The 288358-nt window shown below is 49.6% G+C and overlaps 1 protein-coding gene across 1 annotated transcript; it reads left to right on the top strand.

Moving 5' to 3' along the window:
- Nucleotides 1–49468: 49468 nt before the first annotated feature.
- M1AP (meiosis 1 associated protein) lies at nucleotides 49469–282418 on the top strand. The gene is made up of 9 exons (XM_069202732.1): nucleotides 49469–49770; nucleotides 63352–63537; nucleotides 87201–87381; nucleotides 175728–175895; nucleotides 178590–178722; nucleotides 192510–192651; nucleotides 198656–198862; nucleotides 229036–229197; nucleotides 276956–282418. The coding sequence occupies exons 1-9, from the start codon at nucleotides 49507–49509 to the stop codon at nucleotides 277127–277129; spliced, it is 1617 nt and encodes a 538-aa protein (XP_069058833.1). The 5' UTR covers nucleotides 49469–49506; the 3' UTR covers nucleotides 277130–282418.
- Nucleotides 282419–288358: the final 5940 nt, after the last annotated feature.

Genomic DNA, 288358 nt, shown 5'->3' with positions numbered 1-288358 from the left:
TGGTGGAAAGGCTACCGGTGACAGGAATTTGCATTCCTGTCACCGGTAGACAACTCCCCCACACCCCTTCCCTTACAACCTTCCCACCCCCCAGTAGTGACCTTGCATAAAAGTACTCACTTCCCACCCCGATCCCCGTTCTGACCTCCACTCCCTACATACATGCACGCACCCACAGACACGCACACCCTGACACTCACTGACACTCACAACACCCTTACGATCATGCACGCACACTCACAACACCCTTATACTCACGCGCACACACACAAAAATCCATACACACGCACAACACCCCCACTTACACAGGCACTCATTACATTCATCCCCACTGACAAGCAAACACACTTCATCATCCCACCCCATCCTTTCCTCAACATACAACACAACTCCCACCCCTGTATACATGCATGCACACAGGCACCCCGACCCAGCATACACATTCACACGCATCGCTGTCACCACATTTACAGACAGACACACACGCATGCACACACAAAGGCTTCCATTCTCTCCCCCCATTCATTATACACAAACACACACATCCACTCACACACCCCACTCCCCTACCCTTGCGGAGGACTCTTTCCTCATCCAACGAGGTGCTCCTCCCTGAGGGGATGTGACCCGGCGCTCCTACCGCCTGCAGCACCCCGCCAACAGGACACTGCCAGGCCAAATTACTGCTTGTGATATGGCTGGCAGAGTCCTTTTGGCGGGGCTGGCGTTGGAACCGCCTCTGCCCCTCTGACCGCCAGCACTACTGGATGATTTCCACCCAAACTGTGGTGGAAATCCTTCAATACTTGTAATATGGTGGTCTGAAGACCGCCAGCACTGGAGGTCTTCTGGTGCTCATGGCTTCGGCAGTCCTAGGAAAAGAGCGCCTAAGTCATAATGAGGGCCTAAGTGTGTTGTACAGTCAGAACAATGCAAAAATACATAGGGACAAAAATGGAAGCCACAATATTATATAACAAAAGGGTAGGAAATCTACCTTTTCTGTGTGTCCACCCTGTTTTTTGCCTTTTTCGGGGTCCTGTATTTTTGCTGGATTTAGAACTCTGAGCTATAGCCCTGCTAACCAGTAGTAAGTGTGTGTGCTCCTCTCTAAAGCATGGTTAAATTGACGTATTCGTAATTGATATGTGCACCTTGCTCATAGGTCCCTAGGCCTTGGTTTCAGAAAGTACCTTTTGTCTGCCTGAAACTTCTGGAGGCGAATTTGCATTTCTCTCCAACTTCTCAAAGCCAGGGTTTAGAATTTGCAAAGGTATGAAAACTGTGTGGAATGCCTCCGAGGAGCTATGCAATAGGTCACTGCGATTGATCGGTCGGCCTGACTGGGCATGGATGACTTCTATGAGCTCAGCAGAAGAGTGGAGGCTGCGAGCATCATTTTTGACATTAGAGTTTCTGATGCTAGTGGATTGCCAAATTCTGTTTTACAGGTTTGATAAAGTTGACATATAACCCCTGTGGTGCACTTCAAGGGAAGGAAACAGGAAGCCCAACAGTTCTTGTGTATCCACTGTCTGGGTGTTGGAAACCCTGCTTTTGTCGTACCAGACTTCTGTCTAAGGGTTTGTTGGAGGTTCAGTAACTGCGTCAAACTCCAGCTCGTGTTTCCTGGCCCTACACAGATCTTCGGAGATTATTCTTCCATTTTCCTATCCTTCTCCTCCTACTTCTGAAGAGAAAACGTTGAGCACCACGGATGTTAAAAGAGTTCTTTCAATTTATATTGACAGGTTCCAACTTTAGAGGAAAACTGATCACCGACTTGTGACGTATGGTCAGTCTGGAAGAGGTAAATAGGCAATGATGGTTTTCAAGTGGGTAAATGTAACCGTTCTGTTAGCAGGACAAGGACATTGTGGGAATCTCCTGATCCGTGGAAGGTTTACTGCAAGGATGGTGTATCCTGGGTTCATCCAGCCGTGAGATGTGAAGATCCACTGCATGGTCATCAGACCACACTTTTGTGAGACATTATAGACTGAATACTGGGTTGGAGTTGCAAATGAATTTGGGTTCAGATGTTCTCAAATCCACACTCTCACGATTCCCTGGGATGTTATTGTTGTGCTTTTTCCTCACGTGCATTACGTTTTTGGGTGTTGCAGAGTTAGGATGCCTCGGTATTTATGTTCTTTAGATAAATCAAATGATTTCAGCTTCTGGACACCTCATTAGTAAAGGCTGGGACGAGGACGAGTGACGAAGGGGAATGACCCATTTACTGATAATCGTCATTTCCGTAGTCCACCTTGTCCTTCTCACACTCATTACATGTCCTGCAGTCCTTTGGCAAGGAGCCTAGATATCTACAGAAGGAGCCAAGGGTGGCAGCCCCCTCTCTGCGCCTGGTATGGGTGGGTGGGGTTTGCATTTTATATTCCTCCTGCTTTGTTCCCGTCTTGCGGTTGCAGGCAGTTCATCAGTAACGACTGTGACGAGGACCTGATAGGCCAAGGGTAAACGAGATTGCTGATAAGTAACTGTGGAATGCCAGGGATGGGGCTCGACTTCCCAGAGACTTCTCACAATCTCAAGGGTCAGGGCTGTGACCCAGTAGTTGTGGTTTCCAGATCTAGGGTCACCAGGAAACCTTGCATGCAGTGAGGCCTTCTCACACTGACCTCCTGTGGACTCCTGGAAAGAGCTTTCTTGGTCTCCTTTCCCAGGACGTCTGGAATCAGCCCTTTGAAGAGCAGGTTTTTCCTGCTGCCCTTCTCTTGGCCTGATTTGCAGTCCTATATGTGTTTGCAGGTGCCTGAGCAATGATCCAGACCACCAGGCCAGGATCACCTATAATAGGGATCTAATTGAGAGCAGTATTTAAGGTCAGGGGTTCTAAATGAGTTTTGATTTCATTTTCTGCAGAAAGCTCAGTAAGTGAACCAAGCACTCTTACCACCTACACTTTGTATTCAATCAATCAAGTACTTGTAAAGCGCAGCTATTCACCCATTCTCAAGGCTCTGGGGGGAGCACTAAGTGAAGGTCAGAGGGGATCAGGTGAAGAGCCAAGTTTTGAGGTCCTTTCTGAATTGAGAAAGCGTATTGAGGCACTTTATGTTGCTGGTACTACTTTACATGGCCAGGGCAGCCTTCCGCTCTATCTGAAGAGCACTGAAGGATTACGCAAGGATCCCTGAGGACAGCTTTGCGCCCTCCACCAAGGTGCAAATGGCAAAGCACTCCATTCCAAAGTTCCATGCGCAAGTAGCTCATCCAGTCCAGGTTTTTTCTTTGCATTCTAGGGCATGTAGTCCTGGTTTTATAATCAGCTCAAGAGGACTGGCAATCATAGTAGGCATAAAAAGAAACCCGACTAGATGAGGACCCCACGTTTGAAACTGAGAAAGTTGAGAACTCTAAAGAGGTCCTCTTAATGTATTAGGGTGGTCCGAGTGTGGGGTGCACAGGATCAGCCCACATGAGGGTCCTGTTTGTGTTTTCTGATTGCTTCACGTGTTCCCGGTGAGTACGGTGCAGTTTAGTTGCAGCCCGGCTAACAGAGGCAACCTTTATTTACTCTGGCTTGAACATGCACCAAGAGGATTACAAGTCTCTGTGTTTTTTTAACACATCCACATCCTGCCCCTGAGCACTGTGGGAGATTTTTCCTTGCAACACAGACTGTTATTTAAACAGCAGCTGAAGCATTGTACTGTATAAATATTTAAATCCTGAACACCAGAGCTAGAACACTCCTCTCATCAGCTCCAGGCAGAGTGAAACAAGCATCAGGAACAGCAAAGAAGCAAACTGTGGAAAAATGTTTGTCCAATGAGTAACTGCAGTATGCTGCATTTATTGGGATGGGAGAATTCTGAACTGTAGAGTACAGCACCACAATACCATAATGCAAAGTGAAACCAGAAAGAGGAGATGAACATTTCCTAGATAACCAGAAGGAAAGTTTTAATTCTATTAAGGACACTTAAGCATCATCTTTCTTCACTTTATTTCTCAGCAGTTGTTGCCAAGTTCACTTATGTAGCATTAACATAACATCAGTGGAATCTTGTCTAAATAAATACTCAGTCTCACTCTTATATGTTGTACCCCTGGCCACAGCAGCTTGGTGAAGCACCATGGGGGCGATGATAGTCCGAACGGCAGAGCTCAAACACCTGTTCCCTGCAGAAAAGCTGAAGAAATCCCCTGTGGGCCAGAAACATAGAGGCCATCAGGCAGACATCCTTTAGGTCCAACCTAACCAAACATCTCTCGACAGATGAATTCCCTCCATCTTGAAGTGGCAGTCGGCCAATCACTCACTGAACTCTCTAATTTTTGACAATCTAAACCTGTTGCTCTTCTCTACCAGGAAGATGTTGTTTACAAAGCCTATAGAGTGTATATGGTGACATTCAGATTGCTTATTCCTGTTCCACCTCGTCTGTGTCTATTAGAGTTGACCCAAGTTGCGAGAGCCTCAATGGATTTGGATCTTACCATTTGTACTGGGAAACCATAAAACTCTTTGTGAAACTGCTGAATGATCTCCAGTACCCATGGATCCCTTGTAATTTGGAAAGTGGATCAACTTTACAAGAATAATCTCCTCAGCGTGTGCTCCTCCTCAGATATCGCTTCTGCCCCCTCAGCTTCTGCTGTATCCTCTTTATGGGAAGAAAGACCCAAACTGGCTTCCGTATTGTAATCTGTTGCTTCATCTGCCCTCCCTCTCTTGGGACCTTGTTGAAAAGAACAGCCAGAAGAGACTCCCTTGCTGCTTCCAGACCCTACGTAAATGTTCCATTCAAATATCTTTCAAATCAAAGTTTGGGCCTTATCTAAAGCTGTGAAAGGCAGCACAAACTTCGAGTTCCTTCGCAAAAGGATCTCTAAATAGGAACCCCTATACAATAGGACCACCTTCAGACAAAGCCAGTTTTCCCAGTTTTGGTTACAGATTAGTCAGCAGTGCCCTGTGACACTCGGTCGACAAGGCACCATTAGAATTTCCCAGCAAGCAGATAGCTCTTTGCGCCCATCCGGAAATCCTTTCATGAGACGTAGAAACACTTGCGGCGCTAGCCTACCTCACCCTATCTAGAATTTTCATGAAGAATGCTACCATTTCCAGGAGTTCATCCTGGCTGGTCCTGTAAGAGCAGTCTAGCCGCTTCTTGGGACCTTTCATGTTCTTTGCTAGCGAAGCGCATGTTTCTGCATCAGCGTCTGGTGCCTGTAACTTTGCAATCCTTGGTGGTGAGAGACCACTTAGCCTCCAATCGAGCCCTAACTTCTTACTCTGGAAGCTTTCAGTCTCCTGGAAGGAAACTATTAGTTTGATTTGCAGGCACTTTTATGGAAGGTTTCCCTCAGCTTATCGAACTCTTCCAGGTGCCCTGCGTCATGCTTGTTTCACGTCCTTCTTAGGCTGTGCGGCTCCCTAGGAGCCGACAGTACCTGGGGTGCAGGGGCTTGGCTTGGTTAGTATTATTTGGGGGGGATGTTAGATTCAGATTTCCTGACAATCACGCTGGCACATGATGTTAAAACATAGACAAGCCAGGCACAAGAGAGGGGCTTAAGAGACAGTGGAAAGAGAGAGGAATGCAGATTGGGAAGTGTACTAAGTGAGAGAAAGGGCATTATTTTGTGAAATAACCAACATTTTTTAGGTCTTTCCAAACAGAGAGAGGGAGTTTGTGTGCGTTTTTGTCCATGTGTGTAAAAATTCCAGGTGAAATCCGACAGACACCTCACCATACCCGACTGAAAGCACCTGCACCCAACTATTTATCACAAAATACATTTATTAGGGGCTGTAACACCCCCCACAAACACCCTGAAGCTACACCCTTGTTGGGGTGTCCTGGTCCTGGATGGCCCTCCCACCCCCAGAGGTTCAGGGAGACTGGCAGGTAACTTGCGGAGTTATTCGTTTAAGGGTTTAAGAGCTCCATTGATTGCTCTACAAAGAGAAATCTAAACTCCACCAACAGAGTGTGGGCAGCAGAGGGCAGATCCCTTTCATCCTCTTGGTAATGTGAGTATACCTTATGTGGAAAGAGCCTCTAATGGCACATATCGGAAAGCAGGAATGACACAAGCAAGGGGTGACCCCAAAAACAGGACAATAAGAGTTTTGATTCTATTAAGGACACGGAAGCGAACATTTTGCATCATCAAAGTGCCAGTGTCTGAGGAAGGTGCTCGAGTTCCGCACTCACGTTGAAAACACCTTGGTGTCTGCACGTGCCGGGACTATCACTTAGGTTGGGTGAGTGTCTTTGGGTTACTTAAGGCAGAGCTCAGTGTTCAGTATGGGAACACTATTGCTGAGACTGCTAGGGGATACCAGCAGTGGATGGGAACACTACTGCTGAGACTGCTAGGGGACACCAGCAGCGGATGGGAACACTACTGCTGAGCACTGCTAGGGTATACCAGCAGCGGATGGGAACACTACTGCTGAGCACTGCTAGGGTATACCAGCAGCGGATGGGAACACTGCTGCTGAGACTGCTAGGGGCTACCAGCAGTGGATGGGAACACTACTGCTGATCACTGCTAGGGGACACCAGCAGCAGATGGGAACACTATTGCTGAGCACTGCTAGGGGATACCAGCAGCGGATGGGAACACTACTGCTGAGCACTGCTAGGGGATACCAGCAGTGGATGGGAACACTACTGCTGAGCACTGCTAGGGGTACAAGCAGCAGATGGGAACACTACTGCTGAGCACTGCTAGGGGATACCAGCAGCGGATGGGAACACTACTGCTGAGCACTGCTAGGGGATACTAACAGCGGATGGGAACACTACCGCTGAGCACTGCTAGGGGATACCAGCAGCGGATGGGAACACTACCGCTGAGCACTGCTAGGGGTTACCAGCAGCGGATGGCAGCACTACTGCTGAGACTGCTAGGGGATACCAGCAGCGGATGAGAACACTACCGCTGAGCAGTGCTAGGGGATACCAGCAGCGGATGGGATCACTACCGCTGAGCACTGCTAGGGGATACCAGCAGCAGATGGGAACACTACCGCTAAGCACTGCTAGGGGATACCAGCAGCGGGTGGGAACACTACTGCTGAGACTGCTAGGGGATACAAGCAGTGGATGGGAGCACTACTGCTGAGACTGCTAGGGGATACCAGCAGCGGATGGGAACACTACTGCTGAGCACTGCTAGGGGATACCAGCAGCGGATGGGAACACTACTGCTGAGACTGCTAGGAAATACAAGCAGCAGATGGGAACACTACTGCTGAGACTGCTAGGGGATACCAGCAGCGGATGGGAACACTACTGCTGAGCACTGCTAGGGGATACCAGCAGTGGATGGGAACACTACTGCTGACACTGCTAGGGGATACAAGCAGCAGATGGGAACACTACTGCTGAGACTGCTAGGGGATACCAGCAGCGGATGGGAACACTACTGCTGAGCACTGCTAGGGGATAACAGCAGCGGATGGGATAACTACTGCTGAGCACTGCTAGGGGATACCAGCAGAGGATGGGGACACTACGGCTGAGCACGCTAGGGGACACCAACAGCGGATGGGAACACTACTGCTGAGCACTGCTAGGGGATACAAGCAGCGGATGGGAACACTACTGCTGAGACTGTTAGGGGATACCAGCAGTGGATAGGAACCCTACTGCTGAGCACTGCTAGGGGATACCAGCAGAGGATGGGGACACTACGGCTGAGCACGCTAGGGGACACCAGCAGCGGATGGGAACACTACTGCTGAGCACTGCTAGGGGATACAAGCAGCGGATGGGAACACTACTGCTGAGACTGTTAGGGGATACCAGCAGTGGATAGGAACCCTACTGCTGAGCACTGCTAGGGGATACCAGCAGCGGATGGGGACACTGTAGGAGGCTGGACTGGCTTGTAGTGAGTACCAAGGGGTACTTGCACCTTGCACCAGGCCCAGTTATCCCTTATTAGTGTATAGGGTGTCTAGCAGCTTAGGCTGATAGATAATGGTAGCTTAGCAGAGCAGCTTAGGCTGAACTAGGAGACGTGTGAAGCTACTACAGTACCACTTAGTGTCATATGCACAATATCATAAGAAAACACAATACACAGTTATACTAAAAATAAAGGTACTTTATTTTTATGACAATATGCCAAAGTATCTTAGAGTGTACCCTCAGTGAGAGGATAGGAAATATACACAAGATATATATACACAATAGCAAAAAATATGCAGTATAGTCTTAGAAAACAGTGCAAACAATGTATAGTTAATATAGGATGCAAAGGGGAAACATAGGGATAGGGGCAACACAAACCATATACTCCAAAAGTGGAATGCGAACCACGAATGGACCCCAAACCTATGTGACCTTGTAGAGGGTCGCTGGGACTATTAGAAAATAGTGAGAGTTAGAAAAATAACCCTCCCCAAGACCCTGAAAAGTGAGTGCAAAGTGCACTAAAGTTCCCCTAAGGACAAAAGAGTCGTGTTAGAGGAATAATGCAGGAAAGACACAAACCAGCAATGCAACAACTGTGGATTTCCAATCTAGGGTACCTGTGGAACAAGGGGACCAAGTCCAAAAGTCACAAGCAAGTCGGAGATGGGCAGATGCCCAGGAAATGCCAGCTGCGGGTGCAAAGAAGCTTCGACTGGACAGAAGAAGCTGAGGTTTCTGCAGGAACGAAAAGGGCTAGAGACTTCCCCTTTGGTGGACGGATCCCTCTCGCCTTGGAGAGTCGTGCAGAAGTGTTTTCCCGCCGGAAGGACGCCAACAAGCCTTGCTACACGCAAAACGTGCGTTTGGCGTTTTTGGACGCTGCTGGGGCCCAGGAGGGACCAGGAGGTCGCAAATTGGACCTGCAGAGAGAGGGGACGTCGAGCAAGACAAAGAGCCCTCACTGAAGCAGGTAGCACCCGGAGAAGTGCCAGAAACAGGCACTACGAGGATGCGTGAAACGGTGCTCGCCGAAGTTGTACAAAGGAGTCCCACGTCGCCGGAGACCAACTTAGAAAGTCGTGCAATGCAGGTTAGAGTGCCGTGGACCCAGGCTTGGCTGTGCACGAAGGATTTCCGCCGGAAGTGCACAGGGGCCGGAGTAGCTGCAAAGTCGCGGTTCCCAGCAATGCAGCCCAGCGAGGTGAGGCAAGGACTTACCTCCACCAAACTTGGGCTGAAGAGTCACTGGACTGTGGGGGTCACTTGGACAGCGTCGCTGGATTCGAGGGACCTCGCTCGTCGTGCTGAGAGGAGACCCAAGGGACTGGGATGCAGCTTTTTGGTGCCTGCGGTTGCAGGGGGAAGATTCCGTCGACCCACGGGAGATTTCTTCGGAGCTTCTGGTGCAGAGAGGAGGCAGGCTACCCCCACAGCATGCACAAGCAGGAAAACAGTCGAGAAGGCGGCAGGATCAGCGTTACAGAGTTGCAGTAGTCGTCTTTGCTACTATGTTGCAGGTTTGCAGGCTTCCAGCGCGGTCAGCGGTCGATTCCTTATCAGAAGGTGAAGAGAGAGATGCAGAGGAACTCGGCTGAGCTCATGCATTCGTTATCTAAAGTTTCCCCAGAGACAGAGACCCTAAATAGCCAGAAAAGAGGGTTTGGCTACCTAGGAGAGAGGATAGGCTACTAACACCTGAAGGAGCCTATCAGCAGGAGTCTCTGACGTCACCTGGTGGCACTGGCCACTCAGAGCAGTCCAGTGTGCCAGCAGCACCTCTGTTTCCAAGATGGCAGAGGTCTGGAGCACACTGGAGGAGCTCTGGACACCTCCCAGGGGAGGTGCAGGTCAGGGGAGTGGTCACTCCCCTTTCCTTTGTCCAGTTTCGCGCCAGAGCAGGGGCTAAGGGGTCCCTGAACCGGTGTAGACTGGCTTATGCAGAATTGGGCACATCTGTGCCCAGCAAAGCATTTCCAGAGGCTGGGGGAGGCTACTCCTCCCCTGCCTTCACACCATTTTCCAAAGGGAGAGGGTGTCACACCCTCTCTCAGAGGAAGTTCTTTGTTCTGCCATCCTGGGCCAGGCCTGGCTGGACCCCAGGAGTGCAGCTGCCTGTCTGAGGGGTTGGCAGCAGCAGCAGCTGCAGAGAAACCCCAGGAAGGGCAGTCTGGCAGTACCAGGGTCTGTGCTACAGACCACTGGGATCATGGAATTGTACCAACAATGCCAGGATGGCATAGAGGGGGCAATTCCATGATCATAGACATGTTACATGGCCATATTCGGAGTTACCATGGTGAAGCTACATATAGGTAGTGACCTATATGTAGTGCACGCGTGTAATGGTGTCCCCGCACTCACAAAGTTCAGTGAATTGGCTCTGAACAATGTGGGGGCACCTTGGCTAGTGCCAGGGTGCCCTCACACTAAGTAACTTTGCACCTAACCTTTACCAGGTAAAGGTTAGACATATAGGTGACTTATAAGTTACTTAAGTGCAGTGTAAAATGGCTGTGAAATAACGTGGACGTTATTTCACTCAGGCTGCAGTGGCAGGCCTGTGTAAGAATTGTCAGAGCTCCCTATGGGTGGCAAAAGAAATGCTGCAGCCCATAGGGATCTCCTGGAACCCCAATACCCTGGGTACCTCAGTACCATATACTAGGGAATTATAAGGGTGTTCCAGTAAGCCAATGTAAATTGGTAAAAATGGTCACTAGCCTGTCAGTGACAATTTGGAAAGAAATGAGAGAGCATAACCACTGAGGTTCTGATTAGCAGAGCCTCAGTGAGACAGTTAGTCACTACACAGGTAACACATTCAGGCACACTTATGAGCACTGGGGCCCTGGGTTACCAGGGTCCCAGTGACACATACAACTAAAACAACATATATACAGTGAAAAATGGGGGTAACATGCCAGGCAAGATGGTACTTTCCTACACAACCCCCCCCCTAAACGAAGGACAATAAGACTAGCCATTACCTGATGAGTCTTCATTGTCTAAGTGGAAATATCTGGAGAGTCCATCTGCATTGGAGTGGCTACTCCCAGGTCTATGTTCCACTGTATAGTCCATTCCCTGTAGGGATATGGACCACCTCAACAATTTAGGATTTTCACCTTTCATTTGTTTTAGCCAAAGTAGAGGTTTGTGGTCTGTCTGAACAATGAAGTGAGTGCCAAACAGGTATGGCATCAACTTCTTCAGAGCCCAGACCACAGCAAAGGCCTCCCTCTCAATGGCAGACCAACGCTTTTCTCTAGGGGTCAACCTTCTACTAATAAAAGCAACAGGTTGATCCTGGCCCTCAGAATTAAGTTGTGATAGGACTGCCCCTACTCCTAATTCAGATGCATCAGTTTGGACATAGAATTTTTTAGAGTAACAAGGGCTTTTCAGGACAGGTGCAGAGCACATGGCCTGCTTTAGCTCCTCAAAAGCTTTCTGACAGCTTGCTGTCCATAATACCTTTTTAGGCATTTTCTTGGATGTGAGGTCATTAAGAGGGGCTGCAATGGAGCCATAGTTCTTAATGAACCTCCTGTAATACCCAGTGAGGCCTAGGAAGGCTCTCACCTGAGTCTGAGTGGTAGGGGGAACCCAATCAATAATAGTTTGGATTTTCCCCTGAAGTGGTGCAATCTGTTCCCCACCAACAAGGTGTCCCAGATAAACCACCTTACCCTGCCCTATCTGGCACTTTGAAGCCTTGATAGTGAGGCCTGCCTTTTGCAGGGCCTCCAAAACTTTCCAAAGGTGGACCAGGTGATCATCCCAGCTGGAGCTAAAGACAGCTATATCATCCAAATATGCTGCACTGAAAGCTTCCAGCCCTTGCAGGACTGTGTTCACCAACCTCTGAAAAGTGGCAGGTGCATTTTTCAAACCAAAAGGCATTACAGTAAACTGGTAATGTCCTCCAATGGTAGAAAATGCAGTCTTAGGTTTAGCATCTTCTGACAATTTGATCTGCCAATACCCCGCAGTCAAATCAAAAGTGCTTAGATACTTGGCAGATGCCAGTGTATCTATAAGCTCATCTGCCCTGGGTATAGGGTGAGCATCAGTTTTGGTTACCAAGTTGAGACCTCTATAGTCTACACAAAACCTCATTTCCTTCTTTCCATCTTTAGAATTGGGTTTTGGTACCAGTACCACAGGAGAAGCCCATGGACTGTCAGAGTGCTCAACTACTCCTAGTTCCAACATTTTCTGAACTTCTTGCTTTATGCAGTCCCTGACATGGTCAGGCTGCCTATAGATCTTACTTTTGACAGGTAAACTGTCTCCAGTATCTATAGTGTGCTCACACCAAGAAGTGGTGCCTGACACAATGGAGAAGAGTTCTGAAAATTGTCCTAGGAGATTTATGCAATTATCTTTCTGCTCAGCAGTAAGACAATCAGCCAAAACTACACCTTCCACAAGAGCATCTTGTTCTGTGGAAGAGAAGAGATCAGGTAGAGGATCACTGTCTTCTTCCTGTCCCTCATCTGTTGCCATGAGCAGGGTGAGATCAGCCCTGTCATAGTAGGGTTTCAGGCGGTTGACATGGAGCACCCTAAGGGGACTCCTGGCAGTGCCTAAGTCAACCAAGTAGGTGACTTCACCCTTCTTTTCAACAATTGTGTGGGGTCCACTCCATTTATCTTGGAGTGCTCTTGGGGCCACAGGCTCCAAAACCCACACTTTCTGCCCTGGTTGGTACTGAACCAAAACAGCCTTCTGATCATGCCATTGCTTCTGGAGCTCTTGGCTGGCCTGAAGGTTTTTACTGGCCTTTTTCATGTACTCAGCCATCCTTGATCTGAGGCCAAGTACATAATCCACAATATCCTGCTTAGGAGCTTTTAAAGGTTGTTCCCAACCCTCCTTTACAAGTGTGAGTGGACCCCTAACAGGGTGTCCAAAAAGAAGTTCAAAGGGGCTGAAGCCCACTGCTTTCTGGGGTACCTCCCTGTAGGCAAAAAGGAGGCATGGTAGAAGGATATCCCATCTCCTGCGGAGTTTTTCAGGGAGTCCCATAATCATGCCTTTGAGAGTTTTATTAAATCTCTCCACCAGTCCATTTGTTTGTGGATGATAGGGTGTTGTGAACTTGTAAGTTACACCACACTCCTTCCACATGGCCTTTAAGTATGCAGACATGAAATTGCTTCCTCTGTCTGATACTACTTCCTTTGGGAAGCCCACCCTGGAAAATATTCCCAGGAGGGCCTTTGCCACTGCAGGAGCTGTAGTGGTCCTTAAAGGAATAGCTTCAGGATATCTTGTGGCATGGTCCACTACCACTAAGATAAACCTATTGCCTGAAGCAGTAGGAGGGTCAAGGGGGCCAACTATGTCAACCCCTACCCTTTCAAAGGGAACCCCAACCACAGGCAGTGGGATAAGGGGTGCCTTTGGAGTGCCACCTGTCTTGCCACTGGCTTGACAGGTTTCACAGGACTTACAAAATTCCTTTGTGTCCTCAGACATCCTAGGCCAATGAAACAATGGTACCAATCTGTCCCAAGTTTTCATTTGACCCAGGTGCCCAGCTAAGGGAATGTCATGTGCCAGTGTTAGGAGGAACTTTCTGTACTCCTGAGGAATCACTAGTCTCCTGGCAGCTCCAGGTTTAGGATCCCTATGCTCAGTGTACAAGAGGTTGTCCTCCCAGTAAACTCTGTGAGAGTCACTGACATCCCCATTAGCCTGTTTGACAGCTTGCTGTCTGAGACCCTCTAATGTGGGACAGGTTTGCTGTGCCACACTCAGCTCCTCTCTGGCAGGCCCCCCTTCATCCAAAAGCTCAGCAGTGTCTGCTTCCAGCTCCTCTGGTGTAGGTTCTGCACAGGGAGGGAATTCTTCTTCCTCAGAATTAGAATCCACTGTAGAGGGAGGGATAGTAGGAAGTGGTTTGCTTCTACTAGCCCTAGCTTTAGGGAGCACTTGGTCCATTGTTCCAGGATCCAAGCTTCCCTGTCCTTTTTGCTTTTTGGCCTGAGCCCTTGTCAAAGCAAAAATATGCCCTGGGATGCCCAGCATTGCTGCATGGGCCTCCAACTCCACATCTGACCAAGCTGATGTCTCCAAATCATTCCCTAATAGACAGTCTACAGGTAAATCTGAAGCTACCACAACTTTCTTTGGACCAGTTACCCCCCCCCCAGTTGAGATTTACAACAGCCATGGGGTGGCTTTGTGTTATGTTGTGAGCATCGGTTACTTGGTACTGGTGTCCAAGTATGTGTTGTTCAGGGTGCACCAGTTTCTCAATCACCATTGTGACACTGGCACCTGTGTCCCTGTAGGCCTGGACCTCAACACTATTTATTAGGGTTAGTTGCTTGTACTTCTCCAAGTTATGGGGGCAAGCAACCAAAGTGGCTAACTCAATAGCCCCTTCAGAGACTAAAGTAGCCTCTGTGGTCTCCCTAATCAGACCAACCCCAACTAAATTACCAAAAGTGAGCCCAGCTACTCCCTTGGATTGGCTATTAGTAGGTTTGCTCCCACCACCACTGCTATTAGTAGGGACACTAGGTGTAGCAGTAGGGGTTGTAGTGGTAGGAGCTGTGGTGCCTTTCTTTGGACAACTGGGATCTGTTGTCCAATGGCCTTTTATCTTACATAAATAGCACCATGGTTTCTTTTCCTTGTTCTGATTAAAGGAGGATTTGGGCCCACCACCCCCACCAGAGTGTTTTTGTGGGCCTGATGAAGACTCATTTTTAGATTTGTCCCCACCCTTGTCTGAAGGCTTACCATCCTTCTTTTTGTTGCCATCTTTGTCACCCCCTGTATGAACTTTTCTGTTCACTCTTGTTCTGACCCATTTGTCTGCCTTCTTTCCCAATTCTTGGGGAGAGGTCAGATCAGAGTCCACCAAGTACTGGTGCAACAAATCAGACACACAATTATTCAGAATATGCTCTCTCAGGATTAAGTTACACAGGCTGTCATAATCAGTAACTTTACTGCCATGTAACCACCCCTCCAAGGCCTTCACTGCCTGGTCAATGAAATCAACCCAGTCTTGTGAAGACTCCTTTTTGGTCTCTCTGAACTTTATCCTGTACTGTTCAGTGGTTAAGCCATAACCATCCAGGAGTGCATTCTTAAGAACTTGGAAATTATTGGCATCATTTTCTTTCACTGTAAGGAGCCTATCCCTACCTTTTCCACTAAATGATAGCCATAGGATAGCAGCCCACTGCTTTTGAGGGACATCCTGTACAGCACAGGCCCTCTCAAGTGCAGCAAACCACTTGTTAATGTCATCCCCCTCCTTATAAGGGGGAACTATCTTGTGCAGATTCCTGGAATCATGCTCTTTTGCAGGATGACTATGGGGAATACTGCTGCTGCCACCATGGGTATCTAAACCCAACTTCTGTCTTTCCCTCTCTATTTCTAAAGACTGTCTATCCAAATCCAGCTGTTGCTTCTTGAGCTTCAGTCTGGTTTGTTCCACTCTCAATCTATTGAGCTCCCTTTCTAATAATCTGTCATCAGGGTGGGTGGGAGGGACATTTCTAGATACAGAGGTATGATGGGAATGAACAGAAGGAGACCTGTCCCTTACAGAGGGCATCCTAACAGCTTGGCTACCAGCATAATGTGAGATCACATCATCAGTATGGTGTGATTCAACCTCTGTACCAACTATGCTAGACTGTCTAGTAATGGGCAGGCTGAGAAGTTTCTTTCCTGAACCTTTTCCTGGGGGAGTCCCTGGATCAGATTGAGAACCATTAGCTACTTTTTCTACAGATTGGGCACTTATGGCCTTATCCTGTACTCTAAGCATATTAATTAACAGTTCTAAGGAAGGATTCTTCCCTACACTCAAACCTCTCTCTATGCAGAGACTCCTTGCTCCTTTCCAGCTAAGGTGATCATATGCAAGTTTGGACAGTTCAACATTTTTTCCTGTGCCAGACATTTTTTTGAGAGAGTTGAAGTGATAGAAAAAGAGAAAAAAGTTTTCAGAACTTTTTGGAAAGACAGAAAAAAAACTTTTTAAACTTTTAAGAACTTTTTGAAAGTTTAGAAGTACTTTATAGCACTTAGAAAAGAGTGAAAAGAGGAAATGCAAAACTTTTTGGCTATGTGTATATACACTTTTGTATATTTTTCTCTTATGAAAAGTACAATGACAAGAGTGGTAAGTAGTCTCAAGCACTTATCCCACCACTGCACAACCAATGTAGGAGGCTGGACTGGCTTGTAGTGAGTACCAAGGGGTACTTGCACCTTGCACCAGGCCCAGTTATCCCTTATTAGTGTATAGGGTGTCTAGCAGCTTAGGCTGATAGATAATGGTAGCTTAGCAGAGCAGCTTAGGCTGAACTAGGAGACGTGTGAAGCTACTACAGTACCACTTAGTGTCATATGCACAATATCATAAGAAAACACAATACACAGTTATACTAAAAATAAAGGTACTTTATTTTTATGACAATATGCCAAAGTATCTTAGAGTGTACCCTCAGTGAGAGGATAGGAAATATACACAAGATATATATACACAATAGCAAAAAATATGCAGTATAGTCTTAGAAAACAGTGCAAACAATGTATAGTTACAATAGGATGCAATGGGGAAACATAGGGATAGGGGCAACACAAACCATATACTCCAAAAGTGGAATGCGAACCACGAATGGACCCCAAACCTATGTGACCTTGTAGAGGGTCGCTGGGACTATTAGAAAATAGTGAGAGTTAGAAAAATAACCCTCCCCAAGACCCTGAAAAGTGAGTGCAAAGTGCACTAAAGTTCCCCTAAGGACAAAAGAGTTGTGTTAGAGGAATAATGCAGGAAAGACACAAACCAGCAATGCAACAACTGTGGATTTCCAATCTAGGGTACCTGTGGAACAAGGGGACCAAGTCCAAAAGTCACAAGCAAGTCGGAGATGGGCAGATGCCCAGGAAATGCCAGCTGCGGGTGCAAAGAAGCTTCGACTGGACAGAAGAAGCTGAGGTTTCTGCAGGAACGAAAAGGGCTAGAGACTTCCCCTTTGGTGGACGGATCCCTCTCGCCTTGGAGAGTCGTGCAGAAGTGTTTTCCCGCCGGAAGGACGCCAACAAGCCTTGCTACACGCAAAACGTGCGTTTGGCGTTTTTGGACGCTGCTGGGGCCCAGGAGGGACCAGGAGGTCGCAAATTGGACCTGCAGAGAGAGGGGACGTCGAGCAAGACAAAGAGCCCTCACTGAAGCAGGTAGCACCCGGAGAAGTGCCAGAAACAGGCACTACGAGGATGCGTGAAACGGTGCTCGCCGAAGTTGCACAAAGGAGTCCCACGTCGCCGGAGACCAACTTAGAAAGTCGTGCAATGCAGGTTAGAGTGCCGTGGACCCAGGCTTGGCTGTGCACGAAGGATTTCTGCCGGAAGTGCACAGGGGCCGGAGTAGCTGCAAAGTCGCGGTTCCCAGCAATGCAGCCCAGGGAGGTGAGGCAAGGACTTACCTCCACCAAACTTGGGCTGAAGAGTCACTGGACTGTGGGGGTCACTTGGACAGCGTCGCTGGATTCGAGGGACCGCCCTCGTCGTGCTGAGAGGAGACCCAAGGGACCGGTAATGCAGCTTTTTGGTGCCTGCGGTTGCAGGGGGAAGATTCCGTCGACCCACGGGAGATTTCTTCGGAGCTTCTGGTGCAGAGAGGAGGCAGGCTACCCCCACAGCATGCACAAGCAGGAAAACAGTCGAGAAGGCGGCAGGATCAGCGTTACAGAGTTGCAGTAGTCGTCTTTGCTACTATGTTGCAGGTTTGCAGGCTTCCAGCGCAGTCAGCGGTCGATTCCTTATCAGAAGGTGAAGAGAGAGATGCAGAGGAACTCGGCTGAGCTCATGCATTTGTTATCTAAAGTTTCCCCAGAGACAGAGACCCTAAATAGCCAGAAAAGAGGGTTTGGCTACCTAGGAGAGAGGATAGGCTACTAACACCTGAAGGAGCCTATCAGCAGGAGTCTCTGACGTCACCTGGTGGCACTGGCCACTCAGAGCAGTCCAGTGTGCCAGCAGCACCTCTGTTTCCAAGATGGCAGAGGTCTGGAGCACACTGGAGGAGCTCTGGACACCTCCCAGGGGAGGTGCAGGTCAGGGGAGTGGTCACTCCCCTTTCCTTTGTCCAGTTTCGCGCCAGAGCAGGGGCTATGGGGTCCCTGAACCGGTGTAGACTGGCTTATGCAGAATTGGGCACATCTGTGCCCAACAAAGCATTTCCAGAGGCTGGGGGAGGCTACTCCTCCCCTGCCTTCACACCATTTTCCAAAGGGAGAGGGTGTCACACCCTCTCTCAGAGGAAGTTCTTTGTTCTGCCATCCTGGGCCAGGCCTGGCTGGACCCCAGGAGGGCAGCTGCCTGTCTGAGGGGTTGGCAGCAGCAGCAGCTGCAGAGAAACCCCAGGAAGGGCAGTCTGGCAGTACCAGGGTCTGTGCTACAGACCACTGGGATCATGGAATTGTACCAACAATGCCAGGATGGCATAGAGGGGGCAATTCCATGATCATAGACATGTTACATGGCCATATTCGGAGTTACCATGGTGAAGCTACATATAGGTAGTGACCTATATGTAGTGCACGTGTGTAATGGTGTCCCCGCACTCACAAAGTTCAGGGAATTGGCTCTGAACAATGTGGGGGCACCTTGGCTAGTGCCAGGGTGCCCTCACACTAAGTAACTTTGCACCTAACCTTTACCAGGTAAAGGTTAGACATATAGGTGACTTATAAGTTACTTAAGTGCAGTGTAAAATGGCTGTGAAATAACGTGGGCGTTATTTCACTCAGGCTGCAGTGGCAGGCCTGTGTAAGAATTGTCAGAGCTCCCTATGGGTGGCAAAAGAAATGCTGCAGCCCATAGGGATCTCCTGGAACCCCAATACCCTGGGTACCTCAGTACCATATACTAGGGAATTATAAGGGTGTTCCAGTAAGCCAATGTAAATTGGTAAAAATGGTCACTAGCCTGTCAGTGACAATTTGGAAAGAAATGAGAGAGCATAACCACTGAGGTTCTGATTAGCAGAGCCTCAGTGAGACAGTTAGTCACTACACAGGTAACACATTCAGGCACACTTATGAGCACTGGGGCCCTGGGTTACCAGGGTCCCAGTGACACATACAACTAAAACAACATATATACAGTGAAAAATGGGGGTAACATGCCAGGCAAGATGGTACTTTCCTACAGACACTTCTGCTGAGACTGCTAGGGGATACCAGCAACGGCTTCAGCTGCATCACAGGCAAACACAGCAAAAATGGGAGGATTTCTGGATCCTTTCTCCCAGCCCTTTTCCTCCTCATCCTCACAGGAGGGTTGTTTATGAGACTTGGTCATTTGTTTGAAGAGGATATAAGACTTATAAGTGAATACTATAGACCCCGTACTAGGCAGCAGGTGGGATGAGAGCTGCCCTGACTGGGGATATGGAGAACCAGCCATCATAGACCTCTGGAGGCCGACATAGAACATCATAGACAAATACACCTTTAACTCAGTGGTGCGTGGTCATCCTCTGGAGGTCTACATAGAACATCAGAGACAAATACACCTTTAACTCAGCGGTGCGTGGTCATCCTCTGGAGGTCTACATAGTACATCAGAGACAACTACACCTCTAACTCAGCGGTGCGTGGTCATCCTGTAGCTTGGTTTACTGGATGGGTTCGAGACCTGGTAGGTTGCATCGACTCGATAGAGCACCTTCCATCCACATACTCTGACCATTCCCGGGTGGTGTTAATATTCCCCTTCCTGGACATACCACGGAAATACAGGGGTGGAGGGCCAACCCCTTGTGTTGTTAGAGAGCAGTTTAATGGCTGAGCGTAGACAACTTAGAACTAACTGCTACGAGACTACCAGAAACTCAGTGCACGACCAAGGGGAGTCTGGGAGGCCTTTCAGCCGGCAGTAAGGGGGGATGTATTACCAAGGGACATGGGATCTTGCAAGCAAAATGAAGCAGATTAGACAAGCTAGAGTGCGAGCTCCAGACACTAAAAAAACTCATGGAGCCAACCCAGCCCCTGCTGCAGAAAGGCAGATGAAGACCATACTTATGGAGTTCAGAGAAGAAGCCAAGAACGAAGTTCACTTCCTGGGGAAGTACGCGGTACCCAGAGTTTAAGTTGATGGCGGCCTACTAGGAACACACAAGCAAGCCCGATCAGACCTAACTGGGCGGCATTACATATTGTCACACGTGATACGGAGGAAGGGGACAGTGTGCACCTCTCAGCATTCACTGAATATTACACCAGACTACATGGGTCACACTACACGAAAGAATCAGAGGACATGCATCTCTACCTGGAGGGGCTGAAGCAGCAGAGAGGGGGGACTGTGCTCCCCCATCAGGGAAGACGCCCTGGGCAGTGATGGTCTGACTAGCAAGTTCTATGAGGAATATTGTGACATACTGTAGGAGGCTGGACTGGCTTGTAGTGAGTACCAAGGGGTACTTGCACCTTGCACCAGGCCCAGTTATCCCTTATTAGTGTATAGGGTGTCTAGCAGCTTAGGCTGATAGATAATGGTAGCTTAGCAAAGCAGCTCAGGCTGAACTAGGAGACGTGTGAAGCTACTACAGTACCACTTAGTGTCATATGCACAATATCATAAGAAAACACAATACACAGTTATACTAAAAATAAAGGTACTTTATTTTTATGACAATATGCCAAAGTATCTTAGAGTGTACCCTCAGTAAGAGGATAGGAAATATACACAAGATATATATACACAATAGCAAAAATATGCAGTATAGTCTTAGAAAACAGTGCAAACAATGTATAATTACAATAGGATGCAATGGGGAAACATAGGGATAGGGGCAACACAAACCATATACTCCAAAAGTGGAATGTGAACCACGAATGGACCCCAAACCTATGTGACCTTGTAGAGGGTCGCTGGGGCTATTAGAAAATAGTGAGAGTTAGAAACATAACCCTCCCCCAGACCCTGAAAAGTGAGTGCAAAGTGCACCAAAGTTCCCCTAAGGACAAAATAGTCGTGTTAGAGGGAGAATGCAAGGAAAACACAAATCAGCAATGCAACAACGATGGATTCCTGTCTGAGGGTACCTGTGGAACAAGGGGACCAAGTCCAAAAGTCACAAGCAGCTCGGAGATGGGCAGATGCCCAAGAAATGCCAGCGGTTGGTGCAAAGAAGCTCTTACTAGGCTGAAGAACTGTGAATACTGCAGGAACGACAAGGGCTAGAGACTTCCCCTTTGGAGGATGGATCCCCCACGCCTTGGAGAGTCGTGCAGAAGTGCTTTCCCGCCGGATGGACGCCAACAAGCCTTGCTACACGCAAATCGTGCGTTTGGCGTTTTTGGACGCTGCTGGGGCCCAGGAGGGACCAGGAGGTCGCAACTTGGACCTGCAGAGAGAGGGGACGTCGAGCAAGACAAAGAGCCCTCACTGAAGCAGGTAGCACCCGGAGAAGTGCCAGAAACAGGCACTACGAGGATGCGTGAAACGGTGCTCGCCGAAGTTGCACAAAGGAGTCCCACGTCGCCGGAGACCAACTTAGAAAGTCGTGCAATGCAGGTTAGAGTGCCGTGGACCCAGGCTTGGCTGTGCACACAGGATTTCCGCCGGAAGTGCACAGGGGCCGGAGAAGCTTGCAAAGTCGCGGTTCCCAGCAATGCAGCCCAGCGAGGTGAGGCAAGGACTTACCTCCACCAAACTCGGGCTGAAGAGTCACTGGACTGTGGGAGTCACTTGGACGGTGTCGCTGGATTCGAGGGACCTCGCTCGTCGTGCTGAGAGGAGACCCAAGGGACCGGAGATGCAGCTTTTTGGTGCCTGCGGTTGCAGGGGGAAGATTCCGTCGACCCACGGGAGATTTCTTCGGAGCTTCTGGTGCAGAGAGGAGGCAGACTACCCCCACAGCATGCACAAGCAGGAAAACAGTCGAGAAGGCGGCAGGATCAGCGTTACAGAGTTGCAGTAGTCGTCTTTGCTACTATGTTGCAGGTTTGCAGGCTTCCAGCGCGGTCAGCGGTCGATTCCTTATCAGAAGGTGAAGAGGGAGATGCAGAGGAACTCGGCTGAGCTCATGCATTCGTTATCTACAGTTTCCCCAGAGACAGAGACCCTAAATAGCCAGAAAAGAGGGTTTGGCTACCTAGGAGAGAGGATAGGCTACTAACACCTGAAGGAGCCTATCAGCAGGAGTCTCTGACGTCACCTGGTGGCACTGGCCACTCAGAGCAGTCCAGTGTGTCAGCAGCACCTCTGTTTCCAAGATGGCAGAGGTCTGGAGCACACTGGAGGAGCTCTGGACACCTCCCAGGGGAGGTGCAGGTCAGGGGAGTGGTCACTCCCCTTTCCTTTGTCCAGTTTCGCGCCAGAGCAGGGGCTAAGGGGTCCCTGAACCGGTGTAGACTGGCTTATGCAGAATTGGGCACCTCTGTGCCCAACAAAGCATTTCCAGAGGCTGGGGGAGGCTACTCCTCCCCTGCCTTCACACCATTTTCCAAAGGGAGAGGGTGTCACACCCTCTCTCAGAGGAAGTTCTTTGTTCTGCCATCCTGGGCCAGGCCTGGCTGGACCCCAGGAGGGCAGATGCCTGTCTGAGGGGTTGGCAGCAGCAGCAGCTGCAGTGAAACCCCAGGAAGGGCAGTTTGGCAGTACCAGGGTCTGTGCTACAGACCACTGGGATCATGGAATTGTACCAACAATGCCAGGATGGCATAGAGGGGGCAATTCCATGATCATAGACATGTTACATGGCCATATTCGGAGTTACCATGGTGAAGCTACATATAGGTAGTGACCTATATGTAGTGCACGCGTGTAATGGTGTCCCCGCACTCACAAAGTTCAGGGAATTGGCTCTGAACAATGTGGGGGCACCTTGGCTAGTGCCAGGGTGCCCTCACACTAAGTAACTTTGCACCTAACCTTTACCAGGTAAAGGTTAGACATATAGGTGACTTATAAGTTACTTAAGTGCAGTGTAAAATGGCTGTGAAATAACGTGGACGTTATTTCACTCAGGCTGCAGTGGCAGGCCTGTGTAAGAATTGTCAGAGCTCCCTATGGGTGGCAAAAGAAATGCTGCAGCCCACAGGGATCTCCTGGAACCCCAATACCCTGGGTACCTCAGTACCATATACTAGGGAATTATAAGGGTGTTCCAGTAAGCCAATGTAAATTGGTAAAAGTGGTCACTAGCCTGTTAGTGACAATTTGAAAGTAATGAGAGAGCATAACCACTGAGGTTCTGGTTAGCAGAGCCTCAGTGAGACAGTTAGGCACCACACAGGGAACATATACATGCACACCTATGAGCACTGGGGCCCTGTGTGACAGGGTCCCAGTGACACATACATATAGGCCACAAACCTATGAGCACTGGGGTCCTGACCAGCAGGATCCCAGTGACACATAACAACCATACTGAAAACATAGTGTTTTCACTATGAGCACTGAGGCCTGGTTATCAGGATCCCAGTGAGACAGTGAAAACAGTGACAAACACCCTGACATACACTCACAAACAGGCCAAAAGTGGGGATAACAAGGCTAGAAAGAGGCTACCTTCTCACACAACCCCCCCCCAAACGAAGGACAATAAGGCTAACCTTGGCCAGTTGAGACTTTATTGTCTAAGTGGTGATAAGTAGAGAGTAGCTCTGCAATAGACTGGTTACTCCCTTTATCATCCACTATATGGTTACTTCCCTTTGGGGATGTAAACCACCCTGTTTGAAGTTTTTTAGCTAAGCAACAATGTGAAGATGTATTTTCAGAGTTTCTATCAGTAAGTTTTAGTTTAGAGCAGTGGGAATTGTCCACTGAACCTATTTGTAGTGATGGAAATGCCAGACAGGGATGCTGTCTCAGAAAAGCCATAGCTGGGCAAAAACTTTGTCCATCTGGCTGGAAGAGAGAACAGGGATGCTGTTTCTCTTGAGTTGGAGCAGGGCAGGGATGCTGTCCTATGAGCTCCACACTAGGGCAGGGATGCTGTCCTAAGTGTTGTGAGGTAGTGCAGGGTTTCTGCACTAAAGTTTCTCTGGGAGGGTTGGAGGGATGCTCCATGTTAACTAAAATGGTGCTGTTTTTCTCACCAATGTTAGTTATCCCACAGAGAGGTACTTCCACCTCAGGGAGTCCAGCTTTGCCAGCTGATGATTCCCTTGGAACAGGTGCCACCCCAGGAGAGGTTTCTCCCACCACAGGAATAGTATCCTGAATGGTAGGGTGGTTAGGGGATACTGTGATACCCTTTTTACCTGTTGATGGAGAGGGATCCTGAGTTTTCAGGCCTTCTCTCCTTTGCTTTTTCATTTCACTTGAAATGAGAGGGAACAATTCCTCAGGGATGCCCAGCATGGCTGCATGGGCATAAAACTCTACATCAGCCCAACCTGAGGCCTCTAGGTCATTACCTAAGAGACAGTCTACAGGTAAGCTAGGTGATACCACCACCTGCTTAGGGCCAGTAACTCCACCCCAACTAAACTGAATTATAGCTAAGGGAAGAAACTTAGTGGAGTTATGGACATCAATAATCTTATACTGTTGTCCAATGATGTGTTGTTCAGGAGGCACTAGGTTTTCAGTCACCAAAGTGAAACTGGCACCTGTGTCCCTGTAGGCCAAGGCCTCAACACCATTTATTGAAACTGTCTGCCTGTACTTATCCATTGTAAGGGGACAAGCAGCCAGTGTGGCAAGGCCAATGCCACTAGGTGTGACAGAAACTGTCTTGGGACTGATTACATCAGTTTCCACTATGGACCCATAAGTGAACCCAACTACACCCTTTGCTTGACTGTTGCCAGCAGTCCCACCACTAGTACCACTACTGCTAGGGGCACTAGAGCTTGATGTATTAGTGGTGGTAGGCTCAGGGGGTTTACCTGGACAGGACTTATCCCCTGGCCTATGGCCTCTGTTTTTACACACAAAGCACCAAGGCTTTTTAATGTGTGCAGGTTGGGAAGAAGAGGAAGAATTTGTTTTATCCCCACCCTCTGAAGAGTGTTTAAGATTTGAAGTGGGATCTTTGGTTTTACCCTTATCCCCATGCTTATCTTGAGATTTTTCCACATCTTTCTTCTTATTGCCATCTTTGTCACCCCCTGTATGAACTTTTCTGTTCACCCTTGTTCTGACCCATTTGTCTGCCTTCTTTCCCAATTCTTGGGGAGAGGTCAGATCAGAGTCTACCAGGTACTGGTGCAACAAATCAGACACACAATTATTAAGTATATGCTCTCTCAGGATTGTGTTATACAGGCTTTCATAATCAGTAACTTTACTGCCATGTAACCACCCCTCCAAGGCCTTCACTGAATGGTCAATGAAATCAACCCAGTCTTGTGAAGACTCCTTTTTGGTATCTCTGAACTTGATCCTGTACTGTTCAGTGGTTAAGCCATAACCATCCAGGAGTGCATTCTTAAGAACTTGGAAATTGTTAGCATCATTTTCTTTTACAGTAAGGAGCCTATCCCTACCTTTTCCAGTAAATGATAGCCATAGGATAGCAGCCCACTGCCTTTGAGGGACATCCTGTACAGCACAGGCCCTCTCAAGTGCAGCAAACCACTTGTTAATGTCATCCCCCTCCTTGTAAGGGGGAACTATCTTATGCAGATTCCTGGAATCATGCTCTTTTGCAGGATGACTATGGGGAATACTGCTGCTGCCACCATGGGTATCTAAACCCATTTTCTGTCTTTCCCTCTCTATTTCTAAAGACTGTCTATCCAAATCCAGCTGTTGCTTCTTGAGCTTCAGTCTGGTTTGCTCCACTCTCAATCTATTGAGCTCCCTTTCCAACAATCTGTCATCAGGGTGGGTGGGAGGGACATTTCTAGATACAGAGGTATGATGGGAATGAACAGAAGGAGACCTGTCCCTTACAGAGGGCACCCTAACAGCTTGGCTACCAGTATAATGTGAGAGCACATCATCAGTATGATGTGATTCAACCTCTGTACCAACTATGCTAGACTGTCTAGTAATGGGCAGGCTGAGAAGTTTCTTTCCTGAACCTTTTCCTGGGGGAGTCCCTGGATCAGATTGAGAACCATTAGCTACTTTTTCTACAGATTGGGCACTTATGGCCTTATCCTGTACTCTAAGCATATTAATTAACAGTTCTAAGGAAGGATTCTTCCCTACACTCAAACCTCTCTCTATGCAGAGACTCCTTGCTCCTTTCCAGCTAAGGTGATCATATGCAAGTTTGGACAGTTCAACTTTTTGGCCTGTGCCAGACATTTTTAGAGAGAGTTAAAGTGATAGACAAAGAGAAAAAAGTTTTCAGAACTTTTTGGAAAGACAGAAAAAAAACTTTTTAAACTTTTAAGAACTTTTTGAAAGTTTAGAAGTACTTTTCAGCACTTAGAAAAGAGTGAAAAGAGGAAATGCAAAACTTTTTGGCTATGTGTATATACACTGACCTTGTTTTGTATATTTTTCTCTTATGAAAAGTACAATGACAAGAGTGGTAAGTAGTCTCAAGCACTTATCCCACCACTGCACAACCAATGTAGGAGGCTGGACTGGCTTGTAGTGAGTACCAAGGGGTACTTGCACCTTGCACCAGGCCCAGTTATCCCTTATTAGTGTATAGGGTGTCTAGCAGCTTAGGCTGATAGATAATGGTAGCTTAGCAAAGCAGCTCAGGCTGAACTAGGAGACGTGTGAAGCTACTACAGTACCACTTAGTGTCATATGCACAATATCATAAGAAAACACAATACACAGTTATACTAAAAATAAAGGTACTTTATTTTTATGACAATATGCCAAAGTATCTTAGAGTGTACCCTCAGTAAGAGGATAGGAAATATACACAAGATATATATACACAATAGCAAAAATATGCAGTATAGTCTTAGAAAACAGTGCAAACAATGTATAATTACAATAGGATGCAATGGGGAAACATAGGGATAGGGGCAACACAAACCATATACTCCAAAAGTGGAATGTGAACCACGAATGGACCCCAAACCTATGTGACCTTGTAGAGGGTCGCTGGGACTATTAGAAAATAGTGAGAGTTAGAAACATAACCCTCCCCCAGACCCTGAAAAGTGAGTGCAAAGTGCACCAAAGTTCCCCTAAGGACAAAATAGTCGTGTTAGAGGGAGAATGCAAGGAAAACACAAATCAGCAATGCAACAACGATGGATTCCTGTCTGAGGGTACCTGTGGAACAAGGGGACCAAGTCCAAAAGTCACAAGCAGCTCGGAGATGGGCAGATGCCCAAGAAATGCCAGCGGTTGGTGCAAAGAAGCTCTTACTAGGCTGAAGAACTGTGAATACTGCAGGAACGACAAGGGCTAGAGACTTCCCCTTTGGAGGATGGATCCCCCACGCCTTGGAGAGTCGTGCAGAAGTGCTTTCCCGCCGGATGGACGCCAACAAGCCTTGCTACACGCAAATCGTGCGTTTGGCGTTTTTGGACGCTGCTGGGGCCCAGGAGGGACCAGGAGGTCGCAACTTGGACCTGCAGAGAGAGGGGACGTCGAGCAAGACAAAGAGCCCTCACTGAAGCAGGTAGCACCCGGAGAAGTGCCAGAAACAGGCACTACGAGGATGCGTGAAACGGTGCTCGCCGAAGTTGCACAAAGGAGTCCCACGTCGCCGGAGACCAACTTAGAAAGTCGTGCAATGCAGGTTAGAGTGCCGTGGACCCAGGCTTGGCTGTGCACACAGGATTTCCGCCGGAAGTGCACAGGGGCCGGAGAAGCTTGCAAAGTCGCGGTTCCCAGCAATGCAGCCCAGCGAGGTGAGGCAAGGACTTACCTCCACCAAACTCGGGCTGAAGAGTCACTGGACTGTGGGAGTCACTTGGACGGTGTCGCTGGATTCGAGGGACCTCGCTCGTCGTGCTGAGAGGAGACCCAAGGGACCGGAGATGCAGCTTTTTGGTGCCTGCGGTTGCAGGGGGAAGATTCCGTCGACCCACGGGAGATTTCTTCGGAGCTTCTGGTGCAGAGAGGAGGCAGACTACCCCCACAGCATGCACAAGCAGGAAAACAGTCGAGAAGGCGGCAGGATCAGCGTTACAGAGTTGCAGTAGTCGTCTTTGCTACTATGTTGCAGGTTTGCAGGCTTCCAGCGCGGTCAGCGGTCGATTCCTTATCAGAAGGTGAAGAGGGAGATGCAGAGGAACTCGGCTGAGCTCATGCATTCGTTATCTACAGTTTCCCCAGAGACAGAGACCCTAAATAGCCAGAAAAGAGGGTTTGGCTACCTAGGAGAGAGGATAGGCTACTAACACCTGAAGGAGCCTATCAGCAGGAGTCTCTGACGTCACCTGGTGGCACTGGCCACTCAGAGCAGTCCAGTGTGTCAGCAGCACCTCTGTTTCCAAGATGGCAGAGGTCTGGAGCACACTGGAGGAGCTCTGGACACCTCCCAGGGGAGGTGCAGGTCAGGGGAGTGGTCACTCCCCTTTCCTTTGTCCAGTTTCGCGCCAGAGCAGGGGCTAAGGGGTCCCTGAACCGGTGTAGACTGGCTTATGCAGAATTGGGCACCTCTGTGCCCAACAAAGCATTTCCAGAGGCTGGGGGAGGCTACTCCTCCCCTGCCTTCACACCATTTTCCAAAGGGAGAGGGTGTCACACCCTCTCTCAGAGGAAGTTCTTTGTTCTGCCATCCTGGGCCAGGCCTGGCTGGACCCCAGGAGGGCAGATGCCTGTCTGAGGGGTTGGCAGCAGCAGCAGCTGCAGTGAAACCCCAGGAAGGGCAGTTTGGCAGTACCAGGGTCTGTGCTACAGACCACTGGGATCATGGAATTGTACCAACAATGCCAGGATGGCATAGAGGGGGCAATTCCATGATCATAGACATGTTACATGGCCATATTCGGAGTTACCATGGTGAAGCTACATATAGGTAGTGACCTATATGTAGTGCACGCGTGTAATGGTGTCCCCGCACTCACAAAGTTCAGGGAATTGGCTCTGAACAATGTGGGGGCACCTTGGCTAGTGCCAGGGTGCCCTCACACTAAGTAACTTTGCACCTAACCTTTACCAGGTAAAGGTTAGACATATAGGTGACTTATAAGTTACTTAAGTGCAGTGTAAAATGGCTGTGAAATAACGTGGACGTTATTTCACTCAGGCTGCAGTGGCAGGCCTGTGTAAGAATTGTCAGAGCTCCCTATGGGTGGCAAAAGAAATGCTGCAGCCCACAGGGATCTCCTGGAACCCCAATACCCTGGGTACCTCAGTACCATATACTAGGGAATTATAAGGGTGTTCCAGTAAGCCAATGTAAATTGGTAAAAGTGGTCACTAGCCTGTTAGTGACAATTTGAAAGTAATGAGAGAGCATAACCACTGAGGTTCTGGTTAGCAGAGCCTCAGTGAGACAGTTAGGCACCACACAGGGAACATATACATGCACACCTATGAGCACTGGGGCCCTGTGTGACAGGGTCCCAGTGACACATACATATAGGCCACAAACCTATGAGCACTGGGGTCCTGACCAGCAGGATCCCAGTGACACATAACAACCATACTGAAAACATAGTGTTTTCACTATGAGCACTGAGGCCTGGTTATCAGGATCCCAGTGAGACAGTGAAAACAGTGACAAACACCCTGACATACACTCACAAACAGGCCAAAAGTGGGGATAACAAGGCTAGAAAGAGGCTACCTTCTCACACATACTAATCCCATCTTGCTGGAAATGCACATGGAGGCAATACAAAGAGGCCAGCTACCAGCAGAGCTTAGGGAGGTGATAGTGACCACGCGGCTGAAGCCTGCTAAGCCTCCTCAGAAAAGTAATTCATACAGGCTGCTGTCGCTTACAAACATCGACAACAAACTACTAGCGAAGACCCTTGCAGCTGGATTGCTCCCTTCAATGCAAGGATTGGTGCTGCCGGACCACTCTGGTTTTATTCTTAGCTGCTCTACAGCGGACAAGCTGAGGACCCCGTTTACGGTAGCATTCCAACTCGAACCCAAGAACAGAGTGGTGGTCGTTTTCTTAGAGGGCACCAAAGCGTTTGATTCCATTCAGTGGCCTTCATACTGGCCACACTCAGTGGACTGGGCCGTGGGAGGGATGCTACTCCGGCCAGGACTAGCATGTGAACGCCCTGTGGCACGGGTATGAGTTAACAGAAACCTCCAGCCCCCAGAGAGATCCAGCGAGGCACTTGACGGGGCGTCCCCTTGTCACCTCTGTACTTCGCACTGGCAATCGAGCTCCTGGCTTGCAAACTGCGAGAGGCTCATGGGCACAGAGGCTTACAATGTGCCACACCCCTGCTCTTGAACTCACTGTATGCAGATGACATTCTCCTCATAGTACAAAATCCAGATGTAAATCTCCACCCAATTATAGCAGAAATAGTGACGTCCGCAGAATGGTCTGCTCTGACCATCGGCTGGTCGACATCAGTCAAGATGCCGCTCAGAGACACCACCACGGATCAATGCTAGCGTACCCACTGAGCTAGCAGCAGACTCCAGTGAGACACCTGGGAGTGCAGTTCCACCAAGAAGGCTCAGCTGTTATAGGCGAGACTATGGCAGCGCTATTGATAAAGTTGTCACTAACATAGAAAAATGCATAAAACAGACACTCACTATGTTGGATAGAATTGTGCTCACGAAAATGGAGATATTGCCTCAAGAGATATATTTGTTTCAGAATATTCGAGTGCCCCTTAGTAGGGTGTTCTTCGATAACCTTCAATCGCTAATGATAAAACTGGCCTGGACTAGTAAACAGCTGCGCGTCAGCTGGAACACCATCCAGAGACCTTACAAACACAACACATTTGCTGCACTAAATTTTTAAACATTTTATTTGGTAGCACAATTTGCATCTCCCTGGTTACACAATGCCCAACAGGTGACCCATAGGGGGCTGGAGCGCTCCCTCTCCAGCCCAAGTGAGCTAAACACTGACCTTTCAAGCACACAATAGACCCAAAAGTAAAATACACAAGGTGCATTGCACGGTGTGGGCATGGCACAGACTAGGGAAACTATGCACAATAGCGCCAATATACTCCCCGCATGCACCACTGGCCAGAAATCCAAAGGCTGAGATAACACCTGCATCACTTGCCACCAATTAAAAGAGAAGGGACCACTCGCATGGGAGCTCTATCCACAGACACTGGATGCATCACTGGCGGAGTATGTGGAACAGGGTGGAGCACTAGATAGGTTTCTGCATTACAGACCACGAGACAGTGAAGCATGGGTTCCCCACCTGCCCCAGGGAGACAAGGAACGGGGAGCTGTTCCCACTTGTTGCCTCTGGACCCACACTCAGGAAGCAAGTCATACTAATGTCTAATGCGGTGATGAGTGCGAAGACATCTGAACCCAGCTGGATGCACAGGACCTGGGGTACTCCTGTCAGATGAACACTGGGTGCTCCGCTGTGAACACACCAAGGAGCTATACATGAACGGAAGCACAGATTGCCTCATTTCACATTCCCGTACTCAGGGCCACTGGAATACTGTGACTGTGCGGCCGCAGCAATTTTTAGATAATTATTTGATTTCCTGCATTTGCCGCATAAACTCCAGATTTAAAAAAAAAAAAAAGTTTCTAGCTTAAGTGGTTGAAAACTTACTAAAACTTTAGTGGCACATGTTGCCACTTGATGAAAGGTCCTTTGCGAAGCTGGCCTGGTCACCTTTCTGTTGCTATTGCCATGTTAAGATGTTAATCTGGTACTAATGAGGTGCAGCAATGCCCAGACTGTGTAACCAAGTTTAAGAAAGATGAAATAATGAAGTAATACTGTTACAAAATGAACTGCATTATGCCATATAATTTGCGTTTTCTGCTATATAATTTAGTCAATGCTGCTGTAGAATTTGGCCTTCTCCTGCTGCATAATTACAGTGGCCATTCCTATAATGAATTTATTATACACCAGTTGACCTGGGGAAATTTGGGATGATAGCACACATTGTATACGTGCAATGCTCCTGGCGCAAATTTGTTCCACCTCGAATGGGCCTGTCCACAGATTAATGAATACTGGAAATGTCTAATTGAAGTGCTGAATGACATCCCCAGGCTGGTCCTGATGGTGGATGCACTAAAAAGACTGTTGAGTTATGTAAAGAAGATCTTTAGGAGCGCTAGGAAGTTTGTGGGTGTTGCACTACTATTAGGTAAACATGGATCGGCCTTACACTGGGGCAGAGACAAAGCCCCTACCATAGCGGAATGGAGGAAAGGCTTAGGGCCTGGTTTACTCTTCACTGTGGTGATGGATCTCCTGTCCGCTGAAACAGAATTGCTATTATATCCTATGGGATTTATATTTTGGCGGAAGGGATATCCCTCACTGTTGAGATGTAGTAACTTGTCTGCCAAGACCTAAATCAGGCCCTTAGACAGGTATCATGCGCATAAGGACACGTATGGTGAGGTTCTGCCAGGCCGTCCTTGGGGGACCTTGGAGAGAGCACCTAGTGAGCAAGGGGCCATCTCAAGAAGGGCGCCTCTGGAGGCGCATGGGTCACAAGATATCCCAGGGCGGTGGAGGTCCCAGCATGCCCCCCCATGGCCTGAACAGCAGGAGCTGCTCTCCTGCGTCCCCCTGTGCGGCGGCTGGAATACCCATGGACCTAGACATGTGACGTGTGCATAGTGAGGGGGGGGGGGTGACACTCCTGTCATGTACTGTGCCGGCTACTATTGTTGTGTTGGTGACTGATACAAAGTGCAAAGTACGAAAAAAGAGTCGTCTCCTGACGTGTCACCCCTATGAGGAAGAAGAATTGGATCTGGGTGAAAGGACAATAAACACATTCGAAAGAGTTGAATTTTGGAAATGGACCTTGGACAAGATTTCTGCTTTCACGAGCTGTGAGGAGAAAGTTGCTAATCCGCCACTGGGATCCACTGACGCATTATCAGATGTGCCGCCGGTGGGGTGTGACATTCTCTGCTCAATGGAGCAAACCCCAGCACGTCTCTGCCCCAGGAAGTGTCTCATCCCTGAGAGCCACGTGGTGGCTGTGGTGGGCATGGTGAATGCTAAGGTTTAGTAAACACCATGCTAAAAAGATATAAAATGAAGGGAATGTGGGGTCGAGCATGGATGTATCACACATAACCAGAAATCACACGTAGAAATGCCACACATAAAGCCTGACACACGTAAAGCATGACACACGCACCCCTCACGTATGGAGGTGTCACACACAAGCAGAACTCAGAGATGTCACACATAAAGCGTGAGATACGCACCCCTCACGCATGATGTCACACACAAGCAGAACTCAGAGATGTGACGCATAAAGGGTGACGTAAGCAGCACCTCTTAGCCCCGAAAAAGCTTGTGATCCCTGAGAGCCACGTGCTGCTGCCAGGGGAGTGAAAGCGAGGACGGACTGCGTGCGCCCGGCGGGGGAGTAGAAAGAGAGGAGGGACTGCGTGCGCCCCCGGGGATGGTCGGGGTGGGGTGAGTAATTAGAAAGCGAGGACGGACTGCGATGCGCCCGTGGCGTCTGTAGAGAGCGAGGACGGACTAGCCCGGACCCGGAAGTGCTGCTCGTCGGAGGCCTCGAGCCGGCGCGTGCGCCCCAAAAGTAATATAAATACCGGCGGGGGCCGAGGACGGGGACCCCGAGAGAAGGGACCCCAGGTACATAGCGATACCCCCGGGAGCCCGTGTGTAGGCCTCCCCGAGGTGGGGGTCAGGGGCCCCCTCTCCGGGCCCCTGAGGAGAAGCTCCGGCCCCGCGGGCGCTCTTTGGGGCTCTGTCTGTGAGAGACGAGTCACCCCTCCCTCCGGGACCCCCGCCACGGGCGGTTCTGCTCGGGCGCGGCTGCGGTTCACCGGCGGCCGGGCGTGCGCGCCCCTTCTCTTCAGTGAGCAAGGGGCCTCGGTGAGTTCTGGGCGCGCCCTCGACATTAGGCTTGAGCACCCTCTCCCCCTTCACTTACTTGTGCAGCCTGTTCCTTTCTCCTTTTCTTCTTTCCTTGTTTTTACGCTTAGCAGCCATGTTCCTCTTCATCCCGGCACGCCTCACGACCCGTTTCCAAAATGGCGCCTTTCTCTATATTCTCCAGTGGCTCTTTCCCAACACAATATGGTGTCTTTTTTCTTCCTGTTGATCATTTCCTGTTCTTGGGTATATGAGGAGTGTGATTCTTGTTCTCCTTGCGCTGCAACACTTCCTTTGGCGGCGCTCTTCGCTCCGGTTGTTCTTCAGAACTACTCCTGCCCTATGTCTACACTTTGGAAAGCATCAGGAACATGTCTCCTTTGATTTGATCTCCTCCCCTAATTATACGATAATCCTAGGAATACCCTGCTTTACACGGCACAATCCTTATATCAATTGGGAAACCAGAACTATTTCTCTGTCTTCCAAATTCTCCTAAGACCATTGTTATACCTCCAAAACATATTGGTCCCCAAAGAAAATGTTATTCACAGAACCCGAATTAGGGTGTTCCATAACCTGTATTCAAGGGATACCTAGCCACTATCTGGATTATATAGACATGTTCCAAAAACCCACAAAACCAGTACTACCTCCACATAGAGACTACGATTGTACCATTCTCCTGGAACCTGCAACGGTTCTTCCCTTTGGTAGAATGTACTTTCTTACGGAACCTGAAAAGAAGATACTCAAGGAATACCTGCAAGAAAATATACAGAGTGGTCTCATTGCACCATCTTCTTCTCCCGCTGGGGCTCCTCTCTTCTTCATGCCCAAAAACACGATGGATCTACGTCCCTGTATAGACTTTCGTGGATTAAATAAAATTACTATAAAAGACCGATATCCACTAACTCTCATCAAAAACATGTTGCACGCAGTTAGAGGGGCACATATATTTTCAAAGTTAAACCTTCGGGGAGCATACCATCTTTTAAGAATTAAGGAAGGTGATGAGTTGAAGACCGCTTTTCGTACACCTTTTGGTCATTACGAATATAGGGTATTGTCCTTTGGTCAAACCAACGCCCCCTCTATTTTTCAAAGATTCATGGATTCACTATTTTCTGACCTTTTAAATCACACCGTCGTAATCCATTTAGATGATATCCTAATATGTTCCAGACACCCCAAACTTAACACCAAACACGTAATGCAAATAGTAGACAGACTTAGGCAACATCAGCTCTACTGTAAACCCAGGAAATGTGAATTTGACAAAAGAGAGGTAAAATTTTTATTATATCACATTGCTCAGGTCGGTATCTCCATGGATCCAGAGAAAGTTCAAGCCATCCTAGATTGGCCATCCCCCTCGTCCATCAAAGAAACCCAGTGTTTTTTAGGACTGGCTAACTTTTATCACCAATTTATTTCAGACTCTACAAACTAGCCAAATCACATAGACTCTTAAAAAAGAGAGTTGAAGAAATAGTTTTATCTGGACGGATGTGGCTGAAAACGCCTTCCAAAACCTAAAACAAGCTTTCACCCAAGCGCCTACACTACAGCATCCGAACACCATCAAACAATTTATCGTAGTCACTGATGCTTCAGAAAGAGCTATTGGGGCAGCATTATTACAGAGACAGGACGAAGACGGTTTAGAACATCCAATATTTTATCTGTCCCATGTGCTCTCTGATTCTGAGCAAAATTACTTGGTGTTGGAAAGAGAACTTCTAACTCTAAAAACAGCTTGTAAAGAGTGGAGACAATTCCTTGTGGGTTCTAAGGAACCATTTGAAGTGAGAACAGACCATTGAAATTTACAGTGCCTATGAAACTGTCAATGCCGGAACAGTCGCCAAGCCCGTTGGGCTTTCTTCTTTAGCCAATTAGATTTTTATGTTACCTATATTCCAGGTTCCCAAAATATCTTGGCAGACGCCCTGTCTCAACACTACCCTGAAAGTACTAACACCCCTTCACAACACCTCATTGAACCAGACAGAATTATTGGTCTAGTCCAGTCTTTTGTCGATAAAGTACAGTCTGAGTACTCAACCCTCTCAGAACTAGAGATGAAAGAGCTATGTCCAAAATTACGCAAGATTAAAGGGTACTACTACCATAAAGACATGTTATTTCTACCTTCCAGTATAGTAAAAACAAAAGCACTACAAATGTGTCAGGACTCCCCTGTGGCCGGTCATCGTGGTATCAAAGCCATACAGGAATTACTCCTTTGTTCTTTTTGGTGGCCTACACTTAAGCATGAGAGTTAAGTGGTATCTTGTCCCATCTGTGTCCAAGCAAAAATACCCCATACGAGGCCTGCAGGACTACTTCAACCTTTACCTGTTCCAACGGTCCATTGGCATACTGTATCAACCGATTTTATGTGTTCATTGCCACCCTCAGCAGGAAACCGAGTTATAATGGTGACTGTAGACTCATTTACAAAGATGGCTCATTTTACTGCCTTGAAGAAGCTACCGACATCCAAAGAATTAAGCCAAATCTTCATGCAAGAGATCTTTTGTCTCCATGGCTTCCCTCAAGTTATTGTTTCTGATCGTGGCACTCAATACAAATCACGTTTTTGGAAGCATTTCTGTAAAACACTAAATATTGAGGTAGCCTTATCTTCTGGATTTTATACTCACACTAATAGGCAAACGCCTGTATCAAGGACTCGAACAATATCTCCTCTGTTTTTCTAATACAACTCAGAGTAACTGGTCCACGTGTTTACCCATTGCTGAATATTCATATAGTAATAATACCGTACATAGTGCCTCAAAAGCCACTCCTTTTTTTTGCTTATATGGATTTCATCCCAAATATTTTCCTGCTAATCCTAAAACCTCTTCTACACTTCATGCAATCACCTCTTTTTCCCAAAAATGACGCAGAATTCAACGCCTTATACAGTCTAATCTTTTGTTTACTAAAAGACACATGAAAAGGATGGCTGATAAGAAATGATGTGAGACTCCATCTTATCAAATCCAAGACAAAGTCTGGCTTTCTTCCAGATTTTTACCCCTCCGTCTATCACAAAATAAGTTAAACCCCGCTATTATGGACCCTTTTCAATTCTTCAGAAGATGAATCCAGTGTCCTTCCGTTTTCATTTGCCTCGAATATGGAAAACCCATCCAGTATTTCACGTCTCTCAACTGAAGCCCTATAAGCCTGACCCTTTTCATAGGCAATTCACCTGTCCCCCCCCCCTTTGATAGTGAATGACGAGCCTGAATGTGAAGACCAAGAAATATGTGATTATCGTATATCCCGAAACTATCTCCAATTTCTTTTCCATTGGAAGGGCTATCCTCCTACTGAGTGTTTTTGGGAAGATGCTTCTTCTGTTCATGCCCCACTTTTTATCTGTAGTTTTTTTCGTTTGTATCTGCACAAACCCGGGCCTCTGGGGTGGGGGGGGGCTGCCTACTGTTGCAGCGCGAGCTGAGCGGTCGGCTCGGGGTGCAGCCGCAATTCACATTTCTAGAGGCCGGGCGTGCCACGCCCCTTCTGTTTTGTATTTCCTCGCACAAGGCCCCAAAGTGGGCAAGGGGCCTCAGTGAGTTCTGGGCGTGGCGCGCCCTCGACATTAGGCATGGGCACCCTCTCCCCCTGACCCTTCACTTACCTGGTGCAGCCTGTTCCTTTCTTCTTTTTCTCTTCACATCTTTCTCCTTTTCTTCTTTCTTTCCTTATTTTTACACTTAGCAGCCATGTTCTTCTTTATCCCAGCATGCCTTTCTTTTCCCTGCATGCTTCACGACCCTTTTCCAAAATGGCGCCTTTCTCTATATTCTCCAATGGTTCTTTCCCAACACAATATGGTGTCTTTTTTCTTCCTGTTGGTAATTTCCTGTTTTAGTGTATATAAGTAGTATGATTCTTGTTCTCCTTGCGCTGCAACACTTCCTTTGGTGGAGATCTTTGCTCCGGTTGTTTTTTCTCCAGTTTTTTTCCCTTGCTTGTTCCAGTTTCTTCCAGTATTGTTGTCTTTTTTTTATAAACAAATTTTTATTGCTTTTCATAAAAGACATACAAAACACGAAAGGAACACACTCATTACCGACTACAGAAGTGCAGATGGGGTTTCAAGATTTGTTCTGTTTCTTCTTGACATAGAACACACGAGAATCTGATGAAGCTACATATCGAAATAACACGGAGAAGGAAAACACACAGCTACAGATACACACGACTACAGGTTCAGCTTTAGTCAAGTAGGTCCATCCATTTCCCCCAGACCATTCCATGTTTACGGGGGCACCCCCTTGATTCATACATTACTTTTTCTTGGGCTGCACACCAGTCCACTCCCCGCCTCCACTTCTGGAGGGAGGGACCTCTATCGGTATTCCATGCAGCTGCAATGTCTCTCTTCGTCACCAGCAAAGCCGTTCCAACAAACACCCGGTCCGCTCTAGAACCCTCCAGCTCTTCTAATGTACCCAGTAGGACCATTTTTGGGGATAGCAGTTGTGTCTTCCCCATTACTTTGTTCAACTCTTGGCTTAACTTCTCCCAGTATCTTTGGATCACGGGACAGGACCATACCATGTGGAAGAAATCGGCCGGGCCCCTGTCGCACGGGGCAATGGGTAGAGATCCGGATGCCCATCTTTTGCAATCTTTCGTGGGATAAGTATGCTTTATGCAGGAAATAGAATTGTATCGCCCTCAGTCTTGCCAATACCGCTAATGATCTGGGAGCCATCAAAACCTCCGCCCATTTGGCGTCGTCAAGCGGTCCCACCCACCTCCCCCACCCACTCCTAAGGTGGTTCAAGTCCCCGGGTGCGTTGTTTACTAACATTTTGTAGAGTTGTGAAACACCTTTCCTCCCCAAACTACCCATGAACAGCTTAGCTTTAAGTGGATTAAATTCTGGTATTGGGTTCGTGCCAATCACGTGCATATTTATAGCATGCCGGAGTTGAAGATATCTAAAGAATTGGTTTGGGGACAGTTGAAACTTGCACTGTAACTCCTGGAAGGACTTCAGTGTGTTCCCTTTCCATATGTCTCCCACCAGGGAAATGCCCAGTGTGTCCCACTTCGTGAAGCCCCTCAGTGTGGCTGTTTCTTTCAGCCATTTGCCATGCCACAATGGAGTTTGCTGGGTGATGACATTGTTCCACCCAGTGTACCATAGTGCACCACGCCATGCAAGAAAGACCGTCTTGGTGATTGGCTCTAGTTCTCTAGGGATCGGAGTACCATAAAGGAGTTCTAGAATACGGGAAAAACCCATGACATCTAATTTTACCTGATAGGCTGGGTCCGTCCATCCCCCGTTAAACCAGTCTTGAGCGACCAGGAGTTGAGTCGCCAGATGGTACAGGTGTGGACCGGCCATGCCTAGTCCTCCATCGTACATCCCTCTACGACAGCTTTGCGAAGCTACCCGGTGCCGTGCACCACCCCACAGAAAGGAGGCAGTGATTCCCTCTAACTTTCGGAACAAGAGCTGGGAACCGTAAACGGCATATTTTGAAGCACATATAGGAGACGCGGCAAGACCATCATCTTATATAGGACTACCCGGCCCAGGACGTTTAAAGGCAATGATTGCCACCGCTGAAGATCCTCCCGCGTGCGAGATATAAGCGGTGTCAGGTTCAGAGCCCAGGATAGCTCCGGAAGTAGTGCGACCCATATTCCGAGGTATTTAAAACCACTTCCTGCCAGTCAAAGCATTCCCGTGCCCTTGCTAAGGGGACCAATATCGATTTGGCGGGGTTCATTTTGAGCCCAGAAGCCTCTTCAAAACACCGAAGGAGATAAAAACTGCGGGGTCCTGTCACTCCAGGATTCTACATCATCTGCGTACAAGGCCACTCGGTCTTCACGCTAAGAGCCCCATTTCCATCCTCGATATATTGGGTCTTCCCTTATCAGTCGTGCCAGGGGCTCAATGGCCAGAGCGAGAGGAGAGGGGAGAGGGGGCATCCCTGTCGTGTTCCCCGATGAATAGGGAAGGCTGAAGACAAGATTCCATTAATTTGTACACTCGCCGTAGGGTTTGCATACAAGGCCTGGACCATGCGGCGGAACCTTGGTCCGAAGCCAGCCCGCTGGAGCACTGAGAAGAGGAACCCCCAGTCAACGGAGTCATAAGCCTTCTCGAAGTCCATAAAGAGAAGGGCCAGATTTTGGGGCAGTCGGTGTCGCCTCGCAAGGGCCACCTGGAACCGTCATATACAATGGCGTGTACTGCGGCCGGCCATGAAGCCACGTTGATCCGGGTGTATCAGCAGGGGCATCACCCTCTTAAGGCAGGAAGCGAGAATTGCGGCGTACATTTGAACTTCACTGTTAATCAGGGATATAGGTCTGTAGTCTGCACAGTGGAGGGATGGGGGTTGAGTCTTAGGCAAAACGACAACGGTGGCCACATCCATCCCCTCTCGGAAGGAGCCCAGCTGGTCCACCTCAGCGTATAGATTCGCAAGATGTGGTACCAGGCCATCTCTAAACACTTGATAATATTCTGATGGGAACCCATATGGCCCGGGAGTCTTTCCCACCCCTATCGCCGTGATAGCCTAGTTAATTTCTGTTTCAGTGAATGGCTCTTCCAGCGCCCGGACCTCCACTTCGGGCAGCTCCGAAAGCGGGATGTCCACCAAGAACTGATCTGAGATGTCCAGCCTCTGTGGACCGGTCTTCCGATACAGGACCCTGTAATATGCAGCGAACGACTCAGCCACTTCTTGGAGTCTGACTACATGTTCCCCGTGCTCGTTACAAATTTCAGCAACGATTCAAGAGGCTTGCTGTTGGGACACCAGCCAGTACAACAATTTCCCGGTCTTGTTTCTCCATCCATAGACCCGGGCCGTATAGGCGCGCCACATGTGTTTAGCCGCCTCTAGAGACTGGTTCAGAATCTCTTCTTGTATTAACAAGAGTTGTCTGGATATTCTTTCGCTGGGATGCGCCTCTTGTTCCACCTCCAGATGGATGGCACGAGCTTCCAGCTGGGTAACGTGGGAAGCCAGGGAATGCTCCCGCGCACGGACAAGGCTTCTGGCCGCCCCCCTCAGCAACACATTACTTGTCGCTCACAGGGTCCCGGCCGAGGCTACCAAGCCTTCGTTAATACTGAAGCACTCGCACATTGGCTCCTTTAGGCGGTTAACATAGTCCTCATCTTGCAAGTACCACGTGTTCAGCCGCCACATGGTGCGAACCCTCGAGTTCGTACGGCCCACACTAAACCTGACTGGTGCGTGGTCAGAGATCCCCGTGGTAGCATCTCAATGTGTGAAAGGTGACAGCAGTCAGTAGCCGGCATGAGGTCGATTCTGGATTGTGTATTATGGGCCGTAGAGATGTGTGTAAATTGTCTGCTTCGCGGGTGCCATGTTCTCCAAGCATTGCAGAGCCCCATCTTTGACATCCACCCGGACAGACTAGCGACCATTGCCTGCCTATGGGCCGATGACCCCCCGCTCGTATCTGACACGGGGTTTGGGACTGCATTAAAATCGCCTCCCATTACCGTGACCCTTTGGGGTAGTTCCAGCAGCAGTCGAGTCAGGTCTCCTAGGGTCCCATGCACCATGGACGGAGGTGCATATACACTAACAACGTTCAGTGTTCGACCCTCTGTTGTCCCTGAGATCGCCACATACCGGCCCTTTGGATCTCTCCATACCTGTACCACTACCATGGGCAGCGAGTGATGAAGCAACATCGCCACACCCGTGAGACCCTTACGAACCCAGCGTGAAATACCCTGTCAAATCCTTTACGGGCCAAAAAGGGACATTGGTTTCCTATGAGGTGTGTCTCCTGCATCAGTAGCACACTGGGTTTGTATCTGTGTGAGCACTGCTGACCGTTTAATCTTATCTAGGAGGCCGCTAACATTCCAAGATATGATTTGAGTTGACTCAATTTACCTCGCTTGTTTATGGATCCTCGTCCTGTCCCGCTCCCTCGGTTCCCTAAGTGTATTGCGGGACTTGTATCTGTTCTCCTATGTGTGTTCCCTGCCATGGCTTTGTTCTGTTGCCCCCTGCCGGTGCGTGAGACAACAAATCAATATTAATTTCAAATAACATTAACAACACCCCTGCGGCTGAGCAAAAACTCCCATACCCCCAACTCCCGTCCCTCCCCATACTTCCCCCAAGAAGCAGCTGTCGCCCTTTTTAAACAGCTCACTCCCGAACATAGTTGAAAACACCAATTGTCTGAGCTGTGGTGGACCACTCCATTTCTGCGGATTAAGGAGTGTTAAGTTATGAACAGACATTTCACTGCCACATTGCGCTTGTGATCCATACTGGCCTCGTCTTCTTCCCCCCAACCCCGGGGGGAGAATCACAGCACAGGACTCTGGGACAGATCGGTATCTTCCATCTTTGCAGGTCGAGTCTCCCCTAAATCCTCCTCCCGTGAGCCTCATCTGCGCCCCCCAGACTGGCCGCCACTTTGAGCCCCGGGGGCATCCCTTTTATAGATCCCGCAGGGGAGTCTGAGTGTGAGTCTCGTCTTTCTCTACGCTTCCTGGAGCGCGTTCTTCGGTGAGGCCTCCGCTGCGTTGTATTATCCGTTTGTTGCCTAGCGTGGGCATGCCACTGCTCTCCTCCAGCAGAACCCAGCGGGACCTCTTCTATTAGCCATGTCCAGGCCGCACCAGGAGTCTCAAAAAAGTATGTCTTGTTGTTATGGACCACCCTTAACTTGGCAGGAAAGAGAAGGCGGTAGGGCACATCCATCGCTCTCAGCTTTTGTTTTACTTCTATAAAAGAGTAGCATTGTACCTGTACGTCCCTTGTATAGTCTGGGAACACCATGACCTTTGTTCCTTCACAGTATAGGTCTCCTTTCGAGCGCGCAGCCTGCAATATTGCGTCCCTATCTTTGAAATTGAAGAGGTGGAGAATCACTTGTCTTGGCGGGAGCCCGGTGGAGGACCTGTCTGCTCCCTTGGGACCCCCCAGGTCGGACCACCGCATCCATGTCCCCCCCCCCAGTTGTGGAGGCTTCAGTAGTGATCTACCCCACATTGTCCCCCACAAGCCCCCTGTGTCTCTGTCCCTTGTGACCCCCCGCTCAGATCCCCCATACATGAACCTCATTGTGGAGGCTTCAGCAATGATCTACCTCACACCGTCCCCCACAGGCCCCCTGACTCTGCTCCTTTGTGACCCCCCCCAGCTCAGACAACCCATCCCCCGTGATGAGGCTTTAGCAATGATCTAACCCACACTGTCCCTCACAAGCCCCCTGCGCCTCTGCTCCCTCGTGACCCCCAGCTCAGACAATCATCCACCCTCCTGTGACGAGGCATTAGCAATGATCTACCCCACACTGTCCCCTGCAAGCCCCCTGCGCCTCTGCTCCCTTGTAACTCCCCAACTCAGCTCCCCCATACATGCCCCCCTTGATGAGGCTTCAGCAATGATCTACCCCACACGGTCTCCCACAAGTCCCCTGTGTCTCTGCTCCCTTGTTACCCCCGCTCAGCCCCTCCATCCATGACCCCCCATTGTGGAGGCTTCAGCAGTGATCTACCTCACACTGTCCCCCACAAGCCCCCCTGTGTCTCTCCTCCTTTGTGACCCCCCCCAGCTCAGACCCCCCATCCATGCCCCTCCCCATTGTGGAGACTTCAGCAATGATCTACCCCACACTGTACCCCACAAGCCCCCTGTGTCTCTCCTCCTTTGTGACCCCCCCCAGCTCAGACCCCTATCCATGCCCCTCCCCATTGTGGAGACTTAAGCAATGATCTACCCCACACTGTCCCCCACAAGCCCTCTGTGTCTCTGCTCCCTTGTGAGCCCCCCACTGGCCAGGCCCCCCCCATTGCGGAGACTTCAGCAGTGATCTACCCCACGCTATCCCCCCACAAGCCCACTGTGTCTCTGCTCCCTTGTGACCCCCCCAGCCCAGCCCCATAAATCCCATTGTGGAGGCTTCAGCAATGATCTACCGCACACTGTCCCCCACAAGCCCTCTGTCTCTGCTCCTTTTGCCCCCCCCAGCTCATACAACCCATCCACGCCCCAGTGACGAGGCTTTAGCACTGATCTACCCCACACTGTCCCCCACAAGCCCCCTGTGCCTCTGCTCCCTTCTGACCCCCCCAGCTCAGACAACCCATCCCCCCTCCCAGTGACGAGAATTTAGCAATGATCTACCCCACACTGTCCCCCACTAGCCTCCTGTGCCTCTGCTTCCTTTTGACCCCCCAACTCAGCTCCCCCATACATTCCCCCCCATTGAGGAGGCTTCAGCAATGATGCACCCCACAGGGTCCCCCACAAGCCCCTTGTGTCCCTTGTGACCCCCCAGCTCAGACCACCTATCAATGAACCCCATTGTGGAGGCTTCAGCAATGACCTACCCCACACTGTCCCCCACAAGCCCCCTGACTGCTCCTTCGTGACCCCCTCCAGCTCAGAGAACCCCCCCCCAGTGATGAGGGTTTCGCAATGATCTACCCTACACTGTTCTCCACAAGCCCCCTGCGCCTCTGCTTCCTTGTGACCCCCCAGCTCAGACAATCCTCCTCCCAGTGACGAGGCTTTAGCAGTGAGCTACCCCACACTGTCCCCCACAAGCCCCCTGCGCCTCTGCTCCTGTGTGACTCCCTAGCTCAGCTCCCCCATACATGCCCCCCCTTGACGAGGCTTCAGCAATGATCTACCCCACACGGTCTCCCACAAGCTCCGTGTGTGTCTGCTCCCTTGTTACCCCTCCGCTCAGCCCCCCATCCATGACCGTCCATTGTGGAGGCTTCAGCAGTGGTCTACCCCAAACTGTCCCCCACAAGCCCCCTATGTCTCTGCTCCCTTTTGACCCCCCCCACTCAGCCTCCCCCCAACCATGACCCCCCCACTGTGGAGGCTTCAGCAGTGATCTGTCACACATTGTCCCCCACAAGCCCCCTGTGTCTCTGCTTCCTTGTGACCCCCCACTCAGCCTCCCCCCAACCATGACCCCCCATTGTGGAGGCTTAAGCAGTGATCTGTCACACATTGTCCCCCACAAGCCCCCTGACTCTGCTCCTTTGTGACACCCCCCAGCTCAGACAGCCCCCGTGACGAGGCTTTAGCATTGATCTACCCCACACTGTCCCCCACAAGCCCCCTGCGCCTCTCCTCCCTTGTGACCCCCCAGCTCAATCATCCACCCCCGTGACAAGGCTTCAGCAGTGGGCTACCCCACACTGTCCCCCACAAGCCCTTTGCGCCTCTGCTCCTGTGTGCCTCCCCAAGTCAGCTCCCCCATACATGCCCCCCCACCTTGACGAGGCTTCAGCAATGATCTACCCCACAAGGTCTCCCACAAGTCCCCTGTGTGTCTGCTCCCTTGTTACCCCTCCGCTCAGCCCCCCCATCCATGACTGTCCATTGTGGAGGCTTCAGCAGTGGTCTACCCCAAACTGTCCCCCACAAGCCCCCTGTGTCTCTGCTCCCTTGTGACCCCCCCACTCAGCCTCCCCCCAACCATGACCCCCCATTGTGGAGGCTTCAGCAGTGATCTGTTGCACATTGTCCCCCACAAGTCCCCTGACTCTGCTCCTTTGTGACCCCTCCAGCTCAGACAGCCCCCCCAGTGACGAGGCTTTAGTATTGATCTACCACACACTGTCCCCCACAAGCCCCCTGTGCCTCTCCTCCCGTGTGACCCCCCAGCTCAATCATCCACCCCCACCGTGACGAGGCTTCAGCAATGAGCTACCCCACACTGTCCCCCACAAGCCCTTTGCGCCTCTGCTCCCGTGTAACTCCCTAACTCAGCTCCCCTATACAACCCCCCTTGATGAGGCTTCAGCATTGATCTACCCCACACGGTCTCCCACAAGCCCCCTGTGTGTCTGCTCCCTTGTTACCCCCCGCTCAATCATCCACCCCTCCCCAGTGACGAGGCTTTAGCAGTGATCTACACCACACTGTCCCCAACAAGCCCCTTGCGCCTCTGCTCCCGTGTAACTCCCCAACTCAGCTCCCCCATACATGCCCCCCCTTGACGAGGCTTCAGCAATGATCTACCCTACACGTTCCCCCACAAGCCCCCTGTGTGTCTGCTCCCTTGTCCCCCCCCCCCGCTCAGCCCCCCCATCCATGACTGCCCTTTGTGGAGGCTTCAGCGTGATCTACCCCAAACAGTCCCCCACAAGCCCCCTGTGTCTCTGCTCCCTTGTGACCGACCGGCCCAGACCCCCCATTGTGGAGACTTTAGCAGTGATCTACCCCACACTATCCCCCACAAGCCCCCTGTGTCTCTGCTCCCCTGTGACCCCCCCCCCCCAGTTACGACCCCCCCATCCATGAACCCAATTGTGGAGGCTTCAGCAATGATCTACCCCACACGGTCCCCAACAAGCCCCCTGTATCTCCTCCTTTGTGACCCCCCAGCTCAGACAACCCATCCACCCCCTGTGACGAGGCTTTAGCAGTGATCTACCCCGCACACTCCCCCACTAGCCCCCTGACTCTGCTCTTTTGAGACCCCCCCCCAGCTCAGAGAACCCATCCACCCCCTCCCCCAGTGACGAGGCTTTAGCAATGATCTACCCCTCACTGTTCCACACAAGCCCTCTGTGCCTCTGCTCCCTTTTGGCACCCCCAGCTCAGACAATCCATCCACCCCCCCAGTGACGAGGCTTTAGCAATGATCTACCCCACACTGTCCCCCACAAGCCCCCTGCGCCTCTGCGCCCTTGTGACCCCCAGCTCAGCTCCCCCATACATGCCCCCCATTTGAGGAGGCTTCAGCAATGATCTACCCTACATGGTGACCCATAAGCCCCCTGTGTCCCTGCTCCCTTGTGACCACCCCCAGCTCAGACCGCTCCCATCCATGACCCCCCATTGTGGAGGCTTCAGCAGTGATATACCCCACACTGCCCCCCCCCCAAACTTTTGGCTCTCCTCCCTTGTGACCCCCCAGATCAGACTCCCCCATCCATGCCCTCCCCTCATTGAGGAAGCTTTAGCAATGATCTACCCCACACTGTCCCCCACAAGTCCTGTGTCTCTGCTCCCTTGTGACCCCCCCCCAGCGCAGACCCCCGATCCATGAACCCCATTGTGGAGACTTCAGCAGTGACCTACCCCACACTGTCCCCCACAAGCCCCCTGTGTCTCTCCTCCCTTGTGCCCCGCATCTCAGACCTTCCCATCCATGCCCCTCCATTGTGGAGGCGTCCACAATGATCTACTCCACAAGCTCCCTATGTCTATGCTCCCTTTTGACACCCCTGCAGCTCAGCCCCCCAAACATGCCCCCCAATTGTTGAGGCTTCAGCAGTGATCTACTACACACTGTCCCCCACAAGCCCCCTCTATCTATGCTCCCTTATGACCCCCTCACAACTCAGCCCCCCAATTGTGACCCCCCCATTGTGGAGGCTTCAACAGTGATATGCCCCACACTGTCCCCCACAAGCTCCCTGTGTCTCTGCTCCCTTGTGGCTCCACCAGCTCAGATCCCCCCCCCCCCCCGAATCTATGGGCCTTATTGAGGAGGCTTCAGCAATGGTCTGCCCCACACTGACCCACACGAACACCTACAGCTCTTGTGTTACAAAGCGCATACAACCTTTCCTGGCTCTGCTTTTATCATGTACACTGTCAGCAGCTCAGTTCACAGACTGGAATAGTCCTTTCTCGACTCTTCAGTGAAAGGTGTTTTAATGTAGTGTGACACCACAGGCCAAAGTGTCTCTTTCTCTTCCGATAACCCCTCACCACGTGCTCTGTCCCTGGCTGTCAGTGTCTGCACTGATACATTCACTGATCAAAACCCACACACAATCACACACAATCACACACACATCCACATCACGCACAATCACACACTCACCCACATCACACAAACACACACACACACACACACACACACACACACACAATCACACACAATCACACACATCCACATCACACACATTCATGCACACATACACCCACATCACACAATCATACACCCACACCACACACACATCACGCACAATCACATACTCACCCACATAACACAAACACACACACACACATCTCATCCTACCAACCTCATACACGTCACTCAATGCCAGCTCAACATGTGGAGCTGGATGAACCTTACAAGTCATCCTCATCAATGCATCTCACAGTATGCAGCGCGATGAACATCACACACAGCCTCAAAATACTCTAACAGAACTATGCCTGAGCCTTCAATAGATCCTAGACGTAATCAACATAAAACACATGACAGTCTGGCAACCTCCCAAGAACGTCGGTGCAATAGAACACATCCCCTGCCGATTTCACTTACCCCCTTCCATGCCACCACCATGTACTTAACCTACAGAATGCTGGTACCCAACACACAATCTGTGCACGAGAGAGTGAACAATTTCTCCGCATTCTCTTTTAGGAACCAATTTGTAAATATATCTTGACATAAACAGAATTTGTCCGCAAAAATGAAACTGGAATTGACTGATGAATAGTGGTTTTCAAACCTGAAAGAAATGTGCTTATGAAGTTTGAAACTGTTGATCTCATTAAGTGACGTTCCACTGTAAACCACCCTATTCTTATGAAAAAAAGACCTGCTACGAAGAACAAAAGATTATCAATAGAGCTTTCTGATTAAAAGAATCTGCAAGGTACAATTTGATACAGGAACATCAGTAAAGCTGCTTGAGTTTCCTGTGAAAGGATGCTAGGTTAAGACCTTTAGAATGATGTAGGTGGATGACTAAAGCTGCCTGTGTACTCAGTGACAGAGATAAAGAGCTTGGACACCGGTGTACATCTAGGGCCAGATGTAGGTACAAAACAATTTGCGACTTGCAGATTGCGAGTCCTTCCGACTCGCAAATTGCAACTCGCAAACTGGTATGCAGAAAGGTGTCTCAGACACCTTCTGCGACTCGCTATGGGGTCGCAAAGACCCACCTCATGAATATTTACCCCAGAACGAGTCTAGGCACTCGCGGGGATGGTGGCCTGCTGGAGACAGCAGACCACCATGTCCGTGACTGCTTTTCAGTAAAGAAGTTTTTTTTTTTCTCTTTGCAGCCCGTTTTCCTTAAAGTAAAACGAGCTGCAAAAAGAAAAAATACCGAAACCTTTTTGTTTCGGTTTTTTCAGAGCAGGCAGTGGTCCATAGGACCACTGCCTGCTCTGAAAAAATATTTCTGTGAGCATTCACAAAGGGGAAGGGGTCCCATGGGGACCCCTTCCCTTTTGCGAATGAGTTACCATCAACTTTAAGAACACCCCTTCCTATTTGCGAGTCGGAATCACATTTTGCAAGTCGGTACCGACTCGCAAAATGTGATTCTGCATCGCGTTCAGCCTTTTGTGCCTCGCAAACTGCGTTTTTAGCAGTTTGCGAGGCGCAAAAGGCTTCCTACATCTGGCCCCTAGTTCTGTGTGTGCCTCAAGTGATGGAATAGCATGGGTGTTGTAGAAGAAGAGACGTGTGGTAATAGTTCTGTAATAGGCCAGCAAGACTTTAAGGGCCAGATGTACGAAAGGATTTTACCCATTCTGTGTCTATGGGAAAAAGCTTTCGTACATCTGGCCCTAAGTGTGGACGATACTGGTGCGCCACTAGAGGTGTGATCGCTTGAAATCTGGCACAAGTGATTCTTTAAGTTAATGTTTCCATTTTACTCTCTCAGGTTCCTGCAGTTGACACCATCTCAGTGCTTCACTGACAATGAATTCCACCGCTATGCGCTTGGAAACCAGGACTGAGGCCTATGCTGCCAGACCATTCCCTGTCACAACACACGGACGCCAGCCCCCGCGAATCCTGATCGTAGACGTGCTGCCTCCGTTTTGGGCTGGCACCTGCAAGAGCCTTTGTGAAGCTCTGGAGAACTTCTTCTCGTTGGCCTGCAGCCTTGGGGGTCCCTGCCGTATACCCCTCTTCAGCTTGTATGCTGCACAGACCCAGCATGAATGCCTGCTTCCTTTCGTGGTGAGTATTAAATTCAAACTGTCGAATCATAGCCAGAATGCGACATAAACCATTCCTCCTCCTAAATGCATCATCTGATATTACCCACCTCAAAACCTGCTTTGCGCTCATTCATTCCTGGATATAGTGCAAGTACTTAAAACACAATCCTACAGAAAATGCACTCAGGCACTTCCCAAGTATCACTGATCACCGTCACAGGTAAACCTCACTTTCAGCCAGGGTTTCAAACGCTTCACTCGTCTTCAGATCTCACAATTACGAGGAAATGTAGCGTCTCCATTTCCTAGATGAGTATCTCTGTTGGTCAAACTAACCTTTTTCCCAGAACCATAAATGAGTTAATCAGTCTAATTGTAGAGTGGGACATGTCATCCTTGAGGGTAGCCAGACACTGGCAGGGTCCACAGACTCAGTCAAAGAGACAGGTTTTGAGCATCCTAGAGAACTCCTGTAGAATTGGTGAAGGCCTGAGGTGCAGGTGGAGGCTGTTTCAGACTTTGGCTGCGAGGTAGGAGGAGCGTCCTCCTGCTATGCTACATTGCATGCAGCAGGTAGGCGCAGCGCAAGGGTGGTGGAGTAGAGGTGTCTGGAGGGTTCATGGAATCTCAGGCGGTGGTTGATGTACGCAGGTCTGGAGTCATGCAGGACCTTGATTGCAGGAGCTTGACATGGCATCTCTTCTGAACCGGGAGCCAGTGGAATTTTTGAGGTGGGGTTGCGACAGGGGAGATCCAGGATGAGTCTCGCTGTGGTTGTCTGGATGGTCTGTAGTCTTTGGAATAGGTGGGCTTCGAGTCCCATGTAGAGGGTTTTTTCGTAAGCCAGTCGACTGATGAGGAGGGCCTAGGTGATGGCGCTTTTCGCATTTTGGGGAAGCCACTTGAAAATGTTACATAACATGCACAGGATTAAGAGGCAGGAGGATGACACTGCGTTGGCTTGGGACCTCATGGTGAGTTTGCTGTCCAGGATGATATTGAGATTCCTGGAGTGGTCAGCCAGGGTTCGAGTGGGCCCCAGTACTGTGGGCCACCAGGTTGCATCGGGGGGGTTTGGGGGAGTTTCGCTGTCGAAGATCAACACTTTAGTCTTGTCTGTATTGAACTTGATGTACTTAATCCTTATCCAATTGGCGACGTTGATCATGCACTGGTGGAAGTTGGTTCTGGTGGTGGTGGAGTTTCCAGTCGTAGTAGGATATAATGTTGAGTCCCTGGGATCTGACTGTTGGTAAGAGGGGACATGTAGATTTTGAAGAGGGTGGGGCTGAATTATGAGCCTTGAGGGACTCTGCAGATGATTGTTTTGGAGGAGAAGGGCTTAAGGTGGGCTTCTTGTGTTCTGTCAGTGAAGAAGGAGGCGATCCATCTGTGGGCGGCTCCTTGAATGCCTATGTCGTGAAGTCTGGCGATGAGTCTGTGGTGGGAGATGGTGCCGAAGGCTGCTGAGAGATCTAGGAGGCTAAGGGCGGCTGCCTCTCCTTTGTCAAGGACTGTCCAGATGTCGTCTGTGCCATGATCAGGGCTGTCACGGTGCTGGGGTTGCTGCGGAATCCGTATTCGGAGTCGTCAAGGAGGTGATTGTGTTCAGGTAGATGGTGAGTTGTTGGTTGATGGCTTCTTCGATGACTTTGGCCAGGAAAGGGAGCAGGGAGATGGGTCTGTAGTTGCTGAATTTGTTGGGGTCCGCTAAAGGTTTCTTCAGCAGGGGTTTGATTTTTGCATGCTTCCAGTCTTCTGGGAAGGTGTCAGAATCTAGTGAGATGTTGAGTGGGATAGAAAATTCGAGGTTGATCCTGGGTGCTCCTAGGTTGAGGATGTGTTGGTAGCATGGGTCGGATGGGGCCCTTGAGTGGATGGTTTTCATAATGATGATGGTTTCCCGAGTGGTGTGGTGGTTCCAGGTGAAAAGCCTTGATATGGCCGTCTGTGTGGTGGTCGTTGAAAACATCATCAGGCTTGAGCTAAGGGTTGAAGTTTGTGTAGATTTTGGTGATTTTGTTGTGGAAGAAATCTGCAAGACTGTTGCATAGGTACTGAGAGGGAGATCTGTTGCTTGTTGCCGTTGCGGGGTTGGTGAATTCCTTGACTATGCAGAGGAGCACCTTACTGTCTAGGGGGTTAACTTTGATGTGCAATGCCAGCACTCTTTTTTCGTCTCACATAGTTGGCAGTTGTAGGAGGCTGGACTGGCTTGTAGTGGGTACCAAGGGGTACTTACACCTTGCACCAGGCCCAGTTATCCCTTATTAGTGTATAGGGTGTCTAGCAGCTTAGGCTGATAGATAATGGTAGCTTAGCAGAGCAGCTTAGGCTGAACTAGGAGACGAGTGAAGCTCCTACAGTACCACTAGTGTCATATGCACAATATCATAAGAAAACACAATACACAGATATACTAAAAATAAAGGTACTTTATTTTTATGACAATATGCCAAAAGTATCTCAGTGAGTACCCTCAGTATGAGGATAGCAAATATACACAAGATATTTGTACACAATACCAAAATATGCAGTATAGTATTAGAAAACAGTGCAAACAATGTATAGTTACAATAGGATGCAATGGGGACACATAGGGATAGGGGCAACACAAACCATATACTCCAAAAGTGGAATGCGAACCACGAATGGACCCCAAACCTATGTGACCTTGTAGAGGGTCGCTGGGACTGTAAGAAAACAGTTAGGGTTAGAAAAATAGCCCACCCCAAGACCCTGAAAAGTGAGTGCAAAGTGCACTAAAGTTCCCCAAAGGACATAGAAGTCGTGATAGGGGAATTCTGCAGGAAAGACACAAATCAGCAATGCAACAACGATGGATTTCCAAACGAGGGTACCTGTGGAACAAGGGGACCAAGTCCAAAAGTCACAAGCAAGTCGGAGATGGGCAGATGCCCAGGAAATGCCAGCTGTGGGTGCAAAGAAGCTGCTACTGGACAGTAGAAGCTTAAGATTCTGCAGGAACGACAAGGGCTAGAACTTCCCCTTTGGAGGACGGATCCCTCACGCCGTGGAGAGTCGTGCAGAAGTGCTTTCCTGAAGAAAGACCGCCAACAAGCCTTGCTAGCTGCAAATCGTGCGGTTAGGGTTTTTGGATGCTGCTGTGGCCCAGGAGGGACCAGGATGTCGCCAATTGCGTCTGGGGACAGAGGGGGTGTCGAGCAAGACAAGGAGCCCTCTCAGAAGCAGGCAGCACCCGCAGAAGTGCCGGAACAGGCACTACGTAGTGGAGTGAAATGGTGCTCACCTGAAGTCGCACAAAGGAGTCCCACGTCACCGGAGGACAACTTAGGAAGTCGTGCAATGCAGGTTAGAGTGCCGGGGACCCAGGCTTGGCTGTGCACAAAGGATTTCCGCCGGAAGTGCACGGAGGCCGGAGTAGCTGCAAAAGACGCGGTTCCCAGCAATGCAGTCTGGTGAGGGGAGGCAAGGACTTACCTCCACCAAACTTGGACTGAAGAGTCACTGGACTGTGGGAGTCACTTGGACAGAGTTGCTGGATTCAAGGGGCCTCGCTCGTCGTGCTGAGAGGAGACCCAGAGGACCGGTGATGCAGTTCTTTGGTGCCTGCGGTTGCAGGGGGACGATTCCGTCGACCCACGGGAGATTTCTTCGGAGCTTCTAGTGCAAAGAGGAGGCAGACTACCCCCACAGCATGCACCACCAGGAAAGCAGTCGAGAAGGCGGCAGGATCAGCGTTACAGAGTTGCAGTAGTCGTCTTCGCTACTTTGTTGCAGTTTTGCAGGCTTCCAGCGCGGTCAGCAGTCGATTCCTTGGCAGAAGGTGAAGAGAGAGATGCAGAGGAAGTCGGATGAGCTCTTGCATTCGTTATCTAAGGAAATCCCCAAAGCAGAGACCCTAAATAGCCAGAAAAGAGGGTTTGGCTACTTAGGAGAGAAGATAGGCTAGCAACACCTGAAGGAGCCTATCAGAAGGAGTCTCTGACGTCACCTGGTGGCCCTGGCCACTCAGAGCAGTCCAGTGTGCCAGCAGCACGTTTCCAAGATGGCAGAGGTCTGGAGCACACTGGAGGAGCTCTGGGCACCTCCCAGGGGAGGTGCAGGTCAGGGGAGTGGTCACTCCCCTTTCCTTTGTCCAGTTTCGCGCCAGAGCAGGGCTGAGGGGTCCCTGAACCGGTGTAGACTGGCTTATGCAGAAATGGGCACCATGTGTGCCCATGAAAGCATTTCCAGAGGCTGGGGGAGGCTACTCCTCCCCTGCCTTCACACCATTTTCCAAAGGGAGAGGGTGTAACACCCTCTCTCTGAGGAAGTCCTTTGTTGTGCCATCCTGGGCCAAGCCTGGCTGGACCCCAGGAGGGCAGAAACCTGTCTGAGGGGTTGGCAGCAGCAGCAGCTGCAGTGAAACCCCGGGAAAGGCAGTTTGGCAGTACCAGGGTCTGTGCTACAGACCACTGGGATCATGGGATTGCGCCAACTATGCCAGGATGGCCTAGAGGGGGCAATTCCATGATCATAGACATGTTACATGGCCATATTCGGAGTTACCATTGTGAAGCTACACATAGGTAGTGACCTATATGTAGTGCACGCGTGTAATGGTGTCCCCGCACTCACAAAGTCCGGGGAATTGGCCCTGAACAATGTGGGGGCACCTTGGCTAGTGCCAGGGTGCCCACACACTAAGTAACTTAGCACGCAACCTTTACCAGGTAAAGGTTAGACATATAGGTGACTTATAAGTTACTTAAGTGCAGTGTAAAATGGCTGTGAAATAACGTGGACGTTATTTCATTCAGGCTGCAAGGGCAGGCCTGTGTAAGAATTGTCAGAGCTCTCTATGGGTGGCAAAAGAAATTCTGCAGCCCATAGGGATCTCCTGGAACCCCAATACCCTGGGTACCTCAGTACCATATACTAGGGAATTATAAGGATGTTCCAATATGCCAATGTGAATTGGTGAAATTGGTCACTAGCCTGTTAGTGACAATTTAGAAAGCAGAGAGAGCATAACCACTGAGGTTCTGGATAGCAGAGCCTCAGTGAGACAGTTAGTCATAACACAGGTAACACATTCAGGCACACTTATGAGCACTGGGGCCCTGGCTGGCAGGGTCCCAGCGACACATACAACTAAAAGAACATATATACAGTGAAAAATGAGGGTAACATGCCAGGAAGATGGTACTTTCCTACAGCGGTGGTATCGGTTGAGTGCTGATTTGTAGAAGGTACTGTCTGCTGGGTCTTTGTTGGTGTGCCATCTTTTTTCGAGGTATTTCCAATGGTGCTTGGCTGTCCTGAGGTCCTCGGTGTACCAGTTGCCTTGCTTGGTGGATCTTCTCTGTTTCTTGTTCTTGATGGGGCGATGATGTCAGCACTGACAGTGATCCAGGTTTGGAGCTCCTGACGTCCTCATTCATGTTGTTGCGGTGTTTCGGCGGGTTATGGGCGAGGGTGTTGGTCCATTCTGTCTCTGAGGCATTGTTCCAGCTGCGACGGGCAGCGTTGAGTTGCATCAGGTGGGTGGGCATGGGGTTTTTGATGATAAAGTGGACGATTGAGTGGTCGTTCATACATTTGTGCAACTGCCCAGGCTCAGGTCCTGTCACACAAAGAGTACAATATTGTTTCTTAGCACCACCCACAGCCTTTCACTGCCCTCCATGTGAAAGCTGTTCATCTCTTCAAAGGGCAACAGAAATTCAGCTACTTCACCTCAATACGCTTGTCACTGCTTACTTAGCAAGCTGTATCATGTGGGCATAAGGTAGTAATGATACATTTACTGGCCTGTCTGACAGAGAAACTGTATCTGGTGAACTTTACGCAGCACAAGTAGATAGCTTTCCAGACTTCAACTGATAAATTACAAGATGGAGAAAATCAAGAAGTAAACATACTCATTCTTCAGCCGTGTACAGCAGATCTCATGTCCTGGCCCAAAACAAACGCCCCCCTCTTATTGCCACCTTAAGGTTGCGTCAAAGCACTGACGTAAGCGTTAAGAGATGGACAGAGCCAAAGTTAGGAAGAATGAAAAGAGAAGAACAAGGGGTCAAGTAGGCGGAGCATTGTGGTTAAAGTGATTTTTGCTAAATTGCAGTAACGCACAGGAGAGCGCAATAGTGTGTTTTGGGTGTCTGTCTGGTGGTTAGGAAGCCAGCAATGACGTGGTCTTAGAGTTCTGTTTACAGAATATTGTTGAACATAACTATTGTGTCCTAAATATTGTCCACAAAAATATTACCCTATTGTAGTTAACAATAGAAAAGCTGCATTCAGTGGGGCAGATTTTTGTAAATGATATTCAGGACACAGTATCTAACAGGTATTTCAGTGTGTGATTGTGAGAAGGTAGCCTCTTTCTAGCCTTGTTACCCCCACTTTTGGCCTGTTTGTGAGTGTATGTCAGGGTGTTTGTCACTGTTTTCACTGTCTCACTGGGATCCTGATAGCCAGGCCTCAGTGCTCATAGTGAAAACACTATGTTTTCAGTATGGTTGTTATGTGTCACTGGGATCCTGCTGGTCAGGACCCCAGTGCTCATAGGTTTGTGGCCTATATGTATGTGTCACTGGGACCCTGTCACACAGGGCCCCAGTGCTCATAGGTGTGCATGTATATGTTCCCTGTGTGGTGCCTAACTGTCTCACTGAGGCTCTGCTAACCAGAACCTCAGTGGTTATGCTCTCTCATTACTTTCAAATTGTCACTAACAGGCTAGTGACCAATTTTACCAATTTACATTGGCTTACTGGAACACCCTTATAATTCCCTAGTATATGGTACTGAGGTACCCAGGGTATTGGGGTTCCAGGAGATCCCTATGGGCTGCAGCATTTCTTTTGCCACCCATAGGGAGCTCTGACAATTCTTACACAGGCCTGCCACTGCAGCCTGAGTGAAATAACGTCCACGTTATTTCACAGCCATTTTACACTGCACTTAAGTAACTTATAAGTCACCTATATGTCTAACCTTTACCTGGTAAAGGTTAGGTGCAAAGTTACTTAGTGTGAGGGCACCCTGGCACTAGCCAAGGTGCCCCCACATTGTTCAGAGCCAATTCCCTGAACTTTGTGAGTGCGGGGACACCATTACACGCGTGCACTACCTATAGGTCACTACCTATATGTAGCTTCACAATGGTAACTCCAAATATGGCCATGTAACATGTCTATGATCATGGAATTGCCCCCTCTATGCCATCCTGGCATAGTTGGCACAATCCCATGATCCCAGTGGTCTGTAGCACAGACCCTGGTACTGCCAAACTGCCCTTCCTGGGGTTTCTCTGCAGCTGCTGCTGCTGCCAACCCCTCAGACAGGCATCTGCCCTCCTGGGGTCCAGCCAGGCCTGGCCCAGGATGGCAGAACAAATAACTTCCTCTGAGAGAGGGTGTGACACCCTCTCCCTTTGGAAAATGGTGTGAAGGCAGGGGAGGAGTAGCCTCCCCCAGCCTCTGGAAATGCTTTCTTGGGCACAGATGTGCCCAATTCTGCATAAGCCAGTCTACACCGGTTCAGGGACCCCTTAGCCCCTGCTCTGGCGCGAAACTGGACAAAGGAAAGGGGAGTGACCACTCCCCTGACCTGCACCTCCCCTGGGAGGTGTCCAGTGCTCCTCCAGTGTGCTCCAGACCTCTGCCATCTTGGAAACAGAGGTGCTGCTGGCACACTGGACTGCTCTGAGTGGCCAGTGCCACCAGGTGACGTCAGAGACTCCTGCTGATAGGCTCCTTCAGGTGTTAGTAGCCTTTCCTCTCTCCTAGGTAGCCAAACCCTCTTTTCTGGCTATTTAGGGTCTCTGTCTCTGGGGAAACTTTAGATAACGAATGCATGAGCTCAGCCGAGTTCCTCTGCATCTTTCTCTTCACCTTCTGATAAGGAAACGACCGCTGACCGCGCTGGAAGCCTGCAAACCTGCAACATAGTAGCAAAGACGACTACTGCAACTCTGTAACGCTGATCCTGCCGCCTTCTCGACTGTTTTCCTGCTTGTGCATGCTGTGGGGGTAGTCTGCCTCCTCTCTGCACCAGAAGCTCCGAAGAAATCTCCCGTGGGTCGACGGAATCTTCCCCCTGCAACCGCAGGCACCAAAAAGCTGCATTCCCGGTCCCTTGGGTCTCCTCTCAGCACGACGAGCGAGGTCCCTCGAATCCAGCGACGCTGTCCAAGTGACCCCCACAGTCCAGTGACTCTTCAGCCCAAGTTTGGTGGAGGTAAGTCCTTGCCTCACCTCGCTGGGCTGCATTGCTGGGAACCGCGACTTTGCAGCTACTCCGGCCCCTGTGCACTTCCGGCGGAAATCCTTCGTGCACAGCCAAGCCTGGGTCCACGGCACTCTAACCTGCATTGCACGACTTTCTAAGTTGGTCTCCGGCGACGTGGGACTCCTTTGTGCAACTTCGGCGAGCACCGTTTCACGCATCCTCGTAGTGCCTGTTTCTGGCACTTCTCCGGGTGCTACCTGCTTCAGTGAGGGCTCTTTGTCTTGCTCGACGTCCCCTCTCTCTGCAGGTCCAATTTGCGACCTCCTGGTCCCTCCTGGGCCCCAGCAGCGTCCACAAACGCCAAACGCACGATTTGCGTGTAGCAAGGCTTGTTGGCGTCCTTCCGGCGGGAAAACACTTCTGCACGACTCTCCAAGGCGAGAGGGATCCGTCCACCAAAGGGGAAGTCTCTAGCCCTTTTCGTTCCTGCAGAAACCTCAGCTTCTTCTGTCCAGTCGAAGCTTCTTTGCACCCGCAGCTGGCATTTCCTGGGCATTTGCCCATCTCCGACTTGCTTGTGACTTTTGTACTTGGTCCCCTTGTTCCACAGGTACCCTAGATTGGAAATCCACAGTTGTTGCATTGCTGGTTTGTGTCTTTCCTGCATTATTCCTCTAACACGACTCTTTTGTCCTTAGGGGAACTTTGGTGCACTTTGCACTCACTTTTCAGGGTCTTGGGGAGGGTTATTTTTCTAACTCTCACTATTTTCTAATAGTCCCAGCGACCCTCTACAAGGTCACATAGGTTTGGGGTCCATTCGTGGTTCGCATTCCACTTTTGGAGTATATGGTTTGTGTTGCCCCTATCCCTATGTTTCCCCATTGCATCCTATTGTAACTATACATTGTTTGCACTGTTTTCTAAGACTATACTGCATATTTTTGCTATTGTGTATATATATCTTGTGTATATTTCCTATCCTCTCACTGAGGGTACACTCTAAGATACTTTGGCATATTGTCATAAAAATAAAGTACCTTTATTTTTAGTATAACTGTGTATTGTGTTTTCTTATGATATTGTGCATATGACACTAAGTGGTACTGTAGTAGCTTCACACGTCTCCTAGTTCAGCCTAAGCTGCTCTGTTAAGCTACCATTATCTATCAGCCTAAGCTGCTAGACACCCTATACACTAATAAGGGATAACTGGGCCTGGTGCAAGGTGCAAGTACCCCTTGGTACTCACTACAAGCCAGTCCAGCCTCCTACAGTGATATTTTGACATATTGTGCAGGCAGGTCTAACCTCTGCGTCCAGCGAGAACGATGCACTCTTCTGCCACTCGTAGCATCCACCACTGTCCACACACAATAATAATAAGTGGGTCAGTTGTAGAAAAGGGGAAAGAAGAATGAGATAAGGGAAAACACAGAGACACTGGTTATTACTACTCGGACTCGTCACTCTGCTGGGCACTGATGTCTGCAGGTCAAAGTGGATATCTAAAGACGATGAGATATCAATGTTCCATCAGTAAGGTGCTGCATCTAACCTTAAAAGTAGAAAGGAAATACCTTAAAAGTATCTCTGTATGACCACGTATTTCTGTGGTCTGATGTGAAGCTTATATTCCTGGAACTGAAGCATAAAATGACGTTACCTTTAGTTTCGTGAATAGAGTCTCTGAGAATAACAGACTTGGGACCTGGTTTAGAGTTCGGTGCAATAATACTCCACCAGAAATGTAACGGATATCTCGTCTGTCTTATTAAAAATGGCCCTGATTATATTCTAATGGACTTAGAATTAGGTGGACGGGATATCGGTCACTTTTGTAACGGAGTATTCATGTACTAAAATGTACATCTGGCCCTAAGTTTCTAACTGTTTTTTTGTGCAACGGAACACTAATGAACAATCGTTAATATTGTGGTGCCTGTGATCATCAATTTTGACTAGTGGTTTCCTGAGGCACCAGGGCAGTCAGGGGTTACTTGGTTCCAATTGCATCAGTTGGAGTCGTTCATCACCGGGTAGGGAGGCAGAAGCACAGTGCTTACTGAAGGTGGCGAGGTGGGTTAGACATTCAGATTACAGGAATCCGTTTATTTAATCTGGGACTTTGATTTCTTCAGTACTACAAATCTGCACATTACTGGGTTCTTTCTGTCATTCTCTTGATTTTATTGTGATTAACCTAATGAAGTATGATCTCTAATGATATCTGGTGGGACACTATTGCAGTGAGTCTTCAAAGATTCAGGCCTCACTTGTTTGGGGCAAAGTTTGTGATACAAACAGATCACAAACCCTTCAAGTGCCTAATGACAATGAAACGTGAGAACCCAAAGCTACTCTAGTGATTCATGTCGTAAAGTGACATGGTTGTCCTATTCAGATCTCTGCAGGGCCTTCTGCTGCTTGTTCACTCTGTTAGCAAGCCACCTCTCAGCCGAGGCAGGTTTTTCTGGATCCTTCAGACAAGTAGTGTCTGAGCGGGTTAGATCACTCTTCCTTGAACGGCTCTCCTATCATTCAGTGATTTGAGGACTAGTAGTTATTCAGTTCTGTCCCTCTTATCTTCTCATTCCAGTCACACACCGTGTCAGGGATCCACTTCTCAAACGGGACTTCATTTGTGTTCTTGTTCTCATAGAGCCTCTTTAAGGGCTGTGTTGGCTTCAACCCAAACCATCTAATCAGATCACCGTTCATGCACTCATGTCATGTTGCCAATCTCAGACCTCCTGTTACTGTCCATGGTCCCTTCTCAAGGGAGGCAGCTCAGTAGAGTTGCTGCCCTGATCTTATTGTTCAGACTTTGCAGCTTACGTGCAATCTGAAAACCGTGGATCCACCCGAGTATGTCAGTGCCTGGGATGGACTTGTGTAACTATTCCCTAGGGGCCATATGTACCAAAGCATTTTCCCATTGACACAGAATGGGTAAAACCCTTTCATACATCTGGCCCTAGGTGCCTTTGTGGTGGATTTATTGGAGGGGGCTTTCGCTACTATCCCAAGGGTTGAGTCTTTTCTCTGCGGCTAACATAAGCTTTATTTTCTCTGGGGCTGTCCACTCCTTCCCTAGCTCGCTCTTTCTCCTACCGCTATGCCTCCTGTTCCTTCTTTGTTTTTTTATGCCCACTCTTCTTGCCTGTCTCTTCGCTGCTCCTCATCTGCCTGGAGAGCCACATTTATCTTCCCCGGCTTAAATTCCCCTGCCTTCTCCTTTGCTAAATCCTTGGCTTTCTGGGGTTTCACCTGGAGCTTCATGCTCTTTGCTCATTCGGTGCCTCCAAAGCATGCAAATTCTGTGGCAGGGGATAGGGAAATCCTGTATATAGAGGTAGGAGAAAGTCTGGGGGCAGGGCTAGGGGACAGTAAAGTGACAAGTCTAGGGGAGGCCTCCATTAGAGGCTTTTATGGTCAGTGATATCAGTGCTTCCTTCTAAGGTTCCTACCACCTCTTCACCCTGCACTGCCAGGGACTCTCCCTCAGAACATTTCCTCATGTGGCTAACCAAGTCTTCCCTGTCCTTAGACCTCAGGGCCGTCCACCCACTCTCATCAGACATTTGCTTGAACTCATCCACGGCCGGGTTCTGCAGTTCAGATTCCGTCCCAGTGTTATCTGCCATTGTATGCAGAGCTTGTGGGTTTCTCCTGGGCGTGCGTCTGGCACCAGTGCCCGCTGTAGCAGCCACTCTCCTCGGGCACCAGTTGCATCAGTTGCAGTTGTTCACCTCTGGCGTCGTGAGACCTCAGTACTTTGGCCTCAACCCTTTATAACCACGTGCTCCTCTGCAGACACAGAGAGCTTCAAGGCGTACCCAAGGAGGTGAGGTGGGTTAGACACTGATGGGTAAATGTACTAAACAGCGCCTCAACGCAGAGCGGCAACAACAGTTGCTGAACTACGTGTAACAGAAGGAGATAGCAGAACAGCTCAATACCTAAGATATGGCTTTGCTTTTCTCTCCGGCTGAGCTGGTGCCTTTCGCCACACGCCCTCGCACTGTAGTGCAGGGGGTGTGTATGATGTCCAGCAGAGGGTTAGGACCCGAAAATAACCTCTCAGTTCCATATACTGTGCCCAGACATCGATTAAGGGTTTTCTAACTTTGTGTCTGTACAGTACAGCACACATGGAAAGCTGCAAAGGTTTGAAGAAAATAAAGCTTTTCTCCAAAGCAGACGTAATTTTTACTCAAATTCCCGTCTCGCAATGTTAATTGATAAGTATTTGCATCGAAACTCTTATTAAAGCCCTTGAATCACACATGGAAGGCCTCCTTGATGCAAAGTTCTGCAAAGTAGCGCCTAGAGCCAGTTTGTGAAAAACAGATGTCTATGACTTTCTGGGACAGAGCCCCTGTGCCGCTGAGGGTGTAAGTTTGGTGCTGCCTTGTGGCACCCCTGTACTTACCTCCGCTCCAGGAGATTGACCCCTGACCCCGCTTTACTCATCTGTGAGCAGCGCTGCAGCGCATACCCACGTCTCCATTGGATAGCATTGGACGCCTTACGCTGTATTGGCCGTCTCTAATACCCAGCTGCCCCTGTGCCGCGGAGGGTGTAGATGTATTGCTGACTTGTGCCCTCCCCCCAACCCCCCACCCCAGTGCTCATCTCAGCCCCCGGAGACCAACCTCCTCCACCACTGGTACTTACCTGGGAACAGCATGTCAACTGCGCCCCCCAGTCTCCATTGACTAACATTGGGCACTGGCTCTAACTTTGACCTCTTCACCCAGCCGCCGCTGCGCCGTTGTGGGTGCACCCTTAGTACCAACCTGAACCTTGCCTGGTGCAAGCCTAAATCCCTGAAGACTGAGACTGTAAGTTGTGTACGTACCTGGGAAGCTGCATCATTGTTTTCTCCCTATAGGTTAACATTGAAGAGTCTGAAAATTGCACTGTCTATTTTTGAAACAGCAAAGTATTTTTAATTTGAAAAGTTCTTACATTCTAAAAGAGTTAATTGTCTCAAAGCATGTATAAAAGCAACTATTATTTTTCTAAACTGGTCTCTGATTTATTCTTTGAGTGTGTGTCTCATTTATTGCCTCTATAAGCACAACAAATGTGTAACACAACTCCTGGGTAAGCCTACTGCTCGACCACACTACCACAAATAGAGCTCTAGACCTATCTATTTCTGCCTCAGCACATCTTTGGGGATCCACTGGACTAGAGAGCCAGCTTCCTACATCTTCCTTCTCCCATGTGTCCCTATGTTCTGCGATCAGGCATCTGCTCTGTCTTCCTAATTCATATGTGTCCGTCGTATTTATTATTTTAGCTTTGATCTGTCGTCCTTCAACTGGGTGAACCTCTAACTTTCATTCAAGTGTCCTGGTTTACATCTTTGATTTTTCTTGCATTATAGCAACTGAAGGGGAACTTCCCGCGCCTCCTGTCCTGTGTCGCGGAGCTGAGGGCTGTGCCCAGAGAGGGGTCTTTCCACCCTAAAACAGAGTGTCTGAAGCGGGCTGTACAGGACGGACTGCAACAGTTCAAGCAGCACTCCCGACTGCTGGGGACTGGAGGAGGGGTCAGCAGCTGCTCTGTGGAGGTGAGAGGTCCTGAGAGGCCAAGAAGTGGAAGAGAGCATGGATCAGATGGGCAGTAAGTGAGACTGAGAGGAATAGACATGACTGGAGAGAGAGTGAGCAGAAATGCTGGGATAATGAATCGGAAGTTTTAGAAAGTGAGCAAACACCAAAAGGGTCTCCTGGAGCCAACCAGTGGTCAAAGGAAAGGGTCAGAGCAGTCACGTCCTGATCGCAGAGGGAATAGATGAGTTCTTAGAGGTTTACCAAACAGCAAAAAGTTAGATTGCAAGCGGATGGAGAAGGGAAGAGAACTTCAGTATTTAGGTTCAAAATGTGAAAACGAGTGGCCCCTCGGCCAGGCACGACAGACCTTAGGAACAGTTAGAGGATGAAGAGAGGAGGATCGCAACAGGTGAGTGAGAAGGTTGGAGTTTGCCCAAGACTGTGAATACCATGAAGGGCACAGGTGGCGGATGCACATGGATGGTTCGGCCATGAGGAGCCAGTGTAAGGCAGTCAGGGGATGTGAAATGGGCGAGCGCTGGGAACGACCGAGGAGGTGGCGAGCAGCAGCATCGTGGAAGAGTTGACGTTGGGCAATGAGGTAGTGGGAGAGGCCAAGGAAGACCACCTCCCATGCCTAGTCAAGAGAGAACAACCGCCCACGTTACAATTCTTTTTACGTGGTTGGGAAGAAATGGAAGGGATTTCCTGAGAAGGCAAATGTCATAGATGCTTTTTGCAAAGACCCGAGATATAAGAGCTTCAACTCAGAGTTGAGTCAAACATAAGACCAAGATTGCGAATGGCAGAGGGAGGCCCAGGAATTGGACCAAGGCCCTTGGGCCACTAGTAAGATGACCAGAAAAGGGGGAGTAATCAAGCATTAGGACTTCAGATTAGTTGAATTTTAATTTTAACCCGTTGGCTGCTTGAGGTAGCCAACTCCTGAAGTCTTTGCTGTTGGAGTCAGTGTTGTTGTGGAGTCAGAGAAGAATTTGAGTATGATTGTCATAAGAAGTAAGCTGCAGACCAGAGGACTTGACGAACTGGCCTACGGCGGAGGGGGTACAACTTTTAAATTGAAAAAAGCTCATTAAAGAACCCCGAGGAGCGCCACATAGAAGAGGTCCAGGTTGAGGATGGTAGCGTAAGAGTTATAACTCCTGTGTCCAAGCCGAGATAAATGAAGAAGACCAAACCATGGCCTGTCCTGAATGTCAGTCTGGTGGATGTCCACAGAAGAGATCTTGGGTTTCTTAATAAAAGTACTCCCTCTCTCTCCGGCTGTAGGAGGCTGGACTGGCTTGTAGTGAGTACCAAGGGGTACTTACACCTTGCACCAGGCCCAGGTATCCCTTATTAGTGTATAGGGGTGTCTAGCAGCATAGGCTGATAGATAATGGTAGCTTAGCAGAGCAGCTTAGGCTGAACTAGGAGACAAGTGAAGCTCCTACAGTACCACTAGTGTCACTTGCACAATATCATAAGAAAACACAATACACAGATATACTAAAAATAAAGGTACTTTATTTTTATGACAATATGCCAAAGTATCTCAGTGAGTACCCTCAGTGAGAGGATAGCAAATATACACAAGATATATGTACACAATACCAAAAATATGCAGTATAGTCAGTGCAAACAATGTATAGTTACAATAGGATGCAATGGGGACACATAGGGATAGGGGCAACACAAACCATATACTCCAAAAGTGGAATGCAAACCACGAATGGACCCCAAACCTATGTGACCTTGTAGAGGGTCGCTGGGACTATTAGAAAATAGTAAGGGTTAGAAAAATAGCCCACCCCAAGACCCTGAAAAGTGAGTGCAAAGTGCACTAAAGTTCCCCAAAGGACATAGAAGTCGTGATAGGGGAATTCTGCAGGAAAGACACAAACCAGCAATGCAACAACGATGGATTTCCAGTCGAGGGTACCTGTGGAACAAGGGGACCAAGTCCAAAAGTCACAAGCAAGTCGGAGATGGGCAAATGCCCAGGAAATGCCAGCTGTGGGTGCAAAGAAGCTGCTACTGGACAGTAGAAGCTGAGGATTCTGCAGGAGCGACAAGAGCTAGAGACTTTTCCTTTGGAGGATGGATCCCCCACGCCGTGGAGAGTCGTGCAGAAGTGTTTTCTCGCCAAAAGACCGCCAACAAGCCTTGCTAGCTGCAAATCGTGCGGTTAGGGTTTTTGGATGCTGCTGTGGCCCAGGAGGGACCAGGATGTCGCCAATTGCGTCTGGGGACAGAGGGGGCGTCGAGCAAGACAAGGAGCCCTCTCAGAAGCAGGCAGCACCCGCAGAAGTGCCGGAACAGGCACTACGAAGAGGAGTGAAACGGTGCTCACCCGAAGTTGCACAAAGGAGTCCCACGTCGCCGGAGGGCCACTTAGAAAGTCGTGCAATGCAGGTTAGAGTGCCGTGGACCCAGGCTTGGCTGTGCACAAAGGATTTCCGCCGGAAGTGCACAGGGGCCGGAGTAGCTGCAAAAGTCGCGGTTCCCAGCAATGCAGTCTGGCGTGGGGAGGCAAGGACTCACCTCCACCAAACTTGGACTGAAGAGTCACTGGACTGTGGGAGTCACTTGGACAGAGTTGCTGGATTCAAGGGACCTCGCTCGTCGTGCTGAGAGGAGACCCAGGGTACCGGTAATGCAGTTCTTTGGTGCCTGCGGTTGCAGGGGGACGATTCCGTTGGCCCACGGGAGATTTCTTCGGAGCTTCTAGTGCAGAGAGGAGGCAGACTACCCCCACAGCATGCACCACCAGGAAAACAGTCGAGAAGGCGGCAGGGTCAGCGTTACAGAGTTGCAGTAGTCGTCTTCGCTACTTTGTTGCAGTTTTGCAGGCTTCCAGCGCGGTCAGCAGTCGATTCCTTGGCAGAAGCTGAAGAGAGAGATGCAGAGGAACTCTGATGAGCTCTTGCATTCGTTATCTAAGGAATTCCCCAAAGCAGAGACCCTAAATAGCCAGAAAAGAGGGTTTGGCTACTTAGGAGAGAGGATAGGCTAACAACACCTGAAGGAGCCTATCAGAAGGAGTCTCTGACGTCACCTGCTGGCCCTGGCCACTCAGAGCAGTCCAGTGTGCCAGCAGCACCTCTGTTTCCAAGAGGGCAGAGGTCTGGAGCACACTGGAGGAGCTCTGGGCACCTCCCAGGGGAGGTGCAGGTCAGGGGAGTGGTCACTCCCCTTTCCTTTGTTCAGTTTCGCGCCAGAGCAGGGCTGAGGGGTCCCTGAACCGGTGTAGACTGGCTTATGCAGAAATGGGCACCATCTGTGCCCATGAAAGCATTTCCAGAGGCTGGGGGAGGCTACTCCTCCCCTGCCTTCACACCATTTTCCAAAGGGAGAGGGTGTAACACCCTCTCGCTGAGGAAGTCCTTTGTTCTTCCTTCCTGGGCCAGGCCTGGCTGGACCCCAGGAGGGCAGAAACCTGTCTGGGGTTGGCAGCAGCTGCAGTGAAACCCCTGAAAAGGAAGTTTGGCAGTACCAGGGTCTGTGCTACAGACCACTGGGATCATGGGATTGTGCCAACTATGCCAGGATGGCATAGAGGGGGCAATTCCATGATCATAGACATGTTACATGGCCTTATTCGGAGTTACCATTGTGAAGCTACACATAGGTAGTGACCTATGTGTAGTGCACGCGTGTAATGGTGTCCCCGCACTCACAAAGTCCGGGGAATTTGCCCTGAACAATGTGGGGGCACCTTGGCTAGTGCCAGGGTGCCCTCACACTAAGTAACTTTGCACCTAACCTTTACCAGGTAAAGGTTAGACATATAGGTGACTTATAAGTTACTTAAGTGTAGTGGTAAATGGCTGTGAAATAACGTGGACGTTATTTCACTCAGGCTGCAGTGGCAGGCCTGTGTAAGAATTGTCAGAGCTCCCTATGGGTGGCAAAAGAAATGCTGCAGCCCATAGGGATCTCCTGGAACCCCAATACCCTGGGTACCTCAGTACCATATACTAGGGAATTATAAGGGTGTTCCAGTATGCCAATGTGAATTGGTGAAATTGGTCACTAGCCTGTTAGTGACAATTTGGAAAGAAATGAGAGAGCATAACCACTGAGGTTCTGGATAGCAGAGCCTCAGTGAGACAGTTAGTCACTACACAGGTAACACTTTCAGGCACACTTATGAGCACTGGGGCCCTGGCTGGCAGGGTCCCAGTGACACATACAACTAAAACAACATATATACAGTGAAAAATGGGGGTAACATGCCAGGCAAGATGGTACTTTCCTACACAACCCCCCCCCCCCAAACGAAGGACAATAAGACTAGTCATTACCTGATGGGTCTTCATTGTCTAAGTGGAAATATCTGGAGAGTCCATCTGCATTGGAGTGGGTACTCCCAGGTCTATGTTCCACTGTATAGTCCATTCCCTGTAGGGATATGGACCACCTCAACAATTTAGGGTTTTCACCTTTCATTTGTTTTAGCCAAAGTAGAGGTTTGTGGTCTGTCTGAACAATGAAGTGAGTGCCAAACAGGTATGGCCTCAACTTCTTCAGTGCCCAGACCACAGCAAAGGCCTCCCTCTCAATGGCAGACCAACGCTTTTCTCTAGGGGTCAACCTCCTACTAATAAAAGCAACAGGTTGATCCTGGCCCTCAGAATTAAGTTGTGATAGGACTGCCCCTACTCCTAATTCAGATGCATCAGTTTGGACATAGAATTTTTTAGAGTAACAAGGGCTTTTCAGGACAGGTGCAGAGCACATGGCCTGCTTCAGCTCCTCAAAAGCTTTCTGACAGTTTGCTGTCCATAATACCTTCTTAGGCATTTTCTTGGAAGTGAGGTCATTAAGAGGGGCTGCAATGGAGCCATAGTTCTTTATTAACCTCCTATAGTACCCAGTGAGGCCTAAAAAGGCTCTCACCTGAGTTTGAGTAGTAGGGGGAACCCAATCAATAATAGTTTGGATTTTCCCCTGAAGTGGTGCAATCTGTTCCCCACCAACAAGGTGTCCCAGATAAACCACCTTTCCCTGCCCTATCTGGCACTTTGAAGCCTTGATAGTGAGGCCTGCCTTCTGCAGGGCCTCCAAAACTTTCCATAGGTGGACCAGGTGATCATCCCAGCTGGAGCTAAAGACAGCTATATCGTCCAGGTATGCTGCACTAAAAGCTTCCAGCCCTTGCAGGACTGTGTTCACCAACCTCTGAAAAGTGGCAGGTGCATGTTTCAATCCAAAAGGCATTACTGTGAATTGGTAATGTCCTCCAATGGTTGAAAATGCAGTTTTAGCTTTAGCATCTTCTGATAATTGGATCTGCCAATACCCTGCAGTCAAATCAAAAGTGCTTAGATTCTTGGCAGATGCCAGTGTATCTATGAGCTCATCTGCCCTGGGTATAGGGTGAGCATCAGTTTTGGTTACCTGGTTGAGACCTCTGTAGTCTACACAAAACCGCATTTCCTTCTTTCCATCTTTGGAATGAGGTTTTGGTAAAAGTACCACAGGAGAAGCCCATGGACTTTCAGAGTGCTCAACCACTCCCAGTTCTAACATTTTCTGCACCTCTTGCTTTATGCAGTCCCTGACATGGTCAGGCTGCCTATAGATCTTACTTTTGACAGCCAAGCTGTCTCCAGTATCTATAGTGTGCTCACACCAGGAAGTGGTACCTGGCACAGTAGAGAAGAGTTCAGAAAACTGACCCAGGAGATTTATGCAGTGGTCTTTCTGCTCAGCAGTAAGACAATCTGCTAATACAACACCTTCCACCAGAGCATCTTGCTCTGTGGAAGAGAAGAGATCAGGAAGAGAATCACTGTCTTCTTCCTGTCCCTCATCAGTTGCCATGAGCAGGGTGAGATCAGCCCTGTCATAGTAGGGTTTCAGGCGATTGACATGGAGCACCGTAAGGGGACTCCTGGCAGTGCCTAAGTCAACTAAGTAGGTGACTTCACCCTTTTTCTCAACAATTGTGTGGGGTCCACTCCATTTATCTTGGAGTGCTCTTGGGGCCACAGGCTCCAAGACCCACACTTTCTGCCCTGGTTGGTACTGAACCAAAACAGCCTTCTGATCATGCCATTGCTTCTGGAGCTCTTGGCTGGCCTGAAGGTTTTTACTTGCCACCCACATCGCCGGACACACGCTCGACCCTATCTTCTCCGCCAGCAAACACGTCTTCTTCAGCCACACCTCTGCCCTGCACTGGACCGACCACAGCTGCGTCCACTTCACATTCCGACGCGAGACCTCCCACCTCCGCACTCAACCCATCCCTCGTCGACAGTGGAACAAGATCCCTGAAGAGCAACTCTTCTCCGCTCTCGCCGCCAACCAACCCACCCTCACCACCGACCCCAACGACGCAGCTCTCAACCTCACAAACTGGATCTCCAACTGCGCTGACAACCTTGCTCCCCTCAAACGCACGCATCGACAGACCAACACCAAAAAACCTCTCTGGTTCTCTGACACCCTCAAAGAATCAAAGAAAACTTGTCGTGCCCTTGAGAAGGCCTGGCGCAAGGACCACACCGCTGACAACATGACCGCCCTCAAGAACGCTACACGCGAACACCACCACCTGATCCGCACTGCCAAAAGGAACTTTTTCACCGACAGACTAGACAAAAACAGCCACAACAGCAGAGAACTCTTCAGCATCGTCAAAGAGTTCTCCAACCCCAGCGCCAGCGCCAACGCCGTCACGCCCTCACAGGATTTGTGCGAATCCCTCGCCACTTTCTTCCATCGCAAGATCAGCGACCTCCACGACAGCTTCGGACACCAGACCCAACCATACACCACTGAACCCGCTTCCCCGGACATCACCCTCAACAACTGGACCCACATCAACACGGAAGAAACCAAATCCATCATGAACTCTATCCACTCCGGCGCCCCTTCGGACCCCTGCCCGCACTTCATCTTTAACAAAGCCGACGACATCATCGCCCCGCACCTCCAGACCGTCATCAACTCTTCTTTTTCTTCTGCTACCTTCCCCGAATGCTGGAAGCACGCTGAAGTCAACGCCCTACTAAAGAAACCTACGGCTGACCCAAGCGACCTGAAAAACTTCCGCCCCATCTCTCTTCTACCTTTCCCAGCCAAGGTAATAGAAAAGACCGTCAACAAACAGCTGACCACCTTCCTGGAAGACAACAACCTGCTCGACCCTTCACAAACCGGATTCCGAACCAACCACAGCACGGAAACCGCCCTCATCTCAGTCACAGACGACATCAGAACCCTGATGGACAACGGTGAAACAGTCGCCCTCATTCTCCTCGACCTCTCGGCTGCCTTTGACACCGTCTGTCACCGCACCCTAATCACCCGCCTACGCTCCACCGGGATCCAAGGCCAGGCCCTGGACTGGATCGCCTCCTTCCTCGCTAACCGCTCCCAAAGAGTTTACCTCCCTCCGTTTCGCTCAGAACCCACCAAGATCATCTGCGGCGTACCTCAAGGCTCATCGCTCAGCCCGACACTCTTCAATGTCTACATGAGCCCCCTCGCCGACATCGTACGCAAGCACGACATCATCATCACCTCCTACGCCGACGACACCCAACTTGTACTCTCCCTCACCAAGGACCCCGCCAGCGCCAAGACCAACCTACAAGAGGGTATGAAGGACGTCGCAGATTGGATGAGGCTCAGCCGCCTAAAGCTGAACTCTGAAAAAACGGAAGTCCTCATCCTCGGCAACACCCCGTCCGCCTGGGACGACTCCTGGTGGCCCACGGCCCTCGGCACCGCACCGACCCCCGCAGACCACGCCCGCAACCTCGGCTTCATCTTGGACCCTCTTCTCACCATGACCAAGCAAGTCAACGCCGTGTCCTCCGCCTGCTTCCTCACTCTCCGCATGCTCCGCAAGATCTTCCGCTGGATCCCCGCCGACACCAGAAAAACCGTGACCCACGCCCTTGTCACGAGTCGCCTGGACTACGGCAACACCCTCTACGCCGGGACCACCGCCAAACTCCAAAACCGCCTGCAACGCATCCAAAACGCCTCGGCCCGCCTCATCCTCGACGTACCCCGCAACAGCCACATCTCCGCACACCTGAGACACCTGCATTGGCTCCCAGTCAGCAAAAGGATCACCTTCCGTCTTCTCACCCACGCACACAAAGCCCTCCACAACAAGGGACCGGAATACCTCAACAGACGCCTCAGCTTCTACGTCCCCACCCGCCCCCTCCGCTCCGCTGGCCTCGCACTTGCTGCCGTCCCTCGCACCCGCCGCTCCACGGCGGGTGGGAGATCTTTCTCCTTCCTGGCGGCCAAGACCTGGAACTCCCTCCCCACCAGCCTCAGGACCACCCAGGACCACTCCGCTTTCCGGAGACTCCTAAAGACTTGGCTGTTCGAGCAGCGATAACCCCCCCTTTCCCCCCTAGCGCCTTGAGACCCGCACGGGTGAGTAGCGCGCTTTACAAATGCTAATGATTTGATTTGATTTGATTTGATTTGCCTTTTTCATGTACTCAGCCATTCTTGATCTTAGGCCAAGTACATAGTCCACTATGTCTTGCTTTGGAGTTTTTAAAGGTTGTTCCCAACCCTCCTTAACAAGTGTTAGGGGACCTCTCACAGGGTGTCCAAAAAGAAGTTAAAAGGGGCTGAAGCCCACTCCTTTCTGGGGTACCTCCCTGTAAGCAAAAAGGAGGCATGGTAGGAGGATATCCCATCTCCTGCTGAGTTTTTCAGGGAGTCCCATAATCATGCCTTTGAGAGTTTTGTTAAATCTCTCCACCAGTCCATTTGATTGTGGATGATAGGGTGTGGTGAACTTGTATGTCACCCCACAATCCTTCCACATGGCCTTTAAGTAAGCAGACATGAAATTGCTTCCCCTGTCTGATACCACCTCTCTTGGGAAGCCCACCCTGGAAAAGATTCCCAGGAGGGCCTTTGCCACTGCAGGAGCTGTAGTGGTCCTTAGAGGAATTGCTTCAGGGTATCTTGTGGCATGGTCCACTACCACCAAGATAAACCTATTGCCTGAAGCAGTAGGAGGGTCAAGGGGGCCAACTATGTCAACCCCTACCCTTTCAAAGGGAACCCCAACCACAGGTAGTGGAATAAGGGGTACCTTTGGGGTGCCTCCTGTCTTGCCACTAGCTTGACAGGTTTCACAGGACTTACAAAAATCTTTTGTGTCCTCAGACATTCTAGGCCAATGAAACAAGGGAACAAGCCTGTCCCAAGTTTTCATTTGGCCCGAATGTCGTGAGCAAGAGTTAGGAGGAACTTTCTGTACTCCTGAGGAATCACCAATCTCCTGGCAGCTCCAGGTTTTGGATCCTTTGTTTCAGTGTACAGAAGATTGTCCTCCCAGTAAACTCTGTGAGAGTCACTGACATCCCCATTTGCTTGTTTGACAGCTTGCTGCCTTAGACCCTCTAGTGTGGGACAGGTCTGCTGTGCCACACTCAGCTCCTCCCTGGCAGGCCCCCCTTCACCCAAAAGCTCAGCAGTGTCTGCTTCCAGCTCCTCTGGTGTAGGTTCTGCACAGGGTGGAAATTCTTCTTCTTCTGAATAAGAATCCACTGTAGAGGGAGGGATAGTAGGTAGTGATTTACTTCTACTAGCCCTAGCTTTAGGGAGCACTTGGTCCATTGTTCCAGGATCCAAGTCACCCTGTCCATTTTGCTTTTTGGCCTGAGCCCTGATCAAAGCAAAAATATGCCCTGGAATGCCCAGCATTGCTGCATGAGCCTCCAACTCCACTTCTGCCCAAGCTGATGTCTCTAAATCATTCCCTAATAGACAGTCTACAGGTAAGTCTGAGGCAGCCACAACTTTCTTTGGGCCAGTAACCCCCCCCCCCCCAGTTGAGATTTACAACAGCCATGGGGTGGCTAAGGGTGTTGTTGTGAGCATCGGTTACTTGGTACTGGTGACCAAGTAGGTGTTGTTCAGGGTCAACCAGTTTTGCTATCACCACTGTGACACTGGCACCTGTGTCCCTGTAGGCCTGAACCTCAACACCATTTATTAGGGGTAGTTGCTTGTACTTATCCATGTTAAGGGGACAAGCAACCAAGGTGGCTAAATCAATAGCCCCCTCAGAGACTAACACAGCCTCTGTGGTCTCCCTAATCAGACCAACCCCAACTAAGTTACCAAAGGTGAGCCCAGCTACTCCCTTAGATTGGCTATTAGTAGGTTTGCTCCCACCACCACTGCTATTAGTAGGGACACTAGGTGTAGCAGTAGGGGTTGTAGTGGTAGGAGGCTTGGTGCTTTTCTTTGGACAACTGGGATCTGTTGTCCAATGGCCTTTTATTTTACATAAATAGCACCATGGTTTCTTTTCTTTGTTTTGATTAGAAGAGGATTTGGGCCCACCACCCCCACCAGAGTGTTTTTGTGGGCCTGATGAAGACTCATTTTTAGATTTGTCCCCACCCTTGTCAGAAGACTTACCATTCTTCTTCTTATTGCCATCTTTCTCACCCCCTGTATGAACTTTTCTGTTCACCCTTGTTCTGACCCATTTGTCTGCCTTCTTTCCCAATTCTTGGGGAGAGGTCAGATCAGAGTCCCCCAAGTACTGGTGCAACAAATCAGACACACAATTATTAAGAATATGCTCTCTCAGGATCAAGTTATACAGACTTTCATAATCAGTAACTTTACTGCCATGTAACCACCCCTTCAAGGCCTTCACTGAATGGTCAACAAAATCAACCCAGTCTTGTGAAGACTCCTTTTTGGTCTCTTTGAACTTCATCCTGTACTGTTCAGTGGTTAAGCCATAACCGTCCAGAAGTGCATTCTTAAGAACTGTAAAATTATTGGCATCACTTTCTTTCACAGTAAGGAGCCTATCCCTACCCTTTCCACTAAATGATAGTCATAGGATAGCAGCCCACTGCCTTTGAGGGACATCCTGTACAACACAGGCCCTCTCAAGTGCAGCAAACCACTTGTTAATGTCATCCCCCTCCTTATAAGGGGGAACTATCTTGTGCAGATTCCTGGAATCATGCTCTTTTGCAGGATGACTATGGGGAATACTGCTGCTGCCACCATGGGTATCTAAACCCAACTTCTGTCTTTCCTTCTCTAATTCAAAAGACTGTCTATCCAAATCCAGCTGTTGCTTCTTAAGCTTCAGTCTGGTTTGTTCCCCTCTCAATCTATTGAGCTCCCTTTCTAACAATCTGTCATCAGGGTGGGTGGTAGGGACATGCCTTGAAACAGAAGTGTGTTGAGAATGTACAGAAGGAGACCCATCCCTTACAGAAGGCATCCTAACAGCTTGGTTAACAGAAACATCACTTCTACTGTGGTCAGAAGAAATACTCTTGCTATGATGTGAAACAACACTATCAGTATGGTGTGAATCTACATCAGTACCAACTATGCTAGGCTGTCTAGTAATGGGCAGGCTAGGAAGTTTCTTTCCTGACACTTTTTCTAGGGGAGTCCCTGGATCAGATTGTAAACCATTAGCTACTTTTTCAACAGAGTGGGCCCCTTTGGCCTTATCCTGTTCTATAAGCATGTTAACCAATAATTCTCTGGGGGGATTCTTCCCTACACTCAAACCTCTCTCTATGCAGAGACTCCTTGCTCCTTTCCAGCTAAGGTGATCATATGCAAGTTTGGACAGATCAACAGTTTGGCCTGTGCCAGACATTTTAGACAGTGTTTAAGTGACAGAAAAAGAGAGAAAATGTTTTTCAGAACTTTTAGAAAGACAGAAAAAAAAACTTTTTAAACTTTTAAAGAACTTTTAGAAAGTTTAGAGGTACTTTTCAGCACTTAGAAAAAGAGTGAAAAGAGGAAATGCAAAACTTTTTGGTTAGGTGTACATACACTGAACTTGTTTTGTATATTTTTCTCTTATGAAAAGTACAATGACAAAAGTGGTAAGTAGTTACAAAGCACTTATCCCACCACTGCACAACCAATGTAGGAGGCTGGACTGGCTTGTAGTGAGTACCAAGGGGTACTTACACCTTGCACCAGGCCCAGTTATCCCTTATTACTGTATAGGGTGTCTAGCAGCTTAGGCTGATAGATAATGGTAGCTTAGCAGAGCAGCTTAGGCTGAACTAGAAGACGAGTGAAGCTCCTACAGTACCACTAGTGTCACTATTTTTATGACAATATGCCAAAGTATCTCAGTGAGTACCCTCAGTATGAGGATAGCAAATATACACAAGATACGTGTACACAATATCAAAAATATGCAGTATAGTCTTAGAAAACAGTGCAAACAATGTATAGTTACAATAGGATGCAATGGGGACACATAGGGATAAGGGCAACACAAACCATATACTCCAAAAGTGGAATGCGAACCACGAATGGACCCCAAACCTATGTGACCTTGTAGAGGGTCGCTGGGACTATTAGAAAATAGTAAGGATTAGAAAAATAGCCCACCCCAAGAACCTGAAAAGTGAGTGCAAAGTGCACTAAAGTTCCCCAAAGGACATAGAAGTCGTGATAGGGCAATTCTGCAGGAAAGACACAAACTAGCAATGCAACAACGATGGATTTCCAGTCGAGGGTACCTGTGGAACAAGGGGACCAAGTCCAAAAGTCACAAGCAAGTCGGAGATGGGCAAATGCCCAGGAAATGCCAGCTGTGGGTGCAAAGAAGCTGCTACTGGACAGTAGAAGCTGAGGATTCTGCAGGAACGACAAGGGCTAGAGACTTCCCCTTTGGAGGATGGATCCCCCACGCCGTGGAGAGTCGTGCAGAAGTGTTTTCCCGCCGAAAGACCGCCAACAAGCCTTGCTGGCTGCAAATCGTGCGGTTAGAGTTTTTGGGTGCTGCTGTGGCCCAGGAGGGACCAGGATGTCGCCAATTGCGTCAGGGGACAGAGGGGGCGTCGAGCAAGACAAGGAGCCCTCTCAGAAGCAGGCAGCACCCGCAGAAATGCCGGAACAGGCACTACGAAGAGGAGTGAAACGGTGCTCACCCGAAGTTGCACAAAGGAGTCCCATGTCGCTGGAGGGCCACTTAGAAAGTCGTGCAATGCAGGTTAGAGTGCCGTGGACCCAGGCTTGGCTGTGCACAAAGGATTTCCGCCGGAAGTGCACAGGGGCCGGAGTAGCTGCAAAAGTCGCAGTTCCCAGCAGTGCAGTCTGGCGTGGGGAGGCAAGGACTTACCTCCACCAAACTTGGACTGAAGAGTCACTGGACTGTGGGAGTCAGTTGGACAGAGTTGCTGGATTCAAGGGACCTCACTCGTCGTGCTGAGAGGAGACCCAGGGTACCGGTAATGCAGTTCTTTGGTGCCTGCGGTTGCAGGGGGACGATTCCGTTGGCCCACGGGAGATTTCTTCGGAGCTTCTAGTGCAGAGAGGAGGCAGACTACCCCCACAGCATGCACCATCAGGAAAACAGTTGAGAAGGCGGCAGGGTCAGCGTTACAGAGTTGCAGAACTCGTCTTCGCTACTTTGTTGCAGTTTTGCAGGCTTCCAGCGCGGTCAGCAGTCGATTCCTTGGCAGAAGGTGAAGAGAGAGATGCAGAGGAACTCTGATGAGCTCTTGCATTCGTTATCTAATGAATTCCTCAAAGCAGAGACCCCAAATAGCCAGAAAAGAGGGTTTGGCTACTTAGGAGAGAGGATAGGCTAGCAACACCTGAAGGAGCCTATCAGAAGGAGTCTCTGATGTCACCTGCTGGCCCTGGCCACTCAGAGCAGTCCAGTGTGCCAGCAGCACCTCTGTTTCCAAGATGGCAGAGGTCTGGAGCACACTGGAGGAGCTCTGGGCACCTCCCAGGGGAGGTGCAGATCAGGGGAGTGGTCACTCCCCTTTCCTTTGTCCAGTTTCGCGCCAGAGCAGGGCTGAGGGGTCCCTGAACCGGTGTAGACTGGCTTATGCAGAAATGGGCACCATCTGTGCCCATGAAAGCATTTCCAGAGGCTGGGGGAGGCTACTCCTCCCCTGCCTTCACACCATTTTCCAAAGGGAGAGGGTGTAACACCCTCTCTCTGAGGAAGTCCTTTGTTCTGCCTTCCTGGGCCAGGCCTGGCTGGACCCCAGGAGGGCAGAAACCTGTCTGAGGGGTTGGCAGCAGCAGCAGCTGCAGTGAAACCCCTGAAAAGGCAGTTTGGCAGTACCAGGGTCTGTGCTACAGACCACTGGGATCATGGGATTGTGCCAACTATGCCAGGATGGTATAGAGGGGGCAATTCTATGATCATAGACATGTTACATGGCCATATTCGGAGTTACCATTGTGAAGCTACACATAGGTTGTGACCTATGTGTAGTGCACGAGTGTAATGGTGTCCCCGCACTCACAAAGTCCGGGGAATTTGCCCTGAACAATGTGGGGGCACCTTGGCTAGTGCCAGGGTGCCCTCACACTAAGTAACTTTGCACCTAACCTTTACCAGGTAAAGGTTAGACATATAGGTGACTTATAAGTTACTTAAGTGTAGTGGTAAATGGCTGTGAAATAACGTGGATGTTATTTCACTCAGGCTGCAGTGGCAGGCCTGTGTAAGAATTGTCAGAGCTCCCTATGGGTGGCAAAAGAAATGCTGCAGCCCATAGGGATCTCCTGGAACCCCAATACCCTGGGTACCTCAGTACCATATACTAGGGAATTATAAGGGTGTTCCAGTATGCCAATGTGAATTGGTGAAATTGGTCACTAGCCAGTTAGTGACAATTTGGAAAGAAATGAGAGAGCATAACCACTGAGGTTCTGGATAGCAGAGCCTCAGTGAGACAGTTAGTCATAACACAGGTAACACTTTCAGGCACACTTATGAGCACTGGGGCCCTGGCTGGCAGGGTCCCAGTGACACATACAACTAAAACAACATATATACAGTGAAAAATGGGGGTAACATGCCAGGCAAGATGGTACTTTCCTACAGCGGCTGCATGGTTTCAGATGCCTTGGCAGGTAACGCGCGGCAGATATCACCGCGCCATTGAAGGCAGGGACTGGTCTCCTAAGACGAGCCACTACTCCGTGGTTCACTAAAGAGCTTAAGGCAACACGTCAATATTGCAAAAACTAGAAAGGCTGTGGAGGAAGTGTAACTCACCAGTCGACAAAGAAGTTTATAAAAGGAGCTAAAGGTTTATCTTCAAGAAATAAGGCCCAAGCCAATCTCTTCGAGAGCCAAATAGCTGCAGCTCGTAATAAATCCAGAGAGATTTTCAAGGGAGTCAGGAAATCTTTCAATCCCAGCGCAGCCACCCAGTACCTAGTAGCCTCCCCTCAAACTCTGTGCGCAGGTCGCTAACCTTTTTGATAATACAATCTGTGGCAGAGTCGAGGCCGTGAAGTTTCCCATCCCTGTAACTATCCCTCATCTACAGGGGTCAGACTGCAGCTCAGGGAGTGAGACCACTACATGTGCCTGCTCATTGACTAACCTCTCTAGCATCACCCTGGGGGACTTGGCTAAGGCCTTGACGTCCTGTAGGTCTGGCTCTCTAGATGACCCACATCATGGTGTCAGACTGGGAAGCCATCAGTCCTTCTCCTAATTCCCTCCTCAGTGCGTCTGTACTCCAAGCGACTGTGCCAAACTGGTGGAAAAAAGATAGCCCTATTCCTCCTTTGAAAAAGCCTACGGCTGATAAATCCATCCTGGCCAATTATACATCCATTTCCCTACTGCAAGCGTTCTCCAGAACTTTGGAAAAATTGATTAGCAGCTAGCTGTCCAATTGTTTGAACACCAACCAGTAGTTGCATGGGTCTCAGTCAGGCTTTCTCCCAGGGCACAGCACAGAAACAACGCTGGTTGAAGTAGCCGACACCACCAGGCTAGCAGTGGGCCGGGGGAAAGAGGCAGCCCTCTTACTTTTACATCTGTCGGCTGCATTTGAAACAATGTCTCAATCTATCCTGCTTCAGCGACTGAGTAACATTGGGATAGGTGGGACTGCTCTGACATGCTTTGAATCATTTCTACCAAATAGAAGCCAGTCAGGTGGGTGCTGCCCTGTGCCGCTGACCCAAAAACTCTTGATTTGGAGTCCTGCAGGGCTTGGCTCTGAGCCCTACATTATTCAACATTTATATGACCCACCTGGCAGTACTAGTGGAGACATTCGGGGTAGAGGTGGTGTCCTATGCTGACTACACAAATCGTCCTCACTTGATGCTAGTTAAAGTGAATATATAAAAAGCAAGAGTTTGGTTTTTTGTCTCCATTCTGGTGTTGTCCTGGCTTTCCATTTGTAGCTGTCTCTCTGGTATGTTTATTTTCTCTACCAGGTTTCCAGGGTGGCAGTCTTGGCCTTGTAAGAGATACAGGTGGCCGTGAACATGAGGTGGAATCAGAAAGGTTGCCAGTATGGTCCCTTCAGAATTGCTGTCATGTGGTTGAACTTCTGAGGTTCTTTCATAAAACATACTGCTGCATGTTTGATGTATGGGCCATTGTGTTCCTGGCTACTGTGGAGCACAGCATTGCCTATGTACAAGTCCAAGTGGACCAAGGAATCTGAAGTTGGTTTTGAGTGGACCAAGGCATCTGACATTGGTTTTGAGTAAACCATTGTATCCAATGTTGGTTTTGAGTGGACCAAGGCGTCTGAAGTTGGATTCAGATAGGTATGTTTCACTTTCTTCAGGAGGGTGAGCCAGTCCTGTGCTGTTTTCTTGGTGACGTGTTCTTTGAATTGAAGTTCAGTGTCAAGTGGTGATTCCAAGTGACTTTGTTGCCTGTCAGCTGAGGGATGAAGCTGTCCAGGTTAGTTTTAGGGATCCAGTCTTGAATTTGTGATTGTTTGTTGCCACTGGAGAATGGGTTGGATGAAGTTTTAAGTTGACGCTGACTTTTCAGTTCTGAATGAAGATCACGGCATAAGTTGAGTCGCTGAATGTCATGAGCAGTGAATATTTTCAGACAGAACTGTGAGCATATTATTGGATCTTGGTGCTGTTGGTGGCAAGCAGAGGATACAAAGGGTTTCCTGTAAAGGTCATATCTGTAGGGGAACAAGATGAGCCCTGGTGCTCTGCAGGAGACGGGGACCTCTTTGATTTATCATATCACCCTCTGAGTCAGGCAGCCAAGGGTGAGACTTCAGATGCTCTGCCCTTGATTTATAACAGCTACTCTGGGATTCGACGCAGAGGAAAAGTCGCCCATTACTGCCAATATGGAGCTCACAAGGACGCCACTCTGATACTCTAGTATCTGGTGTCTGTCACTAGCCTCAGACTGTGTTAACAGCCCTAACTAGAATCCATAAGGCAGAGCGGTCAGGAAAGCCAGTGCTGCACAACATGATGTTTATTCTAGTATTTGACGTGGCGACCTGCAGCCCCAGGGTGGACGGTGTGCAGTCTGCAAGTCGATTCACAGCATCGCAGTGGAAACTAGTATTGGCAAAATCAATAGGTCTTATTTCTATAATGCAAGTGTTAAGTTATTGGCTTTGCCAATACTTGTTCATAAAGTATTGTTAGTGAATGAATAGAAAATTACTTTAAAATACTGGAGAAAAAGCAAACATCTGTTTTAGGGTATCTTGAACATTGAATTAAATATTTTTGATCTTTAATGATGGTTTATTGTTCAGGTTTCACTTAGGAAACTGTGAACAGAATTTTAAAAAGCCTATATCACATGATGCAACTTAAAAATAACACAGAGAACTATTTGCAGGTACTTAAAGAACATAACAGGCGTCTGAGAAAACATCAGAAAGCAAAGGAGAATTTGTCATTCACTTTCTAAAAGACTATGAACTAGAAGATCTGCTCCAGTCCTTTGGTGCCCACAGTAGCCCACAGAGCAGATTCCTGGGCCTCCAGGAGAAGAGACAGTCCTCCCCCTGACCCTTCTTCCTTGATACGGGGTGAGTGAGTACAGCAGCCTGCCCCCGCACCATTAATGCTGCCTTTGTGTGTCGTGGCCTCGACTTTCATGCAGCTCTTGGAAAGCAGCAGATAAGAGACAGCTAACCTTCTAAGGCTGCTGGTCACACCCGGCAGACATATACCTGTTGTCGTGCTTCTGACAGCTCTCGGAGGGGAGCAACATGGAGAGAGCAGGGTGAGGCATGTGAGGGGGAAGCGGTGCGTGGGGAGAGAGCAAGAAAGCATGTGCACTCCTAATACATGCCACCAGACGCCACCGAAGCGGGAGAATCCATTGTTGAGCCAAAATGGCTTTATTTGAGCTGTTTCCCATCTGACATTGCTTCTTCAATGTAAGTCAATGGGGAAAGTTTTTTCTTTAAAAGTCTCTCACTTTCCACTTTTAAAATGTTTGCATGTGTGACTCCCATGGAATGCTCAAAGAAAGAGGAAAAATAGTTCCCTTATGTGAGCTGCGGATATACAAGTCATACATAGAAAGGGATGGTAAAGAAGCTATGCTCCAGGGGAGGGACAAAGTCGAGAGCCTATCAAATAAGAAGCAAGCAAATGAGATTGACAAGAAAGTTATCCATTGGTAAGCAATGGGCTGACCCAAAGCCCACTCTAAGTATTGGAATTGTTTACTATAGGTCTTTCAACAAACAACTTCAGCTGATACCTATAAATTAGCTATAAAAGTGTGAAAATGGGGAATACACCTAAGGAAGTTGGATCGGTTGCACACATCCACAGCTTCGTTTAATCAGATTCCAGTCCTTGATGGACTGGCACGCTGCTCTTTCTTTTCTTAGTTTGGCATTGCTGTTCCCGCACACGTGTGAGACCGTTGTTACAAGTCACCAGTCAGAGGGGAGCGGCGGTTGATAGTACCTTCAATCAAGTCTAGCTTGGAGCATCACTTGGGCCATCGTCATGCTGTCCATGGCTGGAGTGATGTGTAGGTCTTGCTTTACTGCGTTGTTGGGGACCCTCGTGTCCACATACAGATGTCTGTGTTTTTTTTTTAACCTTTTCGTGAGGCCTGTTGGGGAGAACCTGTGTCTCGATGCCTTCACTTTTTCTTTTTCAGTTCTGAGAAGCATGTGAATGGTTAGCGTTGATGCCTTAAAGTCACTAATTGTCCTTTGTTACCTATGAGGTTTTACTTGAATCTTGCAAATCTACTGATCTCCTGAGAGCATGGTATGCACCCCAGCTCCCATGAACACACAGAGAGCTGCAGCTGCATCAGGTAAAGAGATTCTGATGTCTTACAGGCCGGTAGAGGACCTGTTCTGGTCTCCGTCACTGTGACTTTATTTCCTCCATGCTGTATCTTGGTTTCTAAGGTTTAGTTCCTCCATGCTGTATCTTGGTTTCTAAGGTTTAGTTCCTCCGTACAGTATCTTTGTTTCAAGGTTTATTTCCTCTGTGCTGTATCTTGGTTTCCAAGGTTTATTTCCTTCATGTTGAGTCTTGGTTTCTAAGGGTTATTTCTTCCTTGCTGTATCTTGGTTTCTAAGGTTTATTTCCTCCGTGCTGTATCTTGGTTTAGAAGATTTATTTCCTCCATGTGTCTTGGTTTAGAAGGTTAATTTCCTCAGTGCTGTATCTTAGTTTCTAAGGGTTATTTACTCCGTGCTGTATCTTGGTTTCTAAGGGTTCTTTCCTCCATGTTGTGTCTTGGTTTAGAAGGTTTATTTCCTCCTTGCTTTATCTTAGTTTCGAAAGGTTTATTTCCTCCATGCTATGTCTTGGTTTCTAAGGTTTATTTCCTCCACGCTGTATCTTGGTTTAGAAGGTTTATTTCCTCCTTGCTGCATCTTGGTTTCCAAGGTTTATTTCCTCCGTGGTGTATCTTGGTTTCTAAGGTTTATTTCCTCTGTGGTGTATCTTGGTTTCACAGGTTTATTTCCTCTGTGCTGTATCTTGGTTTCTAAGGTTTATTTCCTATATGGTGTATGTTGATTTCAAAGGCTTATTTCCTCCGAGCTGTATCTTGGTTTTGAAGGTTTATTTCCTCCGTGCTGTGTCTTAGTTTCGAAGGTTTATTCTCTCCGTGCATTATCTTTGTTTCGAGGTTTATTTCCTCTGTGGTGTATCTTGGTTTCAAGGTTTATTTCCTCCGTGCTGTTTGTTGGCTTCAAAGGTTTATTTCTTCCATGTTGTGTCTTGGTTTTGAAGGTTTATTTCCTCTGTGCTGTTTGTTGAATTCGAAGGTTTATTTACTCCGTGCTCTATCTTGGTTTCTAATGTTTATTTCCTCCTTTCTGTATCTTTGTTTCAAAGATTTATTTCCTCTGAGTATCTTTGTTTCAAAGATTTATTTCCTCCATTCAGTATCTTTGTTTCAAAGGTTTATTTCCTCCTTGCTGGCCAGCATCCCAGACCACTGCTTCCTGCTGAGCAGCATACCAGACAACCATTTTCTGCTGACTGACATACCAGACCACTGCTTCCTGCTGACCAGCATACCAGACCACCACTTCCTGCTTATCAACATACCAGACCACAGCTTCCTGCTGACCAGCATATCAGACCACAGCTTCCTGCTGACCAGCATACCAGACCACTGCTTCCTGCTTACCAATATACCAGACCACCCCTTCCTGCTGACCAGCGTACCAGACCACTGCTTCCTGCTGACCAGCATACCAGACCACCGCTTCCTGCTGACCAGCATACCAGACCACCGCTTCCTGCTGACCAGCGTACCAGACCACCGCTTCCTACTGACCAACATACCAGACCACTGCTTCCTGCTGACCAGCATAGCAGACCACCACTTCCTGCTGACCAGCATACCAGACCACCGCTTCCTGCTGACCTGCGTAGCAAACTACTGCTTCCTACTGACCAGCGTATTAGATCACCGCTTCCTGCTGACCAGAATACTAGACCACCACTTCCTGCTGACCAACATTCCAGACCACCGCTTCCTGCTGACCTGCATAGTAGACCACCGCTTCCTGCTGACCAGCATACCAGATCACCGCTTCCTGCTGACCAGCGTACCAGATCACCGCTTCCTGCTGACCAGAATACCAGACCACCACATCCTGCTGACCAGCATACCAGACAACCGCTTCCTGCTGACCAGCAGAGCAGACCACCGTTTCCTGCTGGCCAGGGTACCAGACCACTGCTTCCTGCTGACCAGCATACCAGACCACTGCTTCCTGCTGACCAGCATACCAGACCACTGCTTCCTGCTGACCAGCGTACCAGACCACTGCTTCCTGCTGACCAGCGTACCAGACCACTGCTTCCTGCTGACCAGCGTACCAGACTACCGATTCCTGCTGACCAGCATACCAGACCACCGCTTCCTGCTGACCTGCGTAGCAAACTACTGCTTCCTACTGACCAGCGTATTAGATCACCACTTCCTGCTGACCAGAATACTAGACCACCACTTCCTGCTGACCAACATTCCAGACCACCGCTTCCTGCTGACCTGCATAGTAGACCACCGCTTCCTGCTGACCAGCATACTAGATCACCGCTTCCTGCTGACCAGCGTACCAGATCACCGCTTCCTGCTGACCAGAATACCAGACCACCACATCCTGCTGACCAGCATACTAGACAACCGCTTCCTGCTGACCAGCAGAGCAGACCACCGTTTCCTGCTGGCCAGGGTACCAGACCACTGCTTCCTGCTGACCAGCATACCAGACCACTGCTTCCTGCTGACCAGCATACCAGACCACTGCTTCCTGCTGACCAGCGTACCAGACCACTGCTTCCTGCTGACCAGAGTACCAGACCACTGCTTCCTGCTGACCAGCGTACCAGACCACTGCTTCCTGCTGACCAGCGTACCAGACCACTGCTTCCTGCTGACCAGCGTACCAGACCACTGCTTCCTGCTGACCAGCGTACCAGACCACTGCTTCCTGCTGACCAGCATAGCAGACCACCGCTTCCTGCTTACCAACATACCATACCACAGCTTCCTGCTGACCAGCATACCAGACCACTGCTTCCTGCTGACCAGCATACCAGACCACAGCTTTCTGCTGACCAACCTACCAGACCACCGCTTCCTGCTGACCAGCATACCAGACCACCGCTTCCTGCTGACCAGCATACCAGACCACCGCTTCCTGCTGACCAGCATACCAGACCACCGCTTCCTGCTGACCAGCATACCAGACCACCGCTTCCTGCTGACCAGCCTACCAGACCACCGCTTCCTGCTGACCAGCCTACCAGACCCCCGTTTCCTGCTGACCAACATCCCAGACCACCGCTTCCTGCTGACCAGCATACCAGACCACCGCTTCCTGCTGACCAGCATACCAGATCACCGCTTCCTGCTGACCAGGTTCAGGCTGAATCAATTGCTCTTGCTGTTAGCCTGACCAAAGGGCTCAAATTTTAGTCCTTGTGGTTTTGATATTATTTCTCTCCAAGACACATTACACTTTGTTATGTTTTGTGAATTTTATGTGAATCCACAGAGAGCTTTTATCCTAACACTATTTAAAATATGAGGCTCTCTTGAACAAGTTTGTTGGCCCTAATATTTTTAGTTACTGCAAGACGACTCTATTTGTTTCTCCTTCACAAGTTTTCTTGCAGAAAATAAGACATTTGTGTCCTGATTGATCACCCATTAGTTTCTAGGCGCTTGCCTTGAATTTCTCACTCTCTGCAGAGAATTTCCAATATAGACAGGGAGTCCTGCACCACTCGGGAGTGGCTTATTTAGTAGCAACTGGCATTAATTTACCAATTATTTGTATTTTAAAATATGAATGTAATGATGATATTTTTTAATCTGTATTCGACCTGATTGTGTTATCTGTATATGACTTTTTATGGAGTTTGCTAAATTCCGAAATAAAGAATATATTGAGGTAGGCTTCTTCTGCATCCTCTAGCACATGTCAAATCTGGTATATGAAATGTCTGCCTGCGCCCACGAACCCTCCAGGTGTTAGTCCGTGCACCCTGGGCTGGGCTGCAGGAGTCTGGCCATGCTTGAAGGGCCCAACACACTCCAGTTCTAGGACAAGACATAGGGCCTGATTCCGACTTTGGCGGGCGGCGGAGGCCGCCCGCCAAAGTCCCGCCGACAAATGACCGCACCGCGGTCAAAAGAACGCGGCGGCCATTCTTACATTTCCGCTGGGCCGGCGGGCGCTCTCCAAAAGAGCGCCCGCCGGCCCAGCGGAAATGCCCCTGCAACGAGGATGCCGGCTCCGAATGGAGCCGGCGGAGTTGCAGGGGTGCGACGGGTGCAGTGGCACCCATCGCGTATTTCAGTGTCTGCATTGCAGACACTGAAATACTTTGTGGGGCCCTCTTACGGGGGCCCCGCGGCACCCCCTACCGCTCCGCCGCCATGGAGGATTCTGTAGGGCAGTGGTAAACCGGCGGGAGACCGCCGGTTTACCCTTTCTGGCCGCGGCTGAACCGCCGCGGTCAGAATGCCCTTGGGAGCACCGCCAGCCTGTTGGCGGTTCTCCCGTGGTCGGTGACCCTGGCGGTCACCGGCCGCCAGGGTCAGAATGACCCCCATATTGCCTTCGTAAATACCTATAGATTCCTGATGTCCTTGTGGCCCTTCTGCCATTGGAGTGTAAGAGCCAAGGCAAGTCTGATTTCCTGGGAATGTTTATTGCGTGAAAGCTTGCGGAAGTCCCCATCCACCCAGCTAGACAGCCTCATGCCTGGAAGCATAAGATCCCATATAGCCTGTGGGAGCCCTGTACCTGGTGTTTAGGACCCCTGATGTATGTAAAAACCCTGTCATAGGGTTTGTCCCCGTCAGTGTCACTTGTCTCGGTGTGTAAGAGCCCTGACAGAATATGTAGTCTTATGTCTGTGTGTGTAAGGGCCTTTGCTTGTTGTCTTTCAGATCACAGTTGTGACCAGCCAGCCAGGGCGGCAGGTGGTGAAGGACCTGGAGGCTGGGTTAAAGGACACTGACCTGGTGAGCCTGAGGCGACTGCAGGTGGTCCACCTCTCGAAGGGAGACGTACTGGATTCTGTGGACATGGACTGGGTGTCACATTCATCAGATGATGCGAGCCCTGAGGGTGAGTGAAGAGTAGGTCTTTGAGTGTGAGTGACATGGGGATGCGATTCACCTCTCGAAGGGAGACGTACTGGAGTCCGTGGACATAGAGTGGATGTCACATTCATCAGAGGATACAAGCCCTGAGGTTAAGTGAGTGAGAGTGAGTGCATGGAGATGTGATCTACCTTTCGAAGGGAGACGTATTGGAATCCAGGGACAAGGAGTGGATGTCACATTCATCAGAGGATACGAGCCCTGAGGGTAAGTGAAGAGGAGCTCTGAGAGTGAGTGAGAGTGAGTGACATGGGGATGTGATCCACCTCTCGAATGGAGACGTACTGGAGTCCGTGGACATGGAGTGGATGTCACATTCATCAGAGGATACGAGCCCGAGGGTGAGTGAAGAGGAGCTCTGAGAGTAAGTGAGAGTGTCTGACATGGGGATGTGATCCACCTCTCGAAGGGAGACGTACTGGAGTCCACGGACATGGAGTTGATGTCACATTCATCAGAGGATACGAGCCCTGAGGGTAAGTGAAGAGGTCTGAGACTGAGTGCGAGTGAGTGGCATGGAGATGTGATCCACCTCTCGAAGGGAGACATACTGGAGTCCACGGACATGGAGTGGATGTCACATTCATCAGAGGATACGAGCCCAGAGGGTAAGTGAAGAGGTCTGAGAGTGAGTGAGAGTGAGTGGCATGGAGATGTGATCCACCTCTCGAAGGGAGACTTACTGGAGTCCACGGACATGGAGTGGATGTCACATTCATCAGAGGATACGAGCCCTGAGGGTAAGTGAAGAGGTCTGAGAGTGAGTGAGAGTGAGTGGCATGGAGATGTGATCCACCTCTCGAAATGAGACGTACTGGAGTCCACGGACAAGAAGTGGATGCCACATTCATCAGAGGATACGAGCCCTGAGGGTAAGCGAAGAGGAGCTCTGAGAGTGAGTGAGAGTTACTGACATGGGGATGTGATCCACCTCTCAAAGGGAGACGTACTGGAGTCCACGGACATGGAGTGGATGTCACATTCATGAGAGGATACGAGTTCTGTGGGTAAGTGAAGAGCAGCTCTGAGAGTGAGTGAGAGTGAGTGGCATGGAGATGAGAGCGCTGACGCTCCAAGCTGTGATCCACCTCTCGAAGGGAGCATACTGGAGTCCATGGAGTGGATGTGACATTTATCAGAGGATACGAACACTGAGGGTAATTGAAAGACGAGCTCTGAGAGTGAATGTAGGAGGCTGGCCTGGTGTGGGGTGGGTACCTATGGTACTTACACCTTCTACCAGGTCCAGGTATACCTTATTAGTGCTGTGTAGTCAGTGTCTAGAAGCCAGGCTCTCTAGAGGTAGCTGTGGATGAGCAGCCAAGGCTTATGTATGAGACATGCAAAGCTTATGCAATACCACTGTAGTCACACTTAGTACTTACACACATGAAAGAAAACACTTGGGCCAGATGTGCAAAATTCCGGGTTTGCGACTCGCAATCCCGGATGCAGGATGGTGTCCCTGACACCATCTGCGAGTCGCAAGGGGTTGCAAAGACCCACCTCATTAATATTAATGAGGTGGGTTGCAATTTGCGACCCCCTTGCGAGTCGCATCACTCACAGGGAGGGTGGCCTGTGGATACAGCAGACCACCATGCCTGTGACTGCTTTTAAATAAAGCAGTTTATTTTTTTTGTAATGCAGCCCGTTATCCTTAAAGGAAAACGAGTTGCAATACAAACGAAAAAAAGAAAAGTTTTTGTTTTATTTTTCAGAGCAGGCAGTGGTCCATAGGACCATAGGACCACTACCTGCTCTGAAAAAATGTTTTCAGGGCCATTCCCTTTTGAGAATGGGTTACCACCAGTAAGACACTGGTGGTAACTGCGAATTGCTTTGCGAACACCCCTTCCTATTAGCGACTCGCATTCCCATTTTGCGAGTCGGTAACCAGGTTACCGACTCGTTAAATGGTAATGAGCATCGCAATGTGCTTTTTGCATGTCGCAAACAGCTAAATTCGCTGTTTGTGCCATGCAAAAAGTTTACTACATCTGGCCCTCAGTGTTACAAAAATAAAGGTACTTTCTTTGGTGACTGTAGGAAAGTACCATCTTGCCTGGCATGTTACTCCCATTTTTCTACTTATATGTATGTTTGTTTTTGCCTGTGTCACTGGGATCCTGCTAGCCAGGACCCCAGTGCTCATAAAGTGTGCCCTGTATGTGTTCCCTCTGTGGTGCCTAACTGTATCACTGAGGCTCTGCTAACCAGAACCTCAGCGTTTATGCTCTCGCTGCTTTTAAAATTGCCAGTGTAGGCTAGTGACTCATTTTACCAATTCTGATTGGCATACTGGAACACCCGTATAATTCCCTAGTATATGGTACCTAGGTACCCAGGGTATTGGGGTTCCAGGAGATCCCTATGGGCTGCAGCATTTCTTTTGCCGCCCATAGGGAGCTCTGACAATTCTTACACAGGCCTGCCACTGCAGCCTGAGTGAAATAACGTCCACGTTATTTCACAGCCATTTTACACTGCACTTAAGTAACTTATAAGTCACCTATATGTCTAACCCTCACTTAGTGAAGGTTAGGTTCAAAGTTACTTAGTGTGAGGGCACCCTGGCACTAGCCAAGGTGCCCCCACATAGTTCAGGGCAAATTCCCCGGACTTTGTGAGTGCGGGGACACCATTACACACGTGCACTACATATAGGTCACTACCTATATGTAGCGTCACCATGGTAACTCCAAATGTGACCATGTAAAATGTCTAGGATCATGGAATTGTCACCCCCAATACCATTCTGGTATTGGGGGTGACAATTCCATGCATCCCCGGGGCTCCAGCATAGAACCCGGGTACTGCCAAACTAACTCTCTGGGGTTTTCTCTGCAGCTGCTGCTGCTGCCAACCCTCGGACAGGTTTCTGCCCCCCTAGGGCCTGGGCAGCCCAGTCCCAGGAAGGCAGAACAAAGGATTTCCTGTGAGAGAGGGTGTTACACCCTCTACCTTTGGAAATAGGTGTTAAGGGCTGTGGAGGAGTAGCCTCCCCCAGCCTCTGGAAATGCTTTGAAGGGCACAAATGGTGCCCTCCTTGCATAAGCCAGTCTACACCGGTTCAGGGATCCCTCAGCCCTGCTCTGGCGCGAAACTGGACAAAGGAAAGGGGAGTGACCACTCCCCTGTCCATCACCACCCCAAAGGTGGTGCCCACAGCTCCTCCAGTGTGTCCCATACCTCTGCCATCTTGAATGCAGAGGTGTGAGGGCACAATGGAGACCTCTGAGTGGCCAGTGCCAGCAGGTGACGTCAGAGACCCCTCCTGATAGGCTCTTACCTGGTTAGGTAGCCAATCCTCCTCTGAGGGCTATTTAGGGTCTCTTCAGATAACTAATGCAAGAGCTCACCAGAGTTCCTCTGCACTTCTCTCTTCAACTTCTACCAAGGATCGACTGCTGACTGCTCCAGGATGCCTGCAGAACTGCAACAAAGTAGCAAGAAGACTGCCAGCAACATTGTAGCGCCTCATCCTGCCGGCTTTCTCGACTGTTTCCTGGTGGTGCATGCTCTGAGGGCTGTCTGCCTTCACCCTGCACTGGAAGCCAAGAAGAAATCTCCAGTGGGTTGACGGAATCTTCCCCCTGCCAACTCAGGCACCAAACTTCTGCATTACCGGTCCTCTGGGTCCCTTCTCATCTTGAGGAGCGTGGTCCCTGGAACACATGAGCTGGATCCAAGTGACCTCGACAGTCCAGTGGTCCTTCTGTTCAAATTTGGTGGAGGTAAGTCCTTGCCTCCCCACGCCAGACAGTAATCCTGTGTACTGTGTGATCTGCAGCTGCTAGGGCTTCTGTGCACTTTTGCAAGACTTCCTTCGTGCTCAGCACAGCCCAGGTCTCCAGCACTCCGTCCTGCATTGCTCAACTCGCTGAGTTGACCTCTGGCTTCGTGGGATCCTCTTTTGTTGTGTTGAGACGACCCCGTGCTCAGATTTCCTGAACGCCTGTTCAGGTGCTTCTGAGGGTGCTGCCTGCTTCTGCGAGGGCTCTCTGTGTTGCTGAGCGCCCCTTCTGTCTCCTCCTACAAGGGGCGACCTCATTGTCCTTACTGGGCCCTGGCAGCACCCAAAATCTTAAACCGCGACTCTTGCAGCTAGCAAGGCTTGTTTGCGGTCTTTCTGCGTGGAAACAACTCTGCATCCTCCAGCACGCCGTGGGACATCTTCTGACCAAAGGAGAAGTTCCTGGCACCTTCCGTTGTTGCAGAATCTTCGGCTTCTTCCACCCAGAGGCAGACCATTTGCACCTTCATCCGGGGTTTAGTGGGATCCTGCCCCCTCCCCCCCCCCCCCCCGGACACTTGCGTGACTCTTGGACTTGGTCCCCTTCCTTTGGAGGTCCTCAGGTCTAGGAATCCGTCTTCAGTGCTTTGCAGTCAGTTGTTGCCTTTGCAGAATCCCCTATCTCGACTTTACTGTCTTTCTGGGGTAGTAGAGTAACTTTACTCCTACCTTTCAGGGTCTTGGGGTGGGGTATCTTGGACACCCTTAGTGTTTTCTTACACTCCCAGCAACCCTCTACACACTACACTAGGCCTGGGGTCCATTCATGGTTTGCATTCCACTTTTGGAGTATATGGTTTGTATTGCCCTTAGGCCTATTATCTCCTATTACATTCTATTGTGTTCTACAGTGTTTGCACTACTTTACTAAGGCCCTCATTACAACATTGGCGGTAAAAGCCACTTACCGCCGTGCAGAAGACCGCCAACACACCGCCGCGGCTGCGGAATTCCGCCACAGCTATTACGACCCACTGCTCGGAATCCGCCAAAATTCAGACACCCACACAAGTCCGCCACACCAAAGGTCAGTGATAAAATGGCGAAAACAAAACCTCCACCGTCACGCCAACAGATATACGCCCACACTATCACGACCCACGAATCCACGCGGCGGTCTTTCAACCGCGTTATTCCATTGGCGGTAAACACCGCCGCGCTCAAAATACACACACATTGACAAAACACTGCCACATTGGACAATTCGAAATACACACACCTGATACACATACACACACCACTCCCACACACCTATTACAATATAACACTCACACCCACAAACCCCTAAGACCAAAATACCGAAAGAAGGCCAGAGAGAGACACTACAAACTACTACCAAGCATCCACAGGCACACAATACCATCACCCACATAACTTCCACGCACCTCACACAACACACTAAATACCACCCCACTCATCACTACACCACCCCACACATCACCCACACCACCCTATGGCACGGCAAAGACACCCCAGGTTCTCTGAGGAGGAGCTCAGGGTCATGGTGGAGGAAATCGTCCGGGTAGAGCCACAGCTATTCGGATCACAGGTGCAGCACACCTCAATTGCCAGGAAGATGGAGCTATGGCGAAGAATAGTGGACAGGGTTAACGCAGTGGGAAAGCACCCAAGAAATAGGGATGACATCAGGAAGAGGTGGAACAACATACGGGGGAAGGTGCGTTCCATGGTCTCAAGACACCACCTTGCGGTTCAGCGGAATGGCGGCGGACCCCCACCTCCTCCCACACAACTAACAACATGGGAGGAACAAGTCTTGGCGATTCTGCATCCTGAGGGCCTCGCAGGAGCAGATGGAGGAATGGACTCTGGTAAGTCAAATCTTAACTATTACATCCCCCACCCTACCTGCATGCCATCACATACTCCCACCCTCGCCCTCACCCCCATCACTCCAACTCCTCACAAATGTCCCAATATCACAAACCACACATTTCAACACCAAGCCCTGCATGCAACAACAAAGCATGGACACCCATCACCAAAACATGGCCACTGCACATACCCATACACCCCCGAAACCACCATCACACAAGGTCCCACACAGGAATGCAAGCACTGGGGTACACGGTCACCCTCCCATTGCACACCATAGCAATAAACATCTTTTTATACCCTTGCAGGACCCCTACCCAACGTCACCGGACAGGAGGGTCCACGGATGTCCACACCACCAACAGAAGAGGCCCACAGTGATGACAGCTGCTCTGTCCAACTGGATCTTGATGACCAGCCCGGCCCATCTGGGACCTCGGGACAGTCGGTTCCCCTCACACTGGCACAGGCCACCACAGAGCTTCCCCCCTCTGGAAACACCAGCACAGCACCCACCCAGTGAGCCCATACCTCTGTCCCCAGGATACGTCAATCAGCAGTGTGTCCACCACTACAGGGAACCCAGGCTAACCCACCACCCCAACAACAACAGGGACCTGGGGGCAGTGGCAGTGGGCACACCGTCCAGGGGACAGAGGCCCAGGAACACAGGGGAACTGGGAGGGCTGCTGTGCGACAGGGGGCGGACAGGCCAAGGGAACCCACTCTCCACAAGGCCCTCTCCTCCATCATGGGAGCCTACCACCACTCCCAGGAGACAATGGCAACGGTACTGGCCAAGTTTCAGGAGACCCACGGCTGCAGGAGGAACAGTATTTGGGCTTCAGGGAGGAACTCAGATCCATCAATTCCACCCTGAGCACCATCGTAGGGGTGCTGAAGGAAGTCCTCAACATCAGGAGGGACACTGTGGCACAACAAGGGGACCCTGACACTAGCCTGGACGATGAACTGCCCACCACCTCCGCCGGCGCTAGTGGACAGGAGGCACCACCACAGGACCACCACACCAGCACCCCACTGTGAGAAAGTAGCTTCTTTCTAGCCTTGTTACCCCCACTTTTGGCCTGTTTGTGAGTGTATGTCTGTAGGAAAGTACCATCTTGCCTGGCATGTTACCCCCATTTTTCACTGTATATATGTTGTTTTAGTTGTATGTGTCACTGGGACCCTGGTAACCCAGGGCCCCAGTGCTCATAAGTGTGCCTGAATGTGTTACCTGTGTAGTGACTAACTGTCTCACTGAGGCTCTGCTAATCAGAACCTCAGTGGTTATGCTCTCTCATTTCTTTCCAAATTGTCACTGACAGGCTAGTGACCATTTTTACCAATTTACATTGGCTTACTGGAACACCCTTATAATTCCCTAGTATATGGTACTGAGGTACCCAGGGTATTGGGGTTCCAGGAGATCCCTATGGGCTGCAGCATTTCTTTTGCCACCCATAGGGAGCTCTGACAATTCTTACACAGGCCTGCCACTGCAGCCTGAGTGAAATAACGTCCACGTTATTTCACAGCCATTTTACACTGCACTTAAGTAACTTATAAGTCACCTATATGTCTAACCTTTACCTGGTAAAGGTTAGGTGCAAAGTTACTTAGTGTGAGGGCACCCTGGCACTAGCCAAGGTGCCCCCACATTGTTCAGAGCCAATTCCCTGAACTTTGTGAGTGCGGGGACACCATTACACGCGTGCACTACATATAGGTCACTACCTATATGTAGCTTCACAATGGTAACTCCGAATATGGCCATGTAACATGTCTATGATCATGGAATTGCCCCCTCTATGCCATCCTGGCATAGTTGGCACAATCCCATGATCCCAGTGGTCTGTAGCACAGACCCTGGTACTGCCAAACTGCCCTTCCTGGGGTTTCACTGCAGCTGCTGCTGCTGCCAACCCCTCAGACAGGCATCTGCCCTCCTGGGGTCCAGCCAGGCCTGGCCCAGGATGGCAGAACAAAGAACTTCCTCTGAGAGAGGGTGTGACACCCTCTCCCTTTGGAAAATGGTGTGAAGGCAGGGGAGGAGTAGCCTCCCCCAGCCTCTGGAAATGCTTTGTTGGGCACAGATGTGCCCAATTCTGCATAAGGCAGTCTACACCGGTTCAGGGGACCCCTTAGCCCTGTTCTGGCGCGAAACTGGACAAAGGAAAGGGGAGTGACCACTCCCCTGACCTGCACCTCCCCTGGGAGGTGTCCAGAGCTCCTCCAGTGTGCTCCAGACCTCTGCCATCTTGGAAACAGAGGTGCTGCTGGCACACTGGACTGCTCTGAGTGGCCAGTGCCACCAGGTGACGTCAGAGACTCCTTGTGATAGGCTCCTTCAGGTGTTGCTAGCCTATCCTCTCTCCTAGGTAGCCAAACCCTCTTTTCTGGCTATTTAGGGTCTCTGTCTCTGGGGAAACTTTAGATAACGAATGCATGAGCTCAGCCGAGTTCCTCTGCATCTCTCTCTTCACCTTCTGATAAGGAATTGACTGCTGACCGCGCTGGAAGCCTGCAAACCTGCAACATAGTAGCAAAGACGACTACTGCAACTCTGTAACGCTGATCCTGCCGCCTTCTCGACTGTTTTCCTGCTTGTGCATGCTGTGGGGGTAGTCTGCCTCCTCTCTGCACCAGAAGCTCCGAAGAAATCTCCCGTGGGTCGATGGAATCTTCCCCCTGCAACCGCAGGCACCAAAAAGCTGCATTACCGGTCCCTTGGGTCTCCTCTCAGCACGACGAGCGAGGTCCCTCGAATCCAGCGACTCTGTCCAAGTGACCCCCACAGTCCAGTGACTCTTCAGTCCAAGTTTGGTGGAGGTAAGTCCTTGCCTCACCTCGCTGGGCTGCATTGCTGGGAACCGCGACTTTTGCAGCTACTCCGGCCCCTGTGCACTTCCGGCGGAAATCCTTTGTGCACAGCCAAGCCTGGGTCCACAGCACTCTAACCTGCATTGCACGACTTTCTAAGTTGGTCTCCGGCGACGTGGGACTCCTTTGTGCAACTTCGGCGAGCACCGTTTCACGCATCCTCGTAGTGCCTGTTTCTGGCACTTCTCCTGGTGCTACCTGCTTCAGAGAGGGCTCCTTGTCTTGCTCGACGTCCCCTCTCTCTGCTGGTCCAATTTGCGACCTCCTGGTCCCTCCTGGGCCTCAGCAGCGTCCAAAAACGCTAACCGCACGATTTGCAGCTAGCAAGGCTTGTTGGCGTTCTTTCGGCGGGAAAACACTTCTGCACGACTCTCCACGGCGAGAGGGATCCGTCCACCAAAGGGGAAGTCTCTAGCCCTTTTCGTTCCTGCAGAAACCTCAGCTTCTTCTGACCAGTAGAAGCTTCTTTGCACCCGCAGCTGGCATTTCCTGGGCATTTGCCCATCTCCGACTTGCTTGTGACTTTTGGACTTGGTCCCCTTGTTCCACAGGTACCCTAGATTGGAAATCCACAGTTGTTGCATTGCTGGTTTGTGTCTTTCCTGCATTATTCCTCTAACACGACTTCTTTGTCCTTAGGGTAACTTTAGTGCACTTTGCACTCACATTTCAGGGTCTTGGGGAGGGTTATTTTTCTAACTCTCACTATTTTCTAATAGTCCCAGCGACCCTCTACAAGGTCACATAGGTTTGGGGTCCATTCGTGGTTCGCATTCCACTTTTGGAGTATATGGTTTGTGTTGCCCCTATCCCTATGTTTCCCCATTGCATCCTATTGTAACTATACATTGTTTGCACTGTTTTCTAAGACTATACTGCATATTTTTGCTATTGTGTATATATATCTTGTGTATATTTCCTATCCTCTCACTGAGGGTACACTCTAAGATACTTTGGCATATTGTCATAAAAATAAAGTACCTTTATTTTTAGTATAACTGTGTATTGTGTTTTCTTATGATATTGTGCATATGACACTAAGTGGTACTGTAGTAGCTTCACACGTCTCCTAGTTCAGCCTAAGCTGCTCTGCTAAGCTACCATTATCTATCAGCCTAAGCTGCTAGACACCCTATACACTAATAAGGGATAACTGGGCCTGGTGCAAGGTGCAAGTACCCCTTGGTACTCACTACAAGCCAGTCCAGCCTCCTACATTGGTTGTGCAGCGGTGGGATAAGTGCTTTGAGACTACTTACCACTCTTGTCATTGTACTTTTCATAAGAGAAAAATATACAAAACAAGGTCAGTGTATATACACATAGCCAAAAAGTTTTGCATTTCCTCTTTTCACTCTTTTCTAAGTGCTGAAAAGTACTTCTAACTTTCTCAAAAGTTTTAAAAGTTTTTTTCTCTGTCTTTCTAAAAGCTCTGACAAACTTTTTATCTTTTACTATCACTTTAACTCTCTCTAAAAAATGTCTGGCACAGGCCAAAATGTTGATCTGTCCAAACTTGCATATGATCACCTTAGCTGGAAAGGAGCAAGGAATCTCTGCATAGAGAGAGGTTTGAGTGTAGGGAAGAATCCTTCCTTAGAACTGTTAATTAACATGCTTAGAGTACAGGATAAGGCCATAAGTGCCCAATCTGTTGAAAAAGTAGCTAATGGTTCTCAATCAGATCCAGGGACTCCCCCAGGAAAAGATTCAGGAAAGAAACTTCCTAGCCTGCCCATTACTAGACAGTCTAGCATAGTTGGTAATGTTGATGAGCCACACCATATAAATAGTGTTGTCTCACATCATAGCAAAAGCATTTATTCTCACCATACTGGTAGTGATGTTTCTGTTAGCCAAGCTGTTAGGGTGGCTTCTGTAAGGGACAGGTCTCCTTCTGTCCATTCTCACCATACTTCTGTTTCAAAGCATGTCCCTCCCACCCACCCTGATGACAGATTGTTAGAAAGGGAGCTCAATAGATTGAGAGTGGAACAAACCAGACTGAAGCTCAAGAAGCAACAGCTGGGTTTGGATAGACAGACTTTAGAAGTAGAGAAGGAGAGACAGAAACTGGGTTTAGAAACCCATGGTGGCAGCAGCAGTATTCCCCATAGTCATCCTGCAAAAGAGCATGATTCCAGGAATCTGCACAAGATAGTTCCCCCTTACAAGGAGGGGGATGACATTAACAAGTGGTTTGCTGCACTTGAGAGGGCCTGTGTTGTACAGGATGTCCCTCAAAGGCAGTGGGCTGCTATCCTATGGCTATCATTTAGTGGAAAAGGTAGGGGTAGGCTCCTTACTGTGAAAGAAAATGATGCTAATAATTTCCAAGTTCTTAAGAATGCACTCCTGGATGGTTATGGCTTAACCACTGAACAATACAGGATAAAGTTCAGAGAGACCAAAAAGGAGTCTTCACAAGACTGGGTTGATTTCATTGACCATTCAGTGAAGGCCTTAGAGGGGTGGTTACATGGCAGTAAAGTTACTGATTATGACAGCCTGTATAACTTGATCCTGAGAGAGCATATTCTTAATAATTGTGTGTCTGATTTGTTGCACCAGTACTTGGTGGACTCTGATCTGACCTCTCCCCAAGAATTGGGAAAGAAGGCAGACAAATGGGTCAGAACAAGGGTGAACAGAAAAGTTCATACAGGGGGTGACAAAGATGGCAACAAAAAGAAGGATGGTAAGTCTTCTGACAAGGGTGGGGACAAATCTAAAAATGAGTCTTCATCAGGCCCACAAAAACACTCTGGTGGGGGTGGTGGGCCCAAATCCTCTTTTAATCAGAACAAGGAAAAGAAACCATGGTGCTATTTATGTAAAATAAAAGGCCATTGGACAACAGATCCCAGTTGTCCAAAGAAAAGCACCAATGCTCCTACCACTACAACCCCTACTGCTACCCCTAGTGTCCCTACTAATAGCAGTGGTGGTGGGAGCAAACCTACTAATAGCCAATCCAAGGGAGTAGCTGGGCTCACTATTGGTAACTTAGTTGGGGTTGGCCTTATTAGGGAGGCCACAGAGGCTGTGTTAGTCTCTGAGGGGGCTATTGATTTAGCCACCTTAGTTGCTTGTCCCCTTAATATGGATAAGTACAAGAAGCTACCCCTAATAAATGGTGTTGAGGTTCAGGCCTACAGGGACACTGGTGCCAGTGTGACTATGGTCATAGAGAAACTGGTCCACCCTGAACAACACCTACTTGGTCACCAGTACCAAGTAACCGATGCTCACAACAACACACTTAGCCACCCCATGGCTGTTGTTAATCTCAACTGGGTGGGGGTTACTGGTCCAAAGAAAGTTGTGGTAGCTTCAGATTTACCTGTAGACTGTCTATTAGGGAATGATTTGGAGACATCAGCTTGGTCAGATGTGGAGTTGGAGGCCCATGCAGCAATGCTGGGCATCCCAGGGCATATTTTTGCTTTGACATGGGCTCAGGCCAAAAAGCAAAAAGGACAGGGAAGCTTGGATCCTGGAACAATGGACCAAGTGCTCCCTAAAGCTAGGGCTAGTAGAAGCAAACCACTTCCTACTATCCCTCCCTCTACAGTGGATTCAGCTTCTGTGGAAGAAGAATTCCCTCCCTGTGCAGAACCTACACCAGAGGAGCTGGAAGCAGACACTGCTGAGCTTTTGGGTGAAGGGGGGCCTGCCAGAGAGGAGCTGAGTGTGGCACAGCAAACCTGTCCCACATTAGAGGGTCTCAGACAGCAAGCTGTCAAACAGGCTAATGGGGATGTCAGTGACTCTCACAGAGTTTACTGGGAGGACAACCTCTTGTACACTGAGCATAGGGATCCTAACCCTGGAGCTGCCAGGAGATTAGTGATTCCTCAGGAGTACAGAAAGTTCCTCCTAACCCTGGCACATGACATTCCCCTAGCTGGGCACCTGGGTCAAATGAAAACTTGGGACAGACTGGTTCCATTGTTTCATTGGCCTAGGATGTCTGAGGACACAAAGGAATTTTGTAAGTCCTGTGAAACCTGTCAAGCCAGTGGCAAGACAGGTGGCACCCCAAAGGCACCCCTTATCCCACTGCCTGTGGTTGGGGTTCCCTTTGAAAGGGTAGGGGTTGACATAGTTGGCCCCCTTGACCCTCCTACTGCTTCAGGCAATAGGTTTATCTTGGTGGTAGTGGACCATGCCACAAGATATCCTGAAGCTATTCCTTTAAGGACCACTACAGCACCTGCAGTGGCAAAGACCCTCCTGGGAATATTTTCCAGGGTGGGCTTCCCAAAGGAAGTGGTATCAGACAGGGGAAGCAATTTCATGTCTGCAGACTTAAAGGCCATGTGGAAGGAGTGTGGTGTAACGTACAAGTTCACAACACCCTATCATCCACAAACAAATGGACTGGTGGAGAGATTTAATAAAACTCTCAAAGGCATGGTTATGGGTCTCCCTGAAAAACTCCGCAGGAGATGGGATATCCTTCTACCATGCCTCCTTTTTGCCTACAGGGAGGTACCCCAGAAAGGAGTGGGCTTCAGCCCCTTTGAACTTCTTTTTGGACACCCTGTTAGGGGTCCACTCACACTTGTAAAGGAGGGTTGGGAACAACCTTTAAAAGCTCCTAAGCAGGATATTGTGGATTATGTACTTGGCCTCAGATCAAGAATGGCTGAGTACATGAAAAAGGCCAGTAAAAACCTTCAGGCCAGCCAAGAGCTCCAGAAGCAATGGCATGATCAGAAGGCTGTTTTGGTTCAGTACCAACCAGGGCAGAAAGTGTGGGTCTTGGAGCCTGTGGCCCCAAGAGCACTCCAAGATAAATGGAGTGGTCCCCACACAATTGTTGAAAAGAAGGGAGAAGTCACCTATTTAGTTGACTTAGGCACTGCCAGGAGTCCCCTTAGGGTGCTCCATGTCAACCGCCTGAAACCCTACTATGACAGGGCTGATCTCACCCTGCTCATGGCAACTGATGAGGGACAGGAAGAAGACAGTGATCCTCTACCTGATCTCTTCTCTTCCACAGAACAAGATGCTCTTGTTGAAGGTGTAGTTTTGGCTGATTGTCTTACTGCTGAGCAGAAAGATAATTGCATAAATCTCCTAGATCAATTCTATGAACTCTTCTCTACTGTGCCAGGTACCACTTCTTGGTGTGAGCACACTATAGATACTGGAGACAGCTTGCCTGTCAAAAGTAAGATCTATAGGCAGCCTGACCATGTCAGGGACTGCATAAAGCAAGAGGTCCAGAAAATGTTAGAACTAGGAGTGGTTGAGCACTCTGACAGTCCATGGGCTTCTCCTGTGGTACTGGTACCAAAACCCCATTCCAAAGATGGAAAGAAGGAAATGCGGTTTTGTGTAGACTATAGAGGTCTCAACTTGGTAACCAAAACTGATGCTCACCCTATACCCAGGGCAGATGAGCTCATAGATACACTGGCATCTGCCAAGTATCCAAGCACTTTTGATTTGACTGCAGGGTATTGGCAGATCAAATTGTCAGAAGATGCTAAACCTAAGACTGCATTTTCTACCATTGGAGGACATTACCAGTTTACTGTAATGCCTTTTGGTTTGAAAAATGCACCTGCCACTTTTCAGAGGTTGGTGAACACAGTCCTGCAAGGGCTGGAAGCTTTCAGTGCAGCATATTAGGACAATATAGCTGTCTTTAGCTCCAGCTGGGATGATCACCTGGTCCACCTATGGAAAGTTTTGGAGGCCCTGCAAAAGGCAGGCCTCACTATCAAGGCTTCAAAGTGCCAGATAGGGCAGGGTAAGGTGGTTTATCTGGGACACCTTGTTGGTGGGGAACAGATTGCACCACTTCAGGGGAAAATCCAAACAATTATTGATTGGGTTCCCCCTACCACTCAGACCCAGGTGAGAGCCTTCCTAGGCCTCACTGGGTATTACAGGAGGTTCATTAAGAACTATGGCTCCATTGCAGCCCCTCTTAATGACCTCACATCCAAGAAAATGCCTAAAAAGGTATTATGGACAGCAAACTGTCAGAAAGCTTTTGAGGAGCTGAAGCAGGCCATGTGCTCTGCACCTGTCCTGAAAAGCCCTTGTTACTCTAAAAAATTCTATGTCCAGACTGATGCATCTGAATTAGGAGTAGGGGCAGTCCTATCACAACTTAATTCTGAGGGCCAGGATCAACCTGTTGCTTTTATTAGTAGGAGGTTGACCCCTAGAGAAAAACGTTGGTCTGCCATTGAGAGGGAGGCCTTTGCTGTGGTCTGGGCTCTGAAGAAGTTGAGGCCATACCTGTTTGGCACTCACTTCATTGTTCAGACAGACCACAAACCTCTACTTTGGCTAAAACAAATGAAAGGTGAAAATCCTAAATTGTTGAGGTGGTCCATATCCCTACAGGGAATGGACTATACAGTGGAACATAGACCTGGGAGTAGCCACTCCAATGCAGATGGACTCTCCAGATATTTCCACTTAGACAATGAAGACTCATCAGGTCATGGCTAGTCTTATTGTCCTTCGTTTGGGGGGGGGTTGTGTAGGAAAGTACCATCTTGCCTGGCATGTTACCCCCATTTTTCACTGTATATATGTTGTTTTAGTTGTATGTGTCACTGGGACCCTGGTAACCCAGGGCCCCAGTGCTCATACGTGTGCCTGAATGTGTTACCTGTGTAGTGACTAACTGTCTCACTGAGGCTCTGCTAATCAGAACCTCAGTGGTTATGCTCTCTCATTTCTTTCCAAATTGTCACTGACAGGCTAGTGACCATTTTTACCAATTTACATTGGCTTACTGGAACACCCTTATAATTCCCTAGTATATGGTACTGAGGTACCCAGGGTATTGGGGTTCCAGGAGATCCCTATGGGCTGCAGCATTTCTTTTGCCACCCATAGGGAGCTCTGACAATTCTTACACAGGCCTGCCACTGCAGCCTGAGTGAAATAACGTCCACGTTATTTCACAGCCATTTTACACTGCACTTAAGTAACTTATAAGTCACCTATATGTCTAACCTTTACCTGGTAAAGGTTAGGTGCAAAGTTACTTAGTGTGAGGGCACCCTGGCACTAGCCAAGGTGCCCCCACATTGTTCAGAGCCAATTCCCTGAACTTTGTGAGTGCGGGGACACCATTACACGCGTGCACTACATATAGGTCACTACCTATATGTAGCTTCACAATGGTAACTCCGAATATGGCCATGTAACATGTCTATGATCATGGAATTGCCCCCTCTATGCCATCCTGGCATAGTTGGCACAATCCCATGATCCCAGTGGTCTGTAGCACAGACCCTGGTACTGCCAAACTGCCCTTCCTGGGGTTTCACTGCAGCTGCTGCTGCTGCCAACCCCTCAGACAGGCATCTGCCCTCCTGGGGTCCAGCCAGGCCTGGCCCAGGATGGCAGAACAAAGAACTTCCTCTGAGAGAGGGTGTGACACCCTCTCCCTTTGGAAAATGGTGTGAAGGCAGGGGAGGAGTAGCCTCCCCCAGCCTCTGGAAATGCTTTGTTGGGCACAGATGTGCCCAATTCTGCATAAGCCAGTCTATACCGGTTCAGGGGACCCCTTAGCCCTGCTCTGGCGCGAAACTGGACAAAGGAAAGGGGAGTGACCACTCCCCTGACCTGCACCTCCCCTGGGAGGTGTCCAGAGCTCCTCCAGTGTGCTCCAGACCTCTGCCATCTTGGAAACAGAGGTGCTGCTGGCACACTGGACTGCTCTGAGTGGCCAATGCCACCAGGTGACGTCAGAGACTCCTGCTGATATTCTCCTTCAGGTGTTAGTAGCCTATCCTCTCTCCTAAGTAGCCAAACCCTCTTTTCTGGCTATTTAGGGTCTCTGTCTCTGGGGAAACTTTAGATAACGAATGCAAGAGCTCATCCGAGTTCCTCTGCATCTCTCTCTTCACCTTCTGCCAAGGAATCGACTGCTGACCGCGCTGGAAACCTGCAAACCTGCAACATAGTAGCAAAGACGACTACTGCAACTCTGTAACGCTGATCCTGCCGCCTTCTCAACTGTTTTCCTGCTTGTGCATGCTGTGGGGGTAGTCTGCCTCCTCTCTGCACCAGAAGCTCCGAAGAAATCTCCTGTGGGTCGACGGAATCTTCCCCCTGCAACCGCAGGCACCAAAAAGCTGCATTACCGGTCCCTTGGGTCTCCTCTCAGCACGACGAGCGAGGTCCCTCGAATCCAGCGACTCTGTCCAAGTGACCCCCACAGTCCAGTGACTCTTCAGTCCAAGTTTGGTGGAGGTAAGTCCTTGCCTCACCTCGCTGGGCTGCATTGCTGGGAACCGCGACTTTTGCAGCTACTCCGGCCCCTGTGCACTTCCGGCGGAAATCCTTTGTGCACAGCCAAGCCTGGGTCCACGGCACTCTAACCTGCATTGCACGACTTTCTAAGTTGGTCTCCGGCGACGTGGGACTCCTTTGTGCAACTTCGGCGAGCACCGTTTCATGCATCCTCGTAGTGCCTGTTTCTGGCACTTCTCCGGGTGCTACCTGCTTCAGAGAGGGCTCCTTGTCTTGCTCGACGTCCCCTCTCTCTGCTGGTCCAATTTGCGACCTCCTGGTCCCTCCTGGGCCTCAGCAGCGTCCAAAAACGCTAACCGCACGATTTGCAGCTAGCAAGGCTTGTTGGCGTTCTTTCGGCGGGAAAACACTTCTGCACGACTCTCCACGGCGAGAGGGATCCGTCCACCAAAGGGGAAGTCTCTAGCCCTTTTCGTTCCTGCAGAAACCTCAGCTTCTTCTGACCAGTAGAAGCTTCTTTGCACCCGCAGCTGGCATTTCCTGGGCATTTGCCCATCTCCGACTTGCTTGTGACTTTTGGACTTGGTCCCCTTGTTCCACAGGTACCCTAGATTGGAAATCCACAGTTGTTGCATTGCTGGTTTGTGTCTTTCCTGCATTATTCCTTTAACACAACTTCTTTGTCCTTAGGGGAACTTTAGTGCACTTTGCACTCACTTTTCAGGGTCTTGGGGAGGGTTATTTTTCTAACTCTCACTATTTTCTAATAGTCCCAGCGACCCTCTACAAGGTCACATAGGTTTGGGGTCCATTCGTGGTTCGCATTCCACTTTTGGAGTATATGGTTTGTGTTGCCCCTATCCCTATGTTTCCCCATTGCATCCTATTGTAACTATACATTGTTTGCACTGTTTTCTAAGACTATACTGCATATTTTTGCTATTGTGTATATATATCTTGTGTATATTTCCTATCCTCTCACTGAGGGTACTCACTGAGATACTGTGGCATATTGTCATAAAAATAAAGTACCTTTATTTTTAGTATAACTGTGTATTGTGTTTTCTTATGATATTGTGCATATGACACTAAGTGGTACTGTAGTAGCTTCACACGTCTCCTAGTTCAGCCTAAGCTGCTCTGCTAAGCTACCATTATCTATCAGCCTAAGCTGCTAGACACCCTATACACTAATAAGGGATAACTGGGCCTGGTGCAAGGTGCAAGTACCCCTTGGTACTCACTACAAGCCAGTCCAGCCTCCTACAATGTCAGGGTGTTTTCACTGTCTCACTGGGATCCTGCCAGCCAGGGCCCAGTGCTCATAGTGAAAACCCTATGTTTTCAGTATGTTTGTTATGTGTCACTGGGACCCTGCTAGTCAGGACCCCAGTGCTCATAAGTTTGTGGCCTATATGTATGTGTTCCCTGTGTGGTGCCTAACTGTCTCACTGAGGCTCTGCTAACCAGAACCTCAGTGGTTATGCTCTCTCCTTACAAATTGTCACTAACAGGCTAGTGACCAATTTTACCAATTTACATTGGCTTACTGGAACACCCTTATAATTCCCTAGTATATGGTACTGAGGTACCCAGGGTATTGGGGTTCCAGGAGATCCCTATGGGCTGCAGCATTTCTTTTGCCACCCATAGGGAGCTCTGACAATTCTTACACAGGCCTGCCACTGCAGCCTGAGTGAAATAACGTCCACGTTATTTCACAGCCATTTTACACTGCACTTAAGTAACTTATAAGTCACCTATATGTCTAACCTTTACCTGGTAAAGGTTGGGTGCAAAGTTACTTAGTGTGAGGGCACCCTGGCACTAGCCAAGGTGCCCCCACATTGTTCAGAGCCAATTCCCTGAACTTTGTGAGTGCGGGGACACCATTACACGCGTGCACTACATATAGGTCACTACCTATATGTAGCTTCACAATGGTAACTCCGAATATGGCCATGTAACATGTCTATGATCATGGAATTGCCCCCTCTATGCCATCCTGGCATAGTTGGCACAATCCCATGATCCCAGTGGTCTGTAGCACAGACCCTGGTACTGCCAAACTGCCCTTCCTGGGGTTTCACTGCAGCTGCTGCTGCTGCCAACCCCTCAGACAGGCATCTGCCCTCCTGGGGTCCAGCCAGGCCTGGCCCAGGATGGCAGAACAAAGAACTTCCTCTGAGAGAGGGTGTGACACCCTCTCCCTTTGGAAAATGGTGTGAAGGCAGGGGAGGAGTAGCCTCCCCCAGCCTCTGGAAATGCTTTGTTGGGCACAGATGTGCCCAATTCTGCATAAGCCAGTCTACACCGGTTCAGGGGACCCCTTAGCCCTGCTCTGGCGCGAAACTGGACAAAGGAAAGGGGAGTGACCACTCCCCTGACCTGCACCTCCCCTGGGAGGTGTCCAGAGCTCCTCCAGTGTGCTCCAGACCTCTGCCATCTTGGAAACAGAGGTGCTGCTGGCACACTGGACTGCTCTGAGTGGCCAGTGCCACCAGGTGACGTCAGAGACTCCTTCTGATAGGCTCCTTCAGGTGTTAGTAGCCTATCCTCTCTCCTAAGTAGCCAAACCCTCTTTTCTGGCTATTTAGGGTCTCTGTCTCTGGGGAAACTTTAGATAACGAATGCAAGAGCTCATCCGAGTTCCTCTGCATCTCTCTCTTCACCTTCTGCCAAGGAATCGACTGCTGACCGCGCTGGAAGCCTGCAAACCTGCAACATATTAGCAAAGACGACTACTGCAACTCTGTAACGCTGATCCTGCCGCCTTCTCGACTGTTTTCCTGCTTGTGCATGCTGTGGGGGTAGTCTGCCTCCTCTCTGCACCAGAAGCTCCGAAGAAATCTCCCGTGGGTCGACGGAATCTTCCCCCTGCAACCGCAGGCACCAAAAAGCTGCATTACCGGTCCCTTGGGTCTCCTCTCAGCACGACGAGCGAGGTCCCTCGAATCCAGCGACTCTGTCCAAGTGACCCCCACAGTCCAGTGACTCTTCAGTCCAAGTTTGGTGGAGGTAAGTCCTTGCCTCACCTCGCTGGGCTGCATTACTGGGAACCGCGACTTTTGCAGCTACTCCGGCCCCTGTGCACTTCCGGCGGAAATCCTTTGTGCACAGCCAAGCCTGGGTCCACGGCACTCTAACCTGCATTGCACAACTTTCTAAGTTGGTCTCCGGCGACGTGGGACTCCTTTGTGCAACTTCGGCGAGCACCGTTTCACGCATCCTCGTAGTGCCTGTTTCTGGCACTTCTCCGGGTGCTACCGGCTTCAGAGAGGGCTCCTTGTCTTGCTCGACGTCCCCTCTCTCTGCTGGTCCAATTTGCGACCTCCTGGTCCCTCCTGGGCCTCAGCAGCGTCCAAAAACGCTAACCGCACGATTTGCAGCTAGCAAGGCTTGTTGGCGTTCTTTCGGCGGGAAAACACTTCTGCACGACTCTCCACGGCGAGAGGGATCCGTCCACCAAAGGGGAAGTCTCTAGCCCTTTTCGTTCCTGCAGAAACCTCAGCTTCTTCTGTCCAGTAGAAGCTTCTTTGCACCCGCAGCTGGCATTTCCTGGGCATTTGCCCATCTCCGACTTGCTTGTGACTTTTGGACTTGGTCCCCTTGTTCCACAGGTACCCTAGATTGGAAATCCACAGTTGTTGCATTGCTGGTTTGTGTCTTTCCTGCATTATTCCTCTAACACGACTTCTTTGTCCTTAGGGGAACTTTAGTGCACTTTGCACTCACTTTTCAGGGTCTTGGGGAGGGTTATTTTTCTAATTCTCACTATTTTCTAATAGTCCCAGCGACCCTCTACAAGGTCACATAGGTTTGGGGTCCATTCGTGGTTCGCATTCCACTTTTGGAGTATATGGTTTGTGTTGCCCCTATCCCTATGTTTCCCCATTGCATCCTATTGTAACTATACATTGTTTGCACTGTTTTCTAAGACTATACTGCATATTTTTGCTATTGTGTATATATATCTTGTGTATATTTCCTATCCTCTCACTGAGAGTACACTCTAAGATACTTTGGCATATTGTCATAAAAATAAAGTACCTTTATTTTTAGTATAACTGTGTATTGTGTTTTCTTATGATATTGTGCATATGACACTAAGTGGTACTGTAGTAGCTTCACTCGTCTCCTAGTTCAGCCTAAGCTGCTCTGCTAAGCTACCATTATCTATCAGCCTAAGCTGCTAAACACCCTATACACTAATAAGGGATAATTGGGCCTGGTGCAAGGTGCAAGTACCCCTTGGTACTCACTACAAGCCAGTCCAGCCTCCTACATTGGTTGTGCAGCGGTGGGATAAGTGCTTTGAGACTACTTACCACTCTTGTCATTGTACTTTTCATAAGAGAAAAATATACAAAACAAGGTCAGTGTATATACACATAGCCAAAAAGTTTTGCATTTCCTCTTTTCACTCTTTTCTAAGTGCTGAAAAGTACTTCTAACTTTCTAAAAAGTTCTAAAAAGTTTAAAAAGTTTTTTTCTCTGTCTTTCTAAAAGCTCTGACAAACTTTTTATCTTTTACTATCACTTTAACTCTCTCTAAAAATGTCTGGCACAGGCCAAAATGTTGATCTGTCCAAACTTGCATATGATCACCTTAGCTGGAAAGGAGCAAGGAGTCTCTGCATAGAGAGAGGTTTGAGTGTAGGGAAGAATCCTTCCTTAGAAGTGTTAATTAACATGCTTAGAGTACAGGATAAGGCCATAAGTGCCCAATCTGTTGAAAAAGTAGATAATGGTTCTCAATCTGATCCAGGGACTCCCCCAGGAAAAGATTCAGGAAAGAAACTTCCTAGCCTGCCCATTACTAGACAGTCTAGCATAGTTGGTAATGATGATGAGCCACACCATATAAATAGTGTTGTCTCACATCATAGCAAAAGCATTTATTCTCACCATACTGGTAGTGATGTTTCTGTTAGCCAAGCTGTTAGGGTGGCTTCTGTAAGGGACAGGTCTCCTTCTGTCCATTCTCACCATACTTCTGTTTCAAGGCATGTCCCTCCCACCCACCCTGATGACAGATTGTTAGAAAGGGAGCTCAATAGATTGAGAGTGGAACAAACCAGACTGAAGCTCAAGAAGCAACAGCTGGATTTGGATAGACAGACTTTAGAAGTAGAGAAGGAGAGACAGAAACTGGGTTTAGAAACCCATGGTGGCAGCAGCAGTATTCCCCATAGTCATCCTGTAAAAGAGCATGATTCCAGGAATCTGCACAAGATAGTTCCCCCTTACAAGGAGGGGGATGACATTAACAAGTGGTTTGCTGCACTTGAGAGGACCTGTGTTGTACAAGATGTCCCTCAAAGGCAGTGGGCTGCTATCCTATGGCTATCATTTAGTGGAAAAGGTAGGGATAGGCTCCTTACTGTGAAAGAAAATGATGCTAATAATTTCCAAGTTCTTAAGAATGCACTCCTGGATGGTTATGGCTTAACCACTGAACAATACAGGATAAAGTTCAGAGAGACCAAAAAGGAGTCTTCACAAGACTGGGTTGATTTCATTGACCATTCAGTGAAGGCCTTGGAGGGGTGGTTACATGGCAGTAAAGTTACTGATTATGAAAGCCTGTATAACACAATCCTGAGAGAGCATATACTTAATAATTGTGTGTCTGATTTGTTGCACCAGTACCTGGCAGACTCTGATCTGACCTCTCCCCAAGAACTGGGAAAGAAGGCAGACAAATGGGTCAGAACAAGGGTGAACAGAAAAGTTCATACAGGGGGTGACAAAGATGGCAATAAGAAGAAAGATGGTGAAAAATCTCAAGATAAGCATGGGGACAAGGGTAAAACCAAAGATCCCACTTCAAATCTTAAACACTCTTCAGAGGGTGGGGATAAAACAAATTCTTCCTCTTCTTCCCAACCTGCACACATTAAAAAACCTTGGTGCTTTGTGTGTAAAAACAGAGGCCATAGGCCAGGGGATAAGTCCTGTCCAGGTAAACCCCCTGAGCCTACCACCACTAATACATCAAGCTCTAGTGCCCCTAGCAGTAGTGGTACTAGTGGTGGGACTGCTGGCAACAGTCAAGCAAAGGGTGTAGTTGGGTTCACTTATGGGTCCATCATAGAAACTGGGGTAGTCAGTCCCAAGACAGTTTCTGTCACACCTAGTGGCATTGGCCTTGCCACACTGGCTGCTTGTCCCCTTACAATGGATAAGTACAGGCAGACAGTTTCAATAAATGGTGTTGAGGCCTTGGCCTACAGGGACACAGGTGCCAGTATCACTTTGGTGACTGAAAACCTAGTGCACCCTGATCAACACATCATTGGACAACAGTATAAAATTATTGATGTCCATAACTCCACTAAGTTTCTTCCCTTAGCTATAATTCAGTTTAGTTGGGATGGAGTTACTGGCCCTAAGCAGGTGGTGGTATCACCTAGCTTACCTGTAGACTGTCTCTTAGGTAATGACCTAGAGGCCTCAGGTTGGGCTGATGTAGAGTTTTATGCCCATGCAGCCATGCTGGGCATCCCAGAGGAATTGTTCCCTCTCATTTCTACTGAATTGAAAAAGCAAAGGAGAGAAGGCCTGAAAACTCAGGATCCCTCTCCATCAACAGGTAATAAGGGTATCACAGTATCCCCTAACCACCCTACCATTCAGGATACCATTCCTGTGGTGGGAGAAACCTCTCCTGGGGTGGCACCTGTTCCAAGAGAAACATCAGCTGGCAAAGCTGTACTCCCTGAGGTAGAAGTACCTCTCTGTGGGATAACTAACTTTGGTGACAAGAAGAGCACCATTTTAGTTAACATGGAGCATCCCTCCAACCCTCCCAGAGAAACTTTAGTGCAGAAACTCTGCACTGCCTCACAACACTTAGGACAGCATCCCTGCCCTAGTGTGGAGCTGATAGGACAGCATCCCTGCCCTGCTCCAACTCAAGAGAAACAGCACCCCTGTTCTCTCTTCCAGCCATATGGACAAAGTTTTTTCCCAGCTATGGCTTTACTGAGACAGCATCCCTGTCTGGCATTTCCATCACTACAAATAGGTTCAGTGGACAATTCCCACTGCTCTAAACTAAAACTTACTGATAGAAACTCTGAAAATACATCTTCACATTGTTGCTTAGCTAAAAAACTTCAAACAGGGTGGTTTACATCCCCACAGGGAAGTAACCATAGAGTGGATGATAAAGGGAGTAACCAGTCTATTGCAGAGCTACTCTCTACTTATCACCACTTAGACAATAAAGTCTCAACTGGCCAAGGTTAGCCTTATTGTCCTTCGTTTGGGGGGGGGGTTGTGTGAGAAAGTAGCCTCTTTCTAGCCTTGTTACCCCCACTTTTGGCCTGTTTGTGAGTGTATGTCAGGGTGTTTTCACTGTCTCACTGGGATCCTGCCAGCCAGGGCCCAGTGCTCATAGTGAAACCCCTATGTTTTCAGTATGTTTGTTATGTGTCACTGGGACCCTGCTAGTCAGGACCCCAGTGCTCATAAGTTTGTGGCCTATATGTATGTGTTCCCTGTCTGGTGCCTAACTGTCTCACTGAGGCTCTGCTAACCAGAACCTCAGTGGTTATGCTCTCTCCTTACAAATTGTCACTAACAGGCTAGTGACCAATTTTACCAATTTACATTGGCTTACTGGAACACCCTTATAATTCCCTAGTATATGGTACTGAGGTACCCAGGGTATTGGGGTTCCAGGAGGTCCCTATGGGCTGCAGCATTTCTTTTGCCACCCATAGGGAGCTCTGACAATTCTTACACAGGCCTGCCACTGCAGCCTGAGTGAAATAACGTCCACGTTATTTCACAGCCATTTTACACTGCACTTAAGTAACTTATAAGTCACCTATATGTCTAACCTTTACCTGGTAAAGGTTGGGTGCAAAGTTACTTAGTGTGAGGGCACCCTGGCACTAGCCAAGGTGCCCCCACATTGTTCAGAGCCAATTCCCTGAACTTTGTGAGTGCGGGGACACCATTACACGCGTGCACTACATATAGGTCACTACCTATATGTAGCTTCACAATGGTAACTCCGAATATGGCCATGTAACATGTCTATGATCATGGAATTGCCCCCTCTATGCCATCCTGGCATAGTTGGCACAATCCCATGATCCCAGTGGTCTGTAGCACAGACCCTGGTACTGCCAAACTGCCCTTCCTGGGGTTTCACTGCAGCTGCTGCTGCTGCCAACCCCTCAGACAGGCATCTGCCCTCCTGGGGTCCAGCCAGGCCTGGCCCAGGATGGCAGAACAAAGAACTTCCTCTGAGAGAGGGTGTGACACCCTCTCCCTTTGGAAAATGGTGTGAAGGCAGGGGAGGAGTAGCCTCCCCCAGCCTCTGGAAATGCTTTGTTGGGCACAGATGTGCCCAATTCTGCATAAGCCAGTCTACACCGGTTCAGGGGACCCCTTAGCCCTGCTCTGGCGCGAAACTGGACAAAGGAAAGGGGAGTGACCACTCCCCTGACCTGCACCTCCCCTGGGAGGTGTCCAGAGCTCCTCCAGTGTGCTCCAGACCTCTGCCATCTTGGAAACAGAGGTGCTGCTGGCACACTGGACTGCTCTGAGTGGCCAGTGCCACCAGGTGACGTCAGAGACTCCTTCTGATAGGCTCCTTCAGGTGTTAGTAGCCTATCCTCTCTCCTAAGTAGCCAAACCCTCTTTTCTGGCTATTTAGGGTCTCTGTCTCTGGGGAAACTTTAGATAACGAATGCAAGAGCTCATCCGAGTTCCTCTGCATCTCTCTCTTCACCTTCTGCCAAGGAATCGACTGCTGACCGCGCTGGAAGCCTGCAAACCTGCAACATAGTAGCAAAGACGACTACTGCAACTCTGTAACGCTGATCCTGCCACCTTCTCGACTGTTTTCCTGCTTGTGCATGCTGTGGGGGTAGTCTGCCTCCTCTCTGCACCAGAAGCTCCGAAGAAATCTCCCGTGGGTCGACGGAATCTTCCCCCTGCAACCGCAGGCACCAAAAAGCTGCATTACCGGTCCCTTGGGTCTCCTCTCAGCACGACGAGCGAGGTCCCTCGAATCCAGCGACTCTGTCCAAGTGACCCCCACAGTCCAGTGACTCTTCAGTCCAAGTTTGGTGGAGGTAAGTCCTTGCCTCCCCTCGCTGGGCTGCATTGCTGGGAACCGCGACTTTTGCAGCTACTCCGGCCCCTGTGCACTTCCGGCAGAAATCCTTTGTGCACAGCCAAGCCTGGGTCCACGGCACTCTAACCTGCGTTGCACGGCTTTCTAAGTTGGTCTCCGGCGACGTGGGACTCCTTTGTGCAACTTCGGCGAGCACCGTTTCACGCATCCTCGTAGTGCCTGTTTCTGGCACTTCTCCGGGTGCTACCGGCTTCAGAGAGGGCTCCTTGTCTTGCTCGACGTCCCCTCTCTCTGCTGGTCCAATTTGCGACCTCCTGGTCCCTCCTGGGCCTCAGCAGCGTCCAAAAACGCTAACCGCACGATTTGCAGCTAGCAAGGCTTGTTGGCGTTCTTTCGGCGGGAAAACACTTCTGCACGACTCTCCACGGCGAGAGGGATCCGTCCACCAAAGGGGAAGTCTCTAGCCCTTTTCGTTCCTGCAGAAACCTCAGCTTCTTCTGTCCAGTAGAAGCTTCTTTGCACCCGCAGCTGGCATTTCCTGGGCATTTGCCCATCTCCGACTTGCTTGTGACTTTTGGACTTGGTCCCCTTGTTCCACAGGTACCCTAGATTGGAAATCCACAGTTGTTGCATTGCTGGTTTGTGTCTTTCCTGCATTATTCCTCTAACACGACTTCTTTGTCCTTAGGGGAACTTTAGTGCACTTTGCACTCACTTTTCAGGGTCTTGGGGAGGGTTATTTTTCTAACTCTCACTATTTTCTAAAAGTCCCAGCGACCCTCTACAAGGTCACATAGGTTTGGGGTCCATTCGTGGTTCGCATTCCACTTTTGGAGTATATGGTTTGTGTTGCCCCTATCCCTATGTTTCCCCATTGCATCCTAGTGTAACTATACATTGTTTGCACTGTTTTCTAAGACTATACTGCATATTTTTGCTATTGTGTATATATATCTTGTGTATATTTCCTATCCTCTCACTGAGGGTACACTCTAAGATGCTTTGGCATATTGTCATAAAAATAAAGTACCTTTATTTTTAGTATAACTGTGTATTGTGTTTTCTTATGATATTGTGCATATGACACTAGGTGGTACTGTAGTAGCTTCACACGTCTCCTAGTTCAGCCTAAGCTGCTCTGCTAAGCTACCATTATCTATCAGCCTAAGCTGCTAGACACCCTATACACTAATAAGGGATAACTGGGCCTGGTGCAAGGTGCAAGTACCCCTTGGTACTCACTACAAGCCAGTCCAGCCTCCTACACCCACCCCCTACCGAGGGAGAACTACCCTGCAAACTGTCCCTGAGATCCAGGACAAAGACAGAAAACGATGCCAAGACCCCCGCCAAGAAATTAGACCGCCCTGATTGTCATCCTTCTGTCCCACCTTGTCACCCTGTCCATCCTCAAACTGCCCCAGCTCCACTTCCTATGCCCATTTGGGCAATGCACCTGTGAGACTAATAGACTGGACTCTGCCATGGACATTCCTCCACCATCACCCCTCACCATTTTACAACCCCCTCCAATATTGAGCAATTAAATAAACACCCTTAAAGCACAAAACAATCTGGAGTCTGTCTGTGATTTCAAAATAGTGTATTAGCAATTACAGTGTCAAAATGCTCTTTCAATTGTAATGTCAACATACCTATGTCACACAGCTATAGTCCATGAGGAAACAAAGCAGATGTCACACAGTGGGACCCACATCTTTGAAATCGTAAGGGAAAGTGACAACTCAGTGACCATACACTGGGTAAAGACGACAGACAGTAGAGAGGTAGTAGTTTTAAAGTACATGTAGTAGGCAGGTTTGTCTTCTTACCTGTGTCTCACTGGAAGTATTGCAGAATCATAGAATTCCTGTTGTCGCTGTCCTCTTCTTCTGCTTCCTTGTCTTCACTGTCCACAGGCTCCACAGCTGCCACAACACCGCCATCTGGACCATCCTCCTGCAGAAAAGGCACCTGGCGTCGCAAAGCCAGGTTGTGAAGCATACAGCAGGCCACAATTATCTGGCACACCTTCTTTGGTGAGTAGAATAGGGATCCACCTGTCATATGGAGGCACCTGAACCTGGCCTTCAGGAGGCCGAAGTTCCGCTCTATAATCCTCCGAGTTCGCCCATGGGCCTCATTGTAGCGTTCCTCTGCCCTTGTCCTGGGATTCCTCACTGGGGTCAGTAGCCATGACAGGTTGGGGTAACCAGAGTCACCTGCAAATATCGAGGGACAACTGTTAGACACACACTAACCCCTAGGGACAACCCCACACCCAGACAACTATTCACAGGATATAGGGTCCTTGTCCTCACCTACTAGCCACACACGGTGCCTCTGGAGTTGCCCCATCACATAAGGGATGCTGCTATTCCTCAAAATGTAAGCATCATGCACTGAGCCAGGGAATTTGGCATTAACATGGGAGATGTACTGGTCGGCCAAACACACCATCTGCACATTCATCGAATGATAACTCTTCCGGTTTCTATACACCTGTTCACTCCTGCGGGGGGGGGGGGTACCAAAGCCACATGTGTCCCATCAATGGCACCTATGATGTTCGGGATATGTCCCAGGGCATAGAAATCACCTTGCACTGTAGGCAAATCCTCCACCTGAGGGAAAACGATGTAGCTCCGCATGTGTTTCAGCAGGGCAGACAACACTCTGGACAACACGTTGGAAAACATAGGCTGGGACATCCCTGATGCTATGGCCATTGTTGTTTGAAATGACCCACTTGCAAGGAAATGGAACACTGATAGCACCTGCACTTGAGGGGGGATTCCTGTGGGATGGCGGATAGCTGACATCAGGTCTGGCTCCAACTGGGTACACAGTTCCTGGATTGTGGCACGGTCAAAACTGTATGTGATAATCAAATTTCTTTCCTCCATTGTCGACAGGTCCACCAGCGGTCGGTACACCGGAGGATGCCGCCATCTCCTCACATGTCCCAGCGGACGGTGCCTATGAAGGACAACAGTGAGCACAGAGTCAACCAACTCAGAGGTACGTACCCACAGCTTACACAGTACACGATTCATAATCCGAAATAAGCATGTATGAGTGTTGAGGCAAGGCCTAGATATGTGTGACACAGTTAAAAATTAAGCCATGTGGGCCCCTGAAATGGCGGCTGCCTGACCTGTAAAGTGGGACAATGGGATGTGAGGTAACTGCGCTGGCGTTGTACACCGTCGCGGTAGGCGGTCGAAGACCGCGGCGCAATGCTGCATTGGTTAACATTGGACCCTATGGGTCCCAGGAGCCAATGACGATGTACGCCGGCGGTGACGGTACGCACCGCCGCGGACGTGACAGCCATTTTCTATCTGTTCAATCACTCGATACCTGATCTTCGACAGGAGAGGACCTACACTGCAAGTGCTGCTGTGACCTCGGTCTGGAAGACACAATGGCTCGTGCGACTGGGGAAAGGGCCCCTGCCTTCACATCGGAGGAGTTGGAGAAACTCGTGGATGGGGTCCTCCCCAGTACACGCTACTCTACGGTCAAACAAACTGGGAAGTACACTGGGAGCATGTTGTATGGGCTATGCCTGTGTGGAGTGGGGTGGATGAAAGATGGGGGGGGGATTGAGGCGTGCATGTAACAACGGTGAGTGCATGTGCCATATGGCAAGGGTAGGGATGGGGGCAATGACTGTGACGGTGCAGTTGGTAATAACTTCTCTTTTTCCCCTGTACAATTCATGTAGGTCAGCGCCCACCAGAAGAAGGATGTTTGGCGTGCCATCGCCAAGGACGTCCGGACCCTGGGGGTCTATCACAGACGGAGCACCCACTGCCGTAAGAGATGGGAGGACATTCGCCGCTGGAGCAAGAAGATGGCGGAGGCCCAGCTGGGGATGGCCTCCCAACGTGGGAGGGGTGCCCACGTTGCACGTGTCGCACCATGACCCCCCTGATGTTCAGGATCCTGGCGGTGGGGTACCCGGAGTTGGATGGGCGCTTGAGGGCATCACAGCAGCCACAAGGGGGTGAGTACACTCTCATTCAGCTGATTCAGCACGCAGTGGAGGTGTCTGGGTGGGGGAGGTGGGCTGTGGGTTTCCCTAGGCCAGGGCGAGTGTGCTAGTTAGGTCCCCTTCTTCTGGCAGACTCTGTGGCACCCCACCTGTGTACAGTGCCAACTACACCTAGTCAGGCTCCTGTGACATCCATGTGTGCAGATGTCGGCCATAGCCTTGTAGGCCATGTCCCAGGGATTGAACAGTGGACCCCAAGTGCGCGGGGGGCTTCTGTGTCTGTCGTGTCCGCCAACGGTAGCGGTAATGCATGCACTCAACATGTCTTTCTTCTGTCGTCCCCCCACTTTTTGTGGTCTCCCTGTTCTTGTGTGCATTAGCATCATCAGGCGGAGGAGCAGTGGCACCGGAGCAGGAGGGAGCTCCATCCCACATGGGCCTGGAGAGCGAGACTACGGACTCGGAATTCACCAGTGGGACGGAGGGCGAGGGGAGCTCCACGGCGGGGACAGGAGCTGAGACCAGTGATACGGACTTGTCCTCTGATGGGAGCTCACTTGTGGTGGCGGCCACATCTGTGCCCCCGCATCTACAGGTACAGCCGCCACCCCCCTACCAGCACCGCCCTCCCAGCAGCCCCTCAGCCTTTGCCTCGTGCCCGCTCAACCAGGAGGGTGGGATCACCTTCTCCCCAGGCACCTCAGGCCCTGCCCCAGTCACCCCTGCTGCCCTCAGTGAGGAGGCCATTGACCTCCTTAGGTCCCCACTGTTGGGCAGTCTACCATTTTGAATGCCATCCAGGGTGTAGAGAGGTAGTTGCAACAAACAAATGCATTCCTGGAGGGCATTCATTCTGGTCAGGCAGCCCTTCAGCGAGCTTTTCAGACTCTGGCCTCAGCACTGATGGCAGCTATTGTCCCTGTCTCTAGCCTCCCCCCACCAACTTCCTCCACCCAGACCCACACCACTGTACCTCAGCCTACCCCAAGCACACCATCAGACCAGCATGCACACACGTCAACACACAAGGGAAGCTCTGGCAAACATAAGCACCGCACATCCCACAGGCACTCACGCAAGCATCACACACATGCAGACACACCAACATCCATTGCCTCCACTGTGTCCCCCTCCTCGTCTCCCTCCACCCTCCCAGTCTTATCTCCACTCACACCTGCATGCACTACATCTACAGCCACTACTTCCATCACCAGCACACACACCACCACACCTCGCACACGTGCAGTCACCACCCCACTACCATTCACACGTCCCCTGTGTCCTCTCCCAGTGTGTCTGTGTTGCCACCTCCCAAGATACACAAACGCAGGCACACACCCACCCAACAGCCATCCACCTCACGACTGCAAGGAGCCACAGCACGGACAATCCCCCACCTGTCAAGCATCAAAAGTTGGCCAGTGGCCAGCGGGAGAGGGGGAAGACTCCAGCCATCAAAGCCGCTCCCAGGGGTACAGGTGGGAGTGTTGAGTCAGCTGCGACACCTTCCAAGGTGGGGAAGGGGCACAAGAAACTCAGCAAGTCTGGGAAGAGCAGCACGGGGGAGAAGACCGCCATCAGCCCCGCTGCCCAGGAGGCAACCGCCATCATCCTCGCTGCCCAGAAGGCCACTGCCATCAGCCCCGCTGCCCAGGAGGCCACCGCCATCATCCCTGCTGCCCAGGAGGCCACCGCCATCATCCCTGCTGCCCAGGAGGCCACCGCCATCATCCCCGCTGCCCAGGAGGCCATCGCCATCAGCCCCACTGCCCAGGAGGCCATCGCCATCAGCCCCGCTGCCCAGGAGGCCATCGCCATCAGCCCCGCTGGGCCAGACAGGACCGCCAGCCCTGCTGGGCCATACAGGACCGCCAGCACCAGCCCCGCTGGGCCAGACAGTACCGCCAGCACCAGCCCCGCTGGGCCAGACAGGACCGCCAGCACAAGCCCCGCTGGGCCAGACAGGACTGCCAGCAGCTGAGTCGCTGCCAAGGACCCCGCCGCAACAAATACCGCTGAACAGGACACCGCCGCCACAAGCACTGCTGAACAGGATACCGCCGCCACAAGCACCGCTGGCCCATGAGCGCCAAGGGCACTGACGCTACTTTGTCCACCACGAGCAGGATGAAGCACTGTGGGCACAAAGCCCCCTCCAGAACCAGTGGAGATTTACATCCACTACCTCTGTCCTTGGCAGGATGAAGCACTCTGGGCACAAAGCCCCTTCCAGAACTAGTGGAGATTGTTATCCACTTGAGAGACTGTGGCTTTGCACTCCCCAGGATGCAGCAGTGGGCAACCCACCCACTGTAGAGACTTGAGAGACTGTGGCTTTGCACTCCCCAGGATTTAACAGTGGGCAACCCACCCACTGTAGCGACTTGAGAGACTTTGGCTTTGCACTCCCCAGGATTGAACAGTGGGCATGGGGCCCCCTCGTGGATTTGGCATTGTGCATTCAACCGGCTGAGGTGCCACCCTTTCCATTCCCCCTGAGGTACCTGTTTTATTCTTATCTGATGCCCCTGCAGTGTTCTCTCCGTCATGTTCGGGTATTGAGTGTGGGCCTCGCCCATGCTGTGTGGGCCCAGTGTTCCAGGGACTTCAACGGAGCTATACCTGGACTACTATTCTTGGTGTATATTTGTTAATAGTGTATATATATGTTTGCGTACTGGATTTTAATATATTACAATGGTTACACTCATTTCCTTTTGTCTTTACATTCTTCCGGGGGGCTTGGGGGTTGTAACTGTAATGTATCATGCTGTATTAGTGTGTGTGTTGTAGTGGGTGAGGGTGGGGATGTTGCATGTTGCGTGTTGCCTGTGTGTGTCCCTGTTTTTTCCCTCCCCTGTGTCGTAGGTGCAGTACTCACCGTGGTCTTTGCCGCCGGCGTTCGTGCTCCTGGTAGAGGAGCAAGAAGAAAAGGGCAGGGAGAATGTGCAGTTCTGGTTCCATGGCGTCCTGGTTCCTCGTGGGGTGTGTAGAGGTGAGCGTTTTCCCTTCGAAGTCCTGTTTCCGCCGTGTTTGTGTTTGCAGTGAATCCGCCCCGTAAAAGGTGGCGGATTGGTAGGTTGTGATAGTGTGGGCGGTACATTGTCCTCCGCCTGTCTGTTGGCGGTGATCGCCATGCTGTTTGTTTGTACTGCCGTGGCGGTCGGAGTGTTAGAGTGGCTGTCTTTGTTGGCGGTTTCCGCCACGGTCGTAATTCCAATTTTTTTCCCGCCGGCCTGTTGGCGGTCTTACGCCGCTTTAACACTGTCCGCCAGGGTTGTAATGACCACCTAAGTGTTTTACTTACCTGATTTTGGTTTGTGTGTATATTTTGTGTATTTTACTTACCTCCTAAGGGAGTATATCCTCTGAGATACTTTTGGCATATTGGGGGTCATTCTGACCCTGGCGGGACCGCGGAAGCACCGCCAACAGGCTGGCGGTGCTTCCTGGACCATAGCCGCGGTCAGAAAAGGTCAACCGGCGGTTTCCCGCCGGTTTACCCCTGGCCCAGGGAATCCTCCATGGCGGCGCTGCTTGCAGCACCGCCATGGGGATTCCGACCCCCTTCCCGCCATCCTGTTCCTGGCGGTTTTTACCGCCAGGAACAGGATGGCGGGAACGGGTGTCGTGGGGCCCCTGGGGTCCCCTGCACTGCCCATGCCACTGGCATGGGCAGTGCAGGGGCCCCCTAACAGGGCCCCATAAAGATTTTCAGTGTCTGCTTTGCAGACACTGAAAATCGCGACGGGTGCCACTGCACCCGTCGCACCCCTTCAACTCCGCCGGCTCCATTCGGAGCCGGCTTCATTGTTGAAGGGGGTTTCCCGCTGGGCCGGCGGGCGGCCTTCTGGCGGTCGCCCGCCGGCCCAGCAGGAAAGCCAGAATGGCCGCCGCGGTCTTTTGACTGCGGTGCGGTCATTTGGCGGTTCCCGCATGGCGGGCGGCTCCCGCCGCCCGCTGGGGTCAGAATGACCCCCATTGTCACTAAAATAAAGTACCTTTATGTTTATTAACTCCGAGTATTGTGTTTCTTATGATATAGTGCTATATGACATAAGTGGTATAGTAGGAGCTTTGCATGTCTCCTAGTTCAGCCTAAGCTGCTTTGCCATAGCTACCTTCTATCAGCCTAAGCTGCTAGAACACTACTAATCTACTAATAAGGGATAACTGGACCTGGCACAAGGTGTAAGTACCACAAGGTACCCACTATAAGCCAGGCCAGCCTCATACATTGGTGGTGCAGCAGTGGGATAAGTACTTGTAACTGCTTCACCACTTTGTCATTGGTGCTTTTCATAAGAAGAACATATACCAAATACTTCAGAATATAAACAGTTTAACATTCTCTCTCTAAAACTTTCTAAAAAGTTTCTGAAAAGTTTATGAAAACTTTCAAGTTTGAAAATATTTTTCTCTGTTCTTTTAAAAGTTCTAAAACGTTTTTCTCTCTCTTTCCTAAACCTTTTCTATCATGTCTGCAGTAGAGCTTACTCCCACAGTTGTCCAGGCAACATATGGGAATCTAAACTTTAAACGTTTGAGGGGTCTCTGCATAGAAAGAGTTTTAGCAATTGGTAAGAATCCTACAAAAGATCTTCTCCTTAGCCTTCTCCTAGAAAGTGACGAGAACCAGTCTGGCCCATCCCAGAATCAGGAGATAGAGGAGGGGGGTACCCATCAAGACTCAGAGGAGTCCCCTGAGGATGCTGGGGAGGGTTCTTCCAAGGACCTGTCAGCTAACAGACCACCTAGTGACACTGGTAGTGTTAGAAGGTCACACATTAGTAGGGCACCTTTCACTCCTAAAGACCAGGTTACTAGAGTCCAGTCAGTTAGGGACAGGTCCAACTCTGCCAATTCCCACAGTTCTTCTGTGTCTCACAATTCCCAAGCCTCCCACCCTGAGGATGACTTAATGGAAAGGGAACTCAGAAAGGTGAGGTTGGAAGAGGCCAGGTTGAAGCTTAAACAGCAGCAGCTGGCCTTAGACAGGGAATCTCTGGATGTGGAAAGGGAAAGGCAGAGGTTGAGGTCAGTTCCCCATGGTGGCAGCAGCAGTGTGTTTGATAATAATCCTGTTAGAGAGCAAGATTCAAGAAACCTGCATAAGATAGTCCCCCCTTACAAGGAGGGGGATGACATTAACAAGTGGTTTGCTGCACTTGAGAGGGCCTGTATGGTACAGTTGGTCCCTCAAAGGCAGTGGGCTGCTATCTTTCACTGGTAAGGATAGGGATAGGCTCCTTACTGTCAGAGAAAGTGATGCTAATAACTACAAAGTTTTGAAGGATGCACTCTTGGATGGATTTGGCTTAACCACTGAACAATACAGAATTAAGTTCAGAGACACCAGAAAAGAGTCCTCTCAAGACTGGACAGACGTTGTAGACTGTTCAGTGAAGGCCTTGGAGGGTTGGTTGCATGGCAGTAAGGTGACTGACTATGAAAGCCTGTATAATCTAATCCTGAGAGAGCATATTTTGAACAATTGTGTGTCTGATTTGTTGCACCAGTACTTGGTAGACTCAGATCTGACCTCTCCCCAAGAATTGGGAAAATAAGGCAGACAAATGGGTCAGAACAAGAGTGAACAGAAAGGTTCATACAGGGGGTGACAAGGATGGCAAGAAGAAGGATGGTAAGTCATCTGACAAGGGTGGGGACTAGTACCCCTAGTAATAGCAGTGGTGGTGGGAAGTCTACTACAAATAGCCAAGCCAAGGGTGTAGATGGGATCACTATTGGCAGTGTAGTTGGGGTTGGTCTTGTTAGGGAGACCACAGAGGCTGATTTAGTCTCTGATGGTGGCATTGACTTTGCCACCTTGGTTGGTTGTCAGTCCTCTTAATATGGGTAAGTACAAGCAACTATCCCTAATTAATGGTGTTGAGGTTGAGGCCTACAGGGACACAGGCGCCAGTGTAACTATGGTTATAGAGAAACTGGTTCACCCTGATCAACACCTACTTGGTCAGCAGTACCAAGTGACTGATGCTACCAATAACACACTTAGCCACCCCATGGCTGTTGTGAATCTCAACTGGTGGGGGGGGGGGGGTTTACTGTTCCAAAGAAAGTTGTGGTAGCCACTGAATTACCTGTAGATTGCTTACTAGGCAGTGATTTGGAGACATCAGCTTGGGCTGAAGTGGAGTTGGAGGCTCATGCAGCAATGCTGGGCATTCCTGGGCATATTTCTGCTTTGACAAGGGCTCAGGCCAAGAAGCAAAAAGGACAGGGTAACTTGGATCCTGCAACAAAGTGCTCCCAAAAGCTAGGGGTAAGAAGGGTAAATCCTTGCCCACTATCCCTCCCTCACCAGAATATTCCCCTTTCGAGGAAGAGGAATCCTCTCCCTGTGCAGAACCTACACCAGAGGAGCTGGCAGCAGACACTGCTGAGCTTTTGGGTGCAGGGGGGCCTGCCAGGGAAGAGCTGAGCGTGGCACAGCAAACCTGTCCCACACTAGAGGGTTTGAGATAGCAAGCTGTCAAACAACAGAATGGGGATGTCAGTGATAGCCATAAGGTGTATTGGGAAGACAACCTCCTGTATACTGAGTCAAGGCACCCTAAACCTGGAGCTGCCAGGGGATTGGTCATCCCTTTGCAGTACAGGGAATTTCTTCTTACCTTGGCACATTACATTCCTTTGGCTGGGCATTTGGGCCAAAGTAAAACTTGGGACAGACTTGTTCCCCTGTTTCTCTGGCCTCATATGTCACAGGACACCAAAGAGTTGTGTCGCTCTTGTGTGACCTGCCAAGCCAGTGGCAAGACTGGTGGCACTACAAAGGCCCCCTTAATTCCACTTCATGTGGTCAGGGTGCCCTTTGAACGGGTAGGGGTTGACATAGTTGCCGCCCTTGACCCTCCAACGGATTCAGGCAATAGGTTTATCCTTGTGGTAGTGGACCATGCCACTAGGTATTCTGAAGCTATCACCTTAAGGACCACTACAGCTCTAGCAATGGCAAAGGCCCTTTTGGGAATCTTTTCCAGGGTGGGCTTCCCTAAGGAAGTGGTGTCAGACAGAGGTAGTAACTTCATGTCTGCATACCTCAAAGCAATGTGGAAGGAGCGCAGTGTGACATACAAGTTCACTACTCCTTATCATCCACAAACAAATGGTCTGGTTGAGAGGTTTAATAAAACTCTCAAAGGTATGTGTAGGAGGCTGGCCTGGCTTATAGTGGGTACCTTGTGGTACTTACACCCTGTGCCAGGTCCAGTTATCCCTTATTAGTAGAATAGAGGTGTTTCTAGCAGCTTAGACTGATAGAAGGTAGCTATGGCAAAGCAGTTTAGGCTGAACTAGGAGACATGCAAAGCTCCTACTATACCACTTATATCATATAGCACAATATCACAAGATAACACAATACTCAGAGTTACTAAAAATAAAGGTACTTTATTTTAGTGACAATATGCCAAAAGTATCTCAGAGAATACCCTCACTTAGGAGGTAAGTAATATACACAAGTTATATGTACACAAACCCAAAACAGGTAAGTAACAGTAAGAAAAGTAGTGCAAACAATAGGATGCAATAGGCAAACATAGGTCTAGGGGCAAACCAAACCATATACTCCAAAAGTGGAATGCGAATCACGAATAGACCCCAGACCTATGGGAGATTGTAGAGGGTCGCTGGGACTGTAAGAAAACAGTAAGGGTGTTTAAAATACCCCACCCCAAGACCCTGAAAGTAGGAGTAAAGTTACCCTATTACCCCAGAAAAGCACAATAGTCGTGATAGGGCGATTCTGCAAGAACCACAAGCACCAGCAAAACACTGAAGACGGATTCCTGGACCTGAGGACCTGCAAAGGAAGGGGACCAAGTCCAAGAGATGCAATGGTGTCTGGGGGGGCAGGAGCCTAGGAAACCCCGGATGAAGGTGCAAAAGGGCTGCCTCCGGGTGGAAGAAGCCGAAGATTCTGCAACAATGAAAAGGGTTAGGAACTTCTCTTTTGGATGGAAGATGTCCCACGGCGTGCTGGATGTTGCAGAAGTGTTTCCACACAGAAATACTGCAAACAAGCCTTGCTAGCTGCAAGGGTCTCAGTAGAGGTTTTTGGGTGCTGCTGGGGGTCAGGAAGGACCAGGATGTCGGCCCTTGGAGGAGGAGATGGGGGGCGCTCAGCAACTCAGAGAACCCCGCAGAAGCAGGCAGCACCCGCAGAAGTACCGGAGCAGGCACTTGGAAGTTCTGTGAACTCAGAGTCACAAAAGGAGGGTCCCACGACATTGGAGTCCAACTCAGAGGGTTGAGCACTGCAGGACGGAGTGCTGGGGACCCAGGCTAGGTTGTGCTCAAAGGAATCCTTGGAGAAGTGCACAGAAGCCAGAGCAGCTGCAAATCATGCAGTACACAGGTTTGCTGTCTGGCGTGGGGAGGCAAGGACTTACCTCCACCAAATTTGGACAGAAGGGCCACTGGACTGTGGGAGACACTTGGACCCAGCTCCTGTGTTCCAGGGACCACGCTCGTCTGGATGAGAGGGGACCCAGAGAACCGGTGATGCAGTCTTTTGGTGCCTGCGTTAGCAGGGGGAAGATTCTGTCGACCCACGGGAGATTTCTTCTTGGCTTCCAGTGCAGGGTGAAGGCAGACAGCCCTCAGAGCAGGCACCACCAGGAAACAGTCGAGAAAGCCAGGTAGGATGAGGCGCTACAATGTTGCTGGTAGTCATCTTGCTACTTTGTTGCGGTTTTGCAGGCTTCCTGGAGCAGTCAGCGGTCGATCCTTGGCAGAAGTCAAAGAGGGAAGTGCAGAGGAACTCTGGTGAGCTCTTGCATTCGTTATCTGAGGAATAGCCCAGAGGAGAGACCCTAAATAGTCAGAAAAGGAGGTTTGGCTACCAAGAAAGGAGGTTTGGCTACCAAGAGAGGTAAGCACCTATTAGGAGGGGTCTCTGACGTCACCTGCTGGCACTGGCCACTCAGAGCAGTCCAGTGTGCCCCCAACACCTCTGAATCCAAGATGGCAGAGGTCTGGGACACACTGAAGGAGCTCTGGGCACCTCCCCTGGGAGGTACTGGTCAGGGGAGTGGTCACTCCCCTTTCCTTTGTCCAGTTTCGTGCCAGAGCAGGCCTGGGGGATCGCTGAACCGGTGTAGACTGGCTTATGCAGAGATGGGCACCATCTGTGCCCATCAAAGCATTTCCAGAGGCTGGGGGAGGCTACTCCGCCCCAGCCCTTCACACCTATTTCCAAAGGGAGACGGTGTAACACCCTCTGTCAGAGGAAATCCTTTGTTCTGCCTTCCTGTACCAGGGCTGCCCAGACCCCAGGAGGGCAGAAACCTGTCTGAGGGGTTGGCAGCAGCGGCAGCTGCAGTGAAAACCCCAGGACTGCAGTTTGGCAGTACCCAGATTCTGTGCTAGAGGCCCGGGGGATCATGGAATTGTCCCCCCAATACCAGAATGGTATTGGGTGGACAATTCCATGATCTTAGACATGTTCCATGGCCATGTTCGGAGTTACCATTGTGACGCTACACATAGGTAGTGACCTATGTGCAGTGCACGCGTGTAATGGTGTCCCCGCACTCAGAAAGTTTGGGGAATTTGCCCTGAACAATGTGGGGGCACCTTGGCTAGTGCCAGGGTGCCTTCACACTAAGCTACTTGGCACCTACCCTTCACTAAGTGAGGGTTAGACATATAGGTGACTTATAAGTTACTTATGTGCAGTGAAAATGGCTATGAAATAACGTGGACGTTGATTCACTCAGGCTGCAGCGGCAGTCCTGTTGAAGAATTGTCTGAGCTCCCTATGGGTGGCAAAAGAAATGCTGCAGCTCATAGGGATCTCCTGGAACCCCAATACCCTGGGTACCTAAGTACCATATACAAGGGAATTATAAGGGTGTTCCAGTGTGCCAATGAGAATTGGTAAAATTAGTCACTAGCCTGTAGTGACAATTTTAAAAGCAGAGAGAGCATAAAAACTGAGGTTCTGGTTAGCAGAGCCTCAGTGATACAGTTAGGCACCACACAGGGAACACATACAGGGCACATACTTATGAGCACTGGGGCCCTGCCTGGCAGGATCCCAGTGAGACAGTAAAAACACCCTGACATATACTCACAAACAGGCCAAAAGTGGGGGTAACAAGGCTAGAAAGAGGCTACCTTCCTACAGTATGATAATGGGACTCCCTGAAAAACTCAGAAGAAGATGGGATGTTCTCATTTTTGCTTACAGGGAGGTACCCCAAAAAGGAATGGGCTTTAGCCCCTTTGAACTCCTCTTTGGACCCCCTGTAAGAGGTCCCCTTGCACTTGTTAAGGAGGGTTGGGAACAACCTTTAAAAGCTCCTAAACAGGACATTGTGGATTATGTACTTGGCCTAAGATCCAGAATGGCTGAGTACATGAAAAAGGCCAGTAAAAACCTTCAGGCCAGCCAGGAGCTACAAAAGCAATGGCATGACCAGAAGGCTGTTCTGATCCAGTACCACCCAGGACAGAAGGTGTGGGTATTGTAGCCTGTGGCCCCAAGAGCACTCCAAGACAAATGGAGTGGACCCCACCTCATTGTTGAGAAAAAGTGTGAGGTTACCTACTTGGTAGACCTGGCCACTGCCAGGAGTCCTCTTAGGGTGATTCATGTCAGTTGCCTAAAACCCTACTATTACAGGGCTGATCTCACCCTGCTCATGGCAACAGATGAGGAACAGGAAGAAGAGAGTGACCCTCTCCCTGATGTCTTTTCCATCACTGAATCTGATGTTTTAGTGGAGGGAATAGTTTTGGCAGATTGTCTGACTGCAGAACAGAAAGACAACTGCATAAATCTCCTTGGACAATTTTCTGAACTCTTTTCAACTGTGCCAGGCACCACATCTTGGTGTGAACATTCAGTTGATACTGGAGACAGCCTGCCTGTCAAAAGTAAGATCTATAGGCAGCCTGACCATATCAGGGACTGCATAAAACAAGAGGTTCAGAAAATGTTAGACTTAGGAGTGATTGAGCCTTCGGAAAGCCCATGGGCTAGCCCAGTGGTGCTTGTTCCAAAACCTCACAGTAAGGATGGTAAAAGAGAGATGAGGTTTTGTGTTGACTATAGAGGGCTCAACCAAGTAACCAAGACAGATGCTCACCCTATACCCAGGGCAGATGAGCTGATAGATACACTGGCTTCTGACAAGTATTTAAGCACTTTTGATATTACTGTAGGGTATTGGCAGATTAAATTATCAGAAGATGCTAAACCCAAGACTGCACATTCAACCATTGGAGGGCACTATCAATTCACAGTAATGCCCTTTGGTTTGAACAATGCACCTGCCACTTTTCAAAGGTTGGTGAACACAGTCCTGCAAGGGCTGGAAGCTTTTAGTGCAGCATATCTAGATGATATAGCTGTCTTTAGCTCCACCTGGGATGATCACCTGGTCCACCTGTGGAAGGTTTTGGAGGCCCTGCAGAAGGCAGGCCTCACTATCAAGGCTTCAAAGTGACAGATAGGGCAGGGGAACGTGTTTTATCTGGGACACATGGTAGGTGGAGAACAGATTGCACCACTACAGGGGAAGATCCAGACAATCATGGATTGGGTTCCCCCTACAACTAAGTCCGAGGTGAGAGCCGTTTTAGGCCTCGCTGGGTACTATAGGAGGTTCGTCAAGAATTATGGCTCCATTGTAGCTCCTCTTAATTACCTCACTAGTAAGAAGATGCCTAAAATGGTATTGTGGACAACTAGCTGTCAAAAAGCTTTTGATGAGCTCCAACAGGCCATGTGCTCGGCACCTGTCCTAAAAAGCCCTTGCAACTCCAAAAAGTTCACAGTCCAGACTGATGCTTCTGAATTGGTGCTTGGGGCAGTTCTATTGTAGCTTAATACCGAGGGCCAGGACCAACCTGTTGCTTTTATTAGTAGGAGGTTGACCCCTAGAGAAAAGCTTTGGTCTGCCATAGAGAGGGAGGCCTTTGCTTTGGTCTGGGCACTGGAAAAAAGTTGAGACCATACCTGTTTGGCACTCACTTCATTGTTCAGACAGACCACAAACCTCTACTTTGGCTAAAACAAATGAAAGGTGAAAACCCTAAATTGTTGAGGTGGGCCATATCTCTACAGGGAATGGACTATACAGTGGAACATATACCTGGGAGTAGCCACTCCAATGCAGATGGACTCTCCAGATATTTCCAATTAGACAATGAAGCCTCACCTGGGCAAGGTTAGCCTTGTTAGTCCCTCGTTAGACGGGGGGAGGGGTTTGTGTAGGAAAGTAGCATATTGCCTGGCATGTTACCCCCACTTTTTTTACTTATACGTAAGTTTCTTTTTGCCTGTGTCACTGGGATCCTGCTAGCCAGGACCCCAGTGCTCATAAAGTGTGCCCTGTGTGGTGCCTAACTGTATCACTGAAGCTCTGCTAACCAGAACCTCAGTGTTAATGCTCTCTCTGCTTTTAAAATTGTCGCTGCAGGCTAGTGATTAATTTTACCAATTCTGATTGGCACACTGGAACACCCTTATAATTCCCTAGTATATGGTACTGAGGTACCCAGGGTATTGGGGTTCCAGGAGATCCCTATGGGCTGCAGCATTTATTTCTTTTGCCACCCATAGGGAGCTCTGACAATTCTTACACAGGACTGCCACTGCAGCCTGAGTGAAATAACGCCCACGTTATTTCACAGCCATTTTACACTGCACTTAAGTAACTTATAAGTCACCTATATGTCTAACCCTCAATTAGTGAAGGTTAGGTGCAAAGTTACTTAGTGTGAAGGCACCCTGGCACTAGCCAAGGTGCCCCAACATTGTTCAGGGCAAATTCCCTGGACTTTGTGAGTGCGGGGACACCACTACACGCGTGAACTACATATAGGTCAATACCTATGTGTAGCTTTACAGTGGTAACTCCGAACATGGCCATGTAACATGTCTAGGATCATGGAATTATCACCCCAATACCATTCTGGTATTGGGGGGACAATTCCATGATCCCACGGGTCTCTAGCACAGAACCCGGGTGCTGCCAAACTGCCTTTCCGGGGTTTCCACTGCAGCTACAGCTGCTGCTAACCCTCAGACATGTTTCTGCCCCCCTGGGGCCTGGGTAGCCCAGGCCCAGGAAGGCAGAACAAAGGATTTCCTCTGAGAGATGGTGTTAGGTGTGAAGGGCTGGGGAGGAGTAGCCTCCCCCAGCCTCTGGAAATGCTTTGATGGGCACAGATGCTACCCATCTCTGCATAAGCCAGTCTACACCGGTTCAGGGATCCCCCAGCCCTGCTCTAGCGCGAAACTGGGCAAAGGAAAAGGGAGTGACCACTCCCCTGTCCATCACCACCTCAGGGGAGGTGGCCAGAGCTCCTCCAGTGTGTCCCAGACGACTTCCATCTTGGATGCAGAGGTGTGAGGGCACAATGGACAGCTCTGAGTGGCCAGTGCCAGCAGGTGACGTCAGAGACCCCTCCTGATAGGTGCTTAACTCTCTAGGTGGTCAATCCTCCTCTGAGGGCTATTTAGGGTCTCTCCTGTTGTTTTCTCTTCAGATAACGAATGCAAGAGCTCACCAGAGTTCCTCTGCGTCTCTCTCTTCGACTTCTGCCAAGGATCGACCGCTGACTGGTCCAGGACGCCTGCAAAACCGCAACAAAGTAGCAAGAAGACTACCAGCAACATTGTAGCGCCTAATCCTGCCGTCTTTCTCGACTGTTTCCTGGTGGTGCATGCTCTGAGAGCTGTCTGCCTTCACCCTGCAATGGAAATCCCGAAGAAATCTCCTGTGGGTCGACGGAATCTTCCCCCTGCTAACGCAGGCACCAAACTTCTACATCACTGGTCCTCTGGGTCCCCTCTCATCCCGAAGAGCGTGGTCCCTGGAACACAGGAGCTGGATCCAAGTGACCCCCACAGTCCAGTGGTCCTTCAGTCCATGTTTGGTGGAGGTAAGTCCTTGCCTCCCCACACCAGACAGCAAACCTGTGTACTGCGTGATTTGCAGCTGCTCCGGCTTCTGTGCACTTTTCCAAAGATTCCTTTGTGCACAGCCCAGCCTGGGTCCCCAGCACTCCGTCCTGCATTGCCCAACTTGCTGAGTTGGACTCTGACGTCGTGGGGCCTTCCTTTGTGACTCTGAGTCGACTGCTGTCCTCAGATCTTCTAAGTGCCTGCTCTGGTACTTCTGCGGGTGCTGCCTGCTTCTGTGGGGGCTCTCTGAGTTGCTGAGCGGCCCCCGTCTCCTCCTCCAAGGGGCGACATCCTGGTCCTTCCTGGTCCCCAGCAGCACCCAAAAACCTCTACTGCAACCCTTGCAGCTAGCAAAGCTTGTTTGCAGTATTTCTGCTTGGAAACACTTCTGCAACATCCAGCACGCCGTGGGACATCTTCCATCCAAAGGAGAAGTTCCTAGCCCTTTTCGTTGATGCAAAATCTTCGGCTTCTTCTACCCAGAGGCAGCCCTTTTGCACCTTCATCTGGGGTTTAGTGGGCTCCTGCCCCCCTGGACACTTGCGTGACTCTTGGACTTGGTCCCCTTCCTTTTCAGGTCCTCAGGTCCAGGAATCCGTCTTCAGTGTTTTGCTGGTGGTTGTGGTTCTTGCAGAATCCCCTATCATGACTATTGTGTCCTTTTGAGGTAGTAGGGTAACTTTACTCCTACTTTTCAGGGTCTTTGGGTGGGGTATCTTGGACACCCTGACTGTTTTCTTACAGTCCTAGCGACTACAAGCTCCGATAGGTTTGGGGTCCACTCGTGGTTCGCATTCTACTTTTGGAGTATATGGTTTGTGTTGCCCCTAGACCTATTGCATCCTATCATTACTTTGCTTACTGTTACTTACCTGTTTTGGGGTTGAGTACATAACATTTGTGTGTATTACTTACCTTCTAACTGAGGGTAATCTTTGAGATACTTTTGGCTTATTGTCATAAAAATAAAGTACCTTTATTTTTAGTAACTCTGAGTATTGTGTTTTCTTGTGGTATTGTGCATATGACACCAGTGGTATAGTAGGAGCTTTACACGTCTCTTAGTTCAGCCTAAGCTGCTTTGCCATAGCTACCTTCTATCAGCCTAAGCTGCTAGAAACACCTCTTCTACACTAATAAGGGATAACTGGACCTGGCACAAGGTGTAGGTACCTCTGGTACCCACTACAAGCCAGGCCAGCTGTAGGAGGCTGGACTGGCTTGTAGTGAGTACCAAGGGGTACTTGCACCTTGCACCAGGCCCAGTTATCCCTTATTAGTGTATAGGGTGTCTAGCAGCTTAGGCTGATAGATAATGGTAGCTTAGCAGAGCAGCTTAGGCTGAACTAGGAGACGTGTGAAGCTACTACAGTACCACTTAGTGTCATATGCACAATATCATAAGAAAACACAATACACAGTTATACTAAAAATAAAGGTACTTTATTTTTATGACAATATGCCAAAGTATCTTAGAGTGTACCCTCAGTGAGAGGATAGGAAATATACACAAGATATATATACACAATAGCAAAAATATGCAGTATAGTCTTAGAAAACAGTGCAAACAATGTATAGTTACAATAGGATGCAATGGGGAAACATAGGGATAGGGGCAACACAAACCATATACTCCAGAAGTGGAATGCGAACCACGAACGGACCCCAAACCTATGTGACCTTGTAGAGGGTCGCTGGGACTATTAGAAAATAGTGAGAGTTAGCAAAATAACCCACCCCAAGACCCTGAAAAGTGAGTGCAAAGTGCACCAAAGTTCCCCTAAGGACAAAATAGTCGTGTTAGAGGGAGAATGCAAGGAAAACACAAATCAGCAATGCAACAACGATGGATTCCTGTCTGAAGGTACCTGTGGAACAAGGGGACCAAGTCCAAAAGTCACAAGCAGCTCGGAGATGGGCAGATGCCCAAGAAATGCCAGCGGTTGGTGCAAAGAAGCTCTTACTAGGCTGAAGAACTGTGAATACTGCAGGAACGACAAGGGCTAGAGACTTTCCCTTTGGAGGATGGATCCCCCACGCCTTGGAGAGTCGTGCAGAAGTGTTTTCCCGCCGGATGGACGCCAACAAGCCTTGCTACACGCAAATCGTGCGTTTGGCGTTTTTGGACGCTGCTGGGGCCCAGGAGGGACCAGGAGGTCGCAAATTGGACCTGCAGAGAGAGGGGACGTCGAGCAAGACAAAGAGCCCTCACTGAAGCAGGTAGCACCCGGAGAAGTGCCAGAAACAGGCACTACGAGGATGCGTGAAACGGTGCTCGCCGAAGTTGCACAAAGGAGTCCCACGTCGCCGGAGACCAACTTAGAAAGTCGTGCAATGCAGGTTAGAGTGCCGTGGACCCAGGCTTGGCTGTGCACACAGGATTTCCGCCGGAAGTGCACAGGGGCCGGAGAAGCTTGCAAAGTCGCGGTTCCCAGCAATGCAGCCCAGCGAGGTGAGGCAAGGACTTACCTCCACCAAACTTGGGCTGAAGAGTCACTGGACTGTGGGAGTCACTTGGACGGTGTCGCTGGATTCGAGGGACCTCGCTCGTCGTGCTGAGAGGAGACCCAAGGGACCGGAGATGCAGCTTTTTGGTGCCTGCGGTTGCAGGGGGAAGATTCCGTCGACCCACGGGAGATTTCTTCGGAGCTTCTGGTGCAGAGAGGAGGCAGACTACCCCCACAGCATGCACAAGCAGGAAAACAGTCGAGAAGGCGGCAGGATCAGCGTTACAGAGTTGCAGTAGTCGTCTTTGCTACTATGTTGCAGGTTTGCAGGCTTCCAGCGCGGTCAGCGGTCGATTCCTTATCAGAAGGTGAAGAGGGAGATGCAGAGGAACTCGGCTGAGCTCATGCATTCGTTATCTAAAGTTTCCCCAGAGACAGAGACCCTAAATAGCCAGAAAAGAGGGTTTGGCTACCTAGGAGAGAGGAAAGGCTACTAACACCTGAAGGAGCCTATCAGCAGGAGTCTCTGACGTCACCTGGTGGCACTGGCCACTCAGAGCAGTCCAGTGTGCCAGCAGCACCTCTGTTTCCAAGATGGCAGAGGTCTGGAGCACACTGGAGGAGCTCTGGACACCTCCCAGGGGAGGTGCAGGTCAGGGGAGTGGTCACTCCCCTTTCCTTTGTCCAGTTTCGCGCCAGAGCAGGGGCTAAGGGGTCCCTGAACCGGTGTAGACTGGCTTATGCAGAATTGGGCACATCTGTGCCCAACAAAGCATTTCCAGAGGCTGGGGGAGGCTACTCCTCCCCTGCCTTCACACCATTTTCCAAAGGGAGAGGGTGTCACACCCTCTCTCAGAGGAAGTTCTTTGTTCTGCCATCCTGGGCCAGGCCTGGCTGGACCCCAGGAGGGCAGCTGCCTGTCTGAGGGGTTGGCAGCAGCAGCAGCTGCAGTGAAACCCCAGGAAGGGCAGTTTGGCAGTACCAGGGTCTGTGCTACAGACCACTGGGATCATGGGATTGTGCCAACTATGCCAGGATGGCATAGAGGGGGCAATTCCATGATCATAGACATGTTACATGGCCATATTCGGAGTTACCATGGTGAAGCTACATATAGGTAGTGACCTATATGTAGTGCACGCGTGTAATGGTGTCCCCGCACTCACAAAGTTCAGTGAATTGGCTCTGAACAATGTGGGGGCACCTTGGCTAGTGCCAGGGTGCCCTCACACTAAGTAACTTTGCACCTAACCTTTACCAGGTAAAGGTTAGACATATAGGTGACTTATAAGTTACTTAAGTGCAGTGTAAAATGGCTGTGAAATAACGTGGACGTTATTTCACTCAGGCTGCAGTGGCAGGCCTGTGTAAGAATTGTCAGAGCTCCCTATGGGTGGCAAAAGAAATGCTGCAGCCCATAGGGATCTCCTGGAACCCCAATACCCTGGGTACCTCAGTACCATATACTAGGGGATTATAAGGGTGTTCCAGTAAGCCAATGTAAATTGGTAAAAATGGTCACTAGCCTGTTAGTGACAATTTGAAAGTAATGAGAGAGCATAACCACTGAGGTTCTGGTTAGCAGAGCCTCAGTGAGACAGTTAGGCACCACACAGGGAACATATACATGCACACCTATGAGCACTGGGGCCCTGTGTGACAGGGTCCCAGTGACACATACATATAGGCCACAAACCTATGAGCACTGGGGTCCTGACTAGCAGGATCCCAGTGACACATAACAACCATACTGAAAACATGGTGTTTTCACTATGAGCACTGAGGCCTGGCTATCAGGATCCCAGTGAGACAGTGAAAACAGTGACAAACACCCTGACATACACTCACAAACAGGCCAAAAGTGGGGGTAACAAGGCTAGAAAGAGGCTACCTTCTCACACCAGCCTCCTACACCAAGGAACTACCCCCTGGGGCCCCTTCCCCTGTTCCACTGTAGGTCCCTGAGCAGAGGGGGTCAGGGCCAATAGTGCAGGATTATTTATTAAGTCAAGACCTCTGTGTGGTGTCAGGAGAGCCCAGCGCATACAGCTTGGGCAGTGCCCAAATCACAGGCCCCCAGTGCCAACATCACATGCCCGACGTCTCTGCTGAGAGTGCCAAGTCCTTGCACCTCATGGTCCAGTCATAGGAGACCAGCACAGGCCTCTGTGGCCCCTGAGGGCTTCAGTGTCTTATGTGATAGATGTGATGATTGTTTCTGCTGTGGAGCAGCGCCCTCTGGTGACATGAAGCAGCACTGTACCACATTGTCCAGTCCTAGGAGACCAGCTCAGGTCTATGTCTGTGGCCCCTGAGGGCGTCAGTGTTTTCTGTGATAGATGTGATGTTTGTTTGTGCTGTAGGACAGCGCCCTCCGGTGACAGCGAGCAGTACCGCACCCCATAGTTCTATTCTTGGGTGTCTTCATTTCTTTGAAAGCAGAAAAATGTAAAACTCATCTGTAGCGCCAATGAGTGAGTGTAGGGAATGCGCCGACCCTCTCAGCGCTGTGCATTCTACTAAGTACATAGACAAGAGACGGTGAATGGAGCATGATGTCGTCTGGGCATTGGCAGCTTTTTATCTTCTTTAAAGTGGTCTTTGGGTGACAAATTACAAAAACGACCCCTGGGCATGTGCCGAAGAGACAGTAGCAGGATTTTAACAGCGTCTGACAAAGAATGAGCAATGACCGCCAAACTCGAGCTGATTAATCACAGTTTCAGCTGCTGCTGTCGCCCACAGCAGCACAGAATACATGTGGTTTGTCCCTCCAGGGAAGATGTTTGTGCAACAGTAAATCTGTGCCCATTTTAAAGGCTGAGCTGCAGGTCAATGAAACTCTCAGCACTAATGTGATTCAAGGTGAAATGGCGGCGACTGCACATCATTTTCAGATTAAACAGACGCTAAGGATTACTGTTCCCGGACAAACACTGGCATCAGAATACCATGCACCCAGTGGAAATAATGCCACAAACCAGTGCACTGCTGTGGAATAATGGCCCTCAGAGCCGTGCCACAGAATACAGGTCTAAACACTAATGGACCCTGGGCTTTTCATTCAGAATATTGTACCGGAGGATAAACCCCTCCCCAGAGCTGTCTCCTAAAAAGACCATTGTATGACAGCATCTGCAGCATGGATCTCAGCAGTCAGTCCTCCCTGCCTGGCAGCATGTATAATCATGCTGAGGGGTGGCATATTCTGTGAAGACTTTCTTGTCTCTATTTAGAGTGATATAAAATGCAGACCCCAGACCCTGGCATGAGTTTGTTGGGTGGGAGGGGGGGGGGTGGTTCTGTTAATCTGTTTTGCTAAAAGAAGGTCGGGAGTTTAATAGTGACCCATTGTGGGAAAATGCCACTGCTGGCATGGTTACCCCCTTCTTTTTGCCTTTTGTTGATGCCAGTTATGATTGAAAGTGTGCTTGGACCCTGCTAACCAGGCCCCAGCACCAGTGTTCTTTCCCTAAACTGTACCTTTGTTGCCACAATTGGCACAGCCCTGGCACACAGATAAGTCCCTTGTAAGTGGTACCCCTGGTACTAAAGGCCCTATGGCTAGGGAAGGTCTCTAAGGGCTGCAGCATATATTATGCCACACTGGGGGCCCTTCACTCAGCACATGCACGCTGCCTGACAGCTTGTGTTTGCTTGTGGGGAGAAAAAGGCTAAGTCGACATAGCACTCTCCTCAGAGTGCCATGCCCACAACCCACTGCCTGTGGTGTAGGTAAGCCACCCCTCCAGCAGGCCTTACAGCCCTAAGGCAGGGTGCACTATACCATAGGTGAGGGCATAGGTGCATGAGCACTATGCCCCTACAGTGTCTAAGCAAAACCTTAGACATTGTAAGTAGACATTGTAAGTGCAAGGCAGCCATAAAGAGTATATGGTCTGGGAGTTTGTCAAACACAAACTCCACAGTTCCATATTGGCTACACTGAAAACTGGGAAGTTTGGTATCAAACTTCTCAGCACAATAAATCCACACTGATGTCATTTTGGGATTTATTGAGAAATTCACACAGAGGCCATCTTAGAGGTGCCCCCTCCATGCAGGCCCAATGCTAGTGCTAGGCTGACTGTTCACTCTCAGCCTGCCACTTCCAGACATGTTGCTGGCCACATGGGGAGAGTGCCTTTGTGCACTCTGTGGCCAGGAACAAAGCCTGTCCTGGGAGGAGGTGCTTCTCACCTCCCCCTGCAGGAACTGTAACACCTGGTGGTGAGCCTCAAAGGCTGAAGCCTGGTGTTTCAGCGCCCAAGGGCACTCCAGCTAGTGGAGATGCCAGCCCCCCTGACACAACCCCCACTTTTGGCTGTAAGTCTGAGCAGATAATGAGAAAAAAAAGGAGTCACCCCCTCAGCCAGGTCCACCCCTAAAGTGACCAGAGCTGAAGTGACCCCCTCCTTAGAAAATCCTCCATCTTGTTTTGGAGGATTTAGCCCAAGAGGAATAGGGATGTGCACCCCTCCCCAAAGGGAGGATGCACAAGGAGGGTGTAGCCTCCCTCAGGGACAGTAGCCATTGGCTACTGCCCTCCAGCCCTAACACCCCCCCAAATTTAGTATTTAGGGGCAAATCTAAACCCAGGAAATCAGATTCCTGACAAACTACAAAGAAGAAGGTCTGCTTAGCTGAAAAGCCCCGCAGAGAAGGAGGAAGACGACAACTCCTTTGGCCCCAGCCCTACCGGCCTGTCTACAACTTCAGCAACGCATCCTACGGGACCAGCGACCTCTGCCAACTCAGTAGACTGCCCTGCACCTCAGAAGAATCAAGAACTCCCATGGACAGCGGACCTGTCCAACCAAGCAAGAAGAAACCATCTTTAAAGGGACTCTCACCTGACTCCAGACATGTTTGTCTCCACCACTCTGCACCCGACGCCCCTGGCCTGTGTCCAGAGAAACCAAAGACCCAGAGAGGATCCCCAGGCGAATCTGACGACGTGTCCACCCCGGGCTAACCTCTCTGCACCCCTATGACGACACCTGCAGGGGGAATCCCGAGAACTCCCCCCCGACCGCGACTGCCGGGGACAAAGAAACTCGACGCCTGGAAGAAGTACTGCACCCGCAGCCCCCAGGCCTGTGAACAACCGACCACCAGTGCAGCAGTGACCAGTAGGCGGCCCTCACCCTTGCCTAGTTGGTGGCTGACCCGAGAAGCCCCCCTGTGCCCTGCCTGCAACGTCTGAGTGACCCCAGGGTCCCTCCATTGAAATCTATTGCAAACCCAATACCCTGGTTGCCCATGGCACCCGGCTGCCCCTGTCTCCATGAGCGCCCATGTTATTTGGGCCCCTCTTTGACAACAGCACCCAACCGGCCCTGTGTTGCTGGTGCTGGGTGTTTGGGGTATCTATGCCCTCGAGACTGAACTTGTAAGTGCTTTACTTACCACATTAACCTAACTGTACTTACCTCCCCCAGGAACTGTTGAATTTTGCACTGTGTCCACTTTTAAAATAGCTTATTGCCATTTTATGAAAAACTGTGTACATTACCGTTTTGGTTCAAAGTCTTATCTATACCTATGCAAAGTACCTCACATTTAATATACTTACCTGCAATTTGAATCTTGTGGTTCTAAAATACATTTGGAAAATAATATTTTTCTATATAAAAACCTATTGGCCTGGAGTTAAGTCATTGAGTGTGTTCTCATTTATTGCCTGTGTGTGTACAACAAATGCTTAACACTACCCTCTGATAAGCCTAACTGCTGGGCCACACTACCACAATAGAGCATTTGTATCATCTATTATTGCCTCTGCAAGCCTCTTGGGGAACCCCTGGAGTCTGTGCACACTGTCTCTCACTTTGAGATAGTATACACATAGCCAGCTTCCTACACCCATGCAGAGCTCAGGCTCACAGCTCTCTTCTGAAAAAACAGAGGCCCATTGTAGGAAGTTGGCTCTGTATGTACTATTTCAAAGTAAGAAATAGTGTGCACAGAGTCCAAGGGTTCCCTTAGAGGCTTGACAGAGGCAATAATAGATAATACTAATGCTTTATTTTGTGGTAGTGTGGTCGAGCAGTAGGCTTATCAGAGGGTAGGGTTAAGCATTTGTTGTACACACACAGGCAATAAATGAGGAACACCCACTCAAAGACTGATTCCAGGCCAATAGGTTTTTATATAGAAAAATATGTTTTCTTAGTTTATTTTAAGAACCACAGGTTCAAGATTTACAAGTAATACTTCAAATGAAAGGTATTTCACTCAGGTATTCTAGGAACAGTTTTGACAAAAATGGCAATAAGCTATTTTAAAAGTGGACACTGTGCAAAAATCAACAGTTCCTGGGGGAGGTAAGTAATTGTTAAGTTCACAGGTAAGTAAAACCCTTACAGGGTTCAAAGTTGGGTCCAAGGTAGCCCACCGTTGGGGGTTCAAGGCAACCCCAAAGTTACCATACCAGCAGCTCAGGGCCGGTCAGGTGCAGAGGTCTAAGAGGTGCCCAAAACACATATGCTTCAATGGAAATAGGGGTGCCCCGGTTCCAGTCTGCCAGCAGGTAAGTACCCGCGTCTTCGGGGGCAGACCAGAGGGGTTTTGTAGGGCACCGGGGGGGACACAAGCAGGAACAGAAAGTACATTCTCAGCGGCACAGGGGCGGCCGGGTGCAGAGTGCAAACAGGCGTCGGGTTTTGTGTAGAAAGCAATGGGGAGACCCCGGGGGTTTCTTCAGTGATGCAGGCAGGCACAGGGTTGGCTCCTTGGGGTAGCCACCACCTGGGCTAGGCAGAGGGTCGCCTGGGGGTCGCTCCTGCACTGGAGTTCAGTTCCTTCAGGTCTTGGGGGCTGCGGGTGCAGTGTTGGTTCCAGGCGTCGGGTCCCTTGTTACAGGCAGTCCCGGTCAGGGGGAGCCTCTGGATTTCCTCTGCAGGCGTCGCTGTGGGGGCTCAGGGGGTCAACTCTGGCTATTCACGGGCTCGCAGTCGCCGGGGAGTCCTCCCTGTAGTGTTAGTTTTCCGCAGGTCGAGCCGGGGGCGTCGGGTGCAGAGTGGAAAGTCTCATGCTTCCGGCGGGAAACGTGAAGTCTTTAAAGTTGCTTCTTTGTTGCAGAAAGTTGCAGTTTGTTGAACAGGGCCGCTGTTCTCAGGAGCTTCTTGGTCCTTTGGGTGCAGGGCAGTCCTCTGAGGCTTCACAGGTCGCTGGTCCCTGTTGGATGCGTCGCTGTTGCAGTTTTCGCCGAAGTAGGGAGACAGGCCGGTGGGGCTGGGGCCAAATCAGGAATCTATCTTCCTTGGTTCTGGGGGGCCCTAAATACTGAATTTAGGGGTGTGTTTAGGTTTGGGAGGGCAGTAGCCATCCATTGGCTACTGACCCTGAGGGTGGCTACACCCTCTGTGTGCCTCCTCCCTGCGGGGAGGGAGGCACATCCCTAATCCTATTGGGGGAATCCTCCATCCACAAGATGGAGGATTTCTAAAAGTAATAGTCACCTCAGCTCAGGACACCTTAGGGGCTGCCCTGATTGGTGGGTTACTCCTCCTTGTTTTTCTATTTATCTCCTCCAGGCTTGCCGTCAAAAGTGGGGGTAGTGGCCGGAGGGGCGGGCATCTCCACTAGCTGGGATGCCCTGTGGTGCTGTAACAAAAGGGGTGAGCCTTTGAGGCTCACCGCCAGGTGTTCAGTTCCTGCAGGGGGAGGTGAGAAGCACCTCCACCTAGTACAGGCTTTGTTCCTGGCCACAGAGTGACAAAGGCCCTCTCCCCATGTGGCCAGCAACATGTCTGGTGTGTGGCAGGGTGGCAAAAACTAGCCAGCCCACACTGGAAGTCGGGTATGTTTTCAGGGGGCATCTCTAAGATGCCCTCTGGGAGTATTTTACAATAAATTGTACACTGGCATCAGTGTGCATTTATTGTGCTGAGAAGTTTGATACTAAAGTTCTCAGTTTTTAGTGAAGCCATTATGGTGCTGTGGAGTTCGTGTTTGACAAACTCCCAGACCATATACTCTTATGGCTACCCTGCACTTACAATGTCTAAGGTTTTGCTTAGACACTGTAGGGGCATAGTGCTCATGCACTTATGCCCTCAACTGTGGTATAGTGCACCCTGCCTTAGGGCTGTAAGGCCTGCTAGAGGGGTGACTTACCTATACCATAGGCAGTGTGAGGTTGGCATGGCACTCTGAGGGGAGTGCCATGTCGACTTAGTCATTTTCTCCCCCCCAGAACACACAAGCTGGGAAGCAGTGTGTATGTGCTGAGTGAGGGGTCCCCAGGGTGGCATAAGACATTCTGCAGCCCTTAGAGACCTTCCCTGGCATCAGGGCCCTTGGTACCAGGAGTACCTGTTACAAGGGACTTACCTGGGTGCCAGGGCTGTGCCAATTGTGGTGACAAAGGTACAGTTTAGGGAAAGAACACTGGTGCTGGGGCCTGGTTAGCAGGTTCCCAGCACACTTTCAAATCATAACTTGGCATCAGCAAAGGCAAAAAGTCAGGGGGTAACCATGCCAAGGAGGCATTTCCTTACACCCATATTGATACTTTTTTAGCGCCGCATTTGCGCCACTTTTTGACGCAAAAGCGGCGCTAAAAAAGTATAAATATGGGCCAGAGTTTCTCGGAAATGTGCAGCAAGTAATTCATGCTTCAGCTGCTAATAATTCTCCTTAATACTCATAATTACTCAGAGCTTTTCTCCTGTCCATACCCAGACACACTCAGGCCCTCATTACGAGTCGGCAGTCCTTGGACTGCCAGCCTTGTGGTGACAGTCTTACCACAGCTGGACCGGCGGTAAAGACCGCCATATTACAACTTCAGCAGTTTGGCTGAAGCCAAACCGCCAACTATACCGCCAGGGCGGTTGGACCACCCGGCCGGAGGTGAATAGTTCCGGCCCGGCAGGTAGCCTTAATACCACCACCGGTATTACAACTCGACAGACCGCCCGCATATTTGGGGCTGTCACACCGCCACGAAAATGCTGGCGGTCATGCACCCAGTGACCGGAATCTCCATTCCTGTCACTGGCAGACACACCTCCACACGACCACACACCTACATTCACGCAGTCCTACTCCCCCACGCATTCACTTACATACACCCCTACACACTCACAACCACCACGCACTCAGATACACCCATTCACTCGCACACCCGCATATGAACACACCTATTCACTCGCACACACGAACACCCATTCATGCGCGCACACGCACTCAGACACATACACTTGCATTCACGCACTAAGACGCATACACTCACATGCACACACTCACAGACAAATACACTCGCATGCACGCACTCAGACAGATACACTCACATGCGCGCACTCAGACAGATACACTCCCATGCACACATTCAGACACACACTCGCATGTATGAACTCAGACAGATACACTCACATGCACGCACTCAGACAGATACACTCCCATGCACACATTCAGACACACACTCGCATGCATGCACTCAAACAGACACATACACTCACATGCATGCACTCAGACACATACACTTGCATGCATGCACTAAGACGCATACACTCACATGCACGCATTCAAACAGACACGTACACTCGCATACACGCACTCAAACTAATACCCCTTCCCCCCCGCATTCACACAAATATACACGCACTCACACACACACACAAACACCTCCTTCTCCCCCTTCGGCATACACGCACTCACAAACGCACATACAAACACCCCCCCTCCTGCATTCATACACACATACAGACACCCAACATATTCACGCAACACCCCCCCCCTCCCCCCCACTCTCCCTCCCACCTCCCCCATGTGGGACAAACAACTTACCTGCTTATGCGAGGTGGCCGTCCGGGAGGGGATGGGTCCGGTGGTGGAACCGCTTCTATTACCACGCCAGGCAGGCGGACAGTGTCAGACTTCTGCCTGGAAATCGGCACAACGTAGTAATAGGGCGGTCTTTGGACCGCAAGCACTGACGGTCTTTTGGGTCCTGTGGCTTTAACGGTCTTTCGAAAAGACCGCCGAAGTCGTAATGAGCACCTCAGACTTTACATTTGATATTATTGTATTCAGACCCTGTGAAATACCCACTCATTTTTCATCAAGGAACAATTCTTACAGTGATTGCCTCATGGTGTCTCTTAGAATAATTCTCTCAGGGCTTTGTTCTTTCAAACGCTCATACTGACTGAAGACTCTGTTCTGCATAATACAGATGTATTCCAAGCTCATCTCTTAGGAATACACAGAGTGCCTCAGACAGTTCCTGTTAATAGTATGTAATATATTAGGCCTCAAAAAATCATTAAAATGTTACTAGACCTGCAGGTCAAGTAACTTGAATAATCTACTCGACCATAACTGCAATGTTCTGGACCTCGAAAGTGGTCTCAAAGTGTGTGATCCCAGGCTAATATTTAATTTTACAAAACCGGCTTTTCTTCATTTTCACATATGAAAGCGCCTTTCAATGTGTGATTTCAGCAATTCTGCTGTAAAAAAAACTATTTTCTTTGATTAAATAGACGAAACGTTTGCTCAATGTATGATACGAATCTAGTCCACATACAGGAGACACATGGTCCATGACTTGCCTTAGTTTACTAATAGCATTGCCATCAGAGCAGGGACAGGAGTGTTTCTCTGTTTATATTTAAACACTCACTTTTACGAAATATTTTACTGAGGTATGATGTGGTAGCGCGCTGTCATTTTCAGACAGTCAATTTCGCATTAAAATGGACGAGAACTTTCCCACTGACTTGCATCACTCAAATATGAGTTACTGGTAATAGCAGACTCTGGCAGAGCACCTTCAGAGCGTTGAACTGACAATATAGCATCGGGACACTCGGCACTCAGTGAACGCCAGCCCGGGGTGGGACTACATCCCCCAGACTCCATGTAAACTTCTAAGGACCCGCGCGCCACGGTACGCTCGTCACTCAGTGAATACCAGCCCGGGGTGGGACTACATCACCCAGGCTCCATATAAACTTCTACGGACCCACGCGCCGCGGGACGCGCTGGGGCGTGTGCCCGGACGAAGACCGGGCCAAGACGGGCCCAGTCTTTGCCCATCATCGCCCGGAAGAGGCCGGGCAGGGCTGACCATCTTGGCTGTAGGAGAACATAACACGCAAGAAAGGAAATTGTATAAATTGCACTTTGTGGCCCTGTGACTTTCTGTGACTGTCTGTGTAACATGGGGAAAAGAAAGGCCGCAGACATACCGGCTCTAGGCAGGGGAACCAAGAAAGATAAAAACGCTCAGGCAAATCCTTGAACTCAGTCTCTTTGAGTGGGCCCAATTCATTTGATGCAATTGACCTCCTCTTTGAGGAGGTCGAGTCTATATTAAGCTCTCATCTAACGGGGACGAGGCTCCCTAAGAAGGATTCTTCCAGGGACAGGAAAATTCCGGAAATATTTAATAAAAAGGGAAAAAGACTATCTCCTGACATTATATCAGAGACTGATGGAAGTGAGGGTTTGCATACCCACAGGCTCCCTGCTGCAGCACCTACGCTGTCCTCATCCTGCAGTGTACCATGTCCCCTAGTATCCCGGAAGGGCTATCCATTTGAGGCAGATATGCCATCTTTTTTTCAGTTGAGCCCGATGATCAAGGTGGCTCCAACTCTATTATGCACTAACCGTTTTGAGCCACTGTAAGGAAAAGGGGATCAGCCTATGTCTATGGGCATGCTTCAATCTTCCCCTGGATCAGCTATCTCGGTTGCCAGTCCACTTACCCCCCCGCACAATTTGAAAGGTCCCGAGCCACCAGACAGTAGTATTAACCTGGCTTCAGTCCTCCAGAGAGTGGATGAAGTCAGGGGTCTGGTTTTAGCGCTGTAGGAGGCTGGCCTGGCTTGTAGTGGGTACCAGAGGTACTTACACCTTGTGCCAGGTCCAGTTGTCCCTTATTAGTGTAGAAGAGGTGTTTCTAGCAGCTTAGACCGATAGAAGGTAGCTATGGCAAAGCAGCTTAGGCTGAACTAGGAGACATGCAAAGCTCCTACTATGCCACTTATATCATATGCACAATATCATAAGAAAACACAATACACAAAGTTACTAAAAATAAAGGTACTTTATTTTTATGACAATATGCCAAAAGTATCTCAGTGAGTACCCTCAGTAAGAAGGTAATATATATACACAAGTTATATGTACACAAACCCAAATCAGGTAAGTAAGAGCAAGAAAAGTAATGCAAACAATGTAGAATTACAATAGGTTGAAATAGAAGCACATAGGTATAGGGGCAACACAAACCATATACTCCAAAAGTGGAATGCGAACCACGAATGGACCCCAAACCTATGTGACCTTGTAGGGGGTCGCTGGGACTGTAAGAAAACAGTGAGAGTTAGAAAAATACCCCACCCCAAGACCCTGAAAAATAGGAGTAAAGTACACCTACTACCCCCAGAGAGCACAGAAGTCGTCATAGGGGGATTCTGCAGGAAGAACAAACACCAGCAGTGCACTGACAACGGATTTCCGGACCTGAGTACCTGTAAGACAAGGAGACCAAGGCGGTCATTCCAACTCTGCCGCCCGCCAGACGGGAACCGCCATTTGGCCGCCACGCAGCCAAAATACCGTTTCCCCCATTCTGACATTCCCGCTGGGCCGGCGGGCGCTAACCAAGTTAGCGCCCGCCGGCCCAGCGGGAATGAGGCCTGCAACACAGGAGCCGGCTCCGAATGGAGCCGGCGGTGTTGCGGCCGTGCGACGGTGCAGTTGCGGCCGTCGCGCTTTTCACTGTCTGCTAGGCAGACAGTGAAAAGCTGGCCGGGGCCCTGTTAGGGGACCCCTGCACTGTACGGCAGGTACGGGGATACGGGGGTCAGAATCCCCAGGGCAGCGCTGCTTGCAGTGCTGCCCTGGCGGATTCACCCAGCCGGGGCAAAAACGCCGGGAAACCGCCGGCCCCGGCAGGCCGACCGCGGCTTTACTGCCGCAGTCGGAATGGCAAGGGAAGCACCGCCAGCCTGTTGGCGGTGCTTCCGTCATTCGCGACCCTGGTGGTCAGAATGACCCCCCAAGTCCAATAGTTGCGACAGTGTCCAGGGGGGGCAGGAGCCCAGGAAACCCCAGCTGAAGGTGCAATGAAGCTGCCACCGGTTGGAAGAAGCTTGGAGTTCTGCAAGAAAGAAGAGGACTAGGAACTTCTCCTTTGGAAGACAGATGTCCCACGTCGCGATGAAGCTTGCAGAGGTGTTCCCACACAGAAAGACCACAAACAAGCCTTGGTAGCTGCAAGGGTCGCGGTAGAGGTTTTTGGGTGCTGCTGAGGACCAGGAAGGACCAGGATGTCGCCTTTTGGAGGAGGAGACAGAGGGGGCGCTCTGCAACTCAGAGAGCCCTCACAGGAGCAGGCAGCCCCCACAGAAATACCCCAACAGGCACTTAGAAGAAAAGTGAACCGGAGTCCACACAAAGTCACAAAAGGGAGTCCCACGATGCCAGAGGACAACTCAGAAGGTTGTGCACTGCAGGGCGGAGTGCTGGGGACCCAGGCTTGGCTGTGACAAAGGGAATCCTGGAAGAGTGCAAAGGAGCCGGAGCAGCTGCAAATCACACGGTACACAGCTTTGCAGTCTGGCGTAGGGAGGCAAGGACTTACCTCCACCAAACTTGGACTGAAGAGTCACTGGACTGTGGGAGTCACTTGGACAGAGTTGCTGTGTTCCAGGGACCATGCTCGTCGGGATGAGAGAGGACCCAGAGCACCAGTGTTGCAGTCTTTTGGTGCCTGCGTTAGCAGGGGGAAGATTCCGTTGACCCACAGGAGATTTCTTCGGAGGTTCTGGTTCAGGGTGAAGGCAGGCTACCCCCAGAGCATGCACCACCAGGAAACAGTTGAGAAAGCCGGCAGGATTAGGCGCTACAATGTTGCTGGTAGTCGTCTTGCTACTTTGTTGCGGTTTTGCAGGCGTCCTGGAGCAGTCGGCGGTCGATCCTTGGTAGAAGGTGAAGAGGGAGATGCAGAGGAACTCTGGTGAGCTCTTGCATTCGTTATCTGAAGAATTCCCCAAAGCAGAGACCCTAAATAGCCAGAAAAGGAGGTTTGGCTACCAGGTTAGGAGGATTGGCTACCAAGAGAGGTAAGAGCCTATCAGAAGGAGCCTCTGATGTCACCTGCTGGCACTGGCCACTCAGAGCAGTCCAGTGTGCCCCCCAACACCTCTGTTTCCAAGATGGCAGAGGTCTGGGACACACTGGAGGAGCTCTGGGTACCTCCCCTGGGAGGTACTGGTCAGGGGAGTGGTCACTCCCTTTTCCTTTGTCCAGTTTTGCGCCAGAGCAGGGCTGGGGGATCCCTGAACCGGTGTAGACTGGCTTATGCAGAGATGGGCACCATCTGTGCCCATCAACGCATTTCCAGAGGCTTGGGGAGGCTACTTCACACCTATTTCCAAAGGGAGAGGGTGTAACACCCTCTCTCAGAGGAAATCCTTTGTTCTGCCTTCCTGGGCCAGGGCTGCCTGGACCCCGGGGGGCAGAAACTGCTCTGAGGGGTTGGCAGCAGCTGCAGTGGAGACCCCAGAAAGGCAGTTTGGCAGTACCCAGGTTCTGTGCTAGAGACCCAGGGGATCATGGAATTGTCCCCCCAACAATTCCATGATCTTAGACATGTTACATGGCTATGTTCGGAGTTACCATTGTGACGCTATACATAGGTAGTGACCTATGTATAGTGCACACATGTAATGGTGTCCCCGCACTCACAAAGTCCAGAGAATTTGCCTTGAACGATGTGGGGGCACCTTTGGCTAGTGCCAGGGTGCCCACACACTAAGTAACTTTGCACCCAACCTTCACCAGGTGAAGGTTAGACATATAGGTGACTTATAAGTTACTTATGTGCAGTGGTAATTGGCTGTGAAATAACGTGGACGTTATTTCACGCAGGCTGCAGTAGCAGGCCTGTGTAAGAATTGTCAGAGCTCCCTATGGGTGGCAAAAGAAATGCTGCAGCCCATAGGGATCTCCTGGAACCCCAATACCCTGGGTACCTCAGTACCATATACTAGGGAATTATATGGGTGTACCATATACCAGGGTTTTCACTATGAGCACTGGGCCCTGGCTAGCAGGATGACAGTGAGACAGTGAAAACACCCTGACATATACTCACAAACAGGCCAAAAGTGGGGGTAACAAGGCTAGAAAGAGGCTACCAAGATTAACAAAGGAAAAATCATTGTACCAATGTGGATGTAAATGCCAAGGGGCTAGTGGGGAGGCAAGGGAAAGTGAAGCCCTCACTCGGGTTAGTCCATTAATGGAGTCTGTGACTAGTGGGGTCATGGCTTCCTCAGATTGTGGGAAATCGTCCTCATCAGGTAGAGAGGGTTATTACTCCAATCACAGTAAAGATAACTTGAGACATAGAGGAGTGCCCGATAGAACACTTAGACGTAGAGATCGCCAAGGGACTTGGACAAGTAATTTTGTCCACCCTGATGTTGAAATAAACAGTGGAAGGGCCAGGGGAGATAATCCCCCGAAAATATCTGACCAGGAGGGCAGACTTCTTCCGCTTCCAATTAGGACACCTGAACCTCCCCATAAAAGCAGAAACCCCTCCTGTAATGATATTGGTGGTAAAGTTAACAAGGTGCAGGACCTAGCCATGGGAGGTGGAGATAACATAATTTACTTGGCTGATGTTCCAAAATTGCCACCAGGAATAGTCGAGAGTCATGATTCTTTAACCAATAAGGTAATACACTGGTTACGCTCCTGACGGTATTGTCTTTCTGTTATTCGCGCGGATATATTAGCAGTAGTTAGAAGTAGGATCCCAGACACCAATTTTGCCAAATTTTTTATTCATCTTGTAGACAAGACCTTGGTGACTCAACTTATGGATTTTGACACCCGCACCCATTCCAATAAGGCATCGAGCGGGGGGGGGGAATAAGGCTTACACTGAACCCATTTGGTCCCTGTCAAGATATAGGCCTTGGTGGTCCAAATTGTCCCCGGGGAGGTGCTACATCTATGGTAACTATTAATCCCTGTCTGCTGCCTGACACTGTGTGACTGGCCACCGATCTGGCAGCTTGTATTGAGACTAGCCCTGAGGTCCTACATAGTAAGGAGAGTGGTAGGGCGTCGGTGTTGGACCCCTGTGGTAACGATATGGACATGAGGGATTTAGATAGTTCGACCTTTGAAACTGACCCAGATAAATGTACATTGTCTTTAATGTCTTGGAACATAGCCGGTCTCGATAATAAATTGGCCGATCCAGAATGGGTTACTTATATTAAAGATACAGATATCTGCCTGTTCCAGGAAACGTGGGCAGAGGGTGTCAATAATATAGATAGATTCCTTTCATTTTGTGTTCCTGCCCTACCTCCAGAGAAGGGACAGGGTCGTGCCAAAGGCAGGTTGCTGTTACTCTTAAATAAGAAATTGCAATGTGACTTTTTGTCATTGGACATTGATTCCGTTGATCTAATGGGTGTACGAATCAAGTTTAAACAGGATTTTACAATTGTTATTGTTAATGTTTACATTCGATCAGTCTCACGAGGCTCTGAGTCCCAGACTCTAGTTTTATTGTCCGATTTTTTGGAAAGTCTAAAACCTTCCACTTTTTTAATTATCGCCGGCGATATGAACTGCTCCTTTGAACCCTCCTCCTTGCTCAGTGGTTTAACCGATGAAGAAGATGAGCTATCGGGGGTACCACAGTTAATCAGCACTCTGTTCTGCACACGCTCCCGAGTAGCCTCACAACTGGACACATTGGGGGTCATTACAATCCTCGCGGTCAAAGACCGCCAGAGCTGTTTTGGCGATTGCACCGCCAACAGGCTGGCGGTGCAATCCAGGGTATTTTGACCGCAGCGGAATCCCCGACCGCCAGCCTTTTCCTGGTGGTTTGAACCGCCAGGAAAAGGCTGGCGGTACGGGGAGTCGCAGGGCCCCTGGGCAACTGCACCCGTCGCACGGCCGCAACAGCGCCAGCTCCATTTGGAGCCGGCTCCTGTGTTGCGGGCGAGATCCCCGCTGGGCTGGCGGGCGGAAACCAGGTTTCCACCCGCCGGCCCAGCGGGGATCTGATAATGACCGCAGCGGGAGTGCGGCCGCATTGGCAGCCACCCAGCGGTCAGATCTTGGCGGGCGGCTTAAAACATGGCCTTAGGGCCTGCAACGGCAGAACACCTACTGACTTAAATACTGCGCTGACTTTTAAACTGGGTATGTCTACAAATACTTTTGATTACCTTTTGTGGATGTTAGGTTGTGGCCTCACCTGAGGGACACGAGAGTGGAAGTGAGATTCGAGAGCGATCATTTTCCACTGCTTCTCACTTTGTCCGGGGAGATGTTTAGGAGGACACTAAATAACCTACATACAATGGTCCCATTACCATGCCGGAATAACAACTTTACAAAGGTTGCCTGGCCCAAAGTGATGTCCAACCCCCATTTGTTAAAAGGGATCTACCAAGTGTTTTTTGACAATCTGGCGGCATCTGAGGATCAGGCTGTTGATAACATCCCGATTCTCCACATACATGACAGTTTGGCCAAACAATTGCAGAGTTTTTTTCTTTGTAAAAAGGGGGGGCCAAGGCCCAGTGGAGGGAGAATGGTCCGTAAGGGATGGTTTGATGAGAGCTGCTTAAGGGCAAAGTCTGGGTTAAAAGCAGCGGTGATCTCAGGCCCCCGGGGGCTAGACGCATATATAAAGACACCATAACACAGGCAAAAAGGCTGTGGGAGGACCATTTGTGGCAGGAACTATTACATGCCTCAAGATCAAATAATAATAAGCACTTTTGGGAACCTTTGACCAAAAGACAAAATGGTGGCAGGAATTCTCCTGATAACTATATACAACCTGAAAGCTGGGTGGAGCATTTTTCTAGCCTTTATGCTCTGCCAGCAGATCTGATGGCATATGATGAAGATTATTCCCAAACAGCAAGGCCAAATTTCAGTTCTAGTTTGCCTCTATCTGGGGGGGAGGGGGGGAGGGGGGTTCCCACGCCACTAATGATTGTATTTTCTTCTCTATGGAAGAAACTCTTGATGCTATTAATTCCCTAAAACCCAGCAAAGCACCTGGGCCGGATAAGCTCCCAGGAGATCTTTATAAATCAGAACCAAATATATGGTCCTGGTATATAAATGCAATCTCAAATAGTATAGCTGTGGGGGGCAAATTCCTGACACATGGAAGGGGGCTGAAATTATACCAATTTATAAAAAAGGTAATGCAAATCTTCCCACCAACTATAGACCGATTAGCCTCATTGACAACTTACAAAAGATCTTTGCTAAACAACCTTTACAGAGGCTAACTAGTTGGGTTGAAGATCACCAGATTCTGTCACCAGTCCAGGCATTTGAAAACGAGCACAGTGGATCAGGTCTTTATGCTGGCTGTTCTGTATTGGAAACATGTAGTTCTTTCTAAACAGTGCCTATATGTTGCATTCATAGGTCTACAATCTGCCTTTGACCTAGTCCCTAGAGCTAAACTGTGGGAAGTGTTAGGTAGATTGGGGGTTCCAGCCGACATACTACTCTTGTTAAAGCGACTTCATGAAAACACTTACGCACAAGTGAGATGGGGCAAGCAAGGCGAGCTGACCGAAAAAATTCCAATTAAAAGGGGAGTTCGCCAAGGTTGCGTGTTGGCCCCCCCTATTATTTACCCTTTTTATTAATGAGGTGGTGAAGGATATAATTACATGCCAGAATGATGCCCCTTCTTTGAACGCACAAAAAATCCCATTCTTCTTTTTGCAGATGATTCACTTCTCATTTCAAAGACACCAAGGGGGCTGCAAACCCTTTGTAGGAGGCTGGACTGGCTTGTAGTGAGTACCAACGGGTACTTGCACCTTGCACCAGGCCCAGTTATCCCTTATTAGTGTATAGGGTGTCTAGCAGCATAGGCTGATAGATAATGGTAGCTTAGCAGAGCAGCTTAGGCTGAACTAGGAGACGAGTGAAGCTCCTACAGTACCACTAGTGTCACTTGCACAATATCATAAGAAAACACAATACACAGATATACTAAAAATAAAGGTACTTTATTTTTATGACAATATGCCAAAGTATCTCAGAGTGTACCCTCAGTATGAGGATAGCAAATATACACAAGATATATGTACACAATACCACAAATATGCAGTATAGTCTTAGAAAACAGTGCAAACAATGTATAGTTACAATAGGATGCAATGGGGACACATAGGGATAGGGGCAACACAAACCATATACTCCAAAAGTGGAATGCAAACCACGAATGGACCCCAAACCTATGTGACCTTGTAGAGGGTCGCTGGGACTATTAGAAAATAGTAAGGGTTAGAAAAATAGCCCACCCCAAGACCCTAAAAAGTGAGTGCAAAGTGCACTAAAGTTCCCCAAAGGACATAGAAGTCGTGATAGGGGAATTCTGCAGGAAAGACACAAACCAGCAATGCAACAACGATGGATTTCCAGTCGAGGGTACCTGTGGAACAAGGGGACCAAGTCCAAAAGTCACAAGCAAGTGGGACATGGGCAGATGCCCAGGAAATGCCAGCTGTGGGTGCAAAGAAGCTGCTACTGGACAGTAGAAGCTTAGGTTTCTGCAGGAACGACAAGGGCTAGAGACTTCCCCTTTGGAGGACGGATCCCTCACGCCGTGGAGAGTTGTGCAGAAGTGTTTTCCCACCGAAAGACCGCCAACAAGCCTTGCTAGCTGCAAATCATGCGGTTAGTGTTTTTGGATGCTGCTGTGGCCCAGGAGGGACCAGGATGTCGCCAATTGCGTCAGGGGACAGAGGGGACATCGAGCAAGACAAGGAGCCCTCTCAGCAGCAGGCAGCACCCGGAGAAGTGCCAGAAACAGGCACTACGAGGATGCGTGAAACGGTGCTCACCCGAAGTCGCACAAAGGAGTCCCACGTCACCGGAGACCAACTTAGAAAGTCGTGCAATGCAGGTTAGAGTGCCGTGGACCCAGGCTTGGCTGTGCACAAAGGATTTCCGCCGGAAGTGCACAGGGGCCGGAGTAGCTGCAAAAGTCGCGGTTCCCAGCAATGCAGTCTGGCGTGGGGAGGCAAGGACTTACCCCTCCACCAAACTTGGACTGAAGAGTCACTGGACTGTGGGAGTCACTTGGACAGAGTTGCTGGATTCAAGGGACCTCGCTCGTCGTGCTGAGAGGAGACCCAAGGGACCGGTAATGCAGTTCTTTGGTGCCTGCGGTTGCAGGGGGAAGATTCCGTCGACCCACAGGAGATTTCTTCGGAGCTTCTAGTGCAGAGAGGAGCCAGACTACCCCCACAGCATGCACCACGAGGAAAACAGTCGAGAAGGCGGCAGGATCAGCGTTACAGAGTTGCAGTAGTCGTCTTTGCTACTATGTTGCAGTTTTGCAGGCTTCCAGCGCGGTCAGCAGTCGATTCTTTGGCAGAAGGTGAAGAGAGAGATGCAGAGGAACTCGGAAGAGCTCTTGCATTCGTTATCTAAAGATTCCCCAGAGACAGAGACCCTAAATAGCCAGAAAAGAGGGTTTGCTACCTAGGAGAGAGGATAGGCTAGCAACACCTGAAGGAGCCTATCAGAAGGAGTCTCTGACGTCACCTGGTGGCACTGGCCACTCAGAGCAGTCCAGTGTGCCAGCAGCACCTCTGTTTCCAAGATGGCAGAGGTATGGAGCACACTGGAGGAGCTCTGGACACCTCCCAGGGGAGGTGCAGGTCAGGGGAGTGGTCACTCCCCTTTCCTTTGTCCAGTTTCGCGCCAGAGCAGGGCTAAGGGGTCCCTGAACCGGTGTAGACTGGCTTCTGCAGAAATGGGCACCAAATGTGCCCATGAAAGCATTTCCAGAGGCTGGGGGAGGCTACTCCTCCCCTGCCTTCACACCATTTTCCAAAGGGAGAGGGTGTAACACCCTCTCTCAGAGGAAGTCCTTTGTTCTGCCATCCTGGGACAAGCCTGGCTTGACCCCAGGAGGGCAGAAACCTGTCTGAGGGGTTGGCAGCAGCAGCAGCTGCAGTGAAACCCCAGGAAAGGCAGTTTGGCAGTACCAGGGTCTGTGCTACAGACCACTGGGATCATGGGATTGTGCCAACTATGCCAGGATGGCATAGAGGGGGCAATTCCATGATCATAGACATGTTACATGGCCATATTCGGAGTTACCATTGTGAAGCTACATATAGGTAGTGACCTATATGTAGTGCACGCGTGTAATGGTGTCCCCGCACTCACAAAGTCCGGGGAATTGGCCCTGAACAATGTGGGGGCACCTTGGCTAGTGCCAGGGTGCCCTCACACTATGTAACTTTGCACCTAACCTTTACCAGGTAAAGGTTAGACATATAGGTGACTTATAAGTTACTTAAGTGCAGTGTAAAATGGCTGTGAAATAACGTGGACGTTATTTCACTCAGGCTGCAGTGGCAGGCCTGTGTAAGAATTGTCAGAGCTCCCTATGGGTGGCAAAAGAAATGCTGCAGCCCATAGGGATCTCCTGGAACCCCAATACCCTGGGTACCTCAGTACCATATACTAGGGAATTATAAGGGTGTTCCAGTAAGCCAATGTAAATTGGTAAAATTGGTCACTAACCTGTTAGTGACAATTCGAAAGAAATGAGAGAGCATAACCACTGAGGTTCTGATTAGCAGAGCCTCAGTGAGACAGTTAGTCACTACACAGGTAACACATTCAGGCACACTTATGAGCACTGGGGCCCTGGCTGGCAGGGTCCCAGTGACACATACAACTAAAACAACATATATACAGTGAAAAAATGGGGGTAACATGCCAGGCAAGATGGTACTTTCCTACACCCTTGTTGACAGATTTAATTCATTTTGTAAAGAACACGGGTTGGAGGTAAACGTCAGCAAAACCAAACTGATGGTGCTCTGCACAGGCCCCAGTAAAAGATGTGCTATCAACACTGATGGACTCCCTTTGAATAAGGTTAGCTCCATAGAGCTGTGGGTGTTAGGCTAACCAGCAAACTATCCTGGGAAAACCAGATTATGAAGAGTGCGGGGCTGTTACAACATAGAGCTGCGTCCATACTGCGCTTTTACCAAAGCTCTACAACAAAAGCAGTATCTCCTGCGATTAAAATCTATATATAATTTATATAATACAGGGTGCAGCTCTGTACGGGGCGGAAGTATAGGGATTTTGCAATTGCAGTAAGATATCAGTAGGTGAAAAAATGTTAGCGAGGGCTCTAATTGCATGCCCCGCAGTACACCTTTGATTCCTATATTTTTTTTACCTGGGTTTAAATCGAGCAGCTGACCTAGTTGTCTTAAGACCTCTTTTATACTGGATAAGGATATGGACTTCTACTGAATTGGACATATACAAGGTCTCACTACTCGATTTACTCAAAAGCCAGAATGCTGCCACAATTTCATGGATTAGACATGTGTCGCATTGGTTTCGCTTGCTGCGACTGGGCGATTATTGGGAAAACCCTCACAGTTCAGAGAGACGCCACAAAAATGTTTTAAAATCAGTTTACTGGTCCTATGTAAGGGACAATTACATAATTGGTAAATCACATGGCCGCCTAACGAATCTTTACATTGATTGTAAATGGTTCCCGCAGTACGAACCATATTTAGATGTCATACCTCATCTGCAGGGCAAGGGCCTTTATGCAAGGTTTCGGTTTGGAACCTTGCCATTGTTGTCTTTACCTAGCAGTTGGGGGCCGTCCACTCCTTCTGATATATGTCCTGTCTGTGGAGGTGCCCCAGAAACCGTTTAACATTTTATGTTTTTTTGTCCTGCTTATTTTACCCCACGGTCAAAATGGATCCGCAAAATCTGCTGAGATATGGGATTAAATATTCGTCCTTCTGCAATAAGGATCCTAAAAACTCATAGCTCAAATCACCTTATTCTTGTAGTTAGCAAGTTCTTAGTGGCAGCGTGGCACATACGTCACTGTGTTTTAAATAACAAGGACCTACGAAGTTGATCCGGATGAACTTTTTATCTGTACTTGATTTTATTAATATGTATTAATGTTTTTATATTAGATTATTGATGATTGTATTTAATTGTGATTATTTATTGTACTGTGCTGCTTTGATGGTCAACTGACCAAATAAAGCTTGTTGTTGTTGATAGCATCACTCACAATTCTCTTTGTAATAATACTCAGTGTTCTGAGAATCTGACTTCTTTTAATATTAGTGGCTTATTCGTGAATTCCAGGAGTAAACCAGGAGTACTACAAGAGTAAATCACACCTACTCACAGCAGATTCATGGTGACTCAAGCCCTTGGATAATAGGAGTAAGACTTGGGGTCTTAGCTGCTCACCCTCTGTTGGCAGCGGTAGGCCAGGGCCAAGTGATGGGCCAAGCGAGGGGAGCTTGTACTTCTCGCCACATCAGTCAGACACCCTTGTATGCTGATGAAGGCTTCATCAGGCAGAGCCCTCGTGGAGTAGAGTACACATCAAGCAAGGGGGGTGATGGGCTGCTCCTGTCATTGGTGGCCTGTGAATACCAGAGTGAGTTACCAGCTCTAAGACAAAGAGTGAAACAGAGTCTGCCTGTTACCGGCACAAAAGACTACCACATGTTGTGCACTCACCCTGTGCAGCTCTTAGAGTCAAACAGATTCTGTCTGTTCCAGCACAAGCGGCCTTCAGTGTTCTAAGTCACCCTATTCAGCCCTGAGGCAAAGAGTGAAATACACCCTACCTTTTACCAGCTCCCGGAGCCCTTCAATGTCCCACGCTCACCCTATCCAGCCCCAACACAAAAGTGCAACAGAGCCTCCCTGTGACTAGGTCAAGGGGCATCCAGTGTCCTATGCTCACCCTATCCAGCCACAAAAGTGCAACAGAGCCTCCCTGTGACTAGGCCAAGGGGGCCTCCCGTGTCCCACGCTTACCCTATGCAATGAAATGTAAGCGAGTTATGATACTTGTACAATAATTAGTTTAAGTGATCAGTGCCTAGTCTTTACTTTTTATTATATTATTAATTATACAATTTATTACTTGTGGTCACACAGAGCTTAATTTCTTTAACAATATTATATCAAAGGTATGAATTTGTTTTATTTTGGAGTTCCTAAAATAGGCTTGAAGTGCATTGGCAGAGCTGTGAGGGCCAGTCTTGTACCAGCAGGAGGAGGTTCCACTGACCAAGCTTGAAATGCATTGGCAAAGCTGTGAGTGCCAGCCTTATACCAGAAGGAAGAGGATCTACAGACCAGGCTTGAGGTACATTGGCCTGAGTGCTAGTCGTGTGCCAGCAGGAGGTTCTACAGACCAGGCTTGAGGTGCTTTGGCAGAGCTGTTAGTGCCAGTCTTGTACCAGAGTGGGGGTTCTACAGACCAGACTTGAGGTGCATTGGCAGAGGTGTGCATGCTAGGGCCTGATTACAAGTCTGGCGGTCACAAGACCCCAAGACTCACAGCGGCTTTCGGACTGCTGCAGCTGTGGCAGTCCAACCACCACATTATGGATTTGGTGGGCCGACCCACCAACAGACCGCTGTCTCTGCCAGGATCCAAGATCCCGACGGGCTGGTGGCGGTCCTGGTTGTAAAAAGCCAGGGTGGAGCCTGACTGATTACAACCTTTCCTGGCCGGCCCCCTCTGTGCTATGAGATGGCACTCGGCTTCTTTAAGGGAGCCGAGTGCTATCTCCTAGCACTGTTCCAGCAGGTCTGACCGGCCGGAACGCTGCATTTCAAGGTTTCCACTTGTCAGCCAGGTCAGACCGGTGGAAATCCTGTAATGGGCCTGGGGGGAGGAGGACCACCAAACTCATGATCGGTCCCTCAGTCCTGTACCAGCAGGGGATTCTAAACACTAGGGTTGAAGTGCATTGTCAGAACTGTGAGTGTCAGTTTTGTACCAGCAGGTGGTACTACAGACCTGGCTTAAGGTGCATTGGCCGAGCTATGAGTGCCTGTCTTGTACTAGCAGGGGTTCTACAGACCAAACTTGAGGTGCATTGGCAGAGCTGTGAGTGCCAGTCTTGTACCAGCAGGGGTTCTACAACAAGGCTTGAGGAGCATTGGCAGAGCTGTGAGGGCCTGTCTTGTACCAGCAGGAGGAGGAGGTTCTACAGACCGTGCTTGACATGCATTGGTGGTGAGTGCCAGTCTTGTACCAGCCTGGAGGTTCTACAGACCAGGCTTGAGGTGCATTGGCAGAGCTGTGAGTGCCCGTTTGTATCAGAAGGAGGTTCTGTAGTCTAGGCATAAGGTGCATTGGCAGAGCTGTCAGTGCTAGACTTGTACCAGCCGGAGGTTCTACAGACCAGGCTTGATGTGCATTGGCAGAGCTGTGAGTGCCATTCTTGTACCAGCAGGGAGTTCTATATATCAGTAGTGAGGTGCATTACCGAAGTGTGGTATTCACCCTGTACCAGCAGGAAACAGGGAGGTAGCTTTTGGGGAGGGGAGGTTTGGGGTGTTACACACTTAATAAATAGTTGGGTAGAGGAACCTTACAATTGGGGCGGTGATGTGTTTGTCCGATTTCACCTGGGATTTTTAAATACTCAGACAAAAAACACACACTCAGTATCTGTTTTGAAGGTCTTAAAACATGGTATAAAATACTGTGTTTTAAATACCCCTCACAATCCGCACTCCTTACCCTTTCCATTGGCCCTTATGTTCCCATCATGCACTGCTTTCCATATAATGATTAACATTCTATGCCAGCGTGATTGTCAGAAAATGTGAAGCTCACCCCTGCCGTCCTACTGACCAAGCTACGCCCCTGGCAGCAGGGTGCTGCAGGTCAGGATTTATGTGCAATTCAGAGACTTAATTGGGGTGCATTTGCTGAGTGCATGATTATTTTTCTAGCAGCAGGAGGGGCTGCAGGTCAAACGTGAGGTGCATTGTGAGCTTCATGATTGGGACACAATTACTGAGCATAGTACACTGCGTGGCACTGCAGGTCAGGACTGAGGTGCATTTTCAGAGTATAGTACCTCTTCTCTAACAGTTGGGGTGCTGTGGGTCAGGCCTGAGGTCCATTGTTAGAGTTGAGTACCTCTCCTCTAACACAGGTGGCGCTGCAGGACTGAGGTCCATGGCCAGAATGTAGTACCTCTCCTCCAACACAGGAGGCACTTCAGGTCAGGACTGAGGTGCATTGTCAGAGTGTAGTACCTCTCCTCTAACGCAGGGGGCGCTGCTGTTCAGGTCTGAGGTGCATTACCAGTTTGTAGGATGTCTCCTCTAACACAAGGGGCACTGTAAGTCAGGGCTGAGGTCATTGCTAGGGTGTAGTACTTCTCATTTAACACATGGGACACTGCAGGTCACACGTGAGGTGCATTTTGTGAGTGTAGTACCTCTCCTGTAACACAGGAGGTGCTGTAGGTCAGTTATGAGGTGCATTGCCAGATTGTAGTATCTCTCCTCTAACACAGGGGGCACTGTAGGTCATCCGTGAGGTGCATTGTCAGAGTGTAGAACTCCTCCTCTAACAGTGGGGGCACTGTAGGTCAGATGTGAGGTGCATTGTCAGAGTGTAGTACCTCTCCTCTAACACAGGGGGTGCTGCTGTTCAGACCTGAAGTGCATTGTCATTTGGTAGTATCTCTCCTCTAACACGGGGTGCTGCAGGACTGAGGTCCATTGCTATAGTGTAGTACCACTCCTCTAACACAAAGGGCGCTGCAGGTCAGGACTGAGGTGCATTACCAGAGTGTAGTACCTCTCCTCGAACGCAGGAGGTGCTGCAGGTCAGGACTGAGGTGCAGAGTGTAGTTCCTCTCTTCTAATACAGGGAACGCTGCAGGACTGAGGTGCATCACCAGAGTGTATTACTTCCCCTATCACAGGGAGCGCTGTAGTTCAAACTTAGGTGCATTGTCAGAGTGTAGAACCCCTCCTCTAACAGTGGGGGCGCTGTAGGTCATCCGTGAGGTGCATTGCCAGTGTGTAGTACTCCTCCTCTAACGCAGGGGAAGCTTCAGGTCAGACTGAGTTGTATTGTCAGAGTGTCGTATCTCTCCTCTAGCTCACGAAGCATTGCAGGACTGATGTCTGTTGTCACAGTGTAGCACCACTCCTCTAACACAGGGGGCGCTGTAGGTCAGGCCTGAGGTGCATTGTCAGAGTGTATTACCCCTCCTCTAGCACAGGAAGCGCTGCAGGTCTGAGGTCTATTTGTCAGAGTGTAGTACCGCTCCTCTAACACAGGAGATGCTGCAGGACTGAGGTATTTTTGTCAGAGTGTAGTACCCCTTCTCTAACACAGGGGATGCTGCAGACCTGAGGTGCATTGTCAGAGTGTAGTACCTCTCCTCTAACACAGGGGGTTGCAGCAGGTAAGGCCTGAGGGGCATTTCTAGAGTGTAGTACCACTCCTCTAACACAGGGGGCGCGGCAGGTCAGGCCTAAGGTGCGTTGTCAGAGTGTAGTACCACTCCTCTAACACAAGGGGTGCTGTGGGTCAAGCCTGAGGTGCATTACCAGAGTGTAGTACCTCTCCTCTAACACAGGAGGAGCTGCAGGTCAGGCCTGAGGGGCATTTCCAGAGTGTAGTACCACTCCTCTAACACAGGGGGCGCTGTAGGTCAGACCTGAGGTGCATTGTCAGAGTGTAGTACCTCTTCTCTAACACAGGGGGCGCGGCAGGTCAGGCCTGAGGTGCATTGTCAGAGTGTAGTACCACTCCTCTAACACAGGGGGTGGTGTGGGTCAGGCCTGAGGTGCATTACCAGAGTGTAGTACCTCTCCTCTAACACAGGAGGAGCTGCAGGTCAGGCCTGAGGGGTATTTTCAGAGTGTAGTATCATTCCTCTAACACAGGGGGCGATGTTGGTCAGACCTGAGGTGCATTGTCAGAGTGTAGTCCCTCTCCTCTAACACAGGGGGCGCGGCAGGTCAGGCCTGAGGTGCATTGTCAGAGTGTAGTACCACTGCTCTAACACAGGGGGTGCTGTGGGTCAGGCCTGAGGTGCACTGCCAGAGTGTAGTACCTCTCCTCTAACAGAGGGGGCGCTGCTGTTCAGGCCTGGGGTGCATTACCAAAGCGTAGTACCTCTTCCCTGACACAGGAGGCGCTGTATGTCAGGCGTGAGGTGCATTGTCACAGTGTAGTACCTCCCCTCTGACACAGGAGGCGCTGTATGTCAGGCGTGAGGTGCATTACTAGAGTGCAGTACCACTCCTCTAACACAGGGGACACTGTAGGTCAGGCATGAAGTGCATTGTCAGAGTGTATTACCTCCACTCTAGCACAGGACGTGCTGCAGGACTGAGGTGCACTGTCTGAGTGTAGTACCGCTCCTCTAACACAGGAAGCTCTGCTGTTCAGGCCTGAGGTGCATTACCAGAGCGTAGTACCTCTTCTCTGACACAGGAGGCGCTGTATGTCAGGCGTGAGGTGCATTGCCAGAGTGTAGTGTAGGAAAGTACCATCTTGCCTGGCATGTTACCCCCATTTTTCACTGTATATATGTTGTTTTAGTTGTATGTGTCACTGGGACCCTGTTCTCCAGGGCCCCAGTGCTCATAAGTGTGCCTGAATGTGTTACCTGTGTAGTGACTAACTGTCTCACTGAGGCTCTGCTAATCAGAACCTCAGTGGTTATGCTCTCTCATTTCTTTCAAATTGTCACTGACAGGCTAGTGACCAATTTTACCAATTTACATTGGCTTACTGGAACACCCTTATAATTCCCTAGTATATGGTACTGAGGTACCCAGGGTATTGGGGTTCCAGGAGATCCCTATGGGCTGCAGCATTTCTTTTGCCACCCATAGGGAGCTCTGACAATTCTTACACAGGCCTGCCACTGCAGCCTGAGTGAAATAACGTCCACGTTATTTCACAGCCATTTTACACTGCACTTAAGTAACTTATAAGTCACCTATATGTCTAACCTTTACCTGGTAAAGGTTAGGTGCAAAGTTACTTAGTGTGAGGGCACCCTGGCACTAGCCAAGGTGCCCCCACATTGTTCAGGGCCAATTCCCCGGACTTTGTGAGTGCGGGGACACCATTACACGCGTGCACAATGGTCACTCCGAATATGGCCATGTAACATGTCTATGATCATGGAATTGCCCCCTCTATGCCATCCTGGCATAGTTGGCACAATCCCATGATCCCAGTGGTCTGTAGCACAGACCCTGGTACTGCCAAACTGCCCTTCCTGGGGTTTCACTGCAGCTGCTGCTGCTGCCAACCCCTCAGACAGGCATCTGCCCTCCTGGGGTCCAGCCAGGCCTGGCCCAGGATGGCAGAACAAAGGACTTCCTCTGAGAGAGGGTGTTACACCCTCTCCCTTTGGAAAATGGTGTGAAGGCAGGGGAGGAGTAGCCTCCCCCAGCCTCTCGAAATTCTTTCTTGGGCACAGATGTGCCCAATTCTGCATAAGCCAGTCTACACCGGTTCAGGGGACCCCTTAGCCCTGCTCTGGCGCGAAACTGGACAAAGGAAAGGGGAGTGACCACTCCCCTGACCTGCACCTCCCCTGGGAGGTATCCAGAGCTCCTCCAGTGTGCTCCAGACCTCTTCCATCTTGGAAACAGAGGTGCTGCTGGCACACTGGACTGCTCTGGGTGGCCAGTGCCACCAGGTGACGTCAGAGACTCCTTCTGATAGGCTCCTTCAGGTGTTGCTAGCCTATTCTCTCTCCTAGGTAGCCAAACCCTCTTTTCTGGCTATTTAGGGCCTCTGTCTCTGGGGAAACTTTAGATAACGAATGCAAGAGCTCATACGAGTTCCTCTGCATCTTTCTCTTCATCTTCTGCCAAGGAATCGACTGCTGACCGCGCTGGAAGCCTGCAAACCTGCAACATAGTAGCAAAGACGACTTCTGCAACTCTGTAACGCTGATCCTGCCGCCTTCTCGACTGTTTTCCTGGTGGTGCATGCTGTGGGGGTAGTCTGCCTCCTCTCTGCACTAGAAGCTTCAAAGAAATCTCCCGTGGGTCGACGGAATCTTCCCCCTGCAACCGCAGGCACCAAAAAGCTGCATTACCGGTCCCTTGGGTCTCCTCTCAGCACGACGAGCGAGGTCCCTCGAATCCAGAAACTCTGTCCAAGTGACTCCCACAGTCCAGTGACTCTTCAGTCCAAGTTTGGTGGAGGTAAGTCCTTGCCTCACCTCGCTAGACTGCATTGCTGGGAACCGCAACTTTTGCAGCTACTCCGGCCCCTGTGCACTTCCTGCGGAAATCCTTTGTGCACAGCCAAGCCTGGGTCCACGGCACTCTAACCTGCATTGCACGACTTTCTAAGTTGTTCTCCGGCGACGTGGGACTCCTTTGTGTAACTTCGGGTGAGCACCGTTTCACGCATCCTCGTAGTGCCTGTTTCTGGCACTTCTCCGGGTGCTACCTGCTGCTAAGAGGGCTCCTTGTCTTGCTCGACGTACCCTCTACCTCCTGGTCCAATTTGCGACCTCCTGGTCCCTCCTGGGCCACAGCAGCATCCAAAAATGCTAACCGCACGATTTGCAGCTAGCAAGGCTTGTTGGCGTTCTTTCGGCGGGAAAACACGTCTGCACGACTCTCCACGGCGAGAGGGATCCGTCCACCAAAGGGGAAGTCTCTAGCCCTTTTCGTTCCTGTAGAAACCTCAGCTTCTTCTGTCCAGTAGAAGCTTCTTTGCACCCACAGCTGGCATTTCCTGGGCATCTGCCCATCTCCGACTTGCTTGTGACTTTTGGACTTGGTCCCCTTGTTCCACAGGTACCCTCGACTGGAAATCCATTGTTGTTGCATTGTTGGTTTGTGTCTTTCCTGCATTATTCCTCTATCACGACTTCTTTGTCCTTAGGGGAACTTTAGTGCACTTTGCACTCACTTTTCAGGGTCTTGGGGTGGGCTACTTTTCTAACCCTCACTATTTTCTAATAGTCCCAGCGACCCTCTACAAGGTCACATAGGTTTGGGGTCCATTCGTGGTTCGCATTCCACTTTTGGAGTATATGGTTTGTGTTGCCCCTATCCCTATGTGTCCCCATTGCATCCTATTGTAATTATACATTGTTTGCACTGTTTTCTAAGACTATACTGCATATTTTTTGTATTGTGTACATATATCTTGTGTATATTTCCTATCCTCTCACTGAGGGTACACTCTAAGATACTTTGGCATATTGTCATAAAAATAAAGTACCTTTATTTTTAGTATAACTGTGTATTGTGTTTTCTTATGATATTGTGCAAGTGACACTAAGTGGTACTGTAGTAGCTTCACACGTCTCCTAGTTCAGCCTAAGCTGCTCTGATAAGCTACCATTATCTATCAGCCTATGCTGCTAGACACCCTATACACTAATAAGGGATAACTGGGCCTGGTGCAAGGTGCAAGTACCCCTAGGTACTCACTACAAGCCAGTCCAGCCTCCTACATTGGTTGTGCAGCGGTGGGATAAGTGCTTTGAGACTACTTACCACTCTCGTCATTGTACTTTTCATAAGAGAAAAATATACAAAACAAGTTCAGTGTGTGTACACATAGCTAAAAAGTTTTGCATTTCCTCTTTTCACTCTTTTCTAAAGTGCTGAAAAGTACTTCTAAACTTTCAAAAAGTTCTTAAAAGTTTAAAAAGTTTTTTTTCTGTCTTTCTAAAAAGTTCTGAAAACGTTTTTCTCTTTTTCTATCACTTTAACTCTCTCTAAAAATGTCTGGCACAGGCCAAAATGTTGATCTGTCCAAACTTGCATATGACCACCTTAGCTGGAAAGGAGCAAGGAGTCTCTGGGGGTCATTCTGACGGCCAGGGTCGGCGGGAGCACCGCCGACAGGCCGGCGGTGCCCCGCAGGGCATTCTGACCGCGGCGGTTCGGCCGCGGTCAGATGCGGAAAACCGGCGGTCTCCCGCCGGTTTTCCGCTGCCCATACGAATCCTCCATGGCGGCGGAGCAGATTCTGACACCCCCTACCGCCATCCTGTTGACCCGCCAGGAACAGGATGGCGGTAGGGGGTGCCGCGGGGCCCCTGGGGGCCCCTGCAGTGCCCATGCCAATGGCATGGGCACTGCAGGGGCCCCCGTAAGAGGGCCCCACCTTGTTTTTCAGTGTCTGCCTTGCAGACACTGAAATACGCGACGGGTGCCACTGCACCCGTCGCACCTTCCCACTCCGCCGGCTCAATTCTGAGCCGGCGTCCTCGCTGGAAGGATGATTTGCCCTGGGCTGGCGGGCGGCCTTTTGGCGGTCGCCCGCCAGCCCAGGGCAAATCCCAAAATACCCTCAGCGGTCTTTCGACCGCGGAGCGGTATTTTGGTGGGGGAAGTCTGTAGAGAGAGGTTTGAGTGTAGGGAAGAATCCTTCCTTGGAACTGTTACTTAACATGCTTAGAGAACAAGATAAGGCTAAAAGTGCCCCATCTGTTAAAAAAGTAGCTAATGGTTCCCAATCTGATCCAGGGACTCCCCCAGGAAAAAGTTCAGGAAAGAAACTTCCTAGCCTGCCCATTACTAGACAGTCTAGCATAGTTGGTAATGATGAAGAGCCACACCATACAAATAGTGTTGTCTCACATCATAGCAAAAGCATTTATTCTCACCACAGTGGTACTGATGTTTCTGTTAGCCAAGCTGTTAGGGTGCCCTCTGTAAGGGACAGGTCTCCTTCTGTTCATTCCCATCATACCTCTGTATCTAGGAATGTCCCTCCCACCAACCCTGATGACAGATTGTTAGAGAGGGAACTCAATAAATTGAGGGTGGAACAAACCAGACTGAAGCTTAAAAAGCAACAGCTGGATTTGGATAGACAGTCTTTACAACTAGAGAAGGAAAGACAGAAGTTGGGTTTAGAAACCCATGGTGGCAGCAGCAGTATTCCCCATAGTCATCCTGCAAAAGAGCATGATTCCAGGAATCTGCATAAGATAGTTCCCCCTTATAAGGAGGGGGATGACATTAACAAGTGGTTTGCTGCACTTGAGAGGGCCTGTGTTGTACAGGATGTCCCTCAAAGGCAGTGGGCTGCTATCCTATGGCTATCATTTAGTGGAAAAGGTAGGGATAGGCTCCTTACTGTGAAAGAAAGTGATGCCAATAATTTTACAGTTCTTAAGAATGCACACCTGGATGGTTATGGCTTAACCACTGAACAATACAGGATAAAGTTCAGAGAGACCAAAAAGGAGTCTTCACAAGACTGGGTTGATTTCATTGACCATTCAGTGAAGGCCTTGGAGGGGTGGTTACATGGCAGTAAAATTACTGATTATGACAGCCTGTATAACTTGATCCTGAGAGAGCATATTCTTAATAATTGTGTGTCTGATTTGTTGCACCAGTACTTGGTGGACTCTGATCTGACCTCTCCCCAAGAATTGGGAAAGAAGGCAGACAAATGGGTCAGAACAAGGGTGAACAGAAAAGTTCATACAGGGGGTGACAAAGATGGCAACAAAAAGAAGGATGGTAAGTCTTCTGACAAGGGTGGGGACAAATCTAAAAATGAGTCTTCATCAGGCCCACAAAAACACTCTGGTGGGGGTGGTGGGCCCAAATCCTCCTTTAATCAAAACAAAGAAAAGAAACCATGGTGCTATTTATGTAAAATAAAAGACCATTGGACAACAGATCCCAGTTGTCCAAAGAAAAGCACCAAGCCTCCTACCACTACAACCCCTACTGCTACACCTAGTGTCCCTACTAATAGCAGTGGTGGTGGGAGCAAACCTACTAATAGCCAATCCAAGGGAGTAGCTGGGCTCACTATTGGTAACTTAGTTGGGGTTGGCCTTGTTAGGGAGGCCACAGAGGCTGTGTTAGTCTCTGAGGGGGCTATTGATTTAGCCACCTTAGTTGCTTGTCCCCTTAATATGGATAAGTACAAGCAGCTACCCCTAATAAATGGTGTTGAGGTTCAGGCCTACAGGGACACTGGAGCCAGTGTGACTATGGTCATAGAGAAACTGGTCCACCCTGAACAACACCTACTTGGTCACCAGTTCCAAGTAACCGATGCTCACAACAACACACTTAGCCACCCCATGGCTGTTGTAAATCTCAACTGGGGGGGGGTTACTGGTCCAAAGAAAGTTGTGGTAGCCACAGATTTACCTGTAGACTGTCTACTAGGAAATGATTTGGAGACATCAGCTTGGTCAGATGTGGAGTTGGAGGCCCATGCAGCAATGCTGGGCATCCCAGTGCATATTTTTGCTTTACCAGGGCTCAGGCCAAAAAGCAAAAAGGACAGGGAAGCTTGGATCCTGGAACAATGGACCAAGTGCTCCCTAAAGCTAGGGCTAGTAGAAGCAAACCACTTCCTACTATCCCTCCCTCTACAGTGGATTCAACTTCTGAGGAAGAAGAATTCCCTCCCTGTGCAGAACCTACACCAGAGGAGCTTGAAGCAGACACTGCTGAGCATTTGGGTGAATGGGGGCCTGCCAGAGAGGAGCTGAGTGTGGCATAGCAAACCTGTCCCACATTAGAGGGTCTAAGACAGCAAGCTGTCAAACAGGCTAATGGGGATGTCAGTGACTCTCACAGAGTTTACTGGGAGGACAACCTCTTGTACACTGAGGCAAGGGATCCTAAACCTGGAGCTGCCAGGAGATTAGTGATTCCTCAGGAGTACAGAAAGTTCCTCCTAACTCTTGCCCACGACATTCCCCTAGCTGGACATCTGGGTCAAATGAAAACTTGGGACAGGCTTGTTCCCTTGTTTCATTGGCCTAGGATGTCTGAGGACACAAAAGAGTTTTGTAAGTCCTGTGAAACCTGTCAAGCCAGTGGCAAGACAGGTGGCACCCCAAAGGCACCCCTTATTCCACTGCCTGTGGTTGGGGTTCCCTTTGAGAGGGTAGGGGTTGACATAGTTGGCCCCCTTGACCCTCCTACTGCTTCAGGCAATAGGTTTATCTTGGTGGTAGTGGACCATGCCAGAAGATATCCTGAAGCAATTCCTTTAAGGACCACTACAGCACCTGCAGTGGCAAAGGCCCTCCTGCGAATATTTTCCAGGGTGGGCTTCCCAAAGGAAGTAGTATCAGACAGAGGAAGCAATTTCATGTCTGCATACTTAAAGGCCATGTGGAAGGAGTGTGGTGTGACTTATAAGTTCACTACACCCTATCATCCACAAACAAATGGACTGGTGGAGAGATTTAATAAAACTCTCAAAGGCATGATTATGGGTCTCCCTGAAAAACTCCGCAGGAGATGGGATATCCTTCTACCATGCCTCCTTTTTGCCTACAGGGAGGTACCCCAGAAAGGAGTGGGCTTCAGCCCCTTTGAACTTCTTTTTGGACACCCTGTTAGGGGTCCACTCACACTTGTCAAGGAGGGTTGGGAACAACCTTTAAAAACTCCAAAACAAGATATTGTGGACTATGTACTTGGCCTCAGATCAAGGATGGCTGAGTATATGAAAAAGGCCAGTAAAAACCTTCAGGCCAGCCAAGAGCTCCAGAAGCAATGGCATGATCAGAAGGCTGTTTTGGTTCAGTACCAACCAGGGCAGAAAGTGTGGGTCTTGGAGCCTGTGGCCCCAAGAGCACTCCAAGATAAATGGAGTGGACCCCACACAATTGTTGAGAAAAAGGGTGAAGTCACCTATTTAGTTGACTTAGGCACTGCCAGGAGTCCCCTTAGGGTGCTCCATGTCAACCGCCTGAAACCCTACTATGACAGGGCTGATCTCACCCTGCTCATGGCAACTGAGGAGGGACAGGAAGAAGACAGTGATCCTCTACCTGATCTCTTCTCTTCCACAGAACAAGATGCTCTTGTGGAAGGTGTAGTTTTGGCTGATTGTCTTACTGCTGAGCAGAAAGACCATTGCATAAATCTCCTAGATCAATTCTCTGAACTCTTCTCTACTGTGCCAGGTACCACTTCTTGGTGTGAGCACACTATAGATACTGGAGACAGCTTGCCTGTCAAAAGTAAGATCTATAGGCAGCCTGACCATGTCAGGAACTGCATAAAGCAAGATGTGCAGAAAATGTTAGAACTAGGAGTGGTTGAGCACTCTGAAAGTCCATGGGCTTCTCCTGTGGTACTTGTACCAAAACCCCATTCCAAAGATGGAAAGAAGGAAATGCGGTTTTGTGTAGACTACAGAGGTCTCAACCTGGTAACCAAAACTGATGCTCACCCTATACCCAGGGCAGATGAGATCATAGATACACTGGCATCTGCCAAGTATCTAAGCACTTTTGATTTGACTGCAGGGTATTGGCAGATCAAATTATCAGAAGATGCTAAACCTAAAACAGCATTTTCAACCATTGGAGGACATTACCAGTTCACTGTAATGCCTTTTGGATTGAAAAATGCACCTGCCACTTTTCAGAGGTTGGTGAACTGAGTCCTGCAAGGGCTGGAAGCTTTCAGTGCAGCATATTTGGACGATATAGCTGTCTTTAGCTCCAGCTGGGATGATCACCTGGTCCACCTATGGAAAGTTTTGGAGGCCCTGCAAAAGGCAGGCCTCACTATCAAGGCTTCAAAGTGCCAGATAGGGCAGGGTAAGGTGGTTTATCTGGGACACCTTGTTGGTGGGGAACAGATTGCACCACTTCAGGGGAAAATCCAAACAATTATTGATTGGGTTCCCCCTACTACTCAGACTCAGGTGAGAGCCTTCCTAGGCCTCACTGGGTATTACAGGAGGTTCATTAAGAACTATGGCTCCATTACAGCCCCTCTTAATGACCTCACATCCAAGAAAATGCCTAAAAAGGTATTATGGACAGCAAACTGTCAGAAAGCTTTTGAGGAGCTGAAGCAGGCCATGTGCTCTGCACCTGTCCTGAAAAGCCCTTGTTACTCTAAAAAATTCTATGTCCAAACTGATGCATCTGAATTAGGAGTAGGGGCAGTCCTATCACAACTTAATTCTGAGGGCCAGGATCAACCTGTTGCTTTTATTAGTAGGAGGTTGACCCCTAGAGAAAAGCGTTGGTGTGCCATTGAGAGGGAGGCCTTTGCTGTGGTCTGGGCACTGAAGAAGTTGAGGCCATACCTGATTGGCACTCACTTTATTGTTCAGACAGACCACAAACCTCTACTTTGGCTAAAACAAATGAAAGGTGAAAATCCTAAATTGTTGAGGTGGTCCATATCCCTACAGGGAATGGACTATACAGTGGAACATAGACCTGGGAGTAGCCACTCCAATGCAGATGGACTCTCCAGATATTTCCACTTAGACAATGAAGACTCATCAGGTCATGGCTAGTCTTATTGTCCTTCGTTTGGGGGGGGTTGTGTAGGAAAGTACCATCTTGCCTGGCATGTTACCCCCATTTTTCACTGTATATATGTTGTTTTAGTTGTATGTGTCACTGGGACCCTGTTCTCCAGGGCCCCAGTGCTCATAAGTGTGCCTGAATGTGTTACCTGTGTAGTGACTAACTGTCTCACTGAGGCTCTGCTAATCAGAACGTCAGTGGTTATGCTCTCTCATTTCTTTCAAATTGTCACTGACAGGCTAGTGACCAATTTTACCAATTTACATTGGCTTACTGGAACACCCTTATAATTCCCTAGTATATGGTACTGAGGTACCCAGGGTATTGGGGTTCCAGGAGATCCCTATGGGCTGCAGCATTTCTTTTGCCACCCATAGGGAGCTCTGACAATTCTTACACAGGCCTGCCACTGCAGCCTGAGTGAAATAACGTCCACGTTATTTCACAGCCATTTTACACTGCACTTAAGTAACTTATAAGTTAAAGGTTAGGTGCAAAGTTACTTAGTGTGAGGGCACCCTGGCACTAGCCAAGGTGCCCCCACATTGTTCAGGGCCAATTCCCCGGACTTTGTGAGTGCGGGGACACCATTACACGTGTGCACTACATATAGGTCTCTACCTATATGTAGCTTCACAATGGTAACTCCGAATATGGCCATGTAACATGTCTATGATCATGGAATTGCCCCCTCTATGCCATCCTGGCATAGTTGGCACAATCCCATGATCCCAGTGGTCTGTAGCACAGACCCTGGTACTGCCAAACTGCCCTTCCTGGGGTTTCACTGCAGCTGCTGCTGCTGCCAACCCCTCAGACAGGCATCTGCCCTCCTGGGGTCCAGCCAGGCCTGGCCCAGGATGGCAGAACAAAGAACTTCCTCTGAGAGAGGGTGTTACACCCTCTCCCTTTGGAAAATGGTGTGAAGGCAGGGGAGGAGTAGCCTCCCCCAGCCTCTGGAAATGCTTTCTTGGGCACAGATGTGCCCAATTCTGCATAAGCCAGTCTACACCGGTTCAGGGGACCCCTTAGCCCTGCTCTGGCGTGAAACTGGACAAAGGAAAGGGGAGTGACCACTCCACTGACCTGCACCTCCCCTGGGAGGTGTCCAGAGCTCCTCCAGTGTGCTCCAGACCTCTGCCATCTTGGAAACAGAGGTGCTGCTGGCACACTGGACTGCTCTGAGTGGCCAGTGCCACCAGATGACGTCAGAGACTTCTTCTGATAGGCTCCTTCAGGTGTTGCTAGCCTATCCTCTCTCCTAGGTAGCCAAACCCTCTTTTCTGGCTATTTAGGGTCTCTGGGGAAACTTTAGATAACGAATGCAAGAGCTCATCCGAGTTCCTCTGCATCTCTCTCTTCACCTTCTGCCAAGGAATCGACTGCTGACCGCGCTGGAAGCCTGCAAACCTGCAACATAGTAGCAAAGACGACTACTGCAACTCTGTAACGCTGATCCTGCCGCCTTCTCGACTGTTTTCCTGGTGGTGCATGCTGTGGGGGTAGTCTGCCTCCTCTCTGCACTAGAAGCTTCGAAGAAATCTCCCGTGGGTCGACGAAATCTTCCCCCTGCAACCGCAGGCACCAAAAAGCTGCATTACCGGTCCCTTGGGTCTCCTCTCAGCACGACGAGCGAGGTCCCTCGAATCCAGCAACTCTGTCCAAGTGACTCCCACAGTCCAGTGACTCTTCAGTCCAAGTTTTGTGGAGGTAAGTCCTTGCCTCACCTCGCTAGACTTCATTGCTGGGAACTGCGACTTTTGCAGCTACTCCGGCCCTTGTGCACTTCCGGCGGAAATCCTTTGTGCACAGCCAAGCCTGGGTCCACGGCACTCTAACCTGCATTGCACGACTTTCTAAGTTGGTCTCCGGCGACTCCTTTGTGTAACTTCGGGTGAGCACCGTTTCACGCATCCTCGTAGTGCCTGTTTCTGGCACTTCTCCGGGTGCTACCTGCTGCTAAGAGGGCTCCTTGTCTTGCTCGACGTCCCCTCTACCTCCTGGTCCAATGTGCGACCTCCTGGTCCCTCCTGGGCCACAGCAGCATCCAAAAACGCTAACCGCACGATTTGCAGCTAGCAAGGCTTGTTGGCGTTCTTTCGGCGGGAAAACACTTCTGCACGACTCTCCACGGCGAGAGGGATCCGTCCACCAAAGGGGAAGTCTCTAGCCCTTTTCGTTCCTGTAGAAACCTAAGCTTCTTCTGTCCAGTAGAAGCTTCTTTGCACCCACAGCTGGCATTTCCTGGGCATCTGCCCATCTCTGACTTGCTTGTGACTTTTGGACTTGGTCCCCTTGTTCCACAGGTCCCTCGACTGGAAATCCATTGTTGTTGCATTGTTGGTTTGTGTCTTTCCTGCATTATTCCTCTATCACGACTTCTTTGTCCTTAGGGGAACTTTAGTGCACTTTGCACTCACTTTTCAGGGTCTTGGGGTGGGCTATTTTTCTAACCCTCACTATTTTCTAATAGTCCCAGCGACCCTCTATAAGGTCACATAGGTTTGGGGTCCATTCGTGGTTCGCATTCCACTTTTGGAGTATATGGTTTGTGTTGCCCCTATCCCTATGTGTCCCCATTGCATCCTATTGTAACTATACATTGTTTGCACTGTTTTCTAAGACTATACTGCATATTTTTGGTATTGTGTACATATATCTTGTGTATATTTCCTATCCTCTCACTGAGGGTACACTCTAAGATACTTTGGCATATTGTCATAAAAATAAAGTACCTTTATTTTTAGTATAACTGTGTATTGTGTTTTCTTATGATATTGTGCATATGACACTAAGTGGTACTGTAGTAGCTTCACATGTCTCCTAGTTCAGCCTAAGCTGCTCTGCTAAGCTACCATTATCTATCAGCCTATGCTGCTAGACACCCTATACACTAATAAGGGATAACTGGGCCTGGTGCAAGGTGCAAGTACCCCTAGGTACTCACTACAAGCCAGTCCAGCCTCCTACATGTAGTACCTCTCCTCTGACACAGGAGGCGCTGTATGTCAGGCGTGAGATGCATTACCAGACTGAGGTGCACTGGCAGAGTGTAGTACCGCTCCTCTTACATAGGGGGTGCTGTGAGTCAGGCCTGAGGTGAATTACCAGAGTGTAGTACCTCTCCTCTGACACAGGAGGCGCTGTAAGTCAGGCGTGAAGTACATTGCCAGAGTGTAGTACCTCTCCTCTGACACAGGAGGCGCTGTATGTCAGGCGTGAGGTGCATTACCAGACTGAGGTGCACTGCCAGAGTGTAGTACCGCTCCTCTTATATAGGGGGTGCTGTGAGTAAGGCCTGAGGTGAATTACCAGAGTGTAGTACCTCTCCTCTGACACAGGGAGTGCTGTGGGTCAGGCCTGCGGTGCATTACCAGAGTGTAGTACCTCTCCACTGACAAAGGAGGCGCTCTGTGTCAGGCGTGAGGTGCACTGCGAGAGTCATGACTTTAAACACATATACTGGGTGCAGTACCCCTCTTGTAACAGCAGGGGGTGCTCCAGGTCAGTACTGAAGTGTACTGAGAGAGTCATGATTGGATCACATGTATTGACTGCACTAGCCCCCTTGTTGCAGCAGGGGGCGCTGCAGGCCAGGCCTGAGGTGCACTGTAAGATTCATGATTGAGACACACGTAGTGGGTGCAGTACCCCCAACAGGGCACACTGCAGGCCAGGCTTGAGGTGCACTGCGAGAATCATGATTAGGACACCTGTACCAGGTGCATTACACCTCTTGTTACAGCAGGGGGCGCTGCAGGCCAGGCCTGAGGTGCACTGCAAGAGTCATGATTGGGAAACACGTACTGGGTGCAGTACTCCCCACAGGGGTCGCTGCAGGGCTTAGGTGCACTGCGAGAGTCATGATTAGGACACATTTACCGGGTGCCATACCCCTCATGTAACAGCAGGGGGTGCTGCAGGGCTTAGGTGCACTGTAAGAGTTTTGATTGGGACACATGTACCAGGTGCCATACCCCTCATGTAACAGCAGGGGGCGCTGCAGGGCTTAGGTGCACTGTAAGAATCATGATTAGGACACATGTACCGGGTGCAGTACCCCTTTTGTAACTGCAGGGGGCGCAGCAGGGCTTAGGTGCACTGTAAGAATCATGATTAGGACACATGTACCAGGTGCAGTACCCCTTTTGTAACTGCAGGGGGCGCTGCAGGGCTTAGGTGCACTGTAAGAGTCATGATTAGGACACATGTACCGGGTGCAGTACCCCTCATGTAACAGCAGGGGGCGCTGCAGGGAATAGGTGCACTGTAAGAATCATGATTAGGACACGTTCCGGGTGCAGTACCCCTTTTGTAACTGCAGGGGGCGCTGCAGGGCTTAGGTGCACTGTAAGAGTCATGATTAGGATACATGTACCGGGTGCATTACACCTCTTGTAACAGCAGGGGGCGCTGCAGGCCAGGCCTGAGGTGCACTGCGAGAGTCATGATTAGGACACCTGTACCAGGTGCATTACACCTCTTGTAACAGCAGGGGGCGCTGCAGGGCAGGCCTGAGGTGCACTGCAAGAGTCATGATTGGGACATATGTACCAAGGGCATTACACCTCCTGTAACAGCAGGGGGCGCTGCCGGGCTGAGGTGCAATGTAAGAGTCATGATTAGGACACATGTACCGGGTGCATTACACCTCTTGTTACAGCAGGGGGCGCTGCAGGGCAGTACTGAGGTGCACTGCGAGAGTCATGATTAGGACACATGTACCGGGTGCATTACACCTCCTGTAACAGCAGGGGGCGCTGCAGGGCTTAGGTGCACTGTAAGAGTCATGATTGGGACCAGGTGCAGTTCCCCTCTTGTAACTGCAGAGGGCGCTTAGGGTCAGAGCCTCAGCTGCCACCAATGCTCCACCTCATCAACACTGGTTCTCTTTCTCCTACAGATCCTTTGATCCTCGGAGCGGATATTGACCTACAGACCATCGGAAGTGATGTGATCAGCCTGGAGACCTTCTTCAAAGCCTGGCTGCAGGACCACGGCACGGACCGCGAGCACCTACACCTCCTCTTGCCCCCCAGCGGCCTCGGGGCGCCCCTCAAGACTGGCATGAGTAGGACGGCTCCCTTCACCCCTCTATCAACTTTCTATTCAGTGACTCCTCCCAGTGCCCCCACATGTTCCAAACAGTGCCCCCCCAGTGCCCTCCACCACCCACCTGTTTTATACAGTGAACCCCTCATGCCTCACCCAACTGGTCACAAAAACCATGCACAAAGCTGGACACACACTCAATCCCATTTTTACCTCTAGCAACAGAGTCAAATTCAGCCATGTCATAGAACTCACCTGGACCGACCACACCATAGCTCACTTCACCATCTCCGACGCTCACCACACCATCACCAGGCACCACAACCCCTTCCACCTCAGCTGGGGCAAGGTAGGAGAGACACAGTGGACTCAGGCCCTCAGCACTTTTCAAACCAAGGCCTCATCAGACCTAGAACAAGCTATCCAGAACTTCTCCACTTGGATCACCTACAGTCGCCCCGCTGAAACCAGCCAGAACCAACAAAAACTCAAGGCAAGCCAGCTAGTCCACCGAGACCTCAGAATCACCAAGTATATCTGCCACCTACTAGAGAAGCAATGGGGATCCACCGGGAACCCCTCTGACAGAGCCGCTAACAAACCAGCCCTTAGCCACTACCACTGGCAAATCAAGGAAGCAGCCATGAAGCAGCCATCACAGCCCACATCGACACTGCAGCCACCTGCACAAAGGAACTGTTCACAGCAGTCAAAGGATACTCCAACCCAACAGCCATAGAGAACACAATCCACCCATACCAAGAACTCTGCAACACCCTCTCGGACTACTTCCTCGGCAAGATTGCCACCAAATACAACAACTTCAACCCCCCAAACCACAGTCCTCAACATCAGCACACACCAACCGAACTATGACCACCTGGATGCCGCTCACCACTCAGTCCACCTCGGCCATCATGTCATCCATCCACTTCGGAGCATCCTCAACCTCTGCCCCCACTACTTCTTTAGCCTTGAAACCCATCACATCAGCACAGAACTCACCAGCAGCCTCAACACCTCCATCATCACAGCCGCCTCCCCGGACAAATGGAAACATGCAAAGATCAGACCCCACCTAAATAAACCCTTCGCCGACCCCAGCAAACTCAAATACTATTGACCAATCTTGCTGCTCCCCTACCCGCCAAAGCACTTGAGAAGGCCATCCATCAATCAATAGCTCTCCGAATACTTGGAGCAGAACAACCTGCTAAATATCTCCCAATCAGGATTTTAAGGCATCTGCAGCACTGAGACTGCACTCATCGCAGCCACGGATGACATAAGAACACTCCTCGATCACCGGGAGACCACAGTCCTGATCCTCCTCAACCTCTCAGCAGCATTCAACACCGTATCACACCACACCCTCATCAACAGACCCTACAACATTGGCATGCAAGCGAACGTCCTGAAATGGATTGCCTCCTTCCTGACAGGACGCACCCAGAGCATGCAGCTGCCTCCCTTCACCTCCGAACCCACGAACATCATATGCGGTGTACCACAAGTGTCATCCCTCAGCCCCACACTGTTCAACATCTATATGACCCCCCCGGCGGACATTATCAGATCCCACGGTCTCAACATCATATCCCACTTGGACGATATACAGCTCCTTCTGTCGCTCACCGAAGTCCCGCCCACCGCCAGAACTAACTTGTGAAATGCCATGATCAACGTAGCCAACTGGATGAAAGCAAACTGCCTCAAACAAAAGTTCTAATCTTCGGGAGAAACACATCCATGTGGGACCACAGCTGGTGGCTGGACGAGCATCCGACCCACAGACCATGCACGCAACCTGTGCTTCATCATTGACAGCAAACAAACCATAAAGCGACGAATCACCTGAATCGCCTCCTCCTGCTTCCAAACCCTCTGTATGTTTTGCAGGATCTTCAGATGAATCCCAATCAACACCAGAAAAACTGTCACCAAAGGGCTCATCACCAATCACTTCGATTACTGCAAAGCACTCAGCTCCAGCATCTCCAACCAACTGTTAAAAAGATTCCGGACCATACAGAATGCGGCAGCTTGACTCCTCCTCGACCTCCCAAAATGTCCACACCTTATCCCCCACCTCCGAAAGCTCCACTGGCTTTTCTCCCATCCAGAAGAGATGCCAGCTCAGGATCCTCAGGCACGCCTACAAGGCCTTACACGATTACACCAGCACTCTTCGTCACTGGCCCTTGCACACACACCCTGAACCGGTCTCAGCCGCAGCGTTGCCCGATGCTTCTCCTACATCACCGCCAAGGCCTGGAACGACCTGACCCTCCACCTCCAACCAGCACCCTCCCTCGCGGACTTCAGGAAGAAACTCAAAACGTGGTTTTTCGACAGAGACCTTGCAGCTCAATGCCCATATACCCCAAGGGGGGATAGTTCTGCGTTGTACGAATGATCGATTTATGTTCCATGCAGTGACCCCGTGCCCTTCACCCTTTTCCCACCTGTATAATGCAATGACCCTCCAGTGCACTCCACCTCTCCCCCACCTGTTCCATATAGTGAGCCCCCGGTGCCCCCACCTGTTCTATACAGTGAGCCCTCAAGTCCCTTCACTCCTCTCATCCTCCACCTGTTCCATGCTGACTCCCACAGTGCCCCTCCCAAACCTATTCCATACATTTACCCCACCAGTGCCTGCACCCCTCCGCCCCCACCTCTTTCCTTAACCTGCATGTTTGTTTGCCCCCAGTGTGTGTGAAATGTGACGTCCAGGAGCGGCTGCTGAACCCGGACCTTCTACCCACGACTGGAGCGCCAGTGAACACACCAAGCAAGATGGCCGCCTCACAGACCACCTCCCTGTGGAGGCTGAGAGTCATCAAGTGAGTAGCACAGACCCCTTTTCCACACTTGTTCTCACGTCTTCCTTCCAGACCCATCCAGTGGTGATGAGTGGCTGCGTGGCACACTGGTAATACTCATTCATCTGATTTCACACTATTTTGTCCCAGTGCTTAATGCATGGATTGTTGGGGTGGGGGTGGTTGTATCCAAGTAATCACCTTTCCAAAAGTGTTATTCTTTTATTTATTTTTTATTTACTATGTAAAAGGAACTGCTATCCCTAGAACTTCCTGGTATTTTAAAGCTCCTGCGATCTGCAAAAAAGACTTTGGGCTGGAGAGTATTAACCTAAGTACTGGAGCAAGTAATGCAGAATTGGAGTAATGAAGATTACCAGTAAGGAATCTACCCACAGCTCCTTACCCAGCGTTCCTCGTCCCAGTGTTTACAGAATGCAGAGATGCCCAAACATAACTTCCCCCGCACCTGATCCCAAATTAACATATACCATAGTCATGCTGGAGTAAATTAAATTACTCATAATTATGCTCCTGAGCAGTCAGACTGAAAGATATTAAGGTACCTTATTTAACGTCAGACCTTTTGTAGCTAAAATACAATTTCATATTGTTAGCTCGGTTCAACATATATTGATTAACAAACGTCGCTGCAGTTGTAGCAACACAAATGTCCAAAAACACAAACATAGATTAAATCAATCAATCAGGATTTGTAATGCGCGGCCAATCACAGAACGGGGTATCCAGGCGCATTCACCCCATTCTACCGCTGCCACTGCTCTTGTGGGGCGATCCTTTCCTGAACCGAGAGGAGACTGGCCTGATCTGGAACATGGTACAAGTACTAGCCCCTTAACCACTTAGCTGCTGGCCTCCAACTCCCCCCCCACCCGCACCCGTGCTGAGCCTTTTTTTTTGGCTATTTGGGGCAGTTTGCGCATACACCCTCCCAACTTTTTGTCCACATAAGCTACCCACGCCTATCCTAGGGATTCTAGAGGTACCCAGAGTTTGTGTGTTCTCCTGAAGGAGACCATGAAATTAGCCAAAATACAGCAAAACATTTTGTTGTTTTTTTTAAATGGGAAAAAAGGGCTGCAGAAGAAGGTTTGTGATTTTGTTTCCCTGAAAATGGCATCAACAAATGGTTTGCGGTGCTACAATTGCCACCTTCCCAGCTTTCAGGAACCGGCAGCTTGAATCAGAAAACCACATTTTTCAACACAATTTTGGCATTTTACTGAGACATACCTCATTTTTACTATTTTTTGTGCTTTCAGTCTCCTTCCAGTTAGTGACAGAAATGGATAAGAAACTAATGCTGGCTCCCGGATAGCTAAACATTTCTGAAAAGTAGACAACATTCTGAATTCAGCAAGGGGTAATTTGTGTAGATCCTACAAGGGTTTCTTACATAAAATAACAGCTGAAATAAAAAAATATTGAAATTGAGCTGAAAAAAACAGCCTTTTTTCTCCACGTTTTACTCTGTTACATTTTCCTGCGATGTCAAATTTGTGAAAGCAATATACTGTTACGTCTGCTGGACTCTTCTGGTTGCGGGGATATATAGGGCTTGGAGGTTCATCAAGAACCCTAGGTACCCAGAGCCAATAAATGGCCTGCACCCTGCAGTGGGTTTTCATTCTATACCAGGTATACAGCAATTCATTTGGTGAAATGTAAAGAGTGAAAAATAGGTATCAAGAAAACCTTTGTATTTCCAAAATGGGCACAAGATAAGGTGTTGAGAAGCAGTGGTTATTTGCACATCTCTGAATTCTGGGGTCCCCATACTAGCTTGTGAATTACAGGGCATTTCTCAAATAGACTTCTTTTTTACACACTGTCTTACATTTGGAAGGAAAAATGTAGAGAAAGACAAGGGGCAAGAACACTTGTTCCGCTATTCTGCGTCTCCCCCAAGTCTCCCAATAAAAATGTTACCTCACTTGTATGAGTAGGCTTAACACCTGCGACAGGAAACGCAACATGGACACATCACATTTTTACATTGAAAACGGACGTGTTTTTTGGAAAGTGCCTAGCTGTGGATTTTGGCCTCTAGCTCAGCCGGCACATAGGGAAACCTAGCAAAACTGTGCATTTTTGAAAACTAGACACCTAGGGGAATCCAGGATGGTGTGATTTGGGCTCTCACCAGGTTCTGTTACCCAGAATCCTTTCCAAATCTCAAAATTTGGCGAAAAAAAACACCTTTTCCTCACATTTGGTGACAGAAAGTTCTGGAATCTGAGAGGAGCCACAAATTTCCTTCCAGCATTCCCCCAAGTCTCCTGATAAAAATGGTACCTCACTTGTGTGGGTAGGCCTAGTTCCCACAACAGGAAATGCCCCAAAACCCTATCTGGACACCAAAATTATCAAATACAAAACTACCTGTTTTTGCGGAGGGGGCGCCTGCGTTTTTGGTCCTGGGTTCAGCAGCCATACAGGGAAACCTACCAAACCCAGACATTTCTGAAAACTGGACACCAGAGGGAGTGGTGTGGTGTGACTTGTGTGGATCCCCCAGTGTTTTCTTACCCAGAATCCTCAGCAAACCTCAAATTTAGCTAAAAAAAATCACATTGCTGTGTGGGATCGCCGCAAAGTTCCTACCACCCAACGTTCCCCTCAGTCTCCCTGTAAAAATGATACCCCGCTTGTGTGGGGGGGGGGGAATCAATGCAGGTCCAAAAGGGCAGTTTGAAAAAAGCAGTTTTTAGGCTGACAAGTGGGGCAGAATTTTTAATCGGTATAGATGAGACAACGCTGGGTGGTGGGAATTTTGTGGATTCTTGCAGATTCTGGAAAGTTCCATCACAAAAATGTGGAAAGAATGTGTGATTTCCAGCAAAGTTGGGGGTTTGCAGGGCATTGTGGTTAAAAAAATGTTGCGGGTGCATGTGAAGCACACCACCCTGGACTCACCCAGATGTTTCGTTTTCAGATGTGTCAGGGTCTTGTGGATTTTTCTACATGGCAGCGCCCCAAAGTCCAAAAAGTGCAGGTAATCATTCCAAGTGGGACGATTTTAGAGTTCACCAAGCTCTCATGGCCCAAATGTAAAACCAAAACCCAAAATAATCAAATGTCCTCTTGCTTGCTGTGGGATAAGATGTTTGAGTGTGAGGGGGGAGAGCTGAAAGACTGTTATCCCCGTTAGTTGGGGTGGGGGCATAACCATACCCATACTGGTTGGTAGCCACCACCCCACCATATATATTTTTTTAATTCCCAGGCATCTAGTAGACTTTCTGCCCCCCCCCCCGGGTGTGGATCTGGGGTAGTTGCCCCATCTGCCCACTGGTGGGCAGAACAACTTTGGCCCCATTTATTTGGGGTGAGGATATGGCCATACCCCCACCCTCTTATTTTGAAAAAAGAAATCTTCCCTGGTCTCTGGTGGGCCCATGGGGAGCGACCCTTGCCCAAGGGGCTGCCCCCCAAACAAAACACACACACATATACACACACCAATCCCTGGTACCTAAGTGGTTTCTACCCCCCCCCCCCCCCCCCGGGCAGATCGGCCTAATAGAAATAGGCCGATCTACATCCAAGGGGAGCAGAAATGGCCTAAAATAAATTCCCCCCCCCCAGGGGAGCGACCCTTGCCCAAGGGGCCCCTCCCCCCCTTTCATGCCTCTCTCGCCCCCTCCATGTGTTCGGAGGAGAAATGCTTTTGCATTTCTCTTCTGGTCTATGCTGGAAGTTGAGCTTCCAGCGCGGAGGTGTAGCTGCTTCCGAAGACAGTGTCCCGGCACTCACGGCATGCAACCGGTACTAAAAGCCAAATAATTAACCTAAAGCCAGTGCTTAATTTGAAAATAAAAACTTGCTGGTGCTAAAAACCCTCCTCTGAAACACACGGCTGCTGCAATTAAATGTGCGAGCACCGAATACTGATGCAGTGTAATCCTGAAGCCACCTCGGGCCTCTTTAATCCATTTACAGCCATTCCCTGCCCCTTCAGCTCACTCTTGCAGCTTTCTGCTCTCTCCCATTGTGACGCTTTCTCATTTTTCTCTTCCTCCATCCGCAGTAAATGCTTGTGGAAGAAAAGTAAGTGCCAGTGCCCCCTGCACCGGAAATAACAAGCACAAATTAAGCGCTGCCTAAAGCCAAGAATAAGAAGCATCAAAAGCAAAGTTAAAAAAGAAAAGTATTCAAATTCTTCTTAGAGATGCCTTCAGAGAGGGCTAAACGAAGAGAAGGTGGTACTGAAGCTTATGATCTCCCTCCTCTCCTCGCTTGCCGGATTCACGGAACTTAAAGTAGTTTTAAATTATCCGATCCCAAGGTTCTAGCCGGACAATAAGCTTTGATTCTCTTCCTTAAATAGAGGGTCCTTTATGCTGAAATGCTCTGTAGGCAAAGGTTAGAGCCTTGATCTGAATCCCTTTAATTCCAGGCAGCCCCTACAGTTGTTGCAAATAAGGTGTCACTGATAATCAAACAGGAATTTTCAAAATAAAATGGGCAGCTGCATTTTGAATAACCTGAAGGCGCTGAACCCAAATATAGGCTGTTCACATAATCCAGGTTAGAGGTCACCTGAGAATGAAGAATAGTCTTATGAGAATCTTCAGGAACCAACTGCAGCATCCTTTGAAAACATTTAACAGCAGCTAGAAGAAAGTGCCTTGATTTAGGGTTCAAAAGAAAGGTTAGAATCAAAGTTGATGCCCATATTTCTTCCTGTTGAAGTCAGTGTAGGAGCAGCCCCGAGCTCGGAATCAGGGGAACATTTGGTTCCAAATAAACAAATCTCTGTTTTTTCAGAGTTGAGCTTGAAACAATTACTGTCCATCCATTTAACAACTGATATAAGACACTGTTTAAATGAACTCAAACTTCCACGTCAGACAGGACGAGTTGAGTGTCAATAGCGTATGAAATCACACGCAAACCCCATGATTCTGCAAGGCTCCAAAGAAACATTGAAGATGGTAGGGCTGAAAGCAGAACCCTGAGGAACCCAACATCCTAGTGGTTTGGGGGTAGAAGTATAAGGAGGCAGAAAACCAGCTGGAGTCCTGTCTTTGAGAAAAGATTTCAGCCAAGGCACACAGTAGACTCCAGTCTCCCTGAGCCTGTTTAGTAGAATAGTGTGAGAAACCGTGTCAGATGCAGAGGATAGATCAAGTAAGAGCACCATCGCTGAGGAATTCTGGTCAAGATTATCCTTAGTAAACTTTGACTTCAAGCGAGGCGATTCTGTACTAAGGCCTGAATGGAATCCGGATTGTGATGCGTGTCGCAGGTGGATGGATTCCGACAAGTGTTGTCTGTTAACTAGTTTCTCCAGCATTGTCCCATCTTCTCCAGGATATCAGAAAACTTTGAAAATTGCCTCCTGTAAGAACTGAGAAAGTTCTCCAGACAGGAGAAGGGTACAACTGAGATTTTTTTAAATCAATCTAAACTAGATCCAATGACGAGCATATCTTCTCTTGCTGGATTGAATTCTAGAGCTTGAATTGTCATTGGTACTGAAAGCAAAAGAGTGATACTCTCAAACTCTTTCCTCTCAACTTCTAATCTGAGATGTTGGGGTGAAAACACAGACAGAAGACGAAGAATGCGTGTACCTGGTAGAAACTCCCTACCTAAGTTACCAGTACTTTCTCCAGATTGGGCAGACATTGTCCAGAAATTCCCTATTGGTTTCATCCTCCCTCCCAGTCCCGAAAAGTAACTGAAAAATCAGAGTAATGTTGAAATAGGCATGCAGCCCAACAACATTGGATTGACATGTAAGAGCTTCTGTACTTCCTGAGAGTGAAACGCTAAAACGGGACGATACACAAAATGCAGTGCAGTGTGCCGATCCACAGAACTTTCTGTTCTCGTTCCCACTTCTTTTGCCTGTCTTTTAAAAAAAACACATTTTTTGTACCCTACTGTTCATGTAAAGTGTCCTGGATCCAGACGGTTGACTCAGGTAAGACATTGCCAAACATTTGTCTGTTTCCACCAACCCAGCTGTCCCTCTGTCTTCCCCAAGAACTGCCAAAGTCCCCATACTGTCAGTCTCTGATTGGAAGAGTGACTCTGTCCATGGGTAAACCACTGTTCTCTCGTAGGGGATTTCCATGTATAGTCATAAGCACTGAATAGTTTGCGCGCCTGCGGGGACCCCGGAGCACTGTTGTGTAGTATATTCTTAAGTGCAATCATCAGCTCCTTGACAAAAAGGTCTGTGAAAAACACTTAAGAATAACAATGTGCAGCCTATGTGAACAGCTACACAGGCCAAATTGTTAGAAGAAAAAACAGTTGTAGTGTAAATTTCACGTTTAAACCTCTATTTATTCTATAAATACATAAATAAATACATTCTCATATTTTATTTACACCTCTCATGAGAATAAAACAATGTAGGGCAGTGTAGCCCATAGGCTGCCATTATACAGAATGAAAATAGAGCTGTGCCTTTAAGAAAGTAAAGTCTTCCTGTTTCCCATCATGCACAGCAAAAGGCAGTTGCCTCAGTTCTTTTTTCCGGCTCCTGCTGACAGGACCCTGAAGCATTGAGCTCTACCTCACAAAAGCCTTTGTGACAGAAATTCATTGAAATATCTTCTGAATTTCATTTTCACTCGACGTTTTTACCTTTGAGTGATCATTTTCTACTGATTTCTGTTAAATTCTGACAGAATTTTGAGGTTTTTCTAGTTAGAAATGCCTTCACTTTTTGATAAATGTCCTTCTTGTGGAAGAAAGAAGGCTAAAACAGATCCACATAGGGTCTGTATAATTTGTCTTCCATCCAGCCACAAACCGGAGTCGTGTGACATTTGTAAAACCTTCTCTAGAAGAACCCTTCGTGATAGAGAGAAGATCCGACTTCAGGCGAGAGAGGACAGGAGAAAAAGTGGCCATTCCACTACAGAGCGAGGAGAAGGTCAGACTTCTACCAGGGCTCAACCTGTTTCCTCCATGACTCCTTCCAGACCTGCTGAAAAACGACATAGATCTCCGACGACGTCGAGAGCGTCGACGTCGAAGCAGGGAACGGCGCCAACATGTTCGCAGTCGAGGAGTGCTTCGCCGGCGAGAAAAAGACATCGTTCGCCGTCGACAGCTATTTCGCCGTCGAGGCGGCGAAGACACCCGACGTCGAGAGGATCTGGGTCGCCGTCGACACGGCGAACACAGTCAACGCCAAGGAGATCCGAGTCGGGCTCGCCGTCGACACGGCGAGGCAGATTGCCGTCGAGAGAGAGTGTTCGCTGTCGAAGGCGTTCACCGTCACTGCACCGACGTCGAGGTTCGTCGTCGAGAGGTTCTCAGCGGCGAGACGAGTCGACGTCTAGAGGCACTCGCCGTCACCGCAGTTCGACGTCGAGGAGTGCTTCGACGTCGAGAAGACCATCTAAGAGGCCTAGAAGGGTTTATACAACCTCGGAATCCTCGGCCTCGCTTATCCTACTTCCAGCATCGCCACAGCTCTCGCAAAGGCAGTCGCCGTTACCACAGACGCCGGTAACACCTACGGCTCCTCTTCCGGCGCCTCCTCCAGAACCTGTTCCGAGGACTCCAACGCGATCTGCAGGGCGTTCTGGTTATTCCTCGAGGCGTACATCTACCTCTAGGCACCGTCGTCAGGAATCACATCATGGACATTCTTCATCGTCCACACGAGACTACTCTCCAACCTTATCGGACTCACCGTCCCCAAGAGTGTCTCCCATAGATGATGTCAACACATTTCAGGAGGTCTTAGTAAGAGGGGCAACCAAGCTGAATATCCCGCTAGCAGCTCCGGCCCCATCGACATCAGTGATCTTTGAGACCTTGCATCAAAGGACATCTTCACGACCTTTACTTCCACTGGTTCCGGGTCTTATTGAGCCAGCAATGGACATTTTTCTCACGCCGGCTACAACAAAGTCTGCTCCTTCCAGACTCATTAAAAAGTACCGTCCACCAGAGCAAGATCCTCTATTCTTGAGGTCGGACCCAGTACCAGACTCGGTAGTTATAGTGGCAGCGAAGAAATCGCATTCGACGTCACCGTCTTCCTCTGCTCCCCCAGACAAAGAGAGTAGAAAGATCGATGCTGCAGGAAGAAAAGTATGCTCGACGGCATCCATCACCATGAAAGCAGCCAGTGCCACTGCTTTATTAGGGAGATATGATCGATCCCTCTGGGACTCTATACTGCAGTTCGCGGAGCATCTCCCTAGGGACAAAAGGGAAGATTTCCTAGAGGTCGTGAGCGAGGGAGCTATGGTTTCTAACCAGATTATAAGTGCTGCGGCGGATTCTTCAACACTATCCGCACATAACTATGCTCATGGTATAGCGCTCAGGAGACATGCATGGCTGCGGCTTACATCGCTTAAACCCGAAGCACAGCAGAGGATACAGAACCTGCCTTTCTCAGGCTCCACTTTGTTCGGCTCTCATGCCGATGATGAGATGGCCAGAATGAAGTCGGAGCTGGATACCCTGAAAGCGGTAGGCATGGAGCGACCTAAAGAACAGCGAAAAGGATTCCGCCCATATCAAAGAAGACTGTTCACCCACAGGTATCAGGCTCCACATTGGACGTCTTCACGCCCTCAGCAACAGCAGCAGCAGCAGCAGCAGCATCAGAGGGGCTTCTCCAGAAGGTCGACAAGGGGTCGTTCAACTCCTCAGACCCAGACACCTCGACAAGCTCCCACGTCTAAGCCCTGAATCTTTGCTTCCCCCTCCTCCGTTACCCACTCCGGTAGGGGGAAGTATCTCAAATCATCTGGACGAGTGGCAACGCATCACAACAGACGCCTGGGTATTGAATATTGTGAGACATGGTTACGCTCTCAGATTCACCAGTTCTCCACCATCTGTTCCACCCAAAACAGTCAACCACCATCTCGAAGCTCTGCAGTTAGAGGTCAATATCCTATTGCAGAAAAGAGCCATAGAACCCGTTCCCATCAGCCAACAAGGGAAGGGGATTTATTCGAGATATTTCCTTGTACCGAAAAAAGACAAACAAGAGTTTCGTCCCATCTTAGATCTGAGGACAGCAAACAAATGGATTCGCAAAGAAAAATTCAGGATGTTAGCCTTACACCAAATTTACCCACATCTACGTCAGGGCGACTGGCTATGTGCGATAGATCTTTGCGACGCTTACTTTCATATCCCAGTAACCAAGAAACACAGAAAATTCCTAAGGTTCACCGTCGGAAAACGCCATTACCAATTTGCAGTTCTACCTTTCGGCCTAAAATCAGCGCCAAGAACTTTTTCCAAATGCATGGCGGTAGTAGCCGCCCACTTGAGGAAACAGCGAATATTCGTCTACCCCTATCTAGACGATTGGCTCATAAAGGCCTCCAGCTGTCTCGAGGCAGAGCAGCATTTCGAATGGACTCTACAACTGCTACAAAAACTTGGTCTTCAAGTCAATCTTCTGAAATCTACAGCAACACCTGTTCAGAGGTTGCATTACTTAGGGGCCATTGTAGATACCAGGCTAGGAAAGGTGTTTCCTTCGGAGGAACGACGGTTATCGATTCTCCAAAAGTGCAAACAACTGCAGGAAAGACCTCAAGCTACTGCAAGAATAATAGCTTCTCTACTGGGCTCGATGGCGTCTTGTATCCATCTGGTTCCCAATGCTCGCCTCCATATGAGACCATTGCAGGAAAATCTAGAGGATCAGTGGTGTCAACTGAGGGACGATTGGGAGAACAAAGTCCTTCTTTCTCCTCACACCCTACAATCCCTGAAGTGGTGGTGTTTACCCAGCAATCTCTTGGTGGGGATTCCGTTCCAACAACGGCCTCCATCTCAAACCATCGTAACAGATGCGTCACTGCTCGGATGGGGGGCGCACATGGAACATCTTCGAGTCCAAGGCGAGTGGTCACAGAGAGAGAGTCTCTATCACATCAACCTGCTGGAACTTCGCGCAGTCCACCTTGCGCTCAAAGCCTTCCTTCCCTCTCTGAGAACGGAAACTCTCCTTCTTCAGACAGACAACGTGGCCACTATGTACTACGTGAACAAACAAGGAGGCACCAGGTCCAGAATTTTATCCAGAGAGGCTCAGACAATCTGGCATTGGCTTCTAGCCAGGAACCTGTCGCTAGTGGCAACTCACCTGCCCGGCATCCAGAATGTTCAAGCGGATGCCCTCAGTCGGGTAATGAACGAGAACCACGAATGGGTACTACACGACGACGTCGTTCATTCCATTTTCGCACTCTGGGGTACCCCCTCTACAGACCTATTCGCAACCCCAGAAAACAAAAAATGCCAAAACTTCGCCTCCAGATATTACCATCCAGGGACACTGGGGAATGCCCTGTGGATAAGCTGGTCAGGAGCATTTCTTTACGCCTTTCCACCGCTTCCCCTGATTCCGGCGGTCCTCCAGAAGCTGTCCAATGCTCAGACCAAAATGATCCTAATTGCTCCGGAGTGGCCACGCCAGTGGTGGTTCCCAGACCTTCTTCACCGGTCACTCAAACCACACATCAGGCTACCATATCGTCCGGACCTTCTCACGAAGTTCAGAGGGCAGATATCTCATCCCAACCCCTCATCGTTGAGTTTGGCAGCATGGCTCCTGAGCTAGTGCAATATGGACACTTGAACCTACCTCCGGACTGTATGGAAATTCTGAAGGAAGCAAAACGCCCTTCCACACGATCAGCCTATGCAAGCAAGTGGAAGAGATTCTGCATTTGGTGTTTACACAACAACATTGACCCGGTTTCCTGTGAAGAACAATCTATCCTGCCATACTTGTTAAGTTTGGCAAAATCGGGCTTACAACTGTCGTCAATAAAAGTTCACTTGGCGGCAATAACGGCATACAGAAAGAGTCCTTCACAAACTTCCTTTTTTCGGATTCCGATTATAAAGGATTTCCTAGAAGGTTTAAAGAAGGTTTTTCCTCCCATTAGAAAGCCTTCTCCTCCATGGGATCTGAACGTTGTCTTATCACGTCTGATGCTGCCGCCATTCGAGCCGATACATAAGGCATCACTTCAACATCTCACATGGAAAGCTGCTTTTCTGGTGGCAATCACTTCAGCGCGTAGGGTCAGCGAAATCCAGGCCCTTTGCGCTCAGGAACCCTACACGGTTTTTCATTCTGCAAAAGTGGTAATGAGAACTCATCCAAAATTTCTACCTAAGGTAGTCTCCGACTTCCATGTGAACCAAACAATTTCATTACCGACTTTCTTTCAGAATCCAGCTACTCCTGCTGAGAGAACTCTGCACTCTCTGGATGTAAAGAGAGTATTGAAATTTTACTTGGACAGGACAAAAAGCTTACGAAAATCACAACAGCTTTTTATTAACTATGGCCCAATCAGAACAGGTTTGGGCACGTCTAAGCAATCTTTATCCAGGTGGATTGTTTCATGTATAATGTTATGTTATCAGTTAGCAAACAAATCCCTTGGTGGTAGGCCAAAAGCCCACTCTACCAGAGGGAAAGCAGCTACTGTAGCCTTGATGAGAAATGTCCCTTTGGCAGAAATATGCAAGGCTGCCACTTGGAGGTCGGTCCATACCTTTACTAAGCATTACTGCCTTGATACAGACGCTAGGGCAGATGCTCAGGTTGGACAGGCTTTGCTCAAGAATTTGTTTGCATGATTCATGTTTTTCTCAGTATTCTTATATCTACTCCACCGCGGTTATGGGGATGGGCTTGCTACTCTATTCAGTGCTTATGACTATACATGGAAATCCCCTACGAGAGAAGTAATGGTTTCTTACCTGTAACTCCAGTTCTCTCGTAGGGGTATTTCCATGATAGTCATAAGCAACCCTCCCTCCTCCCCGGTGGAGTTGACATAGAATATGAATATTATGGAGGTTGTTACTCCAACAAATGTTTTGTTTTTTCTTCATGTCAGGTTAATAGCCTCCAAAAAAGAACTGAGGCAACTGCCTTTTGCTGTGCATGATGGGAAACAGGAAGACTTTACTTTGTTAAAGGCACAGCTCTATTTTCATTCTGTATAATGGCAGCCTATGGGCTACACTGCCCTACATTGTTTTATTCTCATGAGAGGTGTAAATAAAATATGAGAATGTATTTATTTATGTATTTATAGAATAAATAGAGGTTTAAACGTGAAATTTACACTACAACTGTTTTTTCTTCTAACAATTTGGCCTGTGTAGCTGTTCACATAGGCTGCACATTGTTATTCTTAAGTGTTTTTCACAGACCTTTTTGTCAAGGAGCTGATGATTGCACTTAAGAATATACTACACAACAGTGCTCCGGGGTCCCCGCAGGCGCGCGGAACTATTCAGTGCTTATGACTATCATGGAAATACCCCTACGAGAGAACTGGAGTTACAGGTAAGAAACCATTCCTTACTGGTCCAACTCTCTGATATCCCTTGGTAGAACTAGGGAGGAGACGCTCAGAGGACTTCGCCTTTCCATAATCCCAGATTCAACCATTCAATCTCCTATCACAGAACCTGAGAAGTCAGATTCAGGGCTCCAAAGTCTTGAGAGGGTGTTTAGTTCCGTAGCACGTATTGAACCAGTGGAAGCTCACCCAAGGTGTGACAAATATAAAAATAAGGAGGACACCAATCATATCCTGTTAGACCTGCAGCCGGCTCGTGGATTCTTAAATGATCTAGACTTTCTCAAATAGACAGGGTAGTGTGATTTGGTCCTTCGCAACCCTCTCTTGCCCGGGCACCTTTTTCTTCTGGTGCATTCAGGGGTCGTTCCCTCTTGTGAGCGCCTTTTAATTTCCACCCGGTCACCGAACTGATACTGGTGGATCCAGTTTACTCGGCTGTAGGTGTCTTGTTTAGGACCATTCAGATGTCCTCACATCTTTACTGTCCAGAGGAGGCCCTTGTATCTCGTGCAGGTCGAAAAGTCATCAACACCGGGGAGTAACAAACTAAGCAATTAAGGATCTATCATTAAATGGATTATTGAAGTCTTTTTGTTGTGGCTTATTTATCACTAGTTGATCAGCCCTTCTTTAGACTTTGGGCCTGTTAGAGTTTGGCGCACGGGTTACTCATCACAAAGGTGATGGGCATCCCTTCTGATGAATTACGATTTGCATTGGATATAATGAAATCATAAAATGGCGGACTGCATATCTCTCACGTTTGTGACAGATAGTAACAATTGTTTGGTTTAGAATGTGGTGGTGGGGGCTTTGCACTGGGGTCACATTGTACTGTTATGTATGCGTAAATACTTGGGACCACCAAACTCGCAGGGAGGACGCCACCGCCTTGGCGGTGGCATCCACCCCATCCTATTACAATGTACCTGCCGGTCTGACCGACAGGAACATGGTAATAGAGCCATCCCACCGGTAAGTCCGGCAGGAAAAGTGCTGCAAGACAGCACTCAGCTCCCTTAAAGGAGCCGAGGGCTATCTTGTAGCTCAGAGGGGGCCGACCAACACCCTTGGAATGCACACTGTCTGCTCTGCTGTTGCTGGGTAGTGGGACCGCCCTGGCTGATTACAACCAAGACGACTGTCACGCCGTTGGGATCATGGATCCTGGCAGAAATGGAGGTCAGTTGGCTGTCCGACCACTAAGCTTGTAATGTGGCGGTCTGACCACCACAGCCATGGTGGTCCAACTGCTACCACGAAGCTGGCGGTCTTGTGACCCCCAGCCTTGTAATAAGGCCTTCTGTCTGTTCCCAGCCAGATATAATATATATTTTTGGCTGCGTCACCCGCACTGAAAAAATCTATTGCTGTCCTGTTGTTATTAATGTCATTCTTACAGGAGTCAGTGATACAGGTGAAAACTCAGCTTCTGTTTGGTTGCAGGGCCCTGAAAGCGGATGGTGTGTGCCAGTCTGTGCTTTATGGACTGCCTGCCATCATCCGGCCCACATGCTGCTGGAAACTGGACTGGGACGATCTAGAGGCAAATCAACAACACTTCCAGGCGCTGTGTCACTGCCTCCTGGTGAGTCTGAGGACATAGAGGGTTTCATGAGTGTGAGTGGTGGTGAGTTCACGATAGACCGTAGGATAAACCCAGTACATGAACGTATAGTGAGTTGCGATAGTGTTTGGATATTGAGAGGCTGAGAATTTGTGACAGGTGTATGGGGTGTGGGTTGGAGGCATCTTCAGTGACTGGATATTCGGAGGCTCATGTTTTGTAATGCCGGCACCACTAAGAATCAGTTGTGAAGTTGTACTTTGTGATGGGTTCAGGGAGTGAGGCTAGTGCTACGACGCCCTGCTGCCTTTTGGCTAGATTTGCGCTGTAGAGATTCAACATACATACGTACATACATATATACATACATACACATACATATATACATACATACATACGCATACATACATATATATATATATATACATACACATACATACATACATACATATACACATACATATATACATACATACATACATACACATACATACATATAACCTTATGTGAACCTTATATAGTACTATATTCAGACGTTGGGAGTGAGAAACACCTGAAACTATGTATTTGAAAAAATTGATAGTTTGAAAACAGATTGTAAAAGAAAGTGTTATGGGCTGAGGTAAGGTTTTTACCATTGCTGATAAGTTCAGAGGTCAAGGCCCAGATTTACTATGATTTTGCTTCGGGTTATGCCATTTTTCACAAAAATCCTTTTTGGCATTCACCAAGCCACACAAAGACGCTTTGCATGCTGTGGTAAGTACACAGTAAAGCAACACAGGCATAGTACTAGCGTACATTACTTTGCATCGGGTAGGTGTTACATGGGTGGAGCTCAGGCGCTGCTGTGTCCACCCATGGAGTTTGACATCCACCCGTATTTACAAAGACTTGTACACCTGGGTTTGCATCGGGATGGTGCGCCTACCCGACAGAGGCCTAACGAGGAGGCTATCTGCATTTCTCTAAGTCACTCCCTTCCTCCTTCCGCAGCACACAGAGGAGTATGTCTTGAAGGATTGCTTTCTGTGCCCGGGTACGTGCACCGGAGCTGTAGTAGTGATCACAGTGGTCCGGTGGGACTCTGTCTGCATGGGGATACCTGCTGATCTCAATTCGGGATCCCCTGATCGAAGCCACAATCACTCGGAATCTTGTAAACAATACTGTACATGGGTCCACATAGTTTAATTTGCAGTCTCTATGTATATTTTCCAACCATCACATAGAAGGACATACATTCATCATAAAAAGTCATATAGTGCAGACGATGCAGTGAAAGTGAAGTGCACAAATGATTATATACCATTAAAGCCAAACTGCAACATGAAGTAATGATCCCCCAAACCCTTGAGATAAACAGATAGGATCCTGTTCTGAATCCCAATCCTCAGTGAATATCAATTCAAACACTCAATAATCGTGGGATCTACTCTTGAAGTTTCAACCCATAGGTTATTCGCAGGGTCTTGTCAGGACAAGTCGTCTGAAACAAGTACTCCTGTGGAAGAAATCATGAGGAATATCACCACAGTGTGAGATCTAATCAGTGAGATTAAGTCAAGGAATCCATACTCAACTCACCCCCTAATGGACCTTAGCATGAGCACATCAAGTTAATTCTGTATTGAACTAGAGGACAATCTTTGAAACAACAAAGATTATGATCCAGAAGGTAAATATCCTTTCCAGTGAGTCTACTTGTGAACAGATCATGCAGACTAAACTCATCCCCTCCAGAGTGGATACTTCTCGCAGACAACTTAGGGCTTCTTCAAATAACGGACTATAGTACGGTCCACACTCTCATTGTCCTTTTTCGGTCTGCTACACACTCACATGCATTACCCATGTATCTCCCCACAAAGCACCATCACCGTTGCTATCCTCTTTGCATGCCGTGATACTTAGCAAGGGTTGCGCCAATAGATTTATTTCCATTGCAGAATGATAAGTACTCAAATCCATGTCAAAGCCACCACCGCATACACCATCCCTGTACACACAACCGCCCGCTGCACATGAGCAAATTGTGTTCATGTGATGTGTGCCAACGCTGTAACCCCTGGAAAGATCTTACCCATCGGGTTGCTGTTGTGGCTAAATTTAAATGCCACTGTAACCAAGCTTGTTATCTGGAATACAGCCAAGGGCATCAAAGGCTTGGGTGACTGTCCTGTGACAGTCTGCTGGGATCCATCTGAAGATCTTCCGGAGTTTGCGCAGTGTGTGCCAGCAGAAGGAGGCGACAGAGTTTACCTGGCGGGTCATGGATAGGGAGGAGTCGAGGATGATACCTAGGTTGCGGGGGTGCTCAGTCAGTGCAGGGGGGACGCTGAGGGGTGTGGGCCACCAGTCCCAAGCTGAGGTGGCGTTTCCGAAGATGATGAGCTCAGTCTTGTCAGAGTTGAGCTTGAGGCAGCTTTCTCTCATCCAGGTGGCGATGGCTTCCATTCCTGAGTGGAAGTTCTTTTTGGCCGTATCCAGGTCTTCTGTGAGGGAAATGATGAGTTGTGCGTCATCGGCATATGACACGATGTTCATACCGTGGCTTCTGACGATGGCAGCGAGAGGGGCCATGTATACGTTGAACAGTGTAGGACTCAGTGAGAATCCTTGGGGGACTCCACAGTTGACTCCTGTGGGTCTGGAGGTGTAGGGCGGGAGTCTGACTCTCTGCGTCCTCCCAGAGAGGGAGGAGTGGATCTATTCCAAGGCTCTTCCGTGGATTCCTATGTCGTGGAGTCTGGTGCGAAGAGTGCTGTGGGAGACCGTGTTGAATGCTACTGAGAGGTTGAGGAGTATGAGTGCTGCGGTGTGGCTGCGGTCTAGGTGTATGTCATTGGTGGCTGCCAGGAGGGCTGTCTCCGTGCTGTGGTTGCTGTGGAAGCCGGACTGGGAGCTGTCCAGGGAGTTGTTGACCTCGATGAAATTACGTAGTTGTGCATTGATTGCTTTCTCCAGGACTTTGGCGGGGTAGGGTAGCAGTGAGATGGGGTGGAAATTCTTTAGTTCTGATGGGTTGGCTGAAGGTTTCTTCAGGAGAGGGCGTATTTCGGCATGTTTCCAGTCCTCTGAGAAGGTGCCCGTGCTGATGGAGCAGTTGTTTGTGTTCCAGAGCTTGGGGCGATGGATGCGTCGACTATTATATACATGTGGTGCGGGCAGGGCTTCGAGGGGGCTCCAGAGTGGGTGCTGTTCAAGATGTTGACTGTTTCCTCTGTGGTGAGCGTGGACCAGCTGTGGATGGTCTAGGTGGGTTCTGGGGTTGTCAGTCAGGCACAGGTTGCGGTGCCAGTATTTTCCAGGAGGAAGCTGTCGTAGATCTCCTGGATCTTGTGGTGGAAAAAGGAGGAGAGTTTGTCGCAGAGGTCCTGTGAGGGGGGATGCTGGTGGCTTCAGAGGGGGAATCTATGAACTTGTTGATGACTGAGAAGAGTTCCTTAGAGTTGTGTGCAGAGGAGTTGATGCGCTCCTGGAGTGTGTCCTTCCTTGCGTTCTTGATTTTTCATCGGTGGGCGGCGGTTGCGGCTCTGAATGAGGCGAGATCTTCGCTGGTTTGGTTGTTCCTCCATTTTTTCTCTAAACGACTGCGGGTACGCTTTGATTCTTGGAGTTCAGTGGTGAACCAGCTGGCTTTCTTAGGTACGCGTTTGACTGATGTCAGCCGGAGAGGGCCTAGAGTGTTGGCACATTCAGTGATCTATGCGTTGAGATTGCACGCTGCTGTGTTGAGGTGAGTTGTTTGTTGGTGATTTCATTCTATTTCCTGTGGGGGGTCCTGGAGGTGCGGGCGCGGCTGCTGGGTGCGGTGATTGTGAAGTGTTTGCAGCGGTGGTCGGTCCATTCTGCAGTGGAGATGGTCTTGATGGTTATCCGGTTGCTTGAGGTGAAGATGGGGTCCAGTGTGTGTCCTGCGATGCCCTTTCCCTGTCAAGCAGCGCAGCAGGGCGACTTGCTGCGTTGCACTGCGTGAATTGTACATAAATATGGCCCACGGTCTTTAAAATGGTGGACAGGTATTTTCTTTGCAAGGTTCCAAAGATTTAGATTCCTCATGCGTTATGTTACAGCTTGCTTGTGAAAGCCCTAAAGACCTGATTGTTCGACTTACACTAATGTTACCCTGTATGGGGCCTTCATCCTTCTCTAGAGATACGCGCTCATGTCCGTAGGTCAAAGACCAGTTCGGCGTCTTTCCAGACTCACCTCTCTAGAAGAGCTGTCTGATGCAGGCCTTCGGTATCAGTGTGGATTGGAGTTGTTCTTGAGTTGTTGTTTTGCTTGGCCAGGCCATGCTGAGACACGCCTTGAGTTTATCCTTGTGTTTTGCCTTCTGCCATTCCAGTTTGCTTGAGTCTCTGAAGTCTAAATGGAGGGTTTGGGACTAAGTACTGTGGTCCTTCTCTGTCTTCCTCTCAGTGACCCTCCTTACATCGCCGCTCTCTTGGCAACAGTAACTTGTAAAAATATCTTTAGCAGAAATGTAAACTCCAAAACATTTTCTAAAATCTCGTTCTTAGTTGTGTATCTACAAAGATTTCAACTCAGCCTTAAGGCCACTGTAAAGCACTTGCTCTAAAAAGTGCTGGGACTGGAGTTAGACCAGTAGATGAGCCCAGTCCGAAGGCTACAGGGAGAGTTTGGCTGGATGTAGCATTAAATATTCCTAGGGAGATATTTATGTGAGGTGGAGCTTTTTGGGACATAGGTTCAAGCCTCTTTTTTCAGTAGATGTTTTTGAGGCCGCTCTTTATTGTAACATCCTTGGACCGACTGTGCATTCACTGTAGCTTCTCTTAAGTTTTCAAACTCTTGGTGCATCTTCACCTCTTGGACCAGCAGAGATGGACGTCCCTTGCACCTCGGGTAAGATGGGACGATGGTCTCAGAGCACAGGAGCTACTCATGTGAGTAACCGGTACTTTGGAAGGATTGAGACATTTTTATGAAATGTATGGGTTAGTCTGGAGGTTAAGATTTTAAATTTATCCTGATATTAAGAGTATGGGAATAACTAGCTGAAGGAATGGACAGGGTTGTCAGAGCAAGGAGTGGCTTCTTCCTTTCAAAAACAAGTCAGCAGTTTGTGGTCGGGCCCTCTGATTCCATCTGGAGATCAGTCACTTGTGTGGTATTAGTACCAACAAATCGGGGTTAAAACATAACGAGCCCCGCGCATTCCCCTCCAAGACTAATCCCAACAGTCTTTAGCCTTGTGGAGATAAAAGAGGATCCCAATTCATTTTAGAAGTTATGATATCACCCAGTATCTCGTAATTCAAAAATCATCCACATTGGTAATTTTTGTGTAGTTTTTGCAAAATTAATCTTTATTCAAAATTATTGTGCGATGAGGTATCCCACAGCTCATCATGACCCCGCTCCTATTTATTGTAAACATATCAGCGCGACTCCTTGCCCAGGTCAGCGATCTCTATAAACCCGAATTCCAGATGTGTGTTTATGCCACCCAAATCCATCTACCACTGGAGGGGACTCAAGTGATGGAAGCACCAAGACGCAAAGCTGGAACATATTTACACCAAAGAAGGAAAGCCCCTGTGCTGGGACGGCTCGCCCTCACATTGGCTCCTCATGGAGTTGGAAATGATATTTACATTAAAAACCCGGCCATTGGTTGATGGGAGTAATCCTGGACTTAGAGACTAAGGAGTGGACACATGCTGACAGTGAATCTTTTGGTTGACGTTTAGGGATTGAAAGTCTTTGAAGGTTGGCTGTGTGCTGGAAGGTCCAGCTTTGAGAGTGTGGGAATGAATGTCACTTTTCTTGATTTGTATTTTGAAGGATAGAATATTCAAAACAGGTCTGAACGTTAAGAATGTGGTACTTAAGAATGAGAACATTTATTTAACTCTCAGAGCAGTTATAGGGCAGTGGTATTTGAACCTCCTTGAGATTACGACTGTGGGGCGTGATTCGGGGATACATGATTGAAGGGTCCTGTGTAAGTGAGTGGTGACATCACATTCATATCTTCAACATTCCCTCATTTCAGAAGAAAGACTTGGTCTTACTGGCGAAGAATGAGCCCCAGACGGTGGGTCCCAGCTGGAACGTCACCGTTCACGCCTACTACATCATGGCTGCATCTTCATCCTTCACCCTTATGGCCAAACCCGTGGCATCCAGAGAGCTCCTGCTCCCCTGCGACTTCCCGGCGCTGCCCGAAGACCTGCCAGAAGGAGGGCTGAGAGAGATGGAGGTAACTCCAGAGCGCTCGAGTGGGATTAGATCATGGTGAGAGAAAGGACATGAGGACAAAGCATTAGGGCCTTATTTAGAGTTTGACAGGTAACTCCATCACAAACGTGACTGATATCTGGCCGGGGTATTTCAATATTTCAATCTCCATAGGGTACTATGAGATCATACTACGGCAGACGGGATATCCGTCACATTTGTGAAAAGTAACCTCCTCCATCAAACTCTAAATCAGGCCATCAGTGTTTGTGTGGTGGAAACAGAGGAGACCACCTCATTGCACGGACACATCCTGAATATTGCGACACCTCTCTCGGTAGCTAGAGCTGTTTGTTAAGGCATCATCCAGTGGGTGGAGAGAGGACGCCAGGTGAAGACCAGCCTCTGTGAATTACCTGCTTTATTTCAGGCTGTAAAAAGACTTGGAAATAAATGTGATTGGGTTTGTTGAGTAACTGGCTGCTGAAGGAGAAGCTTAGATTGTATCTGCAGTGCGGGGCAGAATGTACTGATGGGCAACCAGGCCTAGGTGACAGTAAATGCAGAACGACACTCTATTGTAATTGCAATTATATTGATATAGCACTTACTACCCCTGATGAGGCTTTGAAGTGCTTTACAGCGAGTAGAATGCTTCTCCGGAACCGAAAGGTAGATTAGTGGTGAAATAGTAAGGGAATATTAGAGTGGTGGCTGTAGTAAACACGTGAGCCTGTTAGTTGGATGAACGAGATAGAGGATGGATATGTTGCCCATCTGTCCAGCTCTACTGCATTAATATCTTTGATTAGCAATACTCCAGCTAGTTGAGGGAGGGACTCTGGTCAGCACTTTTAGAGTGATATTGGGAATACGTCATGGTGGGAAGATATGGCACAGTCCAGGAAGGCCAGATCTGGTGGTCTTACCCTTCTCAGAGCCAGGAACCATGAACATTAGATTCTGCCTGTTGCCTTTTACGCTTGTGGCAGAAGGCTTGTCGTAGCACAAACAACATTTGGAGTTCACCTAGATTTTTATGAGTAATTTTTTATAGTGCAAGGGAGGCAGAAGCAGACACATTCAAACTATTAGCCTAGCAACTGAGCAGTCAGTATCACGAGCAGAAACCTTCAAGAGGGAGATGCGGCCAACAGTGTTCACCTCAGACGAGAAACACCTGCAAAATCAAAAGAGTGCGTTCCCCACCCTCACCAACCCCAGTGGAAGGGAGACTACTCCATGATGTGAAGAGTGCTTGTGGCAAAAATGACAACTGTCAAGTGGTTATTATCTGTTGTGAAGATGGGATAAATTCTGAGGCTTAGGTCATCCCCAGAAAACACATCACACACACAGTCCATTAAACGTCTACTGCTACAGGAAGTTTGTGCATTCCAACGCAAGCAAACACCAGAACTGCCATGTCCACTCAAGAACCAACAGATGCATCTCCTGGTAGGAAAGATGGCTTCTGGCCTGCTCTAAAAACATCAGATAATTGGATGGTGAAACTTAATTCAGGCATCAGATCTTCCCAACGTTTCAACAGGGAAGCTGGATGAGTTTGACAGATCAACTTGTTTAGAACAGAAAGTTCTGCAGCTGTACGTTGCAAAAAATATCCTGCAAGTCAAGGATCTACCATTCAGTCGCACCTGTGTGGATCTTCTCCAGATAAAAAGAAGTAGTGGTTCCACACCTCAAGAGGAGAGGATTTCTATTTTTTATCTACGATTTTCAAGATCTTTAACTCCTGAAAGCCAGTACATGAGAGCCAGTCACCCAAGACTTTCAGAAACAGTGAGTCTTTAAACTGTGGAATTACACATCAATTTCACCAAACCAGTGGTATCTCCAGTGCAAAATATCGATTGCACAAAGCAGACAAAAGTGGGTTCTTTCGAGGTGAGCTTAGGTCCATCCTAAAGTGGCAATTTCAACACTGAAAGCCTGATCCAAAGGTGGTCTACCTTAATTTTCTGGGAAACAATAAAGTCAATCTTTAATATTGTAGCTGTAATCTGGTGATGTCATTTATATTGAGGGATATATTGTTACAGGGAAGAATATAGGTGGTCATTATGAACATGGCGGTGTGGCCCGCCATGCCGGCGGTGGCGGGAAAACCCACACCGCCACATAATGAACCCATGGAGGGCCACCATAGGCGGCCCTCACTCACCGCCAGGCTGCCTCCGTCAGGCAACCTGGCGGTGGTCGGCATCATTATCCGACAGGGCAGCGGTGCTGCCCCTCGGATAATGATCCCTTAGCCTCCAGCCTTTCCCTGGCGGGTTTCCCCGCCAGGGAAAGGCTGGCGGAAGAGGTGCACCGGGGCACCCCTTGGGGCCTCTGCACTGCCCATGCACTTGGCATGGTCAGTGCAGGGGCCCCTGTGCAGTGCCCCATTGCTCAGGTCACTGCCCGATTTTCGGGCACTGATCTGCGCGACGGGTGCAGCTACACCCGCCGCACAGAGGCATTGGCGGCGGCTCCATGTGGAGCTGCCGTCAATGTCCCGGCCAGGCCTTCCTGTGGGCCGGTGGGCGGAAATGTACATTACACGGCCGGCGAGCATCCGGGGACGCTAGCGGTCAGTGGTTTGACCGCCAGCATGAACACGGCGGATTTGACCATAGTTTTTTTTCATATTTTGTTTTATATTGTTATACTTAGCATTGAACGTAAAAGTTGTATGTAATGTCATAAATAGGTTTGTACATTTATTTTATAGCGGTTGACAGTATAATTGTTTTAGTTATTTATTATAATGCATGTTATTTCGATTGTGCATATTTTAGGAGCGGGTTGAAAGCTTAGTAGCGGAATAGGGTTGAAGTGTTTTTAATCTTCTTTATTTGTCAGTTTTGTATGTTATTCTGTATTTTTTAATTGTGCATTTTTTTTTTTTTTTATATTTAAAAAATGTGTTAGATATTTTTTATTAATTGCTTTAATTTTTTGTAGCCCATTTAATTTTTACATTTTTTTAGTTTGTAGTTTGGTTATTACTGTTGTTTTTTTTAAATCTGTTTCAAACACTTTATCCAGTTTGGTCAAGTTTACAGTGGGAACAGTGAATGAACAGGAGGTCGATAAACCGGTGCAGGTTTTTATCTCCTTCGGTTCGAGGACGTAGGCCAAGGAGTTAGGATTCGGGTTTGGGTGTCAGTGTATGGCCCGCTAGCTCCGCAGTGATGGTCGTGATTACCACTCAAGTCGATTGCAACGGTGAACTTTCCCAAACCATATGATAGAACCCAGTCTCTACAAGCTTGCACATTGGGCATTCAGGTGTGGATTTAGGGAACATGTGCTTGATATGTTGTGGGGGAAAGATATGCATGATGTGTGTAGTTACATTGTGTAAAGCTGAATGTGGACTTTCTGGAACCCTCCTTTATGTGCTGAAGAGCTCGTGCCCAGGCCTTGTCTGTCAGTGGGTGAGGAAGATCTTTGTTCCACCGGGTCAGCCACAGTGACTAGTCGTCAGTGCCACAAATAACATTGAGATGGTTTGCTTTGTTCCACCGTGTGTGAGGAGCATGTGTAGGATGGGTGATTGGGGCGGTTCCACCTCTCCAGCTCCCCATGTACTTCTCACTGTGTAGAACGGTGTGGTACATGAGGAAATGGCCTGCACCTATGGTGTATGTGTCCATTACCTCAATGAAGGACATGATGGTTGCTTCATGAAAGAGATCCCCAAGTTGTCAATCTCTGCTGCTCTCCACGGCGTCAGGTCGCGTCGATCCAAGTGAATTATTGCCAAGTAGGGGATGGTAAGGTTTCGGCCAGGCACAAACCGGCACCAGCACCCCCCGCTGTCATCCTCAGGCTCGGACCTCTTTGTGACAGACAAATACTATCAGTCAGCCACGTGTAGACACTCGTCCCACCTAGCATCGGACAGCCACCCGTTCAGCACCCGTAGTCACGTCCAGCCAGCGCAGCGGACGCTGCGTAATATAATTGGACACAGGTCGGCGAACCACTCCCCATATCAGAGCTGAGGCTGTTCAGTTCTCGGAAAAGGGCATTTAGGGAGCACAATTGGAAGTGGAGCGAAAAAACACAGCAATCTGGGGAGCACTAGCATCTTAGCTATCGCCACCCGCCCTAGCGGCGACAGGGGCAGCGAGCACCAGAAAGGGAGGGAGCCACTTATCCGACCACAATACTCGAAACACAGTGCTGTCTTTTAACACCACTTGAGTCGACATTCTGGGGAAGCGTTTCTGAGTGGTGCAGCGGTCAGAGTGAGAGGGAACAGACAAGATTTAGGCCAATTTACTCTGAGGCCTGAGATAGCTCCAAAATTGTCTAATAATGAAATCCCACAGTGATACTAATGCATCATTCACATAAAGGGACATAGGCCCTCATTATGACATTGGCGGCAAATGCTGCTTACTGCGACGGCCGCCAACATACCATCACGTGGCTACCGACCGTCCATGGCTGACCGTAGACGGAATACAGCCAGAAGGCTGGTGGAATTCCGTCAACGGTCATGGTGGCGGACGGCGGTAAGGTGGCGCTGCTGCCAGCAAAATACCGTCTACCGTATCATGTTCCATGATAAAGCCTGGTGGTGTTTTGCTTGCGGACGCTGCTGCTGACAGGTAAGTCGGGTGCTCCGACAGGAGAGGAGGGTGGTGGGTGTTGTGTGCATGAGTGGGGATGTGTGTGACTGTGTGTGAATGCGTGCATGCATGTGTAATGCGTGTGTGCATGAGTGGGTGTGAGTGTACGTGCATGTTGTGTCGTGAGATTGTGTGTGTGCCTGGATGTATGTTCCTGAGTGTTGCTATGAATGTGTATGAATGTATGAATGTGTGGGTGAATGTGTGTATGCGTGTGTGTATGGGTGTGTATGTATGTGCATGTATGTGTGTAAATGTGTGGGGGGGTCGGGAGGGGGATGGGGAGAATTCTGGGGTGGGGGAAGGGGGGCGGGGGAGACCCCTATCAGTGCCAGGAAAGGAATTCCCTGGCACTGATAGTGCCTACCACCATGGTTTCAGTGGCGATACCAAAACCACTGAAACCATGGCGGTGGGCGGGGTCATAAAGCCATTGGCAGCCTAGTGACGGCCGCCATGGCGGTCGGTGTGGTACATTGGTGGTTTGGCTTTGGCCAAACCACCAATGTCATAATAGTGTAGGTAGGTACCGCCAGCCTGTTGGCGGTAACACCTCCACTATTCCACCGCTCGCTAGGGTCATAATGAGAGTCATAATCTTGTGGGCGGTTAGTTCTCGAATCCCCCAATCCTGCAACAGGCGAGTGGCTCCATGGCACTTACAAAAAGCAATTGCAACAGCGGACAACCCCTGTCTATTGCTCCTCAAAATTTGGAAGCTGTCTGATATCAACTGAACTGTTTTTTTCTAGCCGTCGAGTTCAAGTATCGTGTGCAAATCCACCCCCGAAGCCCGAATCCCATATGTTGTAGTGGCGTCAGTTAAAATTCCCAACTTAGGGTATTGAAGACTTTCTCAATATCAAGAGACACCACAACCCTGTCATATGCCTCCGGGGGATGTCATGAATGATCCATAAGAGGGGTCGTATATTGAGGAAAGTACTTCCTCCCGGTATGAATCCAGATTGATCATCTTGGACCAATGTGCCAATCAGTGGGAGCAGTCTGTTTGTGAGTATCTTCTCCAGGACAGTCAAGGTTGAGGAAGGATTGTGGGCGGTACAGCCAGACATCCAGTGGGTCGTGTCCCAGGACGACTACTAGTGCCTCGCATTGTGAGTCTGGGAGCAGGCCACACAATCTGGCTTCATCAGACACCTCCAAGAGGGGCTAGGTAAGCAGGGCATCCGTGCCCGGGGTTTATTTTTGGGCTATCTGGGCTACTGCCGCTCTGACCTCTTCCAGTCGGATGGGTTCCTCCAGGTCGGCCCTCTGGAGTAGGGACAGGTGAGGTAGTGGGAGTCTAGTCATGGATATACGTAGCAGCTCAGGGGCATCCACTGCTCTGTATAGAGCGAGGTACTAGTCTTGGAATGGGTCATTGATATCAGCCTGCTTGGAGGCCATTGAGCCATCTTCATGGCTGATGGCTCTGATTGAGTTGCTCTGTTGGTCTTCCTTAACCACCCATGTTAGTAGTTTGCCTGATTGGTCACCCTCTGCACGTAGCATGGTCACTCGGTGTTTGTAATCATGTCAACCCAATCTCATCTCTGCTTTCTTATACCTTCCACGTGAGTGCCGGAGATGCTCAATCCCCGACTCTTAGGCAGCTACTGCCCTCTCTAAGGGGCGTAGTTCCCTCTCCACTGTTAGCAATTTGTCTCATAAGACTCATCGGACCCTCCAATGGCAGTAACCCCGTACCACCACTTGGTGCGCATCCTATTCTATAGCCCTGAGAGGGGCGGATCCCTTTTTAAGATCAAAATACTGAGTGAGGCATGTAGAAAGGTCTTGACTGAAGGAGGGGTCTGACAGTGCTGCAGTCTGAAGCTGCCAGATAGGAATTCATAAGAGCAGTCTGCCCATTGTAGGACTGTTTGCCGAAGGCAGTAGTCCAAGAGCGTGCGTGCTAGGTACTCCAGTCGGATAACCAATAGACCTAGTTGTTTGGTGCAAAACAATTAATCAGATCTAGCCTGGTACGGAGGTCATGAACCAGGGAGTAGAATGAATATTCAGTTTGCCAGGTGCCCGAGCCACCATACATCGTATAGATTCCTCTGCGTCAGACACCTCCGGAAGTGCTGCATTGTCCCAGGTCCCTACGTGCCTGCAGTGGAGAAGTAGAGAGGGCCCAGACCACGTCAGATACGCAGTTAAGGTCCCCACCCCAGAGGCCTGGCGCTGCCAGATCATGGAAGAGCGCAGGAGTAAGCGCATCAACACATTCTGTTTGATTGCAGTTTGGGGGATAGATCCCCATGAGTGTCAGCTGAGCCCCATCTAAGTGTCCCTCCAGTACCACATGTCTACCCCACACATCTGCGCTGTGACTATCCGCCACATATGGGACCTGTGGCGCAATTCATATCAGTACACCATGAGTGCATGCCAGTGAGTTTGTGCCTTAGACCTGCCCTCGCCATTTTGCGCAGACTTTCTTAAGCTACGATGCATTTCTTGTAGCATGGCAATATGTGTACGATGGCGCTTAAGGTATGCCTAGATTCGATTACGTTTACCAGGGATTGCCATGCTGTGCATATTCCATGTTACCACATTATACTGTGGGACAAGGTTATCAGTATGTGTCCCATAGTGTGTTACGATATTATGTGTGTCCGGTGATGGACTGTGTGCTCAAGGTGACCTGCGACCCATGTATACGATAAACCGCAGGTAAGGAATACATCCCTCCCTTCCACCAATCCCACCAATACACACTCTTCAGGGGTCGGTATGTGTACGAAGGCTTCACATAAACAAACCTAAAACAATAAACATAACATAGCGATTACCGCCCTCCCCCAAGTCAGGAGACCCTTGAGTCCCCGGCTTAACATCCCTTAACCAAAAACCTAGATCGTAGAAACAATATGACGGGCAAAACATGTCCATTTTGGAGTTTCTCTGTGGAGACTGTCCTCATGGATGAGGCCTGATACGGAGGATTCAGCATCCAGCCCTCCCAAGCTTGACAGCTTCCATTAGGAATGGCCAGGCACTTCAGCATTCAGGGTGCACCAGTTTGTTCCCACTAGAACCGCCAAAACCTGTGTTATAAGTTATCTGCGGACCGTGGGGTGGTGACTGTTGTGCCCCGGTAAATGCCAGCTGTTGATGACACAGAGCCACCTGAGTCTTAGCCAGACTATGTTGGTCGCTCGGCACGTAGAAGACAAAAAGAGTTTCTGCTGTGTTGGCGAGACCTCTGACACCACCCGCCCCTGTTCTGCCGCCATCTGATCCCAGGAGAAATTCAGTCTGACGGGTCTCCGCTTGTGTCACCGAGTTCTTGGCACCAACTATTACCCGGCACCCGACTCTTCAGGTAGGCCCTGTATCAGCCATTTAGAGTGCAACCAGGTCCACACGTCTTCCGGGGAAGGAAAAATGTGGGTTGTATCACCGTCAATTACTCTGAGTTTTGCTGGAAGTAGAAGAGCGTAATTAAAGTTCAGGTCACGGAGGCATTGTTTGACTTTTTTGTAGGAGCTCCGGAGTCGCTGCACCTCCATCGTGAAGTCAGGGTACGCGTGATCACTGCGGTTTCGAATTGGCAGCACCCCCTCGCACAAAACTGTTGTAGCAACAAGTCATGGTCTTGATAGTTGAGAAGTCGAGCAACAATGGGATGCGGTGGGGCACCCAGGGGACGCGGTCTGTCTGGTGTCCGATGTAGCCTCTCTATGGAGAGGAGTTTCTATGGAGAGCACCTTGTCCACCAGCACCATTGCCATCAACCAGTTTTTAAGAAACAGCTTCACACGGGGTCCCTCGGATAGTTCAGGGAATCCCAGGAGGCGGATGTTAGTGCACCGAGATCACACTTTGTGGTGTAGTCTGGCCACTTCATCTCCCATTGTTTTCAGCTCTTGCACTGTGGGTTTCATTGTAATCAGGACAGACTCGGCTCCATCTACCCTGTCAGTCAGCTTGGATGGTTGGCCCTCAGCAAAGTTACATCTAGCGAGATGGTGTCAGTCCGGGCCTCTATGAAGGTTTTAGTGTCTAGAATGTCCTACAGTACTTTGTCAAACTTGGTGCAGTGGGTGCAGAGAGTAACTTCAAGATGGTTCAAAGTATCTAGGGTTCTGTAAGTGGGAGCAGAGGATGCCATCAGCTCGCTGTTACTTTGAGGCAGTTGTTTGGAGGTCTTTAGTTTCACCATCACAAATTTAAAAGCAGAGAGAGCATAAGCTCTGAGGTTCTGATTAGCAGAGTCATAGTGACACAGTTAGGCACCACACAGGGAACACATTAAGCCACAAACTATGAGCACTGGGGTCCTGGATAGCAGGATCCCAGTGAGACAGGGAAAACACACTGACATACACTCACAAACAGGCCAAAAGTGGGGGTAACCATGCTAGGAAGAGGCTACCTTCCTACAGCCGGGAAGAGCAACAAGAAGGCTTGTGACGCTGCCCTGCACCAAAACATGAGCATTATGGTCTCCTACATCTCAGGTCTACTTGTTTCAGCCACGCCCCTCCGGGTCAAAGGGCTCTCTTCAGGAGCGGGTGATCCCTAATATCATGTGCCTCTGTTCTTCTCATGTACTAATGTACAAACCTCACAATTAATTTGAATCTGTGCAGTTTTTTGCGACTCACAGACTCCATTATGATTCCTTACAGGAGGATGTCCTGAGACATTATGTGACGTGAGCTTGTCCTTCGCGTCATTGATACTTAGAGGCAGGCGGACTCGTCGAGGGGTCTCGCCCGCGATCTACCTGTTTGGTATCCTCTCAGTTTTGCATTATATCTTTGTTAAAGTTATATCTCGCAATTAATTCCCGAATTATAAAAATATATTATTTTTGCAAATGGTAATTAAACAAATTCTCATATTTTGTACAACATATTTTACATAATGTACTTACATTTTAGAGGATTAATTTATGCGGGCTATTTGGTTCTGTTATTTGCTAGGGTATTCAGAGCTATATTTATTATTGTTTTTTTTTTGGTTTGTACTTTTTTGCCAATGTCCACATTTTTAAAAAGGTTTAGTTATTTTAGGGGTCGTGTTTCTCTTTCATGCAGTTTAATTTTGCTATAGTCGTGTGACTTGGTTTTATTTTTGTGTTGTTTTTTGGCTGTCTTGGTATCTGTATTTTGGAGACATCATTTTCAAATATTTGTTGCCTATTTGAAGGTTTATTAAACAATTTCAATTATTTTGTAGTAAAGTTTATGTTTTGTTATAATTTGGTACTTTGTAAGAGTCGAGGCTTCAGTTTCAAGAGCATTTTAGGTTGTGGCTTCACTCAGAGCGATGCTTTCCAGCAGTGATTGCTTCTTCTGCAGTATTTAGTTGCACGTTTTCGTTTCCTTTTCTTTACAATTGTTTTAACTTGGAAAGTGTTTCTTCTGTTTCTTAACTGTTTAGGTTTAACTTCATTGGTTGCTGGGATTCTAAGTTTTTTTTATTTTTTATTCTTGTACTTTATGTGGGAAATTCTGATTATGTTTTTTTTGGTATTTGTGTAGGTAGAATATATTTAAATAAATGTGTGTGCACACATATTCGTTGAAAGACACCAGAGGGTAAAGTAATCTTATAGTTAGGTGACTATGGCAGTGACGATTAAGGGTTTGAACTGAAACAAATCACAGAAATTCACCAGTTATAGTTCGCAGCACTAACTGTAACTTGTGCCCCTGCTAATGATCTCATAAATCACATCACTTATGATGTGCTATGACATCACTGATGACCTCATCTAAGCTTCTTTTGTACACATTGCTCTATAAACGGGTATAGCATTAGAAGTGTGAAAGTGAGTGCAGAATAGCTCAGAATAACATGAAGCGTCTTCACGGCTATCATACATACAACCCCTCATCGGCAAAGCAAGCTTCCGTCATTTGCAAGATGGACCCTGTACATGCGTGCCATACACTTCATGGGTAGCTGAGCTCATGCTAACTCTGAACCAGAGGTAATAGGGTAACTTATCTGTAGGAAAGTCCCCTCTATCTGGCATGGTTACCCCCACTTTCTGCGTGCTGTCAGTGTGCTTAGACCGGTTTCTCTGGGATCCTGCTAACGAGGACCCCAGTGATTGTGCTCTCTCCTACAAATTTACCAGCTTTGGTACTTCTTACCCCATGTTAGAATTGGGGCTCCTGGTTGGCTAGGGTGCTTACCTCAGCCACGCAGAATCACTCTAATCAGGGCGAGTCAGAAACACAACTTAGGTTAACCTGTGCTCATCCTCTGGTTGCTTGTGCAGATCAGGCAGGCTAAACCTAGGAGGCAGCATGTAAAGTATTTGTGCAATTTATCCCCCCAGGGACCCTTCTGCATGAGCCACAAAAAGGACTCCACACAAAGTTATAGAAAAAGAGTATCTTCATACTCTTACGTGTAGGCAAAAGCAACAGTAATCTATTTAGTAACAATCCTTCATGTACGCCTGGAGTGAATCAATCTGGTACTATCCCAAGACATTACAGTTTCAAAAACAGTGCTTCAGGTGAGCGCAGCAGTAATCAGTTTAACACTAATCCTTCATGTATGTCTTGAGCAAGTCATTCTGGTAACACTCCGGGGAATGTAATGATAAAAAACTAGCAGTGCCCTAGAATAAGCACTTTGATTAATTTACACCAGTACAGGGCGGCAGGGAAAATTGTAGAGACGCCTTACCTCAAGTACCTTAAGTAATGCGAAGTGGTAAGAGTTTAAATAGCAGTGTTCTAGGATGGGCACTGCGGCGAGGCTTCATCGTGGCGCAGACGCTGGGTATTGAGTGCCCTGAGCAGTCTGGAAGTGCCACACTTCAGTTACTTTCCGTGAGGTGGTGAAGTGCCTCACATACCTCCTAGATAAGTCTTGGCTGCTCACCACAGCCACCACTAGCGATCCCTGGCTACCTGGACACTGTAACACTATTTAATAAGGGATACCTGGACCCAGTATAAGTTGTAACACCATAGGTGTCCACCACACACTGCACCAGCCTCCTACACCATCCTGCACAAAGTGTTACATCTGTATATAACTGTTAAGGGAAAACCAAGTTCTCTATATGTTCAAGCCAGTTTACATAACTAATGCCCTCCTACAGACAGCTGCTCCCCATATCAAACCCCTGACCGTCGCTGAACCTACAATTAGAAATGAAGTTCATACGAGTAGAAAAGTGGGTGCTGTAAACAGTGTTTACTCTATGGAGAGACTTTACTCTGCACCACACTGCAGACAGTGAAACTCTCATGAGAAATACACCAAGCACAGTGTGCACTCGATGCAAGACTTGTCCAAAGAGCGACTATTCACTTAAAATAACTAAAGGCGGAGGTGCTAAAGATCAGACTATGTGCAACCTTCATACTGTGGTGAAGACTTTACTCTGAAGCAAAACAAGCCTATGTACAGAGGTTAACACCAGGTGCACAGAGTGCCATGCTATCATTCTGTCTAATAACTCAAGGCTGCTTACAATTCCTAAAATCTACTACATAGAATCTTTGCCCTGTTGGAAAGTGTTTTTGCAGTGTGTTGTGTAGAGCTGGACACAACTCGCCAACTGACATCTGCACACAGAGTTGCTCCAGTACAAAGATTTATAACGTGTTCAACACCTCTACACACCCTTGGTGCATTAGGAGCACATGCGTTTTGTAAACACACCCATTAGCTGGACACTGGCTGTAAAAAAGTAATATGGTAGCAACCCGCCACTATGCAAACTCTAAAACAAACACACTCATCGGATGATGTCATCTGTGACGTCATACATGGTGTCCTAGAACATGTCACGAGTGATGTAATATGTGACCAGTGCATGGTGGGGTCACTGTTTATAGTCTGCTCTGCAAATTATAACTGGTGAATTTCTGTAGTTTTCTTTTAGTTGAAAATGTTAATGTCTCACTGACATAGTCACCTAACTATACCGTTATTTCAATCGTTGAGTTTTTTCAGTCACTTTCTAAGTTTTCTTTTAAAGAAAACCAGATCTTTTTATCACACCTAACTATAACAATACTTTAACCTTTGTTTTTTTCTGTGACTTTCTAGAGTTTTTTTAACGTAAAGTTACAATTGTTTACTGTACCTAAACACAACCCTTTGCGTTTGCGACGGTTTGTTGGCCGCAGAGCATCAATCCCTCAACAGGCAGCCAACCCCACGCTTCGGCCATGCACAGCGGGGAGTTGACACAGGACCTGGCCTGCGGTCAGGCCCTGTGACTAACCCACCTGGAGGGAGCCGATCCCCCTTTAGTCAGCCAACCTCACGCTGCACACGGCCTTTTGTCTCACATGGCATGGGGTTAACCGCAAGGCCTGGCATGCTGCACCCCTCACAGAGTGTCATAAGGCCCTGGGGCTTCATCCACGTACACCAGGCAGCGCCGGCGTAGGGAAAAATGGCGTTAGGGCATCTTAAAAATGGTGCAAGTCAGGTTGATGCAAAAAAATCGCCTCCACCCGATTTGCGCCATTTTTAACGACGCCCAGACGCCATTTACATGACTCCTGTCTTAGTAAAGACAGGAGTCATGCCCCCTTGCCCAAATGCCATGCCCAGGGGACTTATGTCCCCTGGGCATGGTCATTGGGCATTGTGGCATGTAGGGGGGCACAAATCAGGCCCCCCAATGCCAAAAAAAAAATATATATATTTTTTTTTTGTACTTACCTGAACTTACCTGAATGTCCCTGGGGTGGGTCCCTCCATCCTTGGGTGTCCTCCTGGGGTGGGCAAGGGTGGCAGGGGGGGTCCCTGGGGGCATGGGAGGGCAGCTGTGGGCTCATTTTGAGCCCACAGGTCCCTTAACGCCTGCCCTGACCCAGGCGTTAAAAAGAGGCGCAAATGCGGGGTTTTTTGGCCCGCCCACTCCCGGGCGTGATTTTTGCCCGGGAGTATAAATACGACGCATTTGCGTCGCAGTCAGTTTTTTGGACGGGAACGCCTACCTTGCATCTCATTAACGCAAGGAAGGCGTTCACGCAAAAAAATGACGCTCTTTACTCATAGTTTGGCGCTAGACGCGTCTAACACCAAAGTATAAATATGGCGTTAGTTTTGCGCCGAATTTGCGTCGAAAAAAACGACGCAAATTTGGCGCAAACGGAGTATAAATATGCCCCTATGTATTTTCAACGGGAAAGTCCAAGTGCCCTATTCCCCTCCCCCAAAGCCTTATTAGGCCATGGGGACCCCATCGCCCACACCATATCTGGTATAAAGGGGTGGGGGGCCTCATGCCCCCTTCCCTGACCCTCATTAGGTCCTGGGGACCCCATCCCCCAGGGCTCTATGTATTTTCAACGAGAGAGGCCAAGTGCCCTACCTGCCCCCCCAACCCACCAAAGCCTTATGTTTTTTAAATGGGAGGGATACCAAGTGCCCCCCTCCTCGAGTCTCATTAGGCCCTGGGGACCCCATCCCCCAGGGCTCTATGTATTTTCAAGGGGAGAGGCCAAGTGTCCTATTTCCCCCCGCCCCCACAAGCCTTATTATGTCCCTGGGACCCCATCTCTCACGGCCTTTTTTATTTTTTATTTATTTCGTTTAAAAAGAGAGAGTCTGCAAGGCCCCCTTCCCAAGCCATTATATGCTCCGGGGAGCTCACCCCTGGGGCCAAACTTATAAGAAAGGGGAGGGGGATTCCAGGGCTTTTTTTAATGAAAGGGTAAGTGGGCTGTAGGAAGTTGGCTCTGTATATACTATTTCAAAGTAAGAGATAGCGTGCACAGAGTCTAAGGATTCCCCTTAGAGGTAAGATAGTGGCAAAAGTAGATAATTCTAAGGCTCTATTTTGTGGTAGTGTGGTCGAACAGTAGGCTTATCAGAGGGTAGTGCTAAGCATTTGTTGTACACACACAGGCAATAAATGAGGAACACACACTCAAAGACTTACTCCAGGCCAATAGGTTTTTATATAGAAAAATATATTTTCTTAGTTTATTTTAAGAACCACAGGTTCAAGATTTAAAAGTAATACTTTAAATGAAAAGTATTTCACTCAGGTATTCTAGGAACTTTGAATAATCACAATAGCATGTACAGTTTTGACAAAAATGGCAATAAGCTATTTTAAAAGTGGACACTGCAAAAATCAACAGTTCCTGGGGGAGGTAAGTAAATGATAAGTTCAGAGGTAAGTAAAACACTTACAGGGTTCAAAGTTGGGTCCAAGGTAGCCCACCATTAAGGGTTCAAGGCAACCCCGAAGTTACCACACCAGCAACTCAGGGCCGGTCAGGTGCAGACGTCAAAGAGGTGCCCAAAACACATAGGCTTCAATAGAAACAGGGGTGCCCCGGTTCCAGTCTGCCAGCAGGTAAGTACCCGCATCCTCGGAGGGCATACCAGGGGTGTTTTGTAGGGCACCAGGGGGGACATAAGCAGGCACAAAAAGTACACCCTCAGCGGCACAGGGGCGGCCGGGTGCAGAGTGCAAACATGCGTCGGGTTTTGTGTAGAAAGCAATGGGGAGACCCGGGGGTCTCTTCAACGATGCAGGCAGGCACAGGGGGGGCTCCTCGGGGTAGCCACCACCTGGGCTAGGCAGAGGGTCGCCTGGGGTCGCTCCTGCACTGGAGTTCGGTTCCTTCAGGTCCTGGGGGCTGCGGGTGCAGTGCTGGTTCCAGGCGTCGGGTTCCTTGTTGCAGGCCGTCGCGGTCAGGGGGAGCCTCTGGATTTCCTCTGCAGTTGTCTCTGTGGGGGATCAGGGGAGTCAACTCTGGATACTCACGGGCTCGGAATCGCCAGGGAGTCCTCCCTGTAGTGTTGGTTCTCTGGATCTCGAGCCGGGGGCGTCGGGTGCAGAGTGTGAAGTCTCACGCTTCCGGCGGGAAACATGCAGTCTTTGAAAGTTGCTTCTTTGTTGCAAAGAAGTAGCTGGTTTTGAGCAGGGCTGCTGCTCACGGGAGTTTCTTGGTCCTTTAGTCCAGGGCAGTCATCTGAGGCTTCAGAGGTCGCTGGTCCCTGTCGGATGCGTCGCTGTTGCAGTTTTCGTCGAAGTAGGGAGACAGGCCGGTGGGGCTGGGGCCAAATCAGTTGTCGTCTCCGTCTTCACTGTAGGGCTTCAGGTCAGCAGTCCTTCTTCTTCTTTAGGTTGCATGAATCTATCTTCCTCGGTTCTGGGGGCACCTAAATACTGAATTTAGGGGTGTGTTTAGATTTGGGAGGGCAGTAGCCAATGGCTACACCCTCTTTGTGCCTCCTCCCTGAGGGGAGGGGGGGCACATCCCTAATCCTATTGGGGGAATTCTCCATCTGCAAGATGGAGGATTTCTAAAAGTCAGAGTCACCTCAACTCAGGACACCTTAGGGGTTGTCCTGACTGGCCAGTGACTCCTCCTTGTTTTTCTCATTATCTCCTCCGGCCTTGCCGCCAAAAGTGGCCAGAGGGGGCGGGCATCTCCACTAGCTGGAGTGCCCTGTGGCGCTGTAACAAAGGGGGTGAGCCTTTGAGGCTCACCGCCAGGTGTTACAGTTCCTGCAGGGGGAGGTGAGAAGCACCTCCACCCAGTACAGGCTTTGTTACTAGCCACAGAGTGACAAAGACACTCTCCCCATGTGGCTAGCGACATGTCTGGTGTGTGGCAGGCTGGCAAAACTAGTCAGCCCACACTGGAAGTCGGGTATGTTTTCAGGGGGCATCTCTAAGATGCCTCTGGGGTGTATTTCCCAATAAAATGTACACTGGCATCAGTGTGCATTTATTCTACTGAGAAGTTTGATACCAAACTTCCCAGTTTTCAGTGTAGCCATTATGGTGCTGTGGAGTTCGTGTTTGACAGACTCCCAGACCATATACTCTTATGGCTACCCTGCACTTACAATGTCTAAGGTTTTGTTTAGACACTGTAGGGGCATAGTGCTCATGCACCTATGCAATCACCTATGGTATAGTGCACCCTGCCTTAGGGCTGTAAGGCCTGTTAGAGGGGTGACTTATCTATGCCTATAGGCAGTGAGAGGTTGGCATGGCACCCTGAGGGGAGTGCCATGTCGACTTAGTCATTTTCTCCCCACCAGCACACACAAGCTGGCTAGCAGTGTGTCTGTGCTGAGTGAGGGGTCCCCAGGGTGGCATAAGACATGCTGCAGCCCTTAGAGACCTTCCCTGGCATCAGGGCCCTTGGTACCAGGGGTACCAGTTACAAGGGACTTACCTGGATGCCAGGGTGTGCCAATTGTGGAAACAAAGGTACAGTTTTAGGGAAAGAACACTGGTGCTGGGGCCTGGTTAGCAGGGTCCCAGCACACTTTCAAATCATAACTTGGCATCAGCCAAGGCAAAAAGTCAGAGGGTAACCATGCCAAGGAGGCATTTCCTTACATCAACCCTCTGAGTTGGACTCCGACGTCGTGGGGCCCTCCTTTTGTGACTCCTGTTCACAAATCTTCTAAGTGCCTGCTCCGGTACTTCTGCGGGTGCTGCCTGCTTCTACGGGGGCTCTCTGAGTTGCTGAGCGCCCCCTCTGTCTCCTCCTCCAAGGGGCGACATCCTGGTCCTTCCTGGTGCCCAGCAACACCCAAAAACCTCTACTGCAACCCTTGCAGCTAGCAAGGCGTGTTTGCGGTATTTTTTTGTGGAAATAGTTCTGCAACATCCAGCACGCTGTGGGACATCTTCCATCCAAAGGACAAGTTCCTAGCCCATTTAGTTGTTGCAGAATCTTCGGCTTCTTCCACCTGGAGGCAGCCCTCTTGCACCTTCATCCGGGGTTTCCTGGGCTCCTGCCCCCCCGGACACTATTGCGACTCTTGGACTTGGTCCCCTTCCTTTTCAGGTCCTCAGGTCCAGGAATCCGTCTTCAGTGTTTTGCTGGTGCTTGTGGTTCTTGCAGAATCCCCCTATCACGACTATTGTGTCTTTCTGGGGTAGTAACTCTGAGTATTGTGTTTTCTTATGATATTGTGCTATATGATATAAGTGGTATAGTAGGAGCTTTGCATGTCTCCTAGTTCAGCCTAAGCTGCTTTGCCATAGCTACCTTCTATCAGCCTAAGCTGCTAGAAACACCTCTATTCTACTAATAAGGGATAACTGGACCTGGCACAGGGTGTAAGTACCACAAGGTATCCACTATAAGCCAGGCCAGCCTCCTACAACCCTGCACTGGAAGCCACGAAGAAATCTCCTGTGGGTCGACGGAATCTTCCCCCTTGTAACGCAGGCCCTAAAAGACTGCATCACCGGTCCTCTGGGTCCCCTCTCATCCTGATGAGCGTGGTCCCTGGAACACAGGAGCTGGGTCCAAGTGTCTCCCACAGTCCAGTGGTCCTTCTGTCCAAATTTGGTGGAGGTAAGTCCTTGCCTTCCCACGCCAGACAGGAAACCTGTGTACTGGGTGTTTTGCAGCTGCTCCGGCTTCTGTGCACTTCTCCAAGGATTCCTCTGTGCACAGCCTAGCCTGGGTCCCCAGCACTCCGTCCTGCAGTGCTCAACCCGCTGAGTTGGACTCCGACCTCGTGGGGCCCTCCTTTTGTGACTCTGAGTTCACAGAACTTCCAAGTGCCTGCTCCGGTACTTCTGCGGGTGCTGCCTGCTTCTGTGGGGGCTCTCTGAGTTGCTGAGCGCCCCCTCTGTCTCCTCCTCCAAGGGGCGACATCCTGGTCCCCAGCAGCACCCAAAAACGTCTACCACGACCCTTGCAGCTAGCAAGGCTTGTTTGCAGTATTTCTGCGTGGAAACAGTTCTGCAACATCCAACACTCCGTGGGACATCTTCCTTCCAAAGAAGAAGTTCCTAGCCCTTTTCATTGTTGCAGAATCTTCGGCTTCTTCCACTCGGAGGCAGCCCTTTTGCACCTTCATCTGGGGTTTCCTGGGCTCCTGCCCCCCCTGGACACTATTGCGACTCTTGGACTTGGTCCCCTTCCTTTTCAGGTCCTCAGGTCCAGGAATCCGTCTTCAGTGTTTTGCTGGTGCTTGTGGTTTTTGCAGAATCCCCTATCACAACTATTGTGTCTTTCTGGGATAGTAGGGTAACTTTACTCCTACTTTCTACGGTCTTGGGGTATTGTGGACACCCTTACTGTTTTCTTACAGTCCCAGCGACCCTCTACAATCTCCCATAGGCCTGGGGTCCATTCGTGATTCGCTCTCCACTTTTGGAGTATATGGTTTGTGTTGCCCCTAGACCTATGTTCCATATTGTATCCTATGGTGATTCTACATTGTTTGACCTACTTTTCTAACTGTTACTTACCTGTTTTGTGTTTCTGTACATATAATCTGTGTATATTACCTACCTCCTAAGTGAGGGTATCCTCTGAGATACTTTTGGCATATTGTCACTAAAATAAAGTACCTTTATTTTTAGTAACTCTGAGTATTGTGTTTTCTTATGATGTTGTGCTATATGATATAAGTGGTATAGTAGGAGCTTTGCATGTCTCCTAGTTCAGCCTAAGCTGCTTTGCCATAGCTACCTTCTATCAGCCTAAGCTGCTAGAAACAACTCTATTCTACTAATGAGGGATAACTGGACCTGGCACAGGGTGTAAGTACCACACTGTACGCCAGGCCAGCCTGCTACATTGGTGGTGCAGCAGTGAGATAAGTACTTGTAACTGCTTTACCACTTTGTGATTTGGTGCTTTTCATAAGAAAATCATATACCAAATAGTTCAGTATATGTACATTGAACCAAAACAGTTTACTTTTTTACTCTAAAACTTTTAACTGAGTTTCTGAAAAGTTTTGAAAACTTCTAAAAGTTTTCCAAAAGTTTGAAAACGTTTGCCTCTGTGCTTTCTAAAGTTCTACAAACTTTTTCTCTCACTGCACTTTCCTTAAACCTTTTCTATCGTGTCTTCAGTAGAGCCAACTCCCAAAACTGTTCATGCAACTTATGAAAGTTTAAACTATAAAAGTTTGAGGGGTCTCTGCCTGGATAGAGGTTTAGCATAGGTAAGAATCCAACAAGAGTTTCTCTTTAACCTGCTCTTACAGGATGACCAGAACCAGTCTGGCCCATCTCAGGAGAGTGGAAAAAGGGGAGGCTTCCCAGTCAGACTCAGATGAATTCCCTGAAGAAGCTGGGGAGGGTTCTTACAAAGTCCTGCCCCCTAGCAAACCACCTAGTGACACTGGTAGTGTTAGAGGGTCACACATTAGTAGGGCATCTTTCACTCCTGGAGGCCAGGTTACTAGGATTCAGACAGTTAGGGACAGGTCTGTCTCTGCCAATTCCCAAATCTCCTCTGTGTCCAAACATTCCCAAGCCTCCCACCCTGAGGATAACTTAATGGAAAGGTGTAGGAGGCTGGCCTGGCTTGTAGTGGGTACCAAGGGGTACTTACACTCTGTACCAGGTCCAGTTATCCCTTATTAGTGTTGAAGAGGTGTTTCTAGCAGCTTAGGCTGATAGAAGGTAGCTATAGCAGAGCAGCTTATGCTGAACTAGGAGACATGCAAAGCTCCTACTATACCACTGGTGTCATATGCACAATATCATAAGAAAACAGAATAGACAGATATACTAAAAATAAAGGTACTTTATTTTTATGACAATATGCCAAAAGTATCTCAGTGAGTACCCTCAGTATGAGGATGCCAAATATACACAAGATATATGTACACAATACCAAAAATTATGCAGTAATAGCAAAAGGAAGTAATGCAAGCAATGTAAAGTAAAAGTAGATTGCAATAGGAACACATAGGTATAGGGGCAACACAAACCATATACTCCAAAAGTGGAATGCGAACCACGAATGGACCCCAAACCTATGTGAGCTTGTAGAGGGTCACTGGGACTGTAAGAAAACAGTGAGGGTTAGAAAAATAGCCCACCCCAAGACCCTGAAAAGTAGGTGTAAAGTGCACCTATAACCCCCAGAGAGCACAGAAGTCGTGATAGGGGAATTCTGCAAGGAAGACCAACACCAGCAATGCAACAACAGTGGATTTCCGGACCTGAGTACCTGTGAAACAAGGGGACCAAGTCCAAGAGTCGCGACAATGTCGAGAGAGGGCAGATGCCCAGGAAATGCCAGCTGAGGGTGCAAAGAAGCTGCCACCGGATGGTAGAAGCTGTGGATTCTGCAAGAACGAAGAGGGCTAGGAACTTCCCCTTTGGAGGATGGATGTCCCACGTCGTGAAGAAGCTTGCAGAGGTGTTCCCACGCAGAAAGACCGCAAACAAGCCTTGCTAGCTGCAAGGGTCGCGGTTAGGGTTTTTGGATGCTGCTGTGGCCCAGGTGGGACCAGGATGTCGCCACTTGGATGAGTAGACAGAGGGGGCGCCCAGCAAGTCAGGGAGCCCTCACAGAAGCAGGCAGCACCTGCAGAAGTACCGGAACAGGCACTTGGAAGAGGAGTGACCCGGAGTCCACCCGAAGTCAGAAAAGGGAGTCCCACGACGGCGGAGGACAACTCAGAAGGTTGTGCACTGCAGGTTAGAGTGTCGGGGACCCAGGCTTGGCTGTGCACAAAGGAAATCCTGGAAGAGTGCACAGGAGCCGGAGCAGCTGCAAATCACGCGGTACCCAGCAATGTAGTCTAGTGTGGGGAGGCAAGGACTTACCTCCACCAAACTTGGACTGAAGAGTCACTGGACTGTGGGAGTCACTTGGACAGAGTTGCTGAGTTCCAGGGACCACACTTGTCGTGCTGAGAGGGGACCCAGAGGACCGGTGATGCAGTCTTTTGTTGCCTGCGGTTGCAGGGGGAAGATTCCGTCGAACCACAGGAGATTTCTTCAGAGCTCCTGGTGCAAGAAGGAGGCAGGCTACCTCCAGAGCAGGCACCACCAGGAAACAGGCGAGAAAGCCGGCAGGATGAAGCGATACAAGGTTGCAGTAGTCGTCTTTGCTACTTTGTTGCGGTTTTGCAGGTGTCCTGAGCAGTCAGCGGTCGATCCTTTGCCAGAAGGTGAAGAGAGAAGTGCAGAGGAACTCTGGTGAGCTCGTGCATTCGGTATCCGAAGAATTCCCCAAAGCAGAAACCCTAAATAGCCAGAAAATAAGGTTTGGCTACCTAGGAAGGAGGATAGGTTAGTAACACAGGTAAGAGCCTATCAGAAGGAGTCTCTGATGTCACCTGCTGGCCCTGGCCACTCAGAGCAGTCCAGTGTGCCAGCAGCACCTCTGAATCCAAGATGGCAGAGGTCTGGGGCACGCTGGAGGAGCTCTGGGCACCTCCCCTGGGAGGTGCAGGTCAGGGGAGTGGTCACTCCCCTTTCCTTTGTCCAGTTTCGCGCCAGAGCAGGGCTGGGGGATCCCTGAACCGGTGTAGACTGGCTTATGCAGAGATGGGCACCATCTGTGCCCATCAAAGCATTTCCAGAGGCTGGGGGAGGCTACTCCTCCCAGCCCTGACACCTATTTCCAAAGGGAGAGGGTGTAACACCCTCTCTCTGAGGAAGTCCTTTGTGCTGCCCTCCTGGGCCAGGCCTGGCTGGACCCCAGGAGGGCAGAAACCTGTCTGAGGGGTTGGCAGCAGCAGCAGCTGCAGTGAAACCCCGGGAAAGGCAGTTTGGCAGTACCCGGGTTCTGTGCTAGAGACCCGGGGATCATGGAATTGTCCCCCCAATGCAATGGCATTGGGGTGACAATTCCATGATCCTAGACATATTACATGGCCATGTTCTGAGTTACCATTGTGACGCTGTACATAGGTAGAGACCTATGTACAGTGCACGCGTGTAATGGTGTCCCCGCACTCACAAAGTCCGGGGAATTTGCCCTGATCGATGTGGGGGCACCTTGGCTAGTGCCAGGGTGCCCTCACACTAAGTAACTTTGCACCCAACCTTCACAATGTGAAGGTTAGACATATAGGTGACTTATAAGTTACTTAAGTGCAGTGGTAAATGGCTGTGAAATAACGTGGACGTTATTTCACTCATGCTGCACTGGCAGGCCTGTGTAAGAATTGTCAGAGCTCCCTATGGGTGGCAAAAGAAATGCTGCAGCCCATAGGGATCTCCTGGAACCCCAATACCCTGGGTACCTCAGTACCATATACTAGGGAATTATAAGGGTGTTCCAGTAAGCCAATGTAAATTGGTGAAATTGGTCACTAGCCTGTTAGTGACAATTTAGAAAGAAGAGAGAGCATAACTACTGAGGTTCTGGTTAGCAGAGCCTCAGTGAGACAGTTAGTCATCACACAGGAAACACATACAGGGCACACTTATGAGCACTGGGGCCCTGGCCGGCAGGGTCCCAGTGACACATACACTAAAACAACATATATACAGTGAAATATGGGGGTAACATGCTAGGCAAGATGGTACTTTCCTACAAAAGGGAACTCAGAAGTCTGAGGTTGGAAGAGACCAGACTGAAGCTTAAACAGCAGCAGCTGGCCTTAGCCAGGGAATCCCTGGATATAGAGAGGGCAAGACAGAGATTGGGGGTTAGTTCCCCATGGTGGCAGCAGCAGTGTTTCAGATAGTAATCCTGTGAGAGAGCAAGATTCTAGAAACCTGCATAAGATAGTCCCCCCTTACAATGAGGGGGATGACATTAACAAGTGGTTTGCTGCACTTGAGAGGGCCTGTATGGTACAGTTGGTCCCTCAAAGGCAGTGGGCTGCTATCTTGTGGCTATCTTTCACTGGAAAGGGTAGGGATAGGCTCCTTACTGTCAGAGAAAGTGATGCCAATAGCTACAAAGTTTTGAAGGATGCACTCTTGGATGGATTTGGCTTAACCACTGAAAAATACAGGATTAAGTTCAAAGACACCAGAAAAGAGTCCTCTCAAGACTGGACAGATTGTGTTGACTGTTCAGTGAAGGCCTTGGAAGGGTGGTTACATGGCAGTAAGGTATCTGACTATGAAAGCCTGTATAATCTGATCCTGAGAGAGCATATTCTTAACAATTGTGTGTCTGATTTGTTGCACCAGTACTTGGTAGACTCAGATCTGACCTCTCCCCAAGAATTGGGAAAGAAGGCAGACAAATGGGTCAGAACAAGAGTGAACAGAAAAGTTCATACTGGGGGTGACAAGGATGGCAAGAAGAAAGATGGTGAGAAATCTCAAGATAAGCATGGGGATAAGGGTAAAACCAAAGATCCTTCTTCAAATCTTAAACACTCTTCAGGGGGTGGGGATAAAACAAATTCTTCCTCTTCTTCACAACCCACACACATTAAAAAGCCTTGGTGCTTTGTGTGTAAAAATAAAGGCCATAGGCCAGGGATAAGTCCTGTCCAGGTAAACCCCCTGAGCCTACCACCACTAATACATCAAACTCTAGTGCCCCTAGCAGTAGTGGTAATAGTGGTGGGACTGCTGGCAACAGTCAAGCAAAGGGTGTAGTTGGGTTCACTTATGGGTCCATCATAGAAACTGGGGTAGTCAGTCCCAAGACAGTTTCTGTCACACCTAGTGGCATTGGCCTTGCCACATTGGCTGTGTGTCTCCTTACCATGGATAAGTACAGGCAGACAGTTTCAATAAATGGTGTTGAGGCTCAGGCCTACAGGGACACAGGTGCCAGTATCTCTTTGGTGACTGAAAACCTAGTGTCTCCTGAACAATACATCATTGGACAACAGTACAAGATTATTGATGTCCATAACTCCACTAAGTTTCTTCCCTTAGCTATAATTTAGTTTAGTTGGGGTGGAGTTAATGGCCCTAAGCAGGTGGTAGTATCACCTAGCTTAGCTGTGGACTGTCACCTAGGTAATGACCTAGAGGCCTCAGGTTGGGCTGAGGTAGAGTTTAATACCCATGCAGCCATGCTGGGTATCCCTGAAGGATTGCTTCCTCTCATCTCAGCTGAAATCAAAAAGCAAAGGAGAGAAAAAGGCCTGAAAACTCAGGATCCTTCTCCAACAACAGGTAAAAAGGATATCACAGTATCCCCTACCCACCCTGCCATTCAGGATACCATTCCTGTGGTGGGAGAAACCTCTCCTGGGGTGGCACCTGTACCAAGGGAACCATCAGCTGGCACAACTGTACTCCCTGAGGTGGAAGTACCTCTCTGGTGAGGAAAAGGGCACCATTTTAGTTAACATGGAGCATCCCTCCAACCCTCCCAGAGAAACTTTAGTGCAGCAACCCTGCACTGCCTCACAACACTTAGGACAGCATCCCTGCCCTAGTGTGGAGCTCATAGGACAGCATCCCTGCCCTGCTCCAACTCAAGAGAAACAGCATCCCTGTTCTCTCTTCCAGCCATATGGACAAATTTTTTGCCCAGCTATGGCTTTACTGAGACAGCATCCCTGTCTGGCATTCTCATCATTTGATATAGGTCCAGTGGACAATTCCCACTGTTCTAAACTAAAACTTACTAATAGGAACTCTGAAAATATATCTTCACATTGTTGGCTAGCTAAAAAACTTCAAACAGGGTGGTTTACATCCCCACAGGGAAGTAACCATTTAGTGGATGATAAAGGGAGTAACCAAGCTACTGCAGAGCTACTCTCCACTTATCACCACTTATACAATAAAGACTCAACTGGCCAAGGTTAGCCTTATTGTCCTTCGTTTGGTGGGGGGGGGGGTTGTGTAGGAAGGTAGCCTCTTTCTTGCCTTGTGTTAGACTTTTCATCCTTGGCATGGGCTCCCTAAACTTTTTGCCTCTGTTCCCCAGGTTGTTGATGTGTGCTGGACTCTGATTTTACTGTTTTTGTTGCTCTGGGCACTTTACCACTGCTAACCAGTGCTAAAGTGCAAGTGCTCCTTTACAAAATCTGTATGTAATTGGCTTATCCATGATTGCCATATTTGATTTATTAGTAAGTCCCTAGTACAGTGCGCTAGGGGTGCCCAGGGCCTGTAAATCACATGCTACTAGTGGGCCTGCAGCACTGGTTGTGCCACCCCCATAAGTAGCTCTGTAACCATGTCTCAGACCTGCCACTGCAGTGTCTGTGTGTGTGTGCAGTTTTAACTGTAAATTCGACTTGGCAAGTGTATCCACTTGCCAGGCCTAAACCTTCCCTTTTTTTACATGTCAGACACCCCTAAGGTAGGTCCTAGGTAGCCCCAAGGGCAGGGTGCAGTGTATGGTTAAGGTAGGACATATAGGCCCTCATTCTGACCCTGGCGGTTTGAAACCGCCAGCGCAGAGGGCAGCGGAAGCACCGCCAACAGGCTGGCGGTGCTTCCTGGGTTATTCTGACCGCGGTGGTAAAGCCGCGGTGAGAAAAAGGGAACCGGCGGTTTCCCGCCGGTTTACCCCTGGCCCAGGGAATCCTCCATGGCGGCGCTGCTTGCAGCTCCGCCATGGGGATTCCGACCCCCTTCCCGCCATCCTGTTCCTGGTGGTTTTTACCGCCAGGAACAGGATGGCGGGAACGGGTGTCGTGGGGCCCCTGGGGGCCCCTGCACTGCCCATGCCATTGGCATGGGCAGTGCAGGGGCCCCCTAACAGGGCCCCATAATGATTTTCAGTGTCTGCTTTGCAGACACTGAAAATCGCGACGGGTGCACTGCACCCGTCGCACCCCTGCAAATCCGCCGGCTCCATTCGGAGCCAGCTTCCTCTTTGCAGGGGCTTTCCCGCTGGGCCGGCGGGTGATCTTCTTGAGATCGCCCACCGGCCCAGCGGGAAAGTTGGAATCACCGCCGCGGTGTTTGGGCGGTTTCCGCCCGGCGGGCGGCGGAATAACCCCCATAGTAATGTGTTTTATATGTCCTGACAGTGAAATATTGCAAGGCCTGTCCCTCTCATAGGTTAACATGGGGGCTACCTTTGATTAAAGTGTAGATTCCCTTTGGGAGCGGATGGACATGTGGAGTTTGGGGTCTCTGAGCTCACAATTTAAAAATACATCTTTTAGTAAAGTTGATTTTAAGATTGTGTGTTTGAAAATGCCACTTTTAGAAAGTGAGCATTTTCTTGCTTATACCATTTCTGTGACTCTGCCTGTTTGTGGATTCCCTGTCTGGGTCAGTTCGACAGTTGGGCTGTTTTGCACCTCTTTAGACAGTGACACAAAGGGAGCTGGGGTGTAGACTGCATATCCTGATGAGCCATCTGTGCTAGGAGGGAGGGGAGGAGTGGTCACTTACACCTGAAAGGGTTGTGCCTGCCCTCACACAATGCAGTCTCCAACCCCCTGGTGAGTGTCTAGGGCCTGGCCTGGGCAAGGCAGAATTTCACATTCCAAAGAGACTTTACTTTGAAGTAGGCCTACTTCAAAGGAGAAATTGGGCATAAAAAGGGCACCCAAAACCACAGACTCTAGAAACACTTCTGGAACCAAGAGGAACCTCTGCCTGGAGAAGAGCTGAATAGCTGAGGAAGAAGAGCTCCCCTGCCTGTGACTGTGCTTTGTGGAGCTATCCTGCAGTTGCTGCTTCTGCCAGAGTAAGAGGGCAAAGACAGGACTTTGTGTGCCTTCCATCATGAGAAGAAATCTCCAAGGGCTTGATCTAGAGCTTGCCTCCTTTTTTTTGAAGTCTCAGGGACACCAAAGACTTCCCTCTGCCAGCACCTGGAGTCTCTGGAGAGACTCCTACTCTGCCCTGTGGTGCCCATCCAGTTCCTGGGACCCTGAAAGGAGAAGCTGGCACCCTAACGACAAGAAAATCCATGCACACAGCGCCGTGCGGGGAAAAGATTGACGCAAATCCGATTTGAGGCTGAGAAAAACGACGCGCCGCCGGCTCCGCAGCTGAGAAATGACGCTCGCAGGAAACGCGACCGAAGAATCGACGCACGGAGCAGGAGAAACTACGCGCAGCATCGCTGATGGAGGCTGGGAGGTCACAACCTGCGCTGTAGGATTTTCAGATCATCGTGCGGCTGAATTTTCGACTCGCGTACCGCAGTGCGGAGTTATTTTTTTTGCACACCCGCCTGTGCGGGTTATTTTTGACACGCACCAGGTACATTTTCACTCTAGCAGCGCTAGTGTGTTTTTAAAACTACTTATAGACTCTTTTTGATTTTTAATTGATAACTTGACTTGTGTATGGTGGATTTTTGTCGTTTTGGTCTTGTTTTGTTTAGATAAATATTTCCTATTTTTCTAAACCTGTGTTGTGTCATTTTTTAATGTTTTCATTAAGTTACTGTGTGTGTTGGTACAAATACTTTACACCTAGCACTCTGAAGTTAAGCCTACTGCTCTGCCAAGCTACCAAGGGGGTAAGCAGGGGTTAGCTGAGGGTGATTCTCTTTTATCCTGACTAGAGTGACGGTCCTTGCTTGAACAGGGGGTAACCTGACTGTCAACCAAAGACCCCATTTCTAACACCTTGTTACCCCCACTTTTGGCCTGTTTGTGAGTATATGTCAGGGTGTTTTTACTATCTCACTGGGATCCTGCTAGCCAGGGCCCAGTGCTCATAGTGAAAACCCTATGTTGTCAGTGTGTTTGATATGTGTCACTGGGATCCTGCTAGCCAGGACCCCAGTGTTCATAAGTTTGTGGCCTATACGTGTTCCCTGTGTGGTGCCTAACTGTCTCACTGAGGCTCTGCTAACCAGAATCTCAGTGTTTATGCTCTGTCTCTGCTCTTGGACAGAAGGGCCACTGGACTGTGGGAGACACTTGGACCCAGCTCCTGTGTTGCAGGGACCACGCTCGTCAGGATGAGAGGGGACCCAGAGGACCGGTGATGCAGAAGTTTGGTGGCTGCTTTGGCAGGGGGAAGATTCCTTCGACCCACAGGAGATTTCTTCTTGGCTTCAAGTGCAGGGTGAAGGCAGACAGTCCTCAAGAGCATGCACCACCAGGAAACAGTCGAGAAAGCCGGCAGGATGAGGTGCTACAATGTTGCTGGTAGTCGTCTTGCTACTTTGTTGCGGTTTTGCAGGCGTCCTGGAGCAGTCAGCTGTCGATCCTTGGCAGAAGTCGAAGAGGGAAGTGCAGAGGAACTCTGGTGAGCTCTTCCATTCGTTATCTGAGGAATAGCCCAGAGGAGAGAACATAAATAGCCAGAAAAGGAGGTTTGGCTACTAAGAAAGGAGGCTTGGCTACTGAAAGAGGTAAGCACCTATCAGGAGGGGGCTCTGACGTCACCTGCTGGCACTGGCCACTCAGAGCAGTCCAGTGTGCCCCAGCACCTCTGAATACAAGATGGCAGAGGTCTGGGACACACTGGAGGAGCTCTGGGCACCTCCCCTGGGAGGTACTGGTCAGGGGGGTGGTCACTCCCCTTTCCTTTGTCCAGTTTCGCGCCAGAGCAGGGCTGGGGGATCCCTGAACCGGTGTAGACTGGCTTATGCAGAGATGGGCAGCATCTGTGCCCATCAAAGCATTTCCAGAGTCTGGGGGAGGCTACTCCTCCCCAGCCCTTCACACCTATTTCCAAAGGGAGAGGGTGTAACACCCTCTCTCAGAGGAAATCCTTTGTTCTGCCTTCCTGGGCCAGGGCTGCCTGGACCCCAGGAGGGCAGAAACCTGTCTGAGGGGTTGGCAGCAGCAGCAGCTGCAGTGGAGACCCCGGAAAGGAAGTTTGGCAGTACTCAGGTTCTGTGCTAGAGACCCGGGGATCATGGAATTGTCCCCCCAATGCCAGAATGGCATTGGGGGGACAATTCCATGATCTTAGGCATGTTACATGGCCATGTTCAGAGTTACCATTGTGACGCTGTACATAGGTAGTGACCTATGTACAGTGCACGTGTGTAATGGTGTCCCCGCACTCACAAAGTCCAGGGAATTTGCCCTGAACGATGTGGGGGCACCTTGGCTAGTGCCAGGGTGCCCACACACTAAGTAACTTTGCACCCAACCTTCACCAGATGAAGGTTAGACATATAGGTGACTTATAAGTTACTTAGGTGCAGTGGTAAATGGCTGTGAAATAATGTGGACGTTATTTCACGCAGGCTGCAGTGGCAGGCCTGTGTAAGAATTGTCAGAGCTCCCTATGGGTGGCAAAAGAAATGCTGCAGCCCATAGGGATGTCCTGGAACCCCAATACCCTGGGTACCTCAGTACCATATACTAGGGAATTATATGGGTGTACCAGTATGCCAATGTGAATTGGTAAATTTAGTCACTAGCCTGTTAGTGACAAATTTGGAAAGCAGAGAGAGCATAACCACTGAGGTTCTGGTTAACAGAGCCTCAGTGAGACAGTTAGGCACCAAACAGGGAACATATATAGGCCACAGACTTATGAGCACTGGGGTCCTGGCTAGCAGGATCCCAGTGACACATAACAAACATACTGACAACATAGGGTTTTCACTATGAGCACTGGGCCCTGGCTGGCAGGATCCCAGTGAGACAGTGAAAACACCCTGACATACACTCACAAACAGGCCAAAAGTGGGGGTAACAAGAATAGAAAGAGGCTACTTTCCTATAGGAAGGAGTATGAGTGTCCTCCAGGAGCTGCCTTTGATAGTCTGAGGTGTGGGCAGGAGTATGACTGTCCTCTGTTAGACCTCCAGGAGCTGTCTCTGATAGCCAGAGGTGTGGGCAGGAGTATGAATGTCCTCTGTTAGACCTCCAGGAGCTGCCTCTGATAGTCTAAGGTGCGGGCAGTGGTGTGATGTTTAGGTGTGCGTTGATGGTCTTGGTAGACTCTGCTTATGTTCCAGGAATGTCCTGCCCTGCAGAAGAACCTCTAGTGAAGACAGATTCCTAACCAGCCATCCTCTTCTCTTACCTCCAGAGTATTCTCCACAGCCTGGAAGTGGACCAAACGTACAACCCTCTGCAGATGCAAAGCGACCTGTACAAGCAGCTGCGAAGCCTCCTCGCCAGAGCTGCACCGGGCCGCCAGCAAGGATCAGCGCAGGGTGTGCTGCGAGAGCAGCGTCCCCATCCCAGACAAGTAAAAATACAGCTCACATGCCCTGGTTTCTTTTGCACCTCTGCTTTCTTTCTGTCCTCTCTTTATTTCCCTCATTTCTTTTCTTTTCTTTGCTTCTTTCCTTTCCCTCTTGTTTCCATTTTTCTCTCATCTTCTTCCTTCACCCATTTCCATTGTCACTTTCCTGTAATTTCTTTGTTTCCTTCTTTTATTTCTACTTTCTTCCTCTTCTTTCTATTTTCCATTTTCTCCTCATATTCCCTGCATCTCTCATCTCCTTGCTTATTTTTTACTTTACTTTTTCAACACCTCCCTTTTTATGTATAAACTCTTAAATGCTCTGTAATACTCTGTGAAGGTGTCACGAGCATTGTCCCCAGATGTTCTCCTATTTCCTCACAGCCTCTGGCCCAGTGTGCTATCTCTTCTGCCTTTGCCCAGTAGTCCACGCCCTGGGGGCACGGAACATATGGTGGGTTGCGTCACGTCCAGTAACATGCAGCTTCTCTCTTTCCACCATGAACCTCATTTCAACAAGAGTGCAGGACCCATGAGTGACCCCTAATCCCCCTTCTATAGTCCAGGGATTGCCTGTTTAGGCTCAACACCTACCATTGCCAATGTGGTGCGCCCCTGGTGCCAGTAGAGTGCCACCAATGGGCATTCCCATATCATGTGGACAAAGGTACCATCTGGGGTAGTCCATACTGTGTTACTTTCCCTTTCACCAAAGTTCTGATTTATGTAAAAAGTATTTTCAACTGCTTGGATGGCTTCATATGGTGTTTGCCCCAAATGTATCCTACCTTTGACATCCCTATCAAGTCCCGGACTCTGAATCTCCAGAGATCGGTAACCTGTGCCAGACACGTGTCGTGCCACCCACGAGTCTCACCAGTCAGGGATTTGTACCATTTAAGGTGTTTAAGGGCCTTTTGCCAACAAGTGACTGAAGATTTAGGGCCTGGTTCAGGTATTGGCCAAGGGGATACTCTGGCACAAATGCTGTATTTCGATCCCCATAGGCTATAATGAGATCGCAATACGGTGGACGGGACATCCGTCCCGTCTGTGACAGAGTATTCCCCTCTGCGTAGATCTAAATGAGGCCCTTAGTCATAGGAGGTCATCTGTGCAGCATGGTGGAGCTGTATAGCAACACCGCCAGATCAAACTCGTGGGGAGATCAACCTCCAGCTGGAAGGATGTCATCTCTCTCTCCAAAGATCCAATCATTGATGGTAATTAGCTGAGACAGCCGATAGTAACAACAGGTGTCTGTACTTCCAAACCTGACACGATGAGACCCCTGTGCTCACCTAAGGAACAATGTCTTGGAAAGTACCCGTGACCATAAGTATTTTCCCAGAAGTCCTCATCTTCAGCTCTACCCCCTCCGCATGGGATGACTCCTAGTGGCCTGCTACTCTCGGAACCACTCCGACTCCCACTGACCACGCATGCAACCTAGGATTCATCTTGGACACCTCACTATCTAAGACCCAGCAAGTCAATGCCATCTCCTCCTCCTGCTTCAACACCCTCCTCATGCTCTGAAAGATCTACAAATGGATCCCCTCCGAAACCAAAAGAACAGTCACCCAAGCCCTCGTAAGCAGCAAACTGGACTACGGCAATGCCCTCTATGCAGGAACCACGGCCAAGAGGCTGCAACGCATCTAGAGCTTCTCCGCACGCCTCATCCTGGACATCCTCACCACTGCCACATCACAGAAACCTGAGAAACCTGCACTGGCTCCCAGTCAACAAGAGAATCACTGCCAAACTCCTCACCCACGCCAACAAAGCACTGCACAACCCCGGACCAGAATACCTCAACAGACGACTCTCATTCTACACCCCGACCCATCAACCCCGCTCCGCCGACCTCGCCCTCGCAACCGTCCCACGCGTCTTCAGAACTACAGCCGGCGGCAGATCATTCTCGCACCTCGCCTCCAAAATGTGGAACATTCTTCCCACCCTCCTGCGCCAGACCAAAGACCCCCTTACCTTCAGGAAACTTCTCAAGACCTGTCTGTTTGAGCAGTAGCACCACCTCCCCCTGCCTTCTCCCTCCTCCCTCCTCCCCTCCTCAGCGCCTTGAGACCCTCACGGGCGAGTAGTGCGCTTTACAAATTCCTGATTGATTGATTGATTAAAGATATGAGAAAAAAGTTTGCCACATTGTATGGGTAGTTCTGAAGTACATATATGAAGCAGTCATTTTAAAAAGTGCAACTTTCGTAAAGATCATGTCTTTCGGCGCAGTGACCCCTATCATTTCAGTTTGAAAACATATTATTGAACATGCAACAAGTGATGAACTGTGATTCCATCAAATGCACGTTTCTAGCACGTGCTTCTGTTCTATAAACGCACCAAGAAGTTATAATGAGCGAGATCTTGCAAAAAACAATTCTGTGATTTTTTAGTTTAGAAATTATTCAGGGATGTTATAAACACCACGGCAATTCCCATTCATAATTCCAATATTTATTTTAAACATTTGTTTTTAGGGTTCTTTATTTTAGTTTCTCAAACACATAAAGGCCAGACTCCATTTTCATTTTCTATCTACCTTTTCCCTAAATATCGCCTGTCTTGTGCATAACTTGTGAAAGTGTCAAGTCATCCAAGCAATGACATTGATAAACACCTGAGGTGACATAAGTCTGAGACAAATGCCCTGTTATCTAGGTCTGAAAGTCAGTCAGTGGATGCTAAGGGGCATATTTATACTCTGTTTACGCCGGAATTGCGTCTTTTTTTTTACGCAAAGCTAACTCCATATTTATACTTTGGCGTTAGACCCGTCTAGCGCCAAAGATCTTGGAGTTTGCGTCATTTTTTAGTGTGGACACCTACCTTGCGTTAATGATATGCAAGGTAGGCGTTCCCTTCTAAAAAATGACTCCAAGGCATGTGCGCCTTATTTAAACTCCCGTGCAAAAATGACGCACAGGAGTGGGCGGGTCAGAAAAAATGGCGTCCAGCCGCTTTTGCGTCATTTTTTAATGCCTGGTCAGGGCAGGCGTTAAGGGACCTGTGGGCTCGGAAGGAGCCCAGAGGTGCCCTCCCATGCCCCCAGGGACACCCCCTGCCACCCTTGCCCACCCCAGGAGGACGCCCAAGGATGGAGGGACCCATCCCAGGGAACTTAAGGTAAGTTCAGGTAAGTATTTTTTTTTTTTTTTTTTGTGGCATAGGGGGGCCTGATTTGTGCCCCCCTCCATGCCACTATGCCCAATGACCATGCCCAGGGGACATAAGTCCCCTGGGCATGGCCATTGGGCAAGGGGGCATGACTCCTGTCTTTGCTAAGACAGGAGTCATTTCAATGGGGGTTGGGAGTCCAAAAAAATGGCGCAAATCGTGTTGAGGCCAATATTTTGCCTCAGACCTGACTTGCCCCATTTTTTGACGCCCAAGCTCCATTTTCCCCTACGCCGGCGCTGCCTGGTGTGGGTCATTTTTTTTTACGCACACCAGTCCGCAGCGCCGGCTAACGTCATTCAATAAATAAGGCGCCCACATGGCACTTTGGAATGGTGTTAGCCGGCGTTAACTTTTTTGACGCACAACTGCGTTGGCGCAGTTGTGCGTCAAAAAGTATAAATATGGCCCTTAAAGTGAATATTAACTGAAGATGACGCAAATGTTTATTGGCTTTGTACGGAATTGAGTTTTTTTCCTTATGCTGATAAATACTGGTTATGTCTGGAATTAAGTGGAAATTCCCCAGTGTAGATTCAAAGTCAGGGGTCAGCCCTATGTAAATCCAATGAAATGACCACTGATGAAGAGAGAAACATCCCCCAGGTTGCAGACCCAGGTCGCGGATCCAGATGGCCGCAGCATCAGGTTCCATCCTAAGTGAAGAGGGCTCGGGTGGGACTCTCGGAGGCCCTGTGAAGCTTTCTGCCTCCACTGAACGCCTCCTGGATCGTGGCTCTGTGCCATGGTGCTCGAAATAGGTGCCAAGTTATTCTAAATAGACAAGTCCTGGTGTCCCAGGTATGTGCACCGCCTCTGAAACTCAAGAAATAAGCTTATTATTTATTCATCTGCTAAAACTAGCATAGCGCCTGGGAATTGCGCAGTGAGGGTGCTACGGGCTACAAATTGTGATGTTAGAGTTGTTCCCTATTGCCCTCACTGTTCATGAGTAAGCTTAGCAGCTTTTAATTTGTACTTTCTGTGAAGCTCCTAAACAGTATTTAGTGTGCTAGTCTCAGAAGTTTTAAAATAACCTTTTTAAAATAAATATGTTGAAATGCATTTTCCTTTTCCAGTGATCCTTGAATGTGTAAGTCACTAATGAACTATTGTTTGGATTACCACTGCTCCCTGTTAGTAACCCAGCAACATGGATCCACCTAGGCAAGGATGCTCAGTGGGTTGTGTGGGCAACAGCAACCTGGGTTTTGACGCTCACACGTCGGTGCACTGAACCACGCTCAGGCCTCTGTGGCGAAAGTCAAAGTTTGTAGAGTTCAGCCATAGACTTGCCCATTCCTGAGTAGGGTAGAGTTGCCCACACTTCCCAGTGTGTTTTCGGATGGCACATGAGCGGGGCAAGATTGCGGTCCCAGGTAGGATCTCTGGAACTATGTTGTCCCAGCACACTTGAGATGACCTTGTGCCTGTTGATGTTGTTCACTAGTTGGCGACTCCGGCTGCTGCGTGGTGATTGGGATGTTTGTTGACTTTGGCCACTTGACCTGGAGACCAGATGTGTCTTCAGTAGTTGCATCAGTTTCGGGATCGAGTTCTCCGACCTCTGGACTTGGCATATAACGATATTCTGTCTTCATGTCCAGTGTGCACTTGGCATCCTGGCACTGTGGCTCATCCGCTCTCCAAAGAGGGACATAGAGTGTGGGCGTCCATGTTGAGTGCCGTACCCTGCTGGGAGAGTGAGTGCTGTACTCTGCTGGGGGGGTGAGTGCTGTACTCTCCTGGGAGGGTGAGTGCCGGACTCTGCTGGGAGGGTGAGTGCCGTACTCTGCTGGGAGGGGTGAGTGCCGTACTCTGCTGGGAGGGTGAGTGCCGTACTCTGCTGGGAGGGTGAGTGCCGTTCTCTGCTGGAAGGGTGAGTGTTGTTCTCTGCTGGGAGGGTGAGTGCCGTACTCTGCTGGGGGGGTGAGTGCTGTACTCTCCTGGGAGGGTGAGTGCCGTACTCTGCTGGGAGGGTGAGTGCCGTACTCTGATGGGAGGGTGAGTGCCGTACTTTGCTGGAAGGGTGAGTGCGGTACTCTCCTGGGAGGGTGAGTGCCGTACTCTGCTGGGAGGGTGAGTGCTGTACTCTCCTGGGAGGGTGAGTGCTGTACTCTGCTGGGAGGGTGAGTGCCGTACTCTGCTGGGGGGGTGAGTGCTGTACTCTCCTGGGAGGGTGAGTGCCGTACTCTGTTGGGAGGGTGAGTGCCGTACTCTGATGGGAGGGTGAGTGCCGTCCTCTGTTGGGAGGGTGAGTGTTGTTCTCTGCTGGGAGGGTGAGTGCTGTACTCTGCTGGGAGGGTGAGTGCTGTACTCTACTGGGAGGGTGAGTGCCGTTCTCTGCTGGGAGGGTGAGTGACATACTCTGCTGGGAGGGTGAGTGACGTACTCTGATGGGAGGATGAGTGCCGTACTCTGCTGGGAGGGTGAGTGCCGTACTCTGATGGGAGGGTGAGTGCGTACTCTGTTGGGAGGGTGAGTGTTGTTCTCTGCTGGGAGGGTGAGTGCCGTACTCTGCTGGGAGGGTGAGTGCCATACTCTGCTGGGAGGGTGAGTGCCGTACTCTTATGGGAGGATGAGTGCCATACTCTGCTGGGAGGGTGAGTGCCGTTCTCTGCTGGGAGGGTGAGTGACTTACTCTGCTGGGAGGGTGAGTGCCGTTCTCTGCTGGGAGGGTGAGTGCCGTACTCTGCTGGGAGAGTGAGTGTGGTACTCTGCTGGGGGGTGAGTGCCGTACTCTGCTGGGGGGGTGGTGAGTGCCGTTCTCTGCTGGGAGGGTGAGTGCCGTACTCTGCTGAGAGGGTGAGTGCTGTACTCTGCTGGGAGGGTGAGGGCCATACTCTGCTGGGAGGGTGAGTGCCGTACTCTGCTCGGGGGTGAGTGCTGTACTCTGCTGGGAGGGTGAGTGTGGTACTCTGCTGGGGTGGGTGAGTGCTGTACTCTCCTGGGAGGGTGAGAGTCGTAGTCTGCTGGGAGGGTGAGTGCCGTTCTCTGCTGGGAGGGTGAGTGCCGTTCTCTGCTGGAAGGGTGAGTGCTGTACTCTGATGGGAGGGTGATTGCCGTTCTCTGCTGGGAGGGTGAGTGCTGTACTCTGCTGGGAGGGTGAGTGCCGTACTCTGTTGGGAGGGTAAGTGCCGTACTCTGCTGGGAGGGTGAGTGCCATCCTCTGTTGGGAGGGGTGAGTGCTGTTCTCTGCTGGGAGGGTGAGTGCCGTACTCTGATGGGAGGATGAGTGCTGTACTCTGCTGGGAGGGTGAGTGCCGTTCTCTGCTGGGAGGGTGAGTGCTGTACTCTGCTGGGAGGGTGAGTGCTGTACTCTGCTGGGAGGGTGAGTGCCGTACTCTGCTGGGAGGGTGAGTGACATACTCTGCTGGGAGGGTGAGTGCCGTGCCTTACTCTGCTGGGAGGGTGAGTGCCGTACTCTGCTGGGAGGGTGAGTGCCGTCCTCTGTTGGGAGGGGTGAGTGCTGTTCTCTGCTGGGAGGGTGAGTGCCGTCCTCTGTTGGGAGGGGTGAGTGCAGTACTCTGTTGGGAGGGTGAGTGTTGTTCTCTGCTGGGAGGGTGAGTGCCGTACTCTGCTGGGAGGGTGAGTGCCGTACTCTGCTGGGAGGGGTGAGTTCTGTACACTGCTGGGAGGGTGAGTGCCGTACTCTGCTGGGAGGGTGAGTGCCGTTCTCTGCTGGGAGGGTGAGTGCCGTTCTCTGCTGGGAGGGTGAGTGTTGTTCTCTGCTGGGAGGGTGAGTGCCGTACTCTGCTGGGGGGGTGAGTGCCGTACTCTCCTGGGAGGGTGAGTGCCGTACTCTGATGGGAGGGTGAGTGCCGTACTCTGATGGGAGGGTGAGTGCCGTCCTCTGTTGGGAGGGTGAGTGTTGTTCTCTGCTGGGAGGGTGAGTGCCGTACTCTGCTGGGAGGGTGAGTGCCGTACTCTGCTGGGAGGGTGAGTGCCGTACTCTGCTGGGAGGGGAGTGCTGTACTCTCCTGGGAGGGTGAGTGCCGTACTCTGCTGGGAGGGTGAGTGTTGTTCTCTGCTGGGAGGGTGAGTGTTGTTCTCTGCTAGGAGGGTGAGTGCCGTACTCTGCTGGGGGGGGTGAGTGCTGTACTCTCCTGGGAGGTTGAGTGCCGTACTCTGCTCGGAGGGTGAGTGCCGTACTCTGATGGGAGGGTGAGTGCCGTACTTTGCTGGGAGGGTGAGTGCTGTACTCTCCTGGGAGGGTGAGTGCCGTACTCTGCTGGGAGGGTGAGTGCCGTACTTTGCTGGGAGGGTGAGTGCTGTACTCTCCTGGGAGGGTGAGTGCCGTACTCTGCTGGGAGGGTGAGTGCCGTACTCTGCTGGGGGGGTGAGTGCCGTACTCTCCTGGGAGGGTGAGTGCCGTACTCTGCTGGGAGGGTGAGTGCCGTACTCTGCTGGGAGGGTGAGTGCCGTACTCTGATGGGAGGGTGAGTGCCGTCCTCTGCTGGGAGGGTGAGTGTTGTGCTCTGCTGGGAGGGTGAGTGCCGTACTCTGCTGGGAGGGTGAGTGCTGTACTCTGCTGGGAGGGTGAGTGCCGTACTCTGCTGGGAGGGTGAGTGTTGTTCTCTGCTGGGAGGGTGAGTGTTGTTCTCTGCTGGGAGGGTGAGTGCCGTACTCTGCTGGGGGGGGGTGAGTGCTGTACTCTCCTGGGAGGTTGAGTGCCGTACTCTGCTCGGAGGGTGAGTGCCGTACTCTGATGGGAGGGTGAGTGCCGTACTTTGCTGGGAGGGTGAGTGCTGTACTCTCCTGGGAGGGTGAGTGCCGTACTCTGCTGGGAGGGTGAGTGCCGTACTTTGCTGGGAGGGTGAGTGCTGTACTCTCCTGGGAGGGTGAGTGCCGTACTCTGCTGGGAGGGTGAGTGCCGTACTCTGCTGGGGGGGTGAGTGCCGTACTCTCCTGGGAGGGTGAGTGCCGTACTCTGCTGGGAGGGTGAGTGCCGTACTCTGATGGGAGGGTGAGTGCCGTCCTCTGCTGGGAGGGTGAGTGTTGTTCTCTGCTGGGAGGGTGAGTGCCGTACTCTGCTGGGAGGGTGAGTGCTGTACTCTGCTGGGAGGGTGAGTGCTGTACTCTGCTGGGAGGGTGAGTGCCGTTCTCTGCTGGGAGGGTGAGTGACATACTCTGCTGGGAGGGTGAGTGCCGTACTCTGCTGGGAGGATGAGTGCCGTGCTCTGCTGGGAGGATGAGTGCCGTACTCTGCTGGGAGGGTGAGTGCCGTACTCTGATGGGAGGGTGAGTGTTGTTCTCTGCTGGGAGGGTGAGTGCCGTACTCTGCTGGGTGGGTGAGTGCCGTACTCTGCTGGGAGGGTGAGTGTTGTTCTCTGCTGGGAGGGTGAGTGCCGTGCCGTACTCTGCTGGGAGGGTGAGTGCCGTACTCTGCTGGGAGGGTGAGTGCCGTCCTCTGTTGGGAGGGGTGAGTGCTGTTCTCTGCTGGGAGGGTGAGTGCCGTCCTCTGTTGGGAGGGGTGAGTGCAGTACTCTCCTGGGAGGGTGAGAGTCGTACTCTGCTGGGAGGGTGAGTGCCGTTCTCTGCTGGGAGGGTGAGTGCTGTTCTCTGCTGGAAGGGTGAGTGCTGTACTCTGATGGGAGGGTGATTGCCGTTCTCTGCTGGGAGGGTGAGTGCCGTACTCTGCTGGGAGGGTGAGTGCCGTACTCTGCTGGGAGGGTGAGTGCCGTCCTCTGTTGGGAGGGGTGAGTGCTGTTCTCTGCTGGGAGGGTGAGTGCCGTACTCTGCTGGGAGGGTGAGTGCTGTACTCTGCTGGGAGGGTGAGTGCCGTACTCTGCTGGGAGGGTGAGTGCCGTACTCTGCTGGGAGGGTGAGTGACATACTCTGCTGGGAGGGTGAGTGCTGTGCCGTACTCTGCTGGGAGGGTGAGTGCCCTCCTCTGTTCGGAGGGTGAGTGCCGTACTGGGAGGATGAGTGCTGTACTCTGCTGGGAGGGTGAGTGCCGTCCTCTGTTGGGAGGGGTGAGTGCAGTACTCTCCTGGGAGGGTGAGAGTCGTACTCTGCTGGGAGGGTGAGTGCCGTTCTCTGCTGGGAGGGTGAGTGCTGTTCTCTGCTGGAAGGGTGAGTGCTGTACTCTGATGGGAGGGTGATTGCCGTTCTCTGCTGGGAGGGTGAGTGCTGTACTCTGCTGGGAGGGTGAGTGCCGTACTCTGCTGGGAGGGTGAGTGCCGTACTCTGCTGGGAGGGTGAGTGCCGTCCTCTGTTGGGAGGGGTGAGTGCTGTTCTCTGCTGGGAGGGTGAGTGCCGTACTCTGATGGGAGGATGAGTGCTGTACTCTGCTGGGAGGGTGAGTGCCGTTCTCTGCTGGGAGGGTGAGTGCCGTACTCTGCTGGGAGGGTGAGTGCCGTACTCTGCTGGGAGGGTGAGTGCCGTACTCTGCTGGGAGGGTGAGTGACATACTCTGCTGGGAGGGTGAGTGCCGTGCCGTACTCTGCTGGGAGGGTGAGTGCCGTACTCTGCTGGGAGGGTGAGTGCCGTCCTCTGTTGGGAGGGGTGAGTGCTGTTCTCTGCTGGGAGGGTGAGTGCCGTCCTCTGTTGGGAGGGGTGAGTGCAGTACTCTGTTGGGAGGGTGAGTGTTGTTCTCTGCTGGGAGGGTGAGTGCCGTACTCTGCTGGGAGGGTGAGTGCCGTACTCTGCTGGGAGGGGTGAGTGCCGTACACTGCTGGGAGGGTGAGTGCCGTACTCTGCTGGGAGGGTGAGTGCCGTTCTCTGCTGGGAGGGTGAGTGCCGTTCTCTGCTGGGAGGGTGAGTGTTGTTCTCTGCTGGGAGGGTGAGTGCCGTACTCTGCTGGGGGGGTGAGTGCCGTACTCTCCTGGGAGGGTGAGTGTTGTTCTCTGCTGGGAGGGTGAGTGCCGTACTCTGCTGGGAGGGTGAGTGCTGTACTCTGCTGGGAGGGTGAGTGCTGTACTCTGCTGGGAGGGTGAGAGTCGTACTCTGCTGGGAGGGTGAGTGCTGTTCTCTGCTGGGAGGGTGAGTGCCGTACTCTGATGGGAGGGTGAGTGATGTACTCTCCTGGGAGGGTGAGTGCCGTACTCTGCTGGAAGGGTGAGTGCTGTACTCTGATGGGAGGGTGAGTGCCGTACTCTGCTGGGAGGGTGAGTGCTGTGCTATGCTGGGAGGGTGAGTGCCGTGCTCTGCTGGGGGGGGGGGGGGGTGAGTGCCGTACTCTGCTGGGAGGGTGAGTGCCGTACTCTGCTGGGAGAATGAATGCCGTACCGTGTTGGGGGTGTGGGCGGAAGAACTCTGCTAACCATAACCAGGGCCCATGGACCAGAGAATAGGACGCGGCTACATCTCATGAATATAGCGCCGTAGTTCATTGTCTGGTAAACCTGGAACAGGCAGCGCTAGTTCACACTCTCAAACACTTTTTTTAAATCCACTTGTACGAAAGTGGAGGGCTCAGTGCAGTTGTCTGCTCTCCCCAGAGCCGTATGGAGCTGATGTAGGGTATGTACCCCACATGAGGCCATTTTCCTTACTCTGGCAGGTATACTTATTACTTAATTAGGTTTCAGTATTTACCGGTGGGACTGGGTGGTGGGGGCCGCTCTGGTGCTGGTTGGTCGAGCTTCATGGTTACTGCTCTCCTTACTCCTCTCAGGTCCTAGGGTAACGTAGCTGTTTGCAGGTCAGCTTCGTAAAGCGCCAAGAAGTGAGCGGCGATAATGATGAAAGGACGTCCCTTTGGCGCTGGTGTTTTGCTTCTGGCCGCCTGGATCTCCTCCACTCTGACTGGGATGTCTAGAGCAGGCTTTGGTTTGTGATGCCAGAAGTTCACTCCAAGGAATGGCATCTCTCTGGCCCTGTGATCTCCTTCCAGAGTGTGACCCCATATTCTACATCTGTGAGCGGCCAGGTATTACTGTGCCGTCCTCCCCGAGCACCCAGCGCTTAATTTGTAGAAATATAAGTGCCAGGGCCTATCAGAAGGCCATGGGAGCTTGAACCACCATTGCCCCAACCAGCTCTGCCCAGGGCAGCACCAATGCAACCAGAAGCCGCCCCAGCCCTACAAATGTGACACTTCAGACGAGTCGAGGCCCCTAAGGCTATAAGAAGGGCCTGGGCGCAGGCATTAGTCATTTTGAACAAATATTGAATTATTAAGCAACTGTTGTTCTGCTAACCTCTAAACTAAGCGACCAGCGCCAACATGTGGCAGACTGACATAGGTGCCGAGCACTGGAAACCCCTAGTTAAAATTAAGCACAGCTAGAACAACTTTGTAACTCCATAAGTGAGTGAGTGATGTGATAAGTTCCTTGGCAAAATCTGAACTCCCCCAAGCTAGACATTTCTATGGCTAACATGAACAACCATTTAGTAGGTGATAAAGAGCGGTGAGAGGGATGAAGGGGTAGTTGTGAGAGAGGTGAAGGTGTAGTGTGAGAGGGGTGAAGGTGTAGTGTGAGAGAGGTGAAGGTGTAGTGTGAGAGAGGTGAAGGTATAGTGTGAGAGGGGTGAAGGGGCATTGGTGAGAGAGGTGAAGGTATACTGGTGAGAGGGGTGAAGGTGTGGTGAAGGTGCGATGTGAGAGGTGAAGGTATAGTGGTGGAGAGGTGAAGGTGTAGTTTGAGAGAGGTGAATTTGTAGTGTGAAGGGGTGAAGGTGTAGTGTGAGGGGTGAAGGTGTAGTGTGTGAGAGGTGAAGGTGTAGTGTGAGGGGTGAAGGTGTAGTGTGAGGGGTGAAGGGGCATTGGTGAGAGAGGTGAAGGTCTAGTGGTTAGAGAGGTGAAGGTGTAGTGAGAGAAGTGAAGGTGTGGTGAGAGAGGTGAAGTTGTAGTGTGAGAGGGGTGAAGGTGTAGTGTGATGTGAGAGGGGTGAAGGTGTAGAGTTAGAGGGGTGAAGGTGTAGTGTGAGAGGGGTGAAGGTGCGGTGTGAGAGAGGTGAAGGTATAGTGGTGAGGGAGGTGAAGTTGTAGTGTGAGAGGGGTGAAGGTGTAGTGTGAGAGGGGTGAAGGTGTAGTGGTGAGAGGGATCAAGGTGCAGTGGTGAGAGGGGTGAAGGTGTAGTGTGAGAGGGGTAAAGGTGTAGTGTGAGAGGTGAAGGTGTAGTGAGAGAGGTGAAGGTGTGGTGAGAGGAGTGAAGGTGTGGTGAAAGGGGTGAAGGTGTAGTGTGAGAGAGGTGAAGGTGTAGCGGTATAGAGGTGAAGGTGTAGTGGTTAGAGAGGGGTGAAGGTGTAGTGTGAGAGGGGTGAAGGTGTAGTGTGAGAGAGGTGAAGGTGTGTGAGAGGGGTGAAGGTGTAGTGTGAGAGGGGTGAAGGGGCATTGGTGAGAGAGGTGAAGGTGTAGTGGTTAGAGAGGTGAAGGTGTGGTGTGAGAGAGGTGAAGGTGTGTGAGAGGGGTGAAGGTGTAGTGTGAGAGGGGTGAAGGTGTAGTGTGAGAGAGGTGAAGGTGTGTGAGAGGGGTGAAGGTGTAGTGTGAGAGGGGTGAAGGGGCATTGGTGAGAGAGGTGAAGGTGTAGTGGTTAGAGAGGTGAAGGTGTGGTGTGAGAGAGGTGAAGGTGTGTGAGAGGGGTGAAGGTGTAGTGTGAGAGGGGTGTAGGTGTAGTGTGAGAGAGGTGAAGGTGTGTGAGAGGGGTGAAGGTGTAGTGTGAGAGGGGTGAAGGGGCATTGGTGAGAGAGGTGAAGGTGTAGTGGTTAGAGAGGTGAAGGTGTGGTGTGGTGTGAGAGAGGTGAAGGTGTATTCCCTTCTCCGGATACCTCTCAGACCCGGTGACTTACCCACCTGCGAAGGCTAGCAGAAACACTTCCCTTCTTGAATAGTTACTTTGCCTGCTTTCCTTCCATTCTGTCTCCTTATCTTCTGTTAGACTTTTCTTCCTCCCCTGACTCTCTTCTGTGTATCTACCGGCTCCGTGCTTCTCTCTTCTTCTGGTCTGTAGTCATTGCTCCTTCCTTTTCCTCTTGAGCCATTTATGGCCTTTCCTTCTCGTTTCCTTCTATTCCTCTCTAGGTTCTCTATGATCCTCTCTTGTTCTTTCTCATTGTGATATTTGTTTCCATTTCCTTCCCTAGTCTCTTTTCCCTTCCTCTCCCGATTCTTGATTCCTGCCTTCTTGTTTGCCGTTCCTTCCTTTTCAACCATTTCTCTTCCTTCCTTTTGTTGTTGCCTTCCACCCCGTTGTTTCATTCTCTTATTTATCCCTTGCTTCCTTTCTCATGTACTTTGTTCCGCACTTCTGTCCTTCCTCCCTCTTTTGCATTGTTTCTCTCTTTTCCTTTCTCACATCTCTCCTTTCTTTTTAATTGTATTCCTTTCTGTGCCTTCTTTCTGATATTCCTCTTTCTTCTTTCAGACTATTCAGACTTTCTCACGCTTTTTTTGCTCTTTCTTCCTTCTTTGCCTTATGCCTCGATTTACATTTCTCTTGACTCTCTTTTTCTGTTTATCTTTATTTTCCTTCATGTTCCCTTTTTGTCTTCCATCCTCTGCTTTGGTTTTTATTCCAGTTACTCCGTAAAAGCCGTGAGTGGTGTCTGGAGGCAGTAGTTAGTGTTGTGCGTGGGTGGAAGAGAGCGCTGTAGGAGGCTGGCCCAGTGTGTGGTGGACACGTTTACAAAGCACCACTTTGCTTCCACGTCCCTGCCTGCCTCACACGAGAGCGTGAACCCGCTCGCCAGTGCTGCATTAAAACAAGCAGCGTGAAAATGTGCTCTCTGCAGCCGCGGCATCCATCCGGAGGAGAAACCACCGTGAGTAAGGTTTGTGGTTTTCAGGAGTTGCAGCAGGTCATGGAGCTGAGTCCAGCTTCGTCTGGCTGGTCGGCACCGGACAGCATTCAGGGCAATGAATCATGCTTGTCTACACCTGGGATGATCGCTTGCTAGATAAAATGTTCCTTTGTCACTGAGGGCAGTGTGTTCTCTCCAGTGCCTAACTTGTAAATAAAAAACGTGCCGTGCCCAAAGCCCTCCTCTTAAACACGCGGCTGCTACAATTAAAAGTGCAAACACGGAATACTGAGGGAGCGTAATCCCGAAGCCACCTCGGACCTCGCCACTCCATTTACAGCCCCTCCCTGCCCCTTCAGCTCACTCTGGCAGCTTTCTGCTTTCTCTCTTTGTGGCGCATTTTCGTTTTTCTCTTCTTTCGTCTTTCCCATTTGTGTCTTTTACTCGCAGTAAATGCTTGAGTAAGAAAAATAAGCGCCGGCCCTCAAAAATACGTGCCGGTGCTCCGCACCAGAAACAACTAGTAAAACGTTTCTTTTAAATAAAAAAAGTGGCGGTGCCCAAAGCCCTGTTCTTAACCTCGGGGCTGCTGCCATTACAAGTGCAACCACGGAATACTGAGGCAGCGAAATCCTGAAGCCATCTCAGGCCTCCTCAATCCATTTATAGCCCCTCCCTGCCCCTTCAGATCACTCCTGCAGCTGTTTATTGAGCCCCCGCCTTGACTTCAGTTTGTAAGATGCACTATATTCAGGGCCACTAACATTATGCAATTGTGTGGCCGCAGCATTTTTGTATAGTTATAGATTTCACACATAACCAAAAATGTGCAACCAAAATACATTGTTTATAGCTCAAACGGTTCAAATATTACTAAAACGCGCCGCCACATGAAGACTTGCAGTGCAAGGCCGTTTTTGTCACCTTTCTGTTGCTCATAATGCTATCACAAATGTGCTGTATTATGCGGCAGAATTTGCCTTTTCCTTGCTGCATAATTTACTCATCTCTAGCATATAATGATTCCCTCCCATACCACATAACTCCAGTGGGCCTGCCTCACTATATTCTGACAAGGTGTGGACAAGAAATGGAGAAGAACTGCATTTCCTTTTGTTATTGAATACATTTTTAGGGTCGAGCCTGTGAGTGGTGTGCCTGCGTCTTGCTTGGACGATGCTGTTGTGTACAGTAAAGGGCTTCGAGCCCGCTTGTCATGTACTCTCTGTTGGCTTGCGTGGCACTCTTCTCCACAGTCTTGTAATTCATCACTGGACGCTAAGCATCACTTCCGTTCCCCTGTGTGGAGCAGGTACCAAGCACTGATTGATTCAGCGCAATCTGTGCCCCTCCGCTGCTCCTGACGTGATTGAGATACTATTTTGTTCTTTTTCACTTCCAATGCCCTGCAAAAGGTGGCTTGTAACTGACAAACAAAATTGGAAAGGTTATTTTTTGCCAAGTGATCTTTTCTCACTTTGCACTTATGTTCTATTTTGTTTTTGGTCATGGGCACTTTTCTCAAAAGATGACGATTATCTACTTCTCAGAATTGCAAAGCGACATTGTTTCTTTATTATGCGTAATTTTTGAAAAGGTGCTTTAACACATATTTGTGCAGTACACTCCTGTCCACCCTACTCAAATCTAAACTACTCACCCAACCCAATCCACTTCCGTCCACCCCACTCCAATCCATCCACTCCTCCCTAATCCACCCCATAGGCGGTACGTAACAGGCCATGTCCTTGGGTTGTGCCCCCAGGTCACAAAACTGCCTTAATGCCCTCTTACATGGAGCAATGTGTATACAAATATCCTTTTTTGCTTTCGTGGTAAAACAAATCTGTGGAGAGGCAAATGGCAACGATCTTCTCTGTTATGCGCTACGCTCGCGTGAATGGGCAATTTCGTGGCGCACATATCCTTGGCTTCAGTGCACAGAGGCCTCACACTGCTGCACACTGTGGAAAAAAAAATGGACGGAACATTGGTGGACACCTAAGGTGTTACACCTTCTGCTGGGTCCAGATAACCCTGATTAGTTAGTGTTACAGTGCCTAGAAGCCAGGGCTCTCTAGGGGTAGCTGTGGTGAGCAGCCAAGACTTATCTAGGAGGCATGTGAAGCACTTGCAATACCACTGTAGTCGCACAATAACGTATCACACACGAAAGGAACCACACACTGTTGCAAAACTAAAGGTACTTTATTATAGGCACACCACACTAGACTACCATTCGTAAACCTCCCTCTGGAGGTATGTACACACAAAGTATACACTGGTAAGTACTCAGGGAAAGCATAAATTAGCAAGGGCCAACCCATATACTTAAAAGTGGAATGTGTAAGGGTGTCCCCCACCAGAGTGCATGGAGTAGTTAGACAAGGGATGGGGTGAGTACCTAGAAGATCCCCAGCGGCCGGGCGCAGAGAGGTAAGTTACCCCGTATTCCCATAGACTAACATGGGGGTGCCGTGGTTGGAGAAATGCAGAAACAGGACCAGGCCTGTGGAACCCAATGGTGGATTCTGAATGAAGAGGCCCTGTAAAAGAAGGGGACGGAGACAGTGTCCTCCCTTCTGTAGCTGAAGATCCGGGTCGACGGTGATGGATGTAGTCCAGCTGCGGGGTCCCAGAGAAGTCCCTGAAGTCACCTACAAGCTGTCCCTTGGCTGTCACCGGATTGCAGACGAGCCAGTGGTCAGGAGGACCACCAACAAGCCAATGCAGCTGGAGCTGCTGGAGGTTTTGCAGAGCTGTGGAGGACCAGCAGGGTCCTGGGGACTGGACCTTTGGAAGGGAGTCCGGGCTGATTCACAGAAGTCAGGAGAGCAAGAAGAAGCAGTCAGAGCGCCCACAAGCAACCCAGTGGCAGCAGGCTCAGTAAGTTGCAATGAGATCCAGGCAGCGCACCTGAAGAGGAGTCTCACGTCGCTGGAACTGCAGAGAGGAGACCGTCCTTGCATAGGTAGAGTGCTGAGGCCGGGGCTGCATGGAGCCTGAAGATCCCCTGGAGCAGGAGTCAGCAAGCTTTGGTTGTTGCAAGAGTTGTGGTGCGCAGGGGTTCTGTCCCAGTGGTAGAGATAAGGGCTCTCCATCTGCCATGTTGGAAAGAAGGCAGAGAGGACCCAGGGAATCCCTCAGAACCACCACCTGTATTGGAGAATCTTCACGGATCTGATGGACAGAACATCCCCGAAGCTAGTCGTTGTTACCTTAGGTGCCTGCGGATGCAGGGGAGTGACTCCTTCACTCCAAGGAAGATTCCTTCTTGCTTCTTGATGCAGCTGAAGTCTTGCTGACCCCAGAGGATGCACAGCTGTGTAGATGTTGCAGAATGCTGACAGGAGCCGCTGAAACAATGCTGCAAGGAGAGGTTCAGTCTTGTTCAGTTCCTGTGAAGTCCAGTAGCGGTTCCATCGGCCAGGAGCAGAAGATGTCTTGCAGAGAGTTCTTTGCAGTATCTTGCATGATGAATCTGGGGACCCTCCCTCAAGGGAGTCCCTAATAGCCCAAAAAAGGGGTTTTGGTCACTCCCTGGGGGATCACCTATCAGGAGGGTCACTGGCATCACCTACCTGGCCTCTGCACATCTTGGTTTCAAGATGATAGAACCAAGTGGCCACCTGGAGGAGTTCTGTGCACCACCCTAGAGGTGGAAATGGACAGGGGAGTGGTCACGCCCCTTACATTTATGTGTCCTTGTTCTGGTGCAAAGTCGTCTATGCAAGGAGAGCACCAAATGAGCCCTTCAAAGCCATCAGGTGGCACAGGAAGCTACCCCTCACTAGCCCTGTAACACCCATTTCCAGAGGAGAGACGGTTGCACCCCTCTTCTACAGGAAATCTTTTGTTGTGCTGCTCCTGCTTGAGTTGGTCAAGCAGCAGGAGGGCAGACTCGTGTCTGGGGATCTGCAGAAGAGAAGGCTGTCTGCAAACTCAGGAAGACTGACAGGAGCAGACCTGGGGATCCTCTAAGGAACCCCCAGGGTGCATGGAATCATGCCCCCAATACTGGCATCAGTATTGGGGTATGATTCCAGCATGTTTGACACCAAACATGCCCAGGTTCGCAGTTACCATTATGTAGTTGGACCACAGATAGTCACCAGTGGCTGGTACATAGAAATAATGGCTTCCCCACACTTACGAAGTCCAGCCATTTGGAAGTGGAGTTCATAGGGGCACCTCTGCTCATGCAGGGGTCCCCATACACACAGGGACCTGCACTCTGCTGTTTGAGCTAGAAATGCTGACAACAGGGGTGACGTACAGTGACCTGCAGTGAAAGGGGCCATGCACCATTTCGTGCAGACTGCAAAGGGCAGGACTGCAGACACAGATTGCATGGGCTCCCCTGGGTGGCACAATACATGCTGCAGTCCATGGGATATCCCTGGTGTACCAATGTCCTGGTACCTAAGTACCACGTACCAGGGACTAACGGGGGTACACCAGTCTGTCAGCTGTGGAGTGTATGAAGTACCAAAGCAACCACATTTGTGCTTATGTTACAATCAGTTCTAGGTAACCATTCTGAAGGTGGGATGTTCAGCAGTTGTAGTTCTTAAGAGGTAGTCCTTGAGGGCTGTTCTGGAGGTTGACCATGTATCTTTTTGGGGTTCCTATGAAATGCAGAATGCGTACTCAGTGATTGTTATGAAGGTTTTCTGTGAAACAGTTATGCAACGTGCAACAAGGCGTGGATGGCTGTGCAGTGGGCACAGGACTTGTAGGAGGTACTAAGGTGATGAAAATGGACAGCTGCACGCGACTATTGAAGTGAATTAGGAGGAATATTTATGTGAGGCTTGCATCACGTTTGCACCCTGCAAACTGGTACATGCGTGTCACAATGCTCTCAGATTTATGAAGCCTTGCAAAGCCACTTTCTGTGACCTGGAGTAGTGCAACGAAGCGCGAGTTGCTGCTTTGCCTTACTCTGTCTTGGGTAGGCATTCCTTGGGGACTGCGGTGGGTGTTCCCACACAACCCCTATGGAGCTTGACACATCCAAGGTTTACAAGACCTTGTAAACATGGGATCTGTCAAAACCTCACGCTTCCGCAGGTGAGGCGCATCGGGGAGAAATATCACTGTTTCTCATTTGTTCCTCTTTTTATGTGTGCTGCCCGTAGAAAGAGGGAGAAGCCTCTCAGGATGTCCCCCTCTGCACAAAAACAGTCCTGCATGCAACGCAGGCACCCTTGCACCATGGCATTGGAGCTACGCTGCTGAAACGGCACCAATGCAGGGAAAGGACAGGAATGCGCCTTGTTGTTTAAATACGGCACGTTCCTGACCTTTCATTGTGACACGGGCAGTGCAGCAGGGTGACTTGCTGTGCTTCCCTGTGTCACAGTCCTCATACATGTGCCCCTAGGTCTCTTCTTCACCCCATTCAAGCTTCCTTGTGTTATGTTTATTTGTAAAGTGCACCATCACCCACAAAGGTATCCTGGCACTGAGCAAGTGAGTGCCTGACCCTGCCTAGGGTATGTTTGTTAATCACCCACGAGGGTGTAGGAAAGTACCATCTTGCCTGGCATGTTACCCCCATATTTCACTGTATATATGTTGTTTTAGTGTATGTGTCACTGGGACCCTGCCAGCCAGGGCCCCAGTGCTCATAAGTGTGCCCTGTATGTGTTACCTGTGTTATGACTAACTGTCTCACTGAGGCTCTGCTATCCAGAACCTCAGTGGTTATGCTCTCTCATTTCTTTCCAAATTGTCACTAACAGGCTATTGACCAATTTTACCAATTCACATTGGCATACTGGAACACCCTTATAATTCCCTAGTATATGGTACTGAGGTACCCAGGGTATTGGGGTTCCAGGAGATCCCTATGGGCTGCAGCATTTCTTTTGCCACCCATAGGGAGCTCTGACAATTCTTACACAGGCCTGCCCTTGCAGCCTGAGTGAAATAACATCCACGTTATTTCACAGCCATTTACCACTGCACTTAAGTAACTTATAAGTCACCTATATGTCTAACCTTTACCTGGTAAAGGTTGGGTGCTAAGTTATTTAGTGTGTGGGCACCCTGGCACTAGCCAAGGTGCTCCCACATTGTTCAGGGCAAATTCCCCGGATTTTGTGAGTGCGGGGACACCATTACATGCGTGCACTATACATATGTCACGACATATGTATAGCGTCACAATGGTAACTCCGAACATGGCCATGTAACATGTCTAAGATCATTGAATTGTCACCCCAATGTCATTCTGCCATTGGGGAGACAATTCCATGATACCCCGAGTCTCTAGCACAGACCCGGGTACTGCCAAACTGCCTTTCCCGGGGTTTCACTGCAGCTGCTGCTGCTGCCAACCCCTCAGACAGGTTTCTGCCCTCCTGGGGTCCAGCCAGGCTTGGCCCAGGAAGGCAGAACAAAGGACTTCCTCAGAGAGAGGGTGTTGCACCCTCTCCCTTTGGAAAAAGGTGTGAAGGCAGGGGAGGAGTAGCCTCCCTCAGCCTCTGGAAATGCTTTCATGGGCACACATGGTGCCCATTTCTGCATAAGCCAGTCTACACCGGATCAGGGATCCCCCAGCCCTGCTCTGGCGCGAAACTGGACAAAGGAAAGGGGAGTGACCACTCCCCTGACCTGCACCTCCCCTGGGAGGTGCCCAGAGCTCCTCCAGTGTGCTCCAGACCTCTGCCATCCTGGAAACAGAGGTGCTGCTGGCACACTGGACTGCTCTGAGTGGCCAGTACCAGCAGGTGACATCAGAGACTCCTTCTGATAGGCTCCTCCAGGTGTTGCTAGCTTATCCTCTCTCCTAAGTAGCCAAACCTCCTTTTCTGGCTATTTAGGGTCTCTGCTTTGGGGAATTTGTTAGATAACGAATGCAAGAGCTCATCAGAGTTCCTCTGCATCTCTCTCTTCACCTTCTGCCAAGGAATCGACCGCTGACTGCGTTGGGAGCCTGCAAAACTGCAACAAAGTAACAAAGACGACTACTGCGACCTTGTAACGCTGATCCGGCCGCCTTCTCGATTGTTTTCCTGGTGGTGCATGCTGTGGGGGTAGTCTGCCACCTCTCTGCACTAGAAGCTCTGAAGAAATCTCCCGTGAGTCGACGGAATCTTCCCCCTGCAACCGCAGGCACCAAAGAACTGCATCACCGGTCCTCTGGGTCTCCTCTCAGCACGACGAGCGAGGTCCCTTGAACTCGGCAACTCTGTCCAAGTGACTCCCACAGTCCAGTGACTCTTCAGTCTAAGTTTGGTGGAGGTAAGTCCTTGCCTCCCCACGCTAGACTGCATTGCTGGGAACCGCTTGATTTGCAGCTGCTCTGGCTCCTGTGCACTCTTCCAGGATTTCCTTTGTGCACAGCCAAGCCTGGGTCCCCGGCACTCTAACCTGCAGTGCACGACCTCCTGAGTTGCCCTCCGGCGTCGTGGGACCCTCCTTTGTGACTACGGGTGAGCTCCGGTTCACTCCACTTCGTAGTGCCTGTTCCGGCACTTCTGCGGGTGCTGCTTACTTCTGAGTGGGCTCTTTGTCTTTCTGGACGCCCCCTCTGTCTCCTCACGCAATTGGCGACATCCTGGTCCCTCCTGGGCCACAGCAGCATCCAAAAACCCTAGCCGCGACCCTTGCAGCTAGCAAGGCTTTTTTGTAGTCTTTCTGCATGGAAACACCTCTGCAAGCTTCTTCACGACGTGGGACATCCATCCTTCAAAGGGGAAGTTTATAGCCCTTGTCGTTCTTGCAGAATCCACAGCTTCTACCATCCGGTGGCAGCTTCTTTGCACCCACAGCTGGCATTTCCTGGGCATCTGCCCACTCCCGACTTGATCGTGACTCTTGGACTTGGTCCCCTTGTTCCACAGGTACTCTCGTTAGGAAATCCATTGTTGTTGCATTGCTGGTGTTGGTCTTCCTTGCAGAATTCCCCTATCACGACTTCTGTGCTCTTTGGGGAACTTAGGAGCACTTTGCACCCACTTTTCAGGGTCTTGGGGTGGGCTATTTTTCTAACCCTCACTGTTTCCTTACAGTCCCAGCGACCCTCTACAAGGTCCCATAGGTTTGGGGTCCATTCGTGGTTCGCATTCCACTTCTAGAGTATATGGTTTGTGTTGCCCCTCTCCCTATGTGCCCCCATTGCATTCTATTGTGACTATACATTGTTTGCACTGTTTTCTATTGCTATTACTGCATATTTTGGTATTGTGTACATATATCTTGTGTATATTTGCTATCCTCATACTGAGGGTACTCACTGAGATACTTTGGCATATTGTCATAAAAATAAAGTACCTTTATTTTTAGTATATCTGTGTATTGTGTTTTCTTATGATATTGTGCATATGACACGAGTGGTACTGTAGGAGCTTCACTCGTCTCCTAGTTCAGCCTAAGCTGCTCTGCTAAGCTACCTTTTCTATCAGCCTAAGCTGCTAGACACCTCTATACACTAATAAGGGATACCTGGGCCTGGTGCAAGGTGTAAGAACCCCTTGGTACTCACTACAGGCCAGGCCAGCCTCCTGCATTGGTTGTGCAGCGGTGGGATAAGTACTTGCAACTACTTACCACTTTGTCATTTTGTAATTTTCATAAGAGAAAAATATACAAAACAAGTTCAGTGTATGTACACCTAACCAAAAAGCTTTGCTTTTCTCCTCTTACTCCTTTGCTAAGTGCTGAAAAGTACCTCTAAAACTTTCAAAAAGTTCTTAAAAAGTTTAAAAAGTTTTTTTTCTGTTCTTTAAAAAGTTCTGAAACTTTTTCTTTCTTTTTCTGTCCCTTAAACCTTTTCTATAATGTCTGGTACAGGTCAAACTGTTGCTCTGACTAAACTTGCTTATGACCACCTTAGCTGGAAAGGAGCAAGGAGTCTCTGCATTGAAAGAGGTTTAGGGGTAGGGAAGAATCCCTCAAGAGAAGTGTTAGTTAATATGCTCATTGAACAGGATAAGACCTTAGTTGGCACCTCTGGTGAGAGATTGGCTGATGGTTCCTGTAGGAGGCTGGACTGGCTTGTAGTGAGTACCAAGGGGTACTTACACCTTGCACCAGGCCCAGGTATCCCTTATTAGTGTATAGGGTGTCTAGCAGCTTAGGCTGATAGATAATGGTAGCTTAGCAGAGCAGCTTAGGCTGAACTAGGAGACGAGTGAAGCTCCTACATTACCACTAGTGTCACTTGCACAATATCATAAGAAAACACAATACACAGATATACTAAAAATAAAGGTACTTTATTTTTATGACAATATGCCAAAGTATCTCAGTGAGTACCCTCAGTATGAGGATAGCAAATATACACAAGATATATGTACACAATTCCAAAAATATGCAGTATAGTCTTAGAAAACAGTGCAAACAATGTATAGTTACAATAGGATGCAATGAGGACACATAGGGATAGGGGCAACACAAACCATATACTCCAAAAGTGGAATGCGAACCACAAATGGACCCCAAACCTATGTGACCTTGTAGAGGGTCGCTGGGACTGTAAGAAAACAGTGAGGGTTAGAAAAATAGCCCACCCCAAGACCCTGAAAAGTGAGTGCAGAGTGCACTAAAGTTCCCCAAAGGACATAGAAGTCGTGATAGGGGAATTCTGCAGGAAAGACACAAACCAGCAATGCAACAACGATGGATTTCCAGTCGAGGGTACCTGTGGAACAAGGGGACCAAGTCCAAAAGTCACAAGCAAGTCGGAGATGGGCAGATGCCCAGGAAATGTCAGCTGTGGGTGCAAAGAAGCTGCTACTAGGCAGTAGAAGCTGAGGATTCTGCAAGAACGACAAGGGCTAGAAACTTCCCCTTTGGAGGATGGATTTTCCTCGTCGTGAAGAGTCGTGCAGAAGTGTTTTCCCGCCGAAAGACCGCCAACAAGCCTTGCTAGCTGCAAATCGTGCGGTTAGGGTTTTTGGATGCTGCTGTGGCCCAGGAGGGACCAGGATGTCGCCAATTGCGTCAGGGGACACAGGGGGCGCCCAGCAAGACAAGGACCCCTCAGAAGCAGGCAGCACCCGCAGAAGTGCCCGAACAGGCACTACGAAGAGGAGTGAAACGGTGCTCACCCGAAGTTGCACAAAGGAGTCCCACGCCGCCGGAGGACAACTTAGAAAGTCGTTCAATGCAGGTTAGAGTGCTGTGGACCCAGGCTTGGCTGTGCACAAAGGATTTCCGCCGGAAGTGCACAGAGGCCGGATTAGCTGCAAAGGACGCGGTTCCCAGCAATGCAGTCTGGCGTGGGGAGGCAAGGACTTACCTCCACCAAACTTGGACTGAAGAGTCACTGGACTGTGGGAGTCACTTGGACAGAGTTGCTGGATTCAAGGGACCTCGCTTGTCGTGCTGAGAGGAGACCCAGGGGACCGGTAATGCAGTTCTTTGGTGCCTGCGGTTGCAGGGGTACGATTCCGTCGGCCCACGGGAGATTTCTTCTGGGGCTTCTAGTGCAGAGAGGAGGCAGACTACCCCCACAGCATGCACCACCAGGAAAACAGTCGAGAAGGCGGCAGGATCAGCGTTACAGTGTCGCAGTAGTCGTCGTTGCTACTTTGTTGCAGTTTTGCATGCTTCCAGCGCGGTCAGCAGTCGATTCCTTGGCAGAAGGTGAAGAGAGAGATGCAGAGGAACTCTGATGAGCTCTTGCATTCGTTATCTAAGGAATTCCCCAAAGCAGAGACCCTAAATAGCCAGAAAAGAGGGTTTGGCTTCTTAGGAGAGAGGATAGGCTAGCAACACCTGAAGGAGCCTATCAGAAGGAGTCTCTGACGTCACCTGCTGGCCCTGGCCACTCAGAGCAGTCCAGTGTGCCAGCAGCACCCCTGTTTCCAAGATGGCAGAGGTCTGGAGCACACTGGAGGAGCTCTGGGCACCTCCCAGGGGAGGTGCAGGTCAGGGGAGTGGTCACTCCCCTTTCCTTTGTCCAGTTTCGCGCCAGAGCAGGGCTGAGGGGTCCCTGAACCGGTGTAGACTGGCTTATGCAGAAATGGGCACCATCTGTGCCCATGAAAGCATTTCCAGAGGCTGGGGGAGGCTACTCCTCCGCTGCCTTAACACCTTTTTCCAAAGGGAGAGGGTGTAACACCCTCTCTCTGAGGAAGTCCTTTGTTCTGCCTTACTGGGCCAAGCCTGGCTGGACCTCAGGAGGGCAGAAACCTGTCTGAGGGGTTGGCAGCAGCAGCAGCTGCAGTGAAACCCCTGAAAAGGCAGTTTGGCAGTACCAGGGTCTGTGCTACAGACCCGTGGGATCATGGGATTGCGCCAACTATGCCAGGATGGCATCGAGGGGGCAATTCCATGATCATAGACATGTTACTTGGCCATATTCGGAGTTACCATTGTGAAGCTACACATAGGTAGTGACCAATGTGTAGTGCACGCGTGTAATGGTGTCCCTGCACTCACAAAGTCCGGGGAATTTGCCCTGAACAATGTGGGGGCACCTTGGCTAGTGCCAGGGTGCCCACACACTAAGTAACTTTGCACCTAACCTTTACCAGGTAAAGGTTAGACATATACGTGACTTATAAGTTACTTAAGTGCAGTGGTAAATGGCTGTGAAATAACGTGGACGTTATTTCACTCAGGCTGCAGTGGCAGGCCTGTGTAAGAATTGTCAGAGCTCCCTATGGGTGGCAAAAGAAATGCTGCAGCCCATAGGGATCTCCTGGAACCCCAATACCCTGGGTACCATAGTACCATATACTAGGGAATTATAAGGGTGTTCCAGTATGCCAATGTGAATTGGTGAAATTGGTCACTAGCCTGTTAGTGACAATTTGGAAAGAAATGAGAGAGCATAACCACTGAGGTTCTGGATAGCAGAGCCTCAGTGAGACAGTTAGTCATAACACAGGTAACACATACAGGGCACACTTATGAGCACTGGGGCCCTGTCTGGCAGGGTCCCAGTGACACATACAACTAAAACAACATATATACAGTGAAATATGGGGGTAACATGCCAGGCAAGATGGTACTTTCCTACACAACCCCCCCCCCCCCCAAACGAAGGACAATAAGACTAGCCATGACCTGATGAGTCTTCATTGTCTAAGTGGAAATATCTGGAGAGTCCATCTGCATTGGAGTGGCTACTCCCAGGTCTATGTTCCACTGTATAGTCCATTCCCTGTAGGGATATGGACCACCTCAACAATTTAGGATTTTCACCTTTCATTTGTTTTAGCCAAAGTAGAGGTTTGTGGTCTGTCTGAACAATGAAGTGAGTGCCAAACAGGTATGGCCTCAACTTCTTCAGAGCCCAGACCACAGCAAAGGCCTCCCTCTCAATGGCAGACCAACGCTTTTCTCTAGGGGTCAACCTCCTGCTGATAAAAGCAACAGGTTGATCCTGGCCCTCAGAATTAAGTTGTGATAAGACTGCCCCTACCCCTAATTCAGATGCATCAGTCTAGACAATTAATTTTTTGGAGTAACAGGGGCTTTTCAGGACAGGTGCAGAGCACATGGCCTGGTTCAGCTCCTCAAAAGCTTTCAGACAGTTTGCAGTCCATAATACCTTTTTAGGCATTTTCTTGGATGTGAGGTCATTAAGAGGGGCTGCCATGGAGCCATAGTTCTTTATGAACCTCCTGTAATACCCAGTGAGGCCTAGGAAGTCTCTCACCTGAGTCTGAGTTGTAGGGGGAACTCAATCTATAATAGTTTGGATTTCCCCTGAAGTGGTGCAATCTGTTCTCCACCTACCAGGTGTCCCAGATAAACCACTTTCCCCTGCCCTATCTGGCACTTTGAAGCCTTGATAGTGAGGCCTGCCTTTTGCAGGGCCTCCAAAATTTTCCACAGGTGGACCAGGTGATCATCCCAGGTGGAGCTAAAGACAGCTATATCATCTAGATATGCTGCACTAAAAGCCTCCAACCCTTGCAGGACTGTATTCACCAACCTCTGAAAAGTGGCAGGTGCATTTTTCAACCCAAAAGGCATTACTGTGAAATTGTAGTGCCCTCAAATGGTTGAAAATCCAGTTTTTGCTTTAGCATCCTCTGATAACTTGATTTGCAAATACCCTGCAGTCAAATCAAAGGTGCTTAGATACTTGGCAGATGCCAGTGTATCTATTAGCTCATCTGCCCTGGGTATAGGGTGAGCATCAGTTTTAGTTACCTGGTTGAGACCTCTGTAATCTACACAAAATCTCATGTCTTTCTTTCCATCTTTGGAATGAGGTTTTGGTACAAGTACCACAGGAGAGGCCCATTGACTTTCAGAGTGCTCAACCACTCCCAGTTCAAGCATTTTCTGAACCTCTTGTTTTATGCAGTCCCTGACATGGTCAGGCTGCCTATAGATCTTACTTTTGACAGGCAAGCTGTCTCCAGTATCTATAGTGTGCTCACACCAAGAAGTGGTGCCTGGCACAGTAGAAAAGAGTTCAGAAAACAGACCCAGGAGATTTATGCAGTGGTCTTTCTGCTCAGCAGTAAAACAATCTGCCAGAACTACACCTTCCACTAGAGCATCTTGTTCTGTGGAAGAGAAGAGATCAGGGAGAGGGTCACTCTCTTCTTCCTATCTTCCATCTGTTGCCATGAGCAGGGTGAGATCAGCCCTGTCATAGTAGGGTTTCAGGCGATTGACATGGAGCACCCTAAGGGGACTCCTGGCAGTGCCTAAGTCAACCAAGTAGGTGACTTCTCCCTTTTTCTCAACAATAATGTGGGGTCCACTCCATTTGTCTTGGAGTGCTCTTGGGGCCACAGGCTCCAAGACCCACACTTTCTGCCCTGGTTGGTACTGAATCAGAACAGTCTTCTGGTCATGCCATTGCTTTTGGAGCTCTTGGCTGGCCTGAAGGTTTTTACTGACCTTTTTCATGTACTCAGCCATCCTAGATCTTAGGCCAAGTACACAGTCCACTATGGCCCTCATTCTGACCCTGGCGGTCGGTGATAAAGCGGCGGCCAAGCCGCCAACAGGCCGGCGGTCTAAAATATGCAATTCTGACCCTGGCGGGAACCGCCAACACAGCCCGCCGTATTAACACTCCGCCCGCCACGGCGGTACAAACAAACAGCGCGGCGGTCCCCGCCAACAGCCAGGCGGCAGACAATGTACCGCCCACCCTATCACGACCCACCAATCCGCCACCTTTTCCGGGGCGGGAGCACCGCCGATAAGAACACGGCGGAAACAGACTACGAACGGGAAAACGCTCACCTCTACGCACTCCACGCGAGATTCCGGCAGTATGGAACCAGAGTTGCAGGTCATCCCCGCACTCCTATACCTGCTCATATACCAGGAGCACGCCCGGCGGCGCGGAAGACATCGGTGAGTACTGCACCTACGACACAGGGGAGGGAAAAGATTACCGGCACACACCCACCCACCCACACCCACTACAACACACACATCAATGCATTCCCACAGATCACTGTCACAACCCACAAACCACCCCCCTCCGAAATAATGCAAAGACCAAAATAAGAGATCATAAACGGGCAGATATATTGAAATATGTACACCAGTAATCCCAATAAATAAATAAACTATGTACAAAATATACACAGCTACTAAATGTAGTCCAACCACTGTCCGTGGATCACAGGGGTCCTGTGCAAAGGGGCAAGGCCCAGTCCCACGACAAGAACTCCACGGAGAGAACACTGCAGGGGCATCAGAAAGAAAATAGGACAGGCACCTCAGGGGGAAGGGAAGGGGGGGCACCTCAGCCACTTGAGTACACGACGCCAGACCCACGAGGGGACTCCATGACCACTGGGCCATCCTGGGGAGTGCTAAGCCACCGTCCAAACAGTCCATACAGTGGGTGGCCTGCCCACTGGGCCATTCTGGGGAGTGCAAAGCCACAGTCCATACAGTCCATACAGTGGGTGGCCTGCCCACTGGGCCATCCTGGGGAGTGCAAAGCCACAGTCCATACAGTCCATACAGTGGGTGGCCTGCCCACTGGGCCATCCTGGGGAGTGCAAAGCCACAGTCCATACAGTCCATACAGTGGGTGGCCTGCCCACTGGGCCATCCTGGGGAGTGCAAAGCCACAGTCCATACAGTCCATACAGTGGGTGGCCTGCCCACTGGGCCATCCTGGGGAGTGCAAAGCCACTGTCCATACAGTCCATACAGTGGGTGGCCTGCCCACTGGGCCATCCTGGGGAGTGCAAAGCCACTGTCCATACAGTCCATACAGTGGGTGGCCTGCCCACTGGGCCATCCTGGGGAGAGCAAAGCCACAGTCCAAACAGTCCATACAGTGGGTGGCCTGCCCACTGGGCCATCCTGGGGAGAGCAAAGCCACAGTCCATACAGTCCATACAGTGGGTGGCCTGCCCACTGGGCCATCCTGGGGAGTGCAAAGCCACGGTCCATACAGTCCATAACAGACCCCACTGCCACTGGAGGAGGCAAGTTGGCCAGAGGACATCCTGCAGCCCTGCCCGAGATAGATCCTGCCCTGCCACGTCTGCCAAAGGGCCAGCGGTTCTTGCCTTGAAGGGCCCAGTTCAGCGGTTCTTGAGACGGCGGGGCCCAGCGGAGCGGTTCTTGAGACGGCGGGGCCCAGTTCAGCGGTTCTTGAGACGGCGGGGCCCAGTTCAGCGCTCCTTGCCTTGAAGGGCCCAGTTCAGCGGTTCTTGAGACGGCGGGGCCCAGCGGATCGGTGCTTGAGACAGCGGGGCCCAGTTCAGCGGTTCTTGAGACGGCGGGGCCCAGCGGAGCGGTGCTTGAGACGGCGGGCCCAGTTCAGCGGTTCTTGAGACGGCGGGGCCCAGCGGAGCGGTGCTTGAGACGGCGGGGCCCAGTTCAGCGGTTCTTGAGACGGCGGGGCCCAGCGGAGCGGTTCTTGAGATGGCGGGGCCCAGCGGAGCGGTTCTTGAGACGGCGGGCCCAGTTCAGCGGTTCTTGAGACGGCGGGGCCCAGTTCAGCGCTCCTTGCCTTGAAGGGCCCAGTTCAGCGGTTCTTGAGACGGCGGGGCCCAGCGGAGCGGTGCTTGAGACGGCGGGGCCCAGTTCAGCGGTTCTGGAGACGGCGGCCGGTCTATGGCCAACTGCTCATTGCCTGGTGGTGCCCTCCTGGGCAGCGGGGATGGTGCTCCTTCAATGCCCACCTGGGCTGTGGGTGGTGGGGCCCTCCTGGCCAGCTGGGCTGGGTCCTCCCTGGGCAGCGGCTATGGGGGTGGTGGGCTCTCCCGGGGCAGCTGTGCCGGTTCCTCCCGGGGCAGCGGCTATGGGGGTTGTGGGCTCCTCCTGGGCAGCAGGCCTGCTGCCTGACCTCTCCGACTTGCTGCCCTTGCCCTCCTTAGTCGTGGGCCTGTGGCCCTTTCCTCCCTTTGGAGCTGTGGCTGGTGACTGTCTCTGGGTGGTGTCCGGGGGGGATGTAGAAGGCGGGCTCCTGCGGCGCCCCTTCCGCCTTCTGCTCCTCTTCCCAGGGGGTGGGCTGCCTGTCCCCTTGCTGCTGGGCGAAGATCCAGACATGCGGGCTGGCGGGCTCCAATACCCCTGCACCCTTGTCAAGGGGGCTGCAGGGCTGGTGGTGGCTGAGGTGCTCTTCTTACCCCGACGAGAAGGAGGGGGGGGGCTCAGGGTCAGGAAAGAAGTTAGTAGTGGCGAGGAAGAGTTTCTTGGGACAATGGAGAGTGGTAGGTACAGTGGGAATGGGAGTGGAGGGAGAGGATGTGGTTGTAGGTGAGTCACGTTTGCTGTCTTTGGGTGCAGGTGCAGGAGGGATAGGCTGTCGTGAGGTGGATGGCTGTTGGGTGGGTGGGTGGCTGCGTTTGTGTGGTGTGGAAGAGGGGGTGACAGACACAGTGGGAGAGGACACAGGGGACGTGTAAATGGCAGTGGGGGTGGTGACTGCACGTGTGCGGACTGGAGTGGAGGGTGTGCTGGTGATGGAAACACTGGCTGATGGTGAGGTGAATGGAGGTGTGAGTGTAGACGTCACAGGGAGGGAGGAGGGAGACGAGGAGGTGGGGGTCACAGAGGTGGTAGTGACTGTTGGCATGTCTGCATCGGAATGTTGCGTGTGTGAATGTCTGCGTGATCTGTGGTGCTTATGTTTGGATGAGCTTCTCTTGGGTGTTGAGGTGTGTGCAGGCTGGTCTGATGGTGTGGGTGGGACAGGCAGAGGAACAGGAGACTGGGAGGAGGGAGTTAGTAGAGGCAGGCAGGAGACAGGGACAATGGCTGCCGTCAGTGCTGAGGCCAGAGCCTGGAACGATCGCTGATGGGCAGCCTGACCCGAATGAATGCCCTCCAGGTACGCATTGCTGCGATGAACCTCCCTCTCCACCCCCTGGATGGCATTCAAAAGGGTAGTCTGCCCAACAATGAGCGTTCGGAGGAGGTCAATGACCTCCTCACTGAGGGCAGCGGGGGTAACAGGGGCAGGGCCTGAGGTGCCTGGGGCGAAGGAGATGCCCGGCTTCCTGGCAGAGCGGGCACGGGGCGAACGCTGAGGGGCTGCTGGGAGGGCGGAGATGGTGCGCTGGGTGGCGGCTGTACCTGTAATGGCGGGGGGCACGGATGGTGCCACCCCCGCAAGGGAGCCCCCTTCCGAGGACGTGTCCGTGTCGCTGCAGGGTCCAGTCGTCCCCGTCGTGGAGCTCCCCTCGCCCTCCGTCTCACTGGTCCAGTCAGACTCTGTGGCATGGCCCTCCTGGGCCATGTGAGATGCAGCTCCCTCCTGCCCCGATGCCACTTCTCCTCCGCCTGATGATGCTGATGCACACAAGCACAGAAAGACAAACAAAAAGGGGGGGGGGAGAGAAATAAAGGGATATTGAGTACATGGATCTCCGGTACAGTTAGCGGACATGACAGACACAGATGCCCCCTGCACTAAGTTGCGCACTTGGGGTCCGCTACGCATTCCGTGGAACATGCCCTACACGCCTAGAGTTGACAACTGCACCCATGGATGACACGGCCCAGGGATGGCTGTACTGACAAACTACTGAGGGTGGTGGCTGGGTACACAGGGGCTTACGGGGGTGCCCAGCCTACAGATATCGCCCTGGCCTAGGGGGACCCCCAGCCCTCCTCCCCCACCCAGACACCTCCACTGCGCGACAACAGAGTAGATAATGCTTGTACTCACCCCCTTGTGTCTGCTGTGCTGCCCTCACGCGCCCATCCAAATCAGGGTAGGCCACCGCCAGGATCCGGAACATCAGGGGGCTCAGTTGACGGCAGGCACCCCGCCTACGTTGGGAGGCCATCCCCAGCAGAGACTCGGCGGTCTTCTTGGTCCCGCGGCGGATGTCCTCCCACCTCTTGCGGCAGTGGGTGCCCCGTCGATGGTGGACCCCCAGGGTCCGGACTTCCTTGGCGATGGCACGCCAAATCCCGATCTTCTCATGGGCGCGGACCTATGTGACACGTACAGGGAGGGAGAAATACCACGTTCAAGTTTGTCAGCATTTTCCTTGCCAGTGGCCCAACGCCCCCCATCCCCGCCAGGCCCCCCGCCATGCCCCCCGCCAGGCCCAACATGCCCCCCATCCCCGCCAGGCCCCCCGCCATGCCCCCCGCCAGGCCCAACATGCCCCCCATCCCCGCCATGCCCCCCGCCATGCCCCCCGCCAGGCCCAACATGCCCCCCATCCCCGCCAGGCCCCCGCCATGCCCCCCGCCAGGCCCAACATGCCCCCCATCCCCGCCAGGCCCCCCGCCATGCCCCCCGCCAGGCCCAACATGCCCCCCATCCCCACCAGGCCCCCCGCCATGCCCCCCGCCAGGCCCAACATGCCCCCCATCCCCGCCAGGCCCCCCGCCAGGCCCCCAAGCCAGCCAGTGGCCCCAAATCCAGATTGAATTAAACTCACTTGTTGGTCTGGAGGACCGTAGAGTAGCGCATACTGGGGGAGGACCCCATCCACAAGTTTCTCCAACTCCTCTCCAGTGAAGGCAGGGGCCCTTTCCCCAGGCGCAGCAGCCATTGTCCCTTCCAGACCGAGGTCACAGCAACACTTGCAGTATAGGTCCTCTCCTGTGAAAGTTCAAGTCGCAAGTGGATAAGTAGATAGAAAATGGCGGTCACGTCCGCGGCGGTGCGTACCGCGGCGGTGCGTCCCGCCACCGCCGGCGCCCTTCGCCATTGGCTCCTGAAACCCATAGGCTTCAATGTTAACCAATGCGGATTCGCGCCGCGGTCTTCGACCGCCGCCCGCCGCGGTGTGCCACGCCAGCGCATTGACCTCACATCCCATTGTCACACTTCACAGGTCAGGCAGCCGCCATTTCCAGGGCCCACATGGCTCAATTTCAACTGCGTCACACAGGCCTAGGCCTTGCATAGCTAATCAGACACGCCATTCACTGCATAGAGAATCGTTTACTGTGCTAGCTGTGAGTACGTACCTGTGGGTTGCTTGACTGTGTGCTCCATGTTGTCCTTCCTAGGCACCGTCCGCTGGGTTGGGCGAGGAGACGGATGAATCCTCCCGTGTACCGACCGCTGGTGGACCTGTCGACAATGGAAGAACGCCACATTATCCTGACCTACCGTCTTAACCGTGCCACTATCCATGAACTGTGTGCCCAGCTGGAGCCCGACCTGATGTCCCCCATCCGCCAACCCACAGGGATTCCCCCTCTGGTGCAGGTCATGTCAGTACTCCATTTCTTGGCAAGTGGGTCATTTCAGACAACAGTGGGAATTGCTTCTGGGATGTCTCAGCCCATGTTTTCTAAGGTGTTATCCAGAGTGTTGTCTGCCCTGATGAAATCCGTGAGGAGCTACATCATTTTCCCTGAGGTGGGCGAATTGGCTACAGTGAAGGGTGATTTCTACGCCCTTGGACATATTCCCAACGTCATTGGTGCCATTGATGGGACCCATGTGGCTTTGGTTCCCCCAAGAGACAGGGAGCAGGTGTACAGGAACAGAAAAAATTACCATTCAATGAACATCCAGGTGGTGTGTTTGGCTGACCAGTACATCTCGCATGTAAATGCCAAATTCCCAGGGTCAGTGCATGACGCCTACATCCTAAGGAATAGCAGCATCCCTTACGTGATGGAACAGCTACAGAGACACCGTGTATGGCTAGTGGGGGACTCTGGGTACCCCAACCTGTCGTGGCTACTGACCCCAGTAAGGAATCCCCGGACCAGGGCAGAGGAACGGTACAATGAGGCCCATGGGCGTACTAGGAGGGTGATCGAACGCACCTTTGGCCTCCTAAAGGCCAGGTTTAGGTGCCTGCATATGACAGGTGGATCCCTAATGTACTCACCTAAGAAGGTGTGTCACATCATCGTGGCCTGCTGCATGCTTCACAACCTGGCTTTGCGCCACCAGGTGCCTTTCCTGCAGGAGGATGGTCGAGACGGTGGTGTTGTGGCAGCGGTGGAACCTGAGGAGAGTGACGAGGAGGAAGACGACGGGGCTGAAACAGACAACAGGGACAGAATCATTGAACAGTACTTCCAATAGGACACAGGTAACATTTCAAAGATAATTTAGTAAATGTGAACTACTCTCCTGCATCTCTGCTGCCTGTCTATTTGCCCCAGTGTATGATGACTGAGTTTTGGCTTTTCCCTCCCTATTTCAGATCTGGGGTCCCCACTACGAGTCCTGTGCTTCGTTTCCCCATGGACTACAGCTTTGTGGCAGCTGTTTGTTGACTTCACCATGTACAAGGACATATTTGCACTGTCATGTCAATTACAATATATTGAAATCACAGCCAGACTCCAGATAGTTTTGTGCAAAATAGGTGTTTATTTAAGTGCTCAAAATGGGATGGGTGGTTTCAAGTGGGTGGGGGCTATGGTGAAGGAATGTCCATGGCAGAGTCCAGAGTAACAGTCACACAGGTGCATTGTCCAGAGGCCTGTGGAGAGATGGAGCATGGGCAGTTCAAGGATGGACAGGGTGACAATGTGGGACAGTGGGATGACATCAGGTGGTATCCATTGCTGGCGGGGGTCTTGACATCCTACTCTGTCTTCTTGCGAGATCTCAGGGCCCTCTTGCGGGGTGGTTCTTCTCCTGCAGGAGGTGGGGGTCTGGTGGGCTGCTGCTGTGCGGGGGCCTCCTGTCCACTAGCGCCGGCGGAGGTGGTTGGCTGTTCTTGGTCCAGGCTAGTGGCAGGGGCCCTTGGGTGTTGTTGAGTGTCCGCCCTGGTGTTGACGAGGTCCTGCAGCAGCCCTACCATGGTAACCAGGGTGGTGTTGATGGCTCTGATGTCCTCCCTGTACCCCCGATAGTGTTCCTCCTGCAGTACCTGGATCTCCTGGAACCGGGCCAGTACCGTCGCCATCGTCTCCTGGGAGCGGTTGTATGCTCCCATGATGGTGGTGAGGACCTCGTGGAGAGTGGGTTCCCTGGGCCCGTCCCCCCCCCTGTCGCACAGCTGCCCTCCGAGTTGCCCTGTTTCCCTGGGCCTCTGCCCCCTGGCCGGTGTGCCCACTACCACTGCCCCCAGGTCCCTGTTGTTGTTGGGGTGGTGGGTTATCCTGGGTGCCCTGTAGTGGTAGACACACCGCAGATTGACGCGCCCTGGAGACAGAGGCATGGGCCCGCTGGGTGGGAGCTGTGCTGGTGTTCCCAGAGGGGTTTGGGTCTGTAGTGGCCTGGGCCTGTGTGAGGGGAACCGACTGTCCAGAGGTCCCCGATGGTCCGGGCTGGTCATCGGTGTCCAGGTCGACAGAGCTGCTGTCATCGCTGACGGCCTCTTGGGTGGGGGGTGTGGAGAATTCTGGCCCCTCCGCCGCGGTGTGTTGACGGTCGGGTCCTGCAGGGGTATAGAGGTATGGTTATAGTTTCAATGTGTGGCATATGGGTGTATCTATGGGTTCTCGTGTCCCCAAGTGCTGGCATTCGTGTGTGGGGGCTTTGGTGAGGGTGGCTTGTGGGGGGGATGTGTATATGCATTGGGCATGCTTTGGTGATGGGTGTCCATGCTTAGTGGACGCATGCAGGCCTAGGTTTTGGGATGTGTGGGTTGTGATGGTGAGACATTGGCGGGGAATAGGTGTGCTGGGGGTGGGGGTGAGGATGGTGGTGGGGGTGAGGATGGTGGTGGGGGTGGGGGTGAGGGTTGGGGTATGATTTGGCATGCAGGTGGGGGGGGAAGCAGTATTGAAGCTTCAACTTACCAGTATCCATTCCTCCGCCGACTCCTGCGAGGCCGTCAGGATGCAGGATGTTCAAGACTTCCTCCTCCCATGATGTGAATTGTGGGGGTTGAGGTGGGGGTCCTCCGCCAGTCTTCTGCACGGCGATGTTGTGCCTGGATACCATGGAACGCACCTTCCCCCGTAGGTCGTTCCATCGCTTCCTGATGTCTTCCCGATTTCTGGGGTGCTGTCCCACAGCGTTGACCCTGTCGACAATCCTCTGCCATAGCTCCGTCCTCCGGGCAATGCTGGTGTATTGTATCTGTGTGCCGAACAGCTGGGGCTCTACCCGAACGATTTCCTCCACCATGACCCTGAGTTCTTCGTCTGTGAAGCGGGGTTGTCTTTGGGGTGCCATGGGGTGGTGTGTATGATGTGTGGGGTGGAGTATGTGGAGTTAAGTGTGTTGAGTGTGGTGGTGTGTGTTGTTTTGTGTGTGGATTGTGTGTGGGTGATGGTGTTGAGTGGCTGTGGCTGTTAGTTTGTGGATGCTGGTGTCTCGCTCTGGCCTTCTTTCAGAATTTTTTTGCGTAGGGGTTTGTGGGTGATGTGGGTGGGTGTTTTATATTGTATTGTGTGTGTGGGAGTGGTGTGTGTATGTGTATCAGGTGTGTGGGATTCAAATCGTCCAATGTGGCTGAGTTTTGTTCGTTTGTGTGTATTCTGACCGCGGCGGTGTGTCCCGCCAATGGAATACCGCGTTTGAATGACCGCCGCGTGGATTCGTGGGTCGTAATGGCATGGGCGTATTTCTGTTGGCGTGGCGGTGGAGGTTTTGTCACCTCCACCTTTCCGCCGACCGCTGGTCTGGCGGTCGGTTGTGGCTGTCGGATTTTCGGAGGTTTGCCTTCTGCGGGTCAGAATGACCGTGGCGGGTTTCCGCGGCCGCGGCGGTGTTATGGCGGTCTTCTGACCGGCGGTAAGTACATTTTACCGCCGGGGTCAGAATGACCCCCTATGTCTTGCTTAGGAGCTTTTAAAGGTTGTTCCCAACCCTCCTTCACAAGTGTTGAAGGACCTCTTACAGGGTGTCCAAATAGGAGTTCAAAGGGGCTGAAGCCCACTCCTTTCTGGGGTACCTCCCTGTATGCAAAAAGGAGGCAAGGTAACAGGACATCCCATCTCCTCCGGAGTATTTGAGGGAGTCCCATTATCATTCCTTTGAGAGTTTTATTAAACCTCTCAACCAGTCCATTTGTTTGTGGATGATAGGGTGTGGTGAACTTGCATGTCACACCACCTTCCTTCCACATGGCCTTTAAGTAAGCAGACATGAAATGGCTTCCCCTGTCTGATACCACCTCTTTTGGGAAGCCCACCCTGGTAAAGATTCCCAGGAGGGCCTTTGCCACTGCTGGAGCTGTAGTGGTCCTTAGAGGAATTGCTTCAGTATATCTGGTGGCATGGTCCACTACCACCAAGATAAACCTATTGCCTGAAGCAGTAGGAGGGTCAAGGGGGCCAACTATGTCAACCACTACCCTTTCAAAGGGAACCCCAACCACAGGCAGTGGAATAAGGGGTGCCTTTGGAGTGCCACCTGTTTTGCCACTGGCTTGACAGGTTTCACAGGACCTACAAAATTCCTTTGTGTCCTCTGACATTCTAGGGCAATGAAACAAGGGGACAAGCCTGTCCCAAGTTTTCATTTGCCCTAAATGTCCAGCTAAGGGAATGTCGTGGGCTACAGTTAGGAGGAACTTTCTGTATTGCTGAGGAATCACCAATCTCCTGGCAGCTCCAGGTTTTGGATCCCTTGCTTCAGTATACAAGAGGTTGTCCTCCCAGTAAACTCTGTGAGAGTCACTGACATCCCCATTTGCTTGTTTGACAGCTTCTGTCTTAGACCCTCTAGTGTGGGACAGGTATGCTGTGCCACACTCAGCTCCTCCCTGGCAGGCCTTCCTTCACCCAAAAGCTCAGCAGTGTCTGGTTCCAGCTCCTCTGGTGTAGGTTCTGCACAGGGTGGAAATTCGTCTTCCTCAGAAGTTGAATCCACTGCAGAGGGAGGGATAGTAGGTAGTGTTTTACCTTTACTAACCCTAGCTTTAGGGAGCACTTGGTCCATTCTTCCAGGATCCAAGTCACCCTGTCCTTTTTGCTTTTTGGCCTGAGCCCTGGTTAAAGCAAAAATATGCCCTGGAATGCCCAGCATTGCTGCATGAGCCTCCAACTCCACTTCTGCCCAAGCTGATGTCTCCAAATCGTTCCCTAGTAGACAGTCTACAGGTAAATCTGAGGCAACCACAACTTTCTTTGGACGAGTATCCCCCCCCCCCCAAGTTGAGATTCACAACAGCCATGGGGTTGTGGGCAACTCAGGAGGTCGTGCACTGCAGGTTAGAGTGCCGGGGACCCAGGCTTGGCTGTACACAAAGGAAATCCTGGAAGAGTGCACAGGAGCCGGAGCAGCTGCAAATCACGCGGTTCTCAACAATGCAGTCTAGCGTGGGGAGGCAAGGACTTACCTCCACCAAACTTGGACTGAAGAGTCACTGGACTGTGGGAGTTGCTGAGTTCAAGGGACCTCGCTCGTCGTGCTGAGAGGAGACCCAGAGGACCAGTGTTGCAGTCTTTTGCTGCAGGGGGAAGATTCCGTCGACCCAAGGGAGATTTCTTCGGAACTTCTGGTGCAGGGTGAATGCAGGCTACCCCTAGAGCATGCACCACCAGGAAACAGTTGAGAAAGCTGGCAGGATTAGGCGCTACAATGTTGCTGGTAGTCGTCTTGCTACTTTGTTGCGGTTTTCCAGGCATCCTGAGCAGTCAGCGGTCGATCCTTTGGTAGAAGGTGAAGAGGGAGATGCAGAGGGACTCGTTATCTGACGAATTCCCCAAAGCAGAGAACCTAAATAGCCAGAAAAGGAGGTTTGGCTACCAAGTTAGGAGGATTTGCTACCAAGAGAGGTAAGAGCCTATCAGAAGGAGCTTCTGACGTCACCTGCTGCAATGGCCACTCAGAGCAGTCCATTGTGCCCCCAACACCTCCGCTTCCAAGATGGCAGAGGTCTGGGACACTCTGGAGGAGCTCTGGGCACCTCCCCTGGGAGGTACTGGTCAGGGGAGTGGTCACTCCCCTTTCCTTTGTCCAGTTTCACGCCAGAGCAGGGCTGGGGGATCCCTGAACCGGCGTAGACTGACTTATGCAGAGATGGGCACCATCTGTGCCCATCAAAGCATTTCCAGAGGCTGGGGGAGGCTACTCCTCCCCAGCCCTTCACGCCTATTTCCAAAGGGAGAGGGTGTTACACCCTCTCTCAGAGGAAATCCTTTGTTCTGCCTTCCTGGGATAGGGCTGCCTGGACCCCAGGAGGGCAGAAACCTGTCTGAGGGGTTGGCAGCAGCAGCAGCTGCAGTGGAGACCCCGGAAAGGTAGTTTGGCAGTACCCGGGTACTGTGCTAGAGACCCGGGGGATCATGGAATTGTCCCCCCAATACCATTCTGGTATTGGGGGGACAATTCCATGATCTTAGACACCTTACATGGCCATGTTCGGAGTTACCATTGTGACGCAATACATAGGTAGTGACCTATGTATAGTGCACGCGTGTAATGGTGTCCCTGCACTCACAAAGTCCGGGGAATTTGCCCTGAACGATGTGGGGGCACCTTGGCTAGTGCCAGGGTGCCCACACACTAAGTAACTTTGCACCCAACCTTCACCAGGTAAAGGTTAGACATATAGGTGACTTATAAGTTACTTAAGTGCAGTGGTAAGTGCAGTGGTAAATGGCTGTGAAATAATGTGGACGTTATTTCACTCAGGCTGCACTGGCAGGCCTGTGTAAGAATTGTCAGATCTCCCTATGGGTGGCAAAAGAAATGCTGCAGCCCATAGGGATCTCCTGGAACCCCAACACCCTGGGTACCTCAGTACCATATACTAGGGAATTATATGGGTGTACCAGTATGCCAATGTGAATTGGTAAATTTAGTCACTAGCCTGTTAGTGACAAATTTGGAAAGCAGAGAGAGCATAACCACTGAGGTTCTGATTAGCAGAGCCTCAGTGAGACAGTTAGGCATCACACAGGGAACACATACAGGGCACATACGTATGAGCACTGGGGCCCTGCCTGGCAGGGTCCCAGTGACACATAGACTAAAACAACATATATACAGTGAAATATGGGGCTAACATGCCAGGCAAGATGGTTCTTTCCTACATGCAGCTAGCAAAGCTTGTTTGCAGTCTTTCTGCATGGAAACAACTCTGCATCCTCCATCACGCCGCAGGACATCTTCTGTGCAAAGGAGAAGTTCCTGGCATCTTCCGTTGTTGCAGAATCTTCAGCTTCTTCCACCCAGAGGCAGCTCTTTTGCACCTTCATCCAGGGTTAGTGGACTCCTGCCCCCCCCTGGACACTTGCGTGACTCTTGAACTTGGTCCCCTTCCTTTACAGGTCCTCAGGTCCAGGAATCCGTCTTCAGTGCTTTGCAGTCAGTTGTTGCCTTTGCAGAATCCCCTATCACGACTTTAGTGTGTTTCTGGGGAAGTAGGGTCACTTTACTCCTACTTTTCAGGGTCTTGAGGTGGGGTATCATGGACACCCTTAGTGTTTTCTTACACCCCCAGCGACCCTCTAAACACTACACTAGACCTGGGGTCCCTAAGTGGTTCGCATTCCACTTTCTTAGTATATGGTTTGTGTTGCCCCAGGCCTGTTGCATCCTATTGTAATCTACAGTGTTTGCACTACTTTTCTAACTGGTACTTACCTGATTTTGGTTTGTGTATATATTTTGTGTATTTTACTTACCTCCTAAGGGAGTATATCCTCTGAGATATTTCTGACACATTGTCACTAAAATAAAGTACCTTTATTTTTGGTAGCTCTGAGTATTGTGATTCTTATGATATAGTGCTATATGATATAAGTGGTATAGTAGGAGCTTTACATGTCTCCTAGTTCAGCCTAAGCTGCTCTGCTATAGCTACCTCTATCAGCCTAAGCTGCTAGAAACACTTCTATTCTACTAATAAGGGATAACTGGACCTGGCACAAAGTGTAAGTACCTCTGGTACCCACTACAAGCCAGGCCAGCCTCCTACAGTTGTCTTCCATCCTCTCTGTTTTCTTCCACCCTCTCTGTTTTCTTCCACCCTCTCTGTTTTCTTCCACCCTCTCTGTTGTCTGCCATCCTCTCTGTTGCCTTCCACCCTCTCTGTTGTCTTCCACCCTCTGTAATCTTCCACCCTCTCTGTTTTCTTCCACCCTCTCTGTTTTCTTCCCCTCTTTGTTTTCTTCCACCCTCTGTTTTCTTCCACCCTCTGTTTTCTTCCACTCTGTTTTCTGTTTTCTTCCACCCTCTCTGTTGTCTTCCACCCTCTCTGTTTTCTTCCACCCTCTGTTTTCTTCCACTCTCTGTTTTCTTCCATCCTCTCTGTTTTCTTCCACTCTCTGTTTTCTTCCACCCTCTCTGTTGTCTTCCACCCTGTTTTCTCCCACCCTCTCTGTTTTCTTCCACTCTCTGTTTTTCTACCATCTTCTCCGTTGTCTTCCATCCGCTCTGTTGTCTTCCACCCTCTGTCTTCCACGCTCTCTGTTTTCTTCCATCCTCTGTTTTCTTCCACCCTCTCTGTTTTCTTCCACCCTCTGTTGTCTTCCACCCTCTCTGTTTTCATCCACCCTCTCTGTTTTCTTCCATCCTCTCTGTTTTCTTCCACCCTCTGTGGTCTTTCATCCTCTCTGTTTTCTTCCACCCTCTGTTTTCTTCCATCCTCTGTTTTCTTCCACCCTCTGTTGTCTTCCACCCTCTCTGTTTTCTTCCACTCTCTCTGTTGTCTTCCACTCTCTCTTTTGTCTTCCATCCTCTCTGGTTTCTTCCACCCTCTCTGTTTTCTTTCATCCTCTCTGTTTTCTTCGACCCTCTGTGGTCTTTCACCCTCTCTGTTTTCTTCCACCCTCTGTTTTCTTCCATACTCTCTGTTTCCTTCCACCCTTTATGTTTTCTTCCACTCTCTCTTTTCTTCCACCCTCTCTGTTGTCTTCCACTCTCTCTGTTTTCTTCCATCCTCTGTTTTCTCCCATCCTCTCTGTTTTCTTCCATCCTCTCTGTTGTCTTCCACCCTTTGTTGTCTTCCACCCTCTCTGTTTTCTTCCACCCTCTCTGTTTTCTTCCATCCTCTCTGTTTTCTTCCACCCTCTGTGGTCTTTCATCCCCTCTGTTTTCTTCCACCCTCTGTTTTCTTCCATCCTCTGTTTTCTTCCACCCTCTGTTGTCTTCCACCCTCTCTGTTTTCTTCCACTCTCTCTGTTGTCTTCCACTCTCTCTTTTGTCTTCCATCCTCTCTGGTTTCTTCCACCCTCTCTGTTTTCTTTCATCCTCTCTGTTTTCTTCGACCCTCTGTGGTCTTTCACCCTCTCTGTTTTCTTCCACCCTCTGTTTTCTTCCATACTCTCTGTTTCCTTCCACCCTTTATGTTTTCTTCCACTCTCTGTTTTCTTCCACCCTCTCTGTTGTCTTCCACTCTCTCTGTTTTCTTCCATCCTCTGTTTTCTCCCATCCTCTCTGTTTTCTTCCATCCTCTCTGTTGTCTTCCACCCTCTCTGTTTTCTTCCACCCTCTTTGTTTTCTTTCAACCTTTCTGTTTTCTTTCTATTCTCTCTGTTTTCTTCCTCCCTCTCTGTTTTCTTCCACTCTGTTGTCTTCCATCCTCTCTGTTTTCTTCCACTCTGTATGTTGTCTTCCGTCCTCTCTGTTTTCATCCACCCTCTCTGTTTTCTTCCATCCCCTCTGTTTTCATCCACCCTCTCTGTTTTCTTCCATCCTCTCTGTTTTCTTCCACTCTCTGTTGTCTTCCATCCTCTGTGTTGTCTTCCATCCTCTCTGTTTTCTTCCACCCTCTGCTGTCTTCCACTCTCTCTGTTTTCTTCCATCCTCTCTGTTTTCTTCCACCCTCTGTTGTCTTCCACTCTCTCTGCTTTCTTCCATCCTCTCTGTTTTCTTCCACTCTGTTTTCTTCCAGTCTCTGTTGTCTTCCGTCCTCTCTGTTTTCTTTCACTCTTTCTGTTGTCTTCCATCCTCTATTTTCTTCCACTCTCCCTGTTTTCCTCCATCCTCTCTGTTTTCATCCACCCACTCTGTTTTCTTCCATCCTCTCTGTTTTCTTCCACTCTGTTATCTTCCATCCTCTCTGTTTTCTTCCACCCTTTCTGTTGTCTCCCACCCTCTCTGTATCCTTCCACTCTTTTTTCTTCCATCTTTGTTTTCGTCCACCCTCTCTGTTGTCTTCCACTCTCTCCGTTTTCTTCCACCCTCTCTGTTGTCTTCCATCCTTTGTTATCTTCCACCTTCTCTGTTGTCTCCCACCCTCTCTGTATCCTTCCACTCTTTTTTCTTCCATCTTTGTTTTCGTCCACCCTCTCTGTTGTCTTCCACTCTCTCCGTTTTCTTCCACCCTCTCTGTTGTCTTCCATCCTTTGTTGTCTTCCACCTTCTCTGTTGTCTAACATCCTCTCTGTTGTCTTCCATCCTCTGTGTTTTCTTCCACTCTCTCTGTTGTCTACCATCCTCTCTGTTTTCGTCCACCCTCTGTTTTCTTCCATCCTCTCTGTTTTCTTCCTCCCTCTCTGTTTTCTTCCACCCTCTCTGTTTTCTTCAATCCTCTCTGATTTCTTCCACTCTCTCTTTTGTCTTCCACCCTCTCTGTTTTCTTCCACCCTCTTTATTTTCTTCCACCCTTTTTGTTTTCTTTCCATTCTCTGTTTTCTTCCACCCTCTCTGTTTTCTTCCATTCTCTGTTTTCTTCCACTCTCTGTTTCTTTCCATTCTCTCTGTTTTCTTCCACCCTCTCTGTTTTCTTCCACTCTCTGTTGTCTTCCATCCTCTCTGTTGTCTTCCACTCTCTCTGTTTTCTTCAATCCTTTCTGTTGTCTTCCACCTCTGTTTTCTTCCACTCTCTGTTTTCTTCCATCCTTTCTGTTTTCTTTCAATTCTCTCTGTTTTCTTCCACCCTCTCTGTTTTCTTCCACTCTCTCTGTTTTCTTCAATCCTTTCTGTTGTCTTCCACCCTCTGTTTTCTTCCACCTTCTGTTTTCTTCCATCCTTTCTGTTTACTTCCACCCTCTCTGTTTTCTTCCATTCTCTCTGTTTTCTTTCACTCTCTGCCTTCCACCCTCTGTCCTCCACCCTCTCTGTTTTGTTCCATCCTCTGTTTTCTTCCACTCTCTCTGTTTTCTTCCACCCTCTCTGTGTTCTTCCATCCTCTGTTTTCTTCCAACCTCTGTTTTCATCCATCCTCTGTTTTCTTCCAACCTCTGTTTTCTTCCACTCTGTTTTCTTGCACCCTGTCTGTCTTCTTCCACCCTCTCTGTTTTCTTCCACCCTCTCTGTTTTCTTCCACTCTCTTGTCTTCCATCCCCTCTGTTTTCTTCCACTCTGTTTTCTGTTTTCTTCCACCCTCTCTGTTGTCTACCACCCTCTCTGTTGTCTTCCACCCTCTCTGTTTTCTTCCACTCTCTGTTTTCTTCCACCCTGCTTACATTCCTTGTTTTATCCTTCTCACTGACTTTTACTGTATTCGTGTCACCTTCCCTCCCTTGTTTAGTCCCGCTTCTCCTTCTCTCCGTGGACTTGTCCTTATTTACTTCATCCATCCCTTGTTTACTTCATCCATCCCTTGCTTACTTCATTCATCCCTTGTCTACTTCATCCCTCCCTTGTTTACTTCATCCATCCCTTGTCTATTTCATTTATCCCTTGTTTACTTCATTCATCCCTTGTTTACTTCATCCATCCTTTGGCCACTCCATTCATCCCTTGTCTACTTCATCCATCCCTTGTTTACTTCATCCATCCCTTGTCTATTTCATTCATCCTTCGCTTACTTCATCCATCCCTTGTCTACTTCATCCATCCCTTGTTTACTTCATCCATCCCTTGTCTGCTTCATCCATCCCTTGTTTACTTCATCCATCCCTTGTCTACTTCATCCATCCCTTGTTTACTTCATCCATCCCTTGTCTACTTCATCCACCCCTTGATAACTTCATCCATCCCTTGCCTACTTCATTTATCCCTTGTTTACTTCATTCATCTCTTGTTTACTTCATCCATCCCTTGTTTACTTAATTCATCCCTTGTTTACCTCATCCATCCCTTGTCTACTTCATCCATCCCTTGTTTACTTCATCCATCCCCTGTCTACTTCATTCATCCCTTGTTTACTTCATTCATCTCTTGTTTACTTCATCCATCCTTTGTTTACTTCATCCATCCCTTGTCTACTTCATCCATCCCTTGTCTACTTCATTCATCCCATTGTTTACTTCATCCATCCCTTGTCTATTTCATCCATCCCTTGTTTTCTTCATCCATCCCATGTTTACTTCATTCATCCCTTGTTTACTTCATCCATCCCTTGTCTACTTTATTCAACCCTTGTTTACTTCATCCACCCCTTGTCTACTTCATTCATCCCTTATCTAATTCATTCATCCCTTGTTTACTTCATTTAGCCCTTGTTTACTTTGTTTACTTCATTCATCCCTTGTCTACCTCATTCATCCCTTGTTTAATTCATTCATCTCTTGTTTACTTCATCCTCCTTTGTTTACTTCATCCATCCATGGTCTACTACATTCATTCCATTGTTTACTTAATCCATCCCTTGTCTACTTCATCCATCAGTTTTTCCTTCATCCATCCCTCGTTTACTTCAATCATCCCTTGTCTATTTCATTCATCCCTTGTTTACTTCATCTTTCCCTTGTTTTCTTCATTCATCCCTTGTTTACTTCATCCATCCCTTGTTTACTTCATTTATATCCTTTGTCTACTTCATCCATCCCTTGTTTAGTTCATTCATCCCTTGTTTACTTCAGTTATCCCTTGTTTACTTCATCCATCCCTTGTCTACTTCATCCATCCCTTGTTTACTTCATCCATCTCTTGTCTACTTTATTCATCCCTTGTTTACTTCATCCATTCCCTGTCTACTTCATCCACCCCTTGTCTACTTTATTCATCCCTTGTTTACTTCATCCATCCCTTGTCTACTTCATCCATCCCTTGTTTACTTCATCCATCCCTTGTCTACTTCATCCATCCCTTGTTTACTTCATCCATCCCTTGTCTACTTCATTCATCCCATTGTTTACTTCATCCATCCCTTGTCTATTTCATCCATCCCTTGTCTACTTCATTCATTCCATTGTTTACTTCATCCATCCCTTGTCTATTCCATCCATCCCTTGTTTTCTTCATCCATCCCATGTTTACTTCATTCATCCCTTGTTTACTTCATCCATTCCCTGTCTACTTCATCCACCCCTTGTCTACTTTATTCATCCCTTGTTTACTTCATCCATCCCTTGTCTACTTCATCCATCCCTTGTTTACTTCATCCATCCCTTGTCTACTTCATCCATCTCTTGTTTACTTCATCCATCCCTTGTCTACTTCATCCATCCCTTGTCTACTTCATTCATCCCTTGTTTACTTCATTCATCTCTTGTTTACTTCATCCATCCCTTGTCTACTTCATTCATCCCTTGTTTACTTCATCCATCTCTTGTCTTGTTTACTTCATCGATCCCTTGTCTACTTTATTCATCCCTTGTCTACTTCATTTATCCCTTGTTTACTTCATCCATCCCTTGTCTACTTCATCCATCCCTTGTTTACTTCATTTATTCCTTGTTTACTTCATCCATCCCTTGTCTACTTCATCCATCCCTTGTTTACTTCATCCATCCCTTGTTTACTTCATCTATCCCTTGTTTACTTCATTCATCCCTTGTTTACTTTATCCATCCCTTGTTTACTTCATCCATTCGTCGTCTACTTCATTCATCCCTTGTTTACTTCATCCATCCCTTGTCTACTTAATTAATCCCTTGTCTATTTCATTCGTCCCTTGTTTACTTCATTGATCCCTTGTCTACTTTATCCATCCCTTGTTTACTTCATCCATCCCTTGTTTACTTCATTCATCCCTTGTTTACCTCATCCATCCCTTGTCTACTTCATCCATCCCTTGTTTACCTCATCCATCCCTTGTTTACTTCATCCATTCGTCGTCTACTTCATCCATCCCTTGTTTACTTTATCCATCCCTTGTTTACTTCATCCATTCGTCGTCTACTTCATTCATCACTTGTTTACTTCATCCATCCCTTGTCTACTTCATTAATCCCTTGTCTATTTCATTCGTCCCTTGTTTACTTCATTGATCCCTTGTCTACTTCATCCATCCCTTGTTTACTTCATCCATCCCTTGTTTACTTCATCCATCCCTTGTTTATTTCATCCATCACTTGTCTATTTCATTCATCCCTTGTTTACTTCATTCATCCCTTGTTTACTTACTTCATCTAGCCCTTGTCTACTTTATTCATCCCTTGTTTACTTCATCCATCCCTTGTGTACTTCATTCAAACCTTGTTTACTTCATCCATCCCTTGTTTACTTCATCCATCCCTCGTCTACTTCATTTATCCCTTGTTTGCTTCATTCATCCCTTGTCTACATCATTCATCCCTTGTTTACTTCATCCATCCCTCGTCTACTTCATTCATCCCTTGTCTACGTCATTCATCCCTTGTTTACTTCATCCATCCCTTGTTTACTTCCAGTCCCTATACCTTACCTCCCTAAGTATTCATTTTCCATTTCTCCCCCTTGTTTACGTGCATTTCAGAGTTTACTTCCATCCTCTCTCAATTGCTCTGTTTCTATCCCCTTTCTCTTCCTGCTTTTCCTTCCGGTAAGGCTTGAGATGTTCTAGGATATGTTATTTGCTATTTTTCTCACTTTCTTCCAGCTGCAGAACCGGCAGGTCCACACCAAAGCCCGGGCCACGGTCGCTCCACTGCCAATGATCCAGGTGCCCCCTCGACTACCTCCCAAAGTCTTCAAGCCCATCACCCCAGCCAAGGACACCTGCGACCTCAGCTTGTTCTCTGACGATGATGATGAATTTCTGCATGGACTTTAGGGTGCTGAACAAGGTCTAAACCCAAGGAGTTCACAGGGGCGTACCAATAGCCCTTGCAGCCCCCACAGTGCTGGGGGCCCTGAGCTTCAGGGGTCCCCCTCCTGCACTGTGCAGGCCTAAGAGCTCCACGCTGGGTCCACAACATGGGGGGCCCCCTTCATGTATTTTGTAGGGGAGCCCCCTCAAGTTTTGTTACGCCACTGGGACTGTTAACTTTTGTGCTCGTTTTTGGTGTCTGCACATGCCCTGTATGCTCCTTCTGTGCCTAGCTGCACACCTGGTATGTTTAATAGTGGGTATGTGATCAGACATAACGCTGCAGCATACAAGGGATGTACACCCAAGATGGCCAACTGATGCAGCTTATAAGCTCTTTCTTCCTTTGTTTCTTGGTTGGCCTCTGGTTGGACATCAGGCTGTTGCATATAAAACATTTACACCCAAGATGGCCGACTGGGGATAGCTGATAAGCTCTTTCGTAATTTTTTTCATGGTAGGCCTCTGGTTGGACATCAGACTGTTGCATATAAAAGGGTACACCCAAGGTGGCTGTCTTGTGATACCTTGTAAGCTCTTTCTTCATTTTTTTATGGTAGACCTCTGGTTGAACATCAGGCTGTTGCATATTAAAGAGTACATCCAAGATGGCTTACAGATGATAACGTATAAGCTCTTTTTTCATTGTTTCATGGTAGGCCTCTGGTTGGACATCAGGTTTTTGTTTATTAAAGGTGTACACCAAAGATGGCCAACTGGTAATAACTTATAAGCTCTTTCATCATTGTTTCATGGTAGGCCTCTGGTTGGACATCAAACTGTTGCATATTATAGGGTTACATCCAAGATGGCTGACTGGTGATAACGTCTAAGCTCTTTCTTCATTGTTTCATAGTAGGCCTCTGGTTGGACATCAGGCTTTTGCATATTAAAGGTGTACACCCAAGATGGCCAACTGGTAATAACTTATAAGCTCTTTCATCATTGTTTCATGGTAGTCCTCTGGTTGAACATCAGGCTGTTGCATATTAAAGGGTACATCCAAGATGGCTGACTGGTGATAACGTATAAGCTCTTTCTTCATTGTTTCATGGTAGGCCTCTGGTTGGACATCAGGCTGTTGCATATTAAAGGGTAAATCGAAGATGGCTGTCTTGTGATAGTTTAAAATATCTTTCTTCATTGTTTCATGGTAGGCCTCTAGTTGGACATCAGGCTGTTGCATATTAAAGGGTACACCCAAGATGGCTGACTGGTGATAACGTATAAGCACTTTCCTCATTGTTTCTTTGGAGGCCTCTGGTTGCACAGCAGACTGTTGCTTATTAAAGGGTAAATCCAAGATGGCTGTCTTGTGATAACCTATAAGCTCTTTCTTCATTGTTTGATAGTAGGCCTCTAGTTGGACATCAGGCTGTTGCATATTAAAGGGTAAATCGAAGATGGCTGTCTTGTGATAGTTTAAAAGATCTTTCTTCATTGTGTCATGGTAGGCCTCTAGTTGGACATCAGGCTGTTGCATATTAAAGAGTACACCCAAGATGGCTGACTGGTGATAACGTATAAGCACTTTCCTCATTGTTTCATTGTAGGCCTCTGGTTGGACAGCAGACTGTTGCATATTAAAGGGTACATTCAAGATGGCTGACGGGTGATAACGTATAAGCTCTTTTTTCATTGTTTCATGGTAGGCCTCGAGTTGGACATCAGGCTGTTGCATATTAAAGGGTAAATCCAAGATGGCTGTCTTGTGATAACTTATAAGCTCTTTCTTCATTGTTTGATAGTAGGCCTCTAGTTGGACATCAGGCTGTTGCACAGTAAAGGGTACACCCAAGATGGCTGACTGGTAATAATGTATACGCTCTTTCTTCATTGTTTCATGGTAGGCCTCGAGTTGGACATCAGGCTGTTGCATATTAAAGGGTAAATCCAAGATGGCTGTCTTGTGATAACTTATAAGCTCTTTCTTCATTGTTTGATGGTAGGCCTCTGGTTGGATATCAGGCTGTTGCATATTAAAGGGAAAATCCAAGATGGCTGTCTTGTGATAGCTTGAAAGCTCTTCATTTTTTTCACAGCAGGCCTCTGGGTGGACATCAGCTGTTGCATACACAGAGGTGCACATCCAACATGGCCGTGCTGTGATAGATGGGAGACACAAATTCATCTGCTTCTATCTGTTAGAGCTATGGTGTGGGGAGAAGGAATAATATTTTCAGGCCTTTAAATCCATCAAGTTATGGGCTGTGATTTTGGAAGGGATCTTTATACAGCCATGCCAAGCTGCAGAACATCAAGGGCACAATGCTTAGCAAGATTTGGGCAGCGCACCTACAGTGCCATTCAGTAACATTCTAATAACTACTATTCAAAGTAGGCATTTAATGCCACATGTTCTTACTGCTAGAGGGCACCTTAAGACCCACAGGTGACTGACCATCGTGATTCCTATACTCAACCTGAGTGGTAGAACATTGCCGCTTCTCATAGTGACGTCCATGCTGTGATCTCTGGACTGTGGGGCTGCACTCTGGCTCTGTGACCAAAGACATACTGGGCATTGCTTCACCAATGCTGCTAGCATAGAGCACAGTGGGGGTCCTGAGATGCTATCAAATCAGCCAATTAGCTTGTGTTCCTTCGAGCAGCTCTCTGATATGACCAGGAGGGATCCAGTGTGTAATCATTTGTTTGTTGATACCAAACAGTGCAATTTGAAGAGCCTGTATGTCATGACCTTATATTTATTCGAACCTAGCAGGGTGATGGAACCAACACTGCCTGAGATGTTCTTCAACTCTACCCAGAAGGGTCCTAGGTCGTGTATCCTTAGAGTCGATTACTGATAAAGCACAGTGCAGGTAGTAGTCTTATCCAATGAGCTGCACTCTTTAGAAAGTTGAAGGGTCAACAAGCCACCACCACTCGAGCCCTTCTCGATTGTACTCAGAACGGTCACAGGTAACCCATGAGCTGTTCTCTGAAGACACTTTGTGATCACAAAGCCTGTATACCAGGAGAAGCTCTCCAAGGGAACCCAGAAGATTCATAGCACCAACATCCCTACAGCTGTTCTGGGAATTCACCAAGAAGGGTCATAGTTTATGTGGCCCACAAACTGCTCTGATTGGTTTCAGCATTTGTCAGAGAACCTGTCTCCTGTAAGCTGATGTCTGCACACGAGAGCTGCTTCCTCTCACTCCACGAGCTTCTTTCTGGCTGGGTCTCAAAGGATCATACAGGTCATGCAAGAGCTTCTGATAATCGTAGAGTTCACAACCTGAGAGCTTCTCTGATTGTACCATGGGGGAATCATAAAGTTCACAACCTGAGAGTATCTCTGTGATTGTGCTATGAAGGATCATAGAGTTCACAACCTGAGAGTATCTCTGTGATTGTGCCATGAAGGATCATAGAGTTCACAACCCGAGAACATCTCTGTGATTGTGCCATGAAGGATCATAGAGTTCACAACCCGAGAACATCTCTGTGATTGTGCCATGAAGGATCATAGAGTTCACAACCCGAGAACATCTCTGTGATTGTGCCATGAAGGATCATAGAGTTCACAACCCGAGAACATCTCTGTGATTGTGCCATGAAGGATCATAGAGTTCACAACCCGAGAACATCTCTGTGATTGTGCCATGAAGGATCATAGAGTTCACAACCCGAGAACATCTCTGTGATTGTGCTATGAAGGATCATAGAGTTCACACCCCAAGAACTTCTCGCTGATTGAACAACGGTTCACACTTTGAGAGCTTCATTATGATTGTACCATGAAGAATCATAGAGTTCACAACCCAAGAGCCTCTCCATGATTGTACCATGAAGGATCATAGAGTTCACAGACCGGATTTAAAGCTCTCAAACCAGATAGTTCCTGGTTGGTTGGCACAGAAGGTTAAGGGCAATCTGCTGCCATCTCTGGCAGTCCTAAAGACTTGAACCTCACTTCTGAACCTGCATCGGATCTCTTCTCTGTGGACAGAGGTTCTTCCGGAAAGTGAGCCTTCTGGGGCCAAGTTAGCATTGTTGCTGTAGAGCAGGAGCCCCTACTCAAGGACCAGGGGAGGCTGATCCAGGCCAGACTTTCCGGTGAACCATAGACTATGTAAATTGGATGCATATAGATTTATCATATATACGCTTCTCTTAAGGAGTTGTGCTGAAAATCTGGCATTGATCTGCCACTCCTGGACCAACATTTAATATTGTTGATTTAAAGCGTCTGCCTTTTGCCTTCTCATTTATGAACTGACAGGTTCACACTCTTAACTGCCGTTGTGGCCTTTCAGAAGTCTTATTATGTCTTAAAGAACTGCCCTATTAGGTTTCTCTGAATAATCCAGGAAAATACTTATTGGTTTAGGAAAGAATTAGGGTATGATTATGATCCTGGTGGATGGAACACCCTGTCACAAATGTGACGGAAATACCGTCCGCGTATTACGATCTCGATAGGATATAATGGAATCATAGTACGGTGGACAGGATATCTGTCACGATTGTGATGGATTAAACCCATCCGCCAAGATCATATTTGGCCCTTCAAGAAAGCGCTGCAAAGGTCTTACAGAAAACAGTCTAGCGGAGTTCTCCAAGTGGCCGTGGTGATCCCATAGCTGAGCAAAAACTTTAAAGTACCTGCAGAAGGCTTCGATCTTAGGGAGATCAAAAGAGGGCTTTTCAAAAGTGCATCAAAGACCTGAAGACCTGTTACAAGTATTGTAAACATCTTAAAGATCTGTAGTGTTCTAAGGAACTTTGAAAGGCTTCACAAAAGTCCTGCAATGACCCAAAGAGGGCTTTGCAAGAGTCTCTAATATCTTGTGCCGATCCGTATCTAGTGGTAAACAAGTTTTGTGGACCGTAGATTTTCAGAAAGATTTTTTTTTTCTCTTGAAAGTCTGAGATGCATGAAACGCTCAATGAGTTGTTGAAATAATTAATCTACTGATGAGAGTTTACAAAGCCATCTGAAACTTCCAGAGATTCTATGCAAAGAGCATCCCAAGGGGTTTATGATCATTTGTGAAGAATCTTTATTTTGTTATTTACACGAGTTCTGTGGAGGTTGTTTAGAAAATCTACAACAATGTTTTAAAAAACTTTTTATGAAGTTACACTGAAGGTTATGATGTTCCAAGAAATGTTTTATTGATATAATATTTGTAGGCTAGAATGGTTTCTTGCTTCTCTGTTTGCATTCACAGGGATATTTTTCCAATTTGTTATAGCCATTATTGATTTTGATTTTGATAATAAATGTTATTTATTGCCGTCTTTAATCAAAAGTTTAATCTACTAAAGTGTGTCCTCATCAATGCAAGATCCACGTTGAAAAAACAGTATCACATTTGAAGGCGTCTTTGAGACCAATCACGGCTTCCAACCTCTCAGCAGGTTGTTCACAGCGAAACATCTATTTCTCAGAACAATAAATCGGACTCTGATGTTTGAATGGAGGAATGAATTTGATCTGAAGGCAAACTGCACTACTGGGAAGATCTCATTGACGACAAAAGAGCCAAACAACAACCAACAATCAATCCTTTCATGGGGTCTCATCCCAGCCCGGCCTATCTTGGAGACTCAGGAGAATCTCTGTATTCCAGTACTTGTTCCTCAATCAGAAGATGTCATCCTTAGGTGACACAGAATGGGTGGCATCCTTGAGCAGAAGATGTCATCCTTGGGTGACACAGAATGGGTGGCATCCTGGAGCTGGAGATGTCATCCTTGGGTGACACACAATGGGTGGCATCCTTGAGCTGAAGATGATGTCTTCCTTGGGTGACACAGAATGGGTGGCATCCTTGAGCAGAAGATGTCATCCTTGGGTGACACAGAATGGGTGCCATCCTTGAGCAGAAGATGTCATCCTTGGGTGAACCAGAATGGGTGGCTTCCTTGAACAGAAGATGATGTCATCCTTGGGTGACACAGAATAGGTGGCATCCTTGAGCAGAAGATGTCATCCTTGGGTGACACAGAATGGGTGGCATCCTTGAACAGAAGATGTCATCCTTGGGTGACACAGAATGGGTGGCATCATTGAACAGAAGATTATGTCATACTTGGGTGACACAGAATGGGTGGCATCCTTGAGCAGAACATGTCATGCGTGGGTGACACAGAATAGGTGGCATCCTTGAGCACAAGATGTCATCCTTGGGTGACACAGAATGGGTGGCATCCTTGAACAGAAGATGTCATCCTTGGGTGACACAGAATGGGTGGCATCATTGAACAGAAGATTATGTCATACTTGGGTGACACAGAATGGGTGGCATCCTTGAGCAGAACATGTCATGCGTGGGTGACACAGAATGAGTGGCATCCTTTAACAGAAGATGTCATCCTTGGGTGACACAGAATGGGTGGCATCCTTGAGCAGAAGATGTCATCCTTGGGTGACACAGAATGGGTGGCATCCTTGAACAGAAGATGATGTCATCCTTGGATGACACAGAATGGGTGGCATCTTTGAACAGAAGATGATGTCATACTTGGGTGACACAGAATGGGTGGCATCCTTGAGCAGAACATGTCATCCGTGGGTGACACAGAATGGGTGGCATCCTTTAACAGAAGATGTCATCCTTGGATAACACAGAATGGGTGGCATCCTTGAGCAGAAGATGTCATCCTTGGGTGACACCAAATGGGTGGCATCCTTGAGCAGAAGATGATGTCATCCTTGGATGAAGCAGAATGGGTGGCATCCTTGAACAGAATATGATGTCACCCTTGGGTGACACAGAATGGGTGGCATCATTGAACAGAAGAGTATGTCATACTTGAGTGACACAGAATGGGTGGCATCCTTGAGCTGAAGATGTCATCCTTGGGTGACACAGAATGGGTGGCATCCTTGAGCAGAAGATGTCATCCTTGGGTGACACAGAATGGGTGGCATCATTGAGCTGAAGATGATGTCTTCCTTGGGTGACATAAAATGGGTGGCATCCTTGAGCAGAAGATGTCATCCTTGGGTGACGCAGAATGGGTGGCATCCTTGAACAGAAGATGTCATCCGTGGGTGACACAGAATGGGTGGCATCCTTGAACAGAATATGATGTCATCCTTGGGTGACACAGAATGGGTGGCATCCTTGAGCTGAAGATGATGTCATCCTTGGGTGACACAGAATGAGTGGCATCCTTGAGCAGAAGATGTCATCCTTAGGTGACACAGAATGGGTGGCATCCTTGAGCTGAAGATGATGTCATCCTTGGGTGACACAGAATGGGTGGCATCCTTGAGAAGAAGATGTCATCCTTGGGTGAAGCAGAATGGGTGGCATCCTTGAACAGAAGATGATGTCATCCTTGGGTGACACAGAATGGGTGGCATCCTTGAGCAGAAGATGTCATCCTTGGGTGACACAGAATGGGTGGCATCCTTGAACAGAAGATGTCATCCTTGGGTGACACAGAATGGTTGGCATCATTGAACAGAAGATTATGTCATACTTGGGTGACACAGAATGGGTGGCATCCTTGAGCAGAACATGTCATTCGTGGGTGACACAGAATGGGTGGCATCCTTTAACAGAAGATGTCCTTCTTGGGTGACACAGAATGGGTGGCATCCTTGAGCAGAAGATGTCATCCTTGGGTGACACAGAACAGGTGGCATCCTTGAACAGAAGATGATGTCATCCTTGGATGACACAGAATGGGTGGCATCCTTGGGTGACACAGAATGGGTGGCATCCTTGAGCTGAAGATGATGTCATCCTTGGGTGACACAGAATGGGTGGCATCCTTGAGCAGAAGATGCCATTCTTGGGTGACACAGAATGGGTGGCATCCTTGAACAGAAGATGTCATCCTTTGGTGACACAGAATGGGTGGCATCATTGAACAGAAGATTATGTCATACTTGGGTGACACAGAATGGGTGGCATCCTTGAGCAGAACATGTCATCCGTGGGTGACACAGAATGGGTGGCATCCTTTAACAGAAGATGTCATTCTTGGGTGACACAGAATGGGTGGCATCCTTGAGCAGAAGATGTCATCCTTGGGTGACACAGAACGGGTGGCATCCTTGAGCAGAACATGTCATTCGTGGGTGACACAGAATGGGTGGCATCCTTTAACAGAAGATGTCATTCTTGGGTGACACAGAATGGGTGGCATCCTTGAGCAGAAGATGTCATCCTTGGGTGACACAGAACAGGTGGCATCCTTGAACAGAAGATGATGTCATCCTTGGATGACACAGAATGGGTGGCATCCTTGGGTGACACAGAATGGGTGGCATCCTTGAGCTGAAGATGATGTCATCCTTGGGTGACACAGAATGGGTGGCATCCTTGAGCAGAAGATGCCATCCTTGGGTGACACAGAATGGGTGGCATCCTTGAACAGAAGATGTCATCCTTTGGTGACACAGAATGGGTGGCATCTTTGAACAGAAGATTATGTCATACGTGGGTGACACAGAATGGGTGGCATCCTTGAGCAGAACATGTCATCCGTGGGTGACACAGAATGGGTGGCATCCTTTAACAGAAGATGTCATTCTTGGGTGACACAGAATGGGTGGCATCCTTGAGCAGAAGATGTCATCCTTGGGTGACACAGAACGGGTGGCATCGTTGAACAGAAGATGATGTCATTCTTGGGTGACACAGAATGGGTGGCATCCTTGAGCAGAAGATGTCATCCTTGGGTGACACAGAATGGGTGGCATCCTTGAACAGAAGATGTCATCCTTTGGTGACACAGAATGGGTGGCATCATTGAACAGAAGATTATGTCATACTTGGGTGACACAGAATGGGTGGCATCCTTGAGCAGAACATGTCATCCGTGGGTGACACAGAAAGGGTGGCATCCTTTAACAGAAGATGTCATTCTTGGGTGACACAGAATGGGTGGCATCCTTGAGCAGAAGATGTCATCCTTGGGTGACACAGAATGGGTGGCATCCTTGAACAGAAGATGATGTCATCCTTGGATGACAACTAATGGGTGGCATCTTTGAACAGAAGATGATGTCATACTTGGGCGACACAGAATAGGTGACATCCTTGAGCAGAAGATGTCATCCTTAGGTGACACAGAATGGGTGGCATCATTGAACAGAAGATGATGTCATCCTTGGGTGACACAGAATGGGTGGCATCCTTGGGTGACACAGAATGGGTGGCATCCTTGAGCTGAAGATGATGTCATCCTTGGGTGACACAGAATGGGTGGCATCCTTGAGCAGAAGATGTCATCCTTGGGTGACACAGAATGGGTGGCATCCTTGAACAGAAGATGTCATCCTTTGGTGACACAGAATGGATGGCATCATTGAACAGAAGATTATGTCATACTTGGGTGACACAGAATGGGTGGCATCCTTGAGCAGAACATGTCATCCGTGGGTGACACAGAATGGGTGGCATCCTTTAACAGAAGATGTCATTCTTGGGTGACACAGAATGGGTGGCATCCTTGAGCAGAAGATGTCATCCTTGGGTGACACAGAACGGGTGGCATCCTTGAACAGAAGATGATGTCATTCTTGGGTGACACAGAATGGGTGGCATCCTTGGGTGACACAGAATGGGTGGCATCCTTGAGCTGAAGATGATGTCATCCTTGGGTGACACAGAATGGGTGGCATCCTTGAGCAGAAGATGTCATCCTTGGGTGACACAGAATGGGTGGCATCCTTGAACAGAAGATGTCATCCTTTGGTGACACAGAATGGGTGGCATCATTGAACAGAAGATTATGTCATACTTGGGTGACACAGAATGGGTGGCATCCTTGAGCAGAACATGTCATCCGTGGGTGACACAGAATGGGTGGCATCCTTGAGCAGAAGATGTCATCCTTGGGTGACACAGAATGGGTGGCATCCTTGAACAGAAGATGATGTCATCCTTGGATGACAAAGAATGGGTGGCATCTTTGAACAGAAGATGATGTCATACTTGGGCGACACAGAATAGGTGACATCCTTGAGCAGAAGATGTCATCCTTAGGTGACACAGAATAGGTGGCATCATTGAACAGAAGATGATGTCATCCTTGGGTGACACAGAATGGTTGGCATCCTTGGGTGACACAGAATGGATGGCATTCTTGAACAGAAGATGATGTCATCCTTGGGTGACACAGAATGGGTGGCATCATTGAACAGAAGATGATGTAATCCTTGGGTGACACAGAATGGGTGGCATCCTTGGGTGACAGAATGGGTGGCATCCTTGAGCTGAAGATGATGTCATCCTTGGATGACACAGAATGAGTGGCATCCTTGAGCAGAAGATGTCATCCTTAGGTGACACAGAATGGGTGGCATCCTTGAGCTGAAGATGATGTCATCCTTCGGTGACACAGAATGGGTGGCATCCTTGAGAAGAAGATGTCATCTTTGGGTGAAGCAGAATGGGTGGCATCCTTGAACAGAAGATGATGTCATCCTTGGGTGACACAGAATGGGTGGCATCCTTGAGCAGAAGATGTCATCCTTGGGTGACACAGAATGGGTGGCATCCTTGAACAGAAGATGTCATCCTTGGGTAACACAGAATGGTTGGCATCATTGAACAGAAGATTATGTCATACTTGGGTGACACAGAATGGGTGGCATCCTTGAGCAGAACATGTCATTCGTGAGTGACACAGAATGGGTGGCATCCTTTAACAGAAGATGTCATTCTGGGGTGACACAGAATGGGTGGCATCCTTGAGCAGAAGATGTCATCCTTGGGTGACACAGAACAGGTGGCATCCTTGAACAGAAGATGATGTCATCCTTGGATGACACAGAATGGGTGGCATCCTTGGGTGACACAGAATGGGTGGCATCCTTGAGCTGAAGATGATGTCATCATTGGGTGACACAGAATGGGTGGCATCCTTGAGCAGAAGATGCCATCCTTGGGTGACAGAGAATGGGTGGCATCCTTGAACAGAAGATGTCATCCTTTGGTGACACAGAATGGGTGGCATCATTGAACAGAAGATTATGTCATACTTGGGTGACACAGAATGGGTGGCATCCTTGAGCAGAACATGTCATCCGTGGGTGACACAGAATGGGTGGCATCCTTTAACAGAAGATGTCATTCTTGGGTGACACAGAATGGGTGGCATCCTTGAGCAGAAGATGTCATCCTTGGGTGACACAGAACGGGTGGCATCCTTGAACAGAAGATGATGTCATTCTTGGGTGACACAGAATGGGTGGCATCCTTGGGTGACACAGAA

Source organism: Pleurodeles waltl, chromosome 1_1, assembly GCF_031143425.1.
Source record: "Pleurodeles waltl isolate 20211129_DDA chromosome 1_1, aPleWal1.hap1.20221129, whole genome shotgun sequence".
In the NCBI taxonomy this organism is placed as follows: Eukaryota; Metazoa; Chordata; class Amphibia; order Caudata; family Salamandridae; genus Pleurodeles; species Pleurodeles waltl.
This window is presented reverse-complemented; position numbering and strand designations above follow the sequence as displayed.

Bases quoted from the DNA above. Each gene is read 5' to 3' on its own strand.
- M1AP (XM_069202732.1), top strand. From the start codon at position 49,507: ATGAATTCCACCGCTATGCGCTTGGAAACCAGGACTGAGGCCTATGCT. The intron at 63,538-87,200 runs GTGAGAGGTCCT...GTTGTCTTTCAG, and splicing joins TCAGCAGCTGCTCTGTGGAG to ATCACAGTTGTGACCAGCCA. The intron at 192,652-198,655 runs GTGAGTCTGAGG...CCCTCATTTCAG, and splicing joins CGCTGTGTCACTGCCTCCTG to AAGAAAGACTTGGTCTTACT.